The 288,358-nt window shown below is 37.3% G+C and overlaps 3 protein-coding genes, 2 long non-coding RNA genes, 1 other non-coding gene and 3 pseudogenes across 10 annotated transcripts; 4 read left to right on the top strand and 5 right to left on the bottom strand.

The window, feature by feature from the left end:
- Positions 1 to 22,544: 22,544 nt before the first annotated feature.
- LOC143690180 (TAR DNA-binding protein 43 pseudogene) lies at positions 22,545 to 23,791 on the bottom strand (annotated as a pseudogene).
- Positions 23,792 to 61,478: 37,687 nt separating this feature from the next.
- LOC143690687 (beta-1,3-galactosyl-O-glycosyl-glycoprotein beta-1,6-N-acetylglucosaminyltransferase-like) lies at positions 61,479 to 62,682 on the bottom strand (annotated as a pseudogene).
- A 9,131-nt stretch (positions 62,683 to 71,813) lies between these two features.
- On the bottom strand, positions 71,814 to 87,926 carry SLC35E3 (solute carrier family 35 member E3). The gene is made up of 5 exons (XM_077111365.1): positions 87,281 to 87,926; positions 86,264 to 86,374; positions 82,269 to 82,427; positions 80,303 to 80,385; positions 71,814 to 75,937 (listed from the first exon to the last, which is right to left on the bottom strand). The coding sequence occupies exons 1-5, from the start codon at positions 87,680 to 87,682 to the stop codon at positions 75,751 to 75,753; spliced, it is 942 nt and encodes a 313-aa protein (XP_076967480.1). The 5' UTR covers positions 87,683 to 87,926; the 3' UTR covers positions 71,814 to 75,750.
- Positions 87,927 to 93,277: 5,351 nt separating this feature from the next.
- On the top strand, positions 93,278 to 129,141 carry LOC143642676 (uncharacterized). The gene is made up of 4 exons (XR_013155790.1): positions 93,278 to 94,689; positions 125,338 to 125,373; positions 126,163 to 126,246; positions 128,108 to 129,141. It is a non-coding gene; the product is annotated as an uncharacterized LOC143642676 (long non-coding RNA).
- On the bottom strand, positions 112,187 to 174,934 carry NUP107 (nucleoporin 107). The gene is made up of 28 exons (XM_077111359.1): positions 174,669 to 174,934; positions 173,298 to 173,389; positions 172,757 to 172,843; positions 172,025 to 172,140; positions 167,714 to 167,858; positions 165,816 to 165,919; positions 163,984 to 164,111; positions 163,161 to 163,209; positions 159,230 to 159,301; positions 157,621 to 157,709; positions 154,525 to 154,603; positions 152,823 to 152,936; positions 135,262 to 135,352; positions 132,120 to 132,196; positions 130,753 to 130,812; positions 130,234 to 130,379; positions 130,057 to 130,105; positions 127,740 to 127,809; positions 127,337 to 127,455; positions 126,598 to 126,636; positions 126,151 to 126,301; positions 125,744 to 125,856; positions 120,641 to 120,743; positions 119,998 to 120,158; positions 119,147 to 119,272; positions 118,632 to 118,745; positions 112,920 to 113,087; positions 112,187 to 112,528 (listed from the first exon to the last, which is right to left on the bottom strand). Exons 1-28 carry the CDS (start codon positions 174,674 to 174,676, stop codon positions 112,421 to 112,423), a joined length of 2,778 nt encoding a protein of 925 aa, XP_076967474.1. The 5' UTR covers positions 174,677 to 174,934; the 3' UTR covers positions 112,187 to 112,420.
- Positions 115,005 to 115,111, top strand: LOC143642920 (U6 spliceosomal RNA). Its single transcript, XR_013155979.1, has one exon. It is a non-coding gene; the product is annotated as a U6 spliceosomal RNA (small nuclear RNA).
- Positions 174,935 to 174,988: 54 nt separating the features above from the next.
- Positions 174,989 to 266,351, top strand: LOC143642675 (uncharacterized). The gene is made up of 3 exons (XR_013155789.1): positions 174,989 to 175,108; positions 178,155 to 178,243; positions 266,070 to 266,351. It is a non-coding gene; the product is annotated as an uncharacterized LOC143642675 (long non-coding RNA).
- LOC143642673 (BTB/POZ domain-containing protein KCTD9 pseudogene) lies at positions 178,274 to 181,301 on the top strand (annotated as a pseudogene). Its single transcript, XR_013155788.1, has 2 exons — positions 178,274 to 179,595; positions 181,184 to 181,301. The product of XR_013155788.1 is annotated as a BTB/POZ domain-containing protein KCTD9 pseudogene (transcript).
- Positions 225,103 to 274,263, bottom strand: RAP1B (RAP1B, member of RAS oncogene family). 4 transcript variants are annotated; one of them, XM_077111361.1, is made up of 9 exons: positions 273,613 to 273,812; positions 262,961 to 263,007; positions 235,498 to 235,583; positions 234,242 to 234,310; positions 233,028 to 233,084; positions 231,920 to 232,060; positions 229,494 to 229,637; positions 228,706 to 228,822; positions 225,103 to 226,764 (listed from the first exon to the last, which is right to left on the bottom strand). In XM_077111361.1, the coding sequence occupies exons 3-8, from the start codon at positions 235,552 to 235,554 to the stop codon at positions 228,736 to 228,738; spliced, it is 555 nt and encodes a 184-aa protein (XP_076967476.1). In that variant the 5' UTR covers positions 235,555 to 235,583; positions 262,961 to 263,007; positions 273,613 to 273,812; the 3' UTR covers positions 225,103 to 226,764; positions 228,706 to 228,735. The 4 variants fall into 4 exon arrangements, with proteins under 4 accessions (XP_076967476.1, XP_076967478.1, XP_076967477.1 ...); XM_077111363.1 differs by lacking the exons at positions 262,961 to 263,007; positions 273,613 to 273,812 and adding an exon at positions 274,212 to 274,263; XM_077111362.1 differs by lacking the exon at positions 262,961 to 263,007 and having other exon boundaries at positions 273,600 to 273,812.
- Positions 274,264 to 288,358: the final 14,095 nt, after the last annotated feature.

The following is a 288,358-nucleotide window of genomic DNA, read 5'->3' as shown; positions in this document are numbered from 1 at the left end:
TAAGGGTTGGGAGGTTTTTCCCCCATTATATCCTAGACCTTTACACGTCTCTTCTTCTAGTACACCAATGATTCTTATATTTGTACACTTTGTTTTGTCTATCATTTCCCTCAGATCCAATTCAGATTTTTCCATCTTTTTTGCCATTTGCTGTTTTGAGTGTTCGGAATCAGTTATCCTGTCCTCTATATTGTGTATTCTTTCTTCTATCTCCTCAAATCTGCTGTTTTGTGCCTCTAGTATGTTTTTTATTTGGTCAACAGAGTCTTTAATCTCTGTGATATCTGCTATTTTTTTATTTATTCTTTCAAATTCCTCTTTATGCTCTTCTGTCTTCTTAATCTCCTTTATGTCATTAGCCATCCCACTTATTTTATTAAGTAGAGTTATATGAACATTTTTTATTTATTGTTCCAACATCTGTGTCTCCTCTGGTGTTTTAATTTTGTCATTAGGCTGGGCTATATCAGTCTGCACTGTGATATGCTTAGTGATCTGTTGTTTTCATCTCATGTAAATATTTTGATTGATTTACTTTGGGAGTTGATTTCCTTCACTAGTCTAAAGCCTTGTGTTTGAGGTGTGGATGTGTAGCAGGGTGCAGGGTATAGGGCGGGGCACAGCTGAGTGATGATGCATTGCAGTGCAGGTATAGGTGCAGGTTGGGGATATTATGCTTGTACCTGTGAATGTGGGCACCCAGTGGCCAAGAAGGATGTCGTTATGTGGATGCATAGGTCTGGGGTGTGTAGCTCTGGGGTGCACTGGTCTAGGGCGTGGGGCCCTTTGTGTGCATGCGCAGAGCTATGGCAGCATGCCGGCTTTATGCCTGGCTGTGCAGGTTAGCACTTTCTCAGTGCTGGGAAGCGTGACTGAGGGCCATACGCATGCGCAAGCCTGAGGGCCATAAACTTACGTTTCTAGAACTGAGGGTTGCGACTGGGGACCTAGCGCATGCGCGGGTCTAGGGGTGCTATAAATTGACACGCAGAGCTGGGTGGGGCAGGGTGAGGCTGTGCGACACTATGGGCGGTGGCGGGTGTAGCCAAGGTATGAAAGTTAGCACCTGCAGCCTTTAAGCACTGGCGACAGCCTACAGGGAGCAAAGAGGAGAAGGTAGTGCTTGGGAGAGGTGCCGGAAAGGTGGCTTGCACTGCACTTGGGGTGGGGGTGGGGGTCAGGGGTGCATGGAGTACACGGAGTGTGGGCAGGTGTCAGGGTTCAGGTGCTTGGGGTGTGGGGTGAACGGCGGTATCACGGGGCTGTGCTGGTGTGGTTAGTGCGTTCAAGGAACACGGCTTGGCTTACTTCCTAGTCCCTGTCTCGCTGTCAGTGCACTCCTGAGGGCTCCAGGCTTCCACGTTAAGCTGCTTGCACCAGCCGGACAGTTCTGCTTCTCAGTTCCTCAGCTTTTGCCACGAGGGCCACCGTATGTGGCGCAGAAGTTTCTCCCAGGTCAGTTGCACTCCTAAATCGCCATTTCAGAGGCCCTCTCATCCCTTCTCTAACTTCTTTGGAGCAGGGATGAACTCGATCTACCCTATTCAGCCATCTTCCCAGAACTCCTACCTTAAGCATCTTTATATTCTTTAGGACTTCAACTCTGCAAATGCATCCAATTAATACATTTATCCTGGTCCAAGGGTCACTTCATAGTTACTCTAATGACTATTGCTTAGTGTTTAAAGAATGATAGAAAAGAAACAAAATTTATCTCAGAAACAGTGTTTAAAATACTGAAAGTTTCACAATATTTTTAAGATCATTTAAAATTACAGAAGTAGCTCAAATTCCATATATCTTTCCAAATGTCTGGAGAGGAATAGTGTTATTTTAAAAGCAAAAATACCAGCAAATGGTGAGTATAAATACAGGCTTTTCTTTTCTGTTTTGAAAATTAGTCTACTACATTTTTGCTTATTTTTGATGATTTTAAATACACAAAAACCATCACAGAATGATTAATGTCCAACGGCACCACTGCTTGGAATTTATATTTGCTATTTTTTGCCTCAGATATATTAAAACAGTAGAACATTACAAGTAAAGTTGAAGTTCCTCAAGTTTCCGCTCTTAATCTCCTTCCCCTCCCTTCTTTGAGGCAATTATGAGTATCATTTTGGTGTGTATCCATTGAGTCCATTATTCTATACTTTGATGATAAATTTATGAACCCATCAACAAGTACAGTAGGCTACATCCATGCAAGAGGAATTACTGGGCATAAAGTATTAAGTCTGATAGTAAATTTCAATATCTAATAGGGATAATTCTCCTGATCTTTTTCTATATTCTTTTAGCTCTTCTGGATACTACTTTTAGAATCATAAAAAGAATCCTGTTGGGCTTTTGTCTGAATTGCATTCAGCTGATTAATTTGACAGCATTTCAGTATGGGTTCTTCTCACACAAGGGCATGACATATTGTCATGTTTTTTCAGATCTACCTTAACATAGTTTAATATTGTTTTATCATTTTCTTCTTAAATCTTTTGTGTCTTTGGCTAGTTTTTTCCTCCTTGAGGTACTTTCTAATTTTTAATGCTATTGTAAATTGTATCATTTGATCTGTTTTATATTCTATTTGGTTATTGCTGGCATGTGGGACAATTACTGATTTTTGTATTTTGATTTTACAACTAACAGTACTGCTGGATTTTCCTTTTTAAATGCTATTACTTTTTTAGTAGATCCTCTTGGACTTTTCAATGTAGATAATATCATCTGCAAAAATCATCAAATTTGTCACTTCATTTCTTGTATCTCCTATTTCATTTTTTTGTTTTATAACCATTAAAATAATTGTTACTTTATGGAATAGTATCCATGATAGAGAGCATCCTTGTCTTATTTCTGATTTATGATAAAAGTGCTTTTGAAGTTTGATATTTACTAAGTTTTAGGTAGGTGCCTTTATTATGTTATAAAAGTTTCCTGCTCTTAATTTTTTGAGTTTTGTGGTGGTATTGTTTTTGTTTTTTTTTTTGTTTAACATAAATGGGTTTTGGATTTTATCTGATTTTTATGCATCTATAGCAAAATATGTAGTTTTCTCCTCTACTCTATTATGTGGTGAAAGTATATTAATAGATTTCCTAATACTGAACCATCCTTATATTACTCAAATAAACCCTACTTAGTAATAAGGGGTCCTTTTTTTTAATACACTGAATTGAATTTGTAACAGGGTGATATTAAGCATAATTGAATTCTATCCTGCCTTTGGGGGTTACCAAATAGTTCAGTTTTCACTGGGGATATTGACCTGTTGAGAACCAAGTACTCAATTCTCCAAGGCTAATTTCAAATAAGGCCCAATTCTTAGCTTGAGATTCTGATTCCCATTGGGGCAATACAGGCTGAACTGAAATGATGCCTTTTACCACTGAAATTTTTAGGGAAGACCAGGAGCAACAGAGGTCACTGAAAGGTTTTGGAGGTGAAAGAGTGAGAAAGAAGGAAGGTAGACCAGGAAATTTAAAGCGGGCGGGTTTATTTCTGCGCTCACAGGCAGAGAGAGATGAGTCTGAGCCTGGGTGATGGCGTGGGCAGTTTTTAAGCAAGCGGGTCAGGTGAAGTCTGGAAGGGGTGATTCTCCGGAAGTCAGGTGTCCAAAGGGGTGGTTCCGGAAGTCATGACATCCGGAAGGGGCAGTTCCGGAAGTCATGTTGGGAGGGGAGACACAGCCTCCGCAGCTCCAGTTGCAGTGCCGTTCCCCATTCCCCTGACCTAACAGTCACCTTTAGGGGGAATGAAGAGTTCATAACCTCCCACTCTGCCCAACTAAATCTGAGACTTGTGATCATGATCTGTCTGAAAACTGCTGAGTCAGTTAACTGTAAGAAGAGACATGGTGAGGTCAAGCAGAATCCCTACTCTTTGCTGTGGAAAGTTTGCTGAATTTTGTACAGGTCAAGTAATGCCTGAAGAATATGGGCCTGGATCTTGTTTTACCAGTAGCCCCTATTATTGCCACAACCTGGATAATAGAACCCTAAGAGCAAGAGATAGTAGGATGTCTACTAGTGGAATGTGCTGAGCTAGGAAGAAAGAAGTTGAGTTTCATTCATATTCCCTCTGCCCAACATCCTGCCAACACCATGCCATAAGACCCCATGGTAAACCAGTATTTGAACACCTGTCACATGGAGGGAACTGAAGGCCAATTGATATTAAACAGAGATGTCGGGACAACCAAGAGAAAAGGGACAGAAATGTCTTCCTCATCTGACTGAGGTTGTTTATAAGAGGGAAGCATGATTATAACCAGATTATAAGAGAATAACAAACTTTTCAAGGGCGGATTGTACAAGGAAATGTCATTTTTCCCTCTCTTCTTCTTCCTACCTCTATTCCAGAGGAATAATGCATTCATTTTCTATTGCTGTGTAAGAAATTACCATAAATGTGTGTAATTATTAATTAACACACTCAAATGTATTGGGTCACAGTTCTGTATGTCAGAAGTCTAGTAAGGTTAATAGGTCTCACAAAGCTGAAATTGGGGACTTGGCCAGCTTGGACTTTTATCTGATGGCTCTCAGGAAGAATTCTCCTTCTAGCTCATTCAGATTGATGACTAAATTGAATTGTTGAGTTGTAGAAATGAGGTCCTCATTTCCTGGCTTGCTATCAGTGGGGCTGTTCTTAGCTTTCATAGGGCACCACATCCCTTGGCACACAGCTCCCTCCATCTTCAAGCCAGAAATGTTAGATCCCCCTTGTGCTTTGAATCTCTCACTTACTTTTCTGCTACCAGCCAGAGGAAACTCTCTAATTTTAAAGACTCGTGTGATTAGATTAAGGCTACCCAGATAACCTTTTTGCCATATAATATAACATAATCATGGGAGTGATATCTCATATCCATAGGATAGGATCTACCCAAACTCAAAGGGTAGGAGATGACACAAAAGTGGGATCACTGGGGTTATTCTTAGAATTTTGCATACCACAAAATAGGGTAGAGGGGGCAAGATGCCTCACATTCCACATACCCATCTCCAATTCCAAGTAATCAGAGCTACAAGTCCAGCCTGTTCTTGTAGAAGAGGGAGAAAAAGACCTGAATCAAATACGTAGTTTCAAAATGGAGTCAGCCTTCAAATAGAGTAGAGAGGCTATTCTGGAAGCTACTCTTATGCAAGCTTCAGCTAGATACTGTTAATTGCCATGGATTGCCAAACCCCAGCCAACATCATTCCTGTTAATCTAAAGAACACCCCAGGGCTCTGTCTGAGACCCTACAAAACTTGCATGCACTAAGTTTACTTTTCAGAAACCTAAAACCTTCAGATGGTTCCTAGACCAGATAAGTCCTGAAGCCCAGAGGAGCCAGCCACTCCATGAACATCAGCCTGTTCCATCCTCCTATTCCATATTATTCTACACCCCTTTTCAACATGAAAAAGAGTTAGAATGGGCATAATGCAAATATATCTAAAGAATGGGAGAAGGATCAAAGGAGAAGAAAGAGTTATAACAGAGAAGTTAGGATTTAACAAATAAGAATATCTGCTGAATCAAACTGATATTTCTTTTTAGTCTCCAGTGTTTTAGAGCAGCTAGAAGGAAAACCTGAAATTCTGGAACTGTAACCCATACCAAGCATTGAAATCTGTTCTACTTGTTAAAAGGAATTTGGAAATTTACTGCTTTTTTGTACCTATGTTATATTTCACAATTTTAAAAAACGTTTTGAAAAAATGTACTAGGCTCCTATCTGGAATGATGGAATGTTTAGGTAATGGATGGAGGTGATAGTAGCACAACATTGTGACATTTTGAATGCAATTAACAGCACTGAAATATATATACGAACACGATTAAAGAGGGAAATATTAGATTCTACTACTGGAATGTGATTAAAGAGGGAAATACTAGATTGTATGTATAGCATCAGAATAAAAATATTTTTAAAATCCATGGAACTGCAGTACACAAACAGTGACCCTAAATTAAAACATGGACTTTAATAGTACAGTTATAAAGATGTGCCATCATCAATTGTAACAAATGTTCCACACCAATGCATGTTGCTGTTGTTGGGGTGGTGCATGGAAATCCTGTATTTTGTGCACGATTGTTCTGTAAACTCACAATTTCTCTAATTAAAAAAAAAAGATCTCCAAAAAAAGTACTTTGAAATTTAGCACTTTTTTGTATATATGTTATAGTTCACAATTAAAAAAATGTTTTAAAAAATGGAGTCAGCCATAATAACTGAAATGATGCTTTTAATAATGAAAAGAACTGAAAAAACATGGAATTGGATGGTGTTTTAGTTTGTTAAGCTGCCAGAATGCAATGTACCAGAAATGGAATGACTTTAAGATGGAAATATATTAAGTTGCAAATTTATAGTTCTAAGGCTATGATAATGTTCAAACTAAGGCATCCAGGGAAAGATACCTTGCTCAAGAAGTCTGATAACATTGGTTTTTCTCTTAGCTGGGAAGGCACATGGTAACATCTGCTAGCTTTCTCTTTTTCATGAGGCTTCCTCAGGGGTATTTTTCTTCTGCATCTCCAAGGTCTCTGGCCCTGTGGGCTCTGTCTGCATTGAAGCTTTTCCCAAAATAGTTCCCTCTTAAAGGGCTCCTGTAAGCAACCCCACCTTGAATGGGTAGAGATACAACTCCAGGGAAACCATTTAATAAAAAATTACTACCCACAATTGGATGGATCACATCTCCATGGAAACAGTAAGAAAAGATCCCACCCAGCACTACTGAATGAGGATTAAAGAGCATGGCTTTTCTGGGGTATATGACAGTTTCAAACCAGCACATTCCACCCTTTGTACCCCCAAAAGACATGTTCTTTCCAAATGCAAAACACATTCACTCTATCGCAATATCGTAAAGCCTTAAACAATACCAGCAAAAATACAAATATAATACAAAGTCAGCCACAGGCATGGTCTGTCCTGAGACAAAATTATCCTCTGCTGTGGATCTGTAAAACTCAGAATCTACTGCCAACATACAAAGAAGGGGCAGTCATAGGATACATATTCCCATCTCCTTAGAGAGAAGCTGGAAGAAATACAGAAGTCAGTGGACCCAAACAGTTCTGAAAATCTAAAGGGTAAACTCTATTAGATTTCAAAGTCTGAGAATCATTTATCCTCAGGTCTTTAGAAAGCAGCTGTCCCACCCTTTCCAAGACCTATGCAGCAGTGGCCCAGCTCTCCCCAAATGCAACCTCAGGGGACTGATAAGTTTTTGACTGGAAACAGAAGAGACCAAAACTTGATCAAAGGAGCTTTATTGCAAGGCTATGCAGAGGCAGGCTGAAGCCTAAGAAGGTGACAGCCCCAAGCAGGGGAAGGGGTACAGGTTAGATAGGATTGGTGGGAAATAGGGAAAGGGAGGTGGTGGATTTTCATTGTCTAGTTTGGACGTGGGAAACTGGCACATTCTCATTAGTTGATTTAGAAGTGGAAACAAAGAATTGGTAGCTTTTCACTGGCAAGGTTTAAAGTGTAAACACGACCACAGTCATGCAGGGTTGCAACTAATGGAGGGTGGATATTGGGTAAGGGGAGCTTATCTCAAGATTACAACTGCTGGAGGGCAAGATGATGTGGGCTGGGATGGGCTCAGTGGCTTTTCTGGAAATAGTGGGTGGAGGAAGCTTCTTGGAATATTTGTTAGGGGTTGGTCACATCATGGGGGAAGGGGTTCTACCTAACACTTGAACCTTTTCCTTTTAATATTCTTGGGATGCTGTGGGGCAAAGGTCTGTTTTATGTATCTGCTTCCAGCTGGTGGAGGGTGTAGAGCTGTCCCTATATTTCCTCACAGGGTAATAGCTGGTGCTGGTGTTTTTGCTGGAGGAGTAGCATGTCACTGATAATTGATTTGTCATTGCTTGGAAAGTTCTGCAAACAAAATTGGTTAAGAGTTGTAAAAGACAGGGCCCAATAATGAGTAGTAGTATAATTATGAGAAGGGGTATTAATGGTGGAATTAAAGTTGTCTTCAGAGGAAAGGTGAAATAGGATAGAATAGATCCTACCCATGACAAGTTGTCATATGCGGCATTCTCTTGTGACTTTTTAATTATTTTTATGTTGTCTTTTATGAATTTTAGGTTAAAACAGAGTTTTAGTTTCTTTTTTCTAATATAACTAAGGTTAGGTTAGGTAACAAGTAGAACATAATTTGTATACTTGCCTTGCTTCTTTTAAAAGTATCCTTTTGTTGAATGAATTTTTAATTTTAGTTTACTGCAAACATTTTCAGAGAGGCATTAGAGTGAAATGAAGTATGTGATAGGGAAATTTAATTATAACACTGAACATTTTTATGCAACTTATGATATATTAAATGAATTTAGCATTTTATTTTTATAAAGTGAAAGGATAATTTTTTGCAGCTATTTGGAATAAAAAGATATTTTTAGCATTTGACTTTAAGAAATTAAATGTTAGAGGTAGTAGGTTTACAACAATAGTTAGTTTTATTTAAAGTTGAGGAAAAGACTTAGAAGTCTTGTTTTGAACATCTAAGGGTATGCTAATGTTAACATAGACACAAGAAGTTATTTTGCCAAACAATAAACTTTTTACACTATACTTAAGGAAAACTCTGTATTGACAATGGAATAATAATTTAGGAAAACTTTGTCACTTTAATAGGAAACTAAGTTTTAGTTGTATATTAGTATATTGTAGACTCATCAAACTTTTCTTAACCTTAACCATAATTTCTCTGTCCATAAACTTTCTACAACTTTTTATATCCATTCAGGTTTTGTGTTACATTTTCCTCATTCTGTAACAACCATTCATTTGATCTTAGGACAAAACTACATTCTTTTGCCTTTTATATCTTTCTATCTTTCATACTTAAGTTATTAAAATAATTTTGGAAACTATTTATAAGCAAACATCTCACAACATACAATAACAATCAAAATAAAACTTGTCAGAATACAGTGGCTGAAAGATTTCAAAAAAAGCTGAGAGGTTATCCTGGAATTTATTCTTGTGCATTATATAGATACCCCCTTTTTAGTTTATGGTGTATTACAGTGGCTAGAGGGAAGTACCTGAAACTTGTACTGTGTTCTAGTAGCCATGTTTCTTGAAGATGATTGTATGATGATATAGCTTTCACAATGTGATTGTGCAATTGTGAAAACCTTGTGTCTGATGCTCCTTTTATCTATGGTATGGTATGGACAGATGAGTATGGACAGATGAGCTGGAGAAAAATGCAAATGTTCTAAAAAAATGATCATGGTGATGAATACACAACCATGTGATGATACTGTGAGCCAAAGATTGTACACCATGTACAGAATATTTGTATGTCAAGAATGTTGGTATGCTTGTTTGTTAAGATTTACAATAAAAATATTTTTTTAAAAAAGAATTAAATAAGTAAATAAATATATATTTACTGTTAAAAAAACTTGTCAGAATATATATTTTAAAAAATTTTTTATTAAAAAATTAACAAACAAAACATTAAGATATCATTCCATTCTACATATACAATCAGTAATTCTTAATATCATCACATAGTTGCATATTCATCATTTCTTAGAATATTTGCATTGATTTAGAAAAAGAAATAAAAAGACAACAGAAAAAGAAATAAAATGATAACAGAGAAAAAAAGATTATACCTACCATACCCCTTACCCCTCTCTTTCATTTACCACTAGCATTTCAAACTAAATTTATTTTAACATTTGTTCCCCCTATAATTTATTTTTATTCCATATGTTCTACTCTTCTGTTGATATAGTAGCTAAAAGGAGCATCAGACACAAGGTTTTCACACTCACAGAGTCTCATTGTGAAAACTATATCATTGTTCAATCATCATCAAGAAACATGGCTACTGGAACACAGCTCTACATTTTCAGGCAGTTCCCTCCAGCCTCTCCGCTATATCTTGAACAACAAGATGATATCTACTTAATGCATAAGAATAACCTCCAGGATAACCTCTTGACTGTGTTTGGAATCTCTCAGCCATTGACACTTAGTCTCATTTCACTCTTCCCCCTTTGGTCGAGAAGGTTCTCTCAATCCCTTGATGTTAATTCTCAGTACATTCTAGGGTTTTTCTCAGTCCCTTGATGCTGAGTCTCAGCTCATTCCAGGATCTCTGTCCCACGTTGCCAAGAAGGTCCACACCCCTGGGAGTCATGTCCCACGCAGAGAGGGGGAAGGTGGTGAGACTGCTTGTCATGTTGGCTGGAGAGAGAGGCCACATCTGAGCAACAAAAGAGGCTCTCTTGGGGGTGACTCTTAGGCCTAAATTTTAAGTAGACTTGACCTATCCTTTGTGGGGTTAAGTTTCATATGAACAAACCCCAAGACTGGGGGCTCAGCCTGTAGCTTTGGTTGTCCACACTGCTTGTGAGAATATCAAGAATTCAACTTGGGGAAGTTGAATTTCTCCCCACTCTCACCATTCCCCGAAGGGGGCTTGCAAATACTTTTCCAGTCACTGATCAAATCACTCTGGGATCCATCGGGGCATCACTCTGGACAAACCAACAAAATCTCATGTCCTACCTGAGATTCCAAGTACTTATGACATTCAATCAAACTGTCTACATGAGTTATATTAGGAAATGCTCTAGTCAAAATATAAATTTTGTAACAAATAAACATTTTTTGCTTTAGTCTCACACATAAGGTGACATTTTAAAGTATTAATTATCATCTATTTTCAGCACCCTGCAATAATGACATTCCTTTGTTCTTCCTCATGCAAAAACATTTTTAAAATTTGTACATTGTACATTTCACTATTATTATACACTCTAGGCATTCCTAGATTATACCATCTCCATCTTTACCATCTATCTTTCTTTCTGATTTCATTTATGTCCCCAGCCCTCCTCCCTCTATCATTCTTACATGCAGCTTCATTCAGTGTTTTAACATAATTACATTACAGTCAGGTAGTATTGTGCTGTCCATTTCTGAGTTTTTATATTCAGTCCTGTTGCACAATCTGTATCCCTTCAGCTCCAATTACCCAATATCTCACCCTATTTCTATCTCCTGATGGTCTCTGTTACCAAGGAAATATTCCAAGTTTATTCACTAATGTCAGTTCATATCAGTGAGACCATACAGTATCTGTCCTTTTGTTTCTGGCTAATCACACTCAGCATAATGTCCTTAAGGTCCATTCATGTTGTTACATACTTCATAACTTTCTTCTGTCTTACAGCTGCATAATATTCCATCGTATGTAAATGTCACCGTTTGTTTAGACAACTGTCTGTGATGGACATTTTGGCTGTTTCCATCTCTTGGTAATTGTTAATAATGCTGCTATAAACATTGGTGTGTAACTGTCCATTTGCATCCTTGGCCTCGTGTCCTTTGAGTAGAGACAGCATATAGATGGGTCCTGTTTTTTAATCCATTCTGCCAGACTATGTCTTTTGATTGGAGAGTTTAATCCATTAACATTCAGTGTTATTACTGCATGGGTAGTGCTTTCTTCTACTATTTTGCCTTCTGGATTTTACATGTCATATCTAATTTTCCTTCTTTTTACCTTTGCTCATAGTTTTCCTTTTTACACTCTTCTCCACACCTCTCTCTTCTGTCTTCATATCTGTCTCTAGTGTTCCGTTTAGTATTTCTTGCACAGCTGGTCTCTTGGTCACAAATTCTCTCAGTGATTTTTTGTCTGAAAATGTTTTAATTTCTCCCTCATTTTTGAAGGACAGTTTTGCTGGATATAGAATTCTTGGTTGGCAGTTTTTCTCTTTTAATAATTTATATATATTATCCCACTGTCTTCTCGCCTCCATGGTTTCTGCTGAAAGATCTGCACATAGTCTTATTGGGCTTCCTTTTTATGTGATGGATTGCTTTTCTCTTGCTGCTTTCAAGAGCCTCTCTTTCTCTTTGATCTCTGACATTCTGATTATTAAATGTCTTGGAGTATGTCTATTTGGATCTATTCTCTTTGGGGTACGCTGCACTTCTTGGATCTGTAATTTTAAGTCTTTCATAAGAGTTGGGAAATTTTCAGGGATAATTTCCTCCATTAGTTTTTCTCCTCCTTTTCCCTTCTCTTCTCTTTCTGGGGCACCCACAACACATATATTTGTGCGCTTCATATTGTCCTTCAATTCCCTGAGTCCCTGATCATATTTTTCCATTTTTTTCCCTATAGTTTCTGTTTCTTGTTGGATTTCAGATGTTCCGTCCTCCAGTTTTGAAATCCTATGTTCTGTCTCTTGAAATCTATCACTGTAGGTTTCCATTGTTTTTTTTCACCTCTTCTACTGTGTCTTTCATTCCCATAAGTTCTGTGATTTGTTTTTTCAGACTTTCAGTTTTTTCTTTTTGTTCTTTCCTTGCCTTCTTTATATCCTCCCTCAATTCATTGATTTGGTTTTTGATGAGGTTTTCCATGTCTGTTCATACATTCTGAATTAATTGTTTCAGCTCCTGTATGTCATTTGAATTGTTGGTTTGTTCCTTTGACTGGGCCATATGTTCAATTTTCCTAGTGTGATTTATTATTTTTTGCTGGCATCTAGGCATTTCATTATGTTAATTAGTTTATTCTGGAGATTGCTTTCACTTCTTTAATCTAGGGTTTTCTCTTTTTTTTTATTTTTATTTTTTTAACATGGGAAGGCACCGGGAATTGAACCTGGGTCCTCTGGCATCGCAGGCAAGCATTCCTGCCTGCTGAGCTACCGTGGCCCTAGGGTTTTCTTGCTGGATGAATTTGTTGTCTATCTGTTCTTTGACATTCTTTTCAGCTTTATCTGGACCTTTAGCTTAAGTTTTGTTTAACAGAGGAGAATTTTTCAGTTCTTGTTTTCTTGTTTCTTGCCCTGCTTGTGTGGTGCCTTTCCCCACACACACACTTAGGGTGGTCTACTTAGATATTATATACCCCAGCCAGATTTTCCCAGACCAAACTGGCCTCCTATCAGGAGGAAAGAGTCACCTGCATCGGTTTTCCCGGAGGGTGAGAACCAGCAGGTTGAAAGACTTTCCTTTCAAGTCTCTGGACTCTGTTTTTCTTATCCTCCCCTGTGTGTGGCACTTGTCTGACTGCAGGTCCCACTAGCATAAGATGATGTGGTACCTTTAACTTTGGCAGACTCTCCCTGCTGGGGATGTGGTGGAGACAGAGGAGAGGTTGTAAGCTGGTTTTAATGGCTTCAAATTACCAAGCCCTGGTGTCTGAAATCCTTGATGGAGGGATTCCACCTGAGTTGGGCTTCACCCCTCCCCTGGGGAAAGCACAGGCTCCAGACAAGCCTCCAAAAGAGCTCACTTCTGCCTATGCCTGGGGCAGTTGCAGCCTCAGAAGTTCTGCCGCTGTATCTAGAGGCAGTCCAGCCTTTGTAGATACACAGCCACAAAAACCTCTGTTTCCTTCTTTTTTTTTTTTTTTTTCCCCTTTTTCTGTCAGTCCTGCCCCCTTGGTGCCAGGGCAAAAATGAGCAACCTCTGCTTTGATCAGGTTCACCTAAGCTGGGGGCCTATTTTTAGTAGTCAGAATTTGTTAATTAGTTCCACAGTTGGCGTTTGATTGTGCCCAGTCCCTGCTGCTGGTAAAGTCCTTTCCTTTGCCCTCTGGGAAGTGGCCTGTGGGGGAGGGGTGCTGGCTGCCACAGCTTTGGGAACTCATGGTTCGGGGGGTGCTCGCAGCCGGTCCAGCTGGTCCAGACTGGGATACGCTGTGTGTCCAGTCACTATTGTGGCTCTGGGAGCTGTTCTGTACTGTTTCTGGTTATTTTGTAGGTGTTCTGGAGGACGAACTAAAATGTGCACATTGTTAAGCCGCCATCTTGACCCGGAAGTCTGTCAGAATATATTTAAATGCATTTTGAAACAGTAACAATTTTGCCATTGCTATTTCCTTTGCTGCCTTTTAATGCTTACATTTCATGTTTTGGTTTGGGTTTACATCTCAGCAGGTGGTACTCAGAGCATAGCCTGGATTTTCTCAGATGACAAAGAGCACTCCCCTGGGGAGGATAAACCCAAGGTAAAAAAAAACACTTTTTGTAAGGCAATTTGAGCCTTAGATGGTGAAACTGGGGAACCACATTAGGCTAGGAAATTAATGGTATCCTTGAAGGAGATTTTCTATGTAGGACTGCATACGAATAAATCATTTACCTACTGAAGGAGGGAGCTAGACTCCAAATGTGGGAGGGCTAAGTCCTGTGATTGTGCATTCTTAAAAAGGTGAGGACTGTTCATGAACCACTGGGATATGACTGTCCAGGTAAGCTGGATTGGATCTGCGTCCCTGGGCCTTTGCCACTCAAAGGAAAAGAAAAACTGAGAATTTGGGTGCAAAGGTATGCAAAAGAAAATATATTGTAAATTAAGAACTGAATGCTATAGAGTGGAGCTTGGAATCTTTTTGAGGAGACTATAGGGGTTAGATACAATAGGGTGAAGGGGAATTACAAATTGGGTCATGGACTTAAGATTTTGCATTAACCTAGAGGACCCATTTGGCTTTTTAATAGGCAGAATAGGGCTGTTGTAAGGAGAATTAGATGTATTTTTTGTTTTACTTTGTTTTACTTATCAGTAGTTTATTTCTCTCTTTTAATTTTTTATCATTTTTATTATAAACAACAAACAAACATACAAACATTTTTGATGTACAAATATTCTTGACATGGTTACAATCGGTGGCTCACAATATCATTACATAGTTGTGTATTCATCACAATGATCATCTTTTTGAACTTTGCATCTCTCTAGCAAAAGAAATAAAAAAGAAAAAACTCATACATGCCATACCCTGGTGCCCCACCCTCTCATTGACCACTGGTATTTCAATCTACTCTATTTATTTTAACCTCTGTTCCCCCTCTTATGTGTTTATTTCTGTTTTTTTTTATTTAAATCAGTTTTATTTAAGAATTTCCAACATTGACAACTCTTATAAAAAGCATCCAAGGCTGGTGGCACTCCCGCCGCCATCTAGCCCTCCTCTTCCCCCTTGTCCACCGGTGCTCCTGCTGCCATCTAGCCCTCCTCTTCCTCTTTCCCCGCTGGCGGCGCTCCCGCCGCAATCTAGCCCTCCTCTTCCCCCTTCCCCGCCGGTGCTCCCGCCGCCATCTAGCGCTCCTCTTCCTCTTTCTCCACTGGCGCTCCTGCCGCCATCTAGCCCTCCTCTTCCCCTTTCTCCGCCGGCGCTCCCACCGCCATCTAGCCCTCCTCTTCCTCTTTCTCCACCGGCAGCTCTCCCGCCGCCATCTTATCCTTCCCTTTCTCCTCCTACTCCAGCGGCTCTCCAACCACCACTGTGCCCTCTTCCACCTTCACCGGCTCCTCCGCCACCATCCTCGACAGCCTTGCCATCCTCACCTTTCCTCCTCCAGAACAGCTACTAGGGGAGTAGAAACGATACAGAACAGCTCCCGGAGCCACGACAGAGATAAAAAAGACAGTGTACCCCATCCTGGAATGGCTGACTGGCCCGGAGAACCCGCTCTGGTGAGATTGCCAAGGGGCACGGGCTTCCCTGGGTGGGACGGCAAGCGGCCGGAGTCCCTCCCCTCCTCCTTCCAGGGCCAGATGGCAGAATTGGGCAGGCGGTCCCCTCAAGCCGTGGTGGATGGTGCCCCCACCACGCGTGGCCCCCCGGAACAACTAAGAGAATTGGATCGGAAATCCCCAGGCCACGGAGAACGGTGACCGGGGGGGGTCCCTTCCAAACACGTGACTCCCCGGTCCGGCTGGGAACAGTGCACTCTCACGGGCCGCGGCGTCTGGCGCTCTCCCACCACGCTTGGCACCCCGGGCAGACTAGAAAATTCGGACAGGCGCTCTCCCAGGCTGCGGCGGCTGGCGACCCTCCCCACGTTCGGACCCCCGGGCCGGCTGGCACTCTTCCAAGCCGCTTTGGCTGGCGAACCTCCCCCAGGGCGAGTTTTCCAAAGTTAAAGGGCCCACAGCAACTTTTACTGGTGGGACCCGCAGACAAATGTGTGCCACGAGCACCACCTACTGGGCAGGATAAGAAAAACAGAACCCAGAGATTTCACAGAAAAATTTTTCAACCTGTTGGGTCCAACACCCAGGGAAATCTGACTAAATGCCCAGACGCCAGCAGAAGATAACGGATCACACTCAGAAAATTGAAAATATGGCCCAGTCAAAGGAACAAACCAATAGTTCAAATGAGATACAGGAGCTGAGACAACTAATGCTGAATATACGAACAGAAATGGAAAACCTCTTCAAAAATGAAATTGATAAATTGAGGGAGGACATGAAGAAGACATGGGCTGAACAAAAAGAAGAAATAGAAAAACTGAAAAAACAAATCACAGAACTTATGGAAGTGAAGGATAAAGTAGAAAAGATGGAAAAAACAATGGATACCTACAATGATAGATTTAAAGAGACAGAAGATAGAATTAGTGATTTGGAGGATGGAACATCTGAATTCCAAAAAGAAACAGAAACTATCGGGAAAAGAATGGAAAAATTTGAACAGGGTATCAGGGAACTCAAGGACAATATGAACCACACAAATATATGTCTTGTGGGTGTCCCAGAAGGAGAAGAGAAGGGAAAAGGAGGAGAAAAACTAATGGAAGAAATTATCACTGAAAATTTCCCAACTCTTATGAAAGACCTAAAATTACAGATCCAAGAAGTGCAGTGTACCCCAAAGAGATTAGACCCAAATAGGTGTTCTCCAAGACACTTACTAGTTAGAATGTCAGAGGTCAAAGAGAAAGAGAGGATCTTGAAAGCAGCAAGAGAAAAACAATCCATCACATACAAGGGAAACCCAATAAGACTATGTGTAGATTTCTCAGCAGAAACCATGGAAGCTAGAAGACAATGGGATGATATGTTTAAATTACTGAAAGAGATGAACTGCCAACCAAGACTCCTATATCCAGCAAAATTATCCTTCAAAAATGAGGGAGAAATTAAAACATTCTCAGACAAAAAGTCACTGAGAGAATTTGTGACCAAGAGACCAGCTCTGCAAGAAATACTAAAGGGAGCACTAGAGTCAGATACGAAAAGACAGAAGAGAGAGGTATGGAGAAAAGTGTAGAAAGAAGTAAAGTCAGATATGATATATATAATACAAAAGGCAAAATGGTAGAGGAAAATATTATCCAAACAGTAATAACACTAAATGTTAATGGACTGAATTCCCCAATCAAAAGACATAGACTGGCAGAATGGATTAAAAAACAGAATCCTTCTATATGCTGTCTACAGGAAACACATCTTAGACCCAAAGATAAACATAGGTTGAAAGTGAAAGGTTGGGAAAAGATATTTCATGCAAATAACAACCAGAAAAGAGCAGGAGTGGCTATACTAATATCCAACAAATTAGACTTCAAATGTAAAACAGTTAAAAGAGACAAAGAAGGACACTATATACTAATAAAAGGAACAATTAAACAAGAAGACATAACAATCATAAATGTTTATGCACCGAACCAGAATGCCCCAAAATACATGAGGAATACATTGCAAACACTGAAAAGGGAAATAGACACATATACCCAATAGTTGGAGACTTCAATTCCCCACTCTCATCAATGGACAGAACATCTAGACAGAGCATCAATAAAGACATAGAGAATCTGAATATTACTATAAATGAGCTAGACTTAAAAGACATTTATAGGACATTACACCCCACAACAGCAGGATACACCTTTTTCTCAAGTGCTCATGGATCATTCTCTAAGATAGACCATATGCTGGGTCACAAAGCAAGTCTTAACAAATTTAAAAAGATTGAAATCATACACAACACTTTCTCAGATCATAAAGGAATGAAGTTGGAAATCAATAATAGGCGGAGTGCCAGAAAATTCACAAATACGTGGAGGCTCAACAACACACTCTTAAACAACCAGTGAGTCAAAGAAGAAATTGCAAGAGAAATTAGCAAATACCTGGAGGCGAATGAAAATGAAAACACAACATATCAAAACTTATGGGACGCAGCAAAGGCAGTGCTAAGAGGGAAATTTATTGCCCTAAATGCCTATATCAGAAAAGAAGAAAAGGCAAAAATGCAGGAATTAACTGTCCACTTGGAAGAACTGGAGAAAGAACAGCAAACTAATCCCAAAGCAAGCAAAAGGAAAGAAATAACAAAGATTAGAGCAGAAATAAATGAAATTGAAAACATGAAAACAATAGAGAAAATCAATAAGACCAGAAGTCGGTTCTATGAGAAAATCAACAGGATTGATGGGCCCTTAGCAAGATTGACAAAAAGAAGAAGAGAGAGGACGCAAATAAATAAGATCAGAAATGGAAGAGGAGACATAACCACTGACCTCACAGAAATAAAGGAGGTAATAACAGGATACTATGAACAACTTTATGCTAATAAATACAACAATGTAGATGAAATGGACAAGTTCCTAGAAAGGCACGAACAACCAACTTTGACTCAAGAAGAAATAGATGACCTCAACAAACCAATCACAAATACAGAAATTGAATCAGTCATTCAAAAGCTTCCCAAAAAGAAAAGTCCAGGACCAGATGGCTTCACATGTGAATTCTACCAAACATTCCAGAAAGAATTAGTACCAACCCTGCTCAAACTCTTCAAAAAAATTGAAGTGGAGGGAAAACTACCTAATTCATTCTGTGAAACCAACATCACCCTCATACCAAAACCAAGCAAAGATATTACAAAAAAAGAAAACTACAGACCAATCTCTCTAATGAATACAGATGCAAAAATCCTCAATAAAATTCTAGCAAATCATATCCAACAACACATTAAAAGAATTATACATCATGACCAAGTAGGATTCATCCCAGGTATGCAAGGATGGTTCAACATAAGAAAATCAATTAATGTAATACACCATATCAACAAATCAAAGCAGAAAAATCACATGATCATCTCAGTTGATGCAGAGAAGGCATTTGACAAGATTCAACATCCTTTCCTGTTGAAAACACTTCAAAGGATAGGAATACAAGGGAACTTCCTTAAAATGATAGAGGGAATGTATGAAAAACCCACAGCTAATATCATCCTCAATGGGGAAAAATTGAAAACTTTCCCCCTAAGATCAGGAACAAGACAAGGATGTCCACTATCACCACTATTATTTAACATCGTGTTGGAGGTTCTAGCCAGAGCAATTAGACAAGAAAAAGAAACACAAGGCATCAAAATTGGAAAGGAAGAAGTAAAACTATCAGTGTTTGCAGACGATATGATACTATACGTCGAAAACCCTGAAAAATCCACAGCAAAACTACTAGAGCTAATAAATGAGTACAGCAAAGTAGCAGGTTACAAGATCAACATTCAAAAATCTGTAGCATTTCTATACACTAGTAATGAGCAAGCTGAGGGGGAAATGAAGAAATGAATCCCATTTACAATTGCAACTAAAAGAATAAAATACCTAGGAATAAATTTAACTAAAAAGACAAAAAACCTATATAAAGAAAACTACAAAAAACTGTTAAAAGAAATCACAGAAGACCTAAATAGATGGAAGGGCATACCGTGTTCATGGATTGGAAGACTAAATATAGTTAAGATGTCAATCCTACCTAAATTGATTTACAGATCCAATGCAATACCAATCAAAATCCCAACAACTTATTTTTCAGAAATAGAAAAACCAATAAGCAAATTTATCTGGAAGGGCAGGGTGCCCCAAATTGCTAAAAACATCTTGAGGAAAAAAAACAAAGCTGGAGGTCTCGCGCTGCCTGACTTTAAGGCATATTATGAAGCCACAGTGGTCAAAACAGCATGGTATTGGCATAAAGATAGATATATCGACCAATGGAATCAAATAGAGTGCTCAGATATAGACCCTCTCAGCTATGGACATTTGATCTTTGATAAGGCAGTCAAGCCAACTCACCTGGGACAGAACAGTCTCTTCAATAAATGGTGCCTAGAGAACTGGATATCCATATGCAAAAGAATGAAAGAAGACCCATCTCTCACACCCTATACAAAAGTTAACTCAAAATGGATCAAAGATCTAAACATTAGGTCTAAGACCATAAAACAGTTAGAGGAAAATGTAGGAAGATATCTTATGAAACTTACAATTGGAGGCGGTTTTATGGACCTTAAACCTAAAGCAAGAGCACTGAAGAAGGAAATAAATAAATGGGAGCGCCTCAAAACTAAACACTTTTGTGCATCAAAGAACTTCATCAAGAAAGTAGAACGACAGCCTACACAATGGGAGACAATATTTGGAAATGACATATCAGATAAAGGTCTAGTATCTAGAATTTATAAAGAGATTGTTCAATTCAACAACAAAAAGACAGCCAACCCAATTACAAAATGGGAAAAAGACTTGAACAGACACCTACCAGAAGAGGAAATACAAATGGCCAAAAGGCACATGAAGAGATGCTCAATGTCCCTGGCCATTAGAGAAATGCAAATCGAAACCACAATGAGATATCATCTCACACCCACCAGAATGGCCATTATCAACAAAACAGAAAATGACAAGTGCTGGAGAGGATGTGGAGAAAGAGGCACACTTATCCACTGTTGGTGGTAATGTCAAATGGTGCAACCACTGTGGAAGGCAGTTTGGCGGTTCCTCAAAAAGCTGAATATAGAATTGCCATACGACCCAGCAATACCATTGCTGGGTATCTACTCAAAGGACTTAAGGTCAAAGACACAAACGGATATTTGCACACCAATGTTTATAGCAGCGTTATTTACAATTGCAAAGAGATGGAAACAGCCAAAATGTCCATCAACAGGAGAGTGGCTAAACAAACTGTGGTATATACATACGATGGAATATTATGCAGCTTTAAGACAGGATAAACTTATGAAGCATGTAATAACTTGGATGGACCTAGAGAACATTATGCTGAGTGAGTCTAGCCAAAAACTCAAGGACAAATACTGTATGGTCCCACTGATGTGAACCGATATTCGAGAATAAACTTGGAATATGTCATTGGTAACAGAGTCCAGCAGGAGTTAGAAACAGGGTAAGATAATGGGTAATTGGAGCTGAAGGGATACAGACTGTGCAACAGGACTAGATACAAAAACTCAAAAATGTACAGCACAATAATACCTAATTGTAAAGTAATCATGTTAAAACACTGAATGAAGCTGCATCTGAGCTATAGGTTTTTTTTTTTTACTATTATTATTACTTTTATTTTTTTCTCTATATTAACATTCTATATCTTTAAAAAAAAAAAAAAAGCATCCAAGCACAGGACACAGAACTGCAGCAAACAGCATTCTTATGGGTATCTAACAGACATTAGAACTTCCACCCTTCTTTGAGACACCTTGAGCTCACTGGTGAACTCTGCTTCCAAGTACTACTGCAAAACACACCACAGGCTCAGTCCATGTTCTCAACCCATCAGCTTCCGTTCACATTGCCACACTTACATGTCAGTAACAGAAGAGAGCACACACCATACAGCATTCACAGCAGTTGACGAAGGGATAGGGGAAATACAAATATCGTTTCACTTAACACATTCAACTAATGGGGGTTACCTAAGAACAAAACTCACTTAAAGTTTTCCAACAGATGTGGCTGTCCTTTGAATGCAAAAAAACATTCGTACATTATTTGCTATCATTGCTCTCTGCACACTCTCTCACCAAAGCCACAGGATTGAGTGACACATCTCGCCAAGTTAAAAAATATCCATTATCCACCACCAAGTGTCTGCACGCGCTCTCTCCTTTTTCTCGCTCATTCTAGCCTTTCAACCCTCGGCAACACCATCAATCCCACACAAGGTTTCAAAAGTTCAAACAGCCTTCTGGTTCAATATCACAGCCTTGCGTTCATAGCATTGATACGACTCCATGAAATAAAGAGTAGCGGATAAAAATGGAACACCCACCATCAAAGACGCAGCCTGTGCAGCGTGATGACAGATTTTTGAATGACAAAGCATGTAGACAGAAGTATTCCTATGGCAGAATATTTACAGCAGTACTTTCAGTGAAGTGCTTCTTCCATAAACATTTGAAATGAGATGAACTGCAGAGATTAAATGAAGGCTTCATATCATACTTTTGTATATGAGGGGAGACAAGTGTTAAAAACAAAAACAAAAGGACCAAACATTTCGACACCATGATCTCCAAAAAGGAGATTTTCCTAAGGAAAAATCCATATGGTGGGGTTCAAATTAAAACAAGGAGAAAATAATGTAGTTCGAATCAATGGTTTCCATTTGGAACATGCAAAGAATTCACTTGAAAAGTCCAGAGATAAAATATTACAGGAGAAACCTTTTGATATCAATTGTAGTGTTGGTTTATCAAACAGGCAAACAGCAGTTCACTTTCAACCACTCAGTATTTCAACCCTTCATGTAACAAAACATAAAATTCCTTTAGCTCTTCCTTTTTCTAAAGAAAAATGTCAAAAATACTGCTGAATATACTTCACACTGAACAAACCAACTTTGAAAAATTTTAGTACCTATGTATTTTACAATATACTTACCATGAGTTTAGAAAAATTTTAATTCCCACCAGTCTATACCAATCAATCACAACCCATGCCTATATTCCCCAGCCAGAAGATTTGGAATCCATGCTCGAGCCAAAGCCTCCATTAAAACCACTGCCTGACCCAGCATTTGATGCTGACCCCCAACCAATTGCTGCACCAGAATTAGAGCCACTATAAGAGTTATTTCCGGAACCAAAGGCTTGATTTGGCTCCCTCTGCATGTTGCCTTGGCTTTGGTTATTACCTGATGGGCCTGACTGTTTCTGCTGACTGGCTAACATCCCCATCATACCCCAGCTGCTCTGCAGTGCTGCCTGGGCTGCAGCCATCATTGCTGGATTAATGCTGAAAGCACCAAAGTTCACCCCTCCACCCATATTACTACCTTGATTGTTCCCCAACCCAGCTCCTCCCCCTCTGTTGTTACCAAATCCACCCTGATTCCCAAAGCCACCTGGATTACCACCAAATCTTCCACTTCTTTCTAGCTGTCTATTGCTATTGTGCTTAGGTTCAGCATTGGATATATGTACGCTGATTCCTTTAATGATCAAGTCCTCTCCACAAAGAGACTAGGCAACCTGATCATCTGCAAATGTAACAAAGGCAAAGGCCCTGAATGGTTTGGGGATGAAGACATCTACCACTTCTCCATACTGGCAAAAGAACTGCTGTAACTCATCAGCAGTCATGTCCTCTGTACAACGCCCAACGAATACCTTCCTGCTCCTCAGAGGCTCATCTGGGCTTTGCTTAGAATTAGGAAGTTTACAGTCATACAATCGTCCATCTATCATATGTCGCTGGGACATTACTTTCACCTGGGTTTCATATTCCATAAAATGAACAAAGCCAAACCCTTTTGAATGACCAGTTTTAATATCCTTCTTGACCTGCACCATAAGAACTTCTCCAAAGGTACTAAAATATTCTTTTAGATCTTGTTCAGTTGTTTTCCATGGAAGGCCCAATACTATTAAATCAGATGTTTTCTGGACTGCTCTTTTCACTTTCACTGCTGATGAAGCATCAGTTTCATCCATCTTTCTTTTGTTATCTTTGGGATAGTTGACAACGTAGACAAGATTTCCCCAGCCTGCATCAGGTGCATGCAGAACTCCTTCTACTAGCCGGACACCTCTCATACATTGAGACACTGGATTCCTGTAGCGCAGACCACATGCTCCTGGAAACTGGGCCGTAACTGTGTGGACAGCAGCACTGTCCCATCATCTTCTGATGGTATTTCAATAGGCTCGTCATTCTCATCTTCGGTTACCCAAATATATTCAGACATCTTTTCTTATTTTTCTTCCTCCCACGTAGCGTAGAGGATTGTTTTGCCCAACTAACTGCCAACCCTGGGTCTTTTGTGTTTATTTCTTATTCACATTTTTAAATCATCTGTCCATACTGTAAATAAAAGGAGCATCAGACACAAGGTATTCACAATCACATAGTCACATTGCAAAAGCTTTATTATTATACAATCATCTTCAACAAACATGACTACTAGAATGCAGCTCTATCTACAGTTTCAGGTACTTCCCTCTAACCACTCTAATACACCATAAACTAAAAAGGGGATATCTATAGAATGCATAAGAATAACCTCCAGGACAACCTCTCGACTCTGAAATCTCTCAGCCACTGACACTTTATTTTGTCTCATTTCTCTCTTCCCCCTGTTTGTCGAGAAGGTTTTCTCAATCCCTTGATGCTGAGTCCTAGCTCATTCTAGGATTTCTGTCCCACATTGCCAGGGAGGTTTACACCCCTGTGAGTCATGTCCCAGGTAGAGGTGGGAAGGCAGTGAGTTCACCTGCAGTGTTAACTCAGAGAGAGAGACACACACACACACATCTCAGCAACAAAAGAGTCTCTGTGGGGGTGGCTCTTAGGCCTAATTTTAAGTAGGCTTAGCCTATCCTTTACTGGGATAAGTCTCACAGGAGCAAATCCAAAGATTGAAGGCTCAGCCTATTGATTTGGTTGTCCACACTACCTGCAAGAATATCAGGAATTCTCCAAATGGGGAAGCTGAATTTTCCCCCTTTCTCTGCATTCCCCCAAGGGGACCCTACAAATACCTCTTTATTCACTGTAAAGATCACTCTAGGATTTATCAGAATATCACACTAACCTGGACAAACCAACAAAATCTCATGTCCTAGTCAAGGTTCGATGTACTTATGGTATTCAATTAAATTGTCCATATAAGTTAAATTAGGAAATGCACTAGTCAAAATGTAAATTTTGTATCAAATAAACATTTCTTGGTTTAGCCTCACACAGAAGTTGAAGTTTTAAAATATGAATGACCATCTATTTTCAACACCCTGCAATATTGACATTTCTTTGTTCTTCCTCATGCAAAAATATTTTTTAATTTGTAATCACTATCATTGTATACCCTAGGCATTCCTAGATTATACCATTTCAGTTTTTATTATTTATCTTTCATTCTGGTTTCATATGTGCCCCCAGCCCTTCTCCCTCTATCATTTTTATATTCAGCTTCACTCAGTATACTTACATTATTGTGCTACAATTAGGTAGTATTGTGCTATCCATTTCTGAATTTTTACAATCAGTCTCGTGGCACAATCTGTATCCCTTCACTCCAATTACCCAATCTCTACACTATTTCTATCTCCTGATAACCTGTGTTCTTAATTGAATTTCTCCAAATCCACTCATTAATGTTATTTCATATCGGTGAGACCAAACAGTATTTGTCCTTTCGTTTCTGGCTAATTTCACTCAGCATAATGTCCTCAAGGTCCATGTGTTAGTTAGATTCAGTTGTCAACTTGGCCAGGTGAGCATACCTAGTTCTGTTGCTGTGAACACAAGCCAATGGTACATGAATCTCATCTGTTGCTAATTACATCTGCAGTCAGCTGGGAGGCGTGTCTGCTGCAATGAGTGACATTTGACTTAATTGGCTGGTGCTTAAATGAGAGAACGCAATGTAGCACAGCCAAGCAGCTCAGCATTCCTCATCTCAGCACTAGCAGCTCAGCCCAGGCCTTTGGAGATGCAGAAAGAAGTCACCCTGGGGAAAGTTGTTGGAACCCAGGGGTCTGGAGAGAAGACCAGCAGAGACCATCCTGTGCCTTCCATGTAAGAAAGAACCTCAGTGGAAAGTTAGCTGCCTTTCCTCTGAAGAACCAACAAAATAAATCCCCTTTTATTAAAAGCCAATCCATCTCTGGTGTGTTGCATTCCAGCAGCTAGCAAACTAGAACAGTCCATCCACTTTTTTATATGCTTCATGACTTTATTCTGCCTTACAGCTGTATAATATTCTATTGTATGCATATACCACAGCTTCTTTAGCCACTGATCTGTTGGTGGACATTTGGGCTATTTCCATCTCTTGGCAATTGTAGATAATGCTGCTATAAACACTGATGTGCAAATGTGTGTTTGTGTCCTTGTCCTCTTGTTCTCTGAATAGAAACCTAGCAATGGGATCGCTGGATCATATGGTGTTCTAGTTTGCTAGCTGCCAGAATGTAATATACCAGAAACAGAATGGCTTTTAAAAAGAGGAATTCAATGAGTTGCTAGTTTATAGTTCTAAGGCCAAGAAAATGACTGGATTAAAGCAAATCTATAGAAATGTCCAATCTAAGGCATCCAGGGAAAGATAGCTTGGTTCAAGAAGGCCAGTGAAGTTCAGGGTTTCTCTCTCAAGTGAGAAGGCACATAGTGAACACAGGGTTTCTCTGTCATCTGGAAAGGCACATGATGAACACGGTCAAGGTTCCTCTCTCATCTGGAAGGGCACATGGCGAGCATGACATCATCTGCTAGCTTCTTCTCCTGGCTTCCTATTTCATGAAGCTCCCCGGGAGGCATTTTCCTTCTTCATCTCCAAAGGTCGCTGGCTGGTGAACTCTACTTCTCATGGTTATATCGTTCTGCTCTCTCTGAATCTCCTATTCTCCAAAATGTCTCCTCTTTTATAGGACTCCAGAAACTTCTCAAGACTCACCCAAATGGGTGGGGACATGTCGTCACCTAATCCAGTTTAACAACCACCCTTGACTAAATCACATCATCCAGGGAAATGATCTGATTACAGTTTCAAACATACAGTATTGAATAGGGATTATTCTACTTTTATGAAATGGTATTTTGATTAAAACATGGCTTTTCTAGGACATATATCATTTCAAGTCAGCACATATGTAATTCTATACTTAGCTTTCTGAGGAAGCCAGGAAGAGTTCCACAGCTAGAAGGCATTTAACAATGGGTTCGATTCCTCGGAGAGCTTCCAGGGTATTGGGTATTGGGTATTGGGAACTAGCAGGAAAGGAGGTAGGGTTCTTAAGGCAAATAGTAAGTGGTTCATGGTGGGCCTTGACAATGGAAGTTTCTGTGTTCCATACTTCTTGGTTGATGAGAGAGAGAGAGAGAAAGGGAGAGAAGGGGGGTTGGTAGGGTCTGTTAAAGAGGTTGTATTGACCAAAGATGGAAGGAAGATGCCTGATGCAGTTTGCGGAGGAGTATTGGGGCTTTTAACCCAACTAGGATGTCCCTTCCTAAGACTGGTGTGGGGCAGTGTGGGAGGATAAGGAACGAGCATGGTTGTCAATTGAACAGGGTAGGATTGAAGGAGCTAATGGATGTGAAAACTATGCCATTAACCCCAATTATTAAGACAGAAGATTTGTTAGTTGGCCCTTCATACTTGGAGAGAGCAGAGTAAGTGGCCCCTGTATCTATAAGAAATGAAATTGGCTTACCTGCTACTAAGAGAGTTATCCAAGGTTCCCTGTGAGTGATCTTTGCAGGGCCTTGCCTGGTTCCCGGGCATCTTCAGTCCTCTGCTGCCAGTCCCAGGAGTTCTGGGAGGTGGACAGAACTTTCTTGAATGGTAACTGATGTCCCCCTGCCTTGAGGGGCCCAGGATCAGTCACACTTCCAATGACCCTTTTGCTTGCAGAGTGGGCATGGCCCTGGGGTGGGGATGGGGGGTCTGGGATTTGGGCAATGTCTGGCCCAGTGCCCAGGCTGTCCATATTTAAAACAAGTTTTCAGTGGGTGTTTTTCCTCTCAGTTTAGGAAAGCCTCAGATTTCTCTCAGTGTGGAAACAAGGAGTTGGTAAGCATGGGATTCTTCTTGGGCTTCCTCCCCAAGTTTTTCCTGCTGGGCTTTCTCTAGTCTCTATTGTTAAAGACTTTAAAGACTAAATTAACTAGGTCACTTTGGGCAGTTTGGGGTCCTGCTTCTGATTTCTGGAATTTCCGACATATGTCAGGGGCTGATTGAGAAATAAAATGCATATGGTGGAGTAAAGTGCCTTCAGGGGAATCTGGACTGAGGTTAGTATAGCGTTTGAGGGCTTCTCTGAGTCTAGCTAGAAAGGCTGACAGATTTTCATCATCTTTTTGATAAGTTTTATTTAATTTTTCATAATTAACCGCTTTGTGTGTGGTTGCCTGCAATCCTGCAATGACACAAGTTATCTTAAGGTTGCGAGACTGTCAGCCAGGTTCCCCATCCTGATAATTCTCGGGGCACTCCAGCGGCTCCCACGGGACTGATAGTACAGTCCTGTCTAGTCAAAGAATCTGCATTAGTTTGGGCTGCTAGACATACTCGTTCCTTCTCATGAGGAGTGGGGCAGGTAGAGCGAATGACATAGAGATTTCACTAGCAGAGGTCACAGGACACAGTAAGGTATTGGAATTCTTTAATAAATCCAGTGGGCTCAGTAGAGTATGAACCTAGATGCTGTTCAGTTTGAGAAAGATCAGAAAGGGAAAGGGGAACATGGAGGTAGATAGGTCATTCTGACCCAGACACTTCTCACAAGGTGGGGGGGGGGGGTGACAGTTTGGGGTGAGGCGAACTGGGTCCTCTGCAGGTAAGGAAAGTTACGGTGAAATTTTGAGGTGGAACTCAAAGATGGGGGAAGATTGTTTATTGCCTGTGGTTCAGCATCAGTTTCTGCCTGGCCAGGAGGGGCTGTGTAGGGAGGAAGAGGAAGAGGAGAAGTGACAGAGGAGGGCTGAAATTTTACAGTAGAATCTGGAGACGGCGGTAGGAGGAGATCAGGGAGGGTTATTTTTTGGCTGTGCTGTGGCAGCTGCAGCTTGGCCAGAAGGGGCTGCATGGTTGGGGGGGGCGGGTGGAGCTAAGGAGAAGGTCTTCGGTGGGATCAAAAGAATGGTCCAGTGGAGGAGGAGAAGGAGCACTGGGTTCAGAACTAGGTTGTTATGGAAGATGGGAATAGAGAAGGATTTGATAAGTAGAACAAGTCTGGCAAAAAAGGCTTGGATATATGGGATTTCAATTCACTTGCCAAGACACTGACAGCAGTTGTCAAGGTCTAGAAGAATTTGTGGGTCAAGGGTTCCATTTTCTGGCTAAACTGACCCATTATCTAATTTATACTGTGGCCAGGAAGTATTACAATAGAAAATTAATCTCTTAGGTTTTAAATCAGCAACAAGACCAAGGACGACCCATTTCTCATGATAGTAGATAGGATAAGGAGAAATCTCTCACTCTTAGATGACTTAGAAGCAATCAAGAGGGAGTCCTCCTTTGAGAGTCTCTAAGCCTCAGTGAGTATGTGGAGGAGTGGATGGAGGTGTTTCACCATCTCACTCACTCCTAGGTGTGGACCCCTAGAAAAGGAAGCTTTCCCCTAGTGCTAGGATTTTCATATGTGCTGTCCTGGACAACAGGGAAAGAGAGCACTGAACAGAAAATAGGAAGGTATTTTGCCTTACCCTGAGATGATTCACCAGTATTGGTGCTGAAGTCAAGCAAGTGGATTTCATCCCCCATATGGAAGCTTCATCTCCATTCCCAGTCCCAGGTTTTGGCACCAAGATGATAGGTATTTTGACTGGGAGGGAGGAGAAGAAACCAAAACTTAATCAAAAGAGCTTTATTGTGATGCTATGTACAGGCAGGATGAAGCCTAAGATGGTGACAGCCCTGAGCAGAGGAAGAGGTACAGGTTAGATAGGATGGTTGGTAGAAAATAGGGAAAGGGAGGTGGTGGATTTTCATTTTCTTATTTGGATGTGAGAAATTGACACATTCTCATTGATTGGTTTAGAAGCAGAAGGCTAAGAAGGGAGTCGGCAGCTTTTCACTGGCGAGGTTTAAAATTTAAACGCTGCTGTAGTCATGCAGGATTGCAACTGCCAGAGAGTGGATGGTGAGTAAGGGGAGCTTATCTCAAGATTACAGCTGCTGGAGGGCAAGATGGTATGTGGGGGTGGGTTCATTGGGTGTCATGGAAACCATGAGTAGGGGAAGCTTCTTGGAATATTTGCTAGGGGTTGGTCATGTCAGGGGGGGAAGGGGTTCAGCCTAACAGGGACAATGAGGAGACCAATTTTTTTCTCGGCTTCACCCTCTCCAAACATCAGGGCAGCACTCAGGCTCTCAACCATCTTGGGGGCACACACTCAACCCCCTCAGAACAAAATGGTGACAGCAAGGCTATCTCCAATCTCAAAGGAATGTACTCCACCCACTTCAAGCCTTAAGACAGCACATCTCTTCCTGCACAATGAGGTGGAAGATACAACCTCTGCCTTTGGGGCAAACTCATTCTTTCTAAGTGCTTGGGTGGGTCTGCTCTCCTGGCCCGAGGTTTCTTGACTCCAGACCTTAGCTTTCATGATTCTACTTCTAAAGTTATTTTTCCTTCAATTTGTCCCTTTTCTTACCCTTTTACTCCAGACTGACAGTGGTTCCATTTATACAGATACCACAACACTCTTGGATTTCTATGCAGTATGCCAGGATCATAACCATCAGAAAATAGGACTTTCCACAAATCCTTCCTGAATAACTTCATCTCCAATCCTGGCTTTTCCTTTAATGGCTGACTGGTTCCATGTTTGGTTAACTCCTTACATGGGGCACTAGTCTCCCCTTCTGGAAGCCCAGAATTTTCCAGACCATCAATTTCTTCTTTCTTTGTACCCAGGAGTTCAGTTCTCAACTTCTCTCTTTCCTGTCACATTTCACTGTAAGCTGCAAGGAGAAACCAGGCCACACTTCCCAAGTTTAATTTGGAAATCTCTTCTGCTAAATATCCAATTCATGGCTTTTAAAATCTGCCTTCCATCCAAAACCAGTAGTCAATTTTGCTAATGTCTCTGCCATTTTAAAACAAAGATTGCCTTCCTTTCAGTTTTGCAATAACACATGCCTCATTTCTGTCTAAGGCCTTATCAGAAGTATATTTAGAATCCATATTTCTACCAACAGTCTCTTCAAAGCATTCTAGGCCTTCTCTATCAAGCTTCTAACAACTCTTCCAGAATCTTCCCCTTATCCATTTAAAAAGCTGTTTCAAAATGTGTGGTATTTGTAAACTGCAACACATCACTTCCAGAACCAAAATCTGTTTTAGTTTGCTAAGCTGGCAGAATGCAATATACAAGAAACAGAATGGTGTTTAAAAGAGGAATTTATTAAGTGCAAGTTTACAGTTCAAAGGTTGTGAAAATATCCAAACTAAGGCATCCAGAGAAAGATACCTTGGTTCAAGAAGGCTGATGACATTCGGGGTCTCTCTCTCAGATGGGAAGTCACACAACAATGTCTGCTAGCCTTCTCTCCTCATTTCATAAGGCTTCCCCAAGGGCATTTTCCTTCTGCATCTCCAAAGTTCTCTGGCTGTGTGGGCTCTGTCAGCACTAAAGCTTTTTCCAAAATGATTTCCTCTTAAAGGGCTCCAGTACGCAACCCCACCTTGAATGGGTGGAGACACATCTCCATGGAAACCATCTATTCAAAAATTACTACCCATAATTGGGTGGGTTACATCTCCATGGAAACAATAAAAAAGATCCCACCTAGCAATACTGAATGGGGACTAAAGAATGTGGCTTTTCTGGGGTACATGACAGCTTCAAACAGGCACAGATGGAAACGTCATTGAGGGAAACATCTGCGAGAAAGGGGATTGCATGGTACGGTCAACAAAACACATTTGATTTAGTGAAACTCCAATAAGAAACCTTTTATACTGATATTTTAAATTAGGGCTTTTTGGTCCAGGTGTTTAAGATTGGTCTATACTATTCTTCCCTTACATGTTCTTGTCCAGTTTTGATATCAAGATTGTAATGGCCTTATAAAATAAGTTGTATAGCTTTTCTATTCTCTGAAGCAATCTTTATAAAACTGGTATTATTTTTTCATTGAAGGTTTGGTAAAATTCGTCTATGAAATTATCTAGGTCTGGAGGTGTCTTTGATGTTAGATATTTTTGACTGCCAATTCTATTTCTTTAAATATTGTTGTTTGTTTCTTATTACTCTTGAAGTCAGTTTGTTAATTTTTATTTTTTCTAGAAAATGATCCATTTCATAAAAGTTCCCCAGTTTGGAGGCATATCCATATTATGATTTTTTTTAACCCATAAAAGTCTCCATCAGTAATTATATTGCTCTTTTCAATATTAATATTTAATGTCTCATTTAATATTGGGGATACATTCTAAAAATCAGAGTGAAAGCACATTATAACAGTCACTAGCTATGGTCCTAATGGAAGCCTTTTCCAGCAATATGAGGAATTTCTTAAGGTCTAAATATTTGGATTCTAGTAACTACCTGAACAATGGTAGAGATAATGACATACTTTAACAAACATAATTTGAAATGAACATTTGTTACTTCTTTGACTGCTTAGCCTTTGGATCCCATTCCTATGTTTAAGGGATTCTCCAATTTATGTGTTTTGGTGGGGGGCAGTCCTCTTCTCCTCCACTAATAGAGCAAAGAGTCCAGATACTTGCTGTTCCAGCCTCCCTTGCATGTAGGATATGAGCTTGTGACCCAGACTTTGAATTGGGAACAAGTGATATAAAAGCCAAGATCTTGGAAAATCCAATCTTGGATTGGGTGGATGAAGTAATGGGAGTTGTAGTATAGTGACTCCAAGATCTGGGACAGTGTAAACAAGCTATGGTGTCCAGAGTCCTGCAGAGACTAGGGTATCCTTATTGGGCTGGTTTGGGTAATAATCTTGGCTGTGGTCTGGCTGTTGCTCAGCCTCCCCCATAGCTGCCCACTTTCCAAGTTGGTTCTTCAGTCTTTGGTTGTGTAAGCCAATAGTAACCTTTTTTTTTTTTCCGCATGGGCAAGCACCAGAAATCGAACCGGGGTCTCCAGCATGGCAGGCAAGAACTCTGCCTGCTGAGCCACTGTGGCCCGCCCAATAATAACCTTTTAATAGACTTCCCCCCCTACATCATGCAAGGTTGGTTTCTGCTACTTACCACCAAGAACTTTGATGGAATCAGTTTTGTACTGTTGAATAATTATGCCACAATCCAGAAGCTGGCAAATCTGACAGCTTAGGTAGAGATGGGTGTCTTTGAGTGGCAGGTTGGCATGGGCTTCAAATTAAAATTCTCACACACACAAAAAAGCAGGATGATCTTGCAAGACTGTAGAGCACTCTGTTAGGAGCATTATATTCTTACAATGTGATTGCATGCTTTTCCTCCAAAGGCAAGCTAGGATGGTTGTTGCCATGCCCTGTCTTGAGTGGGTCAGGGACTTCTCTCCCTGGAAGTGAACAGTGTCTGCCTTGACCACTCAGTTTTAAGCTGTGCTAGTTGCTTTGATGTCTGTAACTGTCTAACCACTACTACTAGCTCCAGATATTCCTGCTGTTGATCCCTCACATTGTTTTTGAAATGGTTGAAAAGACATTGTGCTTTTTTCTATGATAAGGAGCTGGTTCATAAGCTTATGAATTTTCAAAGTTTTCTTATGGCCTAGATTTAGAAGGGGACAGCTAACTTCTCTTTGGCAGTCATCCAATTTAGAGCACTGTAACATTTGCTTTTTAAAAATGTCATGATGTTCCTTGTGTCTTTATCATGAGCCAGTGCTATCACTTACATAGTTTATATCAGCCATTTGGGGTCAAACTATTCCCTAGAATCCAAAATAAGCATAGATAAAAGAAGCACAAATGACTCCCATTGTGCTACAAGTACAACTCTGGATCTCTTAGGAGAGCTCTCATTGGCTGAGAGTCTTGGCTGAACAGGACACTTCTCATTGGCTGGAAAAAAGAGAACAGCTGCTTTACCAACTCTAATTAGCTGTGGCCAAATATGGCATGGACAACATGGGGCGGGGGGGGGTGGGGTGGGGGGGGCGGGAAGTGCATATATATATATATTCTAATTTGACATTTTAATGTCCAATTTTATTTAAACTTTGTCAGATCTGATCATTAAAAGAGTCATTTAGGCATTGTCCCATCTCTCTTAAATAGAAATGCTTAGTTTCTCTTAGAGTTCTCTAGCTCCTGTTTTTTTCTCCTTAATTGGTATCTTGGTGTTGGAGGGGCAGGTGCCTCCTGGCCGTGTGCTGTTCTCTGTGGATTCTGATCCCATCTACTGATTTCAAGCCTGTTTACTGGACACTCTGTTAGTAAAGTCTGTTAGCTATGACTCTGTAAGCTGGATGTTAAAGCAAAGGCCCCAGATGATAAAGTCTGATCCCATTTGGACTGATCTGGGAGCCCTTGGCTTTAGCACCTGCTCACTGCTTAGATTCTGGGAACTCTCATTTCTCACACAAAAGAGATTATCTCTTAATTTCGAGTTAGGTACATGCTCGCTCTCTCTCTTCTCTCTATTTATTTAATTTAGTTTATGCAGCATTTCTATATGTTTAAAGGAAGTAGTCTTCTACATCAGTGATTGACCAGAGAATTGAATCAGTTTTTCAAAATAAAATTTAATTAAAAAATAATACATAAATTTTCCTTGTGTGAAAAAAGGAGGAGGGAAACATTATAGATATGGCCAAAGTCCTATTCAAACCCTCCTCAAATCCCTGTTCTCGTCATCCCCAAGGTACCCTGGGTTAATAATTAGGTTTTCTTCCTCTCAGTTCTTCTTTCATTCATTTACATACATTTACATATGTCTCTTAGAAAATATGGGATTTTATTCTATGGTGATCCATTTATTTTTTCCCTTTTACATAAAAAGAAATTATAGTGATACATCTATAACTTTCCTTTTTACCCATTAGGGTGGCTGGAAGGCTAAGCAGTTTAGCACAGACTTACCACATTCTTTTAACTGCTCCTGAGTTCCCAGTTTGAAAACACATTTTGTTAGTCATTCTTCTATTTATGGTCATTCTTAGTGTTTCTAGTTTTCCCTGTGAGGAACTCTGCAATGAACATGTTTGTACATGTTTTCTTGGGCAAAAGTATCAATGTTTTTCAAAGGAAGACACCAAGATCTAGAATTGCTGGGTCATAGTACACACATATTTTTATTTTAGTCAATATTGTCAGATTGCTCTTCAGAATGACTGCATTAATTTTATGCTCCCACTGTCAGTGTATGTGTGTTTCTGATCTTCCACAGCCTTGTCAACACATTTTATTAAAGTGTTTACTTTCTGTCAATATGATGGTTGTAAATTTTTACATCAATGTCTAAATATAAGCTATTTTCTAGATAATTGGTGAGATTCAGTTTCTATTCACATTGTACTAGTCAGGGTTCTCTAAGGAACCAGAACCTATAGGAGGTATCTGTAAATATGAGATTTTATAAAAGTGTCCCATGCAACTGTGAGGATGCAAGAGCTCAAATTCATAGGGCAGGCCACAAGCTGATAATACCAATGAAGATCTTCAATGAATTCCCCAGAGAGGCTGACTAGCTGTAGGGAAGATGAAGTTTCTCTCTTCAGTGTGTGCTGACATCATCGCCTCGTCCTTAAAAGTTTCAAACAATTGAATTAAATCCAACTGATTGTATTCTCTCGTTGCAGAAGACACACCCCTTAGTTATCATAGATGTAATCAGCCATGGATGCAATCAACTGTCTGATAATTTTATTAACCAGCCACAAAATGTCTTTGCAGAAACAGGGCAGTACTTGCTTGACCAGACAACTGGACAACATTACCTGGCCAAGCTGACACATGAACCCAACCATAACACATATGCTCACTGGCCAAATGTCTTTTCTTTTCTTTAAATTATATATTCTTTGTTTCATTTTCCTATAACTTTGAGTTTTTCTTGCTGTTTTGTAACTCTAAATGCTAATCCTTGAAGTGTTCTATATATGGTAAATATTTTCTTCCAATTTGTCTCTTGTCTTTTAATTTTGCTTGTTATGTCTCTTGTATAGAACTACGTGCTTTCAAATTCATCAGTCTTGATGGAGTTAAATGTATCAATATATTCAAGTCTTTTGCATTTGGGGTCTGTTTCAGAATGACTTCCAGTTTCCCAAAGTCATAAACATACTCTTATACTTTACTCTGATATATTTAGAGTTTGGCTTCTTATGTTTGGGTTTTTCATCCTTCCAGAGCTTATTTTTTTGAATGGCAAAAGGTAAAGAATCTAACTTTATTTTTACCAAAACAATAATTAATAGACCTAGTGACATTTATTGAACTGCTAGTACTTCCTCACTGATGGAAGATGCCATATATACATTACATATCAACCAAAAGAGGGTAAATTTAGCCAGGTGCAGGAGTAACCCACCTGAAGAAAAGGCTTATTATAAATATGCTACTGAAATTAGGCAAACGCCCCAGACTTATCTAAGTGAGTAGGATATGTCCTTAAGATAGAAATTGTACTAATTATTTCAGAGACTCTCTAGAATACTATACAGTAATAACAGGGTTATATCTATATGCAAGAAGTAGATATAAATAAGGAATTATAGTAAGAATTTGATCATGATTGTCTGGTATGAGCAGATGAGAGTCATCACTTCAACTGAGAAGTACATGAGAATTTCCAGGTTGTTTCAGTTTGCTAGACTGCTGAAGCAGATACCATGAAATAGGTTGACTTTAAACAATGGAAATGTATTAACTTACAGTTTTGGTGCTGAGACAAATATCCAAATCAAGGCATCATCAAGGTGATGCTTTCTCCCCAAAGATCTGCTGCTAAGGATGCTTGACTCCCCTGCCACGTGACAAGGCACATGGTGGCATCTGCTGGACTCTCCCTTCTATTCTGGGTTCCCGTGACTTCAGCTTCTTAATTCTGTGACTTTCTCTCTCTGTATTCAATTCCATTTATAAAAGACTCCAAGAAGAAGATTAAGACTCATCCTGAATGAGGTGGGTCAAATCTTAACTGAAGTAGTCTCATCAAAAGATCCTACACCCGCAGGAATGAATTAACCTTAAGAACATGATTTTCTGGGGTACATACAGTTTCAAACCAGCATATTCCACCCTCCTGACCATAAAAAGTTATGTTCTTTCTATAGCAGAATACATTATTTTCATCACAATATCCCAAAAGCCTTCAGTAATTTCAGTAAGAATACTACGTACAAAGTTTTACCAAAATCAGTTATAGGTGTGATCTGTTCTGGGACACAATTCCCCTCTACTTGTGGACCTGTGAAACATGGAAAACACCTTATCTGCTTTCAATATGCAAAGGAGGGATAGGCATAGGATAAACATTTCTATACCCATAGGGAGAAATTGGAAGGAAAACAGGGGTCACGAGTCCTAAACAATTTTGAAATCCTGCAGGGCATTTTCCATTAGATTTCAAGATCTGAGAGCCATCTGTAGAAGGATCTTTTGTCCACTGGACCTGATACAGTGGCAGCCCCACCCTTTCCAAGTGTTTGTTCAGTGGCCATGCTTTCCCAGAATACTTGGGTGAAGGGTCCACCTTTGTCAAGCACTGAAATGGCAGCTAGGCTGTAGGTACCACCGTCATCAAACATTGGGGTGGCAGCCAGACTCTCCATGATTCCCCAGGCATTATTACCCAGGGGTGATAGCTCTCTTCCTGAACCCTGAGGAGGAAGGCTTGCCCTCTCCAAATGCCGGAACATACTCATTTTTTTTACACACCTAGGTGGGCTCACTCCACCTTGAGAAGATGTCTTCCTCCATACTCCAGCTTTCACAGGAATGGATTAACTTTAAGAAAATGCTTTTCTGGGACACATACAGTTTCAAACCGCCACACTGGTCTTTCCATGGCTTGAAAGATAGAACTCTTTACATTAGTCAAATTCATTTATCTCTGATTATATGCCCACAGAAAAACTTTCTGCTAACCTATCCAGTTTCACAAATACCTTGATACAAAGAAGGTGATGACCAGTAAAGGGGAAATGGGTATTCCAGGTATATCCACCTTTCTGAATTAAGAAGCTGATATTCAGGTGTCTAAATCAGTTTCTTAATATACTTTGTATAGTTTAAATGACCCATTTTCTTATGGGTCTCTCTCCAGGGCTTGCACAGTGCCTCACATATAAAGGGAATTCAGTACATTTGTTGAATGAATCCATGGCCAAACCATCATTATTGCTTTGTTCAATTAAAATTTGAAATGCTTTGAGTCAGAGTCATTTCAGCCCATAGTAGTATTATTTAAATGATTTCTTTCTGCAGAGGAATACAAGCCTACAGCTTGAAGTAGAGCTAATTACATTTCAGGCAGATTGCAAACATCCCACGCATTCAAGAGAAATTTGCTAAGTGCCTATTAACCATGATGCTAATACAATAATAATTTTAAATGGTACAGTTCTTATATTTAACCAGGATAGAACCTGGAAAGAGTAGTAACTGAAAGTAACTGGAAGTTCTAAGCAGTGGTTGAAAACACAGTGAGGAAACCAAGCTGTTTGTACTCAGAAAACTGGCAGCCAGGACTCTGGCTGACCTTCAGAGTCCCAGCCAGCCAGCTGAGGTTCAGGAGACAGTGCAAAATAACACCAGGCTTTCCCAGGGGATTGGAGAGCCACACAGTTTAGTGGGCCAAGACATGTTGGCCATTTAGGTGCTTTCCAATCTTTGCTATTATCAATAGGCTGTAATAAAATTCCCTGCACAAAAATCCTTATGACACCTTTACTTCCTTAGATTAAACTCCTGCAAGTGGATTTTCTGGGTCAAAGGGCTTCAGCAGTTTTGTGGCTTTTGGCAAAATGCTTTCCAGAAAGCCTGTGCTGATTTGCAGTCCTATGATCAATGCAGAGAGTGTTTGTTTTCCCATACCTTTGGCTACATTAGATTTGAAAATATATGTATTTATGTCTTTATTAAATTAAAATTAAGTGTTTGCCAGTTTTATTCGTTAAAAATCTCATTCAATTTTTCGTTTCAAACTATTTTAACCAATTGGAAAGACCTTTATGTTAATTTTATAGACAAAGAAACTCACTTTACATTACATTGCAGTGGCCACCAGGGTGTTGTTTGTTTCTGTTAATATTCCTGAGTTCAGTCTTGGACTAATCCCTGCAAAGGGTAGGCTAAGCTTACTTAAAATATGCCTAAGAGTCACCCCCAGAGAACCTCTTTTGTTGCTCAGACGTGGCCTCTCTCTCTCTCTCTCTCTCTCTCTCTCTCTCTCTCTCTCTCTCTCTCTTTCTGTCTCTCAGCAAGCATGGCAAGCTAACTCACAGCCCTCCCCACCTCTACGTGGGACATGACTCCAGGGGTGTAAACCTCCTTGGCAATGTGGGACGGAAATCCTAGGATGAACTGGGACTCAGCATCAAGGAATTGAGAAAACCTTCACGACCAAAAACATTAAGAGAGAAATGAGACAAAATAAAGTGTCAGTGGCTGAGAGATTTCAAAAAGAGTTGAGAGGTTATCCTAGAGGTTATTCTTTTTTTTTTTTTTTTAATTTTTAAGAAAACTAACCAACATACAACATGAACATTCTTAATGATTGAACATCCCATACTTGGTGTGCAATCGAGCCACAATGGCTCACAATATCATCACATACTTGTATATTCATCACCATGATCATTTTTCAGTACATTTACATCACTGCAGAAAAAGAAATAAAAAGAAAAAAGAAAAAACTCTACATACCATACCCATACCTCTCATTGATCATTAGTATTTCCCTCTACCCAATTTATTTTAACATTTCTTCCCCCTACTATTTATTTATTTTAATCCATATTTTTTACCCATCTGTTCATACCATAGATAAAAGGAGCATCAGAACAAGATTTTCACAATCATACACATAGTCACTTTGCAAAAGCTATATCATTATACAATCATCTTCAAGAGACATGGCTACTGGAACACAGCTCTACATTTTCAGGCACCCTCTAGCCTCTCTAATACACCTTAAACTAAAAAGGTGATATCTATATAATGTGTAAGAATAACCTCCAGGATAACCTCTCAAATCTATTTGAAATCCCTCAACCGCTGACACTTTATTTTGTCTCATTTTTCTCTTCCCCCTTTCAGTTGAGTAGGTTTTCTCAATCCCTTGATGCTGAGTCCCAGCTCATTCTAGGTTTTCTGTCCCACATTTCCAAGGAGGTTTACACACCTGTGGGTCATGTCCTACGTAGAGAGGGGGAGGGCAGTGAGTTTGCTTGTTGTGTTGACTGGAGAGAGAGGCCACATCTGAGCAACAAAAGAGGTTCTCTGGGGGTGACTCTTAGGCCTAGTTTTAAGTAGGCTTAGCCTATCCTTTGTGGGGATAATTTTCATATGAACAAACCCCAAGATTGAGGGCTCGGCCTATTGATTTTGTTGTCCTCACTGCTTGCGAGAATATCAGGCCTTCTCCAAATACAGAAGTTGAATTTTCCCTCTTTCTCACCATTCCCACAAGGGGACTTTGCAAATACTTTTTTATTCACTGTTCAAATCACTCTGGGATTTATTGGGGCATCACTCTGGACAAACCTACAAAATCTCATCCCCTACTCAAGGTTCCATGCACTTATGATGTTCAATCAAACTGTCCATATAAGTTATATTAGGAGATGCACTAGTCAAAATATAAATTTTGTACGAAATAAACATTTTTGCTTTGATCTCACACGTTAGTTTTAAAATATGTATTACCATCTGTTTTCAACACCTTGCAATATTGACATTCCTTTGTTCTTCCTCATGCAAAAACATTTTTTAATTTGTACATTTAGTCACTATCACTGTACACTCTATGCATTCCTAGATTATACCATCTCAGTCTTTATCGTCTGTCTTTCCTTTTGATTTCATTTGTGCCCCCAGGCCTCCTCCATCATTCTCACATTCAGCTTCATTCAGTGTATTAACATTATTATACTACAGTTAAGTAGTATTGTCCTATCCATTTCTGAATTTTTACAATCAGTCCTGTTGCACAGTCTGTATCCCTTCAGCTCCAATTACTCCATATCTACCCCATTTCTATCTCCTGATGCTGGAGGTCATTCTTACGCATAATATAGCTATCGCCTTTTTAGTTTATGATGTGTTAAAGTGGCTAGAGGGAGCTACCTGTAGATAGAGCTGTGTTCCAGTAGTCATGGTTCTTGAAGATGATTGTATAATGATAAAGCTTTTGCAATGTGACTGTGTGATTTTGATAACCTTGTGTCTGATGCTCCTTTATCTATGGTATGGAAAGATGAGTAAAAAATGTGGATAAGAAATAAATAATAGCAGGAACAAAGATTAAAATAAATTGAGTAGATTGAAATGCTAGTGGTCATTGAGAAGGAGGGGTAAGGGGTGGGTATGTATGAATTTTTTCTTTTTACTTTCTGATTTCTTTTGCTGGAGAGATGCAAATATTTTTAAAAAAATGCTCATAGTGATGAATACACAACTATGTAATTATATTGTGAGCCATTGATTGCAACCATGTCAAGAATATTTGTATGTTTGTTGTTTACAATAAAGATATATATTTTTAAAATGTAGACCTGCAATTTGGGTTTGAATGTATATGCATTTTAGATAGATAAGCAAAATAAATTAACTAATACTTTACAAGTATTATAAAGAAGCTGAAATATAAGTCATATAAGGAGCTGAAATGCAATATGTTCCAGAAGGTTGGGGTAAAATGGGACAGCCAAGAGTTCAGAATCTGGATTTATTTTCTGTTTCTGAATAAATAGGTATATGATCTTAAAAAAAAAAAAATTCGAGTCCAAGTGGAAGTGGTCACCAAATGCTTTAACTGATAGACTTAAGGTAGAGGTATGATAGAAGGAGGAAAGGGTAGTGGAAAAGGGTAGGAAAAAATAATGTAATGTGGAAGGAAATGAAGAAGGAAAAAAGACTGAGAAAGGAAAAATAATGGGGGATGGAGTCAGCCCAGCCTCCTTGCCTGTGCGTGCCCATTTTGTTATGTAGTTGTCCTGTCTAATGTTTTGAGTTTAAACATTTAGCAACAGCAGCTTTCTTTTTCATTAAAGGAGGAAATGAAAGAGCAAGCACAATTATAGGGTACAGAGTAATTGTTGGGACCAAACTGAAAAATCAGCACAGCTTCTTTTTTTTCTCTCTCTCTCTCTCTCTTTTTCTGTAGGGAAAATCCATGTGTCACAACTTACTAAGACACCAGGATTTTAATGCCCTGACATCCAGACATTAATCATTCCTTCCTTTTAAATAGTTGCCTCACTAGTTTTTCTAACTCATCATAGTGTGGTTAATAGACACAACAGGGCACTTCAAACCTCTCTGAAAATTCGAATAAGCAGCATTTCTAAACGTTAAAATGTATATGAATTCTCAGGATCTTTCTTAAGGAGATTCATTGAGTTAAAATACTTTCATTGAGTTAAATGAAAAAAATCATTGAGTTAAAATAAGAGGTTTTGGTTTTGAGATAATCAAAGAGGAAGTTTCTCTATAAATAGGCTTAGATTTTAAAAACCAACGGTAGCAGTGGCTCCACCTAACGACCAGAAAATGACACAGTTGAGCTGTGTTTTGTTTTGTTTTTTCCAGCTAAGCGGTAGTCATCCACTTTAAAATTCTGGTAAAGCTAAATAAATGTTTCATATCTCTCATCCCTTTACTTAAAAGTGTCTTTGTTACTTTTGAGTTATTTAAAGGCATAAATCTAAATACAGCACAATAAAAATATATTAAAAATAATAAAGTAATATTTAAAAGTTAATTATAGTTTAGTTTTTTAAAGTAGACTGCAGTCTAGCCCAGAGATTTGCCCAGAGTTGATGAAACCAGTCATTTAACTCGGTGGAAAGATAAACCCGATGTGGCCAGTTCCTAATTGGAACCAACCAATTAGATTCCTGAATTACAACTTAAAACCTCTATCAAAATATTGAAATATCTTAAGCAGGAATTTGTGATCATTATTAATTTATATAGTTAACAAATATTGACTGGCACTGTGCAAAGCATTTGGATAATAGCCTGATTAAAACACACACACTCTCTGCCTCTTTGGAGCTTGCAGCTTATTGAAGGAGAAAGACACGACTCAAACAAATCTATAATTGCAAACTGATGAGAAGTTAGAAGGAAAGTGAGTTCTTAAAAGAGAGGCTGGTGGGGAATCAGGACACAGCTTTAGATGCAGCCTCCCTGAGATTTGCCTGAGGGGCAATTTTGCCTGTTTTGTCCAAGTAGAGGGTGAGAGAGCTTGGCAGGCCAATGGAAACCCTGATGAGACTGCATGATTAATGATCACTCGATTACTCAGAGAGTGTGGCATTCTGATACTGTTCGTGGTATGTTAATATCTTCTTGTTCATATGTGTGTCGCTCCATACCACTTTAAAGTATTTTGTATATGGCTGTGTTCTTTGGCCTTTAGATCGACAGCTCTGTGATGAAAGGAACCATCTTCTGTTTCTTTTCACTTTTCTGGGTGTAGTACAGTATGGTGCATGCAGGGGACTTGTAACTCATGCTACAGACTGAATATAGGACTATTTTGAATCTATCTATTGGGAAAAGCCCTGGTGAGATTGTTTCACCCATGGATTTCATATACTTAATATCTAACAGAGTGCCTGACATAGTCAGTGCTCGATAAATATTTGTGGAATACGAAATAGTAGACCAAATGAATGAATATATTTTCCAGTACACTCTTATGTCTATTTTCATGTATTCAGTTAAACTACCTATTTAATCATCCCATCATTCAACAGATAGTCATGAAACACAAACTGTGTGTTCATTGTGCTGGATGCTGGGGATACAGAAGTGAAAGGAAATAGACAAAGTCCTGGTCTCTTAGAGCTTACAGTCTAGTAAGTACTACAAAGATTAGAGGTAGAGTATTGATCAAGCATACATCTTCCTTATTGTCAAGAGCAAAAGGACACATATCCATGTGTTGATTTAATCACATGACTTCCAGAAGCTCAGAGCAGAGCTCCTTGATAAGCAGAGACCAGTCTGTTATGAAGGCTATGGATCAAGTGTCTGAACTGAGTAAGGAACACAGTTTCATTGCAATGCAGACAACAAGATACCTACAACCAAGAAGTAAACCTGACCTTAAGATTTGCTTAAGACTTTTCGAGCAAGGTTAGACTGTTCACTCAGTGTTTGAGGATTAGAGCAGGGATGGGGGTGACAGGAAGCAGAGGTGAGATAGAAGAGATGCTGCTGGACCAGTGCAAACGTTTCAAGGATGTGACACAGTCGCTCGTATTGCATTGTTTGGTGGGAAGATGGCCCTTTCCTACCAAAGCTGGCTATTAGGTTCTCTGACACTTAGGGTCTCGGTGAGGTGTGCTCATAGAGAGGGAGTTACAATCTTTGCCTCACATAGATTTGACAGTAGGGTTCTATGCTTTTGTAACCTCCTCGTTGGGCCACCTCAAAAGTTAGAAAAGTCACTCAGTGACCATCCGATATAGAGGAATTAGTCATAGTGGACTGCAATTTCACAGTTCACTGCTCTTTGTCTGTATCTCACTTAAAATAAAACACAAAGCTTCAAAAAGAATCAATGCATCAGTTGAGAGAGAAACTTTTCAGGGGAATTATTCCAAGAAACTCCTTTTCACTGTGAGCCCCACCCCATTCCTAGTTAACTCTATCCCTTGCCTCTTACTTATTTCTGCCCCAGATTGATCATGCTCTGAAATTATCTTTTTTACTTCTCTACTTATTGACTGTCTTCCCTCACTAGAAGTAAAGCTCCACAGCAAAAGGGACCTTGTTTGTCATGACAACCCAAAAGCCTAAAGGAGTAGTTCTCAAAATGTCTCCATGGACCCCCTGAAAAGGTCTCGTGAGGTCAAAACTCTTCATAATAATACTCAGACTTTATTTGCCATTTTTGTTGTGTTGACTTTTGCAGTGATGGTGAAGAAGAATGGTGTGTGAAATTCCTGGCCCCTTTACCTGGATCAAAGCTGTGGCACCAACTATATTAGCATTCATTGTATTTTCCTTCATCACCGTGCACTCTCTCTGTCTCACACACACACACACACACACACACACACACACACACACACACATACATAAGCCAATTTCACTAAAGGTTCATTTGAATGTCTTGAAGAAGCAGTAAAAGTTGTCAGTTGTAATCAATTTTGACCCTTGAGTATGCATCCTTTTAGTATTCTGTTAGGTAACACTGAAATGCTTACCAAGCGCTTCTGCTGCACACTGAAGCATGTGGCTGTCTCAAGGAAGAGCATGCTTGTGAGTGAGTTATGAGTTGAAATAATTGTTTTTTCCTTGGGATGCCATTTTTACTTGAAAGGACAGTGATAGACTATGGTTACTCAGACTTGGGTATTTGGCAGACATGTCAAGGGAATGTCAACTCAAGGAATACAACAGATGGTAGTTATTGCTAATAATAAAATACAAGCTTTTGGTAAAAATTAAAAGTTTGGAAAACTTATATTCATCCCTATGAACTTGATACTTTTCCAATACTTAAAAGATTTTTCTGATGAGATTAGTGGTGCTCTTAACACATAATTTTTCTTATATTGTATAATGAAATGTGAGTTAATTTGGAAGATCTGCAAAATATAGTGAATCAATATCGTCCAAATACAAAATGCATATCACAAAGTCATGCATGGGTAAAAAGAACATTCAAAGTGCAAGACAGAACAATGGATTTTAACATACCAGAGTACCAAAAGATAGTTGATATGATTTCAGATTCCATATTGGAACAAACCTTTAAGAAATTACTACTTGTTGAGTTTTATTTGTGGCATTAAATAAAAATACCTACAATTATCTGGAAAAGCTATTAAAATCCCCTGCCCTTTTCCAATGATGTATCTGTGTGAAACTGGATTTTCTTTATATACTTCAACCAAAACAACATGTCATGGGGACGCTAGGGTAGTTCAGTGATAGAATTCCCATCTGCCATGCGGGAGACCCGGGTTCAATTCCCAGCCCATGCACTCCCCTGCAATAAAACAAGTAAACAAATACACAACAACAAAAAACATAAACAGAAATTCAACAAATGGTGGTGCAATAAGGGGATACTCACATGGAAAAAGAATAAATAAAACCCCCGTCATACAGCATACAAAGAAAAAAAAATCATGACAGATTGAATGCAGAAGATACGTGAGACCCAGTTGTTGTTTATTATGCCGGACATTAAAGAGATTTATGAAATTGTAAAACAATGGTGTTCTTCACACTAATTTGGGGTGGCGGGGGTTGGAAAAAACTATTTTTCTTATAAATGTTATTTATGTTAACATGTAATGGGCTATACTGTTGTTTTCAAAATGGATTAATACGTGTTTTAAGATTTTTTCTGTTTAAATTCTAACATGGTAAATATTGGTAGACATAACACACAAAACAAAATTCTTTAAGGATCCTCAATAATTGTTAAGAGGTGTCCTGAAATCATTTGAGAACTGCTACACTAGGGTAAAATTAACAGACCGCTTTGACTATGTGGTTACACTCACAATAGTACTTGGCACTTATTGTCTGTTTGTTGAAGTATGTGCACCTGGAAAATAAAAAGACCAATAAATCAAAGGTGAGACTGAAGCATTAAATGTGGATGATGGATAAATGACTGCATCAAGGAGACTTGAGATTTGGGAGACAGCAGCGATAGATGTTCAATGTCGAACAAGGTGAATTTAACCCATGATGGCTGGGTACGAGTGAAAAGGACAAACAGATACCTAGACGTATAGGACAGAAGTACAGAACTAACGATGTGGTTTTGAGAACTATCATCTTAGATTGATAGTTAAAGTCAATTAATTAATTTATTCTACTATTTATTTAGTGTCTAATAATGTGCCTGATTCTGTTTTAGCCACTGGGAACAGACAAGCTTTCTGTTCTCACGGAGCTTCTAGGAGTTTAAAGAAAGAGTAGAGGTCAGGATGGTGGTTTGCTGATTATTCAAATTTGGGGACTAAAAGAAGTCAAAAGGAAAACACTTCAGTAAACATATTAAGGAAACATCTTTGCAAAGCAATTTTATTATTATTAGCAAAGCCGAGTGGTTATAGGCTATAAGCCAAAATGTAGGAACTGTTATAACTGTAGCTATGATGGTTTTATTCAGCAAAGATTCTAATTACACTAATACTTTAAAGAATCTTGCTTTTCTCCTTTTGTAGAGAATCCTCATCTACCCAGAGAATTTTTAATATGAAAACATTCAGAATTAATTGGCAAGTGGCACTACCACAGATGTCTCTAATTACAAATACTTAGTCAAATTTACAATGATAATGAATTTTTCATCTGTATCACATACATTGTATTTACCCTAAAGTGATTTAAGTTCATATTACAATCACAAATCTTATATTTTAATATTTACAGGAATACTGCTCCTAATAAGTTCAACCTGGAATTTTCTTCCCTAAAGATATTTGCTGCAACCACAATTTAAACAGGCCTTCCTGCTTTCCCCTCCGTGCGGTAACTGTGCCTTCATTTCTTGTTGGCACTGAGTCTCAATCTGCTTTTTCTGAATCAGTGCTCTGTCTAAAAGGTAGAGAAGAAAATCCTCCTTTTCACAGGATGTAGGGTAGCAAACCGCATGCCTCTAACCTTAGGTCTGATGGAAAAAATTCTTCAAATTATTTTAGTTTTAAAAAAATAAGGCTCAGGACAGTGCACTGGTGGCTCAGTGGCAGAATTCTAGCCTGCTGTGCTGGAGACCTGGGTAAGATTCCCAGAGCTTGCCCATGTCAAAAAAAAGAAAGAAAGAAGGCTCTCAGAACAGCATACAATTTTTTTTTACTTTAATAAAAGTGTGACTTTAGAAATGATGTATTTAAAAATTTTTTTTAACTTTTTTATTGTATGGTATAACATATATACAAAGCAAAGTAATAGTTGGGCAGGCAATGGTAGTTCAGTGGCAGAATTCTCACCTGCCATGCTGGAGACCTAGGTTTGATTCGTGAAGCCTGCCCATGAAAAAAAAAAAAAAGGCAATAGTTTGCAAAGCACTCTTCAGCAAGTAGTTACAGGACAGATCCCAGAGTTTTTCATAGGCTACCATACGATCCTCTCAGATTTTTCCTTCTAGCTGCTCCAGAAAATAGGAGGTTAGAAGGCTTAAATATTTTTTTGTCACCACAATTGACTTTTTTCTTTCTTTTTTTTTGTGAAAAATAATGTATATACAAAAAAGCAATAACTCTCAAAGCACAGCACCACAGTTAGTTGTAGAACATATTTCAGAGTTTGACATGGGTTACGATTCCACAGTTTTACGTTTTTACTTCTAGCTGCTCTAGGATACTAAAGACTAAAAGAGATCTCCAACATTTATAGTTTCCTGTTTGTTTAATAGCAGCTGTTCTTATAGGTGTGTGGTATCTCATTGTCGTCTTGATCTGCATTTTCCTTATAGCTAATGAAAATGAGCATCTCTTCATGTGCTTTTGAGCCTTCTGTATTTGCCCTTCAGAAAAATGTCTGTTCATATCTTTAACCCATTTTATAATTGGGTTGTTTGTTTTTCTGTTGTTGAGTTGTATGATTTCTTTCTGTATACAGGATATCAAACCCTTGTCTGATATGTGATTTCCAAATATTTTCTGCATTGAGTTGGCTGCCTCTTCATCTTTTCGAGTCTTTTTTTTTTTTGGTATGGGTAGGCCTTGGGACTCAAACCCGGGACCTGCATGGCAGGCAAGAATTCTGCCTGCTGAGCCACTGTGGCCCAGCCTTGAAAAGTCTTTTGAGGTACAGAAGTATTTGATTTCAAGGAGTTCCCATTTATCTATCTTTTCTTTTATTGCTTGTGCTATGGGTGTAAGTTTAGGAAGCTACCTCCTATTACTAGGTCTTTAAGATGTTTCCCTACATTTTCTTCTAGAAACTTTATAGTGCTAGTTCTTTATGTAGGTGTTTGATCCACTTTGAGTTAATTTTTGTATAGGGTGTAAGGTAGGGGTCCTCTTTCATTCTTTTGGCTATTGATATGCAGTTTTTCCACACCCATTTATTAAAAAGACTATTTTGTCCAAATTCAGAGGATTTGGGGGCCTTATCAAAAATCAGTTGACCATAGATTTGGTGGTCTATTTCTGCACTCTTGATTTGATTCCATTCGTCAATGCTTCTATCTTTGTGCCAGTACCATGCTGTTTTTTTTTATTATTATTAATTAAAAAAATTAACTAACACAACATTTAGAAATCATTGCATTCTACATATACAATCAGTAATTCTTAATATCATCACATAGATGCATATTCATCGTTTCTTAGTACATTTGCATCGATTTAGAAAAAGAAATAGAAAGACAACAGAAAAAGAAATAAAACGATAATAGAGAGAAAAAAAGAAAAAAGGAGAAAAAAAAACCATACGTCAGATGCAGCTTCATTCAGTGTTTTAACATAATTACATTACAATTAGGTAGTATTGTGCTGTCCATTTCGGAGTTTTTGTATCCAGTCTTGTTGCACAGTCTGTATCCCTTCAGCTCCAATTACCCATTATCTTACCCTATTTCTGTCTCCTGATGGTCTCTGTTACCAATGACATATTCCAAGCTTATTCTCTAATGTCGGTTCACATCAGTGGGACCATACAGTATTTGTCCTTTAGTTTTGGCTAGTCTCACTCAGCATAATGTTCTCTAGGTCCATCCATGTTATTACATGCTTCATAAGTTTATTCTGTCTTAAAGCTGCATAATATTCCATCGTATGTATATACGACAGTTTGTTTAGCCACTCATCTGTTGATGGACATTTTGGCTGCTTCCATCTCTTTGCAATTGTAAATAATGCTGCTATAAACATTGGTGTGCAAATGTCCGTCTGTGTCTTTGCCCTTAAGTCCTCTGAGTAGATACCCAGCAATGGTATTGCTGGGTCGTATGGCAATTCTATATTCAGCTTTTTGGGGAACTGCCAAACTGCCTTCCACAGTGGTTGCACCATTTGACATTCCCACCAACAGTGGATAAGTGTGCCTCTTTCTCCGCATCCTCTCCAGCACTTGTCATTTTCTGTTTTGTTGATAATGGCCATTCTGGTGGGTGTGAGATGATATCTCATTGTGGTTTTGATTTGCATTTCTCTAATGGCCAGGGACATTGAGCATCTCTTCATGTGCCTTTTGACCATTTGTATTTCCTCTTCTGAGAGTTGTCTGTTCAAGTCTTTTTCCCATTTTGTAATTGGATTGGCTGTCTTTTTGTTGTTGAGTTGAACAATCTCTTTATAAATTCTGGATACTAGACCTTTATCTGATATGTCGTTTCCAAATATTGTCTCCCATTGTGTAGGCTGTCTTTCTACTTTCTTGATGAAGTTCTTTGATGCACAAAAGCGTTTAATTTTGAGGAGCTCCCATTTATTTATCTATTTCTTCAGTGCTCTTGCTTCAAGTTTAAGGTCCATAAAACCACCTCCAATTGTAAGATTCATAAGATATCTCCCTACATTTTCCTCTAACTGTTTTATGGTCTTAGACCTAATGCTTAGATCTTTGATCCATTTTGAGTTAACTTTTGTATAGGGTGTGAGATACGGGTCCTCTTTCATTCTTTTGCATATGGATATCCAGTTCTCTAGGCACCATTTATTGAAGAGACTGTTCTGTCCCAGGTGAATTGGCTTGACTGCCTTATCAAAGATCAAATGTCCATAGATGAGAGGGTCTATATCTGAGCACTCTATTCGATTCCATTGGTCGATATATCAATCTATACGCCAGTACCATGCTGTATTGACCACTGTGGCTTCATAATATGCCTTAAAGTGAGGCAGTGTGAGACCTCCAGCTTCGTTTTTTTCCTCAAGATACTTTTAGCAATTTGGGGCACCCTGCCCTTCCAGATAAATTTGCTTATTTTTTTTTCTATTTCTGAAAAATAAGTTGTTGATATTTTGATTGGTATTGCGTTGAATCTGTAAATCAATTTAGGTAGAATTGACATCTTAACTATATTTAGTCTTCCAATCCATTAACACGGTATGCCCTTCCATCTATTTAGGTCTTCTGTGATTTCTTTTAACAGTTTTTTGTAGTTTTCTTTGTATAGGTCTTTTGTATCTTTAGTTAACTTTATTCCTAAGTATTTTATTCTTTCAGTTGCAATTGTAAATGGAATTCGTTTCTTGATTTCCCCCTTAGCTTGTGCATTGCTAGTGTATAGAAACACTACAAATTTTTGAATGCTGATCTTGTAACCTGCTACTTTGCTGTACTCATTTATTAGCTCTAGTAGCTTTGCTGTGGATTTTTCAGGGTTTTCGACGTATAGTATCATATCATCTGCAAACACTGATAGTTTTACTTCTTCCTTTCCAATTTTGATGCCTTGTGTTTCTTTTTCTTGTCTAATTGCTCTGGCTAGAACCTCCAACACGATGTTGAATAATAGTGGTGATAATGGACATCCTTGTCTTGTTCCTGATCTTAGGGGGAAAGTTTTCAATTTTTCCCCATTGAGGATGATATTAGCTGTGGGTTTTTCATATATTCCCTCTATCATTTTAAGGAGGTTCCATTGTATTCCTATCCTTTGAAGTGTTTTCAACAGGAAAGGATGTTGAATCTTGTCAAATGCCTTCTCTGCATCAATTGAGATGATCATGTGATTTTTCTGCTTTGATTTGTTGATATGGTGTATTACATTATTTGATTTTCTTATGTTGAACCATCCTTGCATACCTGGGATGAATCCTACTTGGTCATGATGTATAATTCTTTTAATGTGTTGCTGGATTCGATTTGCTAGAATTTTGTTGAGGATTTTTGCATCTATATTCATTAGAGAGATTGGTCTATAGTTTTCTTTTTTTGTAATATCTTTGCTTGGTTTTGGTATGAGGGTGATGTTGGTTTCATAGAATGAATTAGGTAGCTTTCCCTCCATTTCAATTTTTTTGAAGAGTTTGAGCAGGGTTGGTACTAATTCTTTCTGGAATGTTTGGTAGAATTCACAAGTGAAGCCGTCTGGTCCTGGACTTTTCTTTTTGGGAAGCTTTTGAATGACTGATTCAATTTCTTTACTTGTGATTGGTTTGTTGAGGTCATCTATTTCTTCTTGAGTCAAAGTTGGTTGTTCATGCCTTTCTAGGAACTTGTCCATTTCATCTACATTGTTGTATTTATTAGCATAAAGTTGTTCATAGTATCCTGTTATTACCTCCTTTATTTCTGTGAAGTCAGTGGTTATGTCTCCTCTTCCATTTCTGATCTTACTTATATGCGTCCTCTCTCTTCTTCTTTTTGTCAATCTTGCTAAGGGCCCATCAATCTTGTTGATTTTCTCATAGAACCAACTTCTGGTCTTATTGATTTTCTCTATTGTTTTCATGTTCTCAATTTCATTTATTTCTGCTCTAATCTTTGTTATTTCTTTCCTTTTGCTTGCTTTGGGGTTAGTTTGCTGTTCTCTCTCCAGTTCTTCAAAGTGGACAGTTAATTCCCAAATTTTTGCCCTTTTTTCTTTTTTGATATAGGCATTTAGGGCAATAAATTTCCCTCTTAGCATTGCCTTTGCTGCGTCCCATAGGTTTTGATATGTTGTGTTTTCATTTTCATTCGCCGCGAGATATTTACTAATTTCTCTTGTAATTTCTTCCTTGACCCACTGGTTGTTTAAGAGTGTGTTGTTGAGCCTCCACATATTTGTGAATTTCCTGGCACTCTGCCTATTATTGATTTCCAACTTCATTCCTTTATGATCTGAGAAAGTGTTGTGTATGATTTCAATCTTTTTAAATTTGTTGAGACTTGCTTTGTGACCCAGCATATGGTCTATCTTAGAGAATGATACATGAGCACTTGGGAAAAAGGTGTATCCTGCTTTTGTGGGGTGTAATGTCCTATAAATGTTTGTTAAGTCTAGCTCATTTATTGTAATATTCAAATTCTCTGTTTCTTTATTGATCTTCTGTCTAGATGTTCTGTCCATTGATGAGAGTGGGGAATTGAAGTCTCCAACTATTATGGTAGATGTGTCTATTTCCCTTTTCAGTATTTATAGTGTATTCCTCACGTATTTTGGGACATTCTGATTTGGTGCGTAAATATTTATGATTGTTATGTCTTCTTGTTTAGTAGTTCCTTTTATTAGTAGATAGTATCCTTCTTTGTCTCTTTTAACTGTTTTACATTTGAAGTCTAAGTTGTTGGATATTAGTATAGCTACTCCTGCTCTTTTCTGTTTGTTATTTGCATGAAATATCTTTTCCCAACCTTTCACTTTCAACCTATGTTTATCTTTGGGTCTAAGATGTGTTTCCTGTAGACAGCATATAGATGGATCCTGTTTTTTAATCCATTCTGCCAGTCTATGTCTTTTGATTCGGGAATTCAGTCCATTAACATTTAGTGTTATTACTGTTTGGGTAATACTTTCCTCTACCATTTTGCCTTTTGTATTATATATATCATATCTAATTTTCCTTCTTTCTACACTCTTCTCCACACCTCTCTCTTCTGTCTTTTCGTATCTGACTCTAGTGCTCCCTTTAGTATTTCTTGCAGAGCTGGTCTCTTGGTCACAAATTCTCTCAGTAACTTTTTGTCTGAAAATGTTTTAATTTCTCCCTCATTTTTGAAGGACAATTTTGCTGGATATAGAATTCTTGGTTGGCAGTTTTTCTCTTTTAGTAATTTAAATATATCATCCCACTGTCTTCTTGCCTCATGGTTTCTGCTGAGAAATCTACACATAGTCTTATTGGGTTTCCCTTGTATGTGATGGATTGTTTTCCTCTTGCTGCTTTCAAGATCCTCTCTTTCTCTTTGACCTCTGACATTCTAACTAGTAAGTGTCTTGGAGAATGCCTATTGGATCTAATCTCTTTGGGGTGCGCTGCACTTCTTGGATCTGTAATTTTAGGTCTTTCATAAGAGTTGGGAAATTTTCAGTGATAATTTCTTCCATTAGTTTTTCTCCTCCTTTTCCCTTCTCTTCTCCTTCTGGGACACCCACAACACGTATATTTGTGCGGTTCATATTGTCCTTGAGTTCCCTGATACCCTGTTCAAATTTTTCCATTCTTTTCCCGATAGTTTCTGTTACTTTTTGGATTTCAGATGTTCCATCCTCCAGTTCACTAATTCTAACCTCTGTCTCTTGAAATCTACCATTGTAGGTTTCGATTGTTTTTTTCATCTCTTCTGCTGTATCTTTCATTCCCATAAGTTCTGTGATTTGTTTTTTCAGACTTTCCATTTCTTCTTTTTGTTCATCCCTTGCCTTCTTCATGTCCTCCCTCAATTTATTGATTTGGTTTTTGAAGAGTTTTTCCATTTCTGTTCATATATTCAGAATTAGTTGTCTCAGCTCCTGTATCTCATTTGAGCTATTGGTTTGTTCCTTTGACTGGGCCATATCTTCAATTTTCCTGGTGTGATTTGTTATTTTTGCTGGCGTCTGGACATTTAATCAGATTTCCCTGAGTGTGAGACCCAGCAGGTTGAAAGACTTTCCTGTGAAGTCTCTGGGCTTTGTTTTTTTTATCCTGCCCAGTATGTGGCGCTTGTCTGTCTGCGAGTCCCACCAGCAAAAGATGTTGTGGCTCCTTCATTAATGCCACTATTGGTGTTTGGTTGGACCCAGTCCCTGCTGCTGTCAGAGACTCCCTCCTCTCCCTCTGGGCAGCCGCCTGTGAGGGAGGGGCACCAGCTGCCGGCCAGTGCAGCTTGGGGAACTCGCTGATCCAAGACTTGTAGCCAGTCTGGGAAGCCGCCCGCAAGAGAGGGGTGCTGGCCGCCAGCCGCCGCGGCTTGGGAAACTTGCCTCTCCGAGACTCTCAGCCGGTCCGGGAAGGAGGGAGGGAGTGGCGCTGGCCGCCAGCCACCGTGGCCCGGGGTAGCGTGCGCCGCTCAGGGAGCTCACTGCAGCGGAGTCTCGCAGCCGGTCCAGCCAGTCCAGACTGGGGTACGCTGTGTGTCTGGTCCCTGCCGTGGCCCCAGGAGCTGTTCTGCACTGTTTCTGGTCACCTAGTAGTTGCTCTGGAGGAGGAACTAAGACGCATGTACCTTACTAAGCCATCATCTTGGCCCCCTCCAGTACCATGCTCTTTTGACCACTGTAGCTTTATAATAGGTTTTAAAATCAAGCAGTGTTAATCATCCCACTTTGTTCTTTTTTAGGATGGTTTTAGCTATTCAGGGTCTCTTTTCCCTCCAGATGAATTTGGCAACTAGCTTTTCCAAGTCTTCAAAGTAAGTTGTTGGAAATTTGATTGGTACTGTGTTGAATATGTAAATTAATTTGGGTAGCATTGACATCTTAACTATATTTAGCCTTTCTATCCATGAGCAAGGAATGTCTTTCCACCTATTTAGATCTTCTTTGATTTCTTTTAGCAATGTTATATAGTTTTCTGTGTACAAGTCCTTTACATCCCTAGTTAAGTTCATTCCTAAGTGCTTGATTTTTTTAGTTGCTATTTTGAATGGAAATTTTTCCTTAACTGACTCCTCAGTTAGGTTATTGCTTGTATATAGAAACATTACTGATTTTTACACATTAATTTTATATCCTGCCACCTTGCCGAATTTGTTTATTAGCTCAAGTAACTTTGATGTAGATTTATCATGATCTTCCAAGTACAGTATCATGTCATCTGCAAATAATGAAAGTTTTAATTCTTACTTGCCAGTATGGATGCCTTTTATTTCTTTGTCCTGCCTGATTGCTCTAGCTAGAACTTGTAGCACAATATTGAATAATAGTGGTGATACTGGGCATCCTTTTCTCCTTCCTGATCTTAGGGGGGGAAGGTTTTAGTCTTTCTCCATTGAGTACAATGCTGGCTATCGGTTTTTCATACATTCCCGTTATCATATTGAGGTAGTTACCTTTGATTCCTATCATTTGGAGTGTTTTTTATCAGAAAAGAGTGTTGAATTCTGTTGAATAGATTTGGGGGTCTTTTTCAGTGTCAATTGAGATGATCATGTGATTTTTTTTAATGTGCTATATTACATTAATTGATTTTCTTGTGTTGAACCATCCTTACATTCCTGATATAAACCCCACTTGGTCATGGTGTATAATTCTTTTAATGTGTTGTTGGATTCGATTTGCTAATATTTTGTTGAGAATTTTTGCATCTATGTTCAACAGGGAAATTGGCCTGTAGTTTTCCTTTCTTATAGCATCTTTACCCAGTTTTTGGTATTAAACTGATATTAGCTTCATAAAATGAGTTAGGTAGAGTTCCTTTTTCCTCAATTTTTTAGAAAATTTGAGCAGGATTGGTGTTAGTTCTTTCTGAAATGTTTGATAAAATTCCCCTGTGAAGCCATCTGACCCTGGGTTTTTCTTTGTAGGAAGATTTTTGATGACTGATTGAATGTCTTTACTTGTGATTGGTTTGTTGAGATCTTCTATTTCTTCCTGAGTCAGTGTAGCTTGTTTGTGTGTTTCTAGGAATATGTCCATTTCATCTAAGTTGTCAAGCTTGTTGGCATATTATTGTTCATAGTATCTTCTTATGATTTCTTTTATTTCTTTAGGGTCTGTGGTAATACATCCCTTCTCATTTCTGATTTTGTTTATTTGCATCCTCTCTCTTTTCTTCTTCACCATTCTTGATAGTAGCCATCAATTTTATTGATTTTCTCAAAGAACCAATTTTTGGTTTTCTTGACCTTTCTATTGTTCTTTTGTTCTCCTATTGATTTAACTCTGCTTTAATCTTTGTTATTTCTGTTCTTCTATTTGCTTTGGGGTTAGTTTGCTGTTCTTTCTCAAGTTCCTCCAGGTGAGCAGTTAAGTCTATGATTTTTGCTCTTTCTTGTTTTTTAATATAGGCATTTAGGGCAATAAATTTCCCTCTCAGTACAGCCTTTGCCACATCCCATCAGCTCTGATAAGTTGTATTCTCAGTTTCATTCATCTTCAGATAGCTACTGATTTCTAAGCAATTTCTTCTTTGACTCACTGGTTGTTTAACAGTATGTTATTTAATCTCCATATATTTGTGAATGTTCTCATCCTTAGGTGGTTATTGAGATACAGTTTCATTCCATTGTGACCAGAGAAAGTGCTTTGAATGACTTCAGTGTTTTTAAATTTATAAAGACCTGTTTTGTGTCTCAGCATATGATCTATCCTGGAGAATGTTCCATGAGCACTAGAGAAGAATATATACCCTTGTGTTTTGGGGTGCAGTGACCTATATATGTCTGTTAGGTCTAATTCATTTATCAAATTGTTTAACTTCTCTGTTTCCTTGTTGATCTGTTTGGTTTTCTATCTATAGAGGAGAGTGGTGTATTGAAGTCTCTTACTATTATTTTTGAAATATCTATCACTCCCTTCAGTTTTGCCAATGTCAGTCTCATGTGCTTTGGAGCTCCTTCATTGGGAGAATATACATTTATGATTGTTATATCATCTTGGTGAGTTGTCCCTTTAATTAATATATAGTGTCCTTCTGTGTCTCTTATGATGTCTTTACATTTAAAGTCTATTTTCTCTGATGTCAGTATAGCTACTTCTTTTGGTTACAACTTGCCTGAAAAATCTTTTTCCATCCTTTCTCTTTCAATCTATTTGTATCCTTATGTCTAAGATGAGTCTCTTATAGGCATCATATAGCTGGATTATATTTCTTAATCCATTCTGCCAGTCTGTATCTTTTAATTGGTAAATTTAATCCATTAACACTCAAAGTTATTTCTGAAAAGGCATTTCTTGAATCCACCATCTTATCTTTTTTATTTGTCAAATCTATATATTCATTTCCCTCTTTCTCTTTTTATCCTTTAAGTAAGTACCCTTACTGGTACTCTTCAATCTGGGCCCTCCTCTAGACTTTCCTCTCCTGTCTTTTTTTTTCAACTGGCAGAACTCTCTTTAGTATATCTTGTAGGATCAGTTTCTTGTTGACAAATTCTTTCAGGATTTGTTTGTCTGTGAAAATTTCAATCTCTCCCTCAGTTTTCTTTCTTTCTTTTTTGCATGGGCAGGCACAGGGAATTGAGCCCAGGTCTCTGACATAGAAGGTGAGAATTCTGCCACTGAGCCACCATCACACCACACTCTCTCCCTCAGTTTTTTTTTTTTTTCACAATCACACAGTCACATTGCAAAAGCTATATCATTATACAATCATCTTCAAGAAACATGGCTACTGGAACACAGCTCTACATTTTCAGGCAGTTCCCTCCAGCCTCTCCACTTCATCTTGAACAACAGGTGATATCTACTTAATGCATAAGAATATCCTCCAGGATAACCTCTCAACTCTGTTTAGAATCTCTCAGCCATTGCCACTTTATTTTGTCTCATTTCACTCCTCCCCCTTTTGGTTGAGAAGGTTTTCTCAAGCCCTTGATGCTACTCCCTGCTCATTCAAGGATTTCTGTCCCGTGCTACCAGGAAGGTCTACACCCCTGGGAGTCATGTCCCACATAGAGAGAGGAAAGGTGTTGAGTTTGCTTGTCATATTGGCTGAGAGAGAGAGAGGCCACATCTAAGCAACAAAAGAGGTTCTCTTGGGGTTGACTCTCAGGCCTAATTTTAAGTAGGCTTAGCCTTTCCTTTGTGGGGTTAAGTTTCATATGAACAAACTCCAAGATTGTCTCCCTCAGTTTCAAAGGACAATTTGGCTGAGTACAGAATTCTTGGCTGGAAATCTTTCTCTTTCAGGATCTTAAATATATACCACTGCCTTCTCGCCACCATGGTACCAGTTGAGTAGTCTGAACTCAGTCTTCTGCTTCTCTTCGACATTTGACTGACTGATTAGTATGTGTCTTGGGGACGGTCTATTTGGATTTATTCTGTTTGGAGTTCATTGGGCTTCTTTGACTTGTATATTTATGTCCTTTATAAGGGTTGGGAAGTTTTCCTCCATTATATCCTCAACTACACTTCCTGACCCTTTACTCCTCCCTTCTCCTTCTGGGACACCGATGATTCTTTTATTTGGGTGCTTTGTTTTGTCTACCATTTCCCAGAGGTGCAATTTAGGGAATTTTTTTTTTTTTTTTTTTTTTGCTATTTGCTGTTTTGAGTGTTCGAAATCAGTTATCCTGTCCTCTATATTGTGTATTCTTTCTTCTGTCTCTTAAAATTTGCTGTTGTGTGTCTCTAGTATGTTTTTTCTTTGGTTAACAGAGTCTTTAATCTCAGTGATATCTGCTATTTTTCTATTTGTTCTTTCAAATTCCTCTTTATGCTGTTCTGCTATCTTCTTGATTGCTCTTATGTCATTAGCCATCACACTTATTTTATTAAGTAGAGTTATATGAACATTTTTGATTAGTTGTTCCAACATCTGTGTCTCTTCTGGTGTTTTAATTTGGTTGTTAGGCTGGGCTATATTTGTCTGCATTGTGATATGCTTAGTGATCTGTTGTTCTCGTCACATGTAAATATCTTGACTGATTTACTTTGGGATTTAATTTCCTTCACTAGTCTAAAGCCTTGTGTTTGTAGGGTGGATGTGTAGCAGAATACAGAGTACAGGGTGGAGCACAACAGTGCGGTGATGCGTTTCAGTGCAGGCATAGGTGCAGGTTGAGAATGTTATGCTGATGCTTGTGAATGTGGGTGCCCAGTAGCCATGGAGGATGTAGTTGTGCAGATTCACAGGTCTGGGGGGCGTAACCCTGGTGTGCACTGGTCTACAGTGCAGGGCCCTTTGTGCAAATGCGCAGAACTATGGCAGTGGGTTGGCATTATGCCTTCATGGGCTGGGGGGGTGTGTGACCCAGCTGTACAAGTCAGTGCTTTCTCAGAACTGGTAAGCATGACTGAGGACCATGCACATGTGCTGGTGTAGGAGTGCCGTAAACTGATGTTCCCAGAGCTGGGAAGTGTGACTGAGGGCTGTGCATGTGCGCGCATCTAGGAGTACCATAAACTGATGTGCAGAGCTCAAGGAGGGGCAAGGTGAGGCTGTATGACACTATGTGGGGGGGCAGGTATAACCTGGGTATCGAGGTTTGCACCCACAGCCTTTATGCGCTGGTGACTGCTTGCAGGGAGCAGGGCGGGGAGGTAGTGCTTGGGAGGGGTAAAGGGAAGGTGGGTTGGGCTGGGGGTGTGGAGCAGGTACAAGTGCTGGGGGTTGGTAGGGAAGGGGCACTTGGAGCATGGGGGGTGGGGACAGGTGATGGGGTTCAGGTGTGGCTTAGTTTATTTCCTAGTCCCCATGTCCACATCCATGCACTTCTGTCAGCTCCGCGTTAGGCTCCAGTTTTTTACCTCTTAGTTCCTCAGCTTTTGGAACTAGGGCCACCCTATGTGGTGCAGAAGGCTCTTCCAGGTCAGTTGCACTCTTTCACTCTCCTGTCCGTTCTCTAACTTTTCCTTGGAGCAGAGCTGAACTCAATCTACCCTATTCAGACATCTTCCTGAAGCACTGTATTAAGATTTTAAAACCAATTTCAAAACAAAGTTAAATAAAAAGAGTAATATAGGATATATATATGATATTCTGGGCCAGAGAAATGGCCCAGAATGTCCCTCTTTGCCCTTTCCCTTTGCATAGCAACCTATATTTACTTTTAAAGAATCACATTTATGTATGTATGAATAAATGTATAAGTGTATGAACATATGTATTTAACTTTTCTGGCATTTTTTTTTTTAACGTGGGCAGGCACGTTAAAAGTAACGTGGGCAGGCACCCACCAGAACCGAACCTGGGTCTCCAGCATGGCAGGTGAGAACTTTGCCACTGAGCCACTGTGGCCCACCCTCCAGAAACTTTCAAACCATGCTTAAATCCTTTCTGATTCCAGACATATATCCTGGCTCAGATAGTCCAGTCCTGATCTTTCAAATATCACCTATGGCACCTTGAGTTAAACTCCTTCTTAAAGACACAAAATTACCTGGTTCAAAATCTGCATTTTAAAATCTAATCACTCAATAATCTAGTACATTTTCAACATTAAATATCTTCAAATGATAAAAGATGGTTTAAACAAATTATTTGTGTCATTTAAATAAATGTACAGAGAAGAAACAAAAATTCACTTAAACCTACCAACTATTCATAATACGATCTCTCTTAATCTTCAGTATTGTAAATCTTCCATGAATGCCTGGAAGAAATGTGCGTTCTCTGCTTGTCCAGTGTAGGATCTTAGATAACTAACTTTCAGCCTATTTATATAAATTTCTTAGGAGAGTCTCTTAAAAAGTACATAGTTAGATTCTTTTTTTAAACATTAAATCAAGCACATTTTTTAAGGTCGCTGGGATGACAAAGTTATACTCAAAGCACAACATTTCAGCAGAAAGTAATTTACAAGGATCATTTAAACTAAAATCTAATTTCTATTTCCATTATAGCATACATGATAAATTATATTCTTATGACTGGTTGTTGCTATAACTTTATTCAAATCTGGAAAATTATCAGATTTAAAGCATTCAAATAATTTTGGCACAGGCCACATCCTTTCCTTTTGTTAAGTCCCTGAGCTTTTTTGAGAGGTGTTCGCATTGAAAGTCTCCCCCAGCCACCTTGGCCAACCTTCCCCACACTGCCTTGCTACCTCCCCTGTCCTTCCTCGTACTTCAACTTCCCTTCACCCTCACTTTAACTCTAGGTCGATATTTAATGCTATAAACTTTCTAACAGATTGCAGAAAACATGGAGCTTCTCTGATATAGACACCTAGCTATGTCCCTGACTTCAAGAGCTGCCCATACAGTTTTTCGGGTGGTTATTAACAAGGCAGAAGATTCAGATGTAGTTTGTTTTGTGCATTCTCTTACAAAATGTCCTACAATGGTCCACATCTGGCTTTATGCAAAGATGTCGACATCTGTGTCAAACTTACTGGCAGAGAAGTGGTGATCATGCAGCGTCCAGTTCAAGTCCTGAAAACACATGGAATTCAGGTGGATTCTGCTGCAGGATGGGTAGGGGTGTTCTTGAAAATGTGGCCTTCAAAGAAGTTCCACTTGACAAACCTAGCCACTGCATGCATGCCAGACTTGCTGTGTTTTGGGCTCAAGGAGAGAATACGTGGGACTTCTGGAATCCTTTGAATAGTGGCCCAGAGATATTCATCCAGGCCATATGCATCTTTTGCCCAATCTATAAGCTTTGGTTTTTTTCATTCTCTAGCATGTACCCCACATACTCCCTTGTGACTACAAAATAGGCACTGCCAGGAAAAATGGGTGTTTCAAGAGGAGGACATGCCTTTTCAGTCCCTGTGTTGGTGAGCTTCCCATTAATAACCTCATAACGTTTTTTCCCACTGATCTTTACTGGATGGTGTCTTCTCAGTTTCTAGGTTTTTCACCCATTAACAACAAATTTCCAGGTTGGTTTTAATAGGAAAATCCATACCACGAATATTGATCAAGTACTTCCAGTCTGCACTTGGGCTGTAGAGGCCCTTAATGCAGTTGAGTTCTACCTGAACCCAACTCCACCACACATAAACCACGCTCTCCAACTGACTGGCCACAAGGACTTTACCCAAATAGGATGTAATGCAGCTAAAAAGGAATCGTCTGATTTTTGTCCACACAAATGCAATGGAAATTTTGAGACACATAGATTGCCCTCAGCAGCCTGTCAAACATTTCAATTTTGTGATGAACCACTATACAGTATGCAATTGGAAACTCTATCTCCTCTTTCCTAAGGGATTCTACAATATATCTGTGCCTCCTGGTGAAAGAAGCACAGTCATTGGTCATGTTTATATAGTGGTGGGTTGTCTATCAAGGGCGCTTTTTAAATTTCACTGTTAGCCTTTCAAGCTTTACCTTTTCAATTTCACCCCTATCATCCTGTGAAACTTTTGTACAATTCATTTCTCTACTAGGATCCTCTCAGATAAGCTCCAAATGTCCCATGCTTACAAATTTGGGCTTTTGATGAATTCTTAAAACAAGACGGTGACTAGAGAAAAAAATCAAACCTAAAAAGTAATATTTGGTAGGATAAGAACAAAAAAAGTCTCCTCCATAGCAACCTCTTCAGAATTTCAAACAATCAAGGTCTTTGTTTTGTTAAGGGAAGTCCTTTAGGCTTCAAGCAGCATCAATTTTCCCTCTGTCATGGCTTTGAGAGTTGTCAGTTTGCATTCATCAGTAGTCAAAAATATCTTGAAATGGAGAAGAGAACATGCAGCATTAAGGAAAGCCTGGGTTAGGTAGCCTCCTGGGCCTGATTAGGGCATCTCCCATGCAATGAGCTTTCCTAAATGTACCAAACATCCAACAATGGTAATATGTCTTAGGAGTCTTTTGAAAAGTCTCCACTTGGCTGGCCTCTAGCCCGATCTTGATCTGCAGAGGTGACCTCATCCACCATGGAAGATGGAAAGAGGAGATGGCGCCAGTGTTACTTTTTGTCCTGAAGGTGAAAGCTCTGAAATGAGTGTCTGCCCTCCAAGGTACAGGAGGGTCCTTGGCTGTGCTAACCACATGGAGCCACTCCACACCCTCCATGTATCCCCTAGCCCCCAAGTGCAGTGCTTGTGGTGCATAGATTTTCTTTATCTAAAGTCTTTGTCTTTAAAAAACTGGTTAATTTATGGGTAGTTTAGAGGTTAGAATGGCCCCATTCCATGCAGGAGGCCCGCGTTCAATTACCGGGCCATGCACCTCCCCCCAACCAAAAAAAAAAACACTGGTTAGTTTAATATGACATTAATATAAATGCAGTTATGATTACTGACATATTATTTTGCCATCTTATTCTTTGTTTTCTATTTGCTAAAACTTTTCATCAATTCTTTTTTCCTTTTTTTGGCGGGGGGGTGGGGGGGTGGTTCATGGTCTAGGAATCAAACCCAGGTCTCCCCTATGAAAGGTGAGTATTCTACCACTGAACCACCCATGCACCCCTTTTTACCTTTCTTAAACTTTCTGTTTATGAGATGAAAGGGCAGAATTTGGATGCTGCTTCTGTTCATCCAGTTACAAAAAGCAATCCCCCTGTCCTGACAGAGAACATCAGTAACTGCCTGCCCAAATGGCTATTTTCAAAGTGGAAAATTAGATCTAGCCACCCATGTACCCCTCCTACTTTACCTACTTGAAGTCCAGAAGCTTGTCGGTGGGTAAATTCTGATCTTTATTTGTCACGCATTGTGTTTCTAGCCCATCCCGAAAGAATGAAAGACAGGGAGACTAGGAGGTGATGTCAGAGAACAAGAAGTTCTTATAGTTTTTACTGGATGATCCAACCTTAAGTCTCAATGATAGCTCTTTCATTCCTCCTTCTCTCCCTCTGCTTTCCTTCCACAAAGACCGCAGAAAGGTTCCAAGGGATTCTTCAAGGAAATTACTAAGAACTCTTGTAGAGAGACTCATTCATTCATTTCTCATTTTTTTTTTTGTAGTGCTTGGCTTTGGATATATCAATAAACAGATCTCTAACACTGCGAGGCTTACATTCTGATGGGGGAAGACAGAAAGTAAGCAATACATATATGAGTAAACTAAAATGGCACAGTAGAAAGTTATAAGTTCTATGGCAAAAAAAAAAAAAAAAAAAAAAAAAAAAAGTAGAGCAGGGTAAGGAGGTTCCAAAAGGCAGGAATGTGAGGTAAAGCAGGCTACAGTCACAAAAAAGCATCAGGATAGGCCTCATTGAAAATGTAATGTGATAGAAACAGAAATGTCAATGTTAAGATTCTTCTTCTGAGTAAAAGGTAAGATACTATTGTGGGAAATGTAAGTATGGTTATGGGGGAAAGACCAGATCAGTTTGGGGCATGTTGAGTTTGCAGTATCTTTTAGTCTTCCTAGTGGAGATATTGAGTAGGGACCTAGATAAATAAGTTATATATATATGAGATGCCCCAATCTTGTGCCTCACTCCACTATCCTTATCCCTCCACAAAACTCCAAGGGGGGTCTGGGAATTCAAGGCCTCTAACATAAGATCTACTTTAAACCAAGCAACCAGAAGGTCCAGGCTGAGTCAACCACAGAGCTCCTCATAATCAGTTTACCTTATAGCCAAATTTCTGGCCACCTCCTTTTATCCTCTTCATATGGGTGGAAGTAGTCCCTTTCAAACTAGTTATGGAGGACTAATTTTTAACTTTTAAGCCACTGCAGGAGTGATGCTTTTGTCAAATACAAAATCAAATGCTTGGGGGAGTTTATCACATGAGTGTAGCTGCCAGAGGGTGGAAATTGATATAAGGGAAGTTTATCTCAAGAAAGCAGCTGCTAGAGGACATTGTTCACACATTCTTGAGTTGTTGACCAGACAACTCGGTGTATGAACTGGGAAAGGAGTGGATCGGTTGCCACTGGAAGTCCTAGAAGGTGCCTTGAAAGAAGTTGTCCAGCAGGAACATTAGAAACTTGCTTTACGGGTTCTGGGAGACAGGAGGAGCCCAGGTGATGCAATAGGGTCTACTGCAGGTTGAATAGTGGCTCCTCTAAAAGATATGTCTACCTGGAAGTGTTGATTATGACCTGATTGGGAGTAAGAGTCCTTGCAGTTGTAATTAAGGTAAAAATCTCAAGAGGAGATCGCCCTGGATTAGGGTGAGCTTTAAATCCAAAACCCAGTAGTCTCTTTAAGAGACAGAAAAGGAGAAAACAGAGAGACAGCCAGGGAAAGCCACATGAAGACAGAGGTAGAGGTTAAGGTGATGCATCTACAAGCCAAAGAATGCCAGGGTTGGCTGGGGCCACCAGAGGCTCAGAGAAAGGCATGAAACAGGTTCTTCCTCAGAACTTCTGGAAGGAACCAACCCTGCTAATACCTTGATTTCAGACTTCTGTCCTCCAGAACGGCTTCAGGTACTTTGAGATGGGGGAGGGGCCTATCCTATGGCCTGGCCTGCAGCGCACTATGCTGAGCCTCACTCATTCCTCAAAGTCACCCCAGGAAGTTCTTACCTGCTGCGGCTCATCAACCTGTCTTCAGTCTCTCCCAGGCCAACTTGTCCTAAATGCTGTCTCTAGATTATGTTTCCTAAAACATGGCTTTCATCATAGTCAAGCAGCACAAGCACTCACAATGGTTCCCTATTAATGACTCATCAAAACTAAATGCCACTGCTTGGCTTCTGAATTCCACCTAATTTTGTGTTACCTCAATACACTATCTTGATGTCTATTCACTACGTGTACTCTCTGCTCCAGCCAGACCTCTCTCTCCTCTGATGAGCACATTCATGATGCCCAATCCTGGCTCATGCTGAGCTCACACCTGCACTGCCTTCCCTCCATTCGCAGACGACTCTCCAGTTGCTCATCATTCTTCAGGATCTAGAGCCAGTCAACTTTTTCCATCAAACCAATCCTAATTACCCCAGAGTGTGTTCCTTTCTCTAAATTCACACTTACAAACTGGAGGACCCTACACTTCAGAACTTGGTAGCCAGCCTCTAGGATGGCCATGAGTCACACCTCCTGGTGTTCCCACCTCTCATGGCCCTCTCCTTCAACACAGAGCAGAATGTGTAACAAATAGGGTGCTGCAATAAAGATGTAGAATGACTTCCAAAGCTAGGTCACAAAAGACAATGTGACTTTTGGCCTGTGCTCTTGGATCCCCCACTGTGGAGTAATTTACCTGCCATGTCATGAGACAGCTCTATGGAGAAGTTCATGTAGGGATAGACTGAGGTTACTAGGCAACAACCAGCACCAACTTGCGAGGCAATTTCATGGGCCAGCCAACTCAGAACTGGATTCTCCAGCCCCAGTCAAGTCTTCAGACAATGCAGCCCTGGCCACATCTTGTCTGCAGCCTCGTGAGAGACACTGAACCAGAATCACCCAACTTACTGCTTCCAAATATGTGACCCACAACAACAGTGTGAGCTTATAAGTGCTTATGGCATTAAGTTGCTAAGTTTTGGGGTGATTGTTATTCAGTAATAGATAATACAATTCTGTTGCTCAATAAATCTCAAATTTGTTACAATGCAGTGACTCCTCCTCCTCCCTTGCATTTCACATGACCATGTGGTACGAAATGTATACTCTGGAAGATGCCCAGGATGAAGAATAACTTGCTTATTCATTTACTCAACAAATATTGATTGAGCCCCTATGTGTTGGGCACTGTGTTTTTTAAAAAAAAAAGGAAAAAAATAGGTCAAGTCTCTGCCCAGAGGAGCTTATGATCTCATAGGGAATGAAGCTGTCAAGCAAATATTCACAAGGAAATACATAATTACCATGTATTTATGTGCTATGAATAAAAAAAGAGTAAAGGTAAAAATAAAGAGATATTGATATTGGGGGTGGGGAATGGCCAAGGCAGGATGCTCGATGGAAGTGTCATTTAAGAGGAAGCTCAAATTAATTGTAAAAATATTTGTATATTCATATCGTTCCTGAAACCTGGAAAATATTTAGTAACATAGGTCGTTACTATAGCAATGCAGGTATTTGTAAGAACTTTCTACTTGATATTTTAAGAAACATTCACAATTTTGACAGCTGATCAAATGGTATCTAAGTTAGTGTTTTTAATACTTAGAATTTAAGAACTTTACTATCTGAATATGTAGATTTTTTACTGTTACCTTAATTTTAAATTGGCTTATAAAACTTACTATGCAAACACAGGCTTTACTATTATTATGGATACTTTATTTAAATATGCCTATGGTTAAGGTAACTAAGATATCCATTGTTGGTGGTTATAAGTTTATTGTTGGTTTTCTTTAAAGAAAAAAAGTTAGGGGAAAAAAAAGAGGAAGCTTAAAGGATGAGTAGGAATCATCTGGGCAATGAGAAGGAAGCAAGGAAGAGCATTCCAGGTTATGTGTGGTTATTGCCAGGGCTGACTGACTGACAGGAAGCAGAGTGAGACAGAGGGGCACTGGCATGGGTCCAGGTTGGCAAGAAAGCCTGGGTCCAGACCATCAGGAGTCTCATGAATCATGGTAGGTCATGTGGAGTTTATTCTAAGAGCATCAGGAAATCACTGGAGATGACTTAAGTGGGGAAATCCAAGTCCCTGGTAGAGGCTTATGTTGATGTGTTGGAGATCATTAAGGTTGAGTCTGGAGATGCTCCAGGCAGCTCCAGCCAAGCCTAAGTTGTTGCAGTCAACCAACCATGCTCCTCAGTAATCACGTGTAACCGAAAGGCTGCAATAAAAAATACAGACATGTTGGATGAGATGTGATAGGACTTGGTGAAATATTATGCTACTTGGGCACTGGAGAGATGTCACAGAGAAGAATATTGCAGCTCATATCAAGAAGGAGCCTGACAAGAAGGAAAACCCACCTGGCACTGCAATGTGGGGAGGACCTTCCACAGTTATGGGACATGTGAAGACAAGCACTTCCTCTACTTCTACCTGGGCCGACTGGCCATTGTTTAGGTCAAAGCATGGACTATGCCACATACCCAGTGATCCATCCAAAAACAAGTACCTAAGCTCCAAATATCAGAAATTGAAACTCTCAGCCCTGCTAAGAGAACACCTTGACCTCTGAATATTGTGTTGTTTTATACATGCATTCTCAGTACTAGTTTGTTGTGGTTATCAAAAATTAGCAATAAAAAAATCAAATGCTTGGCTGTTACAGCAATGATAAAATGATAGAAAATTTTCTCAACACTTACTCTCAATTTCTGTTACTTGCTTGAACACATAACAACCCACTCATGGACCAATTCTGGTCCACAGACCATAACTTGAGTGGCACTGGTTTAGAGGCTTTTTATCAACTAAGTGATTCAGTACTGTTTCATAAACTCTATGATGGTCATTCTTTGAGTGAACTCCATTTCTAGCAGGTTTCAGTTGAACATCTTACTTCCTCCAATTTCTCTAATTGGAGTGGGGAAATTCAAACTGTCCCACTTGGAATTGTACCTTTATACTGGGAAAGAGGGTGAGGCCAAGATTGGATTAAAAAGGGAGATAAACATGACGACACCAAAGAACCCCTTGTCAGTCACAGGACTTGTCATACTTCTTCAAAGCCATATAGTGTATAGTATGGCACACAAGTGGTAGTGTTTCCTTGGCAAAAGCCCTCAGTTTCAGAACAGCACTGGGTTTTGGGGAGGTATAAGGGATTCGTAGGCTGGACAGCAATGTTGTTTGAGTGCAACCACTACATGTCCTCGTGATGTTGTCATTTCAGAAGCCTATACCTTCCAACCCACTCCATGACAATAAGCAGACATTTCCTCCCAGCACCCAGATTCTCACTTACACCCATGATCCTGTGACATATGGGCATTGGAAAGCCCCTAGTGCAGCTCTGCCTTCTTACAGCTTTATGGAAGTCCTGAAACATTATTAGGGTGAGTTATTCATAGGTGCTTTTGTTGAATATCTATAGAACTTTCACAGTGATGCCCAGTTCCAGGACTTAAGCCATGTACTTGCAGTCACTGATTTGACTTAAGGTAGAACTGGGAGAACTACTGGGGTTGAGATGTGACTAAATAGGTATAAGGCTGGGGCTGGAGCAAGGGGAATATTGATTAATTGGTCTATCATAGCGAATTAGCCCAATAATCAAAGTCAGGGAGCACAAAGAGACTGGTGGAAGTAAGGCTACCCACCAGGGCCAACTCCCACTTGGAATGTCTGTTCCTGGTTGGAATTGGCTCACCCACCCCAACTCAGTGCCAAGTTTGACCAGTGGACTCCATCTGTGAGTCCATATGATCCCTATACACACTGGTCTACTCTTTCTCTCCCACCCATACCCAATCTCCCCAGTCCACCCTAACCCTCCAAGGATTTTGTGCTTTATAGAATGGAAGAATGGCTGGGGCTAAGCCAGCCACAAGTCAATTATTGTTTTAAACCAACTACATTTACTTGTTGCTTCCTGGGTTTTAAAGTTTGTTCTAAAGCAGGTAGAGCAAGTCCTCCATATCATCTCGTCACCACCACTATCCCCACCCCCTAATGCTTTTACAATCTTGTGACATGTTTTCAGTTGCAAGAAACAATTGAAAGAGACTCATACAAATAGTTTATTTTTCACCTATAACAAGAAGTCTGGAGGAAGGCAGCTCTACTATGGCAGCTCAGATTCGGTTCAGGTTCTCTTCATCTCTCTTTTACAGTTGTAAAATAATAGAGTATAATTCTAAATAGACATCACAGCCACATTCAAGGCAGGAAGAAAGGGGTAATAAGCAGTACCTACTCTTTCTGTCAGGAAAGCAAAGACTATCTATGCCTTTTATTAGAAAAGCAAAGGCCTCAGCAGACTTTCAATTGTGTTTTACTGGTGAGCTGTCACATGATTACTCTGGAACAAGCAGGTAAAAAGTGAATTTAATATTCTTAGGCTCTAGAGTGGAGGTGAACAAAAACAAGGAATGGCTGTTCGGCTAGGAAACCAAATCCACAGCATTCTTGCCTTTTTTTTTCTGTATTATTTATTGTTAAATTCTATAAAACATTCTAACAAATATAGCCCAATAAGTCACCCCATGGTTCTCCAAGAACCACAGTTCAAAAAGGTTACACTTGCTTCTAAACTCCAGCTAAGGAGAGACCTGGAGACTCTGATCATTCCAGTAAGAAATTCCAGTCTTGGAGGTCCCAGTAACTCTCTTCAATAGACTAATTCATTTGGGGCCTCTTACAAACTCCAGTCAGGGTCCACCCATCACTCTCCTGCACCAATATCTTGGCTGTGACTAAATTTAAATTGATAAAAGGGGAATTGAGAAAACAGGAAACCAACTTTTGGGGGAGTTTAAGAAAAACAGGAAAAGGAAAGTGAAGATATTTGGTTGATATAGACCATCTGACTTCAAAAGAAAAAATAATCCCTTATGGGATTACTTACAGGATTATCTAACTTCAAAATTTAGAATTGCAAAATCTGGCTAGTTAAATAAATATCCATGCTTGTTATTGTGGCATACATAGTGTTTATAAGATATTTTTAGTTAAAAAGAAAAATCTGAATTTTTGTTGTTTGGGTGATGTGCTATTTTCCAAATTAAAACTTTTAGCACAAATATCCCCATATAGACATTAGCTGCTTTACATGCCTTGATAAATCAAATAAAACCATGTCTTCTAATACAAATATTTAAAAAATCAAATTTAATGTACTGCAAATACTTTCTAAAAACAGAATCCAGGAGTAAAGAAATGCACATGAACAAGAAAACAGTTTTTCTAAGGGTCAAACAAACAGAATCTTTCTAATTCCATCAAATCTGCTCTTAATATGAGAAATTAAAATAATTTTACTGTGGAAAAGTAGAATCAGGTGAGTTTGGAGCCGGAAGGCCCCTTGGAAATCATTCGAAGTAAAGACCTCATTTTATTGATGAAAAAACTGAGAACTGAGTCAAGCAACTTGCCCAATGTCAAAGGCTATCGTGAGCTATTTGCAGAATGTGGACTGAAAGCCACAATTCTGATATCCAGACTAGATTTGTTCCACCATGTCACACTAGTTCCCAGACTGAGACTGGCCATTTTCTTGGCTTTTTTTTTTTTTTTAACTTTAGCTTATTTCATATACAAGAAAATGCATAACTGATCAACCCATAGTGGACTTGTGAAATTATTTTTTCAAATTGAAAAAATATTGGCAAAAGTAAATGTAGCATTTATTGATAGTAATCCACATTTCAAGAACATATTTCAGAGTGATCTTATAATTTGTGCCAAAAATAAAACTCCTTCTCAGAGGAAAAGGTCATCCCTCTTACAAAAGTACCTGCACTTTTCCCAGAGGTACACAGTATATTTGATGCTTTACAATTTTAATTCTGTAATAATGAAGTACCATTACAATAAAAATCTTTGACACAACAAAAAAGACCCCAGTTCTTATCCAGCAACATTAAATGTAATAGAATTGTCTACATTCTGGGATGCCATATCCTCACCTCACACACTGACTTCTCAGCTCATTTCAATCTAATTTTTCTCCTCCATTCTGCTAAAAGAGCCCTTACTATGATCAACAATAAATCTGTCAATAAATCAATGGTTATTTTTGTCCTTGTCTAATTTGACCTCTCAGTACATTTATCCTCTCTCTCTCCCATTTTATCGGTGGCCCAGTTTTCCTGTTTGTCCCTTCTCCGTTTTCTTTGTAAAATTATCTTTCTCTACTCAACCACTGTATACTAGAGTTCCTCAGGGCTCCGCTGTAGACTGTCTTTTTGATTTATACTATCTTCCAGTCTATGATTTGATCCATATCAGGTATACTACTCCCCAAGTTTACCTCCATGCCAACTAAAAAATTTCCTGAGTTCTAGATTTGTTTATCTATTGTTTGATCAACATTTCCAATTGGATGTGTAAAACATTCCTCAAAATCCAGATGGCTATACATGAACTCACAATCTTCCTCCTCCCAACCACTCAAACCAGTCCACTTCTTGTTTGCTATCTGAGAAACGGCACCGTTCTATCAAGCTGTGTAAATCCCACACCTAAAGCGTGATTCATGACTTTACCTCCCCCCAATTCCCTCTATTTTCACTCTCTCTTAAGTCCAGTTGACTATATCTCTTGAGTCTATCCACTTGTTACCTCACCACCATCACCCTTCCAAGCTACCATCATCTTTCACAATAGTTTCCCAGTTGGTCTCTGAGAATCTCTCTGGTTCTCCTTCATGTTTCAAATCAAAGGGGTTGACTGTGGCAAACCCTTGTGTAAACCCTCAACAGTTCCCCTTTCCCCTAATTAGAATAAAGATGAAGGTTCTTAACACAGCCTACAGGTCTTCAGTTTGAGGCTTGCCTACCTTTCCCACCTTATCACACACCATATTTTGCCCCTCCCTACTCTGAAAATCTGGTTTCTATGCTCTATCCTCTTTGCAGTTTAATGTCATCATGAGCCTTCCAATGAATGAGTTTTTTTAATGTGCAAATCCCCTCCTTTGACTAGTCAACTTCTATGTATCTTTCAGATTTTAACTCAGTCATGCTGTCCTCATGGACATCTTCCTCAACTGCCAAGCCTGAGCCACATTCCTTTGTTTCATGCTCTCAAGAACTAGATCCCTCTTAACATTTATTTAGTTTGTAAACAGAAACTCACATCATTTGTTTCTTTAATCATAGGGAATAAATACATAAGGATATGTGTTTGCATAAATATGTACAGTGCCTAGCTCAATACATTTTTATTAAATGAATGAAATTATCATCATATCCCTGATACTAACAGGTATAACCCATTTAGGTTTGAACAGAAACAAAACAAGATATTTAATAAACAAAACAATATATTTAATCAGTCTTTCATCTTTAACCATTCCACACATTCATTTACCCAACAGCTCCTACTAATGGAGGATGTGAAGTGCTTGAATAATCGTGTGCTTTTAAATAATAAATGACATCATGGTTTAAAATAGCAAGGTAAAAAAAGTAAAAATAGCAAGGTTTAAAGTGTTTTTAAAAATGAAATAGGAGATAAACAAATGAAACAGGAGTAAGCTTGCTTCATTTCACAGAGAAAGATTTCTCCTCTGTTATTTCAAAAGGGTGACAGGAATGGTGTTTCATGAGCTTCTATAAATACATTCAGATGCTGTGCTGCTTCCACTGGTTCTAATGAGTTAAAAAAATACACACATCAAGTTCTCTTTATTTTTAACAGATAAAAAATGAAATTCAGTCATTTTAACATAGGATAAAAAAACTAAGTCCACGCTGTATCAGTGACAGAAGGATGGCATGTTTACTTCATCAGCACTTCATTTCTGGTTTGTCTATGTTGTTGGTGCTAGTCATCTGGTGCATTTTTTTCCCCCAGGAATTTTCTTTTCAATGGGATGATTATCTTTGGAGCAACAAATGTTCATCAGACTCTAATTCGAGCAGTACACATTTTACTCATTTATATATATTATTACATTATATATATATGTAACCCCACCTTCCTACTATGTTCCCTTGACACCAGACTTTTATTATGGACCTCCAAATGGCCCCTAGTTTTATTTACAGTTAATAATTTGTACATGGCACAAATTGACTCCACTATTCTCAGTGCATAGAAGTCACATAATCCTCATTGTTCTGAAATACTTTTCTCCAATTTCTGCAAAACAATTACATATTTACTTATGCACACTCAGAGGATGTTTTAAGACAAGCATAATACCCAAGGGTCATCTGGTAAAGGCAAATTGATTTGAAAGTGTTATTAGCACAAAATTGTATCCGTATAAATGAAAAGTACCAAAGAATATTTAAAACAAAAACAGAAAACCATACATATTATTCATACAAGAGATTTACTGATACACTGAAATTTTGTCAAAATGTATTATCAGTGAGGTATCTCATTCAGACAGGCCAGAAAAAAAATCCAAAAGGTGTATTTTATACACATGGCTCTGTGCCCTGTTTAATGTTGTTTTCTCACTTAACATTAATAAATAATATTCAGGAAAGACATATTATAAGAAGGATCGTCTATCTAAAGTCAATTTGTTGTGAGAGCTTATCAGCTATTTTTAATGCTCAAATGCCAAGAAGCTGGCAAGGAGAAATGTATGTTGCAATTAAATATGCGGCTCTATATTTCCTTTAGTGGAAATCATGTTTTAGTTTCCATGGCTGCTCAGGTAAATTCCATGCCATATGTTGGTTTAAACAATGGGAGTTCATTAGCTCATGGTTCTGAGTCCAAATCAAGGCGTCATCAAGGTGATGTTTTCTTCCCAAACACTGGTGCTCTGGGGCTGGCTGCTGGTGATCCTTGGAACTGGCCTCCTCTGTCACAGGGCAATCTATTTGGCAGACTCTCCTGACCCCATCCCTTCTCTTCCAGATTCCATTGACCTTCAGTTCCTTGCTCCCCTTGGCTTTCTCTTTCTGTGACTAAATTTCATTCTGCTAATAAAGGACTCCAGTAACAGGATTAAGACCCATCTTGACTGAGGTAGATCACACCTTAACTGCAGCAGCCTCATCAAAAGTTCTTAGTTACCATGGGTCCACACCCACGTGAACGGATTAAGTTTAAGAACATGTTTTTCTGGGGTACATACACCTCCAAACCACCACACATATATCCCCTCCATTTCTCATTTTTGAAAATCATCCCTAATTTTCACGGCACTAGTTAAATATTGGCTATCTACTTCTCTTTCAAATCTTGACTCATAATTTCACCAAGTTTCGCTTAGTGTTTGGGTAGCATTTGCCCTGACTTGCTATAAAAGATTTTCCTTCAGCCACCTTAGAAAGGCTGGACATAGTTCACTCTAAGTCCTTAAATGCCAAAGAGAGCTCCAGATGCCTCAAAGGAGAGAGGTGGGAAGTGGTATTAAGAAATTACCAATATGAAATGTTCAAGAGGCTGGGAAAGCAGTACCAGGATAATAAAAATCTGTTCAGTTCATCTATAGTCTTGTCTTTGAGACATTTAAGCATGGGATTATTTTGGTTTTGAACTCCAAACATAGGTTCTAGAGTACACAGAAAACTCATAAACAACTATCTGTAAAAACTACAGGATTTTTTTTTTGGGGGGGGGATAACATCACCTATTATTTCAATTTTCTACTAGAAAAATAGAACTTTTAGAATTGGATTTTGTGTCACTGGTCATCCTCTCTACTATACTTTGCTTTCTGTATAAGAAATAATTGGGAAGTTCAACTAAATCTACTAAAAGAGACATGCCAGATTTAAATTCTGACTTGAACAGTTTGGCCAAAAGTTTTACAGATCTCACTTGGGAAGCCATCTACTAGCAAGCAGAGGACTCCTATATGTCCTTCCTTAAAAAAATAGGAATATTTAAAAACCATAATATTTGTAGTACAGTAATACTAATCCCTTTGACATTATAGATCTTTAATTTCCATGTTCTTCATTTAATATAACCAGACCATCCTATATGCTTCATATAATTATCTTTGAAAAGAAGCATGAACCATTTCTGTTTTAGAGAATTAAGTTTTTTTTAAAAAAGGTACTCTACAAAGCAAAGTCATATTTAAGCATAAAATTTCCTGTGTTGATTCTTGCAAACCATTGCTCAATAATTTTTACTATATATTTTTTGCTTTTTTCAAAGTAATTTGTAGAATTAGCAATATTTTTTTAATCTTCCTGAGACAACTTCCTTTTCTCCACAAAAATCTGATTAAGGACGCTGTACCAATTTACTTTTACTTCCTTCTTGTTCACTGAGTTTAAAATGGGTATAGGCGAGAATGCCAAACAAAGTACATAAAATACCAAGACCCTGGTTAATTGACAGTGGGTCCTTCAACAAAATATAACCTCCACATAACGTAATGCAGAACTTCAAGTGTCCAAACATGTTGTAGCTGAGGTTTTTGGATAAGGACAGAAAGGATTAACTGTGAAATGTTTTATTTTTACACATACATGCCAGACGTACATGCACAAACACACACAGAGGAAGAAGCAAAGGTTGAACAGAACTGCATTAAACACAGGCTGAACAGCAGCCACTTCATCTAAAGAACAACAGGAACTTGGGTGACACGCTGGGTCAATCCTAGTTTCTTCAGGCAGGTTTTAGCTATTAATCAGTGACAGAAGTCTGCCTCAACTGTCTGTTTCCTACTCCAGAGAAGGGAAAAAGGGCTACATTATAAGAATGAGAAAGGAATTCAGAACAAGGTGCAAAGAAGATATTTTGTGTAGCAATTTATGATTTGTTTTACAGTAGCATTGCTAATATATTTTTCTTGGCAAATGAGGTGAGATGTGTCAGGTAGCAGAGTGAGCTCAATTTAAACATACCCAGTATGCTTAAATTAGAAAGGGAGGAAGGGGAAGGAAGTAATACTGAGCACCAACTGTATGCCAGATACTCTGCAAGACACTATCTTGTTTAGGCATCAGTAATCTGCACTGCGTATCATTCTTCACATTTAGCCATTAGAGGGGCTCAGGGATTTGAAGTAATTTTCCCCAGATCACAGAGTTATTAAGTGGCAGAGTTGGAATGCAAGCATGGATCACTCAGTCTAACGCTAAAGTTCGTACTCTATTCTAGTTTAGCAAGAGTAAGTCACTGTTGGGTTTCTCCAAATCACCATTAACTAAAAAAAAAAAATAGATAAACACACACACATGCATGTACACACATACAAATTTTCTTTAAAAATTATTCTTTTGCCATATTTTAAATATATAATTATTTTTTCTATATAAATAAATTAGTATTTTATTGTTCTTCGAGTGCACATGATGTCCCCATCTACTCTTTTCAATAATAACATCAGAGATAGCTACCATTCAACTCTGTGCCTCAGTTTCCGTATCTGTACAATGGAACCTGCCTCAAACAAGATTACTGTCAGTATTAACTGAGTTAATACACACAAAGTGCCCAGAATACAATAAGCACCATGTGTTAGCCATAATAATAGTTATTCACAGCACTATTTATGCATAATAAACATCTGTTAGGTGCTTGACACGCATTGTCTCAAATCCTCACAACAATCCAACATAGGAGATGCTATTTCCCCCATTTTATAAGTGATCCGGGTGAGACTCTGAGAGCTCCCACAATTTGCTTAGGTACAAAGATAGGGGCAGAGCTGCAAATTCTCACTTGAATCTGTCTGACCTCTAAGCTCAGACTCCTTCTTCTGTGCTAAGCCAGCCAACTTAGTAGCCTGGAACCCACTGACGGGCAGTACCAGAACCTTCAGAGAACACAGGCTGTGTACTGGGGAAACCTGTGCTTGTTGGACCCAATGGAGAGGATTTCCTGAAAGAAAGAGGATCTTCCCAAAGATGCTATTATAACCATAATAAAATATGCTTTATTTTCAGTTATCATTTGTCTGTAAATGAACTGGCTTCTGCCACTTTAGCTTTAAATTTCCTTACTCCTCAGCCTCTCTTTTTAAGAAGTTATGATCTGTTAAAGATAGTGAGAAGGCAACATTAAAGAAACTCTTCAGTGACTCCTTTTTAAAATCGTAATAATAAAGAATTGTCTATACTTGATATTTTTAATTCCTCTTCTCTAATTCTCCATTCTGCTCCAGTTAGGATTTCACCTACAACACTTAGACTGCTCTTGTCAAGATCATCAACTTCCATCTTACTAAACTCCGTAATTAATTACCCAGTCTTCTCATACTTGATCTGCCAGCAGCACTCAACATTTGATTACCCTGCTCTCTGTGGAACACTTTCCTCACTTGGTTTCTACATCACTGTCCTTCTATCTGCCTCTGATTGAGCCTTCTCAGTTTCCTCGTCTAGTCCCTCCTCCTTTCTCTCAATTCTAAACACTGAAATACCCCAGGACTCAATATCTGGATGTCTCTTGCTCTACATGCTTACTTGGGAATCTCAATCAGTCACACTGCTTTAAACCACATCTACACACCAGTGACTCCATCTAGAATATCTCTGGCCCAGACTTACTCCTGAATTCCCAGGCTTGTTAATCTAAGTGCCTGCTTATACCTCCACCTCAATCTCAAGCAGGCCACTCATAATTAACATGTCCAAAACTGAACACCTGATTTTCCTCCCCATCCCCAAACCTCCTTTGGGGTGTCCTACTTCACTTGATGGCAAATCCATTCTTACCAGATGCTCAGGCCAAAACCCTGTCTCCTCTATTCTCCACATCCAATCTGTCAACAAATCCTGTTGGCACTACTTGAAAATACATCTAGAATCCAATCACTTCTCACTATCATCTTCTGCTACCATTCTACTAACAAACCACCATAATTTCTCAGCTAAGATATAGCAGTTGCCTCTCAACTGGTCTCATTTCTTCCTTTGCCTCTTTTGGTCCAGTAACTTCTCCATCAAGGGAGATTTTGTCACCTGGGCAATGTCTGGAGACAATTTTGGTTGTCCCCACTGGGGAAGGAGGAACACTGGCATCTAGTAGGTAGAGGTCAGGGATGCTACTAAACACTCTACAATGTACAGGACAAGCTTCCACAAAAAAACAATGATCTGGCCCAAAAGGTCAAGAGTGCCGAGGTTTAGAAACTCTACTTTAGTCTATATCCCAACATAGTAGCCAGTGGCCCTATTAAAACATAAGATCATGTCACGTCTCTGCTCAAAACTCCAGTAGTTTCCCATCTCAGTCAGAGTAATGTGCTTATATAAAAGCTCTACTCAATCTTGTTTCCTGTTACCTCTTTAGGGTGCCACTACATATATTCCCTGCTTTGCTCATCCTGCTCCGACCACACAGCTTTCCTTGTTCCCCAGGACCTCTCACCTGCATTCCCTCGGCCTATCAGGCTCTTCCCGAAGATCTGCAGGTAGCAACCTCACTTCCTTCAGGCCTTTCGTCAGAAGTCATCTTCTCAATGAATCCTTCCTGCCTACCAAAACTAAAATCTCAATCCTGCCCCAATATTTCATATCCCGTTCCCCGCTTTGTTTTCTCCTTGGTCCTTATCACCATCTAATTCTTTAAGTATTTATTTACACATACACACACACACACACACACACACACACACACATTTATTTATTTATCTTGGTTACAGCTTTTTATCCTCAATAGAATCTGAGGGCACAGATTTCTGCCTATTTGGTTCACTACTATATCCCCAGTACCTGACAATTAGTAGATATTCCATAAATAAACATTTATTAAATCAATGAATGGTTTATGGTGGGTATTAAATAAATATTTGTTGAATGAATGGATGTGTTCTTAATCAGAGCACATCCTTGATTTGGCAGTGTGGTGTAAGAGTTCCGGGTCTAGACTGCATGGGTTCACATCTGGTAACTACAGTGACATGACTTAACTGAGTTATTTAATCCTTTGTGCCTATGTTTTCTCTGCTATAAAATAAAATGATAGCATTTACTTCACAGGGTAGCTATGAGAATTAAATGACCTGATACATACAAAGTATTCAGAACAGTCCTTCGCATAAAATAAACATTAAAATTTTGTTTTTGTTTTTTTTAAAAAAATACTATCATCATCATTGTTGTTTATTGATAGCTGGAAAATATGCTACTTATTTACTTTGTTGGCATCTCAGTATTCACTCATTTACATAAATCAGTACACTTCTTATAACATTACTAAACTACCTCTCTGGCCTGGGAAAATCCATTCTTTGCATTTGGCTAATAGTGAGAGCATAGTGAAATGCAAAGAGAAAAACAGAATGACAAGCAGAATGATGAAAATGGGTAGCTGACTCTGACTTCAAGGTCTGACGTCATTTCTTAACTTGAAGTAATATTCAGAAAAACAAGCACAGCCATATTCAAATAAGCACAAAAATACACTCAAAAGCCAGATACCAATGGTTTGGAAATATCTTTTTGTTATTTGAATTAACCACACATTTACTTTATTACTGCAGACAACTGAAACTTGCTTAAAAACTCAAGCTTCCACCCTACTATTCATTCAACAAGTATTTATTTAACATTATTATGTGCAAGGAATTGTGATCCACATTAAATGTTTAAGGGACAAGGTGATCCATTATGTAAGAAAATTCAAAAACTACAAGACAGAAAGCAAAATAAATTTCCATAGCCTCAAATGTGGAAAGATATACTGAAAAACTAAAAACAACCCACGCTACTCAATTTAGGCCATGAGGTAGGTAGTGTGGTACTCAAATAAGGTAGCAACGTGACAGAGCTTTGGAAAATATAAAAAAACAGGTATTTGGAAGTTATTATGAAAAGGATACGTGACTGGTGAAGTGTTCCCAATGATCCAGTAAATTGATAAGTTCACCATGAAAGCTATCACTCCAGACAGCAGCACCATAAGCTACAAATAAACCAAAAGAAGCATTAATACAAAGCAGCTGTAATCATTATAATCATCAAGTAAAAATATACTTCATTACTTATGTTTAAAACTCTTATCAACCATCAAGAAAATAAAAAAGAAAGAATCAATTTGGGAGGGACAGCAAAATTGAGGGTTAAGAGAATAAAATGAATAATATTCAAAAACGTAATTCTGTCTACCAAAATCAATGGAAAATTCTGAACTATTGTGTTTCTGAATGTGAATTTCCAGCTTTATTCTTCTTACCCATATAAGGCAGAAGTGTTATAATTTCTTCTTATAAAAGCACTAGATATCATTATAGAAATATCATAACATAAAGAAAAGCAAAAAAATGTTTGAAATTCCAACCACCCACCTCTGTTAATAACACTTGGCATATATCCATCCTTCCAGACCTTTTTTTTATTGAACTGAATTTATTTAAATTACTTAATTTATCTAAATTAAACCATTAAGCATTCATTGGCTATCCACACAGGTAGGCAAGGCCTTGTGAAGAAACTATGGAGAAGGTTCTTATTATCAGAATTTGAAACCACTTGAAGGCATGATAATCATAGCTTATATTTACATTGTACTTGTTATATGTCAAGATTGTTCTAAGCGGCGGGCCGCGGTGGCTCAGCGGGCAAGAATGCTTGCCTGCCATGCCGGAGGACCCCGGTTCGATTCCCGGCCCCAGCCCATGTAAAAAACAAACAAATAAAAACAAAATATAATAAAAATAAGAAAATGTTTCCCTAAAAAAAAAAAGATTGTTCTAAGCACTTTGCATAAACTCACTAATCCTTACAACACCCACAGGTTAGTTAAATGTTACTATTTCCTTTTCAGAGATGAGAAATCAGAGCACAGAAAGGTAAAATAATTTGTCTAAGGTCTCATAGCTTGTTCTTAACCCATGTTCTTAACCCACTGTGCTCTGCTACCTTTCAGTCACATGAAAGGGAGAGCACAATGCAAAATGACAGCTCAGGCAGTAAAAGAAAATGGGTCTTGAGTTTTGCATCATTAACAGCCCAAACACATGGAACAGACAGTAGGTTCTATAAGAATCTGAGGTAGACGAGGTCGCTTTGGACAGGAAGAGAAAGAAAAGTCTTTGAATCTCAAAAATGTACAGGTTAAAGAAAGAAGAAAGGGCAGCTATTCTGGAGGCTACTCTTACACAAGCTTCAGCAAGATATTGCTAATTATCATGGCTTGCCGACTAAAACCATTTCTGTTAACCCTAAAGAACACATAGGGCTCTATCTGAGATTCTACAAAAACATCATGCTCTAAGTTTACTTTCCAGAAATGTACAACCTCCAGATGGGTCCCTGGACCACTTAAGTCCTGAAATGCAGAGGGCCAGCCTTCTCCAGAACATTAACAAGTTCTATCCCCCATCCCATATTATCGACAGCCCCTTTCAACATGAAAAAGTTAGAATGAGCATAGCACAAACATCCCTACACAGTGGGAGAAGGATCGAAGGAGGAATCATAACAGAGAAGATAGGATTTAGCAAATGAATATGCCTGCTGAATCATTATACTGATATTTCTTTTAGTCTCCAGTATCTTGGAACAACTAGAAGGAAAAAACTGAAATTGTGGAACTATAACCTCTACCAAACTCTGAAATCTATTCTATAACTACTTGTTACAATGTACTTGAAATTTATTGCTTTTTTGTATATATGTTGTATTTCACAATAAAAAATGTAAAAAAAAAACCAAGATCCCTACTGGGCTTTCCTTAAAGGATAGTTAGGAAGATTAAACATGAGCATGGACGTGAGACAGTGCTCTGAAAAGCAAAAACTGGAGGCATTAAGCTGTTTCTTAGACACCAAAATAATCAGAACTTACCAAAGCAGAAACTGACCAGGGTCCAAATATTCCTCCTTCTCCAAACACGGGCTCGAAGAAGGGCACAGTAACCAACAGCATGACCGACGACATCGGTGCCTGGTAGTACAGCAGCTGCATTGAGTTTACTTGCAATTCATGCTGTTTGGCTCCTACCCACTGGAAATGAGGAGTTAAACCAAGTCAGGCAGAAAAGAAACAGCATCAATTAATAAACAAATGATGCAACTCTAGCCACAAAGATGGGAACATGAGATGGGGTGGGGAAAAGAGGAGATGCCTAATTACTCTACAAGATTTCAAAGATCAATAATATACATTTATGCCCTGGAAGCACCCTGGATGAAAGGAGCTCTATAAATTCAATTCATGATGATCTATTTTCTTCTCAATTACAAAGAAGAGGGGAAAGTCCCCTCTTCCTTCCTGTTCCTAATACGTAGGGAAAATAAATATACATTGGGACACACATATATCAGAGATCTTGAGAAAAAAAGGAGGAACAGAAATTTTAGGTGACATGTAGAATACAGATACAGTTCAAACCTCATTTCTTTCTAAACAATTGGTGAAAAAAAAAAGACTGGAGTTAGGAGGCAGGTTAATTAGAAATTGACAAGAATCTCAGGTATCCCAGGTGGCTGGCAATGTGTGTGGTTAGAAAGATATGTGAGGTGTTTTTATTCACTTTAGAAAATGCAATGACTGGAAGAGGAATTATCCTCTCCATGGATAACTTTTCTATGGGTAATATAACCTGCCCACCCCCATATACCTCCACGAATTAGGCAATCACAAACCCTAAAATACTGGCATCATTCAGTAGAACCTCAAATCCTGTTCAATCCTCAAAATGCTTCACAAATATGACTGAAAAGACTTTAAAGAAAGCTTGATGGATTGCAGATCTGGAAAGCACAGGAAGGCTTTTTAATAACTTAACTCTTTCTCCTGTAGGTCTGGGTATCCTGTTACATAGACTCCAAGCAAAAATAAAAAAGCAAGAAACTTGAAACACATTCCTAACAGCTTTCCTGAAAGAGTTTCTGTGAATCTTAAAGGACAGAGACTCTATTCTTCGGCTGCCCGCTCCTTGGGGAACAGCAGTGAGCCCGAACAAATGCAGAATGTTTGCATGGCTCTCCCTTTCTTTCAGCAGCCTCACAAGACAGCTGCTGGCCTCCGCCACAGAACTGCCTGGGCTAGTGCTGAATCTCAGGCCCTTCACTTTTACTCACTGCAGTGTGGTCCCCTCTCTAACCAAAAAGCTCTCTCCAACAGCACCACCGCCTCCAACTGCCAGACCCAAAACACTCTTCTCAGCCCGTTCCTGCTGGACCTCTGCAGCACCTAAAAATTTCTCCTGGAAGAAACTGACTTCTGATCTGCACTTCCCACTAAGGCACTCACTTCTTCCTTCCTTCACTGTTTTTGAGGTAGATGTCTGGCCTTCCTCTTTCGTCTCTTGGACTGATTTCTTTTACTATCTGTTGTCCTCTCTGAAATCTCTATCACAGCTCCGACCTGCTTCCTCCAGAATCCTTAAACTCACCTCTTCAACAGCTTACTGGCCACTTACATAACCTTCAGGAAGCTGTTTAAAATTAAGCTTTTTATTTCCTTCTGCAAACTAGCTCCACTGTGACTTCCCACTAATGAATGATGTCATCTCCCATAGGGTCACTCTCCTCACATTCGCATTCATTCAGGTCCTACCAATTCTTTCTCCAAAAGGTGTCTGGAGTCTGTTTTCACCTTCCTATGTCCTCAACCATTGTCCTAGTTCAGGCTCTTCCTGCCTTCCCCTTGAACCACGGACAGCTTCCTAAGCTCTGCCTGCTACCCCTTTCTTCCCTCTGTTATCCACCCCTTTCTTCCCTCTGTTAGCCAGTTATTTTTCTAAAACACATGAATGACCAAGTCACTCCCCTACCATAGTCCTTTCCTGGTGCCTTCAGAATAAACGGCACATTTTCTTACCTTATCATGAGATTCAAGACTCCACCATCTGTTCTCACCCACCCTTCAGTCTTGTCTTTCCTGAACGCACTATACTTTTCCTCACCAAACAAATCAAGTTCTCCAAAAAATGATCCATACTCTCACAAAACATCGCAAAGAAAGACATCTGCTCTATTTCTTTGCTAAGCAAAATTCTCTACCTCTTTCAATTTAATTTGTCACCTTTTCCATAAAGTCTTACCTCACCATCCCTCTTGTAGAACTGCCACTTCTTCCCCAGTATTCCTCAGAATTTTCTTCACACCCTGAGATATATAATGTGTGATGAGTTGTGTACATTTGTACAATGTTGGACTTAGTTGCTTTGCATCCTTGTATCCTCAAGTCTGAGTATAAGACTTAGCACAAGAAATGTCTGCTGAATGAATGAATGAATGTGAATGAGTCAACTGTGTCTCTACAACTATAGCTAATAGCTGAAGACTCATCTCTTAACTTCTTTTAAGGTTCACTGCAGTACAAGAAATACCTTACAAATTATACCTGGAGACAATGGGAAAATGCAACTTTCTTTAAAAGGAATTTTTCAGTAATATACCTATTCTGTAACAATATTTTACCTTTTATTAATAATAGGAAACTTTTCCTAGGATTTAGTCTACAATCATTTCTTGGTCAATCTCATGTCAGATATCTATCTAAGGGGTAGTGGGTGATGGTGAAAATCCCTTGCTTCTGATCTAGAGCAATTTTGAGACTTATGTGGGCAGAAATGGTCACACTGACATGGACAATGAGTACTCTGATTTGAATTTATGTAAAGGATGACATGGAATTTTAATATTCAACAAACCAAAATTCTTGCTATATTTAATAAATATTTAATCCATACTAGGCCAAAGAAATTTGACATAAAAAATAAATAGGAATGTTTGCTAATATTCACTTTATCTGGTAATATTTAAACCCACTGAAGTACACTCAAATGCAATGTTTTTCTTGTACAACACAAAGCTGAGCATCCTCCCATCTCTCTGAGCAAAAGACAAAATACCATGGAACCAAATGTCAAATTTGAGTGGGTATTCCATCCTTTTGTGCTACTGATCTCCTTTTATTTAAACTGATTCTTTATCACTATTTGACTTGGTATTTTTTGCAACAATGTTTCCCAAATGATCAATACCAGATAGTTTAAGATACTAGAGCTATAACCCTAACACACAAGAATGCCTTAATTTAAAATTGCTGGATGCTTGTCAAAAAAGTAAACTGGTTAAAATTATACACATTGTGGCTTTATTAATTCCCCATGCAAGCACATCCAGGATTTCCAGTCCAAGGTTTTCAGTATAGAGAGAACACTGTTTCACTGTACCCTATACCAAGCTGTTTTCCCCACAAATTAAGAAAAAAAAAAGGATATCTGTTGGAATTTTATGGTAATAATAGTAAGAGAATCCATGAACAAGCTTTTAATGAAAGCCTGCTATAAAAAAGGCACAGTACTTGTACAAGAAGTGAAATACTCATTACTATTTAAAAAATGCTATTAATATAGGCAAATTATTAGAAACCAATATAGACGTTGTAAGAGTAGCATATGTTTTTAGGGAAAGATCTATGAATCTGAAATTTTCCTTCCCTGTTCAAATATCTGGAAGTGTACTCTTTCATAGTATTGTTATAAAAAGTAAATGATAGATATAACCAACAAACTTAGTCTGCAAGTAAAAAGCCTTGCTATTCATTCTGTAAAGATTTCCCAGAAAATAATATAACTTCACCCCAAACTCAGACTGTAAAGCATGGGTATTATACACTTACAAATGGGTAGGTATTTGGTGAGCATCATACAACCAAGTTTCTCTGTTTCCTTTCTTCTCTTCACCTTGAGTCAGACAATTTATGCAATTATGCTTTCTTCCCAACAGCCTATTGTCTCTATACTGTATTTTCTAAACCTTGGGATACAGCTTCAAAATTTATGACATCTGCTAAAAAGGCACATAAAGAAAAAAAAAATTACCAACCACTTGATAAAGGGATGTAACTAAAACACCAAGAGCAGCAAACACCATTCCAAGGAAATTAAACTTCACATCGTAATAAGAATTTAGGATTACACCTAAAGTTATAGGAATCTGTAAAGAAAAAGAGGTAAATATTGTTCAGATTAAAATCAAGAGATAACAAATTTTGTATTCCTTTCACGGTGTTTTCTAAGATTAATCATAAACACATTATTGGTAAACAACCTACCTCTAGAAATAGATTTTTTTTCCATTTGGAAAAACTGATTAGTAATCCTATTTCCTCAAAGTGAAATACGATAATGCTATACTGAAGTTCACACTTTATTTTAAATTCAGGATAAAATAATGAATCAATGCACTGTCGTGTGCAAAGATGCGAATACTTAATATGGGCACGTGAGTGGATGCATCCCAAAACCAGTGTCTATGCAACATATATATAGATAAACATACAACTACAAAGCACTAAGATGTCAAGAAATATTGTAAGCTACTAAGTGCTAAAATTATTTTCGCCCATCCTTTACTTAAAGACGCAGAAACCTCTGCAGACAGATATATTCTGAGATTTGTCATTTAAGCTGAATCTTTTAACAGTTATATTATCTATCATACACGGTTTGATTCCCTGAAGAGGCAAGCGGGTGTATTTTTCAGTTTGAGCTCTGGCAGATCTTTTGATACATTGTATTGCAACATCCAATAAGCTCTTTTTTTTTTTTTTCCTACGAGAACAGCTTTTTAGGATTTCCATCAAACAGGAATTATTAAAACTTACACAAGTACACCCTTCTGGGCTAAGAGCATAGCAGATTGCTAAATCTTTCCCCTCCAGCGCCCCAAAATGAGAATGAAGTTCACATGCTCATGGATGACTCATTTGTGGACGTCAAGATAATAGGAAAGAGCGTGGCACAGGGTTAAACAATGTACATTCAAATTTCCCAGGGAGAAAGACCTTCTAGGAGGTGGGCTGTGAGAGGTGCACAGCCTTGGGCAACTGAAGCTACTCACCAGTGTGAGCTTTACTCTGAGGGAGAAGGTTTTCTTGTAGAAAGCGGTCTGGATAGCTATGATCACCGGCGTGGTCATGGCCTTGGCCAACTGATAGGTGCCTATAGTGTTGTTCTGCAGAGAGAGGTTGGTGAAGACCACGAAACCACAGAAGCTGAGGGCCAGGAGGAGGAGCCTGGACGGCTGCAGACTTTTGGGAGCAAAGATGTCCAGCTTCTGGCAGATGTACAAGCCCAGCCAGGTGATTACGAAGTGCACGAGAGTCAGGCTCATGTTGGGGAAACCATGGTGCACGTAAATCCATTTGTTGAGGAACACGATGCTGATGGACACCAGCAAGTTGACCAGGAGCCCGGCGGCGATGCGCCCGTTGCCCCGCACTCTGTCCGCCAGCGATGCCATGATCCCAGCCACCGACCGAGCGGCGACCCCCACGAAGCCGGGATTCTTAGCCTCCGAGAGGGGCGCCCGGTGTGTCTCCAGCTCTCCTTACCCTCGTCCGTCGCCTCCTAGCAGCCACAGGTCCACTGCCCGGCCGGGGACAGGAACACACCGGTCGGCTCGCAAAGTAGCCGCAATAGCAATGCACACACTCCCCGCCGCCGCCCGCGGACCGCCTGGGTACGCGGCAGAACGTCCTACGCTCCCCGCCTAGCGGCTGCTTGTGGCCACATGACTCGGGGCAGCCACGCTTCCGCTCTGGAGCGGTCAAGGGTGAGGCCTCGCCCTTGCGCAGGCGCGTTGGGCTCTGGGCCCGAAACCCGGTATTCGACGGTAACTACCTGGATCTCTCACCTCGCCCAAACCCTGACTGGGCGGTTTGGGACTCGGTCTTGATATTTGGCACTCGTCGTGTAGCAGTTCACCTGACTTAGTGGACAGCTTCTTTCAAGCTTGTGGAGTGGATTTTACGGACACTGTTGGCTACCTGAGACAGGTGGTGAGCAAACTTAGTCCTCCTCAGAGAGGGGATAGCATTATATTTTCTTTAAAAATTCAAATACAGAAGAGTGTTGGGTATGATGAATCCTCATGTATTTGGCATGTAGATTTAACATTTTGTCATATTTGCTTAAAATTTTTACTTATATATTTTAACGTAAATTACAGACATCGCATCTTTTCACCCCCACGTATTTCAATGCACTAAAAGTAGGTGCATTTTGTCTGTTACCCCAATAGTATTTTAATCCTGCCAGGCTTAACAATAATACTTTAGTATCATCAAATTTCCAATCCAAGTTCAAATTTCCAGAGGCAAAGGTGACTTTAGACAGTAATATCACATTCCAGCCTTGCTAGCTGCTTATGACATTGGCGCTGGAAAGGCGACAATATCAAAAAGAATGTATGTTGAAATTATAATATTTTTGGATGTATTGAGATAAATATTATTAAATTAATTCTACCTATTTTTCTTTTTAATATAGCTCCTGGAATATTTAAAATTATACGTATGGTTCATATCAGGCTCTGTTTTTAGAGCCTTCTCTCTCCTTAACTCAGAACCTCTGGAAAATGAAGGCAGAAATGAGGTAGAATGGAGTTACTTGTCCAGGGTTACACAGTTCGCTTTTACCAGATCAGCTTGTTGGGAATGCATGGAGGCTGTTTTGAGGCCCACTGACAGAAGTTCATTATGCCCACCTGAAATAAAAAATAGTACTACAAGGGAGTGCAAGGGTAGTTCAGTGGTGGAATAGTCACCTCCATGCAGGAGACATGGGTTCAATTCCCCACCCATGCACTTCCCAAACAAGCAAACAAACAAATGAAAAACCAACCAAACAAAAATTCAACAAATGGTGCTGCAGTAGGGGATACTCACATAGAAAATGAATGAAGTGTGACCCACCCCCGACCCACACCCCCTGCCATACAGCATGCAAAAAAATATAGTAGTGCAGAATCCAGTCATGATGTAAAGAGGCAATAGAAAGAAGAGAGAATAAGGTCAGCGGTTAAGCTGACAGTACAACTTTTGCTACACCAGTGAGTCCTTGAGCAATTTATCTTTACAATAAAAGGGTATATTATTACTTAATGTGCTAGGATTATAATATGTTAGAATTAAGGGGATTATATGAAATACCACACACAAACAGGTGAAAATCATGTTGAGAAAAGATTTAAACTTAACCTTTTAAACAAGTTTTTCTTTTTAATGGCAGATCCATTACATGTGATCAGGCACATGAAAGCGTTTTGTAAACTGAAGCATCAAGCTTACCAGCTGCTCTGGTTATTACAAAATAGGAGACCAAAGACCCTACCCACTCTGCAGTTGCATTGAAACCAGGGTTCTGCTGAGAAGATGTAATGGCTGCCCAAGAGCCTTGAAGTGAGGCTGTTCAGCAACCCCACAGCTTCTTAGCTAAGTGTATGTGCTGCTCAAATAATACCCAGGGTCAAGAAAAGGGGAATTTAAGTTAAATGTTACAAGAAGTCAGATGGTTCCAAAACTGCCCTTCCTGGGCATGCTTCCCAATGCCTTCTTTACGTAGACCTAGTGTTGATCTAGACTAGGTAACAGGATGAAAATTGCACTTGGAGTTAGATGTAATCTCTTACTTTCATGGCAGCACTTAACAGAACAATGTGATTTAGCCAACTGTAAACAGGCTGGTGAGAATTTCCTCAAACAACATCATATAGTATAACTGAGAAGTTAGGATTTAAGAAATGATTATGATTACTGAATCATAAGATAGATATTTCTTTTTACTTTCTAGTGTATTAGAATAGCTGGAAGGAAATGCCTGCAATTGATGAAATATATGTAAAACAGTTGCTTTGATCTATATAGCCTTTATCCTGTGACCTTCTGATTATAAAACCTTGCGACTTACACCCCCAGTTTGGTTTTTTTTAATCCAGTCTTTTTAACTTTAGAGTCACTGAGGCAACCCCTTAATGTTAATGAAAGAACTTGACTCAACTCAGAACTAACCATTAACTTGTTCTTTTAATGGTTAGCTTAGTTCTAGCATAGCTCCACTCCTTTACCTTTGTAAATTGTAGCTGCTTACGCTTGTTATTGAAATGGTATAACAACTTTACCTCCCTTTGATTTTGCTTGTACTTGTTATTAAAATGGTGACAATTCCATCTCCCCTTGTTTGAATCCATAAAAACCTTGAACTCTTTAGACTTGGAGAAACAGATTTTTAGGTCAGTAGACCATCTGATCTCCTGCTCCACACATAGCAATAAACTCTTTCTGTTTTTGAAGCCCTGGTGTTTTAAGATTTGGTCATTGGAGTGCTCTGGGCAGAGAACCCACAATTTTGATTGGTATCAATTTGGCAACCCAGATGGGACAAAGCGTTCTAAGAAGGAAGGGGACTGATTGCCTGAATTTCTGGAGCCCAAGTGGGACAAGTAAGCACAGTAATTGAGCCTTTTGCAGCCATGAGACTTTTTTTTCGTTTAGAGACTCAGCAACCCAATTTTTCTCTGTTCTGCTGGCACTCCAGACCCTTGGCTCCTCAAAAAGCTTCAAGGAGAGAAACCATTTCTAGTTCCAAGACTAGACAGCTGGCTGGGTAAGTGGGTCATCAAGGTAAAGAGGATCAGGAAGTTACTATGGTGGTTGAAGTCTTCTGGACCTAGGCTTGAGACCCTGGGTCCCTCTTCCAGAATGATCACCCTTGCTCTGGCCTCTGCACTGTTCTGTTTTCTAGGTAACATTCTGTATGGGGTTCAAGGCCCCAACCTGCGTTTGCATGGGTTTCAAGACCCTGCCTCCTCTCTCTCTAAGCCAAATCAGCAGGTGCCCTCCGCCCACCACACTCACCCCCTGCCACGTGGAACATGACTCCCAAGTGTGTAAATCTCCCTGGCAATGTGGGACATGACTCCTAGGGATGATCCAGGGCCCAGGATCATGAGATTGAGACCCTTTCTGAACCAAATGGGGAAAGAGAGAAATAATACAAAATTAAGTTTCAGTGGCTGAGAGATTTCAAACAGAATAGAGAGGTTATCTTGGAGGTTATTCTTATGCATTATATAGATATCCCTTTTTAGTTTATGGTACATTCTAATGTCTAGAGGGAAGTACCTGAAACTATTGAACTGTATTCCAGTAGCCTTGATTCTTGAAGACAATTGTATAACTTTATAGCTTTTACAGTATGCCCATGTGATTGTGAAAACCTTGTGTCTGATGCTCCCATTATCCAGGATATGGAAAGATGAATGAAAAATAAGGACAAAAAATAAATAAATCATAGGGGGGATAAAGGGTAAAAAGAAACTGAGTAGACTGAAATACTGATGGTCAGTGAGAGGGAGGGATAAGTGGTATGGGTTGTATTAGTGTTTTCTTTTTATTTCTTTTCCTGGAGTGATGCAGGTGTTTTAAAATAATCATGGTGATGAATACACAATTATGTGATGATATTGTGAGCCACTGATTGTATACTATCTTTGGACTATATGTGTGTGAAGATTTCCCAATAAAAATATTTAAAAAAAAATCTTGCCTTGAGTTTGTTGATTATACTCCTGAAAAATAAGTAATCCAACAATTAATGGTAGTTAATGAAATTAAGTATGCCTGTTTGTTAACTGGTGTGTTACTTAGGTATAGTATGTATTTAATGACTGTTTAATTATTAATTGATGTGTTCAGTTTAGCTGTTAATTGGTATATTACTTAAATAAATAGTAAATGTTAAATCCGTTTAAATTTATTTGGTTTGTTACTACATTTCTGTTGTTCAAGTGTTCCTAATTGGTTACTGACAATAAAAATTCTATAAAATAGGGCATTCTGGGGTGCAAGTGTAGTTCACTTGCTGAATTCTCACCAGCCATGTGGGAGACCTGGGTTCAATTCCTGGCGCATGCACTTCCTGAAAACAAACAAGCAAAAATTCAACAGATGTGCTGCAATAATGGATACTCACATGGAAAAAGAATTAAATGTGAACCCCGCCATACAGCATACAAAAATTGTACCAGAATGTTCATAACAGTTTTATTCATGTGGCCCCAAACTGGAAACAACCTAGGTATTCATCAAAAGGAAAATGGATATACAAACAATAGTATATTCAAGCAATAGAGTAAATATTCAGCAACAAATAAAGAACAATTTTTTAACAGCACTGATGAATTTTGAAAAAAAAACCAATATGCTGAATGAAAGGAGCCATACATAAAACAATATAGACAATATGTGTCCATTTACATGAAGTTCTAGAATGGACAAAACTTATCTGTGATAAAAAATACCAGAATAGCAGTTTCATCTGGGACAGTGGGAATGAGCATTGAAGGGTGTTAGGGAACTTTCTGGCATGATGGTAATGTTCTATATCTTGATAGGAGTTTGATCGATGTAGTTATCAAAATTCATCAAATTGGTAGGTACTGTTAAGATTTGTATTTCACCGTATGCAAATTTTACCTAAACATAAAGAATCATAAACACTGTTGAACCCTAATTATTTTTAAAATTTATTTATTAATTAAAAAAATTTAACAAATGAAATAAAACATTGACATATATTATCAGTAATTCACAATATCATCACTTAGTTGCATATTCATCATTTCTTAGAACATTTGCATCCATTCCGAAAAAGAAATAAAAAGACAATAGAAAAAGAAAGAAAACAAAAACAGAAAAAAAAAAAAGATTATACCTACCATACCCCTTACCCCTCGCTTTCACTGATCACTAGCATTTCAAACTAAATTTATTTTAACATTTGTTCCCCTATTATTTATTTTTATTCCATATGTTCTACTCATTTGTTGACAAGGTAGATAAAAGGAGCATCAGACACAAGGTTTTCACAATCACACAGTCACATTGTGAAAGCTATATCATTATTCAATCATCCTCAAGAAACATGACTATGGAACACAGCTCTACATTCTCAGGCAGTTCCCTCCAGCCTCTCTATTACATCCTGAATAACAAGGTGATGTCTATTCAATGCATAAGAATAACCTCCAGGATAATCTCTGGACTCTGTTTGGAATCTCTCAGTCATTGACACTTTGTCTCATTTCACTCTTCCCCCTTTTGGTGGAGAAGGTTTTCTCAATCCCTTGATGCTGAGTTTCAGCTCATTCTAGGGTTTTTCTCAATCCCTTGATGCTGAGTCTCAGCTCATTCTAGGATTTCTGTCCCATGTTGCCAGTAAGGTCCGCACCCCTGGGAGTCATGTCCCACGTAGACAGGGGGAGGGTGGTAAGATTGCTTGTCGTGTTGGCTGGAGAGAGAGGCCACATCTGAGCAACAAAAGAGGCTCTCTTGGGTGTGACTCTTAGGCCTAAATTTTAAGTAGACTTGACCTATCCTTTGTGGGGTTAAGTTTCATATGAAGAAACCCCAAGACTGGGGGCTCAGCCTATAGCTTTGGTTGTCCACACTGCTTGTGAGAATATCAAGAATTCAACTCAGGAAAGTTGAATTTCTCCCTGTTCTCACCATACCCCGAAGGGGACTTTGCGAATACTTTTCCACTCACTGATCAAATCACTCTGGGATTCATTGGGGCATCACTGTGGACAAACCAACAAAATCTCATGTCCTACCTGAGATTCCAAGTACTTATGGTGTTCAATCAAACTAACTACATAAGTTATATTAGGAAATGCACTAGTCAAAATATAAATTTTGTACAAAAAAAAAGGAAATTTTAATAGCATTCCTGAATGCTATTTGGGCTATTTTGAAAAATTGGAAAGATTTTCGTTATAAGTCCATGAAAAAAAATAAGTTTATTTTTGTAACACAGTCTAGCCTCAGTATGACTTAGAATCAAGAAAGAAATAACCTGAAAATAGATCTATAGAAAACGACACTGTATTACAGTTAGAGTTGTCCTGCAAAGAGAGCAGAAATGGGATGAGATGATGTATATTCAATCCTTTATTTGTCCTTCTCAAAATACATTTCTATTTTTTTATGTGACTAACTTTCTGTTTGTGTCTGTCTGCTTGTTCAATGTATTTTTTCATACCTCCAGATAGCAATAGCAAATGAACAAAAAATTCTTAAAGGGCTTGTTGCAGTTTGAAACTTGTTATGTACCCCAGAAAAGCCATGCTCTTTAACCCTCATTCAGTATTGCTGGTGGGATCTTTGTTATTGTTTCCATGGAGATGTGACCCACCAACTGTGGGTAGTAACTTTTGATTAGATGGTTTCCATGGAGATGTGTCTCTACCCATTCAAGGTGGGGTTGCTTACTGGAGCCCTTTAAGAGGAAACCATTTGTTGGCTCATAGCCAACAAAGCCCACATAACCAGAGACCTTTGGAGATGCAGAAGGAAAATGTCACCTGGGAGGCCTTATGAAATGACAGAAAGCTAGCAGACATTGCCATGGGCCTTCCCAGCTGAGTGAGAAATCCTGAACTTCATCAGCTATTTCTTTTGAACTAAGGTATGTTTTTCTGGATGCCTTAGTTTGTAAACTTACAACTTAATAAATTCCCTTTTTAAAAGCTGTACCATTTCTGGCATAGTGCATTCTGGCAGGGTAATAAACTAAAACAGAGAGCTCTATTCCAATTGCTTAAAGATTAAGAGTTTTCCTTAGTTTTTGTAATTACTGTAAACAAACCTAGACATTAGAAAGGAACTGCTGCCTGGATTTTCCCAAAGGCAGCAGAGGACTGCCTCAGGAAAGAGTAAACATTTTTCCTATTGTCTAGGTCACAGCTTTAAGTGAAATAGATCTAATGATTGGAAACAATTAAAAGAAGGCTGTAGGAACTCTCATCAACGGTAGGCCATCATAGGGGTCTTATGCCCTCTGATATCCTCATTTAACAATGTTAAAACCAAGTTCAAAAGACCAGGCCTCATTCTTTCTATCTTTTCAGTTCCTGCCCTCAGGACCTAATCAGTTAAGGCAGCTATGGGGGAAGGGTTGGGTGCAGAAAAATGGGGGGGCTGTGAGCATAATTTAATTCTTTCTACAGGGCCTGGAAATTAGAAATGGTAGATACTAAAGAAACGCAGAATAGGCCATGTTTGTTCTGAAAGAATTCCTCAAAATTATTTTTTTTCAAATACTTTGCAATGGTAACTGTAGTAAGCAAATCATGATTAAAATATAAATAGACTTGGGATGGGCTAACTGAAAGATATAATTACCAGTTATCAGTAATTAAAAGAAAATGGGAAAAAAGAAAAAAAAAAAAGAAGAAAATGAGCTTATCCATAATGCCCAATGGATAGAGGGGGGCGAAGGCTAAAATAACTGAGAATCTGAAAGGCCAACTGTGATATATATACATGATGGAATATTGTGCAGCTGCAAAAAGGAGGGACGTTGTGAGGCAGGCAACAAACTGAATGAAACTTGGGGGAAAATGTGTTGTGTAAAATAAGCCAGAAACAAAAGAAAAAATATGCTATGGTCTCTTTTGGAAAATACTCATAAGAAAATTGGAGCCTAGATTGTAAATTTTTATAGCAGCCACACTTAGTCTGAAGTGTAAGTGTATTTCTAGATTCTGAGACACTTGAGTTATATATGTATAAAATGGTATTTCCCTGGAACTTTGAGAACCTCTGTGACACCTAAGACTCAGAAGTAGGGTTCTGCAGCCCTGAAAATTAGCATTGCTACATACATTAGCAGTTAAAGTAAGAAAAAGATATCAGGCCTCAATTACAGATAAAAATGAAGCTAATATGGCTGGGATTAAGGGAAATCAAAATACAGGGTAAATGATAATGGTGTATGTACTCCTGGACCATCACCTACTGTATGAGACTAAAGGAGGAGAGGTTTATTGTATCTAGAACCTAAATTTTCTGTAAAAATCTATTTCAACCTGTCTGCATAGCTCATTTAAACAACCCAAAATTCATGGATTCCAGAATGAGAATGAGGTAACTCTGTATAGCTTAATGTAATACCCGGATACATCTCAGACTTTGGTGGGCTGAAAATTAAAAAGTATTGGTAAAGTCCCCTGAGGGACCAAAGAAAAAAATATGGAACTATTAAATGTTCTCATCTGGGAAACCCCTGGTACCCTCTTAAACATTGGGGACTCCCAAGAAAATAGGCCAAGCCCTCGATTTTAAGACTTGCCCGTATGAAACTTATTTCTGTAGTGGAGAAGTTAAGACTATCCATAATTAGGCCTAAGAGTTGCTTCAGGAAAACTCTTTTGTTGCTCAGATGTGGTCTCTCTCTGTCTCTCTCTCTGTCTCTCTGTCTCTCTGTCTCTCTCTAAGCCCAACTTTGCAAGGAAAGTCATTACTCTCCCCCCACATGGGCCATGACATTTAAGGGAGAAGGTCTTCCTGACAAAGTAGGACATGACTCCCAGGAATGAGTCTGGTCCTGACACCATGGAATTGACATCACCATCCTGACCAAAAGGGGGAAAAGAAGTGTCACAAAATAGGGCATCAAAGGCTAAGAGAGTTCAAATAGAGTCAAGAAGCTACTCTGGAGGCTATTCTTATGCAAACTTTTTAGCTAGACATTGCTAATTCCTATGATTTGTCAACCCCCAACCAACATCATTACTGTTAACTCTTAAGAACACCTAGGGCTCTAACTAAGACTCTGTAAAAGTTTCATGCACTAAGTTTATTTTCCTGAAACCTATAACCTACAGAGGTTTCCTAGGCCAGATAATTCCTGAAACCCAGAGGGACAAGCCTCTCCAAGATTATCAACTAATTACACCTCCCTATCCTTTATTGTCGGCGCTCTTAGTAACATGAAAAAGTTAAAATGGGCATTGCCCAAAGATCCATATAGATTGGAAGAAGGATCAAAGGAGAAGGAGTTTTAACAGAGAAAATAGGGTTTAACAAATGAGTATGACTGTTGAATCACTATATTGATATTTCTTTTAGCCTCCAGTGTTTTGGAGCAGCTAGAAGGAAAAATTAGAAATAGTGAAATGATAACCCATAACAAACTCTGAAATCTACTCTGTAACTACTTCAAATGTACTTTGAAAAATTATTTCTGTTCTTTCTTTTCTTTATATATTTTCCAATAAAAAAACATTTAAAAATGTCCTTAAAAGCTATGAAAAAGTTTTCCTGAATTTATATGCTTGGGACAAATTAAACAATTGTAGTATATTGTCCAGAGTATAGTAATCCACATGCTTTTCAAAAATTTTTTTAAAATATTTTTATTTACAAACCTTCACACGTACAATGGTGTACAATCAATGGCTCATTTTATCATCACGTAGTTGTGCATTCATCACCATGATAATTTTTTAGAATATTTGCATCACTCAAGAAAAACAGACAAAAAAAAAAAGAACTCATACATCCCATACCCCTTACCCCCCCCTTCATTGACCACTAGTATTTCCATCTACCCAATTTATTTTACCCTTTATTCCCCCTATAATTTTTTATTTATTTTTATCCATATTTTTTTACTCATATATCCATAGTCCATATGTTTTTGAGGTTGCTCATAATTTTGGAATATTAACAAAACAGAGAGCTTTTTTACCCTCCAATGGAAGGAATAAAAAAAAGCAAATACAGTCAGAAAAAATAAAGTGACAAAGTTTAGTCTTATTCCTGTTTTTATGATGACTTTGAATCTAGAAAATACAATTTTTAATTTATACAAAGTTTACCGATAAATAAGCTAGCATTATATCTAGTAGATCTTTATTATGGTAAAAAAATGTAAGTTTGTGTTTAATGAAATCATATTATTATTCTGACAAGCTTTATTTTAAAATTAATTGCATTGAAAGATGTTTAAAGACAGTACCAAAGATCTTTTTGGTAACTTAAAGTATGTGAGAATGTTAAATGTATAAGAAATGCTTTGTTAAGAAAAGTGTGGAATATTATCCTTGAGAATGTGATAGCAATGAAAGGTTATGGGTTCTTTGTCCAGTGTGCTCAAATGACCAATTCCCGAGACAGTGGGGTTTCAAATAAAGAGTTTATTGCTACGTGCGAAGAAGGATATCAGCGGCTTATCAGCCTTAAAATCTGTCTCCCTGAGTCTAAGGAGTTCAAAGTTTTTAAGGATTCAAACAAGTGGAGATAGAATTGTTACCATTACAATAACAAGTACAAGCAGAAACAAGGGAAAATGGAATACACCATTTCAACAACAAGTATAAGCAGCTACAATTTACAAATATAAAGGGGTGGAGCTCTGCTAGTACTAAACCAAATAATACCAGAACAAATTAATGGTTAGTTCTGAGTTGAATCAGCGTTAGGCAGTTACCTCCATTCCTTTACATTAGTAAATTGTAGCTGCTTATTTAGTGATTCACTGGAGAGTCATCCAAGTTATTATGGGTATCAATACTTCATTCCTTTCTTATTGCTAAGCAGAATTCCATGGTATAGATATACCACCATTTGTTTGACCATTTACTGTTGAAGGACATCTTGGTTGTTTACAGTTTTGAGAAATTACAAAGAAAGGTGCTGTAAATATTACAAGCTTTTGTGTGGACAGAAGCCTTCATTTATTTGAGATGGATGCCCAAGAATGCAATTGTTGGGTTGTGTGGTAGATGCATGTTTAATTTTTAAAGAAACTGTCAGATTATTTTCCAGATGGTTGTAACATTTTACATTCCCATGAGCAATATGTAAGGGATACAATTTCACTGCATCCTTGCCAGAAGTTGCTGTTTCTGTTTGACCATTCTGTAGGGGGTATAATGATACCTCAATGTGATTTCAATTTACATTTATTGAATGGCTAAAGATGTGAAGTATCTTTCCATGTGTTTATTTTCCATCTATAAATTCTCTTAAAAGAATGTTTCTTCATGTGTTTTGCCATCACATAGTAAAGTTAAAAGAAAGGTTTGGCTCTTTGCCCCCTAGCTCCTGGGAGGTAACCCTTAGAATGTGCTGTCTGCTAGGAGTGTTTTTATTACCTGTGTGGGCCACACATGATACTCTATTCTAAATATGTGGTTTATGGTGGGGAAATTTGGACATGCATTATCAGCTTGATCTCTGCAATGGCTGAAGATTAAGGTCAGCAACATAGTCAACCATACCTACATAACGGACCCTTCAATACTGTGCTTACTTGCTAGGAGATAGAGGTGCTGTCTGCAGGCCTCCCTGGAAGAGGACAACTGGAAGCTCATGCCTAATGATTCCCGAACCCTTCCTTATGGGATTTTTCCCTTGCCTGATTTTAATCTTTATCTGTTCACTATAATAAACTATAACTAGTGAGATGTTAAAACTGAGAGTGGTCTTGGGACTCTGAATTTGCAGTTGGTGTCAGAGTTGAGGGTGGTCTTGGGGACTCCCAAATTTTGCACCCACTGTCCAACAATCACTTTGAAAGTTCTTTATGCCATCCCACTGCCTTTCTGGCTTTCAACATTGTTACTGTGATGTTTCTGGCTTTGAATTTCTTCGTATTTATTCTACTTGGGGTTCTTTGAGATTCTTGGATGTGTACATTGTACATTAATAGATTTTCATAAAATTGAAATTTTCATTTCATATTTCCAGCCATTATTTCCTGAAATATATATATTTTTGCTCTCTTCTGTTTCCTCTCCTCGTGCTCATTATATGTATGTTAATGTATTTAATGGGTCCTTCATTTTTCTTAGTCTCTGTTTATTTTTCTACATTCTTTCTCTATTTGGTGTTTGCATAATCTCTATCAATGTATCTCCAAATTCACAGATTATTTGTTCTGCCAGATCAAATGTACTGTTGAGTTCCTCTGATTAATTTTTTCTTCTCAGGTTATTGTATATCATTCAATTATTGTGCTTTTCAATTACAGAATTTCCATTTTTTATTTCTGCCTCTTTAATAATATTCTCTATTTGATGATACAGGATCATACTTTTCTTCTTTTCTTTTTTTCTTAACTTTTTTCGTTGTATAGTATAACATATATATACAAAGCAAAGAAATAAAAAAGCAATAGTTTTCAAAGCACTCTTCAACAAGTGCTTACAAGACAGATCCCAGAGTTTGTCATGAGCTACCATTTGATCCTCTCAAATTTTTCCTTCTAGCTAATCCAGAGTATAGGAGGCTAGAGGTCTTGTTCTAATTTGCTAGCTGTCTGAATGCAATATACCAGAAAAAGAATGGCTTTTAAAAAGGGGAATTTAATAAGTTGCTAGTTTACAGTTTAAGGCCGAGATAATATCCCAATTAAAACAAGTCTATAGAAATGTCCAATCAAAGGTATCCAGGGAAAGATACCTTGGTTCAAGAAGGCCGATGAAGTTCAGGGTCCCTCTCTCATCTGAGAAAGCATATGGTAAACACAGTCATGGTTTCTCCCTTAGCTGGAAGGGCACATGGCTGGCACACCATCATCTGCTAGCTTTCTCTCCTGGCTTTCTGTTTCATGAAGTTCCCCGGGAGGCATCTTCCTTCTTCATCTCCAAAACACTGGCTGATGGACTTTCTGCTTCATGGTGCTGCAGCATTCTCGGCTCTCTCTGAATCTCCTTCATTCTTCAAAATGTTTCCTCTTTTATAGGACTCCAGAAACTTATCAAGACCCACCCAAACGAGTGGAGACATGTTGTCACCTAATCCAGCTTAACAACCACTCTTGATTAAATCACATCTCCAGGGAGATGATCTGATTACAGTTTCAAACACACAGTATTGAATAGGGATTATTCTCCCTTTATGAAATGGGATTTTGATTAAAACATGGCATTTCTAGGGTCCATATATCCTTTTAAACCAACATAGGGCTTAAATGCTTTTTTTTTTATCATCACAACTTTTTCCCTTATTTTTTGTGAAAAACATATATACAAAAAAGCTATAAATTTCAAAGCACAGCACCACAATTAGTTGTAGAACATATTTCAGACTTTAATGTGGGTTACAATTTCACAATTTTAGGTTCTTCTAGCTGCTCTAAAATATTGGAGACTAAAAGAGATATCAATTTAATGATTCAGCATTCATATTCATTTGTTAAGTCTTATCTTCTATGTATAATTCCACCATCACCTTTGATCTTTGCATACCTCTCTTTAGGGTTGTTTGGGCTATGGCAATTCTAAATTTTTGATATTGGAAGAGTCTATCACTAATATGCCATAGGAAGATGGAACTATCTGATGTTCTGGAGAGGCTGAGCTCTGTTTCAGGACTTATCTGGACCAGGGACCTGTCTGGAGATTGTAGGTTTCTGGAAAGTTTCTCTAGTGCCTGGAACCCTTATGGAATTTTATATACTGCCCTAGGTGTTCTTTAGGATTGGAAGGAGTGGTCCTGGTTGGGGGTTGGCAGGTTATGATAGGTAGTAGCAAGGTCTAACTGAAGCTTGCATAAAGGTAACCGCCAGAGTAGCCACTTGATTCTATTTGAACTCTCTCTGCCGCTAATCCTTTATAATTGCACTTCTTTCCCCCCTTTTGGTCAGGATGTAATTGTTGATCCCATGGTGCCGTGAATCTGGATTCATCCCTGGAAGTCATCTTCCATGTCACCAGGAAGACTTTCACCCCTGGATGTCATGTCCCACATAGTGGGGAGAGCAATGAGTTCACTTGCAGAGTTGGGCTTAGAGAGACTGAGGCCACATCTGAGCAACAGAGGTCCTCCAGAAGTAACTCTTAGGCATGCCTATAGGTAGTCTAAGCTTTTCTGCTACCTACATAATCTTCACAAAAGTAAGCATCATGATCGAGGGCATGGCCTATTGATTTGAGTATCCCTAAAGTTTGACACAGTATCAGGGGATTCCCTGATGGTAAGGTTTAATAGTTCCATGTTCTCTTTCCCCTCCCTCAGGGGATTTTTCAATACTTTTTGATTATCTGCTTAATATACTCTAGGATTTTTCCAGGCATTACAATAATCTATACAGGATTAAAGGACCTCTTTCTTATTCTGTGCTCCCTGTGCTTCAGTTGTTCAAATGAGTTATACAGATAGGTTGAATTAGATTATGCACTACAGAAAATTTCAGTTCCAGATCAAATAAACCTTTCTTCCATTGGTCTCAAAGAGTAATTGTGAATGGTTTATTCTCTTATTGCTAAGTAGTATTCTGTTATATGGATATATATACTACAGTGTTGATTCATTCACCTCCTGGTGGTCTTCTGGATTGTTTCCAGCTTGGAGTTAGTAAAAAAAAATGTTTGTACAAATATTTGTGTACAGGTTTTTATGTGAACATATATTTTATTTCTGTTGGGTAAATACCTACAGGCAGAATGATTGGGTCACATGGTAGGTCTAGGTTTAACTCTTTAAGAAGTTGTCAAACTGTATGCTAAATTAAGTCACATTTTCCATATATATCAAACCTTTTTAATTTTAGTCCTTCTAGTAAAAATATAGTGGTATCTTGTTGTGTCTATTTTGTATTACTTTAATGAATAAAGATAATGTTGACCATCCTTTCTTATGATTATCTGCAGTTCATATGTCATTTTTGATGAGGTAGTTGTCCAAATATTTTGCCTATGTTTAATCTGATTGTTTGAACTTTATTTTATGTTGTATTTGAGAGTTCTATATAAATCTGGATAAAAGTAAAAAAAAAAAAGAGTAATTGTGATTCTAAAATATAGACACTGTCTTCCTTACCCCTATGTTCTGAATTACTTTAACCTCAACCTGTTCAGCCTCATTCTTATTTCTAAATATAAGGTTATATATATATATATATATATATATATATATATAACAGCCTCTCAAAAATCCAGAAATAATAATCACCACTCCAAACCTAATGTGTCTGCTATAAAAGCTTACAATCTAGGCCCATTTTCTAAAGGTGACCATACCATTGTTGTTGTTTTTTTGTTTCAGGTTTATTTTGTCTCACCAAATGTCCCACATGTTCATTCACATCATTGCATGCTTCATGACATCGTTCCTTTTTGTAGCAGCACAACCTTCGTTCATAAGTATACACCATCGCTCGCCAATCTACTTCTCCGTCAGTGCATCCTTCAGCCACCTGCATTCATCAGGCATCATGTAGAAGGCCCAAAGTCCACAGTCCATCAACAGTCTCAATTTTAGGTAATTTCATTGTTTCCAAGAGACAGAAAACCAATAAACACACCCTCACCAAATAGGAAATCTAGACTTCCTCTTAACTCTTGTCCCTCACCCCATTATTTACCTCTGCCATTTCTGTGGTAGTGCTGAAAGTTTCCTGTTGAACATAATAGCAGGCAATAGCATTTTCCCCTGTACCCTGGACTTAAAGCTCTGTATTCAAGAATCATATATTTGAAGTAATTCCTACAAGAACTCATTCATATTTCTAGTGTTTATCAGTGGGACACGTAGGTCTATACAACCCCTTTCAATCTTGTTCATCTTCAATATGGTAATATTACTTCTAGAGCCACTAGAGAATCACCTTCACTATCTATTCCCTTACATTGGAGTTCAACCTCATTAGCTAAGCAATCACCCATCTCTAGCGTCTGTGTATCTCTAAGTCCCCTATATTCTGTATTATAATCCTCTGATTATACCTTTATGCTGGTCATAAAAGTGGAATCACACAGTCCCTATTCTTTTGTGTCTGGCTAATTTCGCTCAGCATTATGTCCTCAAGGCTCATCCATCTTGTCATGTGCTTCAGGACATTATTTTATCTTACTGCTGCATAATATTCCATCGTATGTATATACCACATTTTGTTGATCCACTTGTCTGTTGATGGGCATTTGCTTTGTTTCCATCTTTTGGTGCAATTGTGAATAATGCTGCTATGAACATCCAAAGTATGTTGTTGGAATTTTGATTGGTAATGTGTTGAATCTGTAGATCAATTTGGGGAGAACTGACATCTTAACTATATTTAGCCTTCCTATCCATAAGCAGGGAATGTCTTTCCACCTATTTAGATCTTCTTTTATTTCTTTTAGCAATGTTATGTAGTTTTCTGTCTACAAGTCCTTTACATCCCTAGTTAAGTTCATTCCTAAGTATTTGATTCTTTTATTTGCTATTTTGAATGGAATTTTTTTCTTTAACTGACTTCTCAGTTAGGTCACTGCTTGTGTATAGAAATGTTACTGATTTTTGCACATTAATTTTATATCCTGCCACCTTGCTGAATTTGTTTATTAGCTCAAGTAACTTTGCTGTAGATTTCTCAGGATCTTCCAAGTATAGTATCATATCATCTGCAAATAATGAGAGTTTTACTTCTTCCTTTCCAATTTGGATGCCTTTTATTTCTTTGTTCTGCCTGATTGATCTAGCTAGAACCTCTAGTACAATGTTGAATAATAGTGGTGACAGCAGGCATCCTTGTCTTGTACCTGATCTTAGGGGGAAGGCTTTCAGTCTCTCTCCATTGAGTACGATGCTGGCTATCAGCTTCTCATATATTCCCTTTATTATATTGAGGTAGTTACCTTTGCTTCCTATCTTTTGGATTGTTTTTATTAGAAAAGGATGCTGAATTTTGTCAAATGCTTTGCCAGCATCAATCGAGGTGATCATGTAGTTTTCCCCTTTTGATTTTTTAATGTGCTCTACTACATTGATTTTCTTATCTTGAGCCATCCTTGCATTCCTGGTATAGACCCCACTTGGCATGGTATATAAATTCTTTTAATGTGTTGTTGGATTCGATTTGCTAATATTTTATTGAGAATTTTTGCATCTGTGTTCATTAGGGAGATTGACTTGTAGTTTTCCTTATAGCATCTTTACCTGGTTTTGGTATTAAAATGAGTTAGGTAGAGTTCCTTTTTCCTCAATTTTTTGGAAAAGTCTGAGCAAGATTGGTGTTAGTTCTTTCTGGAATAGTTGATAAAATTCCCCTGTGAAGCCATCTGGTTCTGGGCTTTTCTTTGTAGGAAGATTTTTGATGATTGATTGAATGTCTTTGCTTGTGATTGGTTTGTTGAGATCTTCTATTTCTTCCTGAGTCAGTGTAGCTCATTTGTGTGTTTCCAGGAATTTGTCCATTTCATCTAAGTTGTCTAGTTTGTTGGTGTATAGCTGTTTATAATATCTTCTTACGATTTCTTTTACTTCTTAGGGTCTGTGGTGATGCACCCCCTCCCCCATTTCTGATTTTATTTATTTGCATCCTCTCTCTTTTTTTCTTTGTCAGTCTTGCTTGTGGCCCATCAATTTTATTGATTTTCTCAAAGAACAAAATTTTGGTTTTATTGATTCTTTCTATTGTTCTCCCATTCATTTATCTCTGCTTTAAACTTTGTTATTTCTCTTCTATTTGCTTTAGGGTTAGTTTGCTGTTCTTTCTCAAGTTCCTCCATGCGTGCAGTTAAGTCCTCAATTTTTGCTCTTTCTTGTTTGTTTGTTTTGTTGTTGTTATTTTGGTTTTTTGTTTTTGCATGAACAGGCACTGGGAAATGAACCTGGGTCTCTGGCATGGCAGGCGAGAACTATGCCTGCTGAGCCACCATGGTCTGCCCTCTTTCTTGTTTTTTAATATAGGCATTTAGGACAATAAATTTCCCTTTCAGCACAGCTTTTGCCACATCCCATAAGTTCTGATAAGTTGTATTCTCATTTTCATTCATCTCCAGATAGCTACTGATTTCTCTAGCAATTTCTTCTTTGACCCACTGGTTGTTTAAGAGTGTGTTATTTAATCTCCATATATTTGTGAATGTTCTCATTCTTTGGTGGTTATTGAGATCCAGCTTCATCCCATTGTGATCAGAGAAAATGCTTTGAAAATTTCAATATTTTTAAATTTATAAAGACCTGTTTTGCGCCCCAGCATATGATCTATCCTGAAGAATGTTCCATTAGCACTAGAGAAGTGGGTGCAATGACCTATATATATCTGTTAGGCCTAATTCATTTATCAAGTTATTTAACTTCTCTATTTCCTTGTTAATCTTCTGAACTGGTTGTTCTATCTATAGAGGAGAGTGGTATATTGAAGTCTCCTACTATTATTGTTGAAACATCTATCGCTCCCTTCAGTTTTGCCAATGTCTGTCTCATGTACTTTGGAGCTCCTTGATTGGGAACATAAACATTTATGATTGTTGTATCTTCTTGGTGAATTGACCCTTTAATCAGTATATAGTGTCCTTCTTTGTCTCTTATGATATCTTTATATTTAAAGTCTATTTTGTCTGAGATTAGTATAGTTATTCCTGCTTTATTTTGGTTACAACTTGAGTAGAAAATCTTTTTCCATCTTTTGCTTTCAATCTATTTGTATCCTTGTGTCTAAGATGAGTCTCTTGTAAGCAGCATATAGCTGAATTGTTTCTTAATCCATTCTGCCATTCTGTATCTTTTAATTGGTATGTTTAGTCCATTAACATTCAAAGTTATTACTGAAAAGGTGTTTCTTGAATCCACCATCTTATCTTTTTTATTTTATTTGTCAGATCTATAAATTCTTATCCCTCTGTCTCTTAATATTCTTTAAATTACCCTTAGTGGTACTTGTCAATTCTGTGCCCTCCTCCAGACCTCCCTTTCCTGTTTTTTTTTTTTCCCAGTAGGCAGAACTCCCTTACTATTTCTTGTAGGGCTGGTCTCTTGTTGACAGATTCTTTCAGGACTTCTTTGTCTGTGAAAACTTTAATCTCTCCCTCAATTTTGAAGGACAATTTGGCTGGGTACAGAATTCTTGGCTGGAAGTCTTCTCTTTCAGGGTCTTGAATATATTATATCACTGCCTTCTTGCCTCCAGAATGCTAGTTCAGCAGTCTGAACTTAGTCTTATTTGGTTTCCTTTGTATATAGTAATTGTTTTTCTTTTGCCACTTTTAGGATTTTCTGCTTCTCAGATTGATTAGTATGTGCCTTGGGGAAGGCCTATTTGGATTTATTCTGTTTGGAGTTCTTTGTGATTCTTTGTCTTGTATATTTATGTCCTTTATGAGGGGTGGGAAGTTTTCCCCCATTATATCCTCAAGTACTCTTCCTAGCCCTTTACTACTCCTCTCCTTCTGGGACACCAGTGATTCTTTTATTTATACGCTTTGTTTTGTCTATCATTTCCCTGAGTTCCCATTCAATTTTTTCCATCTTTTTTTTTTTTTGCCATTTTGCCATATGCTGTTTTGAGTCTTCGAAGTCAATTATCCTGTCCTCTGTATCACTTATTCTTTCTTTTATCTCTTCAAATCTGGTGTTGTGTGCCTCTAGTATGTTTTTTATTTGGTCAACAGAGTCTTTAATCTCTGTGATTTCTGCTATTTTTCTATTTATTCTTTCAAATTCCTCTTGGTGCTCTTCTACTGTCCTTTATGTCATTTGCTAACCACTTATTTTATGAAGTAGAGTTGTATGAATGTCTTTGATTAGTTGTTCCAATGTCTGGGTCTCCTTTGGTGTTTTAATTTGGCCATTAGGCAGGGCTGTATCTGTCTGCATTGTGATATGCTTATTGATCTTCTGCTGTCTTTGTGGCATGTAAGTATCTTGATTGATTTACTTGGGAGTTGATTTCTTTCAGTAGTCCAAGGCCTTGTGTTTGTGGGCATGGGGTGGGGCACTCAGTGCAGTGATTTGTTTCAGGGCAGGTATGGGCACAGGTTGGGGATATTATGCTGATGCTTGTGAATGTGGGCGCCCAGCAGCCAGGGGATGATAGCTGTGTGGGTGCACCAGTCGGGAGGGTGTAACCCTGGGGTGTGCTGGTCTAAAGCATGGGGCCCTTTGTGTGCACGTGTAGAGCTGTGGCAGCAGGTCAGCGTTATGCCTTCGTGGATTGGGGGGCAGATGTCGGCACTTTCTCAGAGCTGGGAAGTGAGGCTGAGGGCTGTGTGCATGTGCAGTTCTAGGACTGTTCCCAGTTCTGTGTTCCCATCCACGCAGTCCCGCAGGCTCGGCAGCTCTGCAGCTCTGCACCTCCACATCGGGCTCCAGCTTTCTTCCTCTCTGACCCTTGGCCTCTGTAACCAGGGATCCCGCATGTGGTGCAGAAGGCTCTCCCAGGGCAGCTGCACTCCCGAATCACTGCCTCTGTCACCCTTCTGTCCCTTCTCTAACTTTTCCATGGAGCAGGGCTAATCTCAAGCTACTCTAGCCAGCCATCTTCCCGAAAATCCATACTTTTCTACTTTAAGCCTGGTTTTCTTTTAGCTCATTTAGACTATTTATAATGAATGTAGTATAATGGCTACTTTGAAATCTTTGTTAAGTATGACATTTGGGTCCTCTTATTGGTAATTTCTATTGCCTGCTTTTTCTCTGTGTATTGGCAATTTTCCTTTTTTTTTTTTCATATAGCATTTTTGATGTTGTTGAAAGTTAGATATTTTAGATAATGAAGCAACTCTGAATACTGATCTCTCCCTCTCCCTTTCTGGGGCATGTTGTTATTGTGTATTCACTTCAGGACTTGGTTGGACTATTTTAGTGACATCTATTTTGCCTGCATGTGAAGCCTCTGGTATCATTCCTCAGTGGGCACAGACTTGGGCATGTACACAGGTACCATGAGATAATAGTGGTTTTACAGAACTGTCTTTGACTAGCTTTCCCTGATCTCTATTTTTTTAATGTTTTTTTTTTTTTTTTTTGCATGAGCAGGTACCAGGAATTGAACCCAGGTTTTCAGCATGGCAGGCAAGAACTCTGCCTCCTGAGCCACTGTGTCCTGCCCAGATATATATTTTTTAATTGTGAAATATATATTCAAAAAAGCAATAAATTTCCAAGTACATTTTAACAAGTAGTTATAGATCAGATTTCAACCTTTGGTATTAATTGCAGTTCCACAATTTCAAGTTTTTCTTTTACCTGTTCTGAAACACTGGAGACTAAAAGAAATATCAGTATAATGATTCAGCAGTCATACTCATTTGTTAAATCCTGTCTTCTCTATTCTAACTCCTCCTTCTCCTTGATCCCTCTCCCAATCTTTAGGGATATTTGGGCTCTGCCCAGTCTAACTTTTTCATGTTGAAAAGGTGTGTTGATACTATGGGATGAAAGGATACAACTAGTTGATTTTCTTGGGGAAGCTGGCCCATCTGGATTTTAGGATTTACCTGGCGTAGGAACCATCTGGAGGTTACAGGTTTCTGGAAAGAAAACAATGCATGAAACATTTGTAGAATCTCAGATAAAGCCCATGGTGTTCTTGAGTAACAGGAATGATGTTGTTTGGGATTTAACAGTGGCAATTAGATATATCTAGCTGAAGAATGCATAAGAGTAGCCCCCAGAATAGCTTCTCAATTCTATTTGAACTCTCTTAGCCACTGATACCTTATTTTGTTACATTTCTTTTCCCCTTTTTGGTCAGAAAGGTGTTGTCGATTCCACAGTGCATTTGGAAAGAACATGTCTTTTTTGGGGTCCAAAGGATGGAATGTGCTGGTTTGAATCTACTGTGTTCTCCAGAAAAGCCAAGTTCTTTATTCTTCATTCAATATTGCTGGGTGGGAGCTTTTTGATTATTTCCATGGAGATGTGACCCACCCAATTGTGGGTGGTAACTTTTGATTAGATGGTTTCCATGGAGATATGTCTCTATCCATTCAAGGTAGGATTGCTTCCTGGAGCCCTTTAAAAGGGAACCATTCTGGAAAAAGCTTCAGAACCACCAGAGTCGAGAGAGCCACCAGAACAACAGAGTCCACACAGCCAGAGACTCCTGGCAGAGCTTCATGAAACAAGAAACCAGGAGAAAAAGCTAGCAGATGTCACTATGTTGCTTCCCAGCTGAAAGAGAAACCCCAACTTCATAAGCCTTTCTTGAGTAAAGGTAATCTCTTGGATAAAAATTTGGACATTTTTACAGCCTTGGAACTATGAACTTGCAACTTAATAAAGTCCCCCTTTTAAAAGCTGTTCTGTTTCTGGAATATTGCATTCCAGCAGATTACAAACTAGAACACTGGGGTTTGGCAAACCCTGGTAATCACCAATATCTAGCTGAAGCTAGCCTAAGAGTAGCCTCCAGAATAGCTTCTTGGCTATGTGAGCTCTCTTAGTCACTGATACCTTATTTTGCTACATTTCTTTAACCCCCTTTTGGTGAGGATGGCATTGTTGAAATTCTGAAAAGTACAAAATTGTTGATCCCACAGTACCAGGACCAGGCTCATCCCTAGGAGTCATGTTCCATGTTGCCAAGGAAACTTTCATCCCTGGATGTCATGTCCCATATAAGGGGGAGGATAATGATTTTCCTTGCAGAGTTGGGCTTGAGAGAGAGAGGCCACATCTGAGCAACAGAAGAGGTTGTCTTGAAGTAATAATTAGACATAACTGTAGGTAGGTATAACTTCTCTGCTACAGAAACAGGTTTCGTAAGGGCAAGCCTCGAGATCAAGGGCTTGGCTATTTGACTTGGGAGTCCCTAATGTGTGAGACAGTATCAGGGGTTTCCCAAGTGGTAAAGTTTAATAGTTCCATATTTTTTCTCCCATCCCTTAAGGGACTTTGCCAATATTTTAAAATTATCTGCTCAATATACTCTGGGATGTATCCAGGTATTACATTAAGCTATATTTCTGTTTATTGTTTTTTTCTGCATGCTTTGGTTTTAATTGTGCATTTTATATTATTCCATTTTCTTCCCTCTCTTAGCAAATGAGTTCTGCTTCCTTTTTAAATTTCATTTTTGTATGGTTGCCCTAGAGTTTGCAGTATACATTTACAACTAAGGCCACTGTCAATTAACCCTTTATGGCTTCACTTCATGGTAGTTAAGGAACCTTATAAGAATATTCCCAATCCTCCTTCCCATCTTTTTCAATATTGCTGATATTCATTTCACTTATTCATAAGTTATAATTATCCAATGCATTGTCACTATTATTTTGAAGTCAGTTTTTAAGGTTTGTTTCTGACTCCAAGAGCATTCTTCTTAGTTGTATTTGCCCTAGTTCTCTGTGGTAAACTAGATGGCCTATGGTTTAGATTGTTGCTTTCATAGAGTGCTCAACTCAACCAAAAATCTCTGCTGTTTTCTAGAGTGCCCTTAGGCTTGAATTTTTTTCTTCCTGCTCAGATTTACTTATTTTTTTAAATGATCCCTTTTAATAAATTGATTGTATTTCTCCTACTGAAAGGATTAGATCTTACTCATTTTGTATTTCCTAATTTACTGAGTGCTTACTGTGTGCAAGATGCTATTTTATGTCTTTATTATGTCCCAACTCATTTTTTTTTTTTGCATGATGTCATGGTCAGGTTCATGTGTCAACTTGGCCAAGTGAATGGTACCTGTTTGTCTGGTTGGGCAAGTGCTGGCCTGTCTGTTGTGATGAGGACATTTCATAGAATTAAATCATGATCATCTCAGCTGCATCCACAGCTGATTCCATTTGTAATCAGCCAAGGGGAGTGTCTTCTGCAGTGAGTGACGCTTAATCTAATCATTGGAAGCCTTTTAAGGAGGATTCAGAAGAGACAGGTTCTCTTCCTGCTTCGGCCGGCAAGCTTCTCCTGTGGAGTTCATCCAGACCCTCCATTTGGAATTGTTGGTTTCACAGCCTGCCCTACGGATTTTGGACTCTGTGTTCCCATGGTTACTTGAGACACTTTTATAAATTTTATGTTTGTTAGTGTTTCCTGTTGATTCTGTTTCTCTAGAGAACCCTAACTAATACACATGGGCAGGCACTGGGAAGTGAACCTGGGTCTCTGGCATGGCAGGCGAGAACTCTGCCTGCTGAGTCACCACGGCCCACCCCCAACTCATTTTAAAAGCAGGTTTGATGAGTGAGTTACTAAACTAGAAATGTCTTCAGTATAAAGGTTAATATTATTTTAGGAAACATTCTTGCCATATTCATTTTCTTAATTATAATTTTTAAAAACACTAAATTTTATGATAAATGAGAAATTTCATACTTACTTGGCTGAAAAATGAATCTACTTTCCATCCTGTTCATAATTTTAAGGTATCAAAGTATTTATAATTACAGGAAAAACTTAAGATAATAAGAAATTTAATTTCCTTGTTATGTAATAGAAATCCAATCACAGAATTTGTAAGAACGTAATTTTTTTATTCTTATATAATTTCATTAATAAACACAGTTAGGGAAATACTGATATTATACATTAAAAATGTCCAAGTATCAACATAATATTCTGAAAAGTACAAAATTCAGATGTCTTAATTTTACAGTTCCCTACCCCATGTTGATACAAAAAAAAACAAATAAGGAATTACAAATATGCGTATTTTACAAGAACTCCATTTATCATGGAAATTAGTGGGATTATGAAGAATCGATGAATTATGACTGAATTTCATATCCTAATGGATCAAGTCCCTGGTCGAGAAGCATTAGAGAGGATTCCCTTAGCTTCTGTAGCAATTTTCGTAGCTCTTCCTTAGAAAATACCTGATTTTTTAAAAAAGAAAGAAGAATGAGAACAAAGATGAAGCATGAACTTGAGGTTACCTAGTTAATCTGATTAGTTTAATATCAGAAGCATAACTTGCAATCACCTAGTCAATCCGATTAGCTCAATACCAAAAGAAATTCCTTTAAGATTTATACAGAGGCTAATAAATTATAGTGGTTCAGGAACTTCAAAGCTATTTCTCAAAGACAGCCTATATACTTCTAACTGCTTACAAATGTCAACATTTTTAAAAAGAAGCATACACATTAAAACTAGATCATTAAGAAAAGCAAAGAACTAAAAAAGATAACACAGGTCATAAAATTAAACATTACTATGAGCTTATTAATCACTAAAATTTAAAACTGCAACTGCTCTAGAACTTACCAGATATAGTTTGTGGCGCTCAGAGGATACCATATCAGCTAACTGTAGGCATTCCTGATACTGACCAGTACTATGTAATATAGTATGAAGCAGAAAGCACAGCATTGGTAGACAAAGCTTCCTCAGTAAAACCATCTGATGTGCTCTTTCATGGTCTTCTTCGGCATCCTACAAACCAGTCATCAATTAGTCATTTAAACAACCTCAAGGTAAATACTCTTCAAAACAGAAAAGTCAAGTAGTGTATCAAAAACAAAATGTAACAGGTAAGAAGCTGAAGGGTTTCTCTAAAGCTTATCATGGCACATTAAAAAACCAAGACAGGGTTGAAACACACTATCTAGTAGATCTCATGGTAAAAAAAAAAAAGATGAACAAAGAATACTCTAGAGGGGTAATGGGTATTGTAAAAATTGAAAAAAAAAAGCCTCTAAATTTGTATTTCTAATAAACTTATTATGCCTTGGGAAAAAAACATGCATAAATGAGAATGAACACCATTAGAGCATAAATCAAAACTGAAAATTAAAGAATCACTATTGCCCCAGATATACCCAGGTATAAATTTAGATAGATATGAAGAAGTCTGAAAGGACACACTAGACTGATAGCAGTGACTGTGGTTGGGTAAAAGAAGGGTCAGGATAGGGGAGGGCACACAGGGAGGTCCAAGTGGAACTGCAAACCTTACTTTTAAACAAGTAGAATGAATTTATGACTTCTTTGTATAATTTTAAAAAATTTAAACTGAAAAATTAAAGAAAACTACAGATTTGAATAATAAAAATGAGACAGAACTAATAGATACATGGGGAAAATGTACTGTAATGAAAATAATTAGCATTTCCTTATAAGTATACATGGTGGTTTAAAGCTGTATGTACCCCAGAAAAACATGTTCTTAAATCTAATCCATTCCTGTGTAACCAAAAGTAGGACCTTTTGATGAGGCTACTTCAGTTCAGGTGTGACTCACCTTAATCAGAATAGGTCTTAACCTTACTACTGGAATTCTTTGTAAAGAAAGGGAGAGAAAGCCACTAAAGCAAGAAGCTGAAGTCAGTGAAAACCAGAAGAGAAGGGGGAGACCAGCTGATGCTGTCATGTGATAGAGGAGCCAAACATGGAGGGCAGCTGGTCTTCAGGAAGAATCCATTGCCTTGATTTGAACATTTCCCTGGCCCCAAACTGTAAGTTAATAAATTCCTATTGTCCAAACCGACCCATTTCATGGTACTTACTGGAACAGCCTAGGAAATAAAAACTGTACACATGGCTCTTTTTTAAAATTAACTATGTGGACAGTAAGAATGCAGAAAAAAAAGAGACCTCTGACATCCACTATATTCTTTCTATAAAAAACTTAGAAAGTAATTAAAAAAATAAAAATGTATCAAGCCAAATTAAAATTTACGAAATAGTCTTAAAAATAGGAAGGAAATCCAGAGCTCATAGCATAAAACAAAACAAAACAAAAAACCAGAAGAAGCAAAAACAATGAACTGGCTCCTTGAAAAGACTAATTTTTAAAAGAAGCAGTCTCCCTGGGAAGTCTGGAAAAAGTTTTTACTTGTGACAGTAATATTAATCAGTAAAAAAAATCATAATATGAGAGGCTTTATGAACATTTCCCAAAGGCAGATATAAGTGAAAGTGTGAAGCAATAAAAGGTAATATGGTAATCCAATGAATCACTGTACTTACTAGGTTAACCTAGGTCAAGCTGCCATGCATAAGGAAAATTACTATCAATCTTTTAGTCCTGTTTTGAGGTATAAATATTTAACAGCAACTATTAAAATGCAATGCATATTTTGCATTTTCTTAGCTTTGAAAGAAGAAATACCTTCGTTTTCTTAAATAGGCACTTGCTACTTTCATAGCCTTAAAGTGATCAAGTCATAATTCCTATTATTGAGCTCCCATCTGGTGTCTATTAAGAATGAAAGGACTGCTTCCTTCTGGGCCATTTCATTTGTGTTCCAATGTAGTCTTCTTCCCTATGCTATAGAGGCAAGGTTTCCCTAGTTCCTGGCTTCCTTACTGCCTGAAACCAGCAGCAGGTCTGTTAATAACCTCATTTCAGTGCTCCCTTCGGCAGCACATATACTAAAATTGGAACGATACAGAGAGGATTAGCATGGCCCCTGCACAAGGATGACACGCAAATTCGTGAAGCGTGCCATATATATATATATATATATATAAACCTCATTTCACAGGATGGATTCTGCCACCTGCTCCTCATAGGTGTTCCAGCTGCAACAGGGTGTGTTGAATGTGACCTTTTCTGCTAATTATAATGGCCTCCCATGCCAGCAGACCAGCTGCCACCAACCATCTAAAATCATGCCTGATGGACCCAGCAATTTGCCAAAAAGAAAAGGGAGTAAATATTCTGCCATGGCCTAAGATAATTTTCTTATCTCATTTCAAAAGCTTTGAAAAATCCAGTAAATATAAAAAACAAACAGATTCATCATCAGGGACATACAGTGCCTTACATGTGAGAAAAAACTATCAATTTAATACATCTTAGGAGAAGACAATACTACAGTTAGCTGAAAATTTCTAATATTTATCTTGATAGGAGAAGTTGACCTGTATCCCTAATCTGAAGACAGTGCATACACACCAGTAATTTTAAATGCCAGAGACAGAGAAATAAAGAAAACAAAGTTGCTCCCTTTGGGAAGGTTGCATTCTAATGGGGAACAAATACAAAAACAAATTATCATACTATACTATTAATAAAATAATGCAGGATAAGGACGTAGAAAGTGACAGATGTATAATGTACATAGAAAGATAGAAGACTAGAACGCAGTGAGCCAGGGGAAGGGCACTAGTTTAAACAGTGGGAAGGTAGTCAAGGTCCAGTTTATGTATGAATTTGCACGTAAAGAAAAGAACTCTGGGTTTTATTCTCAGTGTAAGAAACCACTAGAAGGTTTCTGAGTAGAAGACTAACATTTTATGAAAGATCATAGGCTGCTATGTGCAGAAAGGACTGTAAAGAAGACTGGGAAGCCAATGATGAGACTTGGATAAGAATGTGGTGGAGGTGGAGAGAAACAGGTAAAGGTGAGCAGTCCACTCCTTCCCCAGCACTAATAGAATCAATCTAGACTACCAGTCCCCAGCACTAATAGAATCAATCTATAATTATTTATAAACTATAAAAAGAAGAGACAGTGAATGTATAACAATTGGAGTATTGTATATGCTGTGCCCTGCAAAAGTGTGGCTGGTCAAGTGGGTGAGTGGGGCTGAATTTCAGCCAATGCTTCATTCTACAGACTATGCACACTTGACATTGAACTTACCTGTGTAAGGGAAGGGACACCATTTTCTAATTGGTACACAAATGATATATGTATCTCATATAAAAGTGATTAGAAGGAGCCCTGAATAATTGCTATTTTGTGAAATATGTAAAGACTTTAAGCCAAACTCAACAGAGATGATTCAAAATATCATTTATTATTTGAATGGTCAAGAAATCTCTTCTTTGTGGGTTAGTTTTGAAGTGATTGATTTTAAAGTGTCTGATGAACCAAGATAATATAATTATTGTCTTCCATTCCAATTCCATTTTGTTGTTGTTGTTGTTGTTGCTGTTTTTGGATGCATGGTCCAGGAATCAAACCCAGATCTCCCAAATGGAAAGCGAGCATTCTACCATTGAACCACCTGTGCATCCCATCCCAATTCTATTTTATTTTATGAAACTCCATATTTGCTTTTGTGGCTTTCACTATCAAATTTACTAAGATTGGTAATTAGAATAACAAAGATTTATAAATAAGGCATATAAGTCTTAAAATTTAAGTGATAATTAGTATCTTGCAACATTTAAATTTCATCCTCATACGCACCAGCATTAACTAAAAGAGAAAGGTTTAGCCTGAGCAGTGTGCTTAAGGTTCAAGATTATTTATAAAATCAGTAGAGTTCTATTAGGCTTAGAAGTGGAAACTTTAATAACAGAGATAAAAGAAGAAATAAGAGAAAAAAAAAAAAGGAAGTAAAAAAAGGAGACTGGCGGAAGGAAAGATACCAAGAATACTCCTATGGGTTTCTGTTCAAAATTATGTATCAAGCAGTTTGGCGGTTCCTCAAAAAGCTGAATATAGAATTGCCATACGACCCAGCAATACCATTGCTAGGTATCTACTCAAAGGACTTAAGGGCAAAGACACAAACGGACATTTGCACACCAATGTTTATAGCAGCGTTATTTACAATTGCAAAGAGATGGAAACAGCCAAAATGTCCATCAACAGACGAGTGACTAAACAAACTGTGGTATATACATACGATGGAATATTATGAAGCTTCAAGACAGAATAAACTTATGAAGCATGTAATAACATGGATGGACCTAGAGAACATTATGCTGAGTGAGTCTAGCCAAAAACTAAAGGACAAATACTGTATGGTCCCACTGATGTGAACCGACATTCAAGAATAAACTTGGAATATGTCATTGGTAACAGAGACCAGCAGGAGTTAGAAACAGGGTAAGATAATGGGTAATTGGAGCTGAAGGGATACAGACTGTGCAACAGGACTAGATACAAAAACTCAAAAATGGACAGCACAATAATACCTAATTGTAAAGTAATCATGTTAAAACACGGAATGAAGCTGCATCTGAGCTATAGGTTTTTTTTTTTGTCTGTCTGTTTGTTTGTCTTTTTACTATTATTATTATTATTATTTCCTCTATATTAACATTCTATATCTTTTTCTGTTGTTTTGCTAGTTCTTTTCCTAAATCGATGCAAATGTACTAAGAAATGATGATCATGCATCTATGTGATGATGTTAAGAATTACTGATTGCATACGTAGAATGGAATGATTTCTAAATGTTGTGTTAATTTCTTTTTTTTCTTTAATTAATAAAAAAAAATTATGTATTAAATATCCAAGAATCCAGTATTTTCAGTCCTCCTGAGATCATCAGATCTGCAGAGCCCAATGCAGCTCTTCTCTCTGGAATGCCCCGGGATCAGGCCTCAGTGGCTTTTCTCACATGATTATCTGTAGCATCTTTTCTTTCCCCATCCAAATTCTACCCATTCATTCAAGATACAGTCAAATCTTATACTTTTCAAATATCTTGTCTAGATCCTTCCAGATAGAAGCAATCTTTTCTTTTTCTGAAAGTACTTAATCTCGTTTTTCTTACAGCCTTTAATACTTTTTTTGGTTCTCAACACAGGCTACACAGGCGACATTAAAGCTTTCCAGCTATACTTCTAACCAATTAAACCAGAATCTGTAGGGGTAGAGCCCAATACTCTTTAAAAGCTCCAAAGGTTATTTTAAATGGACAGCACAGAAGTGAAAGCCACTGCTTTTCATACTTCTGAATGATACCACTAGACTTATCTTTATATCCTAAACTGAGATAAATTACACATGTAATTAAATTTTTAGCTTCAGATTTAAAAAAAACTAAAAAAAAAGGTTTTAGTATCCCAAGTGATCATATCCAATGTGAGAAAACAGTTTACCAAGGAATCAAATATTACAATTCCCTAGCTAGTATTTTTAGACTAAGCTTGAAGTATGAGATGTTCATTTACAAGTACAAAGTATATGAGATCTGCAGATGCTCCTTTTTCAGAGGCAGAACTTTCAAAGACATAGTAGTTATTATTTTTTTTAAATAGTTTTAGTGTAAATAGTTCACACAACTTACCTCTCTAACATCCACCATCCACCCTCCATCAACAAACAACAAGACATTATACATTTTCTCCTTCACATCAGCAGTTAGGGCATCCAAATGCCCTTTCCAAATACCATAATCCATCTGCAAAACAAAACAAAACAAAAACAATGCAGACATATAATGGAACAAAAACCAAAAAAATAATGTAACTTGTAAAGTATAGATGGAAATATATATGGAAAATCATTCTAAAGAATTGGCATTTCAGTCAGTTAAATATAAAAATAAATAGCAACAGATTACAGTTAAAGTGCTAACATGTTAACTTTGTGAATGAACCGTAATATTACCTGAAAATATTTCTCTTGTTTGGTTAATTACCTACAGAAAAGTAAACAAATAGATGTCTTTTTTCAAAGTAGAACATTAACAGGAAATCAACAGTTATAATAGGAATATAGATGCTGAAGAAATGACCTGTTTAAATATATAACATATTTTTAAGATGCAATTGATACATCTCATATCCATGTTCAACTTACTTCGTATTTCTTTTCTTTGTGTTCATGAGCCACTTTCTCAGTAAAAGTTGCTTGAGGTATCAGGGTAGGCTTTTGTGGAGCTGAATTCATATGCTTAAACCAGTCATTGAAGGTTTCATGGGCTTCCTAAAATGTAAAATACAAAAAAAAAAAACACTCACAAAAAGAAGTTTTCACAGGTTTAACAAAGCTTTTACAACAGTCTTGCAGTATCAAGAAATAAAACTGTTCAATATATATTTTAGGCAAAAGAAAAAAAATGAGAATAAATGTTTTGGCAAGTGATGAACCCCCCCCACCAGGTATATATTCTGTTTTCTGGCATCTGCTCCTATCTCAGCCCCTTGAAGACATACCTATCACTCTGAATACCTTTTTACTTGGCTGTCTTCTTAACTAGCCTATTTGCTTCTAGAGGGCAAAATTAGATTAAACCTTCATACTGAATCCACAGTAATATTTAATTACTTGAATGAATTCTGAATGGGCATAAGTAGTTGTTTTAGTTGTAACAAATCTAAAATATTCTGCTTTTCTCAGTTAATGCCCAAAGCAGAAATATTAAAGTTGAGACAAGCATTCAAAAAATCTTAAGAAAACATAAATTTCAGAAAAAAACACAGTCTACCATGTGAAATTGTTCTGGTTTGATTAACACAGATTAGAGAGCATGCTAAAGAACACAGGTGATGATTTCAATTCCCTTACGGATCAGGGAGTAGTACTAAAGTGACAAGGGAAATAAGATCATGAGTCAGTCGCCAGTACTAGAGCAACAGTTTAAAGTCTGAGAATGAGTTAGAAAAATCTTCAAAAGAAAGACACATCTGTAGTTTTCTTTATATTCTCACCAAATAAGCTCTAATGCACAAATGTTCTCTGATAGCATTATCATCTTCGGCAGGAAGTGGACTGTCCATTCCTTGTTCCTCCCACTGATTATAAATTTCAGCTATAGAATCTTGAGGAATTTTCACAAATACTTCTTTTGCAGCTTCGTGCTTTTTTGATGCTGTGAAACAAAGATGTACAATTAAAAAACATATATGGACTTCAGTGCAGTGCTTTCTAAATGTGTCAAGTCATTGGTTTGACACTTTGACAGTGCACTCTAACCATTTCAGATCCCAAGGTACATTTGTTAAAAGTATAGTCTGGTGATCTTTCTACCTAATAGCCTGGGGCTTTTCTTTATCTTCATGTGATGGTAACACCAAAGGATATTTAAATAGTTAACTTTACATACTGTCATGTCTTAAAAAGAGCAATTACATTTTTCAAAGTCTGACAGCCTTGAGATTATACTCAAAATTGACTAGCAGAATGAATATTCACCGTTAAAACAGTTTTGTTTCATTATACCACGTATGACATGTAGGAGTAGCTATTTGGGACTTTAATACTAGTGGAAGGATTAAAAAAACACCAAAAACAAAACTCAAAAGTATATAGATTAACATAAAATTTAAAAAACAAAATAAAAATATAGCATACCCAAGAATTTTCTCATTATTGCATTGCCTTGTTTTAATGCTTCTGCCCTCTGTGCTGGATCAAATACCAACCAGTCAATTACATCAATCTTTAAGCGGTCCTCCTATTCATTTAAGGGGAAAAAAAGAAAAACATTTTTGTTTTCTAAGATGTTCTGCAAATTAGTAAAATTAAGTGATGTCGAGATTCCGGGTCAAGATGGAGGCTTAACAACGTACGCGTTTTAGTTCGTCCTCCAGAACAACTACTAAATAACCAGAAACAGTACAGAACAGCTCTTGGGGCCATGTCAGTGAGCAGACACACAGTGTACCCCAGTCTGGACCAGCTGGACCGGCTGCGAGCACCCCCCTGAACCGTGAGTTCCCAAAGCTGCGGTGGCCAGCGCCCCTCCCACACAGGCCGCTTCCCAGAGGGGAAAGGAAAGGACTTTACCAGCAGCAGGGACTGGGCACAATCAAACGCCAACTGTGGAACTAATTAACAAATTCTGACCACTAAAAATAGGCCCCCAGCTTAGGTGAACCTGATCAAAACAGAGGTTGCTCATTTTTGCCCTGGCTCCAAGGGAGCAGGACTGACAGAAAAAGGGGGAAAAAAAAAAAGGAAACAGAGGTTTTTGTGGCTGTGTATCTACAAAGGCTTGACTGCCTCTGGATACAGCGGCAGGACTTTTCAGGCTGCAACTGCCCCAGGCATAGGCAGAAGTGAGCTCTTTTGGGGGCTTGTCTGGAGCCTGTGCCTTCCCCAGGGGAGGGGTGAAGCCCAACTCAGGTGGAATCCCTCCATCAAGGAATTCAGATACCAGGGTTTGATAATTTGAAGCCATTAAAACCAGCCTACAAGCTCTCCTCTGTCTCCACCACGCTTCCAGCAGGGAGAGTCTGCCAAAGTTAAAGGTATCACATCATCTTATGCTGGTGGGACCTGCAGTCAGACAAGCGCCACACACAGGGCAGGATAAGAAAAACAGAGTCCAGAGACTTGACAGGAAAGTCTTTCAACCTGCTGGGTCTCACCCTCAGGGAAAACCGACGCAGGTGACTCTTTCCTCCTAATAGGAGGCCAGTTTGGTCTGGGAAAATCTGGCTGGGGTATATAATATCTAAGTAGACCCTCCTAAATGTGTGTGCGGGGGGAAGGCACCACACAAGCAGGCCGAGAAACAAGAAAACAAGAACTGAAAAATTCTCCTCTGTCAAACAAAACTTAAGTTAAAGGTCTAGATAAAGCTGAATGGAATGTCAAAGAACAGATAGACAACAAATTCACCCAGCAAAAAAACCCTAGATAAAAGAAGTGAAAGCAATCTCCAGAATAAACTAATTAAGGTAATTAAATGCCTAGAAGCCAGCAAAAAATAACAAACCACACTAGGAAAATTGAAGATATGGCCCAGTCAAAGGAACAAACCAACAATTCAAACGAGATACAGGAGCTGAAACAATTAATTCAGAATATATGAACAGACATGGAAAACCTCATCAAAAATCAAATCAATGAATTGAGGGAGGATATAAAGAAGGCAAGGAGGGAACAAAAAGAAGAAATTGAAAGTCTGAAAAAACAAATCACAGCACGTATGGGAATGAAAGGCATGGTAGAAGAGATGACAAAAATGGAAACCTACAATGGTAGATTTCAAGAGACAGAACATAGGATTTCAAAACTGGAGGACAGAACATCTGAAATCCGACAAGAAACAGAACCTATAAGGAAAAAAATGGAAAAATATGAGCAGGGACTCAGGGAATTGAAAGACAATATGAAGCACACGAATATGTGCTGTGGGTGTCCCAGAAAGAGAAGAGAAGGGAAAAGGAGGAGAAAAACTAATGGAGGAAATTATCCCTGAAAATTTCCCAACTCTTATGAAAGACTTAAAATTACAGATCCAAGAAGTGCAGTGTACCCCAAAGAGAACAGATCCAAATAGACATACTACAAGACATTTAATAATCAGAATGTCAGCGGTCAAAGAGAAAGAGAGGATCCTGAAAGCAGCAAGAGAAAAGAAATTCATCACATACAAGGGAAGCCCAATAAGACTATGCGCAGATCTCTCAGCAGAAACCATGGAAGCGAGAAGACAGTGGGATAATATATTTAAATTATTAAGAGAGAAAAACTGCCAACCAAGAATTCTATATCCAGCAAAACTGTCCTTCAAAAATGAGGGAGAAATTAAAACATTTTCAGACAAAAAAATCACTGAGAGAATTTGTGACCAAGAGACCAGCTCTGCAAGAAATACTAAAGGGAACACTAGAGACAGATACGAAGACAGAAGAGAGAGGTGTGGTGAAGAGTGTAGAAAGGAAGACTATGAGTACAGGTAAAAAGAAGGAAAATTAGATATGACATGTAAAATCCAGAAGGCAAAATAGTAGAAGTACTGCCCATGCAGTAATAACACTGAATGTTAATGGATTAAACTCTCCAATCAAAAGACATAGTCTGGCAGAATGGATTAAAAAACAGGACCCATCTATATGCTGTCTCTACTCAAAGGACACGAGGCCAAGGATGCAAATGGACAGTTACACACCAATGTTTATAGCAGCATTATTAACAATTACCAAGAGATGGAAACAGCCAAAATGTCCATCACAGACAGTTGTCTAAACAAACGGTGACATTTACATACGATGGAATATTATGCAGCTGTAAGACAGAAGAAAGTTATGAAGTATGTAACAACATGAATGGACCTTAAGGACATTATGCTGAGTGTGATTAGCCAGAAACAAAAGGACAAATACTGTATGGTCTCACTGATGTGAACTGACATTAGTGAATAAACTTGGAATATTTCCTTGGTAACAGAGACCATCAGGAGATAGAAATAGGGTGAGATATTGGGTAATTGGAGCTGAAGGGATACAGATTGTGCAACAGGACTGAATATAAAAACTCAGAAATGGACAGCACAATACTACCTGACTGTAATGTAATTATGTTAAAACACTGAATGAAGCTGCATGTGAGAATGATAGAGGGAGGAGGGCTGGGGACATAAATGAAATCAGAAAGAAAGATAGATGGTAAAGATGGAGATGGTATAATCTAGGAATGCCTAGAGTGTATAATAGTGAAATGTACAATGTACAAATTTTAAAAATGTTTTTGCATGAGGAAGAACAAAGGAATGTCATTATTGCAGGGTGCTGAAAATAGATGATAATTAATACTTTAAAATGTCACCTTATGTGTGAGACTAAAGCAAAAAATGTTTATTTGTTACAAAATTTATATTTTGACTAGAGCATTTCCTAATATAACTCATGTAGATAGTTTGATTGAATGTCATAAGTACTTGGAATCTCAGGTAGGACATGAGATTTTGTTGGTTTGTCCAGAGTGATGCCCCGATGGATCCCAGAGTGATTCGATCTGTGACTGGAAAAGTATTTGCAAGCCCCCTTCAGGGAATGGTGAGAGTGGGGAGAAATTCAACTTCCCCAAGTTGAATTCTTGATATTCTCACAAGCAGTGTGGACAACCAAAGCTATAGGCTAAGCCCCCAGTCTTGGGGTTTGTTCATATGAAACTTAACCCCACAAAGGATAGGTCAAGTCTACTTAAAATTTAGGCCTAAGAGTCACCCCCAAGAGAGCCTCTTTTGTTGCTCAGATGTGGCCTCTCTCTCCAGCCAACACAACGAGCAGTCTCACCACCCTCCCCCTCTCTGCGTGGGACATGACTCCCAGGGGTGTGGACCTTCCTGGCAACGTGGGACAGAGATCCTGGAATGAGCTGAGACTCAACATCAAAGGACTGAGAAAAACCCTAGAATGAGCTGAGAATTAACATCAAGAGACTGAGAGAACCTTCTCGACCAAAAGGGGGAAGAGTAAAATGAGACAAAGTGTCAATGGCTGAGAGATTCCAAACAGAGTTGAGAGGTTATCCTGGAGGTTATTCTTATGCATTAAGCAGGTATCACCTTGTTGTTCAAGATCTAGCAGAGAGGCTGGAGGGAACTGCCTGAAAATGTAGAGCTGTGTTCCAGTAGCCATGTTTCTTGATGATGATTAAACAATGATATAGCTTTCACAATGAGACTCTGTAAATGTGAAAACCTTGTGTCTGATGCTCCTTTTAGCTACTAAATCAACAAACGAGTAGAACATATGGAATAAAAATAAATTATAGGGGGAACAAATGTTAAAATAAATTTAGTTTGAAATGCTAGTGGTAAATGAAAGCGAGGGGTAAAGGGTATGGTATGTATAATCTTTTTTTCTCTGTTATCATTTTATTTCTTTTTCTGTTGTTTTTTTATTTCTTTTTCTAAATCGATGCAAGTGTTCTAAGAAATGATGAATATGCAACTATGTGATGATATTAAGAATTACTGATTGTATATGTAGAATGGAATGATATCTTAATATCTTGTTTGTTAATTTTTTTTAATTAATAAAAAAGTTTAAAAAATTAAGTGATGTCTGCACGTCTAGTGAATATCATTTTCTCTCAAAATATACAAAATGATGAAAGAATCTAACTTGTCTTATGTATTTTCATATTTTAATAGTTCTCTATTATACTACAGGAAAAAACTTACAGTCTGTGAATATGGGATCATATATTCTACGTCCCACCAATTTAAACGTGATTTCTTTAAATGCTACTCCAAACTTACTTTCTTTCCTGGACATAATTTCCTAAAAAATAATTTTTTTTTACATGGGCAGGCACTGGGAATCGAACCTGGATGTCCAGCACAGCAGGCAAGTATTCTGCCACTGAACCACCATCACACCGCTCTACATTTCTTTTTAAAACAGGAATAAGCAAGTGATGTAAGAGTTAGTGATTTATCAAGTAGTTAGAACAATCTGATGAGCAAAAATCCAATGGTCAGATTTTTTTCTATTAAAGAAACGTCCTTCAAGATAATACTACTATAAGTAATCCCTTAGTTAAGACTTCAAATTTGCTGCCAATTTTTATATCCAAAGGGTTTTGGCTGACAAAAATTCTTAACGGAAAAAAAAGAAAGAAATTAACATATTTTAAGATAGAAGTAAATTAATTCACCAGGGAACAACTATACGAAAGATAACTTGAAGCTATACAACAACCCCCACCCCAAATTACCTCAGTAGTGCCAGTATCTAGGGCTGGAGCCAGGTCATGATGACTAAATTCACCATCATCTTTCTTTCGAATATTTTCAACTACAGTTTTTGTTATTGTTGCAACATCCAAATCTAAAGAATTTTTTGAAGAGACAAAAAACAAATTAATTTTTGCACTAATCTCTAAATAGTCACAATGATTTGGCAAATTTGGAATAATAATTCTTTAAATTAGGAGATATTTTACATAAATTACAGTATAACTTTGCTATTCCTAAAACAGAATTGTACTCAAAATTTTATTCTTTTTTTTTCTTTTCACAAGAGAAAAAAATAACATTTAAGACTACAAGGGCAAATGCCACTAAAATCAAAATTATAATTAACCTAGAAAACCCAAAAGATGAAGTTCTCAACCATTTTTACCTGCTTCTTTAGCCAGTTCCAGGCAATGGTGGCGCTGTTCAAATTCTGTAACACCTTCCAAAAACAAGGCATACTGGGCAACAGCTAGGTCTTGAGGTAAGTGACAGGTATAAAAAGCTATGAGATTTGTATGTTTCTCACTTATTAAAAGCTGAAAAACAGAAAAAGATCAAAGTATGTCAATAATAAGACAAATTTTAGGATCAAAAAAGTGTTTTTTGAAAAGTTTACTTAAAAAAATTCAAATATTTAGACATATAAAATAGAGATTCATACAGAAATGGATTCATGCTGCTAAACAGAGCAACTGTAAATTCCAAAAATATATACTTAGGATCTCATGGATTATGATGACTATCCTGCCACTGGGCATTAAAATAGGGTCATTATAATGTGTTTGCATTAAAATACGGAAAGAAGAATCAAGTGTAGATTTTCAAAGTTTACCTGTATGTAGGTCTTTAAAACTTCAATAGAAACTTCTTCCTTCACAGGAAAAAGAAAAGATATAACCCAATAATAAACACAATTTCCTATATGTACCAGCATTATGTCTAATAAAAATTCTGCTACTGATTTAATAATGACCATTGAGTAATAACTATATGCCAGGTTAAGTGCTTATCAAAGTTCATATGTTATCTGATTTGACTTTATTATAACTCACTACAGGTAGTTACTATTGTTGTCCACATTTTACAGATGAAGAACTAAGACCTAGAGAGGTTAATAGTTACCTGGAATTACACAGTTGCTGGAGTAATGTGAACCTAGGATATCTTACACCAAGTCAAAATTTAAAACTACTGTATTCATCTGCCTTCTATATTAACTCTGACAAAAATGTTATCAAACATTTAGGAAAAAAGAAACAAAAAGAAAAGAACTCACACAGAACTTAATCTGGTGGTTCAGTTAGTGTAGCTGGTTTAGAGTTGAGTATTTACTGTGAATTTATTAAAATTTATGAATTTAAAGAAACAAACACAGCATTCTCTTCTCGTAGTCTGAAAAACTTAAAGGATCACATAAGGTAAGTTATCACCAACCATATAAGACTATACAGAAAACTGCACCTTTATTACCATTTCTAGAAAACAGTGATGACAAAAAGAATGTGGTTTCCTGGCAAAAGATAAACAGCCTCATTTTTGCAGGGCAGGGCAGATTGTTCATTTTTATTTACTTTGGTCTGTAGTCCCAGAGTGTGGAAAAACAAAATGAGATGAGTCATGAAGCGGAGAAGGTGTCCAGGTAGACTGTTCCTGCCTTTGGAAAGCCATTTGCTAAATTCATCCATCAAACCTACAAGCCATCAAAAGCAAAGATTCAGCAATAGGGATGAAATCAAAAGAAGAGAAATAAACACTACCAAGAACATATTCCACATTCCTATAGTGCTGTTAAGTCACTGTCCCATTAAGAGCCATCATGTTACTCTTATATCTTCTTAGACTCTAGGATAAAATTCAAGTTGATATTTAAAAGATTAAAATATATGGTAATATGCATCATTTTGAAAACATTTCACAAAATTACTGAGAAGACAAGAAATCATACAAAATAAAAATAAAATTATAACATCTTACCATCAGTGTCTCCCAGGATAAGGAATTTTTGAACTACATGATAATGTTCTTGATTCTCTTCCAGAACTCTCTGCAAAAATTTGTACATTTCCCATAAATCTTCTAGTGGTCATTCAGTAGTATGTAATAATTGTAAAACTAGAAATAACAAACTTTTGAAGTAGCAAGTATAAAGAAACAATACGAAATGAAGGGTGTTAGGAAGATGAAAATAAAATATGGGAAAGATACTGCTTTTGGAATTTACTAAAACCTTACATATTCAGAACTGGACATCTTTGAAAGTAGAAAACTAAGAAACAATAATTTAATCTCTGTGAACTCTTACTAAACTTTTATTATTTATGTTTGTGTACTATTTACCTTAGTACTCCAGGGTAGACCAGAATGGAAGAACACATGCGACCTAAGCAAAATAAACTACAAGAATTCTTTCTAACTGAAGAGAGGCACCTGAAAGCACACTTCAAGTATTCCTTCTGCATAAGGCACCAAGAAGTAAAAAAGGCATCAAAATGGTGATTAGGCACAGAGCAGAAAAACCATTTACAAGTAAACTGTAGCTTGATTTTTGAAGCAAATAATTCATTTATTTCTTGTTAAATATAAGTTTGATTTTTCATTTGGTCCATTGTTGCTCAGATATGGTCCTTTCTCTCTAAGGTAACTTGGCAGGTGAATTCACTGCCCCCAATGTTCCATGTGGGACATTACTACCAAGAAACAAAGCTCCCTGGCAATGTGGGACATGACTGCCAGGGATGAGCCAGTACCCAGCATCATGGGATTAAGAGACCTTCTTGATCAAAGGGGGAAAAGAGAAATGAGACAAGAGTTGAGAGGTTGTCCTGGAGGTTATTTTTATGCATTATATAGATACCCCTTTTTAGTTTATGGTGTACTGGAGTGGATAGAAGGAAGTACCGGGAATTGTTGAATTGTATCTCAGTAGCCTTAATTCTTAAGAAGATTGTATAACTATTTAGCTTTTATAATGTGCCTGTGTGATTATAAAAACCTGCCTGATGCTCTCTTTATCCAGGGTATGGACAAATAAGTAAAAAAATAAGGACAAAGAATAAATAATAGGGGGCAAAAGGGGTTAATAAAAATTGAGTAGATTACATACTAGTGGTCAATGAGAGGGAGGGGTAAGGGATTAGGGATGTAGGTGGTTTTTCTTTGGTCTTTTTATTTCTTTTGCTGGAGTGAAGCAAATGTTCTACAAATGATCATGACAGTGAATACACAACAACCATGTGATGACACTGTGAGTCACTGATTGTATACTCTGGACCAACTGCATGGTTTGTGAAGCTATCGCAATAAAAAGATTTTTTTAAAAAGTGAGCTAATTTTCCACTTAATCTGCGGACTGGCAACATATAAAAAATTTGACATTTGAGACTGGTAGAATGCAGGAAAATGGCCACTTTAATAAATTACTTGTGAGTATATGAATTAATTCCTACAAACTGCTATGTGCTCTTTACCCCAGGAACCCTACTTTCAGAAAACTTATCCTAAAGAAACAGAAGGACTAGTAGATAAGCATGTATTTTTATAAGGATGCTTCTTACAGCAATAAAAACCTAAATATCACAAAATTGGAATGATTTTTTAAATTGTACATCATTCAGAATATTATAGTACCTATTAAAAACAGTAAGCTATGTTAACTCTATAATCACTAATTTGAAGAGATAATCAGCAAATGAAAAAAGAAATCAAGTTGTAAAGTAATACATGAAAAACAATAACAAAATGCAAAATCCTATATTGGAGCATCTACATTTTTTACACATATTTGTAAGAACATAGAGAAACATATGGAAGAATAGGTGGAAAAATATCTATGAGTATGTTTTATCACCTCAGGGGAATAAGAATAACTATTATAAAGGTTTTACTTATTCATGTTTGGATTATTTTGTTACAAGTACCTAAGTACTTATTTTTAAATTTTTAAGAGATATTACTGTAAAAAAATATTACATTACTTTGGAATCTAGGGAAAGAAATTCTCGTTAATTTTCCTTTATGTATTTTAAATCTTCAAAAGAAAAAGAATAAATTAGTTTACATGCATATCATGTATTTACAAAACAACTCATAAACCAAAGAAACACAGAAATGTTGTATCATTTAAATATGCGTTTAACATAAAGTTACATTTCTTCTTTTAAAATAATGTCTTTTATTTGGATAACAGGCAAGGAAAAGAAGGGAGAGAAGTATAATGAATATTATATAAAATAGTAAATATTGTAACATTTATTATTTCCCAATCCAGATATCCTAAAATGTAAATATTTACCTTTTTATCAGTAGCTTGAAGCTCTTCAAAAACCTTTTCTAAGGTCCAGCTTCAAAAGAAAAACAGAAAAAAGATAGAAGAATATTAATAACATGAGCAAGGATTGAAATATAAATAAACCTTCAAAGAGAACACTACAAATCACCATGGCTTAATAAAACAAACCAATAAACTCACTTTGCTTCCAGATACTCTCGGGGGAGTTCTTCAGTTTCCTCCAGTGTCATTACTGATGTCCTTATCTCCTGTTCCACCAGACTGTCCACCATTACCCGAAAGTAGGCCCATACTGTGTCTTCCCAGGTGTCACAGACAGGAAGAAGCTTTACTCCCATTCCAAAACAAACACATACACATATTCAACACAAAAGAAAAGAAAAGCAGTTGGAACTAAAAAGACACTACACTGACATAAAACATGGTCGATTTCTAATTATACAAACTCATACAAACTGATAATTTCAGTTCAGCTCAGTTCAATTTCAAACCGATAAGTCTGACTTTAGTAATAAGATATGAATGTATGGAATACATCAAATTAAGCAGCATAATCACCATTTTGTTTCACAATTATGTCTATCATTGCTAGTTGTAAAACTAACTTTTAGGATTAATTATATATGATTATTAGAATACTTTTTAGAGTACCTAATTTGTCCATTGGAAAAAAAGGAATTATTAATATAGCTTACATACCTGTTTGAGATTCCCACTTAAAGCTGCATAAATTGCTCTCTCATATCTATTAAAAAGCTCCTGAAATACAAAATAAATTTTAAATATTATTTTTTCTTAGTATGTCAGTTTTCCTTATAATCATCTGGAATCTTGTAATCTTTTCTAACCTGAACTTATTCATTCGATAGTTCCTAACTTTAGCGAAAGATCTAGTGGAGTTATAAAAAGGACCTTTTTATTTGATGAAATAATCAATACTACAATTTTCAGGAAAAAGTCAAACATTTATATATTTCAAATATAAGTTGATAGCAGGCCCAACTCTAAGATGCTTTAATTATTTAAAATGATCAAATTTTATTTCAAAAAGAATCTGTAAAGGTGTTTTCTCCTTGAAAGTTTCATTGATGATGATAATGACCTAAGTACAACATTAAAACAAAGTACTTGGAATCTGTCATGTGTAAGTTTATAGCAAATTCTTAAGTAGAATTAATTATATTCATTAAATTAGCCTTTTTAACTCCTGGATTTTTAATATTGGCATTTCCAGTTTTCTTGCCACCCAAAAAGAGACTTCAGAGACATAACTGAGTCCTCCCCTGCCTTCTATATCTAATCGCTGGTCCTGACCATTCCTGTTCGCTTCTTTTCCAATCCCATTAATACTATCCAGGAACAGACCCTTATTCTGACCCCTATTCAGATATTAGTATCTGAATATTTCTGACAGGTTTCTAACTAGTTGCTCAGTCTTTAGTCCATTCCATTTTAAGCCTATTGTCTCTTGTTGGGCTAATCTTCTTAAAAGAATGAGGCCATGGGCCCCTTTACATTTTGATGGTTCACCATTACTAAATACTGGATAAAGCTTTAATTCATCTGAGCAGCATTTGAGGACCATCACTGCCTGTTTCCAATTTCAGTCAGTTTTGCTGTGACTCATATTTGAAAATGTAAATTTGTTCCAAAGTGACTGATATACAGGGACCAATGTAAGCATAATGCATATTTCCCATTTGCTTGTGTGTGAGAATCCACAAAAATCACAGAATTGTACCCAGCTGAATGAATAAAGCAAGCCACTTAGAAATTAGAGTAAAAAGTCAGTATCGGGGGCGGGCCGCGGTGGCTCAGTGGGCAAGAGTGCTTGCCTGCCGTGCCGGAGGACCCCGGTTCGATTCCCGGCCCCAGCCCATGTAAAAAACAAACAAACAAAAAACAAAATATAATAAAACAAGAAAATGTTTAAAAATGTTTCCCTTTCTTCCTCCCATCCTTCCTTCCTTCTCTGTCTTTCCTTCCCTTCCTCCCTCTCTCTTAAAAAAAAAAAAAAAAAAAAAAAAAAAAAAGTCAGTATCAGAAAATATTTTAGTGTTTCTTACATCTTCTGCCAATCTCCAACAACTTATTTTCCAAATGCATCTATATGGATTTCCTTCAACAGGTTCTAATTCTGTTCCTATAAAACAGTAAAAGAAATAAAACATATAGACATTTTAAAATGAGATCTCCTTATCTCAAACACTTCTGAAAAGATAAGCTATACTTCACAAAGATTGGTGTTCTAGTTTGCCAGGTGCCAGAATGCAATATACCAGAAATGGAATGGCTTTTAAAAAGGGGAATTTAATAAATTGCTAATTTACAGTTCTAAGGCCGAGAAAATGTCCCAATTAAAACAAGTCTATAGAAATGTCCAATCAAAGGTATCCATCCAGGGAAAGATACCTTGGGTCAAGAAGGCCAATAAAGTTCAGGGCTGCTCTCTAGTGAGAAGGCACATGGTGAACACAGTCACAGTTTCTCTCTTGGCTGGAAGGGCATGTGGTGAACATGGTCAGGGTTCCTCTCTCATCTGGAAGGGCATGTGGCAAACACGGCGTCATCTGCCAGCTTCTTCTCCTAGCTTCCTGTTTCATGAAGCTCCCTGGGAGGCATTTTCCTTCTTCATCTCCAAAGTGCTGGCTGATGGACTCTCTGCTTCATGGTGCTGCAGCATTCTCTGCTCTCTCTGAATCTCTTAATCTCCAAAATGTTTCCTCTTTTATAGGACTCTAGTAAACCAATCAAGACCCACCCAAATGGGTGGAAACATGTCGTCACCTAATCCAGTTTAACAACTACTCTTGATTAAATCACATCTCGAGGGAGATCTGATTACAGTTTCAAACATACATGAATAGAGATTATTCTGCCTTTATGAAATGGGATTTAGATTAAACCATGGCTTTTCTAGGGGACATACATCCTTTCAAACTAGCACATTCCATTTTTTGGACCCTAAAAAAGACACGTTTTCCCCATATACAGAATACATTAATTCCATCACAATATCAGAAAACTTTAAACCATTTCAATAACAATCAAATGCAATACAAGGTTAAAACCAGTAGTCTCATCAAAGTTAGGTACAAGCATGGTCTGTGCTCAGGCAAATTCTCCTCTATCTCTGGACATTTGGAAACCCATAAAAAGTTATTTGCTGCCAACATACAAAGGAGGAACAGTCATGGGACACGCATTTCCATACGGAGGAAAAAAACACAGGTGTCACTGGACCCATACAGTTTCGAAAACCCACAGGGTAAAGTCCATTAGATTTCAAAGTGTGAGAGCCATTCATCTTCAGGGCTTTTGAAAGCGGTAGTCCCACCCTTTCCAAGGGCCTACGCGGAGGCCTGCCTCACTCCTAACGCAAACTTGGGGAACATTGGGGAGACCACCTTTTTCTCGGCTCCACCCTCTCCAAGCATCAGGGCTGCACCTGGGCTCTCTGCCATGTCTGGGGCACACACTCAACCCCTCCATGTGGTGGCAGCCAGGCTCTCCCCAAACCCCAAGGAATGTGCTTCGCCCTCTCCAAGGCCTGAGGCGGCATGACTCTTTCACTGCAATGAGATGGAAGGCCCATCCTCTGCCTTTGTGGCACACTCACCCTCTCCACGGGCTTGGGTGGGTCTGCTCTTTTGGCCCAAGGCTTTCTGACTTCAGACCCTGGCCTCCATGGTTTTGCCTCTGAAGTTATTTTTCCTCCAGTGTGTCCCTTCTCTAAGCCCCAAAGTCCAGACTGGCAGCGACTGTTTATACAGGTCCCACAGCACTGTCGTTGGATTTCTATGCAGTAGCCTTGGATTGTGCCCATCAGACATAAGGAGTTTCCACAAATCCTTCCTGGATAAATCTATGTCCGATCCTGGCTTTCTCTGAAATGGCTGACTGGTTCCACAACTGACCAAATCCTCACACGGAGCACTATTCTCTGGGGTCTTCCTTCCTGGAAGCCCAGAATTTTCCAAGACATCAATTTCTGGTTTCTTCGTACCCAACAGTTCAGTTTTCAGCTTCTTCTCTTTCCTGCTGCATTTAACTATAAGCTGTGAGAAGAAACCAGGCTGCACTTTCCACATTTGATTTGGAGATCTCTTTTGCTAAATATCCAAGTTCATGGCTTTTAAAATCTGACTTCCAGCCAAAGCCACTAGACAATTTTGCCAAATTATCTGCTATTTTAAAACAAGGATCACCTTCCTTCCAGTCCATAATAGCACATGCCTCACAACTGTCTACAGCCTGGTGAGAAGTATCTTTAGAGTCGATATTTCTACCAACAGTCTCTTCAAAGCATTCTAGGCCTTCTCTATCAGGCTTCTCACAACTCTTCCAGAAACTTCCCCTTATCCATTTAAAAAACCCTTCCAACATGTTTGGTATTTGCAAACCGCAGCAGTACCCCACTCTCTGGTACCAAAATCTGTTCTAGTTTGCTAGCTGTCGGAATGCAATATACCAGAAATGGAATGGCTTTTAAAAAGGGGAATTTAATAAATTGCTAGTTTACAGTTCTAAGGCCAAGAAAATGTCCCAATTAAAACAAGTCTATAGAAATGTCCAATCAAAGGTATCCATCCAGGGAAAGATACCTTGGGTCAAGAAGGCCAATAAAGTTCAGGGCTGCTCTCTAGTGAGAAGGCACATGGTGAACACAGTCACAGTTTCTCTCTTGGCTGGAAGGGCATGTGGTGAACATGGTCAGGGTTCCTCTCTCATCTGGAAGGGCATGTGGCAAACACGGCATCATCTGCCAGCTTCTTCTCCTAGCTTCCTGTTTCATGAAGCTCCCTGGGAGGCATTTTCCTTCTTCATCTCCAAAGTGCTGGCTGATGGACTCTCTGCTTCATGGTGCTGCAGCATTCTCTGCTCTCTCTGAATCTCTTAATCTCCAAAATGTTTCCTCTTTTATAGGACTCTAGTAAACTAATCAAGACCCACCCAAATGGGTGGAGACATGTCGTCACCTAATCAGCTTAACAACCACCCTTGATTAAATCACATCTCCAGGGAGATGATCTGATTACAGTTTCAAACATACAGTATTGAACAGGGATTATCCTGCCTTAATGAAATGGGATTTAGATTAAACCATGGCTTTTCTAGGGGACATATATCCTTTCAAACGAGCACAATTGGCATTTAGACCTGAAAACTTTGTATTCCCAACTCTTAGAATAAAATCTACTAACATACCTCCATTAACATTAGGGTCATGATACAGTTTCCAGCCTTCAAGTGTTGCAGCTCTCCATGCCTGACCACAACGTTTACAGAGTCGCTGTGCCTTTTTAAACAAGAAAGAATGGTTAGTCAAATAACCAGTGCACTACTGGAAAACTACTTGGCCTTATAATAATTACAGTATAAACATATATAACAGGATTAGATAAATTATGGTACATGAATTACAAAGAATGAGATAGGCAACTAGCAATGGCATTTTTAAAAACATAAGTAGCCTTATTCACACACTATACAATCCATCCAAAGTGTACAATCAATGATTCTTGGTATAATTACATAGCTATGTATTCACCACCACAATCAATATAAGAACATTCTCATTTACACAGAAAAAAACAAAAAAGGTTAGAAAATCTAGTCAGAAGATCAGTAAGTACAGAACTTGAAAGAAACACCTAACCAACTAGGCCTGACGGACATATAACACTGAACTCAAGGGGAAAAGGATACACATTCAAATACACAAGGATCGCTGTCTAGGATAGACCATAATTTGGTCACAAAACAAGTCTCAATAAATTAAAAAATACTGAAATCATACAACAGATATTCTCTTACCCAATGGAATGAAGCTAGAAATCAATAACAGAGGGAGAAGTAGAAAATTCATAAATATGTGGAATTAAACAACATACTCTTAAACAACCAATGGGTTAAAGAGGAAATCACAAGTGATAGGAGGAAATATCTTGAGGCAATTAAAAATAGAATTACAACATACCTAAACTTATGGGATGCAGTGAAGGCAGTGCTGAGAGGGAAATTTAAACCTCTAAATGTTTACATTAAAATAGAAGGCCCGCCTTCTATGTGGGAGACCTGGTTTGATTCCCAGACCATGCACCATCCCCCCAAAAAAATAGAAGGATGTCAAATCAGAGACCTAACCTCAACCAGAAGAACAGGAAAAAGAAAACCAAACTAGACCAAAAGCAAGCAGAAGGAAGGAAATAACAAAGATGAGAGCAGAGATAAATGAACTAGAAACTAAAAAAAAAAAAAATTACAGAGACTCAACAAACCCAAAAGTCAATTATTTAAAAGATCAACAAATTCCTTTATTTAGACTGACAGAAAGAGAGGATATAAATAATGAAGATCAGAAATGAAAAGGAGGACATTATTATAAACACTGCTGAAATGAAAAGGACTATAGAGTGACATTATGAACAACCGTACACCAATAAATTAAATAACCTAGATGAAATAGGCAAATTTTTAGAAACACACAAACTACCTATATAGCCCCCCAAGAGGAAATAGAAGACTTCAACAAACCAATTACTAGTAAAGAGATTGAATCAGTAATAAAAAAAAAACCTCCTGACAAAGAAAATCCCAGACCAGATAGCTTCACAGGGAAATCTACCCAACAATCCAAAAAGTCTTAACTCCAATTATGCCAAAAAAACGGAAGAGAAAGGAACACTTTCTAACTCATACTATAAGGCAACATCACCTTTATACCACAGCCAGATAAAGATATCACAAGAAAACTACCAACCAATATCTCATATGAATATAGATGTAAAAATCCTCAACAAAACCAAATACAACAGCATGTTAAAAGAATTATACACCAAGATCAAGTACAATTTATATCCGTATGCAAGGTTGGTTCAACATAAGAAAGTCAGTTAATGTAATACATATGACCAGAATGAAGGAAAAAAGCCACATGACCATCTCAATTTATCCAGAAAAGACATTTGATAAAATTTAGAACCATTTCTTGATAAAAACATTTAGAACACCAGGAATAGAAGGAAACTTCTGCAACATGATAAAAGGCATATATGAAAAGCCCGCAGCTAACATTCTACTTATGGTGAAAGGCTAAAAGCTTTCCCTCTGAGATCAGGAACATGACAAGGATGCCCACTGCCACTATTGTTATTCAACATTGTATTGGAAGCTCTTGCCAGTGCTATTAGATAAGAGAAAGAAATGAAAGGCAGCCAGATTGAAAGGGAAGAAGTAAAACTTTCCCTATTTGCAGACGATATGATCCTATATATAAAAAATTCTGAAAAATCCATAACAAAGTTCCTAGAGCTAATAAATGAATTCAGCAAAGTGGAAGGGTACAAGATCAAAACCAAAAAATCTGTAGGTTTCTACACTCAAGCAATGAACAATCAGAATAATAAATCAAGAGAAAAAAATTCCATTCACAATAGCAAATAAAAGAACCAAATAGTTATGAATAAATCTAATCAAGGATATAACGGATTTATACACAGAAAACTACAAAACATTGCTAAAAGAAACTGAAGACCTACATAAATGGAAGGATACTCCTTTCATGGATTGGAAGACTCAATAAAGTTAAGATGTCAATACTATCCAGAGCAATTTGTAGATTCAGTGCAATCTCAAACTAAATTCAATAGTCGTCTTTGTTAAAGTGGAAAAAAACAAATTACCAAGTTTATATGGAAGGGTAAGAGGCCCTGAATAGCTAAAGGTATCTTGAAAAAGATGAACGAAGTTGGAGTACTCACACTTCCCAATATTAAAACTTAATACAAAGCCATGGTAATCAAAACAGCATGGTACTGGCACAAGGATACATAAATCAGTGGACTAGATCTGAGAGCTCAGAAATCAATTCTCACCTTTATGGTCAACTGATTTTAGACAAGGGTACTGTGCCAGTGTGAAGGAAAAGCCATGTTTTAATCCTGATCAATCTTGTGGAGGCAGTCGTTTATTTTAATCCCTATTCAGCAAGCACTGTAGGTCGAAACTTGATTGGATTATCTCCACGGAAATATGGCCTGCCTAATTGTGGGTATTCATTCATCTTTGACTGGAGGGAGATGTGACTCCCTCTATTCCAGGTGGGTCTTGATTACTTTACTAGAATCCTTTAAAAGCAGAAACATTTTGGAAAAAGCTTCAGAGCCATGAGATGCATGAGAGCCCACACAGCCAGAGACCTTTGGAGATGAAGAAGGAAATCATCCCTGGGGTAGCTTCATGAAACAAGAAGCCTGGAGAGAAAGCTAGCAGACGTTGCCACGTTCACCATGTGCCCTTCCAGCTGAGATAGAAACCCTGAACTTCACTGCCTTTCTTCAGTGAAGGCAACCTTTTGTTGGTACCTTAATATCGACATTTTCATAGCCTTGCCTTAATGTACACATTTTCACAGCATTAGAACTGTAAACTCTCAACTTAATAAATTTCTCTTTTTAAAAGCCATTCCATTTCTGGTACATTGTATTCTGGCAGCTAGCAAACTAGAACAGGTACAAGTCTACCCATTAGGGAAATAATAATCTCTTCAACAAATGGTTCTGGGATATGGGATATCCACATGCACAAGATGAAGGTGGACCCCTACCTGACACATATACAAAAATCAACTCAAAATGGATCGAAAGCCTTAATATCAGAATCAGAAATATAAAACTCCTCGAAGAAAATACAGTAAAGCATCTTCAAGGCCTTGTGTTAGGTGATGGTTTCTTAGACTTTACACCCAAAGCAGGTGTGACAAAAGAAAAAATAGATAAACGGGATCTCATCAAAATGAAAAACTTTTGTTTCTCAAAGGACTTTATCATGAAAGTACACAACAATTTACACAATGGTGAAAAGTATTTTGAAACCACATATCTGATAAAGGATAGCCAGAATATATAAAGAAATCCTTCAACTTAACAAAAAGACAAACAATCCAATTAAAAAGTGAATGAAGACCTGAATGGATATCTCTCCAAGGAAGATATACAAAGAGCCAGAAAGCACATGAAAAGATGCTCAACATCATTAGCCAGGAGGGATATGCAAATCAAAACCACACATGAGAATCCAAGATGGCTGGTTAGGGAGAGGCAGAGCTCACTTTGGAGGTACAACCATTCTGGGCCTCTGGAGATTGGAGGGGGTGCTATGCAACACCCTGGAAACTATGGGACAAAGAAATGGAGAAACAGTAATGAGAGACTGTGAGTAACCCCCTCAGTCCCAGGCTCCTAGCTTCCACCCTCATTCTTGGGACAGAAAGCTTCAGGTGTCCAATTCCTGGCAGGCGACTGCAGACTGAGAGAACCATAGAAGTCCACTTTTCCAAGAATAGGGCAGGACATGGTATAGCACGGTCCCAGCTTTTGGTGGGTGAATCTGGACTGCAGGGACCTCTGGTTTCAGCCCACCCAGCTGTTCTGCCATTATCTTAATCCAGCAGGGAGCTAAGAAGAGCCTGCCTTCATAGGGCTGAGGGGAATAGACTGTCAATGAGTGCCATTTGCTGGCAGGCAATGAAGGTACATCTCCAGGAAAACATCTAAAGTGCTTTTGGGTGAAGGTGGCCTTATGCTGGGCAGGCTAGGAAAGTGTACTCTTGGGAATTAAAGTACAGGCTTTCCAGGATCTTTACTGGATCCTCTGCCCAGTGTCCTATGAAACTGATGTACATCCCCTTCACGGGTCTCTGGCCCAGCCTTGGTTGGGTAATATCGACAAAACAACTATCAAAGGAGAGCATTAATACAAAATCAATCAACAACAAACTCTTTGACAAAAGAGAAACTCAACCTTCAAAGTAAACTCACCAAGGTAATGTGATATCCAGACATCCGCAAAAACCTTCAAGTCATACCAAGAGGCGAGAGAGCAAATAAAAAAGTCAGAGCAGATGCAGAATTTGAAACAACTAATCAAAGATATTAAAAAAAAGTCTCCTAAAGCAATTCAAGGAGAGGGATAAAGAGATAAAGGATATTAAGAGGACACTGGGTGAACATAAAGAAGGATTTGAAGGTACACAAAGGAAAATCAGATCTTATGGGAATGAAAGGCACATTAAATGAAATTTAAAATAGACCAGAGTCACACAACAGCAGATTTCAAGAGGTAGAAGAAAGGATCAGCGAACTAGAAGACAGACCATTCAAATCTGAACAGACAAAAAAACAGAGAAAGAAAAATTGAGCAGGGTCTCAAGGAATTGACTGATCACACAAAGCGCACAAAACATTCACCTCATGGGTGTTCCAGAGGGAGAAGAGAAGGGGTAAGAGTCAGGAGGAATATTTGGGGAATTAACGGCTGAATATTTTCCAACTCTTATGAAAAACATAGGTATCCATGCCCAAGAAGTGCAATGTGTTTCAAACCAAATAAATCTGAATAGATCTACTCTAAAACAGATACTAATCAAAATATCTAATGCTAAAGATAAGGAGAGAATTCTGAAAGCAGCAAGGGAAAAGTATTTCATTACATACCAGGGATGCCTGATAAGACTAAGCACTGATTTCCCATCAGAAACCATGGAGGCAAGAAGCAGTGGTATGATATATTTAAGGTACTGGAAGAGAAAAACTAAGAGACAAGAATTCTCTATCTGGCAACCATCCTTCAAAAATGAGGGAAGGTTTAAGATATTCATAGATAAGCAGAAGCTGAGAGACTCTGTTAACAAAAGACCTGCCTTACAAGAAATACTAAAGGGAATCCTGCAGGCTAAAATGAAAAGACAGGAGAGAAAGGCTTGAAGGAAAATGTAGAAATGAAGAGTATCAGTAAAAGTAACTAAAAGGGTAAAAAGATAGACAAAAATAAGTTATGATACATAAAAGTCAAGGATAAAACTGCTGAAGTATTGCCATTACAGTAATAACACTGAACATTAATTGATTAAACTTCCCAATCAAGAGACAGACTGGCAGAATGGATAAAAGAATATAAGCCACCTAAATGCTGTCTACAAGAGACTCACCTAAGACCAAAGGCTACAAATAGGCTGAAAGTAAAAGGCTGGAAAAAATATTCCACACAAAAAGTATCCAAAAAAAAAGCTGGGCTAGCTATACTATTATTATAGTATATTATAGTATAGACAAAATAGACTTTAAATGCAATGCTGTTTTAAGAGACAGAGAAGGACATTATATATTAATAAATATATTATTAAAAGGCCAATCAATGGTCACTCCGCAGGGACAGCGTCGCCATGGAGCCAAGGGCGGGTGGATCCAAGATGGCGGCTTAGTAAGGTACATGCGTCTTAGTTCCTCCAACTCCAAATCAACTAATAAGTGAACAGAAACAGTACAGAACAGCTCCCGGGGCTACAGCAGGGAATGGACACACAGCGTAACCCAGTCTGGACTGGCTAGTCTGACTGCGAAACTCGGCTGCGGCGAGATCCCCAAGCGGCGCGCGATTTCCCGAGCAGCCGCAGCTGCGGCGGTCTGAGCTAATCCCTCCCTCCTTCCCGGGCTGGCTGAGAGACTCGGAGAGGCAAGCTTCCTAGCCAAGGCGGCCGGCGCCACACTTTTGCGGGCGGCTTCGAGTCTCGGCCTCGAGTCCGCGGCTACGAGTCTCAGATCAGAGGGCTATCCAAAGTCTGGGCTGGCTAGTCTGACTGCGAGACTTGGCTGCGGTGAGACCCCCAGCGGCGCGCGATTTCCCGAGCAGCCGCAGCTGCGGCGGTCCGAGCTACTCCCTCCCTCCTTCCCGGGCCGGCTGAGAGTATCGGAGAAGCAAGTTTCCCAAACTGAGGCAGGCGGCGCCCTTCTTTTGTGGGCAGCTTCGAGTCTCGGCTTTGAGTCCGCGGCTACAAAACTCGGAACAGAGGGCTATCCAAAGTCTGGGCTGGCTAGTCTGACTGCGAGACTCGGCGGTGGTGAGACCCCCGAGCGGCGCGCGATTTCCCGATCAGCGGCAGCTGCGGCGGTCCGAGCTACTCCCTCCCTCCTTTCCGGGCCGGCTGAGAGTATTGGAGAAGCAAGTTTCCCAGGCCGAGGCAGGCGGCACCCCTCTTTTGCAGGCGGCTTCGAGTCTCAGCTTCGAGTCCGCGGATACGAGTCTTGGATCGGAGGGCTATCCAAGCCGCGGTAGCCACCCCCCACGGGAGGCTTCCTGATCCGGTGCGGAATCCCCCAGGCCCGCTGCGGCCCGCGACCAGCCACAGGGTCCCCTCAAGCCACGGCAGCTGACGCCCCCACTACGCGCGGCCCATGAACCAACGGAGAGAATTGGATCCGAAATTCCCAGGCCGCGGAGATAGGTGACTGGGGGAGACCCATTCCAAACACTTGAGACAAACGTGTGCCACGTGCACCACCTACTGGGCAAGATAAGAAAAACAGATTCCAGAGATTTCACAGAAAAATCTTACAATCTTGCTGGGTCCGACACCCAGAGAAAGCTGAATAAATGCCCAGACGCCAGCAGCAGAAGATAACTGTCCACGCTCAAAAGATTGAGAATATGGCCCAGTCAAAGGAACAAACCAATAGCTCAAATGAGATACAAGAGCTGAGACAACTAATGCTGAATATAGGAACAGAAATGGAAAACCTCTTCAAAAATGAAATCGATAAATTGAGGGAGGACATGAAGAGGACATGGGCTGAACAAAAAGAAGAAATAGAAAAACTGAAAAAACAAATCGCAGAACTTATGGAAGTGAAGGATAAAGTAGCAAACACAGAAAAAATAATGGATACCTACAATGATAGATTTAAACAGACAGAAGATAGAATTAGTGATTTGGAGGATGGAACATCTGAAATCCAAAAAAAAAAAGAAACTATCGGGAAAAGAATGGAAAAATTTGAACAGGGTATCAGGGAACTCAAGGACAATATGAAGTGCACAAATATACGTGTTGTGGGTGTCCCAGAAGGAGAAGAGAAGGGAAAAGGAGGAGAAAAACTAATGGAAGAAATTATCACTGAAAATTTCCCAACTCTTATGAAAGACCTAAAATTACAGATCCAAGAAGTGCAGCGCACCCCAAAGAGATTAGACCCAAATAGGCGTTCTCCAAGACACTTACTGGTTAGAATGTCAGAGGTCAAAGAGAAAGAGAGGATCTTGAAAGCAGCAAGAGAAAAACAATCCATCACATACAAGGGAAACCCAATAAGACTATGTGTAGATTTCTCAGCAGAAACCATGGAAGCTAGAAGACAGTGGGATGATATATTTAAAATACTAAAAGAGAAAAACTGCCAACCAAGACTCCTATATCCAGCAAAATTATCCTTCAAAAATGAGGGAGAAATTAAAACATTCTCAGACAAAAAGTCACTGAGAGAATTTGTGACCAAGAGACCAGCTCTGCAAGAAATACTAAAGGGAGTACAAGAGTCAGATACAAAAAGACAGAAGAGAGAGATATGGAAAAGAGTGTAGAAAGAAGGAAAATCAGATATGATATATATAATACAAAAGGCAAAATGTTAGAGGAAAATATTATCCAAACAGTAATAACACTAAATGTCAATGGACTGAATTCCCCAATCAAAAGACATAGATTGGCAGAATGGATTAAAAAACAGGATCCTTCTATATGCTGTCTACAGGAAACACATCTTAGACCCAAAGATAAACATAGGTTGAAAGCGAAAGGTTGGGAAAAGATATTTCATGCAAATAACAACCAGAAAAGAGCAGGAGTAGCTATACTAATATCCAACAAATTAGACTTCAAATGTAAAACAGTTAAAAGAGACAAAGAAGGACACTATCTACTAATAAAAGGAACAATTAAACAAGAAGACATAACAATCATAAATATTTACGCACCGAACCAGAATGCCCCAAAATACGTGAGGAATACACTGCAAACACTGAAAAGGGAAATAGACTCATATACCATAATAGTTGGAGACTTCAATTCCCCACTCTCATCAATGGACAGAACATCTAGACAGAGGATCAACAAAGAAATAGAGAATCTGAATATTACTATAAATGAATTAGACTTAATAGACATTTATAGGACATTGCATCCCACAACAGCAGGATACACCTTTTTCTCAAGTGCTCATGGATCATTCTCAAAGATAGACCATATGCTGGGTCACAAAGCAAGTCTTAACAAATTTAAACAGATTGAAATCATACACAACACTTTCTCGGACCATAAAGGAATGATGTTGGAAATCAATAATAGGCAGAGTGCCAGAAAATTCACAAATACGTGGAGGCTCAACAACACACTCCTAAACAACGAGTGGGTCAAAGAAGAAATTGCTAGAGAAATTAGCAAATACCTCGAGGTGAATGAAAATGAAAACACAACATATCAAAACTTATGGGACGCAGCAAAGGCAGTGCTAAGAGAGAAATTTATTGCTCTAAATGCCTATATCAGAAAAGAAGAAAAGGCAAAAATTTAGGAATTAACTGTCCACTTGGAAGAACTGGAGAAAGAACAGCAAGCTAACCCCAAAGCAAGCAAAAGGAAAGAAATAACAAAGATTAGAGCACAAATAAATGAAATTGAAAACATGAAAACAATAGAGAAAATCAATAAGGCCAGAAGTTGGTTCTATGAGAAAATCAATAAGATTGATGGGCCCTTAGCAAGATTGACAAAAAGAAGAAGAGAGAGGATGCAAATAAATAAGATCAAAAATGGAAGAGGAGACATAACTACTGACCTCACAGAAATAAAGGAGGTAATAACAGGATACTATGAACAACTTTACGCTAATAAATACAACAATTTAGAGGAAATGGACGGGTTCCTGGAAAGATATGAACAACCAACTTTGACTCAAGAAGACATAGATGACCTCAACAAACCAATCACAAGTAAAGAAATTGAATCAGTCATTCAAAAGCTTCCTAAAAAGAAAAGTCCAGGACCAGACAGCTTCACATGTGAATTCTATCAAACATTCCAGAAAGAATTAGTACCAACTCTCCTCAAACTCTTCAAAAAAATCGAAGCGGAGGGAAAACTACCTAATTCATTCTATGAAGCCAACATCACCCTCATACCAAAACCAGGCAAAGATATTACAAAAAAAGAAAACTATAGACCAATCTCTCTAATGAATATAGATGCAAAAATCCTCAATAAAATTCTAGCAAATCGTATCCAACAACACATTAAAAGAATTATTCATCATGACCAAGTAGGATTCATCCCAGGTATGCAAGGATGGTTCAACATAAGAAAATCAATTAATGTAATACACCATATCAACAAATCAAAGCAGAAAAATCACATGATCATCTCAATTGATGCAGAGAAGGCATTTGACAAGATTCAACATCCTTTCCTGTTGAAAACACTTCAAAGGATAGGAATACAAGGGAACTTCCTTAAAATGATAGAGGGAATATATGAAAAACCCACAGCTAATATCATCCTTAATGGGGAAAAATTGAAAACTTTCCCCCTAAGATCAGGAACAAGACAAGGATGTCCACTATCACCACTATTATTCAACATTGTGTTGGAGGTTCTAGCCAGAGCAATTAGACAAGAAAAAGAAATACAAGGCATCAAAATTGGAAAGGAAGAAGTAAAACTATCACTGTTTGCAGACGATATGATACTATACGTCGAAAACCCGGAAAAATCCACAACAAAACTACTAGAGCTAATAAATGAGTACAGCAAAGTAGCAGGTTACAAGATCAACATTCAAAAATCTGTAGCATTTCTATACACTAGCAATGAACAAGCGGAGGGGGAAATCAAGAAACGAATCCCATTTACAATTGCAACTAAAAGAATAAAATACCTAGGAATAAATTTAACTAAAGAGACAAAAAACCTATATAAAGAAAACTACAAAAAACTGCTAAAAGAAATCACAGAAGACCTAAACAGATGGAAGGGCATACCGTGTTCATGGATTGGAAGACTAAATATAGTTAAAATGTCAATCCTACCTAAATTGATTTACAGATTCAATGCAATACCAATCAAAATACCAACAACTTATTTTTCAGAAATAGAAAAACCAATAAGCAAATTTATCTGGAAGGGCAGGGTGCCCCGAATTGCTAAAAACATCTTGAGGAAAAAAAACAAAGCTGGAGGCGGGCCGCGGTGGCTCAGCGGGCAAGGGTGCTTGCCTGCTATGCCGGAGGACCCCGGTTCGATTCCCGGCCCCAGCCCATGTGAAAAACAAACAGACAAACAAAATATAATAAAAATAAGAAAATGTTTAAAAAGATGTTTCCCTTTCTTCCTCCCTTCCTTCCTTTCATCCTTCCTTCCTTCTCTGTCTTTCTTTCCTTCCCTTCCTCCCTCTCTCTTTAAAAAAAAAAAAAAAAAAAAAAACAAAGCTGGAGGTCTTGCACTGCCTGACTTTAAGGCATATTATGAAGCCACAGTGGTCAAAACAGCATGGTATTGGCATAAAGATAGATATATCGATCAATGGAATCGAATAGAGTGCTCAGATATAGACCCTCTCATCTATGGACATTTGATCTTTGATAAGGCAGTCAAGCCAACTCACCTGGGACAGAACAGTCTCTTCAATAAATGGTGCCTAGAGAACTGGATATCCATATGCGAAAGAATGAAAGAAGACCCATATCTCACACCCTACACAAAAGTTAACTCAAAATGGATCAAAGATCTAAACATTAGGTCTAAGACCATAGAACAGTTAGAGGAAAATGTAGGAAGATATCTTATGAATCTTACAATTGGAGGCGGTTTTATGGACCTTACACCTAAAGCAAGAGCACTGAAGAAGGAAATAAATAAATGGGAGCTCCTCAAAATTAAACACTTTTGTGCATCAAAGAACTTCATCAAGAAAGTAGAAAGACAGCCTACACAATGGGAATCAATATTTGGAAATGACATATCAGATAAAGGTCTAGTATCCAGAATTTATAATGAGATTGTTCAACTCAACAACAAAAAGATAGCCAACCCAATTACAAAATGGGAAAAAGACTTGAATAGACAACTCTCAGAGGAGGAAATACAAATGGCCAAAAGACACATGAAGAGATGCTCAATGTCCCTGGCCATTAGAGAAATGCAAATCAAAACCACACTGAGATATCATCTCACACCCACCAGAATGGCTATTATCAACAAAACAGAAAATGACAAGTGCTGGAGAGGATGCAGTGAAAGAGGCACACTTATCCACTGTTGGTGGGAATGTCAAATGGTGCAACCACTGTGGAAGGCAGTTTGGCGGTTCCTCAAAAAGCTGAATATAGAATTGCCATACGACCCAGCAATACCATTGCTGGGAATCTACTCAAAGGAATTAAGGGCAAAAACTCAAACAGACATTTGCACACCAATGTTTATAGCAGCATTATTTACAATTGCAAAGAGATGGAAACAACCAAAATGTCCATCAACAGACGAGTGGCTAAACAAACTGTGGTATATACATACGATGGAATATTATGCAGCTTTAAGGCAGGATAAACTTAAGAAGCATGTAATAACATGGATGGACCTAGAGAACATTATGCTGAGTGAGTCTAGCCAAAAACTAAAAGACAAATACTGTATGGTCCCAATGATGTGAATCGACACTCGAGAATAAACTTGGAATATGTCATTGGTAACAGAGTTCAGCAGGAGTTAGAAACAGGGTAAGATAATGGGTAATTGGAGCTGATGGAATACAGACTGTGCAATAGGACTAGATACAAAAACTCAAAAATGGACAGCACAATAATACCTAATTGTAAAGTAATCATGTTAAAATACTGAATGAAGCTGCATCCGAGCTATAGGTTTTTGTTTTGTTTTGTTTTATTTGTTTTGTTCTTATTATTATTACTTTTATTTTTTTCTCTATATCAACATTCTATATCTTTTTCAGTTATATTGCTAGTTCTTCTAAACCGATGCAAATGTACTAAGAAACGATGATCATGCATCTATGTGATGATGTTAAGAATTACTGATTGCATATGTAGAATGGTATGATTTCTAAAAAAAAAAAAAAAAAAATGGTCAGCACAATACTGCCTAATTGTAATGTAATTATTTTGGAACGCTGAATGAAGCTGCATCTGAGCTATAGTTTTTTTTTTTTTTCTCTTATATATTTTTGTACTTTTTATTTTTAGTTTTGTTTTCTCTCTGTGTTATCACTTTATTTCTTTTTCTGTTGTCGTGCTATTTCTTTCTCTAAATCGATGCATATGTACTGAGAAATGATGACCATACACCTATGTGATGATATTAAGAATTACTGATTGCATATGTAGAATGGAATGATTTCTAAATGTTGTGTTAGTTAATTTTTTTTAATTAATAAAAAAATTAAAAAAAAAAAAGGCCAATCAATGAAAAAGAAATAACAATCAGAAATATATATGCCCTAACTAGGGTGCTCCAAAATACATTAGGCAAATGTTAGCAAACTGAAAGGAGAAACAGACCTATCTACAGTAATAGAGACTTCAATACACCACTCACAGCAATAGAACATTTAGACAGAAAATCAATAAGGAAACAGAGAACTTAAATAATCTGATAAATGAGCTAGTCATATATAAAACACTGCATCCCAAAACAACACGTTATATAATATTCACAACTGCTCTTGGATCATCCTCCACGGTAGACCATGTTAAGTCACAAAATGGGTCTCAACAAATTTAAACACTGAAATTATACAAAACACTTTCTCTAATTACAACGGAATGGAAGCTGGAAATGAACATCAGGTATAGGAGTGGAAAATTTCTGGCAGTTAAATAACACTCTCTTAAATAGAAGAAGAAGGAGAAACTGCAAGAGAAATCAATAAATATCTAGAGATGAATGAAAACGAGAAAACATCATATCAAACCTTATGGGATGCTGCGACGACACTGCTGAGAGGAAAATGTATAGTCCTAAACACCTACATTAAAAAGGAAGAGCTAAAATGAAAGACCTAACTGCATACCTGGAGGAAACCATTCTGATGAGAAAAAGAACAGTAAGCTGATCCCAAAGGAAGCAGAAGAAAGAAATTACAAAAACTAGAGGAGAAATAAATGAGGAACTGAGAATAACAACAAAAACAATACAGAGCGCAGGCAATGGTGGCGTAGTGGCAGAGTTCTCGTCTGCCATGCCGGAGACCTGGGTTCGATTCCTGATGCCTGCCCACATTAAAAAAAAAAAAAAAAAAAAATACAGAGAATCAACAAAACCAAAAGTAGGTTATTTGAAAGGATCAATAAAATGAACAAGCCCTTTGCTAGACTGACAAAGAAAAAAGAGAGACAATTCTAATAAATAAAATCAGAAATGAGAGGGGGACATTACTACTGACTCCAAAAGAAGTAAAAAAAAGACCACAAGAGAATACTATGAACACTGTACGCCAACAAACTAGACAACTTAGTTGAAATGAACAGTTATCTAAAAACACCCAAACAACCTACACTGACTCCAGAAGTAATAGAAGACCTCAACAAACCAATCAAGGGTAAAGAGACTGAAACAGTCTTTAAAAATCTCCTTATAAAGGAAAGTCTAGGACCAGATGGCTTCACAGGTGAGATCTACCAATTATTTCAAGAAGAATTAATACCAATACTGCTCAAACTCTCCAAAAAAACTGATGAGAAGGCATAACTACCTAACTCATTCTATGAAGCCAACATCACCATAATACCAAAGCCAGTTAAAGATACTACAAGAAAGGTAAATTATAGACCAATCTCTCTAATATTATAGGTGCCAAAATTCTCAAAAAAAAATACTTGAGAATCAAATCCAACTGCACATTAAAAGAATTACACACCACGATAAAGTAGGTTTAATCCCAGGTATTCAAAGGTGGTTCAACACAAGACAATCAATTAATATAATACACCACATGAACAAATCAAAGAAGAAACACATGATCATCTTGATTGAATGATACTGATTAGTCATCTTGATTGAATGATTAATTTCATGCAGAAAAAGCATTTGATAAAATCCAGTACCTTTTTCAGAAAAAAACATTTAAAAGGAAAGGAACAAAAGGGATCTTTCTCAACACGATAATGGGCAAATATGAAAACCCACAGCAAACATTGTACTCGTTGGTGAAAGACTCTTTTTCATTGAAATGAGAAACAAGATAAGGATGCCCACTGTCATCACTGTTATTCAACATTGTGCTAGAATTTCTAGCCAGAGCAATTAGGCAAGAAAAATAAATAAAAGGTATCCAAATCGAAAAGGAAGTAGTAAAACTTTCACTATACGCAGATGACATGATCTTATATTTACAAAGCCCCCAGGAAACTACACAAAACCACAGGAGCTAATAAAAGAGATCAGCAAAGTGGCGAGATACAAGATCAACAGGGCAGGCCAGGGTGGCTCAGTAGAAGAGTTCTCACCTTCCATGTCAGAGACCTGAGTTCAATTTTTTACATGTAAAGTACTGTTAAGTACAGAGCTGCCTTACGATCCTGCTACTCGGTATATACTGGAAGATCTGAAAGGAGGGATGTGGACAGACATTTGCACACTGATATTCATAGCGGCACTATTCACAAATGCCAAAAGACGGAAACAACCTAAGTGTCTATCAACTAATGAAAGGATAAACAAAATGTGATTTATACATACAATGGACTATTATTCAGCAATAAGAAGGAATGATGTTCTGAAGCACACAGTCACATGATGAACCTTGAGGAGATTATGCTGAGTTAAATAAGCCAGACACAAAAGGACAAATATTGTATGATCTCACTAATTTGAACTATTTATACTATGCAAACTCATGGACATACAATCTAGACTACAAATTACCAGGAGATATAATGAGGCTAGAAAATGGGGAGCGGTTGCTTAAGATGTGCAGAATTTTTAACTAGGTTGAATTTAAATGAGTGAAAGTAGATAGAGGTGATGGTAGCACATTATTGTTAATATAATTAACAGTGCTGAATTATGTGCGAGCGTGGCTGTTGGGGAAGTTGAGTCATTTATGTTACCAGAAGGAAAACCAGAGATTAAAACATGAGGTTGTATAACCCAATAAGTCTTGTAGTGAGCAACGATTGTGATTAACAGTGCAAATATTAAAAATGTCCTCCATGGACTAGAACAAACATGAAAATATTATAAGGTATTAATAACAGAATGGTATGTGGGGAAAACAATGCACCTTTCAACTTACAGATAAGATTTAACAGTAATTTCTTAATATTCTGCCATCAACATTAACAAATGTACCAGTATCAATGTCAGGGATCAATAATGGGGAGGGTAGTGGGTAAGGGGTATGGCATGTTTTGGGTTCTCACCCCTGGAGTAATTAAAATATTTCTGAAGTTGGTCGTGATGAATGCACGACTATTATCACACTGTGAGCCACACTGGATGGATTGTATAATGCATGAATATATCTCAATAAAACTGTAAAAAAAAAAAAATACGCCATCTGTGGTTATGTAAAGATAGCAGGAACCTATCCATTTTCCAAACCTCCAGTAATGTGACTATATTTTGTTATCTCTTTTTAAAAATAATCTCTCTTGTTCACCACTGCAATTCCTAGTATCTCGTACATTATCTGGCAAAGTGGCTGGGACTCAAAAGTTTTTTTTTTATTGTTTTTTTACATGGGCAGGCTCCAGGAAACGAAGAAAGCTTTTTGAATAATGCATAAGTGCTGTCAAATTTTCTTAATTAAAAAATAAGAAATGGTGCTTAATAATTTCAGATTTTCTGCTGTAATTAATATATGCTAATGGTATATAACACAAAAGCAATAATAAATAACACTTTGAACATACATCTATCTAAAAAACATCATCAAGAGTAGTGCAAAACAGCTACAGTATGATACCCAAAGCTTGACACTCCTACACATCAGACTACCTCATCTGAAGAGTCAACAAAACCATCCAATAAACTAATTAGATCCTTAAGATTCTATATGCAGGATCTTAAATATCACAAGGGATATTACTTTTTAATTTTTTATTAATATATATTATGTATTCACATATCATGTAATCATCCAAAGTGTACAATGGTTCACAATATCATCATATAGCTGTGCATTTATCGATTTTTTTTTCTTTTTTGTGAAAAATAACATATATACAAAAAAGTAATACATTTCAAAGCACATTGCAACAATTAGCTATAGAACAGATTTCAGAGTTTGGTATGGGTTACAATTCCCCAATTTCAGGTTTTTACTTCTAGCTGCTCTAAGACCCTGAAGACTAAAAGAAATATCAATACAATGATTCAGCAATCATACTCATTTGTTAAACCCTACCTTCTCTGTGTAACTCCACCATACCTTTGATCTATCTCCCACTCTTTACTAGTATTTGGGCTATGCCCATTCTAATTTCTTCATGTTGGAAGGGGCTATCAATACTAAGCGAGATTACTTTTTAAAGAGGTGAAGTTAAAAGGAGAAGTTTGAGGGCTACCACAGCTTTCAAGTGTCTAAACCATGCCACTTGGAAGAGCAATTAGGGCTGGGTTTAATTCTCAACTCTTAAAAGCAGAAATAGAAATATTAGGGATACACCCACTGGTACACAGGGTAATATAGGGAGGAAAGTTTGACTTCTTACAAAACATTTCCTAATAGACTTGTGCCAAACTAATGTGAACTGCTCTCTGAGAAAGTGTTTCTTATCATAGGAAATGTTCAAATAGGAGTTAGATTAAGAAATACTGTGAAAGGGATACCTGCATTGAAGAGGCATACTAGGTGATCAAAAGATCTCTTCCAACTTAAAGCATCTATGATTTTTGAAACTGAACTAGCAGGGTATACATGATTTACCTCTTCTGTCATTCCAGCACGGATTAGAGTGAAAAGGTATTTGAGTAATCTGACTTCATCCTCTCGATCCAGATCATCAAGGGGCATTTTCTGTCTTACAGGAGCATCAGGGTCCTGTAATAAAAAATCAACATCAACTATAAATCCATTGCTCCTATATACATTTTAAACATAATTAAGAGGTGACAAATCTATTTTTCTTTATATACTAAGATACATTCATTTATAATTTAGTTAAGTAACAAAGCGGATGAAAGTGTCACAAGTGTTTCAAATAGCAATACAATATCTGCTGGCCCACTCAAAAGACTCCATTGGCCCAAACGGGTGAGTGCCTAGTTCAGGCAAGGTGGAAATTTCCCTAGCCCAATCCAGCCCTGCCCAGCCATGATTCTTGAAAGCACTGCAGAAGAAATGCAAGTCAATATTCAAGATTAATTGAACTTTATTCTGTTAGAGCAGCTACAAGGCCAAGTTAACTCCAAATGGAATGAGGCACAAACAGAGGACGAACACAGAGGAGAAACTGAAGGACTCCCTATCTATCCTGTGACTAGAAAGTACTCAGCAGGCACTTTCTGAGAACATATGAGAAAAAAAGCCTGGTAAGTACCCATTATGGGATTAATGCCATATAAATCATATCAATGCCCAATAAAAATTTAAAGAACAAATTTCTAATAAAGTGTTGCCAAAAAAGTTAAAACAGTTATTTCTATCTATCTTTTGAGCACAGAAAGAAATGTGCTTTTAAGCATTTGAGATCATGTACTGTCCACTACTCACTGGTAAATTTCTAATAAAGCGTTGCCAAAAAACTTTAAAGTTATTTTAATGTGATTTAAGAAAGTAATTCTTTCAAAATATGAGTATCAATTCAGAAAATGGAATGCATAATAGGCCAATTGGCTACTTTCACAAAAAATTTTTCAGATACTAAATTTAAGAAGTTTTGATAAAAATGAGTAAATTTTTTATCATTCCATTTTGGAACATGGTCTCTTTCTGTCAAAAGGAAATCACCTTCTAGACATTAAGAGTAAATTATTTTCAGCTGTTGCTTGCTAGAGGGTAATTCAGTTATGCTTATTTCATGCTCCTCCAGTATTCCAAACAATTTTCATCTAAAACCACCTTTGTTTCCAAATGGAATTTTATGAATGTTTCGTCTTCTACTTATTTTTTCCCATTCTTCACTATATATGTAATTATAAATATATATATATATATATGCCCCACAAAGCTCTATTCCTTTATTTTTGCAACGACCCTCATTCTTTTCAAATCCACCGAAAATCATTCCTAGTACTCATATACTATTTAGAATAAATGTTCTAATCTCAAGCTATTTCAGGTTTCATTTTTTGCTCCTGCATTCTATATAAAAGAGCTTTTATAGTTCACTACCTACATTGAAGTGCTCAAACCTTGCCACAACAAAAATTACTTATTTTTTAAATTCTGTTAAGTCAGGTATACACAGTTTCTATACCTTCTACAACAATTTTCAACTCACAGGCCATGCATATATTCAAATGAATTCCATCAAAATCAATAGGAATTTAATTGTTTTAGAGTTAAATTTTAGGATGTTCAAACTTTCAGGAAACTAAAACAAGGAGTTGAAGAAAGAAAAATTCTCAGGTCTTAAAAAAAATGTCACTTAACTTTGAAGACAACTTTCATTTTAAAGAACACTTACCAACTCAGTGACAAGAGGACGAACAGTTCCTATATAAGAAGTTAGTTGCCGCTGTTTCAAGGTATGCAGAGTATTTTCCCTGAAAACATACAAAATCAAGTACCAAATTTTTTAAAAGGAGCAATTTTAATAGGTCTACTAAGAAAAATCAAATTGAAGAGACCACAAACTGAAAAACTATGCAAAAATCCTTAATACAGAATGGCATCTTAGCTTTTTTAGCCCTTTCCACCCAACACTTATTACAAAAACTATTAAGTACACAGCAAGGTTGTAAAAATTCTAGATTATATTATTTATACTTTACCATACCTGCTTACTACATTATCTATCTAGCTCTCTATTCATCCATGAATTTACTTTATTTTTCTGATGCACTGCCTAAAAATTTAAGCATGCATATTGTTTACTTCTAACGTAAAATCCACATGCAGTGTAATGCACAAGTTGTATATGTACAATTGCTGAGTATGGACAAATACATACTACTGTGTTACTCAAAGCCCTATCAAATCATACACGTTCTGTTAGAATTCCTTCTTCTCCTTTGTTCCTTCTCCCAATGTAGATTTAATTTTATAATTTTTATAAAGGAACTGCTAGATGTTTTCCCAAAATAGGTGTACCATTTTAAATTTCCTATCAAGATGCTGAACCTTTACCATTAGCCCAGAAACTTTCCTTCCCAATCAATCCCCATTTCTATCCCCTAAAAGGCAACCACTGTTCTGCTTACGTTGCCTCTCCTATTATTTCATATAAAGGGAATCTCATACTTTATATTTTTTTGTGGAAGGTTTATTTCATTCAACATAAAGTTTCTGATATTTATCTATGTTGCTGTATATGCCAGTAATTCATTCCTTTTCATCGTGAGTGGTGTTCCATTGTATGAAATATTCCAGTTTGTCAGCTGGGGTAGTTCTAGTTTTCAGATAATTATGAATGAAGCGGGTATGAATATTCCTGCATAACCCTTGCTTAAATAGCCAGGAGTAGAACTGCTAGGTAATAGTTTGGTGTAGGTTTAGGTTTTTTTCTTTCCCTCTTGCGATAACTTAATATTTTAGTATATACTTTGTTAACATTTTTTTATTGTAAGATATAACATATATACAAAAAAGCAACAGATTCTAAAGTACAATTTTAAAAAGTAATTATAGAACAGATTCCAAAGTTTGGTATGGGTTACAGTTCCACAATTTCAGGTTTTTCCTTCTAGCTGCTATAAGATACTGGAGACTAAAAAGAAATATCAATATCATAATTCTGTAGTCATACTCACTTTTAAAACCCTAACTTCTGTTATAACTCCTCTTCTCCTTTGCTCATTCTCCCAAAGTAGGTTTAGTTTTATAAGGAACTACTAGATGTTTTCCCAAATTGGTTGTACCATTTTACATTCCCTGCAACAATGTATGAGACTTCCTGTTGCTCTAAACCTTGTCAACATTTGGTATTGTCAATCTTTAATTTTAGGCATTCTGGTGGATGTTCAGTGGCATGTCGTGTGGTTTTTAATTGGCATTTCTCAGATGACTAATGATGTTGAGCACTATTTCATGCCCTTATTTGTTTGTGATGTGCCTCTTTAATCTTTTGCCCTTTGTAATGGCTTGTCTTATTATCCAGTTGTAGATTGTTATGACCCCTGGATATAAGTTCTTTTTCTCACATATGCTACGTGAATATTTTCTTTCAGTCTGTGGTTCTCCTATTCATTTTCTTAATCGTGTCTTTTAATGAGGTATTTCTTATTTTGATGAGGTCAAGCCAGTCAAAAACTTTTTTTGGGTTATTGCTTTGTATCACCTAAGAAAAATCTGCTTACTCCCACGTCACAACATATTCTATGTTTTCTTCTAAAAGCTTTATGGCTTTAGTTTTAACATTTAGGACTACAATCCATTTTGAATTAATTGTTGGGTATGGTCTGAGTTAGGAGTTAAAGTTAATCTTTTTCTACACAGAAATGCAGTTTTTTCAGCACAATCTGTTGGAAAGACACTCCTTTCCCCACTGGATTTCTTTAGTGGCTTGCTGAAAACCATGTGACCATATACGTGTGAGTCTATTTCTGGGTTCTCCATTCTGTCCCAGTAAGTAAGAAAATGAGACTAACTCATGAAAAACTTACAAAAGTCCTTAAGACAGACAGGCATCTTAACTTAAAATTTTCTCTGAAAATGAAAATTTCTTTCTCAGAAAAATCAAAACTATTCAATTTAATTTTTAATACACAGTGAATAGCACAAATTTCCTAGTTAAGCAGGAAGCATAACAAACTCTGTACATAGAAAATGCTACTGAATTCAAAGGCAATCTGAACTTTTTTAAGCTTTGAAATCAACTGTTTTCTGACTTCAAGTTTCTACGATAATTTACAAGTATTTAAGGACATGGGGAAAAACAGTAAAACGTGGCAGAAGCATTTTCTTGATGATTGGATTATAATTATTCAGAAAAAGCAGGAAGGTGATTGTTTGAAAATAAACTATACCATGTCACTTTTCTATTCTCAAGGTCTCCCATCATACCTACAATCCAAAATTTTTACCTTGACCTGCCTACAAAAGCTCCATATTACCCAGCTCTCTTCAATCTCATTTTCTATGATTCTTTTCATGCTGTGTTCACACTAGCTTCATTGAGCAAGTACCTTATTTTCTCAAGGTATGTGCAGTTTCTGTTTCCACCGAGAACACCTGCTTGCCCAGATTTTTGCATGAATCGCCTCCTTTAATCCTTAAAACCTTTACTACCTGTTACTTCCTCGGAGAGGTCTTCCCTGACTACTTGAATTTATTCTATTTAAGGCAGCATCCATTGTCATCCCCTACTCCTTAACTCTGATTTATTTATTTTTTTTCAAAGCACTTTTTACCTGACAGGATATATGTAATTGTTTGTTGTCTATTCTTTGAACAATTTTAAGTTCCTTAAAGGCAGGGTTTTTGTTTTGTTTTATTTTTTACCTATTTTGCTCACTGATTGAACAGTACCTGACAAATAGAAAGAACTGAATAAATATTTGTTGACTGATGAATGAACGAACAAAGGTTAAATGGCTTTAAGAATAGAAGTTTAGTTACTTACCAATATACTAATTTTGCATAAAACTCAATATTATCAGAAAAATCTCCAATTTCATCTTTGGCAATGCTTTCTAACCAATCTACCACCAGCTAGAAAAAAAATAAATGAAAAGCTTTAACAACAAGATCTGTTAGTGTTTTACTTAAAATGGTACCTACTACCCTTAATTCAAAAAAGTTTATGATTTCAAAAATATCAAACAACAATGTTTTTAAACCACTATCTTTACTTTTTAAAATAAACAAACACTATGGCAAGAGAATGACATTTTCTTAGGAATGACAGTCTTGAACAGGTTATTCCAGGAAACACCAGAGCTATTACTTTAAAACCAAAGAGTGAGGTTCTCTTTTTTTCTTAATATTTTTATTGAGAAACCTCCACACAAATACAGTCCATCCACTGTATATAATCATGGCTCACAATATCATCACATAGTTGTGTATTCATCACCATGATCATTTTTAGAACATGTGCATCATTCCAGAAAAAGAAATAAAAAGAAGAAAAAAACCCTCTCTTCATTGACGACTGGTATTTCCAACTTTTTTTTTTAACCCCTTATCACCCCCTATTTATCTACTTATATTTCCTTATTTTTTTTTACTCATCTACCCATATCCTGGATAAAAGGAGCAACAGACACAAGGTTTTCACAAACAACGATCACACAGTAAAAGCTATATCATTATACAATCTTCTACAAGAATCAAGGTTACTGGTACACAGTTCAACAGTTTCAGGTGCTCCCCTCTAGCCACTCCAATGTACCATAAACTAAAAAGGAATGTCTAAAATGCATAAGAGTAACCTTGAGGATAACCTCTTGACTCTGTTTGAAATTTCTCAGCCAATTAAACTTTATTTTGTCTCACTTCTCTATTCCCTCTTTTGGTCAAGAAGGCTTTCTCAATTTCATGATGCTGGGTCTCAGCTCATCCCAGGAGTCCTGTCCCACAACACCAGGGAGATTTACAACCCTGGGAGTCATGTTCTGCATAGAGGGGAGAATAATGAGCTCACATGTTGAGTTGGCTTAGAGAGAGAGGCCACATCTGAGTAACAAAAGTTCTCTGGGGGTGACTCTTAGGCATAATTATCAGTAGGCTTAGCTTCTCCTAAGAAGCAGGAATAAGCTTCAAAGGGGTGAGCCTCAAGATTGAGGGCTCAGCCTACTGAACTCCTTGCTAGAATATCAGGAACTTCCCAGATGGGGATGTTTAATATTTCCTTCTTTTTCCTCAGTTCCCCCATGGAATTTTGCCACTAATTTTTTATTCTCTGCCCAAATTACTCCAGAATATGTCGGATCATCACACTAACCTGTACAAACTAACATGATCTCATGCCTTATTCAAGGTTCCATGTAATTACAGTGTTCAAATAAACTGACCATACAAGTTAAATTTGATAATGTGTACCCAAAATATAAATTTTGCACCAAATAAACATAAAAGCAAGGTTCTCAATTCCTTCTTATTACACATAAAAAAGCCCGACAGAAAAAGCTAAGGAAAAAAGTTAAAAATTAAAAGAAAATTTCAGTTCTATATACCATTTACTTTTTCTCTATGTTTCATTAAAAAACATTTTAAAATTCCAATCATACCTGACTTTGTCGGACAAGTGAATCTCTCTGGAATAATGCCTCCACAACTGTCTTTTCACTGGCATTAAGAGCCTGTTTAAAAAAAATGAATAGATACTTATAGAAAGGAAGAAAGGAAGGAAAAGAGGATATTTCAAGAATATCATTTCGAAAGAAAGTGAATCCGAACTATGGATACATAACTACCCATTCAGGAAAATTTATCACATAGCAAATCAGCATATTTAACTTTGAGCAATATTTGTAAACAAAATTTAAACTGCCAGATCAATTTACAGTTGATACTACCTAATATTATAATTATTTTACAAAACTTGGAATTTTTAAATTCTATTTTCCCCAAGATGTTGTTTTAAGGGAAAAATAAAACATAAAACAAAACAAAACAAAAAAATTAAGGAATGGATAGTCATGTTACATATTCAAAACTGAACATGTGAAAATTAAAATCTTTCCATTTTCCACAGCAGACGTTGATGAGTCATAAAATCTAAGAACAATCTGAGGTTATTAAGGCTGACTTTAAAAGACAATTTGACAAACAGTAGCAAACAGTACCAAGCAGCATATTAAAAGAATAATAAACTGTGACCACGTATAAGCATGGGCCAAATTTATTATTTAATCCACCTTATTAAAAGGAGAAAAGTCACATGAATACCTTGATAGATGCCAAAATGTCATTTGATAAAATGATCTTCATAACTAGAAATGGAAGGATACCCTTACAATATAATAAACTGAAATTTACAGCAAACATACTTAATTATAAAGGGTTTGAGAACTCTTTTTAAAGTCCAGAAGATGAAAATGATAAGAATCCCTGATACTGGTCAATTGACTTTGAAAGTTCTATCTGGTATTAATGAGACCTGAAAAAGAACTAAGTATAATAACTATGGAATAAGTCAAAGCCATCAGTATTTGTAGATAATAGGATTGCCTATCTAGAAAACCAAAGACAATCAATGGAAAACTATTAAAACTATTGAGATCAAGTCAAGGTGGCCCAAAATAAGACAAATAAGAAGATTTAAGATAAGTAGTTTTCCTAAATGTTCACAGCACACTGTTGGGATGAAATAAGTATTTGCGGAATAAATAAATGAACAGATTAAAGAAAACAAACAAGCAAGTTTGGCACAGTTTATTAGAAAAGAAGTCACCTGTTGGTGAGAAGGCTGCCAATATGAAGCATAATTCGTTCTGAAAGGTTTAAAATGTAGCAAACCTTATGTCAAAGTAATTTTAGGGAATACTCAAACAAGTGCATAATAATGTAATGTTTGGGTATATTAATCAAAGCACTGCTTGATTAACATTAGGGTCTATTGCCCTAAAATAGGAAACTGGTTAAATAAATTCAACCTAAAAATGGAAGGAGCCTAACAATAAGCAGCCATTAAAAAAACACTGCAGGTAAATTGATAAATATAATTACCTGAAAAGATATTTCAAAAATATTTTAGGAGATAAAGCAGATTAACAAAAATGTACTTACTACAAAAATGTTTATTTCCATCTTTCTGACTATATATAGTTGCTTCAGTTACAAATTATTTTCATAAAAAGTAAATAAAAAGTAATTAAAGGTGTAAAAGGCATATAGTCTTAATAGTTTTACAGACATATTTTTATGAGGTAATTCTTTTGTTCTTCAAAACGAACATGAAAAAATGATGAAAGGCTTCTGAACTTGTTCTGAAAGGCTATCATGATTCTAGACATCAAAACTGGTTGAGGAATAACTAAGAAAAAAAAAGGAAAACACATTTAGGAGAGTCATAAATAAAACATGAGCTAATGAAGGGCGGGCCACAGTGGTTCAGCAGGCTGAGTTCTCGCTTGCCATGTCGGAGACCTGGGTTCACTTCCCAATGCCTGCCCATGCAAAATAAACAAACAAACAAAAAATATATTAACTAATGAAACTGAGTAGTAAACTTAGGAACGCCTCGTGACTGGGGAGTTCATCCTACAAGAGGAAATTCAACATAAGGAAATTTATCATTGCAAGTAATTACCTTAATAAACTAAAGTAGATCTCTGTAGAAACTACAGAATATTTGACTGCACTCAGTACCCATTCCAATTCTTAGCAGTTTAGGAGAAAAAAGTGTCCTTAACCTACAGTAAAACATCAAATGTAAAGATGAAACAGAAAAACATTCTTATCAAAAGTCAAGAGTAAGTAAAGAATGTCTGTTATTGCTGATGTAATTTAACGTTGCATAGGTGTTCCTAATCAATGTAATGTGGCAAGTAAAAGAAATAAGAGATATAAAGATTGGAAAGGATTAAGGAAAACTCACTACCTAGATTGAAAACCCATAGAATTAAAGGAAAAATGTACTGGAGCCAATACAGAAAGATGAGCTAAAACTAATTACACATGAATCGATATACATGATTTCTATTTGACAGTAATAACTAACTGGAAAATGCAATAGAAGAGAATCTACTCAGAATAGGATTCACATGGGATTTTAAAGACAAAGACAAGATCTACATAAAAATACAAAAGATCTGAATAAATGGACATATACCATGTTTATAAATGGAGAGAGTCAACACAGTAAATATGCCATTTCTTCCCAAATTAATTTTCAAATTCAACAGAACTTCAACAAATATCCTATAGGATTTTTTAAAATGGAAATGTGACGTTCATCTGAGAAAATAGGCAAAAAATGTAACTAAAAAAAGTATTTTAAGAGGAGAGATGGGGATTTGCCCTATCAAACAGTAAAACATTTGTGTTAGAGTAACTAAAGTTGTGTAGTACTGGCTTTCACATTAATTAATCAATAAAACAGAAAAGATCCATGTATAAAAATGATTTGGTATATTATTACCAACCAGTGAAGAATGGATAGTCTATTTGATAAATGATGTTGGCATAAATGGATACTCATTTGAAAAAAGTTAAATCTCCTCCTGCTTACTTCATAGACAAACTCATTTTGATGAGTTCAAGAGCTCAATATGTAGAAAATGAAACTTAAATTTAAGAGAAAAACACAGAATATCTTTATAATAGATAGGAAAAGCTTTTCTAATCAAGACCAAAATAGCAAATGATAAAAGAAATCATGACAGATATGACCAGACAAAAGATGGAAATGTCTATTTAACAAAGACCTCTTAAGGTTAAAAGACAAGCAAAAGAATTGGAGAGTATCTTTAACATATATAAGAGGAAAGAATTAACAAGAAAATGAAAAAAGGATATAGAGAACTTATAGAAGAATGAAAAGATATCCCACCTCACTTATGACCAACAATGTTTCCTTTTCCCAGACTGGCAAAATTTGAACGACCAATATCACCTATCAGAATAAGCATCTTCATATACTGTTAGTGAAAGTATAAACAGGTACACTCTATTGGGAAGATACTATGATAATCTCTATTATACACTAACCTAGCAATTCCACTTCTAGAAATATAGGAAATACTTGCACACATACATAAACTATTATGAAGAAAAATGTTCACTCCAACACTGACTGCTACAACAAAAATACTAGAAACAATCTAAATCCAGGAGAATGTCTGAAAAAATTATGGCACATTTATACTGTTATATAATGAAAAAATATGATAATGAATTGACATGAAAAAACTAAGAAATACTGATAAATGAAGAAAGGAACTCAGTATAATGTATAAATGAAATCATACTATATTTAAAAACACACACACACACATACACACACATATACATATGTGTGTACATGCCCATATACACAAACACACAGAAAAATGTCTGATAGGAATCATACCAAATTGTTAGATTGAATAGTAAAAGGGATAAAAGGGGAATTTTACCATATAAATCAGTATTTGATTTTTTTATGAGGTAGTATCATTTATTTATTTGTTGAATTTTAAAGCATTTATAAGGTGAAAAGAATAATATGCAACTTACTGTAATCGCAAACATATTCTCATCTTCTAATGCAGACTGTATTCTATCTCTAGTGGAAAACAGCATAAAACAAAAAGCCTTATTTCATATGAGCATATGAAAGTACCTTTTAAGCTATCTGCATGCACAAACCTGCATTCTATCCCACGTAAACAAATGCATTTCAAATTAACTAGTTATCACACTTTAAATATAAGACACAAGTGGTAAATGCCTGCTGAATCTGACACTGACACCTGAACAAAACTGATTATTTGCTTAAAATATACAACACTGTAAAAAGTCTTCAGTGGCTACCATGACAAAAAGATGAACTCGGTTCTCACTATTAATGCATACATCTAACTTTTTAATATAGTGTTTTCACATGGCAAAAATAAAAAAGAGCAATATAATTTTCTTTCAAGATTTTCTCATTGAGTGAAAATCAGTAGAATGAGAGCAGAAACTATTAAGCATCTTAGATAAGGCAAATTTGTTCAACTTCTTTCAAACCTCCATGCCAGTACCTATTATATTAAGTCTACTTTTCAGTCCTTTTCTTATCTATCCTCACCTAAATATTGCAGTATTTTTAGCATTTCCTTACATCTTTTCTCTTTTCTTTACACATATCCAATTTTTTCGTAGTTGCCACATTTATAACCTGACAACTCCTCTTTCCTCACAATGCACTTCTAATAACTGAGGTATTAGAATTAGAAATGAGGATCAAAAACAGCAAAGCTTATTTCAAAATACATTCCACCCTAACTTTAAGTTAATTTGACTACTGGCTTGTCACCTTACTTTTATTTCATTTATGTGTGCTTCACAAATTTACCTATACAAAGAAGCCAGCAGCCTCCACGTGACCATCTCCTGTTGAAGAAGCCAGAGCATACTAGCTGTCTTTGAAAACTTTTGAAGTCCTGGTGTTGCTCGGCTCACTATTTTACTCAGTATATTCACCTGAATTAATAACAGAGAGGTAAAGAGGTTAACTTTCCGTAACTTTTTTCTTCCAGTTTGTTTTCTATGTGTGAATAGTACAGAGATCAAATGACCTCTAATTTCTAAGTCATAAAAAGCTTGTATTCTTATTAATCTTTTCAAAAATATTTTTATTCAGAAATCTTCACACATATACAGTCCATCCAGAGTATACAATCAGTGGCTCCCGATATCATCACATAGCTGTATATTTATCACCATAATCATTTTTAGAACATTTGCACCGCTCCAGAAAAAGAAATAAAAGGGAAAAACTCATACATCCCATACCACTAACCCCTCCCTCTCACTGATCACTAGTATTTCAATCTACCCAATTTTTTTACCCTTTATCCCCCCTATTAAATATATTTTTTATCCTCATCCTTATTTTTTTACTCATATGTCCATATCCTGGATAAAAGGATCATCAGACACAAGGTTTTCACAATCACACAGTCACACTGTAAAAGCTAAATGATTATACATTTGTCTTCAACAAGTTTTTTCTGTAACTTAAGTTACTAATAACTTTGTATTCTTCAAGTATACAGTGCTAACACTATACAATTACAGACTTTTATTGCCTATCAATTCTGTCTCTCTCAGTTTAATTTAATGTAACATTCTCATCAGAAATTATACTGGATAAGGTGTGCTTGTGTAAGTGTATATGTCAAAGTTCAATGTAATCTAGATTTCAGATTCAACAATATCAGCCATAGGTACATTTTTCCTCACTATGTATTACACAGAAGATAAGCTATATTTAACCTGTATCTGGGAAAATCTTAACATGAATATAGGAGCAAAGAAAATATAAAAAGGAGATATTTTTAAATTATGTTTGAAAAATTTAGACAATGCAACAAGTCAAGAAAAAATGTTTTCCTAAATTAGTACTGAAATATTTTCACTTTTAAACAAAAATTCAACAAAACTCCTTTGTTGTTCCAAAACAGTAGTTCTTAATCCTTTCTGGGACTGAGATATGTGAAAGTCTAATGATGGTATGGACATGCTCCACTGAAACACACAGTATTGTACATCCAATTTCAGGAAGCTTAAGGACCTTTGGTAAAGGAAACCCTTTTCAAAGATTATGATTAGTACATCCTTATCTTATTAAGGGGAATTAAAAAACAAGATTATTCTCATTCGAACATGAAAAATCACCACCCAACAAGTTTTTCCACCTTTTAAAAAGTGTTCTCAAAGTAGTATTAGTAGTGTTTCAAGACTAGTATTTGAGAAATACTTTATCTGTACTTCTCATTCTTTAGTAAATTTTCATATCTTCCTCAATTGTAATCCTAACTCCAATGATTTACTGAGTGATCGTGACTGCTTAATGTTTTGAAATTGGTGCTTTTATTCAGATCAATTATTTAAACAATATTAAATGCTCAAAATATGTTGCCCATAACTGTTATTACTTCAGTATTCTTGAATGCAAATTTCTTAAACTTTTTCTTCTCAAACCCTGTTTCCGTTTTTAAAGTAACAAGATCCTTTTACCTCCAAAAAGAAATCTTGTGTGGATCTTCAATCTGGCCAGCCTCCCTTTTTCCTATTACCTCTGTCACTCACCCTTAAACCCAGTATGGAAATTAACAGGCTAATGCTGTGCAAAAAACTTTAAAAATCTGAAATGTGGGCAATGATGGAGTGAAATTAGTTTACCTGACTGCCACAAATGTTTTCATACTCTTCCACGAGATCAAAAACTGTAGTTGAAGAGTGCTTCAAAAAAGACTGCAGGAAATCAGAAAACATGCTCATGGATGCTAGAACACATTAAAAAGAAACAGAAAAAAAGTTGAGTGATATATTTCTAGGTAATTCTGTTTGTTTGAAAATTTAAAAACATAAATACAGAGATTTTTCTTTTTTCTTTTTATTTATTTTTCTGGAGTGATGCAAATGTTCTAAAAAATCATGGTATGGATATGCTCCACTGAAACACACACAGTATTGTACATCCAATTTCAGGAAGCTTAAGGACCCTTGGTAAAGGAAACCCTTTTCAAAAATTATGATTAGTACATCCTTATCTTATCAAGAGGAATTAAAAAACAAGTTGTGATGAATACACAACTATGTAATGAATGTGTGTGAAGATTTGTCAATAAAAATATTTTTAAAAAAGATAAGTTGAAGAAAGATTATTAAAAAATAAATGGGGTGGTGCAATGGTGGCTCAGTGGGAGAATTCTTGTCTGACATGCTGGAGACCAGGGTTTGATTCCCAGTGCCTGCCCACGCAAAATAAATAAATAAATAAAATAGAAGTACAAATCTTTTAAGATCCCAAACCTGTGTTGGCTTCTGATGAAGAACATATGAAATACTGTTTAGGTACACAAACACTAAAAGTAAGTGTTTTTTTCCAAAAGGGAATATAACAATCAATTTGAAACTAGCAAGGTCACAATACTATTTAAAACAACAACAACAAGCATTACAATGAACTACTACTTTGCAAAGCTGGCTATTATTTAAAAAACAGAAAATAGTAAGAGTTGGGGAGGATGCAGAGAAATAGAAAATTGTATGCATTGTTGGTGGGAATGCAAAATGCAGCAGTATTGGCGGTAAATAGTTTGATGGGTCTTCAAAAAGTTAAACACAGAATTACCATATGCCCTGGCAATTCCACTCCCAGGATATACCCAAAGGAACTGGAAAAAGGGACTCAAACAGATACCTGTACACCAACGTTCATAATATCATATTCACGATATCTGAAAGGTGGAAACAACCCAAATATCCATCAACAGAAGAACACATAAACAAAATGTGGTATTTACATGTGATAAATATTATTCAGCCATAAAAACTGATGAAGTTCTTTTTGATATATGCTTACAACATGGATGAACCTTGAAAACATTATACTAAGTGAAATAAGCCAGATACATAAGAACAAATATTGTATGGTTCCATTTATATGAAGTATCTAGAGTAAGCAAATTTACAAAGACAGAACATAGACTAGAGATTACAAGGGGCCAGAAGGTGAGGGAAATGAGGAATTACAGCTTAATGGGTACTGAGTTACTGTTTGGGGTGATGAAAAAGTTTTGGTAACAGATGGTGGTGATATGGCACAACATTGTAAATGTTAAGTCATATAACTGAAATATACACTTAAAAATGGTTAAAATGGCAAAATATTGATGTTTTATATGTTACCACAATAAAAAAAAAATGCAAAAAAACCAGCATAAGCATCTAGGCCAAAGCAAAACATGTCAACATTAGAAAGATAAAGAAAAAGAGAAGCTATTTGAACAGAAAAATAAGAAAGGAATAAAGATATCAGAGATTTACGCAATAACCTAACAGGATGCTATTTACACTGAAAAGATAGAACAGCAAGATGCTGCTCCAACTGAGAACTAAGGTGAGATTCTCAACCTTCTACAGCTACTGCATTAAAGGACTTACTTAAGCCATTTCCAAACCTCATTAGCTTAGTGAAATATATATTATAGTGAAAAAGTTCAGGAATGGAAGATAACTTCCTTGATCTAAGAAAAGAGACAAGTTATTCTGTTAAAAAGTTCAACTCATTTTACCAGCTTCTCCAGGATCATCTTCACGTAGCATGACAGCACTGAGAGTTATATCTTCTGCTACACTGTGGGGCTCCTGGTTTGTGAAGAGCCCTGAACGCTGTGACGAAAATGCAGCTGCCCAATTACTGTCATCCAGATTAGTTACCTTTAAAAAAAAAAAGATACAGAAAATTAATGGAGCTAAGGTCACTGAATAAACAGACTCACAAAAGTAACTAATATATATATATATATATATATATACACACACACGCACATAGTTTTTCTTTTCCTGGAAGGAAACTTAATAGTGGCCACATTTGTGGAAAGGGAAGTGGGGATGATTAATACTGTTAAAAATTTTTAAACCTTACATATATTTTTTTCATTTTTAAAAGTCATAGCACACTACACAGCATACAAAAAAAAAAAGTCATAGCAATTCCACTCCTAGTATATGATTCCCAAAATTGAAAACAGGTACATAAATAACTCTCATGAATGTTCAAAGCATCACTATTCACAACTGCCAAAAGGAAGAAACAACCCAAATGTCCATCAACAGATGAATGGATAACCAAAATGTGCTATATCAAAAAAATGAAATATTATTCAGTCATAAAAAGGAATGAAGTACTGATATATGTTACAACATGGGAGAACCTTGAAAATATTATGCTAAGTGAAAGAAGCCCAAAATAGAGGGTCACATATTACATGTTTCCATTTATATGATAACTAGAAAAGAAAAATTCATAGAAGCAGAAAGTAGATTAGTGGTTGCTGGGGGAAGGAGAAATGAGGAGTAACGGCTTCATGGAGATGAGGTTTTATTTTGGGGGTGATGAAATGTTTTAGAACTAGACATAAGTGGTATAGGTGGGTAGTTATACAACACCTCAAAAAAAAAAAAAAAAGACAAGCACAGGAGTTATTTTTAAGGAATTTTATTTTTAATTGTTGCCTTCTTTATACTCTCTATGCTCTTTTAAAAAGCCAATAAAGATTATATATTTTTTTAATTTAAGCTGATATTAACAGGAAAAATAAAGTCCTACTACTCTAAGTTCACCTTCAATTTTTCACTTATGGGAAACTGCACAGGAAATCAATTCTTTCAAAAATAAAAGATAATGAAATCAAAGGATGAGGGAGGAACTTATAAATTAAAAGCATTTAGAGAAACACATCAAACAAATGCAATGTGTTGATCTTGTCTGGATCATAATTTTAAGAAACAAAATTTTGACACAATTGAGAAAATATGAACATGTAATGAAATATGTATTATCATGAATATGGATATTTGAAATATAAGAATACATGTCTGTACCTGTGTATGTGTATTGGTTAGAAACATTAATGGTATCATGCTTATGATAAAGGAGACCTTATGTCTTAGAGATATACAGTTAACTACTTATGGATGAAGTGGCATGGTATCTGGATTTGTTCTAAAATAATGTGTGGGAAGTTCACATGTGTATAGAGGAAACAAGATTAGCCATATGTTGATAATTATTGAAGCTGGGCTATGGAAACATAGAGGCTTACTTTACTATTCTATTTTTTTTTTAATATATGCTGTATGGCAGGGTCACATTTCATTATTTTTCCATGTGAGTATTCTGTTATTGCATCACCATTTGTTGAATTTTTGTTTGGCTTGTCTGTATGTTTTTGGGAAACTGCATGGACTGGAAATCAAACCTGGGTCTCCTGCATGGCAGGCGAGATTTTGACCACTGAACTACCCTTGCACCTGCTCTTTACTACTCTATTTTCAGTCATGTTTGAAAATACCCTTAAGAAAAAGTTTAAAAAAAGAAATTTACTTGGTCAGTTTAGTTGAACACCATAAGAAGATGGAATCTTGAGTAGGGTGTGAGATCCTATTGTTTGTTCAGGTTAGTGTGATGCCCCGATATATCCCAGAGTAATTTAGGCAGTGAATAAAGAAGTATTTGCAAAGTCCTCTTGGAAGACTGGAGAGAAAGAAGGAAATACTCAACTTCCCCATTTGGAGAACTCCTGATATTCTCGCAAGCAGTGGGGACAACGAAATCAATAGGTTGAGCCTTTGATCTTGGGGTTTGCCCCTATGAAACTTGTTCCTACAAAGGATAGACTAAGCCTACTTACAATTATGCCTAAGAGTCACCCCCAGAGAATTTCTTTTGTTGCTCAGATATGGCCTTTCTTTCTAAGTCAACTCAGCAGGTGAACTCACTGCCTTCCTCTCTATATGGGACATGACTCCTAGGGGTGTAAATCTCCGTGGCAATATGGGACAGAACTCTCAGGATGAGCCAGGACCCAGCATTATGGGACTGAGAAAGCCTTCTTGACCAAAAGGGGGGAGAAGAGAAATGAGACAAAATAAAGTTTCAGTGGCTGAGCGATTCCAGAATTGAGAGGTTTTCCTGGAGGTTATCCTTATGCATTATAGAGATATCCCTTTTTAGTTTATAGTGTATTGGTGCTACTAGAGGGGAGTACCTGAAACTGTTGAGCTGTGCTCCAATAGCCTTGATTCTTGAAGATGACTGTATAATGATATAGCTTGTACAATGTGACTGTGTGATTGTGAAAACCTTGTGTCTGATGCTTCTTTTATCAAGGGTATGGACAGATGAGTAAAAAAATATGGATTAAAAAATAAACAAATGGAGGGGATAAAGGGTAAAATAAATTGGGTAGATTGAAATACCAGTAGTCAATCAGAGGAAGAGATAAGGGGTATAGATGTATGAATTTCTTCTTTTTTCTTTTTATTTCTTTTTCTGGAGTGATACAAATATTCTAAAAATGATCATGGTGATGAATACACAGCTATGAGATAATATTGTGAGCAACTGCCTGTGCACCATGTACGGACTGTGTATGTGCGAAGATTTGTCAATAAAAATATCTAAAAAAAGAAAAAAAGAAATTCACCTTTATCAAAAATTCAGACACGAACAACAATAAAAACTTATCTTTAGATCAACCTCCCCAAAGAATAAAACCTAACGGTGGATGTGGTGCTGCTATATATTCATGAGGAAGAAATCATGGGCTCAGGAGAGCTCAACAGGAGCTATTGGAGACCAACTAATATTTCACTCACTTCTAGAGGAAGCATAAGGACCAAACTGAAAATCTTAAACAGAAATAACATTTTGCAGTCAGAAAAATACTTGGGTTCATAGTCAAATCTTTGTAGGCAGATATATGGCAGAAATAGCAACAGTGAATAATTCTACTTCCTTCATGGCAAGCTATATATCCTCTCATAGCTGGTATTAAACTTGACAAAACAAATCAGAAAAATACCTTTGACTACAAAGTAAATTGCAAGCAGTTTATAATAAACAATATATATTTTCTTTGCCCTTGCCTTTAAGAGAGTGACAATTTGCAGTTCAGAAATTTGCAGTTCTGAAGCAGTATGATGGTAAAAGACATCTTCTTTTGATAAACTTAGAGACACCCAATTCACTCATCTTTTTAAGAAGAACAAGGTAAATACTGCCAAAATAAACAAGCAGAGGAAAACTGTTCAAATAACTAAATCATTTTTAGATATTTACAACCTAAAAATCCACAAGACCACAGTAAATACTTTAAAGAATGAATTAACCTTCTAAAGACAGGGGTTTAATATGCAAAACCATTCTTCAGAAAACACCTAATCTAGACAATTTAACTTATACATAAAAATTATTTTGCTTTTCTAATAAGCACAGGGCCAAAGACAGGGGAACCATCTTATCTTGTTTGGGGAACAAAACGTGCCATAATGCTCTACAACTCTTAACAAAACTGCTCTCTTCCCATTCAAGTAAACAAAAATTTTTCTTTTACTATAGGGTATTTTGAAGTCTAGGTCAAGGCATTCTACTTCAGTTTATATGTTGAGTAGACCTCATTTACTTTTCCCCAAATTTCCTCTTTTCTCCCCTTTAATGTGCTCTCTCTCTTCCTTCGGGTATTCTTCATCTACTACTCTTGGCTTACTGTTCATGCATGCCTCCAAACAGGGGGCTTAGCTTTTACAGCCATCAGCAAACAATCACACAATTTATTTCTTCTGGTTAGCAAACTATCAGAAAAAAAAACCATCTGATCGGCATTTAAAAGTTGCTGATGACACACTTTACATCTGTAATGAGAAGCTTAAGGTTTGTTTCCTGAATACCTAAACAAAAAATAATTTCAATCCATATAACCCAGAGTTATTTTGATTTATGATGAATACGATGACAATTCTTATTAAAAGAAAAGGTTTTTCAGTTGAATTTTATACCTTCATAAAAAGGGGGAAGATTTCAGCCCCATTCTCCTACATACCATGGACAGATTTCCCAAGAACCCCGAAGACTGTGTAAGCCTGGGCGACCTTCCTCCTGTTCCAAGAATGCCGGAAGTATCTGGCTGCCTTAGTAAGCTTCGGTTCAGGGGAGTAACTACAAATAAGAGATTAAGAAAAACAAGCTAACAAACAATCCAGCATAAGTAATTTTCTGTTTTTAGTTCTTTAAAGTCTAAACAAATAAATACTTTAAATGTTAACATTTTCTTGACTGGGAGATTTAACTTTGCTCCGCTAACTTTGAGTGTTTGGTTTTTACCACAAATAGAGATGCTTTCATTATAAAATAACTGAAGAATAAAAAAAAAACACAACAATAATGAGTTAATGAATTCTTAATATTCTAATTTTATAAAGCTTACTAAGAAAGAAGTATAGTGTAGAGAGCATGAGTTTTGGAGTAAGCAGACCACTTTTGAATTTGGTTACATTACTTACATACTTAACCAAGTTATTTAACATCTCTAAATCTCACTTTTAATTTTGAAAAAATGTAAATATTGAAAATATCTACATCACAGCTACCATGTGTTTATACAAAGTATAACTTGCATGTGGTAAGAATTCAATAAATAGTAGCTGTAATCACTACTATTATTATTATTAATTATTGATATTACAACCAAATATATTTATTACATGTACAACAAATGTTAGCACTATTATTAGTGCTATTATTAGATGTTTTAAAAGCAAAAAAAAAATCTTACAATGCGGTCGAAATGAGCTGGGAGTTCGAGGGATAACCTGGTTTCTTGGTGTAGTATTAGCTAAATTTTCATCTTGGGATGCTCGAACTGTTAGAAGAGTTAAAGAAAATTTTCCATGCAGAAAAGAGATCAAGTTAGGATTAAGCATATTTATATTACACAAAATATGTGAATACATTTTTTTCAAGAACAGTGCAGTTCATAGCAACTATTTTTTATGCAGTCAATACATAACAAATTCCTCTGTCAATGAAACTCTAAGTTGTCAGTCTTAAATTACTATATAGTGAATGAAGAGTTCTTAGTCTAAGTTCAAATAAAAAAAGGAACCATGTCAGCAGAACCTAACCACAATATGATAGTCAGCAGTAAAATGGAACACATTTTCAGGGAAACATAAAACTTACTATATTATCATGTAGCATTATATGCTACAATATTTAATAACTAGTGTTAATACTGCTCATAAAAATAAAATTCCATAACTGAAATTCCAAATATCTTGCAATTTTTATAATGATGTCTAAAATGCAAAGGATACTTAAAACTCTTTTTTGAGCACTCTGCTTCCGTGCAGTCCGTGTCACTTCTGCCTCCCGGATCACAGGGGATGACATCTCTCCAAAGTCACTCCTAAGTAGTACAATCAAGCTCATGTGAATGAACATTTACATCACAACTGTAGAAAAGCACTTAAGTTTGTTAAGGTAGGTCAAGATTTTATAAGTGTTAATGAAGGAAAATGTTCTTTCCCCTACAGGATGGAGAAACTCATCTTAAAGGATCTTCTGTAGTCTCCAAAATACTTCCATGGGTACTATGGAAAAGTCGGTTAGTAGAGATGTTTGAGCTTGTGAGATGGGAGGTTAAATAAAAACGAATGCCCATAAATTGGGAGAAACAACCCCAAGGTACCCTGTCTCCTGTCTTACCAATGTTGTACTTATAATGCTCCAGAGTTCCCCTGTTGTTCTCATCCAAAGGTCTAGAAACTAAACTGCATGGATTCAGAGATCTGTGTTCTAAAACACAAATCTAATTTGCTTTTCTTCCACTTAAAACCCTCAAGTCTGACCTACCTTAACAAACTTAGCTCCCTCCAGCTTATAGAATCAAGTCTAAATTCCTTTGCCTGGTATTCACAACCTGATCCCAGCTTACAGGTTTGGCCTTACATTCAGTCATAAACATCACTGCCATACAAATATATACTACATATGACCATTTATCTACACAATGCATGTACTTTCACACCCTCACACCTTTATACATGCTGCTCCTTTTACAGAGACCTACATTTATCCCCTTGTCTACCCGATGAACACCTATTCACTCATCAAGGGAACTCAGTTCTGCTCATTAACTTCCTAACTTTGACTCAAGTTTATCTCTTTTAACTTCACACAATGTTCTCATCTATGAAGAGAGGATGAGACTGCCTATTCTCTCCGCTGTTATAAAGACTAAATTAGCTAATAATATGCTTAAATGTTTAGCACAGTGGCAATCACACAGTTGACACTCAATTGTTGGCTACTGCCAGGAACCAAAAGTCTGAATTTGGATTCCGGTTCCGTCACTGGCTTTGTGATCTCAAGCAGTCACTGAGCATCTCTAATCCAGAGCCACCACTTAGCCTGCCCACCCTAGAAGCGAAAAATGTGTGGAAGCGCAGAATAGATAGATCACAGAGTCACCGTAGGAACGCAGGCGATTATCATTATCTGTATGCTCCACCCCTCATCCCAGCCAAGCAGCCTTTCTTACATCAGCTCCCAGCCAGTGAAAGGAATCTAGAGAGAGCACACAAGACCTCTTTGGCTTCCTCTGTAAGTCGGGTTTCACCTATTCCGTTCCACCAGCAGGCAATAGGGACAAGTTCCCGGGTTAAGCTGTCACCACCAGAACTGACCTGTCCATGGCTATGGCCTTCTTAACCAACTTAGGTTGCAATTCGGATCTAAATGAGCTACCGCGTTTCTGCCTTCCCGCGTTCCGGAAGCAAACCCTTCAACCCGGAAGCACTCCCGACTGAACTCCCGTTAGTGAAAAGAGATGGGGGAGAAGAAAGGAAACAAACAAAAAGCGCAAAAAAGCCCATGACTTTACTATCGGGCGCATGCGCAACCCTTTCCTCCCGTAGGCGCCGGTGCCGGCCTGATCGGCGCAGGCGCGAACGGATGTCCGTGTGTGACCGCGCCCAGCAGGGCCCGGTTGGGCTGGGGGCGGGGTCTGGGCCGGGGGCGGGGGGTGGGCAGGAGGTGGGTCTTGACCTGTTTGGCCGTGACCCGTTTGGCCGTGACGTATGTCTTCGCTTTTCCTCAGTGGTGTTTGTCTCCGCGCTGAGCTAAGGTACTGGAAGCTTGGCGACGTAGACTGCTAATATTGAAAAATGTGAATAATTTTCTTGTATTCTTGGTTAGAAGATGTCTGGACTTGGAATCCTGACGTGCTGGCTCTGCCTACACCTACAGGGTCCCTGACTCAATCACTGCACTCACCTGGTTTGAATTGGTGATATAACCCCCTACAGATTTTGAAACTGTTCTCAGTAATTGCTATTTGTCCTTCACTTGATTTTTTTTTCCCATTAAGAGGAAAAGGATCAGCTGTTCTAAAAAGTCGAAAAGCAGCGTGAAAGGCGATGGGTTGCTCTCTATTTCAAAGCGCCGCCTCGGCAAAAAGTAGTGTCTATTTTGGCTCCAAAGAGATCAGTTGAAGTTTTGCTTTAGGCATTTACATTCCGCTCAAATTCTGGGAACCTTCGTTCCCAGAAAGGCCTCGTCATAACCTTATCTACCCTGAGGCAACACAGCGTGTTGAATAAAGGTGATTTTGGTGTGCCCCGATCGAGGTTTGATCGTCTCTGCCCGCAGATTCCTTTAGGACTCTGCAGGATGAAGATAAAAACACCTCTATCACGAAGTTGTGAGGATTAAAAATGAGATCGCAAATGTGCACTGCACATGGTAGATCATCGAAATATTAATTTTCTCCTTCAGTAACCCGGGTGATGAATCACATCTTGGAACTCGCTCATGTTCCCCACCTCCTAATTTTCCTGTACAAAAGTGCACTTGTTCTCTTATGGAAAGTGAACTGTGGTTCTAAATTATTTTTGTCAGTGGGGAGGCACATTTATTCGAAGTGTGAACCAGTGGCGCCTTTACGTGTGTCCCTTCCGCAAATGAATTCCAGTGGGTTTTACTGATATAAGTTATTCTTTGCTTTGTTGTGTTTTGGGTCGCTTATTTCAGTGACCCTTGCTGATTTCCATTTTAGGTATACATTAAGTGATTGATCTTAAAGCACAGTAGAAAAAGCAGCAGCAGCTTTGGGCAAAGTAATAGACCTGTTCAGTTCATATTCAAGTATAGTAAATTTGTTAACAAGTGTACAGGGATTCACTTTTGTCACATTTCATTAGTAGGCAAGAACATCTTGATGCCCCCAAACATTTAAAAGTTTATTCATTTGGTTGCCTTAAAACTATGTGGAATAAACTCCTTGTGTGGTGTATATTGTATACATGCTGGTTTTATGTTCGAGTTCTTGGTTGCAATGATAAAAATTCACTATGGCTAATTTAAACAAAAGGGAATTTACTGGAAGCATAGCAGAAGCTCATAGATTTTTATCAAAAAGTTGGAGAAAGGACTTTGAAAACTCATACCTCCAGGCAACTAGGGGGCCAGGAAGCAGCCATCCCACAAGCACTCAAGACAGAACATTTTGATCTGGAGCACACACACACTCACACACACACCCTGTAGAAGAATCTGTTTTTTTTTCCCCTCCCCTACTTTTTATGTGGAAAAGTTCCAAACCTACAGTACATTTCTCACGTTTTCTCTCTTTTTTCTTGAACCTTTTGAGAGTTAGTTGCAGTCATCTTTAACACTTCACCCTAAATACTTGAGCATACATCTCCTAAAAACAAGGAGACATTCTCCTACATAGTCACAATGAAATTTCCCCACTCAGAACATTAAACAATGATGTAACTACCATATTTAAATTTCCCTAACTGTCCTAATAATGTTCTTTATACCTGTCCTCTCCACAATCCTGGATCCATGTTTTCATTTCCGATGCTGCTCAAAGCAGATACTATGAAACGAGTTGGATTTAAACAATGAATGGGAACGTTTTAACTTACAGTTTGAGGCCATGAGAATGTCCAAATCAAGGCATCATCATGGTGATGCTTTCTTCCCAAAGACTGGCTGGCGAGCCCTGTTCCTCTGTCATATGGCAGGCGGCATATGGTGGCATCTTCTAGTTTCTCCCTTCTCTTCTGGATTTCATTTTCTTGCTTCTGTGGCTTTCTTTTTCTCTATCTGAATTGTAATCTCTTATAAAGGATTCCAGTAAAGGATTAAGACCCATTCTAAATGAGTGTGAGTCACACCTTAACTGAAGTAGCCTCATCAAAAGGTCCTAGTTAAAATGAGTTTATATAAGTTGAATTAAATTTAAGAACATGTCTTTCTGGAGTACATATAGCTTCAAATCACCACAGTCCAATATAGGATCATACAGTTAGTTGTCATGTGTCTCTTTGTTCTATTTTAATTTATAATAGTCCCCAGACGTTTTTCCCCCTTTTAAGTCACTATTTTGAAGAGGCCAGATCAGTACTACAGTATGTCTTTTAGTTTGGATTTGTCTGATTGTTTCCTCATGGTCAACACATTTGAACGCATTGAGTGTGTGTGTGCAGAAATACTTCGTAGGTGTCAATCACATCAGCTGACGTGAAAGAGGAGTTTACCTTGGCCTCAAAATATGACTGACACCACCACCCCTCTCCACCCCACTTTCAAAAGAAAACATCCTTTTACCTGCTTTTCTTTCTATCTGCCATCTTTTCTTTCTTCATCCCTTCTCAGCCAAACTTCTGTTTTGGTACATTTTAAATAGCTATTATTGGCTTTCTTACTATAAATCCAATATGTGTGTCTATTATGGAACGATAAGAAACTAGACAATAAGCAAAGGGACAAATTAAAGAATTTTCATAAGCCTATTCACTATATCTGACTATAGTCCATGAGAAACCCGCATCATGAATTGCCCAGCTGAATCCAATTTATCCCCAGAACCAAGAGAAATAATAATATATTATTGTTTTATGCCAGTAAATTTGGGGGTGGCTTGTTATACAGCAAAACATAATTAGATTCCTTTCCTGGACCGTGCCTACCCACCCCCCAAAGATAATTAGAACAAGTGGGATTATACTATAACACTGTTTTATAATCTGCTTTTTCACCACATATGAACATCTTTTATATCAGAAATTATTCATCTACACCATGTTTAATTTAGTCATTTAAAAAAAGAGAGGAAAAGAGAACATTCTTTTTTGACTTTTTGTCTCCACTTCCATTTACAGTACAACCTGATGCTGTCTGATTCAACCCCACTGCTAAAGTTCTAAACAAGGTCAACAATGATGTCCTTGCTAGTGAAAGTTTATTCATGGTAAGAGGCTGCAGGTGACAAGGGAGGAGAGTTGGAGTGGGTGGAGGGAGGAGAAGGGCAGGAGAAGAAAAAGGTGCGAAGGTGGCGGCTCACTCTGGACCCAGAGGGGGCAGCATGATGAGGCGGGTAACCCTGTTCCTTAACAGCAGCCCCAAGAATGGAGAAGTGGTTGCTTTGTATGGAACTTTATTTGATTTGCTTTCTGTGGCCAGTAATAAACTTGGCATCAGCCACCAGCATGTATAATGAGAAAGGTGGGCTGATTGATGATATTGCTTTGATCAGGGATGATGATGTTTAGTTTGTATGTGAAGGAGAACAATTTATTGATCCTTAGATTCTAAACCACCTGAAGGACTGACAGGATCCCACACAGATTGGCTAATGGAGGGCGGTAGTTTACAACTACACAGAGCACTTTGGTAAATGAAGAACCTATAGTATGCTGGCCCACGTGTTTAAAGACAAAGGTGTCTGGGGAAATAAGCAAGATTGTAGAGGAGTTTCTTAATTGACTGAAGTCCTGAGTACTTTGAACCCATTGTGAACTATTTGCGTCATGGACAGCTCATTGTAAATGATGACATTAATTTACTAGGCGTATTAGAAGAAGTAAGATTTTTTGTTATTGACTCATTGATTGAACATCTTGAAGTGGCAATAAAGAATTCTTAACCACTAGAGGATCATTCACCAATATCCAGAAAAGAATTTGTCCAATTTCTACTAGCCACTCCAATTAAATCAGAGTTGCTTTGGCAGGGTTTGAACTTCAGTGGTGCTGATCTTTCTCATTTGTACCTTCAATACATTAACTTCAAAATGGCCAGTATAAGCCGTTGCAGGCTTGCACATGCTAATCTCTGCTGTGCAGATCTTGAATGAGCTGATCTCTCTGGATCAGTGTTTGATTGTGCAAATCTCCAGGGGCTCAAGATGCTATGTTCTAATGCAGAAGGGGCATCCTTGAAACTGTAATTTTGAATTGGTCTTAAAGCCAATTTAGAAGGTGCTAATCTGAAAAGTGTGAATATGGAAGGAAGTCAAATGACAGGAATTGACCTAAGAGGTACTACATTTAAAAAATGCATAGTTGAAGAATTGTAACTTAGAGGAGCAACTGTGGCAGGAACTGATTTAGAGAATTGTGATCTGTCTAGGTGTAATCTTCAAGAAGCCAATTTGAGAGATTCCAGTGTGAAGGGAGCTATATTTGAAGAGATGCTGACACTGCTACATATGTCACAGAGGGTCAGATGAGAATTTCAGGGGCTTATAGAAGATGTCCAAGATGAGAAATAATTTTCTTATCACTTTTCCTCTCCACTCAGTTGTCTAGAAGAAATAACACTGTAAGGGGATAAGAAAACATTTAGAGGATTGTGCTTGTTCTCAACAGTGCATAAGGGAAAAAAATGCCTTTTTCCCATATTCTGATTATAAAGAAGAATTATTCATTTAATAGATGTAGGAAAATTAAATTATTTTGTTGTTGTTTGAATGGGGTAAGGGAGTATCTGGTTTTATGGCCAGGAATAGTATCTATTACATTTGCTTTTAAATAGTCATGATGTGAAAGTACCATCATGGTTCAAAATGAATTGAGGATTTTAGTTTATGCAAAGCACAAAATATGCAATTATAGTTACTGAATCTCTAGATGCAGTATGGATATTTAAATTGTTAAACTTTATGAAAATATTGAAAAGATTGTTCAGGTTTATAAATAACTTTAGTGATGTTTCTCTTATTTTAAATATCTGTCTCACCATATGAATATGATGAGATTGGATTCTCCAAGACCCTCTTGTCAGGCCTTTATATATATATAATGTTTATGCTTTAGACAAACAATAGTTAAATTTTTAAAAATCCCTCGTTGTAATTGACTGAAACAGAGTAGAAAGGCATCATACTATATCATTATCATACTGAAAGTACAGTGGAACTCTCCAGGTGGAGGAAAAATTTACCTATAGCTACAATTTTTAAATGAGCATTACTAATTGAAAAAAAAAATTCATTCTCAGCAAGTTCCAGTCAACACCAGACCAGGCAATTTTATCTAATTACACTACTAACCTAGTTATCTCATATACAAACATGTGAAGATACTTTAATACTGAAAAAAACCAAGGTGCTTCATTAATATTAATTTAATTCAAATGCCAAATAGTTTAACTAGGACCAGCTTAGAAATAGGTATTAAATCCAAATCTACTGCAATCAAAGCTATAAAATATAAATGAAAATGGCAAAGTCATCTTTTAGAAGTCAGCACAATATAACTGCAGCTAAAACCCTACAATGGGGAAAGAGGAATTTAAACTGACAGTTTCATTATAGCCACTAAAAAGCTAAATAAATAAAAATAAAGGCAGTTTTCTGGTCCAGGATGTGATTCCAATCAGTCAGCACCTGTGGTTCTTTTACTTATATTTTCTGCTTAAAAAAAAATGTAGGCTGATTTTCTTGAGTCGTTATCTCCCTGTAGCAGCAGACATAGGGCCTGCCCTTCCTTACTAATAACCCAGTGTCCTTATATCCACCCCAAGAGCAGGGATATTGTGTCCACATGGGTTCTGAATTCTGTAGATTTATCTATTTCAAGCAGTGAATCATTAAAAACCACTTTGCCTACTTTGGGAGAATGACACATCTTCAATATTTACATAGTTTATTCTTTTATATACACGTGTGCAAAGCTTTCCTTAACATGCACATATGCACAGTGGGAAGAGATTGGACTCTTACAAGTGAATGAAAGCAACTTCAGAAATGAATTATTTTCTGTGCTTTATTATTTTTACCAAGACAGAGAAGTATTGTATTGAGAGATATCTATTTTCATGATTAGTATGTGCCTAAATTATATTTAAATCATTTCACTCTGTACTGTATTTTCAATAACTATAGAATGTGTTATTCATTCATTTAAAGGTACCTCCGTAGGCATAACCTAAAACTAGAAGCATCTGAAAGATCTACATATGGTATGCTTAGAAATTGCAGATTTTGGCTCTAATGTATACTTCATTAATAAACAATATGAAATGTTAAAAAATAAAAAAGTTACTCATCATTTCTTAATCTCCGGAGCATCTGATACTTCTCTCTTCCCTGCCATTTTCCTGTCCCTGGGCCTCATGGACTTCTAGTCCTCTTTGGCTTCTCTTGATAATCTCCTTTGTGGGCTCTTGAAATCAGCACTTCCCTTAAATATTCATCTTCTTCAGGTTTCTGACCTAAGCCCTTTTTTCTTCAGTTCTATACATTATCAGGCTTCAAACTACCAACCATTTCCTAATAGATCCCCAATCTGTAGTTCTAGACCATACCTTGCTTTTTTAAAAATTCAGGCCCCTACATCCAATCTTTTCACAGGTTATTTTGAAACAATTTCAATTTAAAGAACCATTGCAAATATATTACAAACACCATGCAGAGAACTCCAACATATCTCCATACCCTCTAGATATCCAGATCCACCTGTTTTAACATTTTGCCACCTTTGCCATATTATTCTATTATCTATCCATCAATCCATCATCTATCAATTTTATCTTTCAATTTTCTAAACATTTGAGAGCAGGTTGCATACATTATAGCCTTGAATACTATAATTGCATGTACATTTTCTGTGAACAAGGATATTCACTTTTATATTTTTTACCGTAAGTACAGTTATCAGGTTCAAGAAATTTAACGTTGGATAAAAGCTTCCATTCTATGTTCCAATTTTTTCTTATGTTACGATAATGTCCTTTTGTGACTTTTCTCCTCCAGTCTTAGATCCCATCAAGGATCATGTACTCCATTTAATTGTCATTACCTCTATTCTTTCTTTAGTTATGTAAACATATATGCAACATAAACCTTCCTATCTCAACCCCTCCCAAGCATAACATTTAGTGGGATTAGTCATAGTCACAATGTTGCAATACCCTCACTACCATCCATCACTAGAACTTTCCCTTCACTCTAAACAGAAACTCTATACTCATTTTGCATTAACTCCTCATTATCCCTGCTCCCCTCCCCGGATAGCCTATACTGTGCTTTCTGTCTCCATGAGTTTACACTCTCTAATATAGTCTTTGTGGTTACCATAGGGCTTAAATTTAACATCCTAAACATATAATAATTTCTTTTGCTTTGATGTCATCCTAATAACTTCAATTGCATACATTAGCTATGTTCCTATACCCCATTGCCCTCCCCCCCACGTTTTTTGCTTTCAACACATTAGACAGGTCTTTCCCTCTGCCTTCCTGCCTGTATGGTTTCCACTGAGAAATCAGCGTTTAATCATATTGAGGCTCGCTTGTATGCGACATGTTGCTTCTCCTTTGCAGCTTTCAGAATTTTCTCCTTGGCATTGGACAGTTTGACTTCAACATGACACACTGTGGGCCTATTTGGATTTAACCTGTGGGAGTTTGTGTGCATCTTGGATTGTATATTCATATCTTTCATTAAATTTGGGAAGGTTTCCGCCATTATTTCTTTGAATATTTTCTCTATTCCTTTCTTTCTTCTTTTGGGACTGCCACAATGTAAAAATTGGTATTCCTGAATGTATCCCACAGATTTCTTGAGGTCTGTTCACTTTTCTTCATTATTTACTTCATTATTAAGGACAGACCCTCAGAGTCTGTTCCTTAGACTGGGTGATTTCACTGGTCGTATCTTCAAGTTCCCAACTTCTGTCAGCTCCAGTCTACTGTTGAACTCATAGGAATTTTTAATTTCTGTACTGTGGACTTTAGCTAAATTTGGTTCCTTTTTATAATTTCCATCTCTCTGTGTTCATATATTGTTTTCCTGATTTCCTTAGGTTCTTTGTCCATGTTTTCCTTTCGCTCTTTGAGTATATTTAGAACCATTGTTTTAAAATCTTTCTCTGCTGTATCCAGTCTGGTCCTTCTCACTGATGATTTCCAATGCTTTAATCTTCTTCTTTGTCTGGGCCATTACTTCCTGTTTCTTTGTATATTTCATATCTTTTGTTGAAACCTGGAAATTTTGATATTTTAGTGTGTTATTGCTGGAATTTAGACTCTGAGGGTCTGTCCTTAATTTTGTATCAAGCTAGTGTTATAACAGGACTTTCCTTGAATGCCAGGAGCTAACAAAAAAGAAGAAGAAGAAGGGGAAGGGGGAATAGAAGGGAAAGGGGAAACAACAAAAGAAAACACTTTTCCCTGTTTCTGAAGATTGTCCTGTGTGAGTGCTTTCCTTCAGGGCTTATCCATACAATGAATTTAAAGAATAGCGTAGGGCATCCCTGATCCTTTCTTTACATGCCTGTTATCTTGAGTATATGCCTGTGGTCTAAGGAATTTTCCCATTTACACAGATATGAATATTCCTTCTTCCTTAGAAAGTAATTTTCTCACTGTCCCTGGCACTGTACTGTATGTCTTATAATTAACAACCCCTTGCCTCGGGTAGCACAACTTTATAGCTCTCACACAGCTCAGTGAGCTGCTTTCTACATGGAAGGCTAGTTTTGGGACATGGAGTTCCTCAGGCTACCAGCCCTACAGGCTTCCAAGCATGTGAAGTTTGGTTACTCTGCTCCCTCTGGAACTGTATTAGTCAGGGTTCTCTAGAGAAACATAACCAGCTGTGAAGATCTGCAAATATGTGATTTCTAAAGGTATCTCAACCAACCATCGGAATAGAAGAGTCCAAAATCTGTAGGGCAGATTATTAAATTGGCAGCTCCGATGAAAGGTCTGGATGAACTCCACAGGAGAGGCTCGTTAGCTGGAGAAGCAGTGAAAAGGTCTCCTTCCTTAAAAGGTCTTCAACTGATTGGTTTATCTCATTGGTGGGAGATACCTATTAGTTGATCGCAGATATAATCAGCCATAGATGTAATCAACTCACTGATGATTTAATACAGCAGCCTTCGGTTTATCAACCATCCACAAAGTATCCTCGCAGCAGTGATCAGGCCAGTGCTTGCCTGGGCATCATCCTTGGCCAAGTTGACCCCAGAACCTCACCATCATAGGAACCTAAACCAGGGATCCACACTGGGAGCACAGGTCAGTGAGGGAGTGGCCAGCCAGAGTAACATGAACACCCTTTTGCTTTTAAGTGGCCTTTTATTAGTTCCTTGCTCATTTTCTTGTACTCCTTCAACTATTTCCTAGAGCTTTTAGAAATATGTTTCTACCAGTTTCTGTAGGTTGATGGACCTCTGAAGGGTCTCACTCTCCCTTTTTTGGTCAGGGTGGGTACTTATTCTTTACTGGACATATCTTCTTTGATGATACAGTATTGGCCAATGGCCACATCCAATTACCCAAGCCAAATATTTGGAATTTAATCTCAGTGGATTTAAGTTCCATTAGGGTAGAAGTATTTATCTGTCTTGTTTGTTACTCAGTTTCTCTAAATATTTGTTTATTGGATGATTCTCTTTTCCTTGTATCCACTTTGTCACCAAATCTTAAATAGTCTTTTCATTTCCATTGTTACCTTCCTAGTCCCAACTCATCCCATCTCATGCCTGTACTAAGGTAGGTGTTCCAAATGAATTCCTTTCTTCATATTGCTAAAAAATATATATATCTTCTAAAACTGAAAATCTGATCACGTCTCACACCTTTTAGTTTTCTCCAGATCTCATATTAACTCCAAATTGCTTGACTCAGCCTTTAGGATTTGATTGACTTCTCTTGGTATCATGGTGCTGTTATATCCACCAAGGTTTTCACAACCACAACATCACATATAACATGAATACAATTATATCTTTATACAATTGTCTTCAAGAATCAAAACTGCTGGAAGGCAGCTTAACGATTTCAGGTACTTCCCTTAGTCCTATCCAGATCAACTTCATTCATATCTCTCCTGGAAGTCTGATAACATTTTCAACTTTTTAAACAGTTCCTGTGTGGGGTACTGCTGACTTTTGTAGCTTCAGAGCTCTAACTCTAAGTCTCAGGGTCCATAAATATCCAAAGTTCCTGGGTACCACCATGTTATATACAATGAGCTCAGTATCTCAGAATTTAGAATTAACAGTTCACCTCATGAATATGTGACTGCTGTAACAGATAATAATCTAGGACCCTTTACATTATGCCCCAACCTGATAACCCATGTTCTCCACTTCAGTTCAAGTTTGTATTTTTTAGTCAGTCCATATGATTGAGGCATAATAATATTTGTCTTTTTGCTCCTGACATTTCATTCAACATACAGTCCTTAAGATTCATATGCCTAGTTGCATGTTTTTCTTTTCATTCCTTCTTGCAGCAGCTCAATAGTCCATTGTATGTATACACCATAGTGCTCCCTGCCATTCCCCAGTCGTTGTCCCTTAGGCCACCTCCATCCATTGTGGATTGGGAACACTGCTGCCATAAACACCAGCATGCAAATGTCTATTTGTGTCCCCACACTTAGTTCCTCCAGGTGTATATTGAGTAACAGGATTTCAGGATCATGTGGCAACTCCACCCCTAGCCTCCTCTGGAACCACCACACTGCCTGCCAAGGGGCTGCACCTCTCAGTTGTATATTCATGTTTTGCTTTAAACTAAGGAAGTAGGTTGGCAAATTGTATATATTAGCATACTCATAAACATTGTAAAATGCATAAAAAACACTGAACAAAGAGCATACCAAGTGTTGATATGGATCACCTTTGGGTGATGGGACTGGGTGATTTTCTTTTTATGGTTATTCTGTCTAGTTCATATACTTTGCTTTTGTTTTTTTTAATTTAATGCAATTAATTTTCAAAGCATGGTCCAACTGAAATTCGAAGAAATAGAATTCCAGTAAATCAGATGTGAATCTAATAAGTCAAATTAAGGCAGATGTTTTATTTTGCTAAAACTGCTAGAATGAAACATGCCAGAGATGGATCAGCTTTTAATAAGGGAATTTATTTAGTTAAAAATATATAGTTCTTCAGAGGAAAGGCAGCTAGTCTTCATCTGAGGTTCTCTGTTATATCGGAAGGTACAGGGCGACATCTGCTGGCCTTCTCTCCTGGCTTCTGGGTTCCAGTGACTTTCCCTGGGTGATTCCTTTCTGCATCTCCAAATGTCTGGGCTGAGCTACGAGTGCTGAGATGAATTGTACTGAACTGCTTGGGCTGTGCTGTGTTGAGTTAACTTCTGACCTCTCTCTTTTAAGCCTCATGCTAATTAAATTAAACCTCACTCATTGTGGAAGGTATTCCCCTTTCCCAATTGCAAATGTAATCAGCCATAGATGAATTTCACAACTGATGATTTAAGTTGACAGAAACAAAACAACAGGGCATCATCACCTGGCCAAGTTGACGCCTGAATCTAACTACCCCACTCCTAGTACCAAAAATGTGTGCTAGCTTTCAGCTGCTGGAGTGCAATATACAAGAACTGGAACGGCTTTTCAAAAGGGGAATTTAATGTTACAAGTTTACAGTTCTAAGGAAGTGAAAGTGTCTAAATTAAAGCACCAACAAGAGGTGACCTTCACTCAAGAAAGGCAATGAGGTCTGGAACAGCTCTGTGAGCTGGGAAGTCACGTAGCTGGCATCTACTGGTCCCTTGCTCCTGGGCTCCATTGCTTTTAGCCTCTGTTCCTGTGGAGGTCCCTCACTTTGCTTCTCTGGGGCTTCCAACTCTTGGCTTCCCTTGGCTCTTTCCAGGTTCTGGCTTGCTTAACATCCTATGGGAAGGCGTACAGCAACATTTGCTGGCTCCAAGCATCTCCAAACATCTGTGCCTCTGCTTTTCCTGTTGGCTTTGAAGTTTCCGTTGGTGCTCTCTTTGTTGGCTCTGTCATTTCTGGCTGTCTTCTCCAAAATGTCTCCTTTTTAAGGGATTACAGTAAACTAATCAAGGCTCACCTGGAATGGGTGGATTCACATCTCTATCAATCAAAAGATCATACCCACAATTGGGTATGTCACATCTCTGTGGAGATAATCTAATCTAAAGTTTCCAACCTAATATATTCAGAGGATCTGAGGGCAAGGACACAAATGGACAGGACTTTTGCACACCAATGTTTATAGCAGCATTATTTATGACTGCCAAGAGATGGAACAATGTCCATCAATGGATGGGTAGCTAAACAAGTTGTGGTACATACATATGATGGAATATTACACAGCTATAAGACAGAATAAAGTCATGAAGCATGAAACAGCATGATGAACCTTGAGGAAATTATGCTGAGTGAAATCAGCCAAAAACAAAAGGACAAATACTGTATGGTCTTACTAATATGAACTAACTTTAATGAGTGAACTTTGAGCATTAAAGAACACAGTTTATCAGGAAATAGGAAGGGGGTAGAGATTGGGCAATTGGTGCTGAAGGAATACAGACTGTGCAACAGGACTGATTGTAAAAATTCAGATATGGATAGCACAGTACTACCTGATTATAGCACAATAATATAAGTACACTTAATGAAGGTGAATGTGAGTATGATTGAGGGAGAAGGGCTGGGGGCACATAGGAAACCAGAAGGAAAGATAGAGGACAAAGACTGACACAGTATAATTTAGGAATGCCTAGAGTGGACAATGATGGTGATTAAATGTACAAATAAAAAAAGGTTTTTGCAAAAAAAAAAGAAAAAAATTCCCAACCTAGAGTATTGAATTAGGATTAAAAGAAACGTCTGCCTCCACAAGATTGAATCAGGATTAAAACATGGCTTTTCTGGGGTACATATTTTCAAACTGACCAGAAGGTGCTTAAAATATTTTTTTTTACCACGTTCAAAATGTAATTGGGGGTGGGCACAGTGGCTCAGTAGGTAGAGTTCTCGCCTGCATATGATTCCTGGTGCCTGCCCATGCAAAAAAACAAAAAACAAAAACAACAACAACAAAAAATGTAATTGGAAGGATTTTCAATATAGTTGTAAGATACACTGCAGTTTGTATAAGAAAAAAACAGGGTACTTGGTTTGTTAACTTTGCTCAGATATGAGGTGGTGGGTTTTGATTTCCATATTTGGGGCACAAAGTTTTGTCCTTTGGGTTCAAAACATGCAAACATGCTATTATAACTTCATAATATTCTTTTATCTAAAGAAGTAGAGAGACTTCCGGAGAAGATGGTGGCTTAGTAAGACGCACGGATCTTAGTTTCTCCTCCAGGACAGCTACTAGGGGAGTAGAAACGATACAGAACAGCTCCCAAAGCCACGACAGAGATAAAAAAAGACAGCGTACCCCATCCTGGAATGGCTGGCTGGCTGAGAGAACCTGCTCTGGTGAGATCGCCGAGGGGCGCGGGCTTCACCGGGCGGGACGGCAAGCAGCGGGAGTCACTGCATTCCCCCTCCCCGGGCCGGCTGGGAGAATTGGTCAGGCGGTCCCCTCAAACAGCGGCGGCTGGCACCCACACCACGCGTGGCCCCCCAGACCAACTGAGAGAATTGGATCGGAAATCCCCAGGCTGCGGAGAATGGCGACGGGGTGGGGGGGTGGCCCTTCCAAACCCGTGACTCCCCGGGAACGTGCACTCTCCCAGGCGGGCCGCTGCGGCTGGCGCCCTCCCGCCAAGCTTGGCGCCCCAGGCCGACTAGGAAATTCGGACGGGCGCTTTCCCGGGCTGCGGCGGCCAGCGACCCTCCCCGCGTTTGGACCCCGGGCCGGCTGGCATTCTTCCAAGCCGCTTCAGCTAGCGAACCTCCCGGACGGCGAGAGTTTTCCAAAGTTAAAGGACCCACAGCACCTTTTACTGGTGGGACCCGCAGACAAACGTGTGCCACGAGCGCCACCTACTGGGCAGGATAAGAAAAACAGAACCCAGAGATTTCACAGAAAAATCTTACAACCTTGTTGGGTCCGACACCCAGGGAAATCTGACTAAATGCCCAGACGCCAGCAGCAGAAGATAACTGTCCACGCTCAGAAGACTGAGAATATGGCCCAGTCAAAGGAACAAACCAATAGTTCAAATGAGATACAAGAGCTGAGACAACTAATGCTGAATATACGAACAGAAATGGAAAACCTCTTCAAAAATGAAATCGATGAATTGAGGGAGGACATGAAGAGGACATGGGATGAACATAAAGAAGAAATAGAAAAACTGAAAAAACAAATCACAGAACTTATGGAAGTGAAGGATAAAGTAGAAAAGATGGAAAAAACAATGGATACCTACAATGATAGATTTAAAGAGACAGAAGATAGAATTAGTGATTTGGAGGATGGAACATCTGAATTCCAAAAAGAAACAGAAACTATCGGGAAAAGAATGGAAAAATTCGAACAGGGTATCAGGGAACTCAAGGACAATATGAACTGCACAAATATATGTGTTGTGGGTGTCCCAGAAGGAGAAGAGAAGGGAAAAGGAGGAGAAAAACTAATGGAAGAAATTATCACTGAAAATTTCCCAACTCTTATGAAAGACCTAAAATTACAGATCCAAGAAGTGCAGCGCACCCCAAAGAGATTAGACCCAAATAGGCATTCTCCAAGACACTTACTATTTAGAATGTCAGAGGTCAAAGAGAAAGAGAGGATCTTGAAAGCAGCAAGAGAAAAACAATCCATCACATACAAGGGAAACCCAATAAGACTATGTGTAGATTTCTCAGCAGAAACCATGGAAGCTAGAAGACAGTGGGATGATATATTTAAATTGCTAAAAGAGAAAAACTGCCAACCAAGACTCCTATATCCAGCAAAATTATCCTTCAAAAATGAGGGAGAAATTAAAACATTCTCAGACAAAAAGTCACTGAGAGAATTTGTGACCAAGAGACCAGCTCTGCAAGAAATACTAAAGGGAGCACTAGAGTCAGATACAAAAAGACAGAAGAGAGAGGTATGGAGAAGAGTGTAGAAAGAAGGAAAATCAGATATGATATATATAATACAAAAGGCAAAATGTTAGAGGAAAATATTATCCAAACAGTAATAATATTAAATGTCAATGGACTGAATTCCCCAATCAAAAGACATAGATTGGCAGAATGGATTAAAAAACAGGATCCTTCTATATGCTGTCTACAGGGAACACATCTTAGACCCAAAGATAAACATAGGTTGAAAGTGAAAGGTTGGGAAAAGATATTTCATGCAAATAACAACCAGAAAAGAGCAGGAGTGGCTACACTAATATCCAACAAATTAGACTTCAAATGTAAAGCAGTTAAAAGAGACAAAGAAGGACACTATCTACTAATAAAAGGAACAATTAAACAAGAAGACATAACAATCATAAATATTTACGCACCGAACCAGAATGCCCCAAAATACGTGAGGAATACACTGCAAACACTGAAAAGGGAAATAGACTCATATACCATAATAGTTGGAGACTTCAATTCACCACTCTCATCAATGGACAGAACATCTAGACAGAGGATCAATAAAGAAATAGAGAATCTGAATATTACTATAAATGAGCTAGACTTAACAGATATTTATAGGACATTACATCCCACAACAGCAGGATACACCTTTTCTCAAGTGCTCATGGATCATTCTCAAAGATAGACCATATGCTGGGTCACAAAGCAAGTCTTAACAAATTTAAAAAGATTGAAATCATAAAGAAGTAGAATGTAGAAAGATGAATTTACTCTGGGTAAGGGACTTGAACTAAATCAAACCACAAATAAAAAACATAGTAAATGAAAATGAATCACAAATTGAAAACAAATACCAGTTTTTGGCTCAGTCATATACCACAATGTGTATTTTTTTAACACCATGGCTCAGTTCAGCAGTGATATTGTTTGGAAGTTAAGAACAAAATTTTGGAAATCAGGTTCCCGGGGATCGAATCCCAGTTCTGCAGTTTTTAAGCTATTTAACTGTTTTAAACCTCACCTGGTAAATAATAATACTCTCTTAGGATGATTATGAGGAAGAAATGCAATAAAAGCAGTAAAGCAAAGTGATCAAAAGCTTAGACCTTAGAGCTGGATTGCCTAGGATCATATCTCAGCTCTACCACTTACTAGTTATGTGAACTTGGATGCAAGGTCTGTGCCTCAGTTTCTTCTTTTTGGACATATTAATAATACTAGGTCAAAGGGTTGTTGTGAAGTTTTAATGAGTTAATATGTTTAAATGCCTAGATTAAGTACCAGGTACTATGATATATATGGCATATTACCCATGTTCAAAAATGATCTTACTCTTGTTCTTACAATTATTATCAGTTCATTTGACAACATTAAATGGGACACAGTGATAGAAGCATTAGTAGCATATTGAACCAACTTTTGTGATTTTTTTCTGTGATGCAGAGTTTTTTTGTATGTCTGAGGAGCTCAAAATAATTAGTATGTTATACTGAAAAATACAAATATGTTTGCAAAGTCTACTTTTGCTCTCCACATAAAGCAGTTCAGTGGACATTATCCTGAAGAATCCTTTATTCATACACTCATGAATATTTATTTAAGTCACACTTCATTGATCATAACATGGAATACATAAATATTTTAAATCATCATTTCATTATCAAATAAAATTTGGCAGTTATTTTCATAAAATTTTCTTACTCCAACCTATTATGAGGTAAAACTGTTACATCTTACAAATTGAATTAGTATGCTTGGTTGGCAATATCTTATTCTTAAGCAAATATATACATATATATGTATATGTATACATGAATACATTTGTTTATTTATTTATAAACTCAAAATGATATTTTATTTAACTCAGCTTCCTGCTGAATTTGGTAATCAGAATGAAATGTTGACATTTTGTGCATAAATAACAGTGATATTGAAAAATAGTTAGACATCAGTGATGTGAAGCAGAACAGAATTTTGAATGTGTTTTGGGAAGAATCTGCAAGATATTAGTTTGGTACACATGGACCAAGGGACAAAACTGATAAAAAATGTTAAATTTCAAAGAGAAGAGGTTCATGAGTCAGGGGAGAAAAGAAAATATTTGGTCATGGTATGTAAACTGTATGTGCCCTTGAAAATTCAGATTTTTTATTTGAACTTCATGTATGGGAGGAAAACTAATGGAATGACAACAGGACACTGATATTCTAGCAGACAATGTGGTTGCAGAGATAATAACAAGAAGCTATTTTAGAAAAAGACTACGTTAAATCTCCCCAAATATTACTTTTTTGGGAAGGGTCTGTTTGAAAGATGCTTTTTCTCTGAGGTTGAGTAGGGTCACAGTTAAAATGTGGAGCCTGTTTGACAATTGTTTTCAATTGTCTGTCTTCCCAGTTAAGCAGTGTAGTGGGTGGACCAAGGGCTCTGGGGTCAGTTCATTTTGTGTGTGTGTGTGTGAAATATTTTTCACAAAAAGATAACACTTTAAAATTGTGAAATATAACACATACAAAAAGTAATAAATCTCGAAATATATTTTAATACATAGTTTTAGAAAAAAATTCAAAGTATGGTATGGGGCATAGTTCTACCATTTCAGGTATTTCCATCTAAGTGCTCTAAGACACTGGAGACTAAAAAGAAATATCAATATAATGATTCAGTAGTCACACACATTTGTTAAATCCTGTCTTCTCTCTTACAACTCTGTCATGATCAGGTTCATGTGTCAACTTGGCCAAGTGGTGGTACCTGTTTGTCTGGTTGGGCAAGTGCTGGCCTGTCTGTTGTGATGAGGACATTTCATAGAATTAAATCATGATCACGTCAGCTGCATCCACAGCTGATTTCATTTGTAATCAGCCAAGGGGAGTGTCTTCTGTAATGAGCAATGCTTAATTAATCACTGGAAGCCTTTTGGAGGATTCAGAAGAGACAGGCTCTCTTCCTGCTTCGTCCGGCGAGTTTCTCCTGTGGAAGTCGTCCAGACCCTCCATCAGAATTGTCGACTTCACAGCCTGCCCTGCAGATTTTGAACTCTGCATTCCCACGGTTATGTGAGACACTTTTATAAATTTTATATTTGCGAGTGTTGCCTGTTGATTCTGTTTCTCTAGAGAACCCTAACTAATACATCTTGGTACCAGGAGTGGTTCTTAAGAAACAGAATCTTAAAAATAGGTTTTTGTGAATGGTTTTCTACTCTGACTGGACTCAAAGGCACTAAGGACTCTGATTTCCATAATCAGAATGACAATCCCAATCCATGGAGTGAGTTGACAAAAGAGATAGTAAAAATATCACCATTTGATTCTCCTAATGCTTCACCTGTATGAGGCCAGGCTCTGGGGGATAATGTTTTTGACACCTTTACAGAGTTTAGTGGAAATAAGAGGTATAGAGATGTTGGTTGGTTGTTGTTAGATACACTGGACACATTAAGGAGTGAAAGGGATGGGTTTAAGGCTTCAAATGAGACAGATGTAGACGTTTCTATGAGTATGAGTATCCTGAAGGAAAATCTTATTTCCTGTAGCCATAGACTTGAGATCTCTGAAAATCAGACTCAGAATCTTATTGTTAGAGTAGCAACTTTACAACGTAAATTGAAATCTCAATATTGCATGGTGTCTGCCATTAAAGTGAGGACATTGATTGGAAAGGAGTGGGACCCTGAAAAATGGGATTGTGACATATGGATTGATAATGATGTCGGGGTTGAGGTTGAAACCCTAAGTCATGCTGAGTCTTCTCTAGATAACCCTGTAATAGTTTGCCCTGAGGACATAGCCGCCCCACCTCCAGCCTGCCTTGAGGAATTGGCCACCCAACCTCCTCCTGAAGGGATTAGTCCTAGAGTGATTAATCCTGTTTCACCAGATGAAACTGCAAATGAAGGCCCTGAAGTAAATGGCTTGGAAGATATTTCTAATGCTTTTCATGACCTACCCCCACCACCCCTCATTTCTTCCAGACCTGTAACTAGACTAAAGTCCCCACAGGTTCCTAAAGGTGAGGTACAAAGTATCACACATGAGGAGGTACATTATACTCCAAAAGAACTGTGTGAGTTTTCCAATTTATACAGACAGATATCAGGGGAATATGTGTGGCAATGGATTTTAAGGGTATGGGATAATGGTGGGAGGAATATAAGGCTGGATCAGGCTAAATTTATTGATATGGGCCCACTAAGCAGAGATTCTGCATTCAATGTTATAGCTTGAGGGATTAGGAAAGGTATTAACAGTTTGTTTGGATGGTTGGTTGAAACATGGATCAAGAGGTGGCTGACATTACCTGAGATTGAAATGCCAGAACTTCCCTGGTATAATGTAGATGACAGTATCCAGAGGCTTAGAGAGATTGGAATGTTAGAGTGGATTTATCATGCAAAGCCTGCTCTTACACCCCAGGAATACCCCCAGGATGCATCTTTTCCCAGAACAGTGAGAAATAAATTTGTAAGACTAGCGCCATCATCCCTGAAGAGCTCTGTAGTTGCACTTCTCTGTAGGTCAGACATTAATGTAGGAACTGCTGTCACTGAGCTGGAATCCTTAAACACAAGGGGGATGACCAGATCCCGAGTTGGCAGAAGCCAGGTGGCAGCATTAATTGCCAAAGAGAGGGTAGACGTGACTATTATGCTAGACAGCACACTCAAAGCAGGAGTCAAAATTATATGGCTCTCAGAGATTTGTGGCATTGGCTAGTAAATCGTGGGGTACCTAGAAATACAATAGATGGGCAGTCTACTGAATTCTTGTTCGAGCTGTATAAACAAAAGAGTTCTAGGTCAAGTGAACCGAAGTTTAATATGAATTACAAAAATACAGAGTCATGGCCCTTTAATCAATTTCCAGACTTGAGACAGTTTACAGACTCAGAGCCCCTTCCAGGTCCCTTTGGGAGAGAACCCTGTTACACTGCCACAAACTTATACTGTTAGTCTTCCTTAAAGCCTCCCCCAAGGAGACCGGCGGCCTTTTACCAGGGTAACTGTGCATTGGGGAAAAGGAAATGATCAGATATTTCGGGGATTATTAGACATTGGTTCAGAAGTGACATTAATTCCAGGGGACCTAAAACGTCTGACTCTGGACAAGTGGGGACTTATGGAGGCCAGGTGATCAATGGAGTTTTAGCTCAGGTCCATCTCACAGTGGGTCCAGTGGGCTCCCAGACCCATTCTGTAGTTATTTCCCCAGTTCCAGAATGTAGAATGGAATAGACATATTGAGCAACTGGCAAAATCCCCACATTGGCTCTCTAGCTCATGCAGTGAGGGCTATTATGGTGGGAAAGGCCAAGTGGAAGCCACTCGAACTGCCCCTACGTAGCAAAAAAGTAAATCAGAAGCAATACCAGATTCCTGAAGGGATTGCAGAGATTACTGTCACTCTTAAGGACTTGAAGGATGCAGGGGTGGTGATTCCCACCACATCCCCATTCAACTCTCCTATTTGGCCTGTGCAGAAAACAGATGAGTCTTGGAGGATGACAGTGGATTATTGTAAGCTCAACCAGGTGGTAACTCCAATTGTAGCTGCTGTTCTGGATGTGGTATCATTGCTTGAGCAAATCAATACATCCCCTGGTACCTGGTATGCAGCTATTGATCTGCAAATGCTTTTGTCTCAATAGGTGTTAGTAAGGACCACAGGAAACAGTTTGCTTTCAGCTGGCAAGGTCAACAATACTTTCACTGTCCTACCTCAGAGGTATATCAACTCTCCAGCTCTATGTCATAATCTTGTCTGCAGGGACCTTGATCGTTTCTCCCTCCCACAAGATATCACACTGGTCCATTATATTGATGATATCATGTGGATTGGACCTAGTGAGCAAGAAGCAGCAACTGCTCTAGACTTACTGATAGGGCATTTGCATGTCAGAGGATGGGAGATAAATCCAACAAAAATATAGGGGCCTTCCACCTCAGTTAAATTTCTCAGTGTCTAGTGGTGTGGGGCATGTCGAGATATCCCTTCTAAGGTGAAGGAAAAGTTGCTGCATCTGGCTCCTCCTATGACCAAAAAAGAGGCCCCTCTTTTTTGTTGGTCTCTTTGGATTTTGGCAACAACATATTCCTCATTTGGTGTGCTACTCTGGCCCATTTATCGAGTGACCAGAAAAGCTGCTAATTTTAAGTGGGGACCTAAACAAGAGGAGGCTGTGCAACAGGTCCAGGCTGCTATACAAGCTGCTCTACCACTTGAGCTGTATGATCTAGCAGATCCAGTGGTGCTGGAAGTGTCAGTGGCAAATAGAGATGCTGTTTGGAGCCTTTGGCAGGCTCCTATAGGAGAATCACAATGCAGACACTTAGGATTTTGGAGCAAAGCCTTACCATCTGCTGCAGATAACTACTCTCCTTTTGAGAAACAGCTTTTGGCCTGCTACTGGGCCTTAGTATAGACTGAACACTTAACCATGGGACAACAAGTTACCATGAGACCTGAGTTGCCTGTCATGAGCTGGGTGTTGTCTGACCCACCAAGCCACAAAGTTGGGCATGCTCAGCAGCACTCTATTGTAAAATGGAAGTGGTATATACGAGATGGGGCCAGAGCAGGTCTTGAAGACACAAGTAAGTTACATGTGGCCCAAATGCCCATGGCGTCCACTCCTGCCACCTTATCTTCTCTTTCCCAGACCAGAGCTATGGCCTGTTGGGGAGTTCCTTACAGTGAATTGACTGAGGAAGAGAAAACTCAGGCCAGGTTTACAGATGGTTCAGCATGATATGCAGGTACCACCCCAAAGTGGACAACTGCAGCACTACAACCCCTTTCTGGGGTGTCCTTGAAGGACAGTGATAAGGGAAAATCCTCCCAGTGGGCAGAAATTCAAGCAGTGCACCTGGTTGTTCATTTTTCTTGGACGGAGAACTGGCCAGAGATGAGTTTGTATACTGACTCATGGGCTTTTGTAATAGTTTGGCTGGATGGCCAGGAACTTGGAAAGATCATAATTGGAAAATTGGTGACAAAAAGGTCTGGAGAAGACGTATATGTACAGACCTTTCTGAGTGGGCTAAACACATGAACAAATTTTGCATCCCATGTGAATGTGCACCAGAGGGTGACTTCAGCAGAGGAAGGTTTAAATAATCAAGTGGATAAGATGACCCGTTCTGTGGATACCAGTCAGCTTTCCCCAGCAACTCCTGTCATTGCCCAGTGGGGTCATGAACAAAGTGGTCATGGTGATAGGGATGGAGGTTATGCATGGGCTCAACAACATGGACTTCCACTCTCCAAGGCTGACATGGCTACAGCCACTGCTGAGTGCCCAATCTGCCAGCAGCAGAGACCTACACTCAGCCCCCAATATGGCATTGTTCCCTGAGGTGACCAGCCGGCTACATGGTGGCAGGTTGATTACACTGGGCCACTTCCGTCATGAAAAGGGCAGCGATTTGTTCGAACTGGGATAGACACATACTCTGGATATGGGTTTACTTTCCCTGCATGCAGTGCTTCTGCCAAAACTACCATCAGTGGGCCTTATCCATCGTCATGATATTCACACAGCATTGATTCTGATCAAGGAACACACTTCACAGCAAATGAAGTGTAGGAGTGGGCACATGCTCATGGAATTCTCTGGTCTTACCCTGTTCCCCATCATCCAGAAGCAGGTGGATTGATAGAATGGTGGAATGGCCTTTTGAAAACTCAATTACAGTGCCAACTAGGTGGCAATACCTTGAAGGGCCATGGTAACGTTCTCCAGGAAGCTGTATATGCTCTGAATCAGTGTCTGCTGTATGGTGCTGTTTCTGCCATAGCCGGGATCCATAGGTCCAGGAACCAAGGGGTGGAAATGGAAGTGGTACCACTTACTATTACCCCTAGTGATCCACTAGGAAAATTTTTGCTTCCTGTCCCTGCTATCCTGAGTTCTGCTGGTCTACAGGTTTTAGTTCCAAAAGGTGGAGTGCTTCCACCAGGAGAAACAACAATGATTCCATTGAACTAGAATCTAAGACTGCCACCTGGTCACTTTGGGCTACGCATGCCCCTGGATCCACAAGCCAAGAAGGAGATTACATTATTGGCTGGGGTGATTGACCCTGACTATCAGGGGGGAAATAGGACTGCAACTACACAATGGAGGTAAAGATGAGTTTTCTTGGAACATAGGAGATTCCCAAGGGCATCTTTTAGTACTATCATGCCCTGTGATTAAAATCAATGGAAAACTGCAACAACCCAATCCAGGCAGGACTACCAATGGCTCTGAAACTTCAGGAATGAAGGTTTGGGCCACCCCACCAGGCAAAGAACCACAGCCAGCTGAAGTGCTTGCTGAGGGTAATGGAAACATGGAATGGGTAGTGGAAGAAGGTAGTGATCAATATGAATTATGACCACGTGGTCATTTACAGAAACGAGGACTGTAATGCTGTTTTGTTCCTGTTATACTGTTTAAGTTGTAAGATATCAAGTTTAAGAATGAATATTACTCAAGGACTTGCACCCTATTCTGGAGAGAGTTAATGTGTTTCTGGTTATATGCAAGACAGTTGAGTATTGTTAGGTGAAAGAAATAATGTGTGTTTTATTGTTTTTATTTAGAAATTAGGTATGGTTTAAGGTGATATGTATAGCTGCCAAGTTGACAAGGGGTGGACTTCACGGTCAGGTTCACGTGTCAACTTGGCCAAGTGGTGGTACCTGTTTGTCTGGTTGGGCAAGTGCTGGCCTCTCTGTTGTGATGAAGACATTTCATAGAATTAAATCATGATCACGTCAGCTGCATCCACAGCTGATTCCATTTGTAATCAGCCAAGGGGAGTGTGTTCTGCAATGAGTGATGTTTAATCTAATCACTGGAAACCTTTTAAGGAGGATTCAGAAGAGACAGGCTCTCTTCCTGCTTCGGCCGGCAAGCCTCTCCTGTGGAGTTCATCTAGACCCTCCATCAGAATCGTCAGCTTCACAGCCTGCCCTGCAGATTTTGGACTCTGCTTTCCCATGGTTGTGTGAGACACTTTTATACATTTTATATTTGCGAGTGTTGCCTGTTAATTCTGTTTCTCCAGAAAATTCTAACTAATACAAGCTCTTTCTTCTCCTTTGGTCCTTCTCCCAATCTTTGGGGATATTTGAGCAATGACAATTCTAACTTCATGTTGGAAAGGGGAGTTGACATTATGCAGTAGGAGGATGCAACTGGTTGGTCCTCCTGGAGAGACTGGTAACTCTGGGTTTCAGGGTTTATCTGGCCTAGGAACCATCTGGAGGTTATAGGTTTCTGAAAAATAAACTTGTAAGTGAAACTTTTATGGAGTCTCAGATACAGCCCTAGGTATTCTTTGGGTTTATAGGAATACTGTTGGTTGGGGTTTGGCATACCATGGCAATTAACAATATCTAGCTGAAGGCTGCATGAGAGTAACCTCCAGAATAGCCTCTTGACTCTATTTGAAACCTCTTAACCACTGATACCTTAATTTGTTACATTTCTTTTCCCCCCTTTGGTCAGGTAGGCATTGTTAATCCCATGGTGCCAGGGCGAGGCTCATCCCCGGGGAATCATGTCTCATGTAGCGGGGAGGGTAATGATTTTACTTGAAGAGTTGGGCTTAGAGAGAGAAAGGTCACATCTGAGCAACAAAAGAGAGTCTCTGGAAGTAACTCTTGATATTACTATAGGTAGGCTTAGTGTCTCCATTACAGATATAAGTTTCATAAGAGCAAACCTCGAGATAAAGGGCTTGGCCTATTAACTTGGAAGTCCTAATAGTTGAGAGAATATCAGGGATTTCCCAGGTGGTAAAGGATAATAGCTCCATAATTTTTCTCCAGTCCCTAAAGGGGCTTTGCCAATACTTTTTAATTATCTGCCCAACATACTCTGGAATGTATCCAGGTATTACATTAAGTGATACAGAATTGCAAGTCCTCATTCCCAATTCTAGGCTCCATGTGTGTTTAGGTTGTTTAACTGAACTGGCCAGAAAGGTTAAGTTAAATTGTGTGCTACAGAAAATTTAGGTTTTGGACAAAATAAACATCTCATTCTTAGGTCTCATACAGTAGGTGAAGTTCTGAAATACAGACAATATCATCTTTTACCCTGCACTCTGATTTACTTTAGTCCCAACCAGATGAGCTTCATACTTATTTCTAATTGAAGCCTGAACTCTTTTTTGGCTTCTTTAACAGTTGCTGTATGTAGGAATACTGACTTTCAGAGCTGCAGAACTCCAGCTTTTGAGTCTTAGATGTCACACAGGTACCCAAAGTTCTAGGAAAATACCAGATTATACATAAATAGCACAGCATCTCAGAATTTACAAATAACACTTAAGGCTCAGGAATAAATGTGACTACTGTAAGAGCTTACAATCTAGGCCTCAATTTTTTAATAAATATTTTCTCAAAGAGACCATATAATATTTGTCCTTTTGTTTCTGGGTTATTTTACTGAACATAGTACCCTCATGGTGAATTCACCTTGTTGCATGCTTCATGACTACTTTCGTTTTTGAAGCCGCACAATATGCCATCATATGAATACATTGCAGTTTCCCCCTTTGCTTTTCAGTCAGTGTTCTCATTCACCACCTCCATCCACTGGGCATCACAGATAACGTCACAATAAACATCAGTGTGCAAATGTCTATTCAAGTCTCTGCTCTTAGTTCTTTCGAATATATTCCCTATAACAGGATTGCCTAATCATATAGTGACCCTATATTTAGCCTCCTGTGGATCCCACACAATATCCTCCAGAGGGGCTGCCCCATTCTACATTCCCATACTTTTTAAGTGTAATCTCGTTAACTAGTCTGTTCACCTTACATAACTGTTCCCCTTCTCTAACTCCTGTCTCTCTCTAGGTCCCCTATTTCTACATTTTAAGAAACTGAGTTTACATTTTCAAGGGGTTCATATTAGTGAAATCATACAGTATCTATCCTTTTATGTCTGGCTTATTTCGTACAGCATTATGTCCTCAAGTTTCATCCATGTTGTCATATGCTTCAGACCTTATTTCTTCTTACAGCTGCATAATAATACATCATATCTATATACCACATCTTGTTTATCCACCTATCTGTTGATGGATACTTGGGTTGTTTCTGTCTTTCGGAAATTGTGAATAATGCTGCTGTGAACATTGGTGTACAGATGTCTGTTCATGACACTGCTTTCAGATGTTCTGGGTATATACTGAGTAGTGGTATTGCCGGGTCATAGGACAACTTGATATTTAGATTTCTGAAGAACCGCCAGACTGTCTTTCACAGTGGCTGTACCATTATACATCACCACCAGCAGTGCATAAGTGTTCCAGTTTCTCCACATGCTTGCCAACATTTGTAGTTTCCTGTTTGTTTAATGGCAGCCATTCTTGTAGGTGTGAGATATATCTCATTGTGATTTTGATTTGCATTTCCCCTATAGCTAATGAAGATGAACATGGTTTCATGTGCTTTTTGGCCATTTGTATTTCCTCTTTGGAAAAATATCTATTAATATCTTTTGTCCATCTTATAATTGAGTTGTTTTTTTGTTGTTGAATTATATGATTTCTTTATATATACTGGGTATCAAACCCTTATCAGATATATGGTTTCCAAATATTTTCTCCCATTGAATTGGCTGTCCCTTAACCTTTCTAACAAAGTTCTTTGAGGCATAGAAGCATTTGATTTTGAGGAATTACCATTTATCTATTTTTTCTTTCATTGCTTATGCTTTCAGTGTAAAGTCTAAGAAGCTACCTCCTGTAATTAGGTCTTGAAGATGTTTCCCTATTATTTTCTTCTAGTTTTTTTTATTGTGAAATATAACATATATACAAAAAAGCAATAAATTTCAAAGTACATGGCAATAAGTAGTTATAGAATAGATTTCAGAGTTTGGTATGTGTTACAGTTCCACAGTTTTAGGTTTTTTCTTCTAGCTGCTCCAAGATACTGGAGACTACAAGTCTTCTAGAAGTTTTATGGTACTGGCTCTTATATTTAAGTCTTTGATCCACTTTGAGTTAATTTCTCTATAGGGTATGAGGTAGTGGTTCCCTTTCATTTCTTTGGCTATGGATATCCAGGACGCCCAGCTTCATTTATTGAAAAGATTATTCTGTCCCATTTCAGTGATTTTGGGAGCCTTGCTGAAGATCAACTGACCATAGATCTGGGGATCTGTTTCCAAATTCTGAATTTGATTCCATTGATCAACAAGTTTATCTCTGTGCCAATACCATGCTGTTTTGACCATGTGGCTTTATAATAAGCTTTAAAATATCTCCTTTTTTCTAGGGTTTTTTTTTGTTTGTTTTTTGTTTTTTGATGTGGGGGTGCATGGTCCAGGAATCAAGCCCGGGTCTCCTACATGGAAGGCAAGCATTCTACCACTGAGCTACTGTGCACGCTATAATAAGCTTTAAAATCAGGAAGTGTAAGTCCTCCCACTTTCTTCTTTTTTAGTATGCTTTTGGCTATTCAGGGCCCCTTTCCCTTCCAAATAAATCTGATAACTAGCTTTTCCATTTTCAAAGCAAGTTATTGGAGTTTTTATTGGTACTGCATTGAATCTACAGATCGATTTGGGTAGAAATGACATCTCAATGATGTTTAGCCTTCTTATCCATGAACATGGAATGTCTTTCACCTATTTAGGTATTCTCTGATTTCTTTTAGCAATATTTTGTACTTTTCTATTTGCAGGTCCTTTATATCTCTCATTAAGTTTATACTTAGATACTTGATTCTTTTAGTTGCTATTGTGAATGGAATTTTTTGCTTGTCTCTTCAGTTAGCTCTTTATTTGTGTATAGAAACATTACTGATTTTTTCATATTAATTTGTATCCCACTTCTTTGCTGTATTTATTAACTCATATAGCTTTGTGGTAGATTCTTCAGAATTTTCCAAGTTAGAATCATGTCATCTACAAATAATGAAAGCTTACTTCCTTTCTGGTTGGGTGCTTTTTATTTATTTTTCTTACCTGATTGTTCTAGCTAGAACTTCCAGTATCATGTTGAATAATAGTGGTGGCAATGGGCATCCATTTCTCATTCCTGATCACAGGGGAAAGGCTGTCAGTCACTCACCATTGAGTATGATGCTGGCTGTGGGTTTGTCATTATGCCATTTATCATATTGAGGAAGTTTCATTTGATTCCTACATTTTGAAGAATTTTTATCAGAATAAGATGCTGAAATTTGTCAAATGCTTTTTCAGTGTCAATCAAGATAATCTTGTGGTTTTTTTCCCTTTCCACTTGTTAATATGTTGTATTACATTGATTGTGTTGAACCACCATTGCATGCCTGGAATAAACCTCACTTGGTCATGGTGTAAAAATTCTTTTAATGTGCCATTGGATCAGATTTGTGAGTATTTTGTTGAGAATTTTTGCATCTATATTCATTAGGGAGTTGTAGTTTTCATTTCTTGTTGTATCTTTATCTGGTTTTGGTATTAAAGTAATGTTAGCTTCATAAAATGAGTTAGGTAGTGTTCTTTTTTTTCCTCAGTTTTTTGGAAGACTTTGAGCAGGAATGGTGTTAGTTTTTTGGGGAATGTTTGGTAAAATTCCCCTATGAAGCCATCTGGCCCTGGGCTTTTCTTTGTAGGAAGATTTTTGATGACTGATTGAATCTCTTTACTTGTAATTAGTTTGTTGAAGTCTTCTTTTTCTTCTCAAGTCTGTGTAGGTTGTTTGTGGGTTTTTCCATTTCATTACCTTGTCTGGTTTGTTGGCATAGAGTTCTTCATAGTATCCTCTTATGATTTTTTAACTTTCTTTGGGATCCATTTTAATAAACCCCCTCTCATTTCTGATTTTGTTTGTTTGTATCCTTTCTTTTTTTTTTCTTTCTCAGCCTAGCTAAGGGTTCATCAATTTTGTTGATTTTCTCGAAGAATCAACTTTTGGTTTTATTGATTTTCTCTATTTTTTTTTTGTTCTCTAATTTGTTTATTTCTGCTTTAATCTTTGTGATTTCTTTTCTTCTATTTGCTTTGGGATTAGTTTGCCATTCTTTCTGTAGTTCCTCCAGGTGAGCAGTTAAGTCCTTGATTTTTGCTCTTTCTTCTTTTTAAAATAGGCATTTAAGGGAATAAATTCCCCCTCAGCATCCCTTTTCCACATTCTGTAAGTTCTGACGTGTTCTATTCTAATTTTCGTTTGTCTCCAAATATTTACCAGTTTTGCTTACAATTTCTTCTTTGACCCACTGATTGTTTGAGTGTGTTATTTAATCTCCTTATATTTGTGAAAGTTCTTGTTCTTTGGTGTTTATTGATTTCCAGTTTTATTCCATGATGGTCAGGGAAAATGCTTTGAATAATTCCAATCCTTTTAAATTTTTTAAGATTTATTCTGTGTCCCAGCATATCATCTGTCCTGGAGAATGTTCCATGAGCAATAGAGAAGAATGTATATCCTGATATTTTGGGGTTTAATGATCTCTGTGTGTCTGTTAGGTCTAATTCATTTATCACATTGTTAAGCTTATTTCCTCATTAATTCTCGTTTGGTTGTTTTATCTATTGAAGAGAGTGGTTTATTGAATTCTCCCACTATTATTGTTGAAACATTTATTGCTCCCTTCAATTTTGCCAATGTTTGCCTCATGTATTTTGGAGCTCCTTGATTGAGTGCATAAACTTTTATGATTGTTATTTCTTCTTGGTGAATTGCACCTTTTATTAATAAGTATTGTCCTGCCTTGTCTCTTATGACATCTTTGCTTTTAAAGTCTAATTTGTCTGAGATTACTATAGCTACTCCCGTTTTCTTTTGGTAACAACTGGCATAGAATATCTTTTTCCATGCCTTCACTTTCAGTCTATTTGTATCCTTGGGTCTAAGATGAATCTCTTTTAAGCAGTGTATCGATGGGTCATATTTTAAAATCCATTCTGCCATCTGTATCTTTTCATTGGTGAATTTAGCCTGTTAACATTCAAAGTTATTACTGAAAAGCAGTTCTTAAATTTATCATATCCTTTGGTTTTTATTGTCAGATCTATATGTCTCTTCCCCTCTCTTATTAATTCTCTTCAATTATGTACCCTCCTCCAGACCTCTCTCTCCTGTCTTTTTTTTTTTAGCTGACAGAACTTCCTTTGCAAGACCAGTCTCTTGTTAACAAAGTCTCTCAGCATTTGTGTGTAAAATTTTAATCTCTTCCTCACTTTTGAGGGACAGCTTTGCTGAGTAAAGAATTCTTGGCTGGAAAATTTTCTCTTTCAGAATCTTAAGTATATTGTAGCACTGCCTTCTCACCTCCATGGTGCCTGTTGAGTAGTTCGAAATTAGTCTTATGTGGCTTCCCTTGTATGTGGTAAATTACTTTTCTCTTGCTGCTTTAAGACTTTCTGCTTCTCTTCTCAGCATCTGACAGACTGGTTAGTGTGTGTCTTCAGCTGGGTCTATTTGGGTTTATTCTATTTGGAGTTCATTGGAATTCTTTGATTTGCATATTCATATCTTTTATAAGGGTTGGAAAGTTTACCCCAGTCATCTTCTCAAATAATCTTCCTAGCCCCTTTCTCTTCTCTTCTCCTTCTGGGACACTAATGATTCTTATATTTGTGCACTTTGTGTTATCATCATTTCCCTGAGATATAATTCAATTTTTTTCATCTTTTCACCATTTGTTCTTTTGCACATTCAAATTCAGTTGTCGTGTCTTCTAACACACTTATTCTTTCTTCTATCTCTTCAAATGTGCTGTTGTTTGTCTCTAGTGTATTTTAAATTTGATCTACAGTATCTTTTATTTCTTCAAAAGCTGCTATTTTTCTATTTATTGTTTCAAGTTCTTCTTTATGGTCTTTTTGTGTCTTCATAATATCCTTTATGTCTGTAGTCAACTCATTGAACCTATTTAGGAGATTTGTATGAGCATCTTTGATTAGTTGTTCCAAATTCTTTATCTTCTCCGGTGATTTAATTTGGTCATTTGGCTGAGCCATATTTTCTTGCATCTTCATGTGCTTTGTGATTTTCTGCTGTCTTTGAGGCATTTGATTATCTTGGTAAGGATATTTTGAAAGTTGATTTCCCTCACTCATCTAAGATTTTGTAGTTGCTTATATTTGTGTTTAAGGTTTCCTTTTGCACTTGATTTGTCAGTAATTTCCCACCAAACCAAGGCCGGAGCGTCAAACAGAAGGTGCAACTTTAATTGGAGATCTGTTAAAGGATAGGGAGAAAGGCAGTTCACTAGACTGCACTTTGCCTGTCTTCCCAGCAGATGGTGCTCTTGGGCCACCTCTTCCCTCAGGCCCACCTCTCCTAGACTCAGTCAGCCGCTGGGGCCTGGACCCAATCTGGTGCAAAGCCAGTCAAGGCCACGTGTCTCCACATGCGTTGAAAGCCACCAACCCTGGGGCTAGGGGTTGGGCAACCTCAGTGGAGAATCTGCTTGTGGGCACAATGGGTCTGATGTTCTCCAAGCTCCCCGTGGAATGACCTTGGTCTCTGAGGCTGAGTATTTCAAGCACCCCTGCCCACACCCCGCCCAGGAATGCCCAGCAGTGCGGCACAGTTCGCTCCCTAGCTCCCACCGCCTGTGCATGCCGTGGGCACTCTGGGCCTCTGTGGAGAAAGGACAGAAGCAGCGGGACCCAGGGACTCTCTTTCACAGGCCAACTGTCAGATCAGCTCAGTTCTGTGTCCCGCCTCCTCCCGAGGCGAGGGCCCCCCAGTCTCCACCAAAACCAGGTGCCACAGTGGCCTGCCTGGGGGGTGGGGAGGAGGGGGCAGGCACTGTGCACGGCAGCAAGGTTTCTGTATGCAGGTAAACCAAGTCTGCTGGCTTCCAGTTCCCCACGGGAGCTCCTGGCTGCAGAGCTGAGAGGGACGATCGCTCAAGCTGATAGGGCAGTGGGAGCGTGAGGGCACAGCGCTCCTTCAGCTCCAGCTCCGGCCTGGTTTCGCGGCCCGCCCAGCTGCGAGTAAACTCACCCCGTCCTCTCAACTGTGATTTCTCCGCTGTTGCATCCAGGTCCTATAGAATGTAGAAGTCCCTCACTGGTCACTTGTACCCAGGAACCGCTGTCTGATCATTTTCCTGTAACTTCTCTAATTGTTCCTCGGAGCAGGGGTGAATTCAGCCTACCCTGTTCCACCATCTTCCCAGAAGTGAGTCAGGTCATTTTTGGCAAGTTATTTTGCCTCTCTATATACTTCGGTCTCCTCTTTGGTAAAATTAAGATAATAGTACTGTCCTCAAAAATTTGTACCAACGATTAAATAAGATAATATTTATGTAGCAGTTGAGAAGTGGTATAGAACACAAAGACTCCTTGGTTGAATCCTGGCTACTCTGCTTAATACATAGTTCAAGATAAATTACCTTTCCATGCCTCTGTTAATTGGAGGTAACAGTACCTCATAGATTTATTGTGAGGAGTAAATGAATTTACATATGTAAAAAGCACTTAGTGTTTGGCATATAAGAACTCATTAAATATTGGCTAATAATACCCAGTATTTAGTAAATATTTAATAAATGCTATTTAATTGTTTTATTCACCTCTACCTACTGGCCCCTAATAAGTGCTCAATAAATTTTTCTTTAATGAGTGGGTCATTTTGATCAATATAATTTTATTCAGCTTCTCAAACATTCTGATAAGAATATTCTATTAAGAGTATCTACATTTGTATAATCAGATTTTAACTTATTTCCATTATTATATTCTTTCATGTATAGATTGTTCAGAGTACTGTTTGCCACTTCAAACAATTTTTATCACTTAATCTGTGGAGCATCAAAACAGGAAGAACTCTCTAATAATTTATGTTCGGAGCTTTTCCTTAGTTCTTTCAAACTGAATCCAATTTGAAGAGGAAAATGGAATGGTGAAATGTAGAGCTTTATCATTGCAAGTTACTCTTCTACTACTGAATTGTGATTTAAACATCGATGTCTAGATTTTAAACACAAAATCATAAATATATCATTACTCTTTAGAATTATTGCAGTAAGAGTTAACTCCATGTATGTTTTCACTGTGGCTTGTAGATGGTTGATGGCTTTTTCAAGGAAGTGGTGATTTTGCTGACAAAAGGCTTGCCAGAGAAATAAATCAATTGCAATGACTCCTTTTTAAAGATATTTCAGGCCTCATCAATAGTGGAAGTGATCTTGAAGGCAATTGAAAAACTAAAATTGTTATTTCCTGTTGCTATAGGACATTCTCCAGCTAAACCACAGAAGTATTATTGTAGCTTATGCATCTTGTTTTCCTGTTTTCATGTACTTCTCTACTTGGCATAGAAATCCTCTAAATCAAGTACACATTCGTGTTCCTGAAGAGTGATTTATTAGGACCTTGGAGAGTATTGTTTTGCTCTGTTTTCTCTAAATAGCACGATTTATACTCTATTTAGATTTTATTATGCAGAGAAGGTAGCTGGCATGGACCTTACCTCACAAACTAAACTAAGAAAAACATGTTAAATTCTTTCTCTTATGTGGTCCTAGTACTGACTGAGTCTTCATCCTGCCTGATTTGATGGGGTGAGGGAAGGAAATTCAACCTCATGCAACGGGGGATTCTCTCTCCTTCTCTGGGGTTTGCACAGGAGTCCTGGGGGACAGCTCCTGCGGTGCTAGGAACACAAGGAAAAGGCATTTAACCTTTTACCCCTCTGGCTAATGCAGGTCATGGTTTGGGTCATTGTGTTCTTCTGAATTTGGGGGGCACTACAGCTCACAAGCCAAGTTAGGAGAAAGAGGGCAAGGAGAGCCAAAGAATAGGGAAAAAAACAAATACCATTATCTGAATAAATAAACTTTTGAGAACAAGGTAACAAATAATTAAAAATTAAATGGATAATTAGTTACTATACATGTATGATTATTATCTTTGTCTATAAGTAAATATCTTCTAATTAGAGGAACTATGAAAAGGTACTGTTAAAATGGACCGATGATGTTAGGGATCTATTCTTTCAAGATATTTTCAATGCATCATTTTAATGATTGAAAGAGGACCATGTTTAGTTTATACATCAAGTTCAGGAATTGACTTTTCTAAAATACTTCAAGTATATTCTGAACTACAAATATACCGACATTTAAGAGCAAACTATGTGGATTTTATGAAGTACACTTAAAAGCAAAATGATAGAATAAAAATATTGACAGTGCAACATAATGCTAAGAAAAAAGCTGTGTCTGTTTTTAACATCACCCTTGAAGCTAGTTTGGAAGCTTGAGCTTGTGTTGCAAAAGAGCATTCGGTAAATCAGTGCTTCAAAATTTGCTGTGGCCTCCTATTTGCAATTTTGAAATGATTCAGGTTTAATCTTTAAGCACCTGCTTGCCATTCTAGGCAAGTCTTTCTGCTGCTTTGTCCTTCACAAGAACAACTGAAGTTCTTTATCTGTGAAAAGGTTGAAATTCAGGTAATAAATGGAAGTTAAATTTCTTTGTCCTTTGGTTGCTTTTCTTAATGCAATTTTATTGAGATGTAAACAACCAAAGCTATAGGCTGAACCCCCAGTCTGGGGTTTGTTCATATGAAACTTAACCCCACAAAGGATAATCAAGTCTACTTAAAATTTAGGCCTAAGAGTCACCCCCAAGAGAGCCTCTTTTGTTGCTCAGATGTGGCCTCTCTCTCCAGCCAACATGACGAGCAGTCTCACCACCCTACCCCTCTCTGCGTGGGACATGACTCCCAGGGGTGTGGACCTTCCTGGCAACGTGGGACAAAGATCCTGGAATGAGTTGAGACTCAGCATCAAGGGACAGAGAAAAACCCTAGAATGAGCTGAGAATTAACATCAAGGGATTGAGAGAACCTTCTTGGACCAAAGGGGGAAGAGTGAAATGAGACTAAGTGTCAATGACTGAGAGATTCCAAACAAAGTCGAGAGGTTATCCTGGAGGTTATTCCTATGCATTAAGTAGATATCACCTTGTTGTTCAAGATACAGCGGAGAGGCTGGAGGGAACTGCCTGAAAATGTAGAGCTGTGTTCCAGTAGCCATGTTTCTTGATGATGATTGAACAATGATATAGCTTTCACAATGAGACTCTGTGAATGTGAAAACCTTGTGTCTGATGCTCCTTTTAGCTACTATATCAACAGAAGAGTAGAACATGTGGAATAAAAATAAATAATAGGGGGAACAAATGTTAAAATAAATTTAGTTTGAAATGCTAGTGGTAAATGAAAGCAAGGGGTAAGGGGTATGGTATGTATAATCTTTTTTTTCTCTGTTACCGTTTTATTTCTTTTTCTGTTGTCTTTTTATTTCTTTTTCTAAATCGATGCAAATGTTCTAAGAAATGATGAATATGCAACTATGTGATGATATTAAGAATTACTGATTGTATATGTAGAATGGAATGATATCTTAATGTTTTGTATGTTTTTTTAATTAATAAAAAAAGTTAAAAAAAATTTTATTGAGATGTGTTCACAAGTCATATAATCATCCAAAGTGTACAATTAGTGGTTCAGAGTATCATATAGCTGTGCATTCATCACCACAATCAATTTTTTTTAACATTTTCATTACTCTCAAAAATAATTAAAAAAAACAAAAAGAAAAAGAAACATCCAAAATATCACATACCCTTTATCCTCCCTATTATTTTTTATTTTCGTCTTTTTTTTTCATTTTAAACAGTTTTATTGGCACATCATACAAGCCAACCTAAGTAAATAGCCATGCCTTCATCACCATAATATATATGAAAACATTTCATTTTCTTCCACAAAGAATCCGTACACCTCCCCATGTTCCCCCTGTTAACATTTAGTTTTTTCTTTATATTTTTATTGACAAATCTTCACACGCTTACATTCTATTTGTGGTATATAACCAGTGGCTCACAATATCATCATATAGTTGTGTATTCATCACTATGATCATTTTTTAGAACATTTGGATCATAAAAAGAAAAAAGAATAAACTCATACATACCATACCCCTAAATCCTCCCTCTCATTGACCACTACTATTTCAATCTAACCCAATTTATTTTACCCCTTATCCTCCCTATTATTTATTTTTATCCATATTTTTTTTACTTATCTGTCCATACCCTGGATAAAAGGAGCATCAGACACAAGGTTTTCACAATCACGCAGTCACATTGTAAAAGTTGTATCTTTATACAATCATCTTCAAGAATCAAGACTACTGGAACACAGCTCAACAGTTTCAGGTACTTCCCTCCAGCCACTCCAATACACCATAAACTAAAAAGGAATATCTGTATAATGCATAAGAATAACATCCAGGATAATCTCTTGATTCTGAAATCTCTCAGCCACTGAGACTTTATGTTGTCTCATTCCTCTCTTTCCCGTGTTGGTCAAGAAGGCTTTCTCAATCAGGTCCCAGCTCATCCTGGGAGTTCTGCCCCACATTGCCAGGGAGATTTATACTGCTGGGAGTCATGGCCCAAGTAGCAGGGAGGGTAATAAATTCACCTGCAGAGTTGAATTAAAGAGAAAGGCCGCATCTGAGCAACGAAAGAGGTTTTCTGGGGGTGACTCTTAGGCGTATTATAAGTAGACTTAGTTTCTCCTTTGCAGGAATAAGTTTCATGAGGGCAAGGCCCTAGATCGAGGGCTTGGCTATTAAATCAGTAGATTCCCCAGGTAGGAAAGTTTAAATATTTCCACATTTTTTTCCCAGTCCATCAAGAGGACTTTACAAACACTTTTTTATATTCTTCCCAGATTATTCTGGAATTTATCAGGGTATAATGCTAACCTGTACAAACCAACAAGCTCTCACTCCCTATTCAAGGTTCTAGTCCATATTAGTGAGATGTTATAATTCTTGTTTTTTCATTTCTGATTTATTTTACCCCGCATACCGTCCTTGAAGATTAATTCATTAGTTGCATGCCTCACGACTTCTTCCTTCTTGCAGACACTCAATATTCCACTGTATGTTTACACCACAGTTTGCCCTTCCATTCATCAGTCAATGCACCCTTAGGCCACCTCCTTCCATTGCACATTGTGAACACTGCCACCATAAACACCCATGTGCAAATATCCATTCCTCTGGCTTTCAGTTCTTCCAAGTATATACATAATAATGGAGTTGCAGGATCATATGGCAACCCTACACTTAGCCTCCTATGAAACCACCACACTGCCCTCTAGAGGGGCTGTACCATTCTACTTCCCTACCAAAAAGTGAACAGGCACATCTCTCTAGCCACATTTTCTCCACCACTTCTGTCTTTTTGTTTATTTTAAAAATAGTTTTATTCACACACCGTATAATCCATTCTAGGTAAATAATCAATGGTTCCTGGTAATAATTGCATAGTTATACATTCACCACCACAATCTATATGAAGATATTTCCATTTTTTTTTCCGCAAAGGAAAAAAAGGGGGGAAAATGAAGAATAAAGACTTAAAAATAATTTTAAAAATGGAGAAACAACATCAACACTAGTAATCCCATACCCCTCCCTTATATCCCCCTCTCATTGACATTTAGCTTTGGTATATTGACTTTGCTACATTTAATGGAAGCATTTTATAATGTTACTGTTAGCTATAGAACCTAGTTTTCATTGAATGCATTTTTTTATATACCACCCCATTTTCAAAACCTTATGATGTTCATTTGTACTCTCTCATGTAAAAACTTTATATTTGTACATTAATCACCATCATTGTCACTCTTGGTCTTGCTAAGTTAAACAGTCCCAGTCTTTATCTTCTATCTTTTCTTCTGGTGTCATACATGCTCCTATCCTTCCTCTTTCAACCATATTCACACTCAGTTTTGTTCAGTGTACTTACAATATTATGCTACCTCAGATAGTATTGTGCTATCCATTTCTGGATACATTCTGTACTCTTTTAACATTAAATGCCCAATCTCTACCCTCTTTCTATCTCCTGTTAACCTATGTTCTCAGCTTTAACTCTCAAAGTTTGCTCATTAGCATTAGTTCATATTAATGAGACCATACAGGTATTTGTCCTTTTGTTTCTAACTGATTTCACTCAATGTCCTCAAGGTTCATCCATGTTGCTGCATGCTTCATGACTTTATTCTGTCTTACAGCTGCTTAATATTCCATCGTATGTATATGTTTGTTGTTTTGTTCATCCAATGATGGGCATTTGGGCTGTTTTCATCTCTTGGCATTCATGAGTAATGACACTATAAATATCAGTGTGCATGTGTCTGTTTGTGTCCCTGCCTTCAGTTCTTCTGAATACGTACCTAGTAATGGGATTGCTGTATCATATGGCAATTCTATACTTAGCATCCTGGGCAAGTGCCAAACTGCATTCTAGAACATTTGCACCATTCTACATTCCCACCAAAAGTGAATAATTGTGCCTCTTTCTCCACACCCTCTCCAGCACTTGTCATTTTCTGTTTTTTGTTTTTTTTATTTTTTGATAATGGCCATTCTAGTGGGTGTCAGATGATATCTTGTTGTGGTTTGAATTTGCACTTCCCTAATAGCCAGGGAAGTTGAACATCTTTTCATGTGCCTTTTAGCCATTTATATTTCCACTTCTGAGAAGTGTCTGTTCATGTCTTTTGTCCATTTTTTTAACTTTTTTATTACATAGTATAACATATATACAAAGCAAAGAAATAAAAAAGCAATAGTTTTCAAAGCACTCTTCAACAAGTAGTTAGAGAACAGATCCCTGAATTTGTCATGGGCTACCATATGATGCTCTCAGATTTTTCCTTCTAACCGCTCCAGAATATAGGAGGCTAGAAGGCTTAAATACCTTTTTATCACCACAATCAACTTTCTTTCTTTCTTTTTTTGTGAAAAATAACGCATATACAACAAAACAATAAATTTCAAAGCTCAGCACCACAATTAGTTGTAGAACACATTTCAGAGTTTGACATGGGTTACAATTCCACACTTTTAGGTTTTTACTTCTAGCTGCTCTAAGAGACTAAAAGATATCAATTTAATGATTCAGCAATCATATTCATTTGTTAAATCCTACCTTCTCTGTATAACTACACCATCACCTTTGATATTTCTATCCTGCTCTTTAGAGGTGTTTGGGCTATGGCCATTCTAACTTTTTCATGTTGGAAGGCTCTGTCATTAATATGGGGTAGGGAGATGAAACTATCTGATGTTCTGGAGAGTCTGGGCCTTCTAGGTTTCAGGACTTATCTGGTCCAGGGACCCATCTAGAGGTTGTAGATTTCTGCAAAGTTACACTAGTGCATGGAACCCTTGTGACATCTTATATACTGCCTTAGGTGTTCTTTAGGATTGGCTGGAATGGTCTTGGTTGGGGTGTGGCAGATTATGATAGGTAGTAAGGTCTAACTGAAGCTTGCATAAGAGCAACCTCCTGAGTAGCCTTTTGACTCTATTTGAACTCTCTCTGTCACTGATACTTTAGTTACACTTCTTTTCCCCCTTTTGGTCAGGTTGGAATTGTTGACCCTATGGTGCCAGGGCCAGATACATCCCTGGGAGTTATCTCCAATGTCACCAGGGAACTTTTGCCCGTTTTTTGTCTTTTTGTTGTTGAACTGAAGAATTTCCTTATATATTCTGGATACTAAACCCTTATCTAATATTTGGTTTCCAAATATTGTCTTCCATTGTATAGGCTGCCTTTTTACTTTCCTAACAAATTACTTTGATGCCCAAAAGTGTTTAATTTTGAGGAGTTCCCTTTTATCTATTTCTTTTTTTCAATGTTTATGCTTTGGGTTTAAGGTCTAGGAAAGCACCTGCTGCAAAAAAAAAAGAAAAAAAATGCCAATCCAATTCGGGTATATTACATTCTGGCAGCTTGCAAACTAACAAAGATATACAGTGAGAGCTTTACTTCTTCCTTTCCAATTTGGATATCTTTTATTTCTTTTTCTTGTCTAATTACTCTGGCTAGAACATGCAGCACAATGTTGAATAACAATGGTGACAGTGGGCATCCTTGTCTCGTTCCCAGTCTTAGAGGGAAAGCTTTCAGTCTTTCCCCATTGAGAATGATGTTAGTTGTGGGCTTTTCATATATTCCCTTTATCATGTTCAGAAAGTCCCCTTCTATTCCTATCCTTTGAAGTGTTTTCATCAAAAAAGGATGTTGAATTTCATCAAATGCCTTTTCTGTATCAATCAAGATGATCATCTGTTTATTCTGTTTTGATTTGTTGATATGATGTATTACATTAATTGATTTTCTTATGTTGAACCATTCTTCCTTATCTGGAATAAATCCCACTTGGTCATGGAATATAATTCTTTTAAAGTGCTGCTGGATTTCATTTGGAAGTATTTGGTTGAGGATTTTTGCATCTATATTCATTAAAGAGATTGGGAATTTTCTTTTCTTGTAGTATCTTTGTCTGGCTTTAGTATTAGGGCGATGTTGGCTTCATAGAATAAGTTAGGTAGCTTTCCCTCCTCTTCAGTTGTTTTGAAGAGTTTGAGCAGGATTGGTACTAATTCTTTTTTGAGTGATTGGTAGAATTCACATGTGAAGCCACCTGGTCCTGGACTTTTCATTTTTGGGAGCTTCTTGATGACTGATTCAACCTGTTTACTTGTGATTGGTTTGATGAGGTTATTTATTCCTTCCCGAGCTAATGTTGGTTATTCATGCCTTTCTAGGAAGTTGTCCCTTTCATCTACATTATCTAGTTTATTAATACATAGTTGCTCATAGTATCCTCTCATTACCTCCTCTATTTCTGTGGCATCATTGAGTGTCCCCTCTTCCATTTCTGATTTTATTTATTTGCATCCTCTTTCTTTTTTCTTTTTGTCAACCTAATTAAGGGTCCGCTGATTTTATCAATTTTCTCAAAGAACCAAATTCTGCTTTTGTTGATTTTTTCTATTGTTTTCATGTTCTCAATTTCATTTACTTCTGCTCTAATCTTCATTATTTCTTTCCTTTTGTTTGCTTTGGGGTTAATTTGCTGTTCTTTTTCTAGTTCTTCCAAGTTAACAGTTAATTCATTGATTTTTGCTCTTCTTTTTAAATATAGACTTTAAAGGCAATAAGTTTCCCTTTTAGTACTGCCTTTGCTGCATCCCATAAATTTTCATATGCCATGTTTTCATTTTCATTTGCCTCAAGATATTTATGATTTCTCTTATAATCTCTTCCTTGATCTACTGGTTAAGAGTGTATTGTTTAGCCTCCATATACTTGTGAATCTTCCAGTCTCTCACCTATTATTGATTTCCAGCTTCATTCCATTATGATCTGTGAACGTATTTTTTATAATTTCAATCTTTTAAATTTATTGACACTTATTTTGTGACCCAACATGTGGTCTATCCTGGAGAATGATTGATAAGCACTCAAGAAAAATGTGTATCTTGCTGTTATAGGATGTGATGTTCTGTGAATTTCTGTTAAGTCTAGTTCATTTACTTACTATTCAAAATCTCAGTTGCCTTATTGGTCCTCTTTCTAGATATTGTATCCTTTGAAGAGAGTGGTATATTGAAGTCTCCCACTATTTCTTTAGAGGTGTCTACTTCTCCCTTCACTGATGTCAATGTTTGCCTCATATATTTGGGTCACTCTGGTTCAGTGCATAAATATTTATGATTTTTTGTCTTCTTGATGAATTGTACCTTTTATTAATAAATAGAGGGACATCCTTCTTTGTCTCTTTTAAATTGTTTCACATTTGAAGTCTAATTTGATATTGGTATAGAAGTCTAATTTCTATACTAATTAGTCTATTAATATAGACTAATATCAGACACTGTTCTTTTCTGGTTGTTATTTGTGTGAAATATCTTTTTCCAACCTTTCACTTTCAACCTATTTTTGTCCTTGGGTCTAAAATGAGTCTTTTGTAGACAGCATATAGATGGGTCCTGTTTTTAAATCCATTCTGCCAGTCCATGTCTTTTGACTGGGGAGTTTGATCCATTAATGTTTATGTTATTACTATAAAAGCAATACTTTCTTCTACCACTTTGTCTTTTGGATTTTATATGTCATATCTTGTTCTCTCTCACACTCTTTTCCTTTACTTATAGTTTTCATTTCTACACTCTACTCCAAACCTTTATCTTGTGTCTTTTCCTATCTGCCTGTATTCCTTTAGTATTTCTTGTAGAGCTGATCTCTTGTTCACAAACTCTCTTAGTGTCCATTTGTCTCAAAATATTTTAAACTCTTCCTCATTTTAGAAGGATAGTTTTGCCAGGTATAGAATTCTAGGTTGACAATTTTTCTTTTTCAGCATCTTATATTATCATACCTCTGCCTTCTTGCCTCCATGGCTTCTGCTGAGAAATCCACACATATTCTTATTGAGCTTCCTTGTATGTGATGGATCACTTTTCTGTTGCTGCTTTCAGAATTCTGTTTTTCTTTGATATTTGACAATCTGATTAGTAAGTGTCTTGGAGTATGTCTATACATACCTATTCTATTTGGGATACTCTGCGCTTCTTGGATTTGTAGTTTTATGTCTTTCATAAGAGATGGAGAATTTTCAGTGTTAATTTCCTTTATTATTCTTTGTGTCCTTTTCCCTTCTTCTCTCCTTCTGGTCCACCCATAACATATATATTCATGTGCTCCATGTTGTCATTCAGTTTCCTGAGACTCTACTCAGAATTTTCCATTCTTTTCCCTATCTGTTTTTTTGTACATAGGATTTCAGATGTCCTGTTCTCTAGTTCACAAATCCTTTCTTCTGCCTCTTCACGTGTTGTTGTGAATCTCCATTATTTTTTCATCTCTTCTATTGTGCCTTTCATTCCCACAAGTTGTGCCATTTGTTTTTTCAAGCCTTTGAGTTCTCTTTATAGCTGTCCAATGTCTTCTTTTTATCCTTCATCTCTTTTGAGATATCTTCCCTCAACTCATTGATTTTTTTATTTGATTCAGCATGCTTCTTTGAACATCTTTAAAATTCATTTTGCTTCAATTCCTGTGTCTCATTTACATTGTTAGTTTGCTCCTTTGACTAGGCAATGTCTTCATTTTTTTCAAATATGTCTCTTAGTTTTTTGTTGGTGTTTAGGCACCTGATTCCCTTGATTAGTTTATTTTGGAGGTCATTTTCACTCTTTTACCTAGGGTTTTCTTGTAGGTTGATTTTGTTCTCTATCTGTTCTTTGGCATTCAGTTCAACTTATTTTAGACCTCTAGCATAGCCATCTTTTTAACTGATCAGAATTTTTAGCTTTTGTTTTTCTAGTTCTTGCCCCTGTGCCTATATGGAACCTTTATTTGAGAAGGGCTCCCCAGAAATGATTGACCCCTATCAGATTTTTCCAGACCATACATGCCCAGGTCTCAGGAGGTGGGTGTAATCAGTATCAAGTTCTGCTAAGGATGAGACCCAGCAAGTTCTCAGACCTTCCTGTGGAGTCTCCAGACTCTGTGCTTTGCCTGTCCCACCCTGCAGGTATTGCTTGTCAGACCATAGCTCCCCACTAGTATAAAGAGGTGTGGAGCCTTTAATTTTCAGCCTGCCAGGGGTGTGGTTGAGACAGAGGCTGATGTAGAAGGCAAGCTTAAGCTGTTTTTGATTCCCAGCCCCTGGAGTCTGGATTCTCAGAAGGAGGGCTGCTACTTAAGCTGTGTCCCGCCCCTGTTTCCTTTGGGATGAAATGCCCTTTAGGGTATTATCTCCTTCATTTAACTTATTACTGTCTCCCAAATGTACCTTAACTCTGCCCACCCTTGCCTAGGTCAGCACTTACAACTGAAAATGCCTGAGGCTATCTTTAATGAGCTACTTAGAATACTTTTAAAAAAGAAAAAGAAAAAAAAATCCCTTTTTGGAGCCACTCTCCCCATCTCCCAAGATTTGCCAGTCAAGAGCGAGTGTTAGTCCTGGCTCTATGTGCCCCTTTTCTTGGGGCATAGCCTTTTTCCAGTATTGAGCTCAGTCTCCCTTTTTTTTTCTTCTTCATCAGCCCTGTCTTTTTCCTCCCACGGGGGAACTTGGGGTTACTTTCCTGCTTTCTTTGGGTTTGTGTATACTTTCTAAATAGCTTGTATTCAGCAATCCAAATTTGTTCATTAAAACCACAGTTGGAGCTTGGTTGAGCTACCTTCCTTGGTCCCAGTAGAAACTGTTTCTTTTTCCCACAGCCCAGAAAAAGAAACTGAGCTCAGAATACTGGAAAAAGGCTACCCTTTCCCTACCCCTTCCTGTCAGAAAAGAGCCAGCTGCTCACAATATAATGTCCCCAAGGCCATTATGGGGGACATAAGTGGTATGGAATGGCTAGTAATGTTCTGTTTCTGAAAAGAGCTAGCTGTTAGGTATTTGCTAAGTGGTAATTACCAGCTGGTCCACCTTCTGCAATAAGCCCAAGAAGTATTTCAGGAATCATGATTGTCTTTTGGCCTAATAAAATAGTCTATATATCTCTAGTTAAAATCTTGTATGATCCAAGCCATACTTTATTGAAGTCAGAAAATTCAAAGGAATGAATGAGTGTTATGCAAACATTTTCTAGAATAGCTCTAGTAGACAAGGACTGTCAACTTCTGGGAGGTAAGTTTGTACCTTAAACATGTAAACCTGCCTTTATTGGAGTGATGTGGCCTCAAGCCAGTGAATTCCAGTAGTCATCAGAAACTGAAATAGGCAAGGAAGGGATTCTCCCTTAGAGCCTCTGGAGGAATCATGGGTCTGCTAACACCTTGATTTTGGACTTTTGGCCTCCAGAACTGGGAGAAAATAAATTCCTGTTGTTTTATGCCTCCAAAATTAAGATAATTTGTTACAGTAGCCCTACAAAACTAATACACATTTTTAAACTAAGATAATACCTTTTCAGAAAATAATATAAATATATCAATAATATATTACAGGGACCCAGTTAACAAGAAATTAAATTTTTTTTAACTAACACTTTCTTAGGTAAAGCACTAAAATGCTATGTAAGAAAAACAAGAGGGGAAAAAGATAATTACATAATTTAAAACATACATAGAGAAATATCATAAAGGCATGTTTTTGAAGATCCTTTGTGGCCTTGGAGCAGCTACACTTGAGTCAAGAGTTTGCTAACATTGACTCTGAAATGGACTGTATAATTGTGGGCACAGACCTACATAGACTTGATACTAATTAGGAGATGTTTTTATAACTAGCCTATAACCTCCTTAGATTAGTAGCCAGTTCCCCTCCAAGAACTATATAAGGAGACAGATATAACTTGTGATGTGTCCAGAGAATGAAATTACTGTTGGTCTATAGCACAAATAGAAGGAAACATTAATCTTGCTCCTTGCCATTAAAGATACTGTATTCTTATGCGCTGCACACTATCTGCCTCCTCCTGCTCTGCCCTTGTCTTTCTAATAGTAGCCGTTTTTACTTCAACGTTTCTCTCCATCCTCAGCTCACTCCAGGATCCCTATTTTTCTTTCTTTACATTTAATTCTTATGAAAATAACTTCATTCACACTCATGGGGTTTTAGTTGCCTCTGGTATTTCAATGACTCCAAGGTCCAACCATTCAAATCTGACTACCTATAGAAGATACCCTTTAAAATATTTTATTTAACATATACTTCCTTACCAAAATGTGCTTTCAGTTTAAAAGCCAGGACTCCTTGCCAGCTTCTTTTTATTGTGTTTGGTGCTTAATCCCTCTAGTTCTAATATAATCAGATATTTCAATCTTTCCGTCAACCTCCACGTTTAGCCATTAACCCATTTAACAATTAAGTCAGATTACTCCCATGTAGAACTGTAGAGTGATTTCCAGCAAGTACTCACTCTATACTGGACTCATATAATTGTACTCTATTCCCAGTATGAAGAAGTATAGTTCTCAGTCATTGGTTGGAATTTAATGAAATTAAGAACAGTGACCTAAATAAAATAAGAACATAAATCATAGTGCCCACATTTTAAGGCAAAACGCAGTTTGTACCGTTCATTTGCTTCCATGTGTATAACTGAGCATTAGTTATAGAGAGCCGGATATGAATTGTTAGACTTTTGCATATTTGATTGAGTTGTTACTTGGCTGCTCTTCACTGCCATTGGTATGTGAGTACCTTGCCAGCAGGGACTGGGTTCATACTATCATTTCCTCTTTCCTCTTTCCACCTGCCCCAAGAACAGTGCCTTGCACATTCAGAAGTTTGACGGTTAAGAGCTCCATTTTCTGAAATTAGTGCTCATAGGGGATGTGCTGGTTCGAAAGTATTATGATATACCCCAAAAAAGCCATGTTTTTATCCTGATTCCATCTTGTGGAGGCAGCCATTTCTTTTAATCTCTATCCAGCACTGTAGGTTGGAGACTTGATTAGATTTTCTCCACAGAGATGTGGCACAAATTTGGGTATTAACTCTTGATTAGATGGAGATGTGACCCCACCCATTCCTGGTGGCTTTGATTAGTTTACTGGAATCCTTTAAAAGAGAAGATACTTTGGAGAGAAACTTCAGAGCTGACAGAAATAAGAGAAATGAGAGTCTAGCAAAATGACAGAAGCCTCAGAGTGGACAGAAATTTCACAGCAGAGCTGACAGATGAAGACACATGGAGAACAGAGACACATATGTTTGGAGATGCTTGGAGCCCAGCAGACGTCACCATGAGATGTTAAACAAGCCAAAACCTGGAGAGGCAGATGCCAGTCACATGACTACCCAGCTGACAAAAGGGGTTCCTAACCCATGGGCCTTCCTTGAATTAAGGTAATCTCTTGTTGGTGCCTTAATTTGGGTATTTTCATTGCCTGAGAACTGTAAATTTGTAACTTATTAAATTCCTCCTCTGTAACAGCCGTTCCAGTTCTGGTATATCGCATTCCAACAGCTTGCAAACTAATACAGGAGACATAACAACACAATGAATTTAGATGGGTAATTATGACAGACGACCAAAGCATTGAAGACTTTTGATCTCTGCCTATTTAAAACTGCTATAACCTTTGATGAAAGTGAATATATTATTAAATAAAAATCCTCTAAGACCTATCTGTTTAGTTTTCAGGTAAGAAACCTTCATTTTGCTCTAAATGCTCAATCTCAATAATTATTTCAAGTTACTCTGTAAGGAAAATCAGAATAGACTATGTTCATAATAAAACAGTAAAAACTCTCCATACCCTTCCAGACAAACCAGTATAGAAAAATGAAGACTGTACCCAAAAAAGATACACTGAAGTCCTAACCACAGTGTGACCTTATTTGGAAATAGGGCCACTACAGAAGGAATTAGGCAAGTTAAAATGTCGAACTGGAGTAGGGCCTCTGATCCAGTGTGAGTGGTGCCCTTGTGAGAAAAGAAAAACACAGAAACAGAGGGAAGATGTCATGTGAAGACTGAAGTAGAAATTGGAGTGATGAAGCTACAAACCAAGGGAAGCCAAAGATTGCTAGAAGCAAGCAGAAGCTAGGGGAGGAGACATGGAACAGATATTTCCTTACAGGCTTCAGAAGGAGCATGGAACATGCCCCTGCCAAGACTTTGATTTTGGACTTCTAGCCTCCAGAACTGTGAGAACAGATTTTTGTTGTTTTAAGTCACTCAGTTTGTAGTAATTTTATGACAGCCCTAAGAAACCAAGACATACTTTTCTAAAATCCTTCAATTTCCCCCAGTGGAAAGCTCTGAGGTTTAACAAACTTGTTACCAAACAAGCTTTACTCACTTGCTAACTATTTTCTACATGAGAATGTAAGTTCCACACAGGCAGGACATCCCTGCTTTATCTCCAGCATTGTAAACAGCGCCTGTAACATGGTAGACACTCTGTTATTTGCTGAGTAAATGACTGAAGAAATTTGATTCTGAGAAATAAAAATCAGGTAGATTTCCTAATTTTGGACAAAATCTGTAATTCCCAATGCCAGTTACTTACAGTCCACTAACAAGGATGTGGAAATAATGCAAGTTCAGAGTATATGCAATAAGTGGAATACTTAAAACAAAAAAACGGGCGGGCCACAGTGGCTCAGGAGGCAGAGTTCTCACCTGCCATGCTGGAGATCTGGGTTCGACTCCCAGTGCCTGCCCATGTGAAGAAAAACAAAAACAAACAAAAAACCCTGCGTTTGGAAAACAGAACTATTTAGGATTAAGTTTTGTTTCTGCTTTTCAAAGATAATGAATGCCAAACCCACAGATCAGTTGCTCAATTAATAAGTTTAGTAGCCAGTTTTGGCAAGTATATCTCAGATATTTTCCTTTTAATAATTGAAGGGAGCATACAGTAATTTAGTTCTACTTTAAATCTACTCCATTTCTCTCACACATTCCTAAAATGTAATGTAACAAATTACGAAAGAGATATATTTACTTTTGAGTTCTAGAAATCACGATTTGCTAAGGTTCCCTGATGGTTTAAAAGAGAGAAACACTTTAAGCCTTCAAACACTTTAAGATTTCTAAGATAAGATAGGAATATTAATTATAAAATACTGTGTAATTCCTAACATTTCCAAGATTTAAAAGAAATCAATAATGGAGATTAAATTTAATGACGACATAGATTAAGATAAACTAAGAGAAGTCTTGAAGAGATGAGTTTAATTCTAAGTCTGCTGTACGACATCTAAAGATGAAATGATTAAAACTTAATTTCACAAATGAGGCTTTAAAACTTCCTATTCATATGTCACACATGGTAAAGATTATATATTTACATTTAAGAAAAAGAAGTTGTATAAATATTTAAGTCAAAACTGTTTTACATTTTTTAGAAAAATCTACGCAAAAAATCACTCTGGTTTCTTCTAAAAATTCAAGTTTCTCCAAGTATTCTTGGGGAAATGTAAATGAACTCATAACTTTTCTAACTGAACTATTTTAGTATTTTTCTATCTTAAGTGCCAGAAGTTTATCTACATATGATTTGTATTTCTAAGCTACAGTTATTTAGTATGGAGAGAGAGTGCTTTTAGTCAAACCACAGCTCTATTTATTAACATTAAAAAACTAAAAGTGACCTAGAGACTGGCACTGGCATTTACTTTACTTTCTTGATCTTCTATCAAATCAATGTATTCATAAATCCCACTTTACAGATGAGAAACAAAGTCACAAAACCAAGGTCATATGCTAGAAAGTGACAAAGCTAGGATTAGAAACCCAGGAAGTCTGGTTCCAAAGCTTTCATTCTTAATCACTATTAGTGAACCATCCATTTTGAATCCTGAACACTCATCTGAAAGTAACATGTTGTTTCCTATCAGATTAATGGTTCTCAACCTGGGTGATCTTAACCTTCAACCCCTCCCCTCTAACGTTGGAATTATTTGTCAACGTCTGGAGACCTTTTTTGGTTGTCATAACCTGGTTGGGTGGGGTGTTAGTGTTATTAGCATCTGGTGGGTAGAGGCCAGGGAGACTACTGAACATTCTACAATGCAGCCCCCCCACAACAAATCATATTTAATTAAATCAATAGCGCCAGGGTCAAGAAATCCTGCAACAGATTGTAAACTCCAGGACGGCAAGACCCTCGTTGGTCTTGGTTGCTACTATTTCCTTAGCTCTAGAACAATGCATGGCATTGTAAGTATTTAAGTATTTGTTGAATGAAAATTTATGTTTTAAAAGCCTAGAACTGTGCCTGGTTCAGAACTGGTAGGCAACATACTTTTTTATTAGAGGTAGTAACAGTGGCTTCAAAGGGATCAACTGGAAGTAATAGGACACTGCAAATTAAAGTGATATTTTATAGCTCCACAAGCCTACTTTTTGGGGTTTAATTTTTTCCCAAATGACTATAAATAAAACCAGTTCTGCCAAAACAATTCACTTATTTAAGGGGGGCTTCTGGAAGAACTAATATTTCTTTTTTTCCAGGCCTTTAAATTCATGGAACACTGAATTAAATATGTAAGGAATAAGAATCTTTTCTTCTTAAAATGAAAGCCTTTAAATATCCCATTCAAACAGTATGCATTTAGGGGATTAGCAAAAAACCCTAAATTAGATGGTATCACTAATTAATTGCTGATATGCTCCAGTGGCTGACAAATACTTTGAGAAACTTTGAGTTAAAAGCTCACTGAGAAATTTCACAAAAGAACTGAATTGTAGCAACATAAGACAAAGAAAGATCCATTATCTCAAAAGAAATTAGTACTTGAGTCCACTTCATTCAAACGTTTTTATAAGTATAATAGTCTAAGTATAGATTCATCCTACATTAAAAGAAAAAACCCATCCATGTAACATCGAAAGCATTTTCAGTCCTTCCTTCATCACCCTAAAGAGCTAGTGAAAATTATCCAGAAGATATTTGTCATAAGTTAATATTGCTTGATTTACAAAATCCTTTCCCAAGGAAAAATTCAAAAGGTGGTTATGCGGATAATCAAACAATGCTAGAAAAATTTGACACCTTTCACTCAACATTCTTATAATTAACGAATGAGTCTAGCTAGATCAAATGTTAAATTATGAAACCACACTGTGTAAAATGCGCCTATTACATTTAAAAAGTTAAACCCATATTTATTTACTAGCACTGTTAAACATTACACAAAACATTCAAGTGGCAAGTAATTATAATGCAAGCCCTTGCATGGCAATCCAAATTTATTGAACTACTGATGCTAAGTTATACAAAATTGCACCACTTTAATTAAGGCTTTTAGTTTACATTTGGCCACCTCAAAGTAGTTGTAACATTAGGTTGTTCAATTTAAATACTGTGGCTCCCTGTTGGATAGACGAACAATCTTTACACCCAAACATTAATGCATACAAAGCAACAAGGCATTGTTAAATAAAACAGCAATAGTTACTGCAAATTAGGCCTTGTGACCAATTACACATGATTAAAATTACTTCCCACATCCACAGTACTCGTCCACCATTTAACATCTCAACCAAAACGTTACACATGTGAAACAATCACTAACAGGCAAAAATACTAAACCTGTATATTTGGTATTGCAAATACACTTATGCATGAGCAAGCAAGGGATTCACAGTGAGAATCTACAGCTGCAGAAGCCTGAAAATGATTTACAAAAAAATTGTTAAATCATTAAAAAATTGTTTGAAAATATACACTTCTTGTTGTAGACCCCCACTGTACACACAACTATAAACATTGTTCCCTATGTAAACAAAAAAGGAAACATATAATAAGAGATTTGAAAAGTCTGGACATTTCCTTCCCAACAGATATTAAAGGCAATGTCTTTAATCTAAGACATTTTACTGAAAGGACTATCATATTTTAAAGACAAGATCACTGTCTCCACAGGTTTTTCAAAAATTAAAAAAACTATATAGCTGCGTTAATCAAAAGCGCTTATTTTGTACAATACAATGATAATGACCTTGAATTTCTTAAAAAAAATTACAATAAGCTACAAGTATCAAAGAAGCGAAGTTATCTGGAGTAGTCTATATAGGAGCTCTTTGGACTTTCTTTTATTAAGCTAAAATAGTGGTGCTTTTAGGATTTACATTATTGTACTCTCCAATACAAAGTTTATGGGGTGTGTTAAAGTATACAGTACACCATTTTCATACATGTACAACATTGGTGGATGAAGAATGTCTCTTAATAAGCAGTAATACTGGATGTAGCCTCTGGTTTTACCAGTTGCATACTCTAGGACTATTATATAAGTAAAAATCTCTCTTGTGATACTGGAAAGTGTTTAGAATGTGCAAACTGATGTAGTAGCTTTCATCCGCCTCTTAAAGGGTACCACCACAGGAAAGTCCATTTAAGATGTTGGTAGGTTTAACAAAGTTGGAATGCTGGCACTGTTGAATTGGGCAACAGTTCTTCAGACCTGTCAAAAAGTGGAAAAAAATTAATTGTAAATATGAGTTGAAAACAGCACATTAAAAGAAGCAAAGGAACACCTTAAGATAATGGTCTTAAGTTATCAGGCTCTAGTCTTAATCATTACATTAATGAAAAGGTACCAAATTTCATTGTAAAATAAAGCATGAGTTCATACTTTCATCTCTTCACTACAAAATGATGAAGTTATTCTGCTGCCCTTTTAAAAGGTTTTGTTTTGATCAAATGAAAATTTTAGATACAAAAAAGGAAGATACCGTTGTGCAAATTTCTATGCATTTACCTTCCAAAGTTTTAGAAAAAAGAATCATATTAAAACTTTCCATCAGGTCAACCTCAGAAGAAATAGGATCAAGACAGACATCAATATTAACAAAATGAATAAGCCTGTAAGAGTTTTTACTATCTTAAAATTACATCCTAAGTACACAATACACATATAAACCAGGGTTTCTAGTATCAGAAAATCAAGACCTTTCTTACTCTTCCAGTAAGACTGGCTAAGAAACTGGTTCAGGGAAGTGGACAAAATAGTATTTCATGATAGCTCTTTATAGATTTGCAGTTGACAGTTAAATACTTTCTAATTCCATATTTAAACAGATTTCGTTAACTTTAAGCTGGATGTCAAAAAAAAAAAGCTGGGATTACACTAAAATCATATTTATTCAACTTAAAAAAAAAGTTTGAGTGATATAAAAGAAGCAGAACCAGAATTCACTGTCTGTTATGTATTTATTTGCTTTGGATGATTTTTTGTATACAAGCCTGGGCTAAAAAAATGTTTACTTTTTTAGTATATTTTTCTGAAGATCAGACTTGTTACATGTCCCCGAAAACAGAGAGCCAGGTAGAAGTTATGCTGCTGAAATAATTCACAAATACCTTGAACTTCAGTCCCTCATTTAGAGTGAAATCTCCACAAGCTTAGATTTCTCATTTTGAAATCCAAGTATACTGGATGTAGCAAATTGGAAGGGAGAGACAGGAGCGTGTGAACTCAAAGCACACATGTGCTGTTAAGAATGAGCACATGATCAGGAATGAGAAGATAAATCACCAAATAGAAAAGGCTTAAATGGAGGGAAGGAACAAATTCTAAAAAGATAAATAATCAGTATACTATGATAGTATAGGGCATTTAACATAAGGGGAAGCATAACCACAAACCTCCAAAGTTCCTAAGGATGAGAGTACAGTAAAATAATGGTTTAACGGACGTGAGCAGGAAACCATTATTTTTGGCATAATAGCAGCAGCTAACAGAGTGCATACTATGTGCCAGGCACTGATCTAATTGCTTTACAAGCATTAACTTATTTTCTGGCTTTGTAGTTTAATAACTGTATGGTCTGAACAAGTAACGTTTTTGTGCCTCAGTTCCATCATATGTAAAATAGGAATAATAGTTACTGCTTCACAGAGTTACTGTGACAGTTAAGTAGAATTAATATATTAAGTACCCAAAAGAGTGCCTGACACATGGTAAATATCCTGTGTGTTAGGTGTTCTTATTATTAGTACTACCCTGGATTTATCCTTTTCATAGCATTTACCTCATTTAACAATTATATATCTACTTTTTCCACTGGACCTTAATTAGTTTCATGAGGCAAGGAGAAAAGGTTGGTCTTTGTTCACCATTGTATTGCCAGCACCAACCAGTATCCCGTTGGCACCTACATTTATTGAATTTAGAATATTCACTTATGTGGAATTTTATTTCTGAAAATGTCAGGGAAATGAAATAATTACTTTCATTAATAGATAGCATACTAACTCATGGATATCTTTTAAAAATGATCACTCTTATTTTAGAACTAAAAATTCTAAAAAAACCCAAAAAAACAAAAAACAAATTCTTGACAAAGTACCCTTACTGAAGCAGAATGGTTGAGAGTTAGAGAGGAAAGATAAACTAACTTACCTGGCTCAGAGCTACAATGCATTTAGTATATTAAAGCAGCTGACATGATGTCTTTTTGCGGGCCTTCCCAGGCACTGGAGTTTTTCTGTTAATTTGCCGTACTAGGTCATAAAAGATCTGCAAACATATTAATTGTTTTTTTTTTAATTTACAGGAGTAATGAACCCAAAAAACAAAAACTGATTAAGTGGATCTCTATGGATATAAATTAACCCTCAGAAAGCAAAAAATCTCTTCACAGTTAAGGGATGAAAGTAAAACTAGGTATTCTTATAACTGCCAAGTTTGAAAGCCAAAACTGTTTCACTTAAAATACTGGAGTTGAAGAAGCCTCAGAGATCTTATCTTAGTTCAATTAGAACATTTACCATCCTACAAAGAAAACAATCTCTTCTTCAAGTCTTTCCATATGTCTTTACTATATAACATGTCTTTAAGCCACTTCAAGGCAAAACCATGCATGGCTTGTTGAATTCCAATTCCCATCTTTTTAATATATGATCCTTCATATACCTGAAGACTTAATCTGCCTTCCCCACCACTATCATTTCTGACTATTTTAGCTTTTCTTCATGGTAAATTCCAATGTATCAGCATTTAAAAAAGAAAGGAAATAGTGTTGATGCTTTTTTATGTGAATATATTTAAATAAGCTTATTTTTGCCTATAAAATGAATATAGCAATCTGAGTACACATTAACTTGGGGTTATATTAATATAGACACATTGCTTTCCATTAATTTAAATTCTAAATGAAGAGTTATCTTAAATATAACATTTGGTCGTACCTCATTAACATTAATTTTTGATTTTGCAGAAGATTCTAAGAATGCACAGTTGTTCCACTGTCTTGCTAGATTTTGACCTTGCTCCTTTCCTACAACTCTTTCGTCCTCCAAGTCACACTTATTACCAACCAGAATCATTGGAACCTAAAAATAAATTTGTGAGAGTAATAAATAAATAAGCAGGAAAGCTATGCAAATTCAAATAAAAATAATTCTAAGAGTTAACTCTAGGGATTAATTCCAAGTTATGCCATAGAAAAATATTAAATAATATCCAATAAAACTTACAGTCCAATATGAAATCCTCAAATCTTAATTTGTAAAACTTAAACATGGTAAGTATTGATTTTCAGGTATGTCAATTATCTACATTGCCTTCTCACGTATGTTAAGTAAAATGGATTATAACCGAGGCCCTTAATGAGTCAGTGTAAATACGAATGAGAAACTTTCACATAAAATTTTTAGAAAACAAGCTATGACTTATTTATAAAAGAGGAAAGAAAAACTTAAAATTATATCACAACAGACTTACAATTATAGTAAGCAAAATATGTAGCCTGTCCAAAAGGAAGTACAAAAGGGTATTATTGTGACAAGCCAACATATTTCAACATTTTAAAATGTTTTCTAAAGGATGTGGACCAACTTTAAGTTTTCTGACATGTATTTACTGTATAAGCGTTTTAATTTTGCCACATAAAAGGAAAAATCTGGAAGTCCCCCAAAGTAGAATTTTTGGTTTCTCATACAGTTTTTATTGAAGTCAGAAAGTTAAACCACCTTATAAAGAAAAGAAAAGAAAAATCAAAACCACTTACTAATGAACTACTAAGGAAACAAGTAATGCTGGTAAATTTTAAAAGAACACTATAGATAAAAATAATATTTATTCTGTAAAATAGCAATTAACCATTTAGAGATTGGCTTTCTAAAGCAATTTTGAAAAAAATTCAAACTAAAAATCAACCTGATGCTTGGCAGTAATCTTGCTTTTGGAATCTCACAAAGAAGTTCACTTAGAAGGTTCCACTTTAATACCATACAGGAAATCAGATAAAAGGAAGAGAGCTTTAGGATAGTTAATGCTATTTACTTTTTCTCAAGTTGGAAAGCAAAGTGAACCACACACAAGTTCATATAATCTAGTCAAGCAGCCAGGCCAATTTCATGCTTAATTCTCACAGTTAACACATATTCTCAATTTTGTATCTTGATCTGTCATACTTTTTTTTCCCTCAATCTTATTCTATCCTATTTTTACAGATAGATAAATTCAACACATTTTTTTTGTGTCCCAACTCAAAGATCCACTATTTTCATAAACCTTTTCCTACATATTCCAGCCCAAACTGATTAATTGTCATTCTATAAATATGTATTTTGCTAATTTTCAGTCCTTAACTATAAGTTCTTTGATGGGAAGAACATGTCTATTCACATATATATTTTTTGCATTCCTGTTTCTGTAATATTAGGCATTTAATAAACTCATTTAATGAAACTGATCATCGAAAACTCTGGTAATTAACAGAGACAGCAGAAAACAGATGAACTAACTAAAAAATGCTCACTGAGGTTGCTGCAAATATGTAGGGTCCCTTAAAAGGTTTGCTAGTTTCAGAAGTCTTCCAGAAAATTGCAGTAATTACTAAAGGTATCTTCCACTCTCACAGTATTTGTTACAATTAAACTATACTGTGGTGATTCTCAAAGTGTGGTTTCCTGACTGGAGGCATTAACATCACCTGGGCACTTGTTAGAAAAGCAAATCCTTGAGCCAGACCCCAAACCTACTGAATCAGAAACTCTGGGGTTAGGGTCCAGCAATCTGTGTATTAACAAGCCCTACAGGTGATTCTGATGCAAGATCAATATTGAAAATCACTACTAGATATATGTATGATGAAGAATTAAATAATATTTTATAAGTTTCCAATAAGAATTAAACTCCAGTATGATACACTCTGAAGGGGCATCTAAATTAACATTATACTCCAATGTATTTGTTGGTTTCTTTCTAAAATTATGATCCTTGTGTATCACAGCTGCTTCAGTTGATTATATTATAATACATACATACATATATGTAATTCTTGTCGAAAAGGCTCTTAATTCTACCAGAAATGTGATGACATCATTCACTGTACTGATAACATTTGTCTCTTATCTCTCCCTTCTCACCAAATGCATGATTTAAAAATAGGAAGGGTATAAAATTTACTTTGCATACAATAGGGGGAGAAGAGGAAATTTCTCTTTTTACATTGTAATATCTGAAAACAATGTGTTAGAAATGTTTTGCCTTTCAAGGAAAAAGCTTTTGAAAACGAAACAAAAAATCCCCAAAACTTTAGGTAAAAGGTATAGATTCCATTATAATAAGAGTTTTAAAGTAAAACACATTTATTAAGAAATCAGCTTACATCATCAGTGTCTTTTACTCGAAGAATCTGTTCTCTCAGATCTTGTAAATCATTAAATGTGGACTGTGCTGTGATGGAATAAACTAATGCAAAGCCTTGTCCATTTTTCATGTACAAATCCCTCATTGCTGTAAATTGCTCCTACAATGGGAGAAAAAGATTAAAAACAACGTTTTGACAGCTAATTTAACAATTTTCAGGGTCTATGATTACAGTTCAATGAAGAATACTGTAATATTATGTAACATTTCTTAAAATTATAGCCCATGGCAAGATACAATTTTAAAAACTGGTATTATTTAAAAACAATACACAAAAGAAGACTTATGTACAATAAAGATACTCAAGCAGGAGAGAAGTTCCATCTCCAATAGCTACTTTATATATAATATCTCAGGTACCCAAATTATATCCCCAAATTACTGATAGCTAGCTCACAATCCTTTAGTTTTAGAGGGCCCGTTAGCATGATTACCCATATTTTGTTTATTTTGTCACACACTTTTTCTTCTTTACTAGACTATGAATCTTTGAGGGTAAGATCAGAGTGCCTCTCACGTATCAGGTACTCAAACATTAGTCAAATGAATCACATACAAATAAATCTTTCCTTCACCTTCTGATAGCTACAAATCAAATTGACCTGCAAAGACTCTGGAGAAAGGATACGATTCAAAATACTGCACACAAGCCCTGATGAATAAATAAATGTGTGCCTCAGTATTTTGCACATTATTGGAAACATGGCAATATATTTTAGCCTATAAAAATTTTCATTCTAATAAAGTTGTTAATTAATCCTTCAGTAACTCATCCACTGCAACTACAAAGTACAATATAAAAAATATATATAAATAGAATTCAAGAGAGTAGAAAACAATTTTAAGATTTAATGCAAGTACTACTTTTATTTTATTATTTTTTTGGGGTGCATGGTCCTGGAATCAAATTTGAGTCTCTCACACGGAAGGAAAGAATTCAACCACTGAACCACCAGTGCACCCTTCAAGTATTACTTTTCAATAAGCTTATGTCTATGAAAAACTAGCATTTATAAGGTCAATATTACACCTACTGTGCATATACTTTGATATTTCATTTTACATACCGTTCCTGCAGTATCCAAGATTTCGAGCATACACTGTTGTGCATCTACTTCAACTTGCTGGGGTAAAAAGTAAAACATACCTTAAGTTTTTATGTATATAAGACTGCCTCAATTTATATAAAAGTTAGTATGATTTAAAATACACATAGTACTATGCAAGTTAATCTCAAGCAATATTTTAACTATACAGAGGAAAAAAAGAAAGCTGGGTAAATAATAAGGTTAAGTATCCCCTCTTCCCCTAAACTGTACTAGGTGCAAAACCCATGTGCAATTAAACACAATGATACCTACAAAATTCAGTCACAATATAAATTGTTCAGCATTTAATTCTGGAGAGGAAATTATTTCATGTAGCTCCAAAAAATTAAGTCAGCAATACCTCCAACTATATTAGAAGTAATTCTGTTTATTTCAACTTCCCCATAATACTTTAGATATACCTCCATTTCTCTAGATAACCATATGCCCTCATCATATTGGAATAAGATTGCTGGCCGCAGGGAAGCAGTGCCACAGCTATCAATTGAATTATATATTCCTGCTACCCCTTTCCACCTAATATTCCCTAGGTAAAAAAAAAAAAAAGAAAAAAAGTATCCAGAATTAGACGTGTAAAGGAGAAAAAGTGGTGTTACCTCACAGCTGGGTTACAGGAAGGGATCTGCTGTGTTTAGGGGACATGAAAGAGGAATGGAAACACAGTATCTGTACCATAGCAGGGATCAAGCTAGCTACTACACAAAGGTAAAGAAATTACACTTCCACTACTAAGTTAAAAATGTTTCCACATTAAAGTTTGTCATATGCTATATGTTAGTAGACATAGGAATTCACCTTTCTATTGTGAGCACAGACCTTGCGAATGAGTAACAAGAATGAAGGTTAGAGAGACCTTTGTACTCACATCTCTAAGTTAAAAAGCAGACTATTCACTTCTCGTAGGGATGAAAGCATAGGGGCCTTGTTGTAAAGTATGCATGCAAAACTACAGTTTAGGGGCCAGGATAAATTGTTTGTGTGCATGCTTAATAGTCTCCTAAACTGGTAAATGTGCAATGCCAGGAAATAATTGTGAACTTTTCCCACTAAGTAATTTTATAAATTAACTGTTTCTTCACTCACTTTGTAAGTGACATTAAATTATTATAAAACTAAGAATAAGGTTTTTAATATTAAAGTCAAAAGCAAAAGGTCTTCTAAACGTAACACACCTTTCTATAAGAATCTTCTATTGTAGGATCATATTTTTCAACAAAAATTCCTTGAACAAACTGCACGGTCTAAAAAAAAAAATTAACATATCATTAGACTTCTAAAGAAAACATAAGAACAAATTCAAGCTTTAAACTATTGATTTCACAAAGGTAGTTATACTGTTTACAAATGAAACATCTGAATATATATATTTAGCAAGAAAATTACCTTAGAAAACTGTCCTTTAAAAAAAATAATCACAAGACCCTGAACTGGCATTCAAACAATTCACTACAAGCTCATCAAGAATTATTTATTATTATTCTTCTAGACTTCTGGGTCACGTTTTTCCTTAGATATGTCAGGAAATCAGTAAATCTTAGCTGGTTCAGTTACTAGAGGGAAAAGATAATGTAATACTTATGGGATAATTTCCTGACTGAGTTGAATTTGAAATAAATCAAACTTTGTATTTTAAAAAATACAGTAATAACCACCATGCTCATTAGCTAATTATAAACTGGTTAATTATTGAGTGTGTATATACACACACAATACATTCCCCCTCCCCCCATCAGCTCTGGATAAAGCTACAAACGAAAAAGCAGCTCATGCCATTATTATATACACTGCCCAATCTGAACAGGCATGTCAAGTTCTTTGCTAGGTGGCCACTATTAAGTGGCCAGGTGAGATTGTTTTATCTCACGTGAGAGAAAAAGAAGGTCATTCTTTATCTTCTTGTGGGCTTTGCTAAGCTTTAACTATTCATCAAATTATATCCTCTCCCTCCTTCTCCACCCCTAATGTTTGTCTTCTTTCCTCCTATAATAGTCTTTGATTACAAATGTGGTTTCTCAAATTATGTAAAAAACCAGACAGAGGTAATATAATAAAAGATTTTTTATGATTGTTGTTTGATTTGATATTTTCTATCATAAAATATACACCATAAGCCTGAGGAGAAAGATCAAATTTATCTGACTCTGAAATGTAGAAAAACATAATTTATAAGCTCTTACATTCTGTGTTCAGCCTAAACCGTATTACAATATTCCTCACTACAGTCTGGAACCAATGTTCCAGAAAGAATATCATCTACCCAGATAAATGAAAGTTGGTTACAGTTATAAGAAAAATACTGTATTGTTTTAAAAACCACTATGGGATTTCCCCTTAACAAACAAATGACGCTTAATAAAAAACATCAACAGAAAAAGAACATGTCTTGAAGTGAACACATGAATGCTTAAGTACAGTGAGAATGACTTACCAGAGCAGACTTTCCAACACCTCCTGAGCCAAGAACGACTAGCTTATACTCACGCATGGTGTGAAGTTGTTGTCAAAATCTAGTACCTTATTTAAAAAAAAAAAAAAAGAAAGCAATAAATCCTTAAGTAATGTGTTTATGCACTTATTATATAAATAAGACATTCTGGAAAGTAGACTTATTTTAAATAACTATACTGTGTTAATATGGGAATTCTATAAAAAGACTTTTGGAAAGGATGCTATGGTAAGGCTCTTTATAATTCATCAGAGATAGAAGAAAACTACAGAATTACAGACATGACTTTCAATCATATTCTTTTTTTTTGCATGGGCAGGTATGGGGAATCGAACCTGGGTCTCTGGCACAGCAGGTCTGCCACTGAGCCACCGTGGCCTGCGCAAACTTTCAATCATATTCTAAATTCAATCAGAATCAAATAATCTGTTGGTATATTTTGGAAAAGGTTGAAAAAGCAATATGGGATAGTCTACTGGTTACAAAACAGCAGTGATAGACATGTCTACCCTCCCCTTCTCAGAAGCCATCCCAAAACAAGAACAGGAAACTAATACAAATATACTCTAAACTATCTATAATCTTGAACCACGGGTTGCTGAGTGGTGTTTCCTATTACATGTTAAGTGCTAGGAATATACCCAATGAATAAAACCGACAAAAATTTCTGTTCCTAATGAGGCAATGTTTTAGAAAAGATGAACAGGATAAGGCAGAAGAATTCTGCAAACAAATTTGGCCTACCACCTGTTTTCATATAAGAAGTTTTTCTGAACACAACCATGCCTATTCATTCACACACTGCTTATGGGTATTTTCACGCTGCAATGGTAGAGTTAAGTCGTTAACAACTTTTACTATCCGGCCTTTCAAAGAAAAAGTTTGCTAACCCTGGGACAGAGGGATGGCAAATGAGTTTAGTGGAAGAAGCAGAGGACCAAATGTATATTCCTGAATAGAGGGAAACCGATAAGGAGCCCATCTTTCACTAAAGAATCCTGAAAATGGCCTGGAATTATAAGAAGAACTGAAGAATATGAGTGCCAGACTGAAGAGGTCTTCTGAGTGATCAGCATGATGAAAAATGAAAATCAAAACAAAAAGAAACAACCTATGCCAAGGCTAATTATGCTGTTTCAAAATACTGATATAGAGAGACAATCCTAAAGGTTTCCAGGATAGGGGTAGGGGATGATGAGAATAAGAACCCCTCCTACAGGGAACTTTGTTCTTTTTGCATGATTTTTCTGTAAAGCTACAAATGCTCTTAAAAAATAACAAACCCAAAACTTCCACATTCTTGGAAAAAATAATTGGTCAGTATCCATGGTAAAAGTAGCCACCAGAACAGGTTTTAAACCTCCATTTCTTAAATCAAGAAATGACACTTCTATAGTCATGGTAACAGTAATTACGAGACTTGGTTTTAAATGCATTTAATCATAAAAATGTGCTTCAGTGAACACACTTGGAAGCCAACCAATTAGTGACAGTCCTTTACTTCTGAAAACCAGCCAATCAGAAATGAACCAGTTCAAAACACACAAGTCTGAATGCAAACCAATCAATGACTGTTTCACTTGAGTGACCACATTCCTACAGCTGATACTAGTTCACTTCTGCCTTTGAAAGTTTGCTAATCTCTGAGCTCCATAATTCCCTAAAACCTTTATAGATCCGTTATCTGTTTGCTCACGGGAAGCAGTGTCATGTCCATGGCCTTTCCTCAAATGATCAACAATTGCGGCTTTGTGATTTTTTTGTTTCAGATACTCAGCAGTGTTTCTCATCCCTTGGCTTGATTTAAGACCCTCATTTGGTATGATTCCAAGGAACTCTTAACAAACAGGTGTACTGAATGGGTGAATTTCTATTTGTTCTTTGAATCTGCTAACCGATGAGTCAGTTTCAACAATGACTGGAACCAAGGTATAGTTCACTGAGCTCACATGGTTGAATTTATTTTGCTATCCTAGGATTTGTAACCCAGTAGGCCTTTGTATAAGGTATTTATGCCGTTTGGCTTGGGCTTGGAGTTATATCATGTGGTCAATATTTTCACCATTAGTTAATTCCTCAGCTACTTGATTTTTGTAGTAGCTTCATCACACATATGTGCAAAGTCTTGTCTCATGTGTTTTATTTTGTCCTGGACTAAACTTTGTTTCCATTCAATGAATGGGGAATGGATGGAAGCACAGACCCAATAAATTTCCAATCCAGGCTGGCCATAAGCACTAGAGACGTTTAAAACTGGTAACCAATACATACAAAAGTGAATTATTGGTCAAACTTTGCCTTGCTGATGAACTACAAAACCTTCTCTATCTTGTCAATTTGTAAAGACAGTCACTGTGTTTAGTCATTATTATTATGTTGTCTTATTATGAGGTCAACAACTGGTGATTTGATTCCTTCCTAACTTCTGCTTGGTCAGGGAACTTGAGGACCTGCTGTTGTAAGTACACACTTGCTAAAAAACAAAGATTTAAGCACTCTTAAATAATTTTTATTTAGGAATAATTTATACATCCAGTAAAACTATATCTTAAACATTAACTTAAATGATTTTTAACAAATGCTAACACCTGTTGTGCTGGTCTGAAATGATGTATGCACCCTAGAAAAGCCATGCTTTAATCCTAATCCCATTTTGTAAAGGCAGCCGTTTCTTCAAATCCCTATTCAGTATTGTATGTTTGAAACTGTAAAATCATCTCCCTGGAGATGTGATTTAATCAAGAGTGGTTGTTAAACTGGATTAGATGACATGTCTCCATCCATTTAGGTGGGTCTTGATTAGGTGCTGAAGTTCTATAAAAGAGGAAACATTTTGGAGAATGAGAGATTCAGAAAGAGCTGAGCAGAACGACATAGCCAGGAGAAGCAGAGTCCACCAGCCAGCGATCTTTGGAGATGAAGAAGGAAAATGTTTCCCAGGGAGCTTCATGAAACAGGAAGCTAGAAGAAGCTAGCAGATGATGCCATGTTCGCCATGTGCCCTTCCAGATGAGAGTGGAACCCTGACCGTGTTCGCCATGTGCCTTCTCACTTGAGAGAGAAACCCAGAACTTCATCGGCCTTCTTGAACCAAGGTATCTTTCCCTGGATGCCCTAGGTTGGATAGTTCTATAGACTTGTTTTAATTGGGATTTTCTTGGCCTTGGAACTGTAAACTAGCAACTGATTAAATTCCCCCTTTAAAAAGCCATTCCATTTCTCTATATTGTACTCCAGCAGCTAGCACACTAGAACACCTGTATAACCCACAAAGCCCTCATTAACATTTAAAACATTTCCATCACACCAGAAAGTTTAGCATGTGCCTCTTCCAGTTAATTACCTCTGTGTACTTCTTCCTGACTGTAGTGATTTCTTTCTTATTTGTCATGAATTTATGACAAACCCACCGTTTCCTCCTGAAGAGCTTTATGAACTCCCAATATAATTCTTAACTTTTGCACTTACATAGATAAATGATAAAAACTGTGACTTAGAATAACAAAACGGAATTATGGTGAAATTTTGAAATGTAAAAATTAATACATAAAAAGGAAGTACAGAAAAAAAAAAGAGACCAAATACCATTCAATAACTTCTTTAATTGGTACTCTGGGGCTTCAAAATAAAATGCTAACTCTAAGGGTTACTCTCTGGTTCTCTCCTATTCAAACGTTCTGAGATCTGCACTTGAATTATTCCCTATCTCTTGACTTTATTTATACTAACCACATAATACCTCTATTTCTCCAGCTCCTTCCCCTTACCACTGAAATGAGCTACCTTTACTAAGAAACCCTCAGAAAAGGGACTATTTTATTACACAATAACTTCTTTGAATTGCCAGAGCAGAAGACAGATCTATGGAAACTGAATTTAAACCCTAGCCTAGGTTTTAGTTGAGGGTTATACTTAAAGACTTTCCTAAATCTCAGGGTAACTGATGGAAATTTGTTGCAGAATTCAGGATTCTGTTAGATACTTACTGTCATGGAATACTAGATCTATACCAATTAATTAATTAGTAATTAATTACTAGCCCCTCATATGAGAAAATGACTAAAAGCAGCAGCATGATAAAGATCAGATTTTTAATAACTCAGTATTTCAAAATTTGACTTTAAGAGAACAAGCACCTTAATTAGGAGAGACTATTATTTCACAAGTCTTTCTTTGGGGTAGAGTGGTCAAAATTCAAAATTTTAAACAAAATAAAATTTTTGGATCAAAAAAATTGATTTCAGGAAACTTTTAGAAATATCCTGGGGTAGCTGGAATACACTACTTTCTTTTTCATATGGGCTCATACTGAAAATAGGAAACTTAAAATGGAAACTTGGCAATTAGAAAATGGCTGAGCATTTTCAGAGAGCCTTATAAACAAGCTAGAAAGAAAAACTAAACTAAAAGATCTGTTTGCTAAGGACTGGGAGAGACTGCGAACAGACGAACCACAGGAAGAACCAATGTTCCATGACAGGACAACAATCCAAAATCTGTGCTGTAGTGCTGGTCCAAGAGACATCATTACCCAACAATTCCACATCCTTCCTTTAAACTCTTTTAAAGCACTATATATCTAGACAGACAACAAGAAAGCCGACTTGTTGAAATGCTGTATAGTATTTTCAACTATGTTGAAATACTATAGTTACCATTAATTCCAATATACAGAACATTAGCTGCATTAGGATAAATGTTCAAAGTTGCTTGAAAGATCAGTAAGTAGGCAAATTGGTAGTAAGTACAAAAGAAGAAGAGGAAAAAAAGAATACCTTGTCTTAAAGAGTTTCATTTTATTTTTGTATTTTTATTAGTGAAACTTTTTTTTCACATTGAGGGACTATATATATACTGATGTTTTCTCGTTTGCTTATTCTTTTGTTTGTGGCTTTTGCATCTATTGTAGAGATCTTCAAAGTAGTGTACAATAATCAGCAAAGTAATATAAGTTTTAAGGGAGTCTGTTTTTAGATTTTTAACTTATAAATGTATTCTTTCTAATCAACCCCTTTTCCATGCTACAAAAAGCATCTTCTCATCATTCTGATTCTTATTATGGTGCATGAAGTATTAAAACCTCTAGGGTGCCAAGCAAAGAAGTAACTGCAAATTCTAAGTGTTGAGAAAGTATCAACATCTAAGAAATCTTTTCAAAGTCAGTTGGTTTCCAGTTCTTTCCTTTCAACCAAACTACAGGAGGACCTAATAGATCATTAAAAATAACTTTTGATAATGGATTAGTGTGATTTTTGCTATATAACTTGGAAGAAGTTAAAAAAAAATTGGGTGACACTGATATAACAAAACTTTTCCCTTTTCCATCTTTATGTTTACATCCATAAAAATGAAAAATTGCAACAAATTCTTGATAATTCCTGACTAAGAAGTAATAGTCATTCATGGATAAATAAGGTAACTAGAAAAGGAGTCCCAATCATCTCCTTACAAAATGCAACTCCTCCGAATTTTAATTTTTATATTCAGTATTTTTTAAATGGTAATATTTAGTGATAAAATCAATTGTGTTAACAAAAGAGTTGTAGTAAATTTATACAGCTGTGCAACTACTACTACATACAGTTTCAGGACACTTCCAATATCCCAAAAGGTTCCTGACTCCAATCCCTACTTCCGCTCCCAGACAACCAACGATCTTTCTGCGCTATAGAGCTGCCTTTACTACAAATTTCAAATAAATGGAGTCATATAAGATGTAGTCTTTTGTGTCTGTTTTATTTCACTTGGAATGTTTTTGAAGTTCATCCATATTATTACTTCTAAGTAATTTATTCCTTTTCTTATTTATAGAAAATATATCCATTGTATGGATATGTCATTTTATTTATCCATACACCTGTTTATGGATATAAATAATGCTAATCAATTTGCTTTTAAATTTTAATAATTTAACTCAAGAATTTTTACTACAGAGTCTTATGGTCACAGGAAATTGAAAACATCTCAAATTTTGAAGCAGAGAAGTATGATAAGGTCATCAACAGAGACTTTCAAACCTGAAAACAGAGACAAAACACATGTAACATACAAATAAGAACCTTTCTAAGAAGGGACACTATGAAAGGGCAATACAATCGTGCATAATCATTCTTTCATTAATCTTTTATCAATATTTCCTTATATTGACCAACAAATCAAATTCTAATAAATACCAATGGCAAGAGGGTTAATTATTTTCCTTAAAAAAAAAAAATCTAACAGTACAATAGTCAAGGTTTGAACCAAAATCTTGTTTTCCACCTCACTGGCCTTGAAAAATTGTTTAAAGATTTTAAGAGTAGGAGGACAAATAGATTTCACTATGAATGTCAACTCTGATTGAATGGCAATGGCCATTCTGATGGATTGTGTTACCACATCTAGTCTTAGGAAACTAGGCAACTTTATTCAATATGCAATGTTTGTCACCAGCTTGTAGGAGTGGTTGGGAGGAGGTGAGTGGTAGGTATGACTTTCCTGTTCAAGTGTTCTTAACCTGAAGCACATGAACAAGCACTTGGTAATCTGTGAATTCCCAAAATCTTATGTACAATTTTAAGATGGAGAGAGATATTACATCAGATTTTCAAAGAGATATGTGATAACTATTGTTTGATACATTGAGACTAATTGTTCTCTTTCACCGACCACCAAAGGGGGCAATTTTGACAGCTTAGCAGTGGTTAACAGGACCTAAATTTCAATTCCTGTTTTTTGTGTAACTTTGGGCAAATTATGACACCTTTCCGAGCTTCACTTTCCTTACAGGTAAAATGGAAGCAGTAATGTCTATATGAGAAGATCTGTGAGGCGATTATGCAAGAATGTAAACTCTGGCAGAGATTTTTGTCTGCTTTACTCGTTGCTATGTCTCAGAATCTGAAATAATGCTTGGTGTATAGAATATGCTCAACAAATTAAGGAATGTAATGTAGTAATTTTTCTTAAGAGTCACTGGCTAGGTACCTTGCACACAGTTAACAGTCAATAAATGATAGCTATTTAAATATCATTAGCAATGGTCTGAGCTGCCACTCAATACAGTGAAGAAGAGCCACTGTTGCCTCAGTTGAGAATCAGTGCTCGACCCTTCTTATCAGCTCAAAACATGTAAAAAAGTAAGTGGACACCGTCCAGCATTTGTCTGACTTAATGAAGTTTTCTTCTAGGTGGCAAAGAGGAACAATGTATATAGGTTAAAACTTTTTTCTAAATGCATGTTTCTGTCCTTCACATATTTTGTTCTTTCTTTAATTACAACCAGTTTGGAATATCTTAACATCAATTAAATTACATTATTTCTTTACCTACAGAATTGAAGGTTTATTACTATAGTCCACTGATTCTAAGAGGTTTTTTTAAATGCACATTTTAAGGTCTGTGAAATTAGAATGTGTCTTATAATAGTAGCAGGTGTGATGTAGCTGACATTGCTTATGCAAGCATGCAGCTGATCTGTTTTTCTTCCTGGAGGCATGAGTACTACAAACTTTGTGCCAACATAAAAAGCTGAGTACACATCAGTATCTTGAATCATTAAAAAACAATTCAAAGAACAAAAAATAAACAACTAAAAAACAAAAAAAATAACATAATTGAGGGGGAAAGACTGGGAAATAACTCTCTTGTAAACCTTTTAAAAAATATTACTACACAAAAATCCCATAATACTGTGTTACCTCTGATTTCTTAATACTGAATTACATAAGCCTTAGGGGACTCTATTGTATCTCAAATTATAGTGCAGACTGTAATCTCTGATTCTGACATCCTAGAAGGAATCTCAATAATCCTACTTCAAGGGTACTGAGAAAATCTTGAGAAATTGTAAGGTAAAATGACAAGGTGGAGTATAGGTGATAATTTTTCTTCTATTTTCACTTATTTTTCCTCAACACTTCTATTGTTTAAATACAAAAAAGTTATAAAACGAATGAAAAATTTAAAAATACTGATAAAGTATTTTTCTCAGATAAATAACATTCTAATAGCGACAGCATGTGTTTAAAGAAACAAATGAGCAAGAATAAAAGAAAGACCAATTACATTCAATGAGAAAAGAATAGTTTCTTCAACAAATGGTATCAGGAAAATTGGCTGTCTGAATGCAAGACAAAGAAAATGAAAACAGAAAATGAACTCAAAGAACTCAAAATGGCTCTAAGTCAACAAAACTTTTAGAAGAAAACACTGGGAAGCAACAAACAATCCAAAAGGAAATTAAGAAAATTCTATTTACAACAACAACTAAAAGAATCAAATATCTAGGAATAAATCTAGCTAAGGGTGTCAAAGACTTGTATACAGAAAACTACAAATCACTGCTGAAAAAAAAATTAAAGACGACTTATAAAAATGGAAAGATACCATGTGCTCATGAATTGGAGGGCTTAATATTAACATGTCATCAATACCCAAAGCAATTTGCAGATTCAATCCCAATCAACATTCCATTAGCCTTCTGTGCAGAAATGGAAAAGCCAATATCAAATTCAAATGGAGGGGAAGAGTCCCCGAATAGTCAAAATCATCTTGTAAAAGAACAACAAAGTTGGAAGACTCACACTTTCCAATTTTCAAACTTATTTATTACAAAGCCATAATAATCAAAACAGCAAGATACAGGTACAAGGACAGAAACAGATTAACAGAACTGAACTGAAAGTTCAGAGATCAACCTTTACATCTATGGCCAAATGATTTTGAACAAGTGTGCCAAATCACTTATTGGGGAAATAAAAGCCTGTTCAACTAATTTTGCTGAGACAAATGGAAATCCACACAGACCCCTACCCCAAACCATATATAAAAATTAAATTAGATCAACAACAATCCAATATCTAGAGCTGACACTACAAAATTCTTAGAATAAAACATGGGGAAATAGCTTTAGAACCTTAAATATTAGGCAATGTATTCTTAGACTTTACACACCAAAAGCATGAGCAAAAGAAAAAATAGATTGGATCTCATTAAAATCTGTATATCAAAGGGCATCATAAAGAAAGCAACAAGACAACAGAATGGAAGAGTATACTTGGAAATTATATATCTGATTAAGTTTAATATCCAGAATACATAAAGAACTTCTATAACTCAACAACAAAGACAAACAACACAATTAGAAAATGGTCAATGGACTTGAACAGACATTTTTCCAAAGGATATATACAAATGGTCTATAAGCACATGAAAGGGTCCTCAACACCATTAGGGAAATACAAATCAAAGCTACAATGAGATACCACTTCACACCCACTAAAATGGCTATTAAAAAAAAAAAAAAGGAAGTATTGGTGAGTATTAGGAGAAAAGGGAACCCTTGCAAACTGTTGGTGGGAATATAAATTCCAGTTTGAATTTCCAGTACAGGTGATGGGATTTTGGTTTATATATGCTCTCTTTTACTGTATTCTTTATAAGTAATGGCATTTATTTGTAAAAACTGGGTGCAGTTTGAATGTTGTTTGTAAAGCTAAGAATTTTTAATTCACTACGATTTGCCTATAAATTAATTAACCTGCAAATACAACATTATTTGCACCAAGCTTTAATCTATAAACTAACCAATTATACTAACTAATGAAGGACTTCTAGACTCATTTTTCTTGGTTGGTCTAACAGGCAAGAATATACATATATATAGGAGTGGTATCAATAATGCCATTTCTCACAGAAGATACTTATACTTTTTCATCAGCAAAAATGTGATACTCCTACAAAAAGCAGGCACTTAAAAATAATTATCAATATGAAGCATGATCCACACTGCCTCCCCAACAACCTAAGATTACACATGAGGAAAACCAATCAAATTTCTAAAGAACTACTAAAACACTGAAAATTCTACTTACTGTTAAAAATGTGAAGCCATTTCCTACACTAATTTCTCAAATACAAAGATATTTCTGCAGCTCATCATTAAACAAAAGTCACTGTTATAATTTGATATTTTATGTCACTTACATTTTAAGATTCCCAATATTAGGTACTTAAACAGATCACCTAAAATTTGTGACTTCAATCAACTCCTGACCAGTAAAGGTAATTGAGAGTTCTTACTTTGCTATATTTCTTGTAAAATTCCTACACACAATATTCACTTAGATAAAAGATTGCTTAATTACTGCTTCTCTAACTTTCTCCATTTATTTTACAGATTGTACTCTACTTACATTGGCTTTTTAAATCAATTACAGAAGTTCTGTCTAATCCTTTCTCAGAATAAGCCTCAGCAAAGATGTGGTAAAACATCTTGCTGACTTCCTTCCAAAGTAAAGTTTCAATGGATGCTTCATAATGCTTAACATTTAAGTCGAGTAAAAGAGACACAACCATATTCTATATTGATTCAGTACATTTATTAAAACATTATTTTATCAGTCAGAATTACTGATGTGCATTTTCACAAAACTACAAAACAATTTGGATGCTATGATTCTGGGGAAGCAGAAAATCCTGGAAAAAGATATGTCAAAGAAAAAAAATCTAGTAAAATTTTAGTCTAAATATATTCAATATATAAAAGTAGATACCAAAAAGCAAATAACTGATTTAATTATCCACCATTCTGGATTACATATGTTTTTCATTAAGACCTATAGAACCAACTTCAGATTATCACTGACCCAAATTATGAACCCACAAGAGTAATTCTAAAAATCAATGGAAAAATTGTTTAAAAACCAAAACGATAAACTGATGTTGTATTAGGGAAAAAACTAACTCTTGATTAATTATTTAGTTGGTGAGGACATTTACTGAGGACTTAATCCACTCTAAAAACTGTGTTAGAACCTGAGGATTAGAAAAGAAAATCTGAATCTTTCACAAAGGAGCTTAGACTTGTGAGGAAACCAAACATATAAATAGATCACCATAATGAAGCATTAAATATTCAACATCACTAAATATCTAGAGTGCTTACTATATGTTAGGCATGCACTGTACTGGCAATGGGAATAAAGCAGTGAACAAAAAGACCTTGTCCTCATAGAATTTACTATCTATGGAAAGAAAACAAAGTCAATCAATATAAAATGTCAGATGGTGACAAGGAACATGGGGAGAAAACAAATCAAGGCAAGAGAAATAAAGCATGGGAATGGAGAAATTGTTTTATATAGGGCGGTTATGAAGGACTTCTATTAAGGAGAAAGTATGGTAGCTCTCAAAACCCTTTCAATGGACTGATACTAAATCCAGTTTTTAACAAAAGGTTCTATTTGTTAGGCTTTGTCCTGTTTCGCATTTTTAAATCAATGTCTTTGGTGGAGTAATTTATAATGCGTCAATTAATTTGTAGCTGATGTTAAATTTGAATTTGGGAGAGTCTTAGGGATCTGGTCCAGGCTTTATTAAAGAGCTTACGGGTTCGATGTCCCCTCTTCCTCTGCCAATAGGGGCATAAATGGTATTTGTGGAGGAATAGAAATGTAATTGGACTTACGTGGTTCTGTTACAGTATGTACAAAATACTCCTCTATACAGGAGGATGTTTGACTCTCCTTTCCCCCTGGACAGAGTTCAGGATAGGATGTTTCTGAGTAGAGTTTTTTAGGGCAGTAGTATGAAGGAAATATCACTTAAGTATTCTTATATTATCTCAGCCCATGGTGATCATTTCCTTTTCTGACAGGCTCCACCAAACGCTTTTAGGACTTGATTATACACTATTTGGTATTGTTTTCTAAGAAGAAACAACAAGCTAGAGAAAACAACATTATCTTGGGATTTAAGAGTCTTGGCTCTGTTATTTAAAAAGTTGTATAACTTGAGGTAAATCACGTAATTCTCAGATCCCAAGTTCCTCATCTAAAATGAGGGAACAAGGAAAAAGGAGGGATTGAACACTTGGATGACTTACCTCAGCCATGTAGGCAGGTAAATGGTGAAGCAGCAAGTTCTTTTATTAAGGAATAGTGTGCATTGTGGTAAAGCAGAGAATTCACGTTTCTACAGCTAGAGTATTCAAATTCTAAAAATTCTGAATTTTGTGGAAATCCACAAAATCTATTTAAAGGACAGATAGACACTTGGACTCTGTATCACCAGTTTTAAACTCCTGGACTAAATGATCTCTAAGATCTTTTTCAATTCTAAAATGTATTGTTATAATAGCATTGTTACATATACCAGGTTTTGAAGAATTATACATGGACAGTGTCATGGTTAGGGACAGGTGTCAACTTGGCCAAGTTGTGGTACCTGTTCATCTGATTGGGCAAGCGCTGGCCTGTCTGTTGCAATGAGGACATTCCATAGGATTAGGTCATGGTCACGTCAGCTACATCCACAGCTGATTCCATTTGTAATCAGCCAAAGGGGAGTGTCTTCTGCAATTAGTGATGCTAAATGCAATCATGGGAAGCCTTTTAAGGAGGACTCAGAGGAGACAGATTCCATTCCTGCTTTGGCTGGTGAGCCTCTCCTGTGGAGTTCATCCAGGCCATCCATCGCAGTCATCGGCTTCGCAGCCTGCCCTGTGGATTTTGGACTCTGCGTTTCTACGGTCACGTGAGACACTTTCATAAATTTTATATTTGCAAGTGGTCCCTGTTGATTCTGTTTCTCTAGAGAACCCTAACTAATACAGACAGAATTTTTAAAAAGCACCTTAAATTTTATATTCCTTCTCCTTAATCACTATAAAAAAAGATGTACAACTACTTTTGTAATAAAACTGAATGATAATTAAATATCCTTTCCCTAAAATTTCATTCTGGTGGCTTGATATTACATTTTAAAATTATCTCTCAAATATAATACAGATAAAATAAAGTAGCTGAAAATAATATATGGCAATTTCCTCATTCATAATGAAGACTGCCCTCAACTTGGGAAATCTATTAACACTACTGACCACTCAACCATGGGAAGATGTGAGGTCTCATAATTCTATCTTCCTCCCAGCATGCTCTGTGCAGTTAAGGCCTTCTTTTGAACTAATTTAAAATTAGGGGATAGGCATGGGGTCCACTCTCAGGATTCACATTTTTCTTCAATTATCACCCTAAATGAGAGATTGATTATATAGGACTGGGGCTGGACCATAGGGACTAAGATCAAAAATTTTAAAAAGTAAAAAGCAGCTGCAAGAAACCACACACACAAACACAAACTCAGTGTAGGAAACCAAATGTCATCCGGGCTGTTCTATAAAATACTAGAGCAAATAACAGGTTAGCTTTAAAGACTGCTTTAATTCTATACATGATAAAACATAACACAGTGACCAAGGGAAAAATATTATGCTTCTACTGATCCAGTAACATAATGTGTATCCAAGGTTACCTTGAAAAAGCCTAAATCCAAGATTATTATCTTAAAAAGCAAACAGACAAGTTGATTCACCTTTTTAAAAAAAGGATGGACCTATGTATAAACAAATGTGTGTGTGTATATATATATATATACACACACACACACACCTACATACACCTATATTTTAGAAAGCTGACACTTTAATAGTAAATAAAGACGACCTCTGGCTAGCTTGAGAAACAAACTTAGGTTTTCATTTTACACATGAAAATACATACTACCTCTGGAATTTGTAAATATGAGACACAGAGCTGACTATATATATATAGCAACTTTCTAAAGGGTAATAACTTACTGCTAGACTAATGTATTTTTTTAAATGCAATTTTTATTGAGATATTCACACACCAAATAATCAAACCAAAGTATACTATCAGTGACTCATAGTAACATCACATGGTTGTGCATTCATTACCACAATCAATTTTAGAACATTTTCATTGTTCCAAGAAAATAAACCAACAAAAACAAAAAAGAACACCCCAAAATCCCATACCCCCTACCCCCCCCCCCCCAGTTATTTATTTATTTAGTCTTTATTTCATTACTCATCTGTCCATACTCTGGATAAAGGGAGTGTCAATCTCAAGGTTTTCACAATCATGTAATCACACAATAAAAAACTATATAGTTATACAGTCATCTTCAAGAATCCAGTCTACTGGATTAGTTCCACAGTTTCAGATATTCTCTTTTAGTTCCTGAAAACTAGGAATGAAAAGGAATATCTATATAACGCATAAGAATAACCTCCAGAATGACCTCTCTGCTTGATTTGAAATTTCTCAGCCACCGAAACTTTGTTTCATTTCTTTTCTCCCGTTTCATCAAGAAGCCATTCTCAATCATATGATGCCAGGGCCAGGCTCATCCCTGGGAGTTATGTCCCACGTTGTCAGGGAGGGAGGGTGGAGACAGGGTGGAGAGTTTATTTGCCAAGTTGGCTGAGAGAGAGAAAGGCAACATTTGAGCAACTAAAGAGGAATGATTTTAAAGAGGTTTAGCTTCTTTTTTGCAGGAATATGCTTCATAAGGGCAGGACAGGCCCCAGGATCAAGGACTTGCCTTGTTAAACTGGGAGTCCCTAAGGCTTACAAGAATATCAGGAATTCCTGAGGTGGGGAAGTTTAATATTTCTACATTTTCCCCAGTCCCTCAAGGGGCCTTTGCAAATACTTTAAAAATTTTGTATGCTAGTGTGTTAATCTGTAAAATACGGACAACTTCACAACCCTATCTCACAAGGTTGATGGGCAAATTAAATAAGAATGCACACTGTCAATAAAAGCCTTCAATGTTAGTCATTACCATCATCAACTAGATGTAGAGTAGCCCTTACTCATTTATTTTGGTTTTTACTATTTGGTCTATAAATGTTTGTTGAATAAAAGAATGACTATCTAAGACTAATAATTCATTTCCAGCAAAGGAAAGAACTATTTCACTTTTATAGGTACACTGTCATTTAAGTTCACATCAGTTAATGACAGATGCCATAAACCCCAACTGAAGATGACTTAAAAGCTTGACAATTAAAAAAAAAAATTAGTGGTAACATTTGCCCTCTTTCTAGGAATTCACAGTCTAGTAGAAAAGAAAATGCCACAGAGTAGGAACTGTTAGGTTCAGTGCCACCTGCTCTTATCTCATAATTTGACTAACTCTTTAAATATCATTACTATATGGAAAAAAAGTTATAAGAATCAAATCCTTGAAGTGATAACTGACATTTAAAAAGCATAATTTATTTACATTAAAATATTACGGCAAAAAAAATATTACGGCAAAAGGCCTCCAAACAGTATAGTCAAATTAAAAATTTCCCAAAAGTTTGGTAACTCAAGCAAGCAATTTTCCCAACCTTCAGTTGTTTAGCTACCCTCCCCCACCCCATTTGAAATTCTAAGACCTTGAATTATAAAGAAAGGGCTAAGTAAAAACATTTAACTACTGGTTCCTGAAGTCAAGTGACATTAGTTCTCCCACTGAATATTTTCTGGAAGAGAAGATATTTGATTTTTCCTTTCCGCCTCCAACGACCAAAGTAGTATTTTAGCAGCTAAACAGATTACTGTGTTCTATTCTAACTCCCAAATAAAATCAACTATTCCAAATGTCAGAAGGACCTGGTAATAATCTATTGGACACAATGATAGAATTTAAAGCTCCTGAGAAGACTTAAAAATCATTTTTGGAGGAGAAAATAAGAGGACCAAACATTATCTCTCATACTTTCTTTAAAAAACAAAACACTTAGTGGGGAACTGCAAAATAAAGAGAGCTATTAAAATAAATCTTGAAATATTTACTTTCTGAGTTGTCTACCTCTCTCATAATTAGAACAAATAGGAAACGTTTCCAATCTTACTCATTCTGCTTACTCATTCAAGTTCTTCTCTATGAACCAGATTTCTTAAATTTATTCGAGCATAAGAATTTGTAGACCATCAAAATGCTTAAAGCATTTTCCCAATTTTGACATTTCTAATACTTCAAGTAGAAAAAATTCTTCCCTTGCACTTTTCATGGATTAATACTACTAGTAAATAAAGCTTATTCCAATTAATCACACCAACTCTTTCACTGAAATATTCAATAACATATATTTTGACATGCAATTTAAGGTCATATTTTCCAGCTTTATTACTCTTATTGCATTTTGGTTCAGTACACGATTATGTCCCTAAAAGAATATATTAACTAGAATATAACAATTTATCAGTAACCTGACAAATGCAGAAGAACCAGTTTCTTAATAGACTTCTCAGCTGGAGTCAATATATGAGCACTGTACTTAAGTGACACACCCCCCCATAAAAAATATGAATTTTTTTCTAAAAAAAACAAAAGGTAACAAAAATGTTTCAAAAGCTGGCAAGTAATATAATGCAAGATCATTTATCATCTTATTACCAACTGTTCTAGTTTTCAAGCTGCTGGAATGTGATATACCAGAAACGGAACAGCTTTTAAAAGGGGGAATTTATAAGCTCCAAGTTTACAGTTCTAAGGTTGTGAAAAATGTCCAAATTAAAGCAAGTCTATAGAAATGTTCAATCTAAGGCATCCAGGGAAAGATACCTTGGTTCAAGAAGAAGGCCGATGAGGTTCACGGTTTCTCTCTCAACTGGAAAGGCACATGGCAAACATGGCAACATCTGCTAACCTTCTCCTTTCACAAAGCTCCCTCGGAAGCATTTTCCTTCATCTCCAAAGGTCTCTGTTTGTGTGGGCTCCTGGTTCTCATGGCTCTAAAACGTTTCCTCTTTTAAAGGATTCCATTAAACTAATAAAAGACTCACCTAGAATGCCCACAATTGGGCACGCCACATTCCCATGGAGATAATCTAATCAAGTTTCCACCCCCGTAACCCCCCCCACAGTACTGAATAGGGATTAAAAAAAAAAACAGCTGCCTCCACAAAATGGATCAGGATTAAATCACGCCCCCCCCCCCGCCCCAGTATACATAATCCTTTCAAACTACCTATCAGATCTTTCAAAGTAGATTGGATTTGTGCTGAACTCTCCTCTGTTCCCAAGAATTTTCTGATATGACCTACAAACTTTAAAATTTCCCATTTTCTTATCTTTCCAAATCTCATCTTTTCATTTCAAAACAAAAATATAATGTTGGATACATCTGCTTTAAAGGTACAAGTATTTTTCTACAACAAGGTGGTTCAGGAGTCCACTGAGAATCAAGTGCAAACTGAAGACGGTGGCATATTTCAGAACCATAAAGAGCTAAAATGATGTCAAATGAACTTTATTCATTCTTAAAATAAGAAAAAAAAATGAGGATAATAACAACAAAACCACTGCAGAAGAACCTATTTTAAAAAGCTAAGAATTCAACCAAAATTATTTGTACCACATAGGTTAAAATTTAATCCTTATAAAGCAAGCAGAACCAGGGCTTTAATGCCCCTTTTTTTTTTTTTTTTTTTTTTTTTTTAAAGGAAAGACAGAGAGAAGGAAGGAAGGATAGAAGGAAGGAAGGAAGGAAGAAAGGGAAACATTTTTAAACATTTTCTTGTTTTTATTGTATTCTGTTTCTCCGTTTTTGTTACATGGGCTGGGGCCGGGAATCGAACCGAGGTCCTCCGGCATAGCAGGCAAGCACTTTGCCCGCTGAGCCACCGCGGCCCGCCCTTTAATGCCCCTTTTGGTATGAAGTATCAATATTTTTAACGGTTGATTCTGTATTCCAACAACATTAGGCACGATGCATGCCTCAGAATAGTTTATATCCCACTATAGCTTATCTGCTAATAAAAGGGCAAGGATTTTTAGTAGCCACTGTACTCAAAATTACAAACCTGCTATTAAAGAGATATGTCAGCTAGGAGGTTTTCTGAGTTATGTAATATGAATATACATAAAACATAATCCTAGCAAAGGAATAACTAGTCACAGACTGCCCTACACATCCCTTTAGAAAACAAAGTCTCTATAGACTTAAGATTGAAGGTTAAATCACTTTAAAACGAACAAAGATGAAATTTTCAGGGTGCCACAGACTGTGCAATTATGAAACATATCAGTAGCTAATAAAGTACATACAAATAAGCTTGATCTGACAGATTATGCAATTTTCAATTAAAAATTTGGGTAGCACCATGTCCTGATAAGGCCACCAAGATGTCAGACATAAATATACCCCTAACTAGATGAATGATCAAATGGTTTGTAGTTTCATTTGAACATTAAAGAATGCCTCTCTAAAATATATTCAGAAACCTAAATAAAAGTCCAAGTGCCCCATCACAACTCTCCCACCAAGAAAACAACAATATAGTTATCATATTTATTAATTATATTTCTCTGAAACTGCACTAACGGACTGATATACAAAGGAGATGGTTACATCATAAGGTGGATTCAGGGTGACCAACTGTCCAGGTTTAGCACTGCAAGTCCAACGTCCCAGGATACTGTCAGTTCTGGGCAAACCAGGATGGTTAGTCATGGTAGGTGGAATACACCATAGCAGGAATTTGATTCATCTCATGTTTCATAATCCTTACGATTTTAAACTGTGAAGGCTTAGAAAATACCTCATAAACTTTTGAGGATACTACACAGCTTACCCTTTTCCCAATGGAATACTGCTCTTGTCTAAAATAAAACATGGAAATTTCTGAAAGTCCACTGGGCAGACCAGATTTTCCCTCAAAAAACTGCTTTGGATCTGTCCACTTACAAAAAGGACTCAGATAAGTACCTCATAACCAAGAAAATGTATGTAATGCTCAGGTGCTCAGATTATTATGTATTATCAACACAGTGCCTGGAATACAGAAGGTACTTTATTAGTTGAATGAATGAAAATCAGTTTCTTGCCTTAGAGGAGGGGTTTCCAAACTATAGCCCCCAGGCTAAATCCCATCTACTGCCTGTTTTTTTGTAAATTAAGTTTTGTTGGAATACAGCTAAGCAAATTCATTTACATATTGTCTATATTTGTTTTCATGCTATAGGAACGGAGTTAAGCAGCTGTTAACAGAAACTATTTGGCCCTCTATAGAAAGTTTGCTGCCTCCTGCCCTACTGGCTAGACCCTGAAAGAATCAAGGATAGATCATGCTCAAGCACCAACTCAAAGGCAAAGATTGTACAATTTTTCACTATCAATGTCAACTGTGGCTTAGGGAAAGGAGAAACAGGGTTGAAACCCTAAAAATATTTGAAAACTTCTGTAGAATACCTTACTTTAAATAGCTAGCACTGAGAGAAGGGAGAGACCAGCAGATGCTACTATGTTCCTTGCTATGTGGCAATGGAGCCAAGTATCACCAGCAGCCAGTCTTTGCGAAGAAAGCATTGCCTTGATGATGCCTTGATTTGGACATTTTTCTTGCCTGAAAACTGTAAATGAATAAATTCCCAATGTTTAAGCCAAGAAAAAAAAAAAGTCAGCGCTGTTGTCTGAAACATCTACAAAAATGAATTAATTAGCTGAAAAATAAAAGCCAAAAAAGCAAGAATGTAAAAGAAATTCCTAAGAATGGTCCAGTTGAATGCTGAAAACTATCCACAAAACACAAATGATTTTGCCTCTGACACTCATTTTTATAATATTCATTCAACAGTTCTATATGCTAAGCACATTATTCATTTAGTCAACTGATCCAGTTGTTTAAGGCCTTGTGACAATGAAAAATAGTTATAGGCACTACGAGCAATAGTAAGAAGTTAAGTCTTCAGTATATCTAAAATTTTTATGAGCTTTACAGATAAAATTGAAAAGCAGGGCAGCTTGAAAAAATTATATTTTCACATTTAAATTTGAAATCTGATCTATTATGAGACTATTTCTGTCCACGTTGATTCTGGAAATGGTTAACATAATATACACAGTCTAACAAAAACATTCATACCACTGAACTCCGAAAAATTTCCCTTCAGATTATTTCAGAAAAATTCTTTGTTAGCCAGCAAAAATATTGATGATCTGGAACATTTTAAAGAAGTTCATACATTTTTGGAAAGCTAAGTAACATGTGTACAGTACTTTTAAAGTTCACACAGTCCTTTTACATATTAAGTTTCATCCAATCTGTAAAGATAAGGCATTTTCTTTAAATAAGGATTTGAGGTTCAGGTTATTTACTCAAGTTTGTACAGTTAGAAAACTGTAGAATTAAGACTAGAATCTAGACCAGTGCTAACCACTAGAACTTTCTGTGATAAGCAATATCCACCAGCCACATGTGGCTATTGAGCACTTGAAACATGGTCAGTGTGAGTTTGAAACTAAATTTGAAATTTATTATTTCAATTAAAGTTCTTTGCACAAAAAACCACAGGATTTTTGTCTTTGAACTCTGGAAGAAGGCACCCAGAGCTTAAATACTAAAAAAAACTTTGACCTACAGAAAGTATCACCAGGGCACTTTTCTCTTGTGAAAGTGGTTTGCCTCTACCACATTCTTAAATTTTCTCTCACATAAGGAACCACCTTTCTTTTTCCTGACCTAGATATCTTTGATGAGAAAGTTTTCCAAGGACATATATATCAGACAAGGTTCCCTGTTTCAAGTAATATAAATCAAATTGTATTTGCAAAACTGGTCAGATGAAACAGCTGTTAACACTGCTAAGACTAAATGCTACAGTTTGTATCAGCTGTTTCTGCAACAGAAACTTGACCTTAACTAGTGTCCATGGTACTATGGAGAGATACACCCACAATTCCTTCCTCTTACATCCCAAGTTAAAGCACATATAATTTTTGCAGGGTTAGATCAAGTAGTTGTGCCCTAACTGCAAGAGAGGCAAAGTTGTCTACCAAGACTCATAAGGCAGAGAATTCTCAAATGTAAGAATTTGCGCTCCACTAAAGGGAAAAAAAATTAATTAAAAAAAATTTTTTTTTAAATTACTATTTGGTGGGGTGCAAGAACAGTTCAGTGGTAGAATTCTCAACTGCCATGTAGGAGACCTGGGTTCAATTCCCAGCCCATGCACTTCCCAAAACAAACAAGCAAGCAAACAAACAAACAAAAATTCAACAAATGGTGCTGCTGCAATAACAGGATAGTCACATGGAAAAACAATGAAATGTGATCCACCATACAGCATACAAAAGAAAAAAACTGCTATTTGGCTTGACATTTTATTTAAATTAAAGTCACCTTAAGAATCAAAAACTAAATGAATTTAATCGAGGATTATAATAATCTCAAGACATGAAAAAAAAATTCCTTGAGTGTTTACTGATAGTACTTCAACTGAGATGTCTCTTAGGCTTAACAGTATGTGCAAATGTAAACTCATTTTCACAACCATAAATCTAAAACAGAGAATAACTACAACCACCTACCATCTATCAAGTCAAAAGGTTAACCTATAGTGTCTATATTTTAGAACCACACATACTCTTTAAGACCAATGGAAGAAATGTTTATTTGATCTGGAACTGAAATTTTCTGTAGTGCATAATCTAATTCAACCTATCTGTATAGCTCATTTGAACAACTGAAGCACAAGAAGCACAGAATAAGAAAGAGGTTCTTCAATCCTGTATATATTACTGCAATGCCTGAAAACATCCTAGAGTATATTAAGTAGATAATCAAAAGTATTTGCAAAGTCCCCTGAGGGAAGGGAGAAAGAATATGGAAGTATTAAACCTTACCATCAGGAAATCCCTTGATACTGTGTTAAACTTTAGGGATACCCAAATCAATAGGCCATGCCCTTGATCATGAGGCTTACTGTTGTGAAGCTTATGTAGGTAGCAGAGAAGCTTAGACTACCTATAAGCATGCTTAAGAGTTACTTCTGAAGGACCTCAGTTGTTGCTCAGATGTGGCCTCAGTCTCTCTAAGCCCAACTCTGCAAGTGAAATCACTGCCCTCCCCACTATGTGGGACATGACATTCAGGGGTAAAAGTTTCCCTGGCGACATGGAAGATGACTCCCAGGGATGAATTCAGACCTGGCACCATGGGATCAACAATTCCATCCTGATGAAAAGGGGGAAAAGAAGTGTAATTAATAAAGGATTAGTGGCAGAGAGAGTTCAAATAGAATCGAGTGGCTACTCTGGCGGTTGCCTTTATGCAAGCTTCAGTTAGACCTTGCTACCTATCATAACCTGCCAACCCCCAACCAGGACCATTCCAGCCAATCCTAAAGAACATTTAGGGCAATTTATAAGATTCCACAAGGGTCCCAGGCACTAGAGTAACTTTCCAGAAGCCTACAACCTCCAAACAGGTCCCTGGTCCAGATAAGTCCTGAAACAGAGTCCAGCCTCTCCAGAACATCAGATAGTTCCATCTCCCTACCCCATATTAGTGAAAGACCCTTCCAATATCAAAAACTTAGAATTGCCATAGCCCAAACAACACTAAAGAGAGGTATGGAAAGATCAAAGGTGATGGTGGAATTATACATAGAAGATGGGACTTAACAAATGAATATGAATGCTGAATCCTTAAACTGATATCTCTTTTAGTATCCAGTATTTTAGAGCAGCTAGAAGTAAAAACCTACTATTGTGAAACTGTAACCCATGTTAAAGTCTGAAATATGTTCTACAACTAATTGTGGTGCTGTGCTTTGAAATTTATAGCTTTTTTGTGTATATGTTATTTTTCACAAAAAAAGAAGGAAAAAAGTCAATTGTGATGATAAAAAAGGTATTTAAGCCCTCCAGCCTCCTATATTCTGGATTAGCTAGAAGGAAAAATCTGAGAGGATCAAGTGGTAGCCCATGACAAACTCTGGAATCTGATCTGTAACCACCTGTTATAGAGTGCTTTGAAAACTATTGCTTTTTTATTTGTTGTATATATGTTATACTATGAGATAAAAAGTGTTTAAAAAAAACAAAGTACACGTTCCCCCATTTTAACAACAAAAAAAAGGTCAATCTAAACAGTGCTTCTCAAACTGCAGAACAAAGATTGGGGATGGTGAGTCCATGTATCAAACTAAGTCTGCTGGAGGTTCTGCTTTTCTCTGGTCCCCACCCTTTGCCATAATCACTATGTAGAAGTTACCTACTATAACTGTTACATGTATTAACAAGGCAGTTGGGGGGAAAAAAAGGATAAAAACCTCTTTCCTATTCTCCTCTCTCCCTTATCCTCCATATCTTCAAGACCAGTTATCAAGTTTCAGTGATTCTCATTCCTAAACACCTCTGGTACTAAGCAAGCCTCTCCTGTCCATTCCCCCTGCCTTAATTCAGGAACTCAGGCCCTCCCTTGACTTCAGCAGTCTAATCTCTCAGCCTTTCACAAGCCCTTCAATTTATCCTTCACACTGCAGCCAAAATTACTTTCTTAGTACACATATTTCCCGTTAATCCCATGCTCAAAGTCATTCTAGTTGCTTATTTTTGCCTCAGAATAAAGCCAGAGCCACTTACCTTCTGTGGTGGTTTGGAGCTATGGACAATGGGAAAACATGTTCTTAAGTGCATTCTCATGGTTATGAACCCTTCTAAATAGGACCTTTTGATAAAATTACTTCAGTCAGGTGTGGACCAGCTTAATCAGGATGGGTCTTAATCCTGTTATCAAAGTTCTTATAGGGAAGTCACAGAGAGGGCTCCACAGTGGGAGCAGGCAGAAGTTAAAAGTCAAGGGAACCTGGAAGAGAACAAAGCCAGGCAACCAGCTCCAGAATGTTAGTCTTCTGGGAGAAAGCATTGCCTTGATGACATGTTGAGTTAGACTTCTCCTAGCCCTCAAACTGTGAGCCAATAAATTCTCATTGTTTAAGCCAACCCATCACATAGTATCTGCTTTAGCAACAAGGAAACTAAAACACCTACTTTCTCCAGTCATCTTACATTTTCTTTCTTCCCATGTCAGTTATGTTCCAGTTCCCGGTATGCACTTGGTATTTTTGTTCATGCTGCTCTCTGTTAGGAATGCCCCTACCCACTACCTCACTTCATTTTTCTAGACTCTGCTCAAGAGTGAGCTCCTCTACAAAACTTTTCAAACTCCTCACCCCTTCTTGAAGAATTTAGTAATTCTTTGTGTCTTGCTATAGCCCAAATAAAGTTTGACCTCAGTGTCTCTTAATTTATTTAGCTGTCTCTATGCCCTTCCCTCTGCTCAACAATAAACAACTTTGAGGGAGTAATATTTGAGTAGTTAGCATAAAGTAAACATGCAAATGTTTAATAAATGTTGTGAATGTTTTAACTCAACTTTCACTTAATTTAAAATATAAAATCTTAATTTTGTGTGTCCAAAAGAAACAAACAAAAACTCTTTCACAAACATACTTTTTAAAATATAAAATTCTTGGTAGTGCCAAGGACAGAAATATCTGAAGAGGCTACTTTAAAACTCAGAATTGATTACAGGAAGTATCTGCCTACTTTCTGTGATTTCCCCATATGCTCTACTTATTCTAGCAGCCTAACTTAACACCCACACTTCAGTTCTCACTGCTTTTATCCATTCATTTTGTACATACTAATGTCCAAGAATCCAAGTATGTGTGCATGTGTTTTTCAGATACTAAATTAGCTCTCACAAAATTGCCAAAATAGGCATGTTTTGAACTTTTTTTTTTTTAAGTGCTTACTGATCTAGTAATTAAGCAAGTAAATGGAGTAGTGAACATGAATGCCAAATGTAAGCATTATTTATGGCTTTCAATGAAGTGTAGAATGCTTTTTATTTTTCTAAGTGGTCTTTATTTTACTGGGTAATAAGCATATCTTTGAACAAACTTTCATGAAAAGGGTGGAATATAAAAGGAAGAACTGTTAAATTAGTCAAAAAGTACTTCATGTGAGAAACACATTCAGCTGCAAGTGCCAGTACGGGCATTCAGCATCTAACAAAAACTGCTGTTTAAATTGAAAAGAGAAAAGTTATGGTAAGTATGTGTGCCTCTACTGTTTTTGTCATCTGGTTAGTTCTTCAACCTGCTGAACTTTCTGGTAGGATTACTAAAGAATTTTCTATTAGGAATGTTCTGGTCCTGTAATTTCATTTAAAATGTGTAATATAGTCACGCAAATTATGAACCCACAATCTAAACTCATGGCATTCCTACCTTGATTTCAAATGCATTTGGGGCTAGTCATAAGCTGTAGTTATGAGGCTAACATTGAAATGACATAAAATACTTTTTGTAGCCATTTGTTCTTTCTCTTATGAAAGACACTAATTCTTTTTACTACTGAATTTAGCCTTGTGCTCACATGGACTGTAAAATCATGTTTTAGAAAACAGTACCCCATCCTTGGGGGAAGGAGCATTGTAAAGAGGAATTATTTGTAGCATTTTTCCATTCACGAAAACAGGTGATTTATCCTGGAATACTGTTTTAGTTAGTTAAGCTGCCAGAAGATGCACTATACCAGAAACGGAAAAGCTTTTAAGTTGCAAATTTATAGTTCTAAGGCCATAGAAATGTCCGAACTAAGGCATCCACAGACAGATACCTTAACTCCAAAGAAAGGGTTTTCTCTTTCAGATGGGAAGACACATGGCACATCTGCTAGGGTCTGCTATCTTTCTCTCCTCATTTCATAAGGCTTCCCTGGGAGTGTTTTCCTTCTGTATCTCCAAAGATCTCTGGCTGTGTGGGCTCTGTCCATACTAAAGCTTTTCCACCCAAAATGGTTCCCCTCTTAAAGGGCTCCAGTAAGCAACCCCACCTTAAATGAGTGGAGACACATTTCCACGGAAAGCGTCTAATGAAAAGTTACCACCCACAATTGGATGGGTCACATCTCCACGGAAACAATAAAAAAGATCCCACCCAGCAATATTGAATACGACTATTAAAGAAAATAGGTTTTTTGGGGGTACAGGACAGTTTTAAACCAGCACAAATACTTCCTTTTATCTTGAATTCTATCTAATTAATATGCTTAGTACTACATAAGAACCTCACTTCTGGTTTCTTCTCTACCACAAACGTTCATAAATTGATACTTAGTATCTGCACAAAGCACATGAAAGCAAGTATTTTCCCTATCAAGGGGGACATCTCTGTGGTTGACATATCTAATTCTGTACCTTGTTCAGCAAACATTATTGAGCACCTTTGATGTTAGTCACAGTTAAATTCTGGAGACATGAAGATATGGCTTCAGCTAGGAACATGGAACACCATCTGGATAGCCTTCTTACCCAATAATAATGATCCTTTTGGAGTGGTAGTATCTTTTCTTCCCTATGACTTTGATCTCACCTTGAGACTTCTGTTTGCACTTTTTGTTTTAACTTATCTCTTCAAATGCACATGCATGACTCTTTCCTACTAAGTCAAGAAGAAACTGTGGCTAAGATATAAGCTCTCAATCATTAAATATTTTTAAACACTATTTTCCAGGCACTAAGATAAACAGATAAATCTTCATAGTTGGATTCTCACCATGGTATTAGGTGGTTTTCATACTGCTAAAAGACTCACCTCCCTTAGCAGTACATGATAATCAGTCAGGGTCAAAAAGAATTCCTTGGCAGAGACTGTTTCTAAACTAAGTGCTTCAAAGTATCATTTTCAGACCCTGATGCCTGATATTTTCTCCACAGACACAAAGTAGTAAGCAGTGAAGTCTTTCAAACCTATTTGAGACTACAAGTCTGAAATTTCTTGAAATTTGAAATCCTACAATCTCTGAAAACTGAACATTTTAAAACTAATTTGGTAGCAAAAACTTGACCTGACATAAATTCTTTACACAGCAAAACGTCATCTGAACACTTAAGTGAAGTTATTCATAGTTTTTATTTATCCCATTCAGTATGACTATTCATGTTGCACTTATAAATAATTAAGTGCTTAACTACTCTTCCTAAAATCCAAAAAAAACCCCAGCACTTTCCAATTTCCGTACTGTAGTCCACCCTATTAATCTAAAATTTAAATATCAATATCATGCACAGATCACACCTCATTTTTAATGTATTCTCTGAAGACTGGGGTCTAAGAGTCATCCATTTTCTTCTGACTATAAGCACTATACTTATTTGGATATTATTATTTTGAACTGCTATTTGCATTTCATATTAACTTCTCACACCTTTGCTAAAAACCTTTTGTGCATATATCACTCAATTTAATCTTAACATGCAGTCCAAAAGAACTAGTTTTCAAGAGACAGATGCCCTAAATGAGGAATGATAGTTGGAAATAGATATAACACTAAAGAAAATAATGTATGTAGTAGGCTTATGATGGGAACTAATAAGGACAGACCCATTAAACACTTCATGCATTCTTTCAATTAAGATTTTTTAAAAAAAATATGGATACAAATTAAATAAACAATGGGAGGGCAAAGGGTAGAATAAATTGGGTAGATGAAAATACTAGTGGTCAATGAGAGGGAGGGGTAAAGGGTGTGGTATGAATTTTTTTTTTCCTGGAGTGATGCAAATGTTCTATAAAAATGATCATGGCAATGAACGCACAATTATGTGAGGATACTGTGAGCCACTGATTGTACTCCATGTATGGAATGTTTGCGTAAGATTTGTCAATAAAAACATTTAAAAAAAAAGAAATTATGTGATTAGATTGAGCTCACATAGTTAATCCAGGAGCACCCCCCCCCCCCATTGCAAGGTCTTTAATTTAATCACATCTGCCAAGTTCCTTTTTCCATGCAAGGAAACATACTCACAGGTTCTCGGATTTAGCATGTGGACATCTTCGGGGTCATTAATCTGCCTACCAAAAAAAGAGATAATTTTTCTGAGCACTTATTATGCGCCAGTGGCTGGGCATCTGAGATAATGGTGGAAAAAGAGACAATGTCCTTGTCTTCCTAAAACAAACCGTATAGAGGAAAGTAAACACATGTATAAACATAATTACTGATTATGATCAGAACTATGACGGTAATAAAAATGGGCTCCCTCTTCATATAAGATGATCATGACACACTTCTCGAGCTGAGATTTGAATGCTGCAATTGATTTAGAAATGTAGACAGGGAAAGATCATCACAGACAGAAAGAGGGAGCAAACACCAAACTCAAATGTGGTAAAGGACTTCTTGGGTCAAGATGAGAAATAAATCCAGTGTGACTAGAGCTTAAGTAAACAATGCAAGGAGGTAAAATAATGAAGAAAGCAAGATTCAGAACATGCAGGGCCTATAGGCTATAACAAGGAACTGGTTTTAATTCTAAGCCACTGAGCCCGGGGAGGGGGGGGTGGGGGGGGATTAGAACTGGGGGAAAAATTGGGACTGGAAGTACAGCTGCTGTTACTTGCATTTTTTGATCGCTTGACTTCTGGGTGGAGAATGAATTGGAGCGGGACAAGAATAAAAACAAGTTACAAAGCTGCTGTAGGGTTCCAAACAAGAGGTGACTGTGGCTTAAACAAGGGTGGTATTTATCACAGAAATGCAGATTATTAGAGCTCAAAAAGACCTTAACAGACATTTAATATCAAACTTTCTCTACATAAAGATAAATCCTTATTAAGAGAGGAGTTAATTTGTTCAGAAAAAGAACTGATTCGGATCAACCGTATACCATGAAATCATGGTACTTAAGACAATTAGTTGGAACTGAAGGTCTAGCAACTACTCAAACAAGCACATCATGTCTCAGATTTATCTCTCTTGCCCATAGGAACCAGTTAAAATTAAGAGGACAATGAAATAAATAAATGTTCAATTTGAGAAACTGAAGGTTCAAAGCAAAGTGTGTAAGGGTCTTCTGGGGAACAGAAATATTAAAAGTACCCTAAATTCACACTGGTTAGTGATAAAACTTTAAGACCACAATCTTTCACTGCTAGATAATATCTCTACATGGGACCCTCTGGTAGGCAAGAACTATCGATCACTAACGCACCATATTCAAAGTGAGGTTTATCATTTATGTTTAACCAGAACTCTGGAGTGAGTAGTGTGGTTAACAGTAACCCTGCTCATTAGGAAAGAGAATCTCTTCATTATCCTCCTCTCCTTCCTATTCTTCCACATCTTCACTGCCTATTATCACTTTCACCTAAACAACAGAAAAATGTTATAAATTGTCTGTTCTCAAAAGCTTGGAAACTCTGTCTTTTCTTTGCTGAATGAGATAAGATTACAGGGCTCTTGGGGGGAAAAAAAGCTAGGATAGAAGGCGTTGCATGCAAAAAAAATTTCTTCCAGTCGGCAACTAAAATGGCATAGATAATGGCCAGTAGCAACATTCTGACTAATTTGGTTGCATTGCAGATAAACAGGATTTCAGTATGTTCCCTAACTCAAACTTACCAGAACAGCTGACCAGTTAATTATTTAATATGGAGAGAACTAAAGTCTCCTATTAAATTTCCTCCCTTACTATGGAATTAGTTGATATGGGCATGATTTCTATAATGCCTAATTCCTGAAGCTACCGTTAACACTTCCATACTTACACCTTCTTTAAACTACTCCATACACCTGCCTCCCTCTTCCTTTGTTGTCAACCCTGTTCATCAAATATGGTATTCAGACTCAATACACTCTTCAAAGAACACACCCATTTTATTACTTCTAGAGAAATAATGGAACTAAATTTCCAAGAAGCTAAGTACAGTATAAAACTTACCCATCGTTCTTACCGCTTTCATAATGTGAAACTGATTACCTGATCCAAATGCATGTTAGGCTTAAAACCCTTTAACATTTGGGACTGTCCCAAGACATGAAGTTTATAAAAATAGTTGTCGAATAAGGATTGCTACATTTGCTTTTAAACAAATGTGTAAAAAGAAAAAGTATTTTCCCAAATGGTAAAACATCATTCTGGGAGGAGTTCTGGAGAAATATCGACTTAAGGTACACAACACAACGAAACTCTCAAGTCAAAGAGATGTTATTAAACTTGAAATGGGAAGTCTATAGAGTCCCCCATAGACAAAATATCCCAAAATTATTCAGGTTACCACATGTCTTAAAATTGAGAAAGTCAACTATTAAGTATTAAAAAATCTATTAACTAAGATTTATGTTAAAACTTAGGCACACATTCATCCATCCACAGATGAGTAATCAGGTGTACAAACAAGCATTAAACCAAAAATAGGCTTAAAAATGTAATTTCCTAACCTTTACTGTGAGCAAAAGTTGAACAAACTGCTCAAAGGAACAAGACTGCAAAGAAATTAAACCTAATGTATCTATTAATAAGAGATTTAAAGAAATCACATGAAAACACTTCATATTTACTTTTGGTTTTCATTCCTCTCCCCACACTCCCCCCCTCAATAAAAACAGAAACAAAAAAATCTAAGACATTAAACACTAACAGCAGAGCCTAGAAAAATGAGAAATATCAGAGAAAGAGTTGGGAAACCCAAGTTCTACTCCTGGTTCTTCCATTACCACCCGTGTGACTGTAAGACCAGCTAGTCCCTAGCTTCCCACTATAAAAATGAGATAGTTGAACTAGTTAGTTTAATAGCAACTAATTAGCTATGCTATTAAAGAAACAGTTCTTTCTGATTTTTAAAAATTCTGCAGTTTTCCTTTTCGTCTGTATGAAGATGGCAATGCTCATTCAGTCACACTGCTAAAATTGATGAAACAGTATTCTCACTAGAGATATATTCAATTAATATGTAATACAACATACCATGAAACTCTGAAGAAAGGCTCTGTTCTTGGTGTTTTGAGTTCTTTATCTAGTCTCTTATACAAAGTTTAAGAGCATAGTGTTTGAAATCAAACTTAGATTCAAATTCTCACTTCTCTAAGTATTGACTGTGATTTAACTTCTACATGCCTGTTTTCTCATTTGCAGAACAGGGATAACAAAGGACTCCCTCACAGAGTTGTGAAGATTAAACGAAGTAAAGTGTTTGGTAAAGTGACTGGCACATAGAAAATACCTGTGAAAATAGAAAATAGAAAAAACGAATATTTTACTATTACTATTCACTTTCTAGCGAAAGACGGAAAGGAGAAGATATTTCTGGGAGGACAGTGTACAATTTACCATGTGATTTAGTGGATGGCAAGCTGAAATCTGTGCCCTGCCTCTAGGTCAAATTTTCCTCTCTGCCAATAAAATCCATCCATTCTACTGATCTATTTTTTTTTTTTTTTTTAACTATGGAACAGTAATATAAGAGGCTCATATCAAATGGGGGTTCTGCTTTCAATATCCCTGCCTTAGGTAATGATTGTTTTACTGAACTCTGGGATATCCACTTGTAATGTCTGCTAAATGGCAATAATGTTGATTCTATGTATGTTCCTTCCTTGTATATCAAAAGATTTGAAAAGTATTTTTGAACTAACTAATTTTCTTTTGCAACAGCCCTGGTATAATCACCTAGTTTTTGACTGAAATACTAACATGGTGCACCAAGAAAAGGAGCAGGAGAAAAAAGATTAAGCACATCTCTAGAAGGCTCAGAATTTAAAATGTATTTTCCCTTGTACATTCTCAAACAGTGGTTCTCAATAATTTTGGATTCAGGAGGCTTAAAATTATTGAGAATACATAAAGAGATTATATCTATTGACATTTACTGCATTCAAGATTAGAACAAGTTTTTAATATTTATTAATTTAAAACAACTTTTTAAGAAATTACTGTTTTCAAAGAATTGGTAAGAAGTGTGGCTTAAATTTAAATTTCTATAAATCTCTTAAATGTCTGCTTAATAAATAACTGGACTGGATTCTCAATCTGTTGACTGATGAGAAGAAAGCTTGGTCTCACAAAGATAATAGCTGGAAAAGGGAGTAATATTTTAATAGCCTTTTTAGATAAATGTGGATACTCCACTTTGATACAACGCCAGAATTTGACAATTGGTTGCAATATGCAAAGGAAAACAGTATCAGTAAGCTTTATGTTCCCTATACCATTAAACTCCACGGTGTAATTAGCACTTTGGAAGGATTTTTTACCTGTACATAATTTTATAACATCATGCATCAGTCATTTGAAAAATATTAGTTCAGTGAGTTATGTGGATCTTAACACATTTCATCACATATTACCTAAAAAATCATGTCCATTAATAAAATCAGAAAAAGTCTTTTTCTTCATATTGGGAAGGTGTCAAATGCACAGTTGTTGACAAGTTTTCCAAAATTGTGATTTTCATTTGAAAGCTAGAACTTTATCATCATCCACAAATACTGTCAGTTATTTTCTTTCAACTGATGGGCTCATGTTGTTATTTTTTGAGAAAATGTCAGCCTCATCTGAATAAACACAATTTGTCACATCTTTCAAGTAAAAATGCTGTTCCATGAAAAAAGTGACTGGTTTTGCCTGCAACAATCACACAAACACTTTTCCTAGAGACAACCATTATACTTCAGTACACAACAAAAGAATTTTAAACGTACTTCCCATTTTGTCATGGCATACTACAAAATGTGTATAAGGTTCAAAATTTAATTTTTATAGTTTCATCAAGGACATTAAGTGAACTTAAAAAAGTGTGAGTGCATGGCAGTGAAAAATACGATTACTAGTACAGTGTGGTGCTCTGACCGGATTTATTTTAAGGTGCCAGCAGTTTTACCCACCACTGCTTCTGTACCAGAGGTACAATGTCAATACTACAAAAACATCTAGTATTATTACAAAAATAGTTCTGCCCTTGCAGACACCCTGAAAATGTTCTGGGGATCCCCAGGATTTCTTGGACAATACTTTGAAAAATCACCAAGCTACACAATTAAATTGTTAAGCTGTTTAAAATCACAACTATTTTTTCTCAGTTTCTTATTCACACCTTAATGGGAATCTTAAAAACTAATCAAATCAACTTCAATTGGGAGAAGTAATGCTTTGAGAATAAAAGCTTTATATAACAAGAACTAATACTACCTTAGAGTATTTATGGTTTATAAACATTTAATAATACTCCATTTGATCTTCAACAATTCTAAGAAACATGTCATCGGTTCCATGAAGTAAGGAGGAAAAAAAGCTTCAAAAAGTAAAGTAGAAATTTTGCCTAAAGATTTGCCTGAAAATTCATTATAGTGGTGGTGTTCAGGTGATATTAATTTCCTTTATACTTTCCTATATTCTAAATATTTTAATAAAAGATAAAGACAAACATATTAGAAAACTTAGTTTTACCAGTACAAATGAATTCAGTGCAATATCTCAAGTTCAACAATTTCAGAAGCAACACTAAAAAGAAAGCACACGTTTATATACCTCATTCCTAGCCCTCTCTATACTTGGATAGTATAGGATTCAAGATTGCTGAGGGATTCCTGAGTTTTGCTATTATTACTGAGAAACTTAATCTTACAAATCTTAGAAGCAGCACTATACAAACGATGCCAGCAGAATGCACTAACAGGACTCCACATTCTCACTGCAACCTTAAAGCACAACTTACCAATGGGATACACTATACATAGCACTCTGACACCTAAAAACTATTAAATGAAAATAGCTTATATCTCTGGTTCACATTTTACTGAAATCCTCAGTTCCATTAACTGAGCGCTTAGAATGTCTCCCAATTTTTTAAAAGTATAAAGTGACTTTGAAAAATATCCTAATGTGAGAAGGATAAATTTTAGAAGAAACACAGAGTTTTAATTTACCTAACATTTACAACTTCCTCTCCAGTTTTTTGTAAGAACTGCTATTAAATGGAAAAAAAACAAATTCTTTTCTTTCATCTCCTTTCTTTTCTCACAAGGCAAAGAGGAAAGCAACAGGCAGAGGTATTGCATCAATGGGACAATCAGTTCACTGTGTATTTTCAAAATAGTTACTCAATAAAATTCTGAATTTTTAAACATAGAAGCATTTATTTTATTAAAAGTACATATTTGCTGAAATAAATTTTCAAAGCAACTACTGAAAAACAAGCAGCTCTATGATATGGTAATAGTGATTTCAAGAGTCAATAAACTGAAGTGAGCAAAATAATATTCATAACTGCTTTTAATGGATGCTCTTTTCCTTTAACATTTTTAGTCTGTATAATAGTTAAAAAAAAACTTTTAACCCCACCACCACTGTTGGAAAAGATCATCTGGCAAGTTATGAAATCCGAATGATGCTTAAATTTAAAAGGACTGACTGATATATATTTAAATATGTAATATAAATAAAATGGCATAACTAAGAGAAAGCTTTAAGAACTAGTTCATTTAAAATTCAAAATTAGAACTTAGACAATTACTCTCGAACTATTAGTGATACAACTCATAATCAAACAATTTAAAGTATAATGGTACTCCACAATACTATTCTTCTATATAATAAAAACCAGATGGAAATTCTTCAATTCATGTTGCAAATATTTTTACTTTTGAAAAGTAACTTAAATGTTTATTTAAAAACTTGGTACAAGGTGCACGGGTGGTTCAGTAGTAGAATGGTCGACTTATATGCAGGAGACTCATGTCTGATTCCCGGACCATGCACTCCCCCACCCCTCAAAAAAAAAAAAACTTGGTACATTCCTAAGGTTTTCTTTCTTTTTTTCTCTTATAAGTGTTGAGTCACCTTGAACAGAGAGTTTAAGAAATCTTGATCTAATGCGGCAGAGCACAAATTCTTTACAAATTGCTACTGAAATATTCATCAGTTGCTGTATACTCTTAATTCGATCAACATCAGGAATAAGGACATGGTATTAGGAAGTATGGAGAATAAGTGGTTCTCTTTTTAAAGTGATTTTAATTTATTTACGGCAGTAAAAAATTTCCTGATAACTTCCTGTTTAAGAGAAATCCTATGAACCCCTAGTACTCAACTAAATGGATTGGTCTTAGAATCCAGTATTCAACTGGGTTCAAAGAAAGTACAAGAGATTATATGACAAGCTAATCATTACTAAATATGGATAAATTTATTCTATTCTTTGCAGCTACTGATTCCATGGCATTCAAGAGATTTCAGAAGAACCAATAAGTTAAAAGACTCAAGTATTCAAATAGTACCTTTCAATACCATGGCAAAATATCTAAACTCACCAATAAATATTATTAGACTTTCAGTACAAGGCTAAGTCATGGTACCGTATTTCTGCTTATAAAAGGTTGGACAGAAGAAATTTATCCAATATTACAATGAATCACTGATAAGCCAAAAGAAGACATCTTTCAGATCAGTTTTTCAATCTGTTCTAAAAGAAACTCAACTTGAGAAGGGTAACAGTAAAAACGCTCAATCCAATCTTTGAAACCAGTGAGTCTTCAAAAATGACAAGGGAGGAAAAACCAAGGCATATATTTAGTCACAACTGTATATGGCCTTATAAAGTTACAGGAAGTTGAATCTTTATCAAGTTTTTCTCTAGAGTGCATGTGACATCATTGCTATAAAAGCAAAAAGAACTTTTGAATACTCAGTTAATAAATACGAAATTATTCTTAATGCCAGCCAAATCTAGATACTACACATCAATACCAATCCTCTTTATCAACACAGGTATGTGCAGGAAAACATCATTTTAACTGTCTTTAGGAAAAGGACACATGCAAATCAGTAAGAGTTTCCTGACAGTCAATAATAAAATTGCCCAATTTTAACTATTCTTTGGAAAAAAATAAACCACACTTTGTATAATTAGCCAAAAATCTCCTCGTATCTGATTCAGCTTCACTGATTTTACTTCTTGAACAAATATTTACCACGTACCTCCAACAAAAGGCAAAAAAAACTGAATGTGAGCTTCTCATCCAAATCTAAGATCTTGCATTTAAAATAATACTTTTAGTTACTATATTATCAATCTCTGCACTGCCGTCTACCAATTCTGAATTACATACAAAGAATCACTTGATAAGATCCTATGTACATGGATCAAGTTTTTCTTATGATCAATTCTTTCTTACACATCACTAGACCCTCTTTAGATTACAGTATAGGTTATCACCATGAAGGCTCATTTTCTTTTCAATTTTCCTTACGCAGCTAAGAGAAAATACTGAACATTCTATTGTAAAGGATTGTTTTGAGGTTAAAATAAAAATCAATATGTAAAGTAAAAGAGACCCTAAACCAAGGTGGAAATGTTTCTTCTTGAAGGATTACTACATTTTTTTCAAATACCTTCTCTTTGAACGTTCATTACTATTAACCCCTAAACCCAAATACAAAGCACTATGTTTCCAAGCAAGTTTCTAGAAACTGAGAATAGAGAGGAGAATGAAACAAATCAAGCTCCTACCCTCATGATGCTTACGTTTAAAAACCTGGTATGGAGTGTCTATATGTAAGGCACAATGCCAGTGCTTTAGGGCACATAAAAAAGATGCATATGCTGTACTCGGAGATTACAATTTAGTGGAATAGATAAGAAAATGACAATGTTAAGTACAAGTATGAAGTGATAAGTGCCACAGAAAGCAAAAGAGAGGGTTTTCTTTGGGGTGGGAGGAGAAGGCAATAGAAGGCAGAGCAATTATTTTCATGCTTCACATTAAATTTTAAAATCAAATCAATCTAGTGTTGGGTCTTCAGTTTATTATGACAGATGTGTTTCAAAGATTTACTTTGGGGCTTCCCCAGATAAGGCAGCTTCGAGATTTGTGTTGTGAATGTCGAACAAGAAAATTCAAGTGGAAACATTCTGTGTAAGTGCAGAGATTAAAAGCATGGATGGGCTCAAATAACACATCATTCTGGGCTCTGTGTCCTTCAACAAAGTTATTTAACTTTCTGAGCATCAGTTTCCTCCCCTAAAACCCAAGGATGAAACCACCCAGGTTCTTTCAACTCCATTTGACTGAGGTACCCATTTTCTTTGGGTATGATGGGAATAATAACTTCTGTAAAATGTAATTCACTATAAAATGTCATACTTCTTCCTTCACATTCTCTATTAGGTGGAGACTACCGTCCTGTAAGTCAGCAGACTCAGTCTGGTTACAACTGGCTATCTTATCTTTTCCAGGCCTCAGTTTCCTCCTCCATAAAATGAAGAGTGGAACTGAGTGATCTAAATAGTCCCTTCCGGCCCTTAAAAAGTCCCATGACTCCATAATGACTCAATAAATACTATTTCAAGACTCAGCTTTTAAGAGTGATATGAAATTGAAGTTAAATGTATGTCTTCTTTCTTTATAAGGTGTTTTTTTCTATGGTAAGGTCGTGTTCAGCAAGTCCAAACGGCCTTCTGATTACAAAAAAAGAGGGCTGAAAAATGAATTTGGGAGTTAGAAGCTTTAGTTACAAGTACTCTATATGTTTGAGATGCTCCTAGCAACAAAACAAAATTCCAATCAACGAGTTAATTTTAAAACATTAAAATCATAGTCTTTGCTTACAGTTAGCTTTCTACCCCCCACACAAAAATGTGATTTCCCTTTACGGTAATACAGAACTGCTTATGTTCAGACAAAAAAGTAGTTGCAAAGCAAAAATTTTCCTAAATTAATAAAGGGTGGGTGCGGTGGGCCAGGCGATGGGGAAACAAACCATACCCTTAAACTTGCAAGGATGGATCTTTTCCATAAAACCATTAGTTTTCTTCAGAAGAAAAATTTGGAGGTCCGGGTTCACCGGGGGTAGTTTTAAATAAAATTCGTAGCGCTAACAGTTTTAAGATTAGACTCTTTCGAGATGGCGAAAGAGAAAAGGACAAACTTCCTGGATTTTCTCTCCCTCTACGAGAAAGAGATTTCCTCTTGCTGACGAAGGGAAAGGTCCCTTTAACAGTTTTTCTCTATACGGTGGTTGCTGCCAGACTAGGTGGGGCTCCCTCCGCTGCCTTCCTCCTGCCACTTCCCGCAACAAATGGAGCACACCAACCCCGTTTCAGACAAACTTTTCCCTGTCAGGCTCGAGCCCGCAGGGCGCCGGGGAGTGGTTTCCCCCGAACGCTCCCCGCTCTGGCTCGGTGCTGGGGGAAGCTGGGTCTTTGCAAAGGACAACTTTCTGGTTTCCGTTCTAACTTCCACCCACACCAGGGAGGGAACAGAGGCGGACAGCTAGGAGGTCCGGGGCGGGGAGACCAGTCTTCTGGGGAGCCGGTGGGGGCGTCAGACAGCAGGAGAGGCTGTGGCGGCCGCACGCAAGGAGCGGGCGAGTGCGGGGGGTGGGGGGGGGTCCTCCGGCTCTCACTTCCTCCGCCATATTTCAGACATTTGACCCCTTCCGCAAAGCGCGCTGTTCCCCGGCGGCGGCTGTCCCCGCCGGCAGCACGCTCGCCGGACCGGAGCCGGGCCCTCGCGCCACCTGCCGCGCGCGGACGGGCCGCCACCGTCAGGGGCCCCTGGCCGCCCCGCGCGCCCCACCCGGCCCGCGCCGCACCCCACCCCCTCCCCTCAGCCGGCGCCTGGCCCCCGCCCCGCGCGGCATCCGCCGCTCCCCTCAGTGGCCACGCACACACTCTGCGAACCTCTCGCGCTGTCACCGGTTCGCGCAGCCAGTGTCTCCTCGCGCCTCGCGCTCCCTCCGGGTCGCTGCTCCCGGCGCCACGGCTGTACTGCCGATACCGCCGCCGCTCCGGCTGGTTACACGCCTGACTCTGGGCGAGGTTTGGCGGTGTCGCCTTGACGTCAGGCGTTCAGCCTCGCTCTCGCTTCCGTCCGCAGGCGGGGCGTGCGGGTGCGCGGCCCGGGAAGGGGCGGGGCCGCAGGGCGGGGCGAGGACGGCTAAAGGGGCGGAGCCACCGCGCGGAGGCGGGGCTGCTGCGAGGGGGTCCTAGCCGGCGGTCTCGCTCCAGGCCTCCCGCGCTGCGCGGAGCACAGGCCGGATACGCGCGGCGCTGTCTACGGCGTTTCCCTCGCGGTATTTCCCACTTGCTTCCACCGCCCCTTGAGCCACGCCTCAGCCGTCTGGCTGGTGGGTGGAATCGCTTATCGACCACACCGGGGAGCGGGTACTTCCCGACCCTAGCGGGTTACAGGAACGTGAAAGGGTTAGAAACCCTCCAAAACCTCGTATAAGTAACGTGGCCCAATATATGAGTTTTAATACAAACTGTAATTCAATTACCGACGACGGCAAAGTCGCGAATTCCTTTGTGCTGGAAAGTAGCAGAGTACTCAGTTTCCACACCTAAACCAGGGCCGTCTTTTCATTCTTGAAGTGACGTGTCTCTTGATCGGGCAAGTCTTTCGTCCGCTGGTGTCTTTAACTCAGGTGAACTCTTTTCAAATTATCCAGCCAAAGCCAGTGAACAAATCGATAATCCCCAGACAACAAGTTTGTGCCTTTGTCAACATGATTTATATGAATAAAATAAATTGCTTATTTAATGCATAACTCGGTCAGTTTAATGATTATAAAGAATTACCAATAGTTAGGATTATGATGTGACCTCCGGGCGCCAGCACTTTTTGTTCCAAAAATGCCTTGTTCCAAAAAAGGCGGGGTTATAATGGAAATTCCCTTATCAAAGGAACCTAGCAGCGTTGGAGAAAAGACTACAGTACAACTACCCTTAGTACTGGGAAACATTGTAAGGGCCTTTGTTGAAGCCAGATTTTGATGGGCAGAGAGATTTGATTGAGAGACTAAAGTGCAGGGGTTGGGAGTTATTAAAGATTAACTTTGCTTAGAGTTTAACTGAGCCCTGTACAAATTATTCTTAGAGTACAATTTTAAGAACTTTGATAATTTTGGAAGGTTAATGAAAAGTGTGATTAATTTCACTTCTCTTTAGAACACATAGTTGTAACATATATAAAATAGCATTTCCATTTTAACCATTTTTTAGTTAAATTCAGTGGTGTTAATTACATTTGCAATGCTGTGCTACCATCACCACCATCCATTACCAAAACTTTTCCTTTACCCCAAACAGAAACTCTACATAATATACAGTAACTCCCCATTCTCCACTCCCCTAGTCCTTGGTGTTCTGTTATTTACTTTCTCCACATGAATTTGCATATTCTAGTTATTTCAAATAAATGAGATCATACAATATTTGTCCTTTTCTTTCTGGCTTATGTCACTTAACGTGATGTCTTCAAGGTTCATCCATGTTGTCACATATATTAACTTCATTCCTTTTTATGGTTTAGTCATACTCTGTTGTATGTAGAGACCACATTTTATTCATCTCTTGATGGGCACGTGGGTTGCTTCCATCTTTTGGCTGTTGGGAATAATGCTGTTATGAATATTGTTACACAAATATCTGTTGAGTCCCTGTTTTAAATTCTTTTGCATACTTACCTAGAAGTGGGATTGCTGGGTTATATGGTATAATTCAATAATAAGCTTTCTAAACCTGCGGACTGTTTTCACAGTGGCTGTACCATTTTATATTCCCATCAACAATGCACTAAGGTTCCTGTTCCTCTGCATCATCACCAACATTTATTTTCCATTTAAAAAAATAAAAGCCATTCTAGTGTGTGTGAAGTGATACCACATTATGGTTTTTATTTTCATTTCTCTAATGACTAATGATATTGAACACCCTTTCATGTGCATTTTGGCCATTTGTTTATCTTCTTTGGAGAAATGTCAATTCAAGTCTTTGTACATTCTCTAATTGGATTGTTTTGTTGTTGAGTTGTAGGAGTTCTTTATATATTATGGATATGGTAAATATTAATGCCTTATCAGATATATAATGTGTTAGTTAGATTCAGCTGTCAACTTGGCCAGGTGAGCATACCTAGTTTTGTTGCTGAGGACATAAGCCAATGGTACATAAACCTCATCTGTTGCTAATTACATCTGCAGTCAGCTGGGAGGCGTGTCTGCTGCAATGAGTGACATTTGACTTAACTGGCTGGTGCTTAAATGAGAGAACGCAATGTAGCACAGCCTAGCAGCGCGGCATTCCTCATCTCAGCACTTGCAGCTCAGCCCAGGCCTTTGGAGATGCAGAAAGAAGTCACCCCGGGGAAAGTTGTTGGAACCCAGGGGCCTGGAGAGAAGACCAGCAGAGACCATCTTGTGCCTTCCACGTAAGAAAGAACCTCAGTGGAAAGTTAGCTGCCTTTCCTCTGAAGAGCCAACAGAATAAATCCCCTTTTATTAAAAGCCAATCCGTATCTGGTGTGTTGCATTCCGGCAGCTAGCAAACCAGAACATATAGTTTCAAAATATTTTCTCCCATTCTATTGGTTGTCTTTTACTTAATAAGGTCATTGATGGGCAAATGTTCTACATTTTGATGTGGTCCAATTTATCTATTTTTTTCTTGAGGTCCAATTTATCTATTTTATGTATTTTGAAATCAGGAAGTGTGAGTCCGGCAACTTGTTCTTCCCTTTCAAGATGATTTTGACTGTTAGCAATCTCGTGCCCTCATGTGAATTTGATAGTTGATTTTTCTGCTTCTGCAAAGAAAACTGTTGGAGTTTTGATTGGACTGAAATCATTTTGAATTTTATTGTCATCCGTGCTGGTTTGAAAGGATTTATATACCCTAGTAAAGTCATTTTTTAATCCTAATCCCGTTTTGTAAAGGCAGATGTTTCTTCTAATCCTATTCAGTACTGTATGTTGGAAACTTTAATTAGATTATCTCCATGGAGATGCAATTCAGTAGAGTGTGGGTATTAAGCTTGATTAGATGGAGACATGTCTCCACCCATTCTACATGGATCTTTATTAGTTTACTGGAATCCTATAAAACAAGAAGCGTTTTGGAGAAAGCTGCAGAACACCACAGAACCATGAAGCATAGAGCCTACCAGCCAGCGACATTTGGAGATGAAGAAGGAAAACGGCTCCCAGGAAGCTTCATGAAACAAGAAACCAGAAGAGAAAGTCAGCAGACTTCACCATGTGCCCTTCCAGCTGAGAGAGAAACCCTTCTCTTCTTGAAAACTATCGGCCTTCTTGAACCAAGATATCTTTCCCTGGATGCCTTCGATTGGACATTTCTACAGACTTGTTTTAATTGGGACATTTTCTTGGCCTTAGAACTGTGAACTAGCAACTTATTAAATTCCCATTTCTAAAAGCCATTCCATTTCTGGTGTATTGCATTCCAGCAGCTAGCAAACTAGAACACCATCTTAACAATGTTTAGTCTTCCAATCCATGAACATGGAATGTCTTTCCATTTATTTAGGTCTTCTTTGATTTCTTTCATCAATATTAAAGAAAAAAAATTTCCGTGTACAAATCCTTTGTGTCCTTGGTTAAATTTATTCCTAAATATTTGATTACTTTCCTTGTTGTTGTAAATGGAATTGTTTTCTTCATTTCCTTTTCAGGTTGTTCATTACTGGTTTATAGAAACACATTGATATTTGTGTGTTGATTGTGTACCCCACCACGTTGCTGAATTAATTTATTAGCTCTAGTAACTTTCTTTTAGATTCTTTGGGATTTTCTACATATAAGTCCTGTCATCTACAAAAAAAGAAAGTTTTATTTCTTCCTTTCCAATGTGAATGTCTTTTATTTCTTTTCCTTGCCTAATTGCTATGGCTAGAACTTCCAGTACAGTGTTGAATAGTTGTGGGGGAAGTGGGCATCCTTGCCTTGTTCTTAGTCTTAGGGGGAAAGCTTTCAGTCTTTCACCATTGAGTATTATGTTAGCTATGGGATTTTCATATATACCCTTTATTATGTTGAGGGCATTTTCTTTTATTCCTAGTTTTCTGAATGTTTTTTATCAAGAAGGGGTGCTGGATTTTGTTGAATGCTTTTTCTGTATCATTTGCAATGATCCTGTGTTTTTTCCTTTATTCTATTAATGTACTGTATTATAGTAATTGATTTTCTTATGTTGAACCAACCTTGCATTCCAGAGATAAATCTCACTTGGTCCCCTTTTAATGTGCTGTTGGTTTTGGTTTGGTTTTTTTTTGTGGAGGATTTTTGCATTTATATTTGTAAGAGATGTTGGTCTGCAGTTCTCTTTCCTTGACATATCTTTTTCTGGCTTTGGTTATACGGTAATGCTGGCCTCATAGAATAAGTTAGGATGAAAAAATTGAAGAGGTTTTTAAAAAGTCACCTTTTTTGTGGAAGCTCCAAAGGCAAATTTCAAAATTGTATATTAGAATTATTACAAATTCTGAATGAATGGATTATCAATAATTCCAATTTTTGCTAACTCTCAATTCATGGAACCACATATTACCTGTGGATAAAGTGGTTGGGTTTTTGTTTGTTTGTTTTGTGTTTTTTTATTTTTTAAACTCTTGACCTTTGGACAACTGATTTTTTTAAATAAAAAACTGGTTTTAGAAGATTAAAGCTAGCATCATTTTTACTTTGGGAGAATGTGTAAAATAGTTCATTTTAATTAAAAATATATTTCTTATTAGACTGGAAGTCATTGCATATATCTTTAATTATTAGCTCTCAGAGGATACCAGAGTATGCATCTCTAACACAGATTAAGTTTGGTCTCCTTTTCCTATCTATTTCCTTGACATCTTCACTTGGATAACCCACTGACAACTTGAATTGTTCATGTGTATAAATTGATCTCATCATTCTTGTCACTAAACCAGTTTCTTCTCTATTTCCTTTGCTAATTAAATCATCATCTTTAAAATTAACAAGTCTGCTTTTCCTCTTTTCCATTTCTAAGACCGCACTTTACTCCTGGTCTTTGCAGCACTTTCCTCAGTTTCCTTCTGGCCTCCAGTCTGTTCCTGCTGTAATCCAAGCTACATATTGTTGTTAGTTGAATTATTTTACAGCATATTGGGAAGGTCACTCATTTCCTCAAATAGCTTTCAATTATTCCCCTTCTTACCAAAATAAAGTTAAAATCTTTATGTCTCACTTTTCCCTCTCACATAAAACTGTCTTTCAGGCAGAGTGGACTTTTCATCTTGCCCAAATATAATGCTCTCCCACCTTTCTACTCTGCATAGGCAATTTCCTCAGCTTGGAATGCCTCTTCCCTTCTTTCTGTTTCATTCTATAAACATTCTCCCCATTCTTCACGTTCCATCTACTTTCTCCAAGAACATCTTTTCTGATACTTCCAAACTAATTTGGTCTCTTCTCTTCTGAATTCATATAGCACTTTATTGTTCCTTTCTTTTGTCACTGTGTTGTACCTTCCTACTAGAACAGGAGTTGGAAGACTTTTTCTGTAAAAAGTTCAGATAATAAATACTGTAGGGTTTGTGGACATGGTGTCTGTTGCAATTATTCAACTCTGCCACTGTAGTGCAAACACAGCCATAGACAATACATTAAAAATGAGTATGGCTGTGTTCCAATAAAACTTTATGTACATCAAATTCAATGTATTTTATATAAAAATATAAAAAGAATTTTATATAGTTTATGTGTAACAAAATATTATTCTTTATTTTTGTTGATCATTTAATTAAAAATGTAAAAACCATTCTTAACATACAGCTGTACAAACATAGGTGGCAGATTGGGTTCAGCCAGTGAGCCATAGTTTATTGACCCCTGAACTCAGAGGGGGCTCCAAGGTTGTGTGACTTGCGCAGTGACATGGAATCCTGCGGTTAGAAGGGCCCCATGCTTGGTTAAATGCTCTGTTGCCATCTTTAAATTTTTAATAATTTTTGAGCAAGAGGCCTGTGGTTTGATTTGCTAGCTGCCGGCATGCAACACACCAGAAGTGGATTGGCTTTTAATAAAAGGAGATTTATTTAGTTATAGTTCTTCAGAGGGAAGGCAGCTAACTTTCAACTGAGGTTCTTTCTTACGTGGGAAGGCACAGGGCGATCTCTGCTGGCCTTCTATCCAGGCCTATGGGGTCCAACAACTTTCCCCCAGGTGATTCCTTTCTGCATCTCCAAAGGCCTGGGCTGAGCTGCGAGTGCTGAGATGAGATATGCTGAGCTGCTTGGCTGTGCTACATTGAGCTCTCTCATTTAAGCACCAGCCGATTAAATCAAACATCATTCATAGCAGCAGGCACGCCTCCTAGCCGACTGCAGATGTAATCAGCAACAGATGAGGTTCACATGCCATTGGCGCATGTCCACAGTAATAGAACTAGGCACCTTCACCTGGCCAAGTTGACAACTGAATCTACCACACCCTGAATTTTCATTTTGCACTAGGACCTGCAAATTATGTAGCTGGTCCTACCTATCTCATAAGATTAGGATATATAGTACTCCTCTTTGTCCCTATTGACCTCTGCCATGGTGGGCTTTTCACATAATAGGTATTCAAGATGTATTTGTTGAATGTTGTTTTCCTAAGATACTGTGGAATACTGGCGAACGTGGGAGGCAGAGCTCAGCTCCACCACTTACTAGCTGTAGGAACTTGGGCAAAGTGCTTGGGATGTTGAGCCTTGGTTTTTTCTTCTATGACGCGGGATACTAAAGTTTGCCTTACAGATCTGCTGTGAGATAGTATGTGGAAAGTAGTCATTCTCTCAGCCCTTGGGACTAGAAGAAACTCTGGGTTAGTTTTTCTTCTTTTAGAAGAAGTGAATTAGTGTGCTCACCCATAACTATTGCTGTATTTAACCTGGTTCAGTATTTCTAGTTTTTCGTGTCATCTTCTTCCTTAAAGTTTTACTTCAAATGCCATTTCTACTTCATTAATTTCATTTTTAAGTTCATGTAAGTAGAGACCTTATTGCCAATTAAAAATTAGATCTAATAAACCCCAACAAGTCCGAGTTTACAATTTTCCTAATTAATATTAACAAGAGTCATGCTGTTTAATCTCCACTTGAGCATTGTTATCAGTGGTCTTGATGGTCATTAACCTTTAATATTACTACATTGGTTCATTTAAAAAATGAACAATATTGAAATCTAATCCTCTCAAGGAACTTTCTTTCTGGCTTTTCCCCCGTGTGTGTGTGTGTGTGTGTGTGTGTGTGTGTGTGTGTGTGTGTGTGTTTTAGGGTATAGAAAAACATTCTGTACCTTTGTTACAGACTCCCTGGCTGGGATTGGAGATTGAGAAAGATGAGAAAGCCACTTGTTGAATGCAAAAGAGGAAAAATGATGGCATATCCCTAGTTAGTTTCATTCTGTTTTCTTGGTCACAGATTAAGTTCCAAACCTTAGGCAGTCATTTTATAAATTCCAGCACAAAGTCGCATGATAGACCAGGTAAGAGCATATTAGACCATCACCATTATGCCAAAACAACTCAGAACTCATATTCTCCTAGGGTAGTTTGTGTTCCTCTATGATTTCTGTTTTGGGAAAAGTATATACTTATATATAAGAAAAATGAGGCAGATTGGCTTGTTTTCTACTCTGTGTAATAACTGTAATAACTGCTTATTTGTCTCAAGATGTACTTCAAATTCTGTATGTACTCTACTTCAGCACTTGTGGGCTTGACCGCTGTGCCAGTTTGATAATATTATGTACCCTAGAAAAGCCATGTTTTAGTCCTGATCCAATCTTGTGGGGGTAGCTGTTTCTATTCTTTTTTTTCTTTCCTTTCACCATTGCATCATATTTATTGACCCTCTGGGGCTGTGCACAGGGCAAGATGGTCCTTGACTTATCTGCGAGGCAAAGCAGGGTGGGCACAGGAGACAGAGAAGACACAGTGGCTGGGGTAGAAGGGCTTAGGTCAAATATGATAAAGAATTTGTCAGGCCAGAAAGGGCTGCAAGACAAGGATCTTAAAAGACAAGCACCAGGGCGGGCCACGGTGGCTCAGCAGGTAAGAGTGCTTGCCTGCCATGCCCGAGGATCCAGGTTCGATTTCTGGTGCCTGCCCATGCAAAAAAAAAAAAAAGACAAACACCAAGGGGGGTGGGGGTGGGGGTGGGGGCATCCTGGCCTTCTGTCCAGCTCCTGGCCTGAGCTGGGGCCCATATAGCAGTGACTGTAGGACATGTTCCAGCCCCAGCTCATTTCTAGAGCTCAGAAGTATTGGCAACCTATGACAGTTTGGACAGGGAGAGTCAGGGCTGGATTGTAAATTCAGTCACCCCAAGTAAAAAAAAAAAAGTCTCTGAGCCTTAGTTTTTATTGGTCAAATGGGGATAAACTATAAGAGTACAAGCCCTGCTCCCTCTGTTAAATCTCTTTAACTTCAGTGCATGGATTCAAGACTGTTCTCACCACACTAACCCCAATCCTGTTTGTAGTTCCAGGTTGTAGTTCACTTCACGGGCACCAGACTGTGGGGTCTGGTCGCAGGTGCTTATTTGGTCATTGTCCCTGCCAGAGTGGGCTTCCAATACCTGCACCCTCAGGGGCCCCTTTGTGGCCAGGGGCACATTCCCACAGTCCAGCCGGGTCATCCACCTGGGGTTGTCATTGTTCCATACGATGCCCGTCCTCAGCTCCTGGCCACTGAAGACAACTTTCAAGTTGGCGTCTGTGGCAGTGATCCCGTCTCCCCACAAATGTTGAGCTCGATGGAGGCGTGGAAGAGGGGGTGGGGGTGGGGAGGGCAGGGCCCATTTTGAAATCAGATTGGATGGGGGTGGGGGTGATTATCATACGCACCGCACTCCATGAAATCGGAGCTGAAGTTGTTCTGGTCCTGGTGTGTCTTCTGACTGCAAAGGTGTCTGCTTGGGAGTGCAAGCTGGCCACAGACATCTGCATGTAGGTGCCTGGCTTGGGGGCCAATTTCAGCCTGATACTTCAGTTGCTAAAGTTGTTGGCAGCAACTTTGGCCATGCCCTCAGTGGAACTGACCTTGGCCTTCAGCCGGTGCAGTCGTTTCTTTTAGTCCTGATTCAGTATTGTAGGGCAGGCACCTTTGATTAGATCATCTCCACAGAGCTGTGACACATCCAATTGTGGGTGTGACCTTTTGATTAGGTGGAGATGTGACTTTACCCATTCCAGGTGGGTCTTGATTAGTTTATTGGAATCCTTTAAAAGAGAAAACATTTTGGAGAGTGCCAGAAACCTAAGAGCCAACAGAGAGAGCAGTTGTAGATGCTGGAGCAAGGAACCAGCAGATGCCAGCCATGTGATTTCCCAGCTGATAGAGGTGTTCCAGACCCATCTGTCTTTCTTAAATTAAGGTTTCCTTAATGCCTTAGTTTGGATATTTTTATAGGATTAGAACTGTAAACTTGAAACTTATTAAATTCCCTTTATAAAAGCCATTCCATTTCTGGCATTCCAGCAGCTTAACAAACTAGTACAACAACGAAACTTCCCTATCACGTAAAGCAAATCCAACAGTTCTATGATTTTGTAACTGTATAATGTCTTTGATGCAAGGACTAGAGTGTACTTAACTTTTCCTTCTTTCCCAATTCCTAGCTAAGAAATACCATACAAATGAAAATGACATTTCCAGAGCCATCACAAAAATAAGTGTTAAGAGCAAACAACCTCGAAAAAAAAAAAACAAAACCTCATTAAATGCTCCCTCTCATGAAATTATCAAAGGAAATTTAAATTAAGAAAGTATTCATAAGCCACTTGTAAATACTTCTCAGAATTTGGGCCCTCCCCATATCCAACAGCTAATAAAATCATGCCAATGATGGTCAAAAGTTACACATTAGGATAGTATTTAGCTTCTAGACCCCGTTATCCCCAAGTCCTGTGTATGAATTACACACTTTAATAATAATTAACACATTCCAAGAGAGGTGTTAATAACCCATTTACAGATGACAAAGCTAAGGTTTAGAAAGATCAAGTGCCCACACATTTAAATATGTGAGCAGAGTTGAAATTTATAGTCTGGTCTGTCTGCCTTCTTTTGATACCATGCTGCCCTAATTATTCTTTTGTTAACACTGTCCTTTCAGCCAGGAAATCTCTATCTTTTTTGTATTTATCTAAATCTTAATCATTCTTTAAGACCCAGTTAAAGTCCTACCTCCCCCATAGAGTTTTTCTGGTCTGGTCTGTCTACAGTGATTTCCCCCTTCTCTGTATTTCTATATTTATTGTCTTTATCACTCATTTTGTACGTATCATATATGGCCATTCTTAAATTGCTTTTGTCTTATCTCCATCCCGAGATCCTTGAGAATTAAAGCCATAGCTTACACTTCTTTGTATCTGCCATACTCCCTGGCATTACTTATTAGAAATTGAATGTAGTTTGGGGAGGGTTGATAAACTTGTTGAGATTCCCCATGCTGTTCTTAGAGGATTTGTGACCTCCAGTAGTCTCTTGTTTTGTCTTATCTTTAAAATGCACATAACAACATTAATAGTGTAGGGCTTTTAAAACAATTTAAAATAAAGAATCAGGGATAAAAATAGAAGTAACACAGAGTAGTGTTGCAGTAAACCGGCTCTGGATTCAGACCCTTAGGCATTCAGATACAGGCTCCATTCATCTTAGGGAATTTACTTTTTGGTGCCTCAGTTTCCTTATTTGTAAGATGAGTATAATACTGGGACCTACTTTATGAGGTTATTGTGAAGAGTAAATGAGTTAAAGCAAGTAGAATAGTGTCCACAACAAAAGAAGCACCCCATAAATGTTACTATTGTCATCTAAAGTATTCTTAGTAAATGTTGGTTCTTGCTAGATCACCTGGCATAATACTACTGTGTGCAATTACAGTAAAACTTCAAAAAATGTTTGTTAAATTTTCGTTTTGCTTTGCTTGTGACAATTCTCAGTTAAGGACTTGTTGTGTTCCTTAAGTTTCTTTAGGTTAGTAGTTTGTAACTTGAAAATGTTTAAGCAATGACACCATACTATAAAGTTTAAATATCTTTAAATATGACTTGATTGCAGAGAGCTAAATATATTATTCCAATTACTACTAAACAGCACTTATGAAGCGGTTTCCTTGGTTTTCAGCAGTATATTCTTTTGATTTTCCTCTTTTCTCCCTGACTGCTCCTTCTCAATCTCTCTTTGATTGACAACCCAATTTCTCTTTGGGTTATCTCTTTTTCCTCGTGAACTTTAAGGATTGGAACCCCTCACAACCTGATCCTGGGCCCTTTCCTTCTGGGTGGTTTTAATCATTGCCATGGCTTTACGTACCATCTAAATACCTCTGACTCATAAGTCTATAACTACAGTTTAGACTTCTCTGTCAAGCCTAGTTGCATGAAGCCGACTGCCTCCTGGAAAGCTTCCCTTGGTTATCTCCCCCAAACTGGTCTTCCTCCAGGAACCCTCATATCAACACATGGCACCGGTTCTCTAAGGCGGAAACCTGACTCTTCCCTCTACCTTACTCTTCCCTCTACCTTACTCCACCACATCAAATATTTCACCAAGTCCTATTGATTGTACCTTTCAGATAACTCAAATCTGACTACTTTTTTCCATTCTCACTTTCTGACTGGTTTATGTACTTTCACTTTTGTTCCCATCCCCCTGCACAGTAGCCTTAATTTTTCTAACTTTTTATCATGGAGAGATTCAAACATACATGGAAAGAAGAGTTCTGTAAATCCCCATGTACTCATTACTTGGTTTCAACAATTATCCTCAGTTTGCTAATCTTGTTTCAACTGTCCCCTCTTTTTTTTTTTTCTGTTTGGAGTAATTTAAAGAAAGTCCCAGATATCATTTTATTTCACCCATAAATAATTCAGAAGCATTTCAATTCAGTTATATTACAAATATATAATCACAATGCCATTATCACCTCTAACAAACTTAAAAATGATTCCCTGAGACAATCTAATACCCAGTCCCTACTTAAAATTTCCTAATTGTATCAAAGATGATGTTTTACTGTTGGTTTGTTCAATTCATGATCCAAACAAGGTCCAAACATTGCATTCAGTTGTTATGTCTCTTAAATTTCTTTAAATGTGTAACAATCCCTCCTTCCTTTGTTGAGTTAATTTTTTTCTTTTGTGATATTCCTTTTCTTATCTTTCAGCTCCTGTATAAAGTGGCACCATTTTAGGTCACTACCTTCATAAGCCTTCTTATGCATTTATATTACATATCTTTATTTAATAAATACAGATTAAGAAGGTAAGACCTTCCCTTACATATACACATCTTTAGATTGTATAAAAAATATGAAAGATGGATTGAAAACTATTCTTCATTTATTCCAAAATACAGATATGGAGTACAGTTATTAAGCAATTATTACATACTAGGAATTTTACATAGTAGTCATTTAGTCCTTTCAAAAATCCTTTCATAAAGATAGATATACTGGGCAGGCCATGGTGGCTCAGCAGGCAAGAATGCTTGCCTGCCATAGGACCCGGGTTCGATTCTCGGTGCCTGCCCATGTAAAAAAAAAAAAAAAAAAAAAAAGAGATAGATATACTGACCAATAGAATAGAACTGAGTGTTCAGAAATAGACCCTCTCATCTATGGACAACTGATCTTTGATAAGCCAGCTCAACTGGGACAGAGCAACCTCTTCAATAAATGGTGCTTGAAGAATTGGATATCCATATCCAAAAGAATGAAAGAGGACCCCTATCTCACACGTATACAAAAATTAACTCAAAATGGACTAAAGACTTAAGCATTAGAGCTATGAATGTAAATTTATTAGAAGAAAATGTAGGGTAATATCTTAATTATCTTGTGATAGGAGGTAGTTTCCTAGAGCTTACACCCAAAGTGTGAACAATGAAAGAAGAAATAGATGAATAGGATCGCCTCAAAATTAAATACTTTAGTGTGCCAAAGGATGTCGTCAGAAATGTAAAAAGGCAGCCTGTGCAATGGGAGACAATATTTGGAAACCACATATCAGATGATATAATATCCAGAATATATTAAGAGATCCTACAACTCAACAACAAAGAGACAAGCAACCCAATTAAAAAATGGGCAAAAGACATGGACAGATAATTTCAGAAGAGAAAATACAAATAGCTCCTAAACATGCAAATCAAAACCACAATGAGATATCATTTCACACCTCCTAGAATGGCCATTATTATAAAAACAGAAAACTGCAAGTGCTGGTGAGGATATGGAGAAAGAGGCACACTTATTCTCTTGATGGGAATGTAGAATGGTGCAACCGCTCTGGAAAGTAGTTTGGCAATTCCTCGGGAAGCGAAATAAAAAAATTGGTGTATAACCCAGAAATCCCATTACTTGATATATATTCAGAGGAACTGAAGGCAAGGGCACAAATGGACATTTGTACATCAATATTTATGGCAGCATTATTCATGATTGCCAGGAGATGGAAACAGCCCAAATGTCAATCAGTGGACAAATGGCCAAACAAACTGGTATATACATATGATGGAACATTACTTAGCTTTAAGACAGAATAAAGTCATGAAGCATGTAACAACATAGATAAAACTTGAGGACATTATGCTAAATGAAATTAGCCAGAAAAAAAGGACAAATATTATATGGTCTCACTACTATGAACTAACATCAATTGGGTGAACTCTGAGAGTTAAAGTTGAAAACACAAGTTATCAGGAGATAGAAAGAGGGTAGAGATTGGGCATTAGATTCTGAAGGAGTACAGAATGCTCAACAGGACTGATTTTAAAGATCCAGGAATTGATAGCACAATACCAACTGAGTGTAGCATGATACTATAAATACACTGAACAAAGCTGAGTGAGTATGGTTGAGGGAGGTGGGCTGGAGGTATGTATATAGGACACAAGAGGAAGGTAGAGGATAAAGACTGGGAGAGGATAACTTAGTGATGCCTAGAGTGGACAATGATGGTGATTAAATGTACAAATATAAGAATGTTTTGCATGAAAGAGAACAAATGAATGTCAGCATTACAAAGTGTTGAAAATGGGATGATAAAAGGGGAAAAATACAATTAATGCAAATGAGGGTCTATGTTAACATTAACATTTTAATATGCTTGCATTGAATGTAACAAAGGCAGTATGCCAAAGCTAATTGTCAATAAGCAGGGATACAGAAGAAGGGATGGGATTCTTTGCAGAAGAAATGGAAATGTCCTCCCGTAGATTTTTGGTGGTGAAGGCATTGCTATGCAATTATTCCAGGAACCTCTGATTTTTTTTTTTTTTTTTTTTACTTAGGTTGAAGTGTATGATGTGTGAATAAAACTGTCTAAAAATGAACAGAGAAAGGTGATGCAATGGTGGCTTAGGGACAGAATTCTTGCCTGCCATGCTGCAGACCTGGGTTCAATTCCTGGAGCCTGCCATGCCAAAAAAAAAAAAAAAAAAAGACAAAAGAACAGAGAGATACAAGTGCCGGAGGAAATATGGAGAGAGAGAGATGTATCTATTCACTGTTGGTAGGGAAGTAGAGTGGTGCAGTTCCTCTGAAAGGCAGAGTGGTGGCTCCACCAGAGGCTAGGGGTGGGGTTGCCATATGATCCTCTAACCCCATAGTTAGGTGTATACTT

The sequence above is a fragment of the Tamandua tetradactyla genome, chromosome 7, assembly GCF_023851605.1.
Source record: "Tamandua tetradactyla isolate mTamTet1 chromosome 7, mTamTet1.pri, whole genome shotgun sequence".
Lineage (NCBI taxonomy): Eukaryota > Metazoa > Chordata > Mammalia > Pilosa > Myrmecophagidae > Tamandua > Tamandua tetradactyla.
This window is presented reverse-complemented; position numbering and strand designations above follow the sequence as displayed.

Excerpts from the sequence above, each read along its gene's own strand:
- SLC35E3 (XM_077111365.1), bottom strand. The coding sequence starts at position 87,682 with ATGGCATCGCTGGCGGACAGAGTGCGGGGCAACGGGCGCATCGCCGCC. Across the intron at positions 86,375-87,280 it reads TCAGAGTAAAGCTCACACTG|ATTCCTATAACTTTAGGTGT; the intron begins GTGAGTAGCTTC and ends TTTTCTTTACAG. Across the intron at positions 82,428-86,263 it reads TTACATCCCTTTATCAAGTG|TGGGTAGGAGCCAAACAGCA; the intron begins GTTGGTAATTTT and ends CCTCATTTCCAG.
- NUP107 (XM_077111359.1), bottom strand. Across the intron at positions 165,920-167,713 it reads AGATGATCCTGGAGAAGCTG|CATCCATGAGCATGTTTTCT; the intron begins GTAAAATGAGTT and ends AATGTGTTCTAG. Across the intron at positions 154,604-157,620 it reads TATGCAAAATTAGTATATTG|GGAAAATACTCTGCATACCT; the intron begins GTAAGTAACTAA and ends GTATGTTTTCAG.
- RAP1B (XM_077111363.1), bottom strand. The coding sequence starts at position 235,554 with ATGCGTGAGTATAAGCTAGTCGTTCTTGGCTCAGGAGGTGTTGGAAAG. Across the intron at positions 234,311-235,497 it reads GTGTTGGAAAGTCTGCTCTG|ACCGTGCAGTTTGTTCAAGG; the intron begins GTAAGTCATTCT and ends TTTTTTTTTTAG. Across the intron at positions 228,823-229,493 it reads CAAAAATTAATGTTAATGAG|ATCTTTTATGACCTAGTACG; the intron begins GTACGACCAAAT and ends ATATGTTTGCAG.